At 38.0% G+C, this 288,358-nt stretch overlaps 11 protein-coding genes across 25 annotated transcripts; 3 read left to right on the top strand and 8 right to left on the bottom strand.

Annotated features, from left to right (window-relative positions):
* Positions 1-345: 345 nt before the first annotated feature.
* timm50 (translocase of inner mitochondrial membrane 50 homolog) lies at positions 346-34,103 on the bottom strand. Its single transcript, XM_084418083.1, has 11 exons — positions 33,835-34,103; positions 32,275-32,434; positions 31,177-31,208; positions 19,206-19,227; positions 11,687-11,745; positions 11,479-11,598; positions 8,820-8,924; positions 8,169-8,267; positions 1,316-1,472; positions 1,117-1,223; positions 346-1,031 (listed from the first exon to the last, which is right to left on the bottom strand). The coding sequence occupies exons 1-11, from the start codon at positions 34,033-34,035 to the stop codon at positions 933-935; spliced, it is 1,161 nt and encodes a 386-aa protein (XP_084274209.1). The 5' UTR covers positions 34,036-34,103; the 3' UTR covers positions 346-932.
* Positions 34,104-34,759: 656 nt separating this feature from the next.
* tnfaip1 (tumor necrosis factor, alpha-induced protein 1 (endothelial)) lies at positions 34,760-38,976 on the top strand. 2 transcript variants are annotated; one of them, XM_084418986.1, is made up of 7 exons: positions 34,760-34,997; positions 36,231-36,584; positions 36,686-36,855; positions 37,366-37,449; positions 37,543-37,595; positions 37,713-37,908; positions 37,995-38,976. In XM_084418986.1, exons 2-7 carry the CDS (start codon positions 36,344-36,346, stop codon positions 38,211-38,213), a joined length of 963 nt encoding a protein of 320 aa, XP_084275112.1. In that variant the 5' UTR covers positions 34,760-34,997; positions 36,231-36,343; the 3' UTR covers positions 38,214-38,976. The 2 variants fall into 2 exon arrangements, with proteins under 2 accessions (XP_084275112.1, XP_084275113.1); XM_084418987.1 differs by having other exon boundaries at positions 34,865-34,993.
* Positions 38,977-39,380: 404 nt separating this feature from the next.
* sgsm2 (small G protein signaling modulator 2) lies at positions 39,381-94,436 on the top strand. 3 transcript variants are annotated; one of them, XM_084418964.1, is made up of 24 exons: positions 39,381-39,653; positions 44,915-44,990; positions 67,522-67,690; positions 75,346-75,510; positions 76,241-76,308; positions 76,522-76,670; positions 76,757-76,891; positions 77,648-77,772; positions 78,198-78,265; positions 78,398-78,561; positions 78,761-78,893; positions 79,955-80,092; positions 83,469-83,628; positions 84,939-85,003; positions 85,110-85,255; positions 85,370-85,498; positions 86,841-87,023; positions 88,427-88,792; positions 88,887-89,011; positions 89,200-89,282; positions 89,455-89,564; positions 89,680-89,776; positions 89,883-90,050; positions 93,983-94,436. In XM_084418964.1, exons 1-24 carry the CDS (start codon positions 39,594-39,596, stop codon positions 94,069-94,071), a joined length of 3,171 nt encoding a protein of 1,056 aa, XP_084275090.1. In that variant the 5' UTR covers positions 39,381-39,593; the 3' UTR covers positions 94,072-94,436. The 3 variants fall into 3 exon arrangements, with proteins under 3 accessions (XP_084275090.1, XP_084275091.1, XP_084275092.1); XM_084418965.1 differs by having other exon boundaries at positions 79,958-80,092; XM_084418966.1 differs by lacking the exon at positions 79,955-80,092.
* Positions 94,437-99,831: 5,395 nt separating this feature from the next.
* Positions 99,832-145,448, bottom strand: tpst1 (tyrosylprotein sulfotransferase 1). 3 transcript variants are annotated; one of them, XM_084418983.1, is made up of 6 exons: positions 145,041-145,448; positions 130,713-131,739; positions 117,958-118,156; positions 105,132-105,182; positions 102,480-102,545; positions 99,833-100,816 (listed from the first exon to the last, which is right to left on the bottom strand). In XM_084418983.1, the coding sequence occupies exons 2-5, from the start codon at positions 131,543-131,545 to the stop codon at positions 102,510-102,512; spliced, it is 1,119 nt and encodes a 372-aa protein (XP_084275109.1). In that variant the 5' UTR covers positions 131,546-131,739; positions 145,041-145,448; the 3' UTR covers positions 99,833-100,816; positions 102,480-102,509. The 3 variants fall into 3 exon arrangements, with proteins under 3 accessions (XP_084275110.1, XP_084275109.1, XP_084275111.1); XM_084418984.1 differs by lacking the exon at positions 105,132-105,182 and having other exon boundaries at positions 99,832-100,816; positions 145,041-145,446; XM_084418985.1 differs by lacking the exon at positions 105,132-105,182 and having other exon boundaries at positions 99,839-100,816; positions 145,199-145,448.
* Positions 145,449-170,808: 25,360 nt separating this feature from the next.
* aldh3a1 (aldehyde dehydrogenase 3 family, member A1) lies at positions 170,809-181,964 on the bottom strand. Of its 2 annotated transcripts, XM_084418979.1 has the most exons (12): positions 181,786-181,847; positions 178,360-178,433; positions 175,940-176,121; positions 175,610-175,841; positions 174,886-174,971; positions 174,590-174,798; positions 174,154-174,271; positions 173,932-174,073; positions 173,672-173,838; positions 173,470-173,569; positions 172,789-173,048; positions 170,809-171,582 (listed from the first exon to the last, which is right to left on the bottom strand). In XM_084418979.1, the coding sequence occupies exons 3-11, from the start codon at positions 176,093-176,095 to the stop codon at positions 172,789-172,791; spliced, it is 1,470 nt and encodes a 489-aa protein (XP_084275105.1). In that variant the 5' UTR covers positions 176,096-176,121; positions 178,360-178,433; positions 181,786-181,847; the 3' UTR covers positions 170,809-171,582. The 2 variants fall into 2 exon arrangements, with proteins under 2 accessions (XP_084275105.1, XP_084275104.1); XM_084418978.1 differs by lacking the exon at positions 178,360-178,433 and having other exon boundaries at positions 181,786-181,964.
* Positions 181,965-182,118: 154 nt separating this feature from the next.
* Positions 182,119-190,660, bottom strand: aldh3a2a (aldehyde dehydrogenase 3 family, member A2a). 2 transcript variants are annotated; one of them, XM_084418980.1, is made up of 13 exons: positions 190,580-190,660; positions 190,137-190,475; positions 190,006-190,070; positions 188,750-188,938; positions 188,445-188,676; positions 188,100-188,182; positions 187,803-188,011; positions 186,292-186,409; positions 185,449-185,590; positions 185,202-185,368; positions 185,033-185,132; positions 184,708-184,946; positions 182,119-182,422 (listed from the first exon to the last, which is right to left on the bottom strand). In XM_084418980.1, exons 4-13 carry the CDS (start codon positions 188,909-188,911, stop codon positions 182,408-182,410), a joined length of 1,467 nt encoding a protein of 488 aa, XP_084275106.1. In that variant the 5' UTR covers positions 188,912-188,938; positions 190,006-190,070; positions 190,137-190,475; positions 190,580-190,660; the 3' UTR covers positions 182,119-182,407. The 2 variants fall into 2 exon arrangements, with proteins under 2 accessions (XP_084275106.1, XP_084275107.1); XM_084418981.1 differs by lacking the exons at positions 190,137-190,475; positions 190,580-190,660 and having other exon boundaries at positions 188,750-188,912; positions 190,006-190,059.
* A 2,172-nt stretch (positions 190,661-192,832) lies between these two features.
* ulk2 (unc-51 like autophagy activating kinase 2) lies at positions 192,833-230,634 on the top strand. 3 transcript variants are annotated; one of them, XM_084418967.1, is made up of 27 exons: positions 192,833-193,875; positions 198,433-198,525; positions 199,172-199,213; positions 208,874-208,906; positions 209,758-209,794; positions 211,569-211,742; positions 212,076-212,149; positions 212,269-212,370; positions 212,504-212,562; positions 213,730-213,812; positions 213,902-213,952; positions 214,031-214,119; positions 214,276-214,447; positions 215,290-215,350; positions 217,930-218,079; positions 219,603-219,748; positions 219,871-219,954; positions 221,018-221,289; positions 221,376-221,572; positions 222,226-222,335; positions 222,533-222,667; positions 222,835-223,046; positions 224,565-224,743; positions 224,834-224,952; positions 226,236-226,393; positions 226,491-226,626; positions 228,790-230,634. In XM_084418967.1, exons 1-27 carry the CDS (start codon positions 193,786-193,788, stop codon positions 228,852-228,854), a joined length of 3,123 nt encoding a protein of 1,040 aa, XP_084275093.1. In that variant the 5' UTR covers positions 192,833-193,785; the 3' UTR covers positions 228,855-230,634. The 3 variants fall into 3 exon arrangements, with proteins under 3 accessions (XP_084275093.1, XP_084275094.1, XP_084275095.1); XM_084418968.1 differs by having other exon boundaries at positions 192,870-193,875; positions 222,838-223,046; XM_084418969.1 differs by lacking the exon at positions 222,533-222,667 and having other exon boundaries at positions 192,870-193,875.
* A 3,341-nt stretch (positions 230,635-233,975) lies between these two features.
* On the bottom strand, positions 233,976-235,520 carry LOC311296421 (GTPase IMAP family member 4-like). Its single transcript, XM_084418160.1, has 2 exons — positions 235,397-235,520; positions 233,976-235,188 (listed from the first exon to the last, which is right to left on the bottom strand). The coding sequence occupies exons 1-2, from the start codon at positions 235,422-235,424 to the stop codon at positions 234,617-234,619; spliced, it is 600 nt and encodes a 199-aa protein (XP_084274286.1). The 5' UTR covers positions 235,425-235,520; the 3' UTR covers positions 233,976-234,616.
* A 1,158-nt stretch (positions 235,521-236,678) lies between these two features.
* usp2a (ubiquitin specific peptidase 2a) lies at positions 236,679-257,976 on the bottom strand. 6 transcript variants are annotated; one of them, XM_084418972.1, is made up of 14 exons: positions 257,746-257,976; positions 255,641-255,720; positions 251,253-251,940; positions 243,616-243,666; positions 242,589-242,712; positions 242,365-242,476; positions 241,878-241,988; positions 241,722-241,786; positions 241,431-241,534; positions 241,252-241,329; positions 241,086-241,164; positions 240,778-240,885; positions 238,917-239,037; positions 236,679-237,859 (listed from the first exon to the last, which is right to left on the bottom strand). In XM_084418972.1, exons 3-14 carry the CDS (start codon positions 251,892-251,894, stop codon positions 237,784-237,786), a joined length of 1,671 nt encoding a protein of 556 aa, XP_084275098.1. In that variant the 5' UTR covers positions 251,895-251,940; positions 255,641-255,720; positions 257,746-257,976; the 3' UTR covers positions 236,679-237,783. The 6 variants fall into 6 exon arrangements, with proteins under 6 accessions (XP_084275098.1, XP_084275099.1, XP_084275101.1 ...); XM_084418973.1 differs by lacking the exon at positions 257,746-257,976 and adding an exon at positions 256,117-256,266; XM_084418970.1 differs by having other exon boundaries at positions 237,479-237,859; positions 241,252-241,332; positions 257,746-257,965.
* A 3,163-nt stretch (positions 257,977-261,139) lies between these two features.
* Positions 261,140-271,813, bottom strand: tbcela (tubulin folding cofactor E-like a). Its single transcript, XM_084418982.1, has 9 exons — positions 271,634-271,813; positions 270,176-270,359; positions 268,694-268,866; positions 268,427-268,566; positions 267,176-267,357; positions 265,005-265,261; positions 264,689-264,815; positions 264,199-264,315; positions 261,140-262,989 (listed from the first exon to the last, which is right to left on the bottom strand). Exons 3-9 carry the CDS (start codon positions 268,833-268,835, stop codon positions 262,671-262,673), a joined length of 1,284 nt encoding a protein of 427 aa, XP_084275108.1. The 5' UTR covers positions 268,836-268,866; positions 270,176-270,359; positions 271,634-271,813; the 3' UTR covers positions 261,140-262,670.
* A 691-nt stretch (positions 271,814-272,504) lies between these two features.
* a2m2b (alpha-2-macroglobulin 2, member b) lies at positions 272,505-284,046 on the bottom strand. Its single transcript, XM_084418957.1, has 35 exons — positions 283,887-284,046; positions 283,554-283,734; positions 283,166-283,316; positions 283,030-283,082; positions 282,784-282,804; positions 282,516-282,684; positions 282,048-282,132; positions 281,839-281,962; positions 281,646-281,760; positions 281,421-281,530; positions 280,948-281,106; positions 280,517-280,738; positions 280,216-280,428; positions 279,477-279,626; positions 279,220-279,396; positions 278,991-279,084; positions 278,743-278,889; positions 277,885-278,005; positions 277,555-277,780; positions 277,358-277,484; positions 277,159-277,280; positions 276,969-277,020; positions 276,717-276,800; positions 276,471-276,647; positions 276,236-276,311; positions 275,911-276,067; positions 274,792-274,866; positions 274,548-274,710; positions 274,258-274,451; positions 273,962-274,174; positions 273,733-273,854; positions 273,541-273,631; positions 273,386-273,445; positions 273,097-273,202; positions 272,505-273,014 (listed from the first exon to the last, which is right to left on the bottom strand). Exons 1-35 carry the CDS (start codon positions 284,000-284,002, stop codon positions 272,929-272,931), a joined length of 4,539 nt encoding a protein of 1,512 aa, XP_084275083.1. The 5' UTR covers positions 284,003-284,046; the 3' UTR covers positions 272,505-272,928.
* Between the last annotated feature and the right edge of the window lie 4,312 nt (positions 284,047-288,358).

Genomic DNA, 288,358 nt, shown 5'->3' on the forward strand with positions numbered 1-288,358 from the left:
AAAAAGGCAGTGTGTTTATTTTTGTTTACATTACATTGTTTACTTCAGGACCACATTTAACTACCTGCCATAAATATATATAACAAATAATGATTTATGATAAACTACAGTACAAGTTTGTCATTTAAAGCAACACAATTAAAGGTGATGAAAGCAGATTTGCTCTGGATAAGACCTTTCAGCATTGAAAATAAAATACCATGACATCACACATCACACACATTATATTATGGTTTGTTTATTGGAGATATTCTGGGTGTTTCACAACATAAGCAATACAAAGCACATCCTTAGACATGATGGGCCATTTCTGAAATAGCACCAGATTGAGCTCGCTTTATTTGAGAGGTTCTCCTCAACACACTGCAACAGAATCACCATGACAAAGACAGTCTTGCTGGCAGCATGAACACAAATCCAAGGTTTTGCTTCATGTGCCGTGTCATGATCAGAACTTATGGGAGTCTAATATCAGGCTATTGCCTACAGCATCAGTTATGGGTTTGAAATGGGGCCTACATGATGGAAACAAGATCAGTTCTTCAGTTCACGTGGTGCTATGCAGTTCTTTGCTCTTGCAGAGATAAGGGAGCCATAGAAGTGGACAAGAACAAGTCCAACAACCCTGAATCAATTTCTAATCAGTGAGATCATAAGTGAGGGCACCGTATCTGTGTCTGCTGTCCAGGAAGTGCTATCTTCCACAGGAATGAAACGTCTTTTGGAGTCGCTCGCTCCTATCCCAACCCCTGTAACAAGGTAGCATCCCTCCAGTGTAGCCGATTGGATGTTCTTTCCACACATGCCCTTCTGGTCCCATTCTCCCCTCCCGCCCACATACACCGTCCACCTGTTTGACTATGACCTTCATCTCAATGGCTGGTCACAGTCGAGGTGGGACCGTTTTAGGTGGGTGTGAGCAGGACGAGTCCTCACTGCTGCTTCCGAGACCAGAAACGACCTGCGATGGTACCTAATGAAATTCCCTGTTTCTTCTGTTGCGCAAGCTCCGAAAGTCTCTGTTCTTCTTCCTGTGTGTGCAAAAATATTCATGCAATATTAGCAAACACCACGAAATGTGACACCTGACAGGGAAAAAGAAAATGTGATGAGTACCTGTGCAAGCTGCGCTTGCCTTCTTTTGAAAGCTTCAATGGGGTCTTCCTCGTGGGCGTAGTTCTCTAATACTGAACGCACATCCTCCACTCCGCTGATGGCAATAGCTACGCACCATATGCAAGGTCAATTGAGTTGTACAAATGAACAATACAATACAATCTGACAACATCTATTTGCCCCACACATGCATACTCACTTTTAAGGAAGGCAGCCAAGTCATAGAGCGTGCGATCCTCTGAGTTGCCGTCCCACTTGCAGAGCGCCAAACCGTTGAAAGGCTGTAGACCGAAGGCCTCTCGCTTACAGTCCACCACAATGACTTTGGAGGTATCTCTGTTCAAACAAGACACATCCTGCAAGACAAACAGTGAATATCATTTTTTAAATAATTGTTCAGACTTTAATTTCTTTGAAAGTCTTTGGGATGTGCTAGAGTAGACCTTACAGAGTGCTTGACTCCTGCATTGTCTTGACCAAAAACTGATGCACTTCTTGATGGAAATAACATTTAAGTCAGGCCCGGGGTGGGTAATCGGGAGAATTCCCGTTGGGCCGCTTCACTTTTGGGCCGGTCGAGGATTTTTTTTCCCCCCACATTTGTCACGTTAGTTACATTAGGCTACACACGTTCCGCATTCTGACACCGCAGCGCTCAGCCTCTGCATGGGTTGTACCATGTGAGGGAGTTCTCCCCTCCCCTCCTATATAATTGGTTGGGTCCATAGCCAGTCTTTTCCAAAACGTTTTCTCAGGTAGGCTACCGCGGCACCGCTGGCGCCTACCGATAGCTGGGTCGGCCCTACCTTAACGCGTCAGGGAGGATGGATGGGAGGAAGAGGCCAGGAGGTATGGAAGCTTGTTTCCGCCACAGAATAAAACATTTTAAAAGATAATTGCGACTTTTTATCTCACAATTGCGAGTTTACATATAAAGTCAGAATTGCGAGATATAAAGTCAGAATTGCGTGAAATAAAGTCGCAATTGCGTGTTATAAAGTCAGAATTGCGTGAAATAAAGTCGCAATTGCGTGTTATTAAGTCAGAATTGCAAGATATAAAGTCAGAATTGTGTGAAATAAAGTTGCAATTGCTTCTTATAAAGTCTAAGTGAATTATTATTTAACCTTTACATTATTTGTTGAACCATGGTATTAATACAAACTACACAATAGTAAGAGCTGAACTGTTGCTTCATTTATCCAATTTGGAAAAAATATTTTGGAATTCCACCATGGAAAAAGTGGGCCGGTCTTGGGCCTGAAACTCCCGGGCTGAAAAGTGACCCCACTCCAGCCCTGATTTAAGTAGCCTGGCTCCGCCCTCCTGCGTACTTCCGCTCAATTTTATTTCCCTTCAGCACTACGTCTGGGATTGTGGTGTATTCTTTGGATTTCTCCGAACATTTTTTCAGAGGGAGTGGCTGAGAACGATGACGTTGAGGTTTGAGTTGTAGGGTTACGTCACGACCAAAAGTTAGCGATTGGTTATGGCAGATCCAGAGTGACTCTGGGCAGATCCAATAGTTTTAAACTTCAACAGAATACCCGCCTACAAGGAAGTTAACGCTTGTCAATGGAGAGAGGCCAGACTCTCTGTACAAATGAAACGTACGAGAGTCTGGTAGAACCAGGCTAGAATTTAAGACTCATAGGTGCCAATTCATGTGTGAAAATGATTCTTCATGCTCCCTCCCAACCATTCTTTCACTATTTGATATGTTTTTGGTATGTTATTTAACTATATGATGTGTCTTCCTATGTAGTTGTTTAAGAAATAAAAAAACTACACACTCCATCAATCAAGGCCTTTTCACACCGAGCGTGACTCGATAAAGCTAAGCGAATCGCCAACGAACGGAGCTTTCACACTGAACGCGATGGATGACGCGGACCGAGAATACATTTTTCCTCATGTATGCATCTCGTAGGTTTCCCATTTGGCATTAACCTCATCCGCTGCACAACATACAACAGTAAATTTAAAATTTATTTAAAAATTAAATAAATAATTGACACTGGTCGAGAAAAAAAAAACAATCTCACTTTGTCGCGTTGCGACTGATCGCCCCAGTGTGAACAGCTCCATTGGGATCTATTGTTTTCGCCATTTAATCGCTCTCAGTGTGAAAAGGTGCTTTAGGGTTAGAAGAACTGTTGCCAAACATATAACATGCTTGAAACATAATCACTGCAATAATGACCCAATCACTGACTCTTAAGCATTTGCCTATTTAAATCCAAACAGTGACTTTTCTTTGGCTGGGCATTCACACAAATTTGTACAATTTTATATTCTTTATATTTTATTTTATATTTTTTATCTATCTGTATATATGCTGAACATTGCATATTATATATTGCTGTTAACGTTAAAAAAACAAACACTTGAGGCTGTGTGGTACTGTAACTTAAATTCCAAAAACACCCCTAACTCTTGACCTCTTGCTGCTTATTGCTTCAAATGGCCTGACATCTAGCAAAATAGGTCCAGTCTGAGTCTACTTATCACAGCTATACATACAAATTGAGGTTAAATGTGACCTCTCACACCCCCAAACGTTTGTGTGACACTGATGTGAACCATATTTACACCTATGCATTTGTGGAGGGGTGAAGAGACTTAACACCAGCCCATTGCCCCCAGTTTTCGCTCTCGCACGCACACACACTCTATCCGGGGCCAGCTGTCTCAGTGGTGGTCCTACAGAGCAGATGGACAGGGACGCTGCACACTCTCTATCACTGAGGTCATCAGCATCCCCCAGAGAGACTGAAAAAGTTGCGTGTGCGAGAGAGATGGAGGGGCCCCGAAAGGAAAGCCCTCTTGACGGCGGCACACTCCGTAGCATTTACAATAAATTACCCGCATCTGCTTTCCCTATGAGACACGCCCAAACCCCACCGGGAGTGCGAGTGTGTGTTTCAGTGTATTTGTTATTGAGTGTATGAGCGTGCATGTATAAATAATGAGATTTTTATGGATTATAGCAACAGGCGAGCTTAATGGCGCCCAAATCGCATTTAAAATGTGAAACTGAATGATAATTAGTACGTTTTACGTAGCTAGTGTGTATTTGATCTTCAGTGTGGGTGTGTGAGCAGAGCTGTGTAACGCAGCTGGGCATAAGAGTGTCATGTTGCCGAGTCAAACAGCCTCTTCAATTCCCCAGGTAAAACATTGGAGCACGAGCCGGAGGAAGCGTGCCGCTGACTATACGCACGTGCCACGCTATGCACCTGCCAATCAAAGCCCAGCTCGCCCCCCTATCTGTGCTGAGGACCTCGGCTGGGGGTGGGGAGAAGCATCTACTGGTGTCATATCTGTATGAAACAGTTCACAGAAAGGTAGGGCCCAATCAAATCAGTTATATTTTTTCACAAATTCAGTTTCTTCCATTTTCAAGAATATTTGAATAAATTTAAATAACGAGTCAATACATCACCAATCCTTCCAAAATGTGTTTTTGTCTGACCCTGATTCTGTAAGTCTATTAACTTTATATTTTTGACTGGGCGGGATGGTTTTTGGGGGAAATTGCATACATGCGCTCCGGTTACTTTGATGCGTGTATGGTGTAAGAGTGCCATAGGTTAGTTGTTACAACGAGCGAGAAAGGTTGACATGGAGAATGCTAAATCTCGAACCTCCGGGAAATCACCCGTTTAAAAAAAAAAGTGCAGAATAGAGTTTGCTGGTAAATGAGAAAGCAAGTCACAGAGCTCGTAATAAATCGAGAATCAACACCGGCTTTTCAGAGATAGTGAGAACTGAGGGTATTGCTACAGTAACGTCTTCAGCGAGTCAGCTTGAGATTCTTTCCATCTAAACTGGTTATATCTTTTAAGTCTAGCAGTGCATGTTTTATGAGCAGTAGGATAACCATATTCATCCGCACAGTCACAGAGCTGAAGCACAACCAAAACAATGTTCTTCCGCAAAATGCATGCAGTTTGTTTTTTAAACACTAGAGGGCCAAAAGTTACATAGTTTACCTTTAAATTGTATTAATCAAAACGCATGTCCAATTAACTAAATTCATAAAACACAAAATTGCGTTGTAAAAAAGAACAGATAAGTCGCATTTTATTACATTCAGAAATAATGTAAAATAGTAGTGCATAACCTAACTTAGGTCCTGTTGACACGAGAACGCTCGCGGGTGAAAACGTAAAAATATTTGATCAGATGTGCCTTTTGTTTAGACGGCGACGGCGTTTTTGGGGCTTAAAAACGCAAAAAAGTGAAACCACCCTCCAGAGTGGAAATCTTAAAAACGCTCCACCGTCGAGTTCCCGTCTAAAGGGTAAAAAACGCAAAAGTCTGATTTCGCGCTACTAGAGAGAGAAGTAGAAGGAAGGTTGTACGCAGGCACGCGGACTTGGTGTCGTTGTGTGGCAGTGCTTCACATTGCCACCTAGCCGCCTGGAGTGCATACTACATCGAATTTCACACACTTTTGCGTCACCATATGCACGCAGATTTCCTCCACATAACGCTCGTCTAAACGCAGAATAAAAAGTGATAACGCAACGCCACTTTTGCGTTTTCTCTTCAGATCGTTTCCGTGTAAACATAGCCTTAGTGGTGTTTATATATAAAAATTTGTATTATAAATGCCAAGCCTAAGCGAATTTACGAAACATAACTGTACAGTAACACACTCAACCGCAGGAGAAAGCTGTTCTGCAAGCTTTCTCCTCTAGCTCAGGGCAACGAGCTTGTTCAGTCTTCATTTCATTTAAAGGTCAAGTACGTAGTTTCGGCCACACTAGTGGCACCTATGCTAGAACTGAATTGTTTTTCACGTGTATTTGTGTTTATGTATGCATACTCTATTTTGTGTGCTTATAGTCCGAAAAATACGGTACATGTTGTTGATGAAACTGCGCCACTCATTCACACAGCATGCAGATTTCATAATTAAATGGCAGTCTTAAGACACACACTAGTCCATATCGCAGTTTGTTTACATTTACAGCCCTACTTTTGATTTATTCATCCATAATTTGCCAAATTCCATGATATTGCGCAATTCAGTCTGCATTGCAGTAATCATAGGGCCCAACAGAAAGGCCATCCTGGGAAACTGAACGCATTCGTGAGATTCTTATAAATACCAGGGAACTCTTCCTTCATGCATCACTCAAAACGATCAAGTTCAAGCTGGCCCAAAATGCATCATGGCACTGTAGAATTTGCTTTCAGTGTCAATATTGTCATGTCACCAGTTTCACTCTTATTTCATGGTTTTGTAACTAACTGTTTTAGTCATTCATTCTTGTTCATCTGCAGCTTTTTAAAGTTTTTCCTTCTTAATTCTTAGAAGGAAAACTCATTTGACTGCATTTGTTTTCTACTTCCCCCTCCCGCTTCTGAGGGCCAGATGGGAGGTGAGGGAGGGGAGCGAGAGGAGAGGAGAGGAGGGTGAAGCAGAGTGAAATAAACGTGTGTTGGCAGAAGGTGGATGGAGAGAGAGTGCTGATGGGGATCTGGTGGACAAGGCCAGACAGGCAGTGGTGAAATGTGACCGGAGTGAAGAACTATTGCACAAATACGCATGCATACACTGTTACTTCTGCACGAGCACTAAGCAGTTACCAAGTAGCGTGACTGTAAGAATAGAAAATTGTTTCAATTCTGCACATTAACAATAAAGGCTGGATACCTTTGCTGTAATGTAATGTTCACTTAAAAAACACTGTTGAATGCAATCTTTAGCAAATCTCAAAATGATCATCAATTTTTCATGACTGCACATTATTATATTGAGATGCTTAAATGCACTTTGGTGAATTATCTACTTATTTTATTTAGACAAAAGAGTATAGAATTTTAATAATATTGGATATATCAGTTATGTGGAAACATTTTAGTAAATGAAAATTAGAAAAGACTTTTGCTCTAATTTGATTCAATCCAAACATGTTCTACAAGTTTAAATGTAAAATCTTGATATTAATCAAGTATAGTATTTTAACAATATGCAATTAAGGACACAGAGTTAAATGAATACATTTAGAATGTTTTATACACCACCATCTAAAAGTTCGTTTTAAAAGTTATTTTGTAACATTATAAATGTCTTTACTGTAACTTTCGAACAATTTAAAGCATCATCGCTAAATAAAAGTATTAAAATCTTTTTTTAAAAAGACCTGAAACTTTTGTGTATAAAGAATAAAATAATTCTATAATACCCTCCAGCATCATGTGACACTGTAATATAACCATGGATGCTAAAAACTGATTTAATTTGTACACTAATGCAATTGTAAATTTGATCTTAAGCGTTAGATGTGCACCATTCATAAGCCTAATGAGGAGAGAGTTTAGGTAACGGCGGACGGCCTAACGAAGGAAAAAGGAGGGGGCAGAAGGTTAATGAGGCCTGAGAAGAGAGAAGGGAGGAGGAGGAGAGAAGGAGGGGAAGAAACTGCTATTGTCTTGGGCTGTTGAGAAAAAAAAAAAAAAAAGAATAAGGACATAGCAGTGGGGAAATCAATGGGCGAACAGAAGGACGGCATGCAGCAGAGACACGGGGGGCATCGCGCCATAATGTTGCCCGGGTCACTCAGGAGAGGGGGCCCATGGGGCGGGGATCTTGAGCAATAAGATCAGACCATACTGTATTACATTCACATGGAGGAGCTTTACTCAGAGCGATTTATAATAAATGAGGAAATTAGCACATGTATGTAACTAAATCTGTATTGCAGCATGAAAGCAAACATTTTGAAACTATAAATGGATTTCCCCAAGACGTGTTGTCTTTGTTGAGATAAACCATTAACATCTGTACAAGAAAACACAACATCTGGTCAAAAAAAACAGCTTCTAGGTTTGCAACATATTGCTTATCTCTGATGATTTTGATGTGACTCAAACAACTTGTTGGGGTGAAATACCAGACAGCTGGATTTTACGGTAAGTGGCAGACACTGTTTACAAGAACAGAGAAGTGTCCTAAATACTGAGAGTGAGTCTGCGAACGTCACCAACAAAGCATGATACTGAGAAGCAGACCAATAGGCAAGCAGAATGAAGTTTACCTTAACATGGTGGCCCTCCATGTAGCGTGTGGCATCCCGAAAGAGCCGGTACATCACGAATCCTTGAGGATCTATGCTGTCAATCAAGGGGTACGCCGTCTGCCCACACACAAACACACATTGCATTGCAGCATTCAGGAATCATTTTTATGTTTTCCAATGAGAGATTGTCTTTAAGTGAAGTTAAATATCGTGCAGGGGAAATCTAAAATCTAAACATCATATTTACCCATAAAAAGCACAAGCTGAATTGACTTTCGCATGCATTAGAATAAAACAAAACACCAGCAGCAAAAGGCTGTTCAAACAAAACAAGGCTCATTTGCATGACTTTACAAGTGTGCCACACCAACAAAACACCAACAGACACACACAAACACTTGCAGACTGAAGCTTAGCATTAAGGTCCCACTAATGGCATCATTTGGGAAACGTTATATTTGAGCACAAGACGACGTGTTTGTAGAATCAACAAAAGCGTAGGTGTGCCACTGTATCCAAAATAGCATCTATTATAAGTGGGTTCAATGCCAAGCATGGTTCAAGAAACTTTTCCTTTTAACTGCAATTGAAACAGTGTATGCAAAAACAAATAAGCCAATCGTAATGGTATTATTGTGGTAAACAGTCCTCACCACCACTGAGACTCACCATGCCTGTTTCTGATGTGAAGATGACTATCTCGTAGAGCGGGGCCAGTTGCTGGAACAGATAGTCTATGCCAGGCCTCTTCTTAAAACGCCAGCCTGTGGCCAACTAGAGGCGGCAGAGGAGATCCATAAAACATTAAAACTCAAAAAAAAAGAGATCCAATGTTTTTACATATTTATTAGGCCTAACAATAGGGTTTAGAATAATTGAACATAACAGAATGACATTTTTAAAAAGTTAATTACAATTATTTTTAACTAGACTAGACTAACTGAAACAAAAGAATACTTTTATCCAGCAAGGTTACATTAAACTGACCAAAACTGATAATGTTACAAAAAGACTTCCGTTTCAAAAAAAAAAAAAAAATGTATCACAGTTTCCAAAAAATATTAAGCAGCACAACTGTTCAGCATTGATAATACTAAGCAAATCAGTATATCAGAATGATTTCTGAAGGATCATGACTGGAGTAATGATGCTGAACATTCAGATTTGCGTCACAGGAATAAATGACATTTTATAGAATATTAAAATAGAAAACACATTTTAATTTGTAATAATATTTCACAATATTACGGTTTTATTGTATTTTTGATCAAATAAATGCAGCCTTGAATAGCCTCTTTGAATTTTTTTTTCTTTAAACGACCCCAACCTTTTGAAAGATAATTTCCTTTCAAAATATAGTGCATTTATTTTAATGCAGTCAGTTCCTTGTTAAAGTGAGGAACAAATTAAAAAGGAAATGCGCAACATATTTTTGCCTCTGGTCTGCTAAAGCAGCCAACAGCTGGCCGTCTTATGCCATTTACGACATGTTTTGCTTATACACGCTATTTGAACTCAAACACCTTTAGATGGCCCATCTGGAATACATCTATGAATGAACATGAAGTTAGAAAGTCTCTCTCAATAATTTACTGGAAGACTGACTATTCCGATCATTAGTCAGTAGAAAGAAGGAATAGCAGGAAGCAGCATTTTACATCAATTGACTGCGTTAAATATATGCCTTTAGTCACTGAAGTTGCATTTTACCATCAAACTCAACTAATTCTTCTTTACTTAGATAGGATTCTTACTTTTGTATCGTTTAGAGTAACAGATACTTTAATTGTGCTTTTATCTGGCACCGAACACCTATATCGGAGTATACATGTCAAACAAAGCCAAAAACAAGAGTACAGTCACAGACAAAGCTTCACTTGAGGTTCAACAAAAATCACTGTGCCGTGCGCCACGGTAACAGTCTGCTGAGGTGTGTCAGATTACAGGTAGGCTATGCTCCACCTGTCACCTGTGTGTGGCCCTTCCCTCACAGCTGGCCAGGTAGAGAGAACAGAGGGAAGGAGGGAGCAGGTAAGGGAGGCGACAGGTGGTTCGCCCCAAAACAGCATTCCAGATGGCCTCATGCGATTAACAGGAATTGATAAGGAAAGTTTGTAATAAACAGATAAGTGACAAAGGGTCGTTTAATAGTAAATCAAATAGAGACACTTTATTGCAGATGGGATCTGAGTGCACAAATATACACACTATACAGCACAGCACGTAGAGAGTATGTACAAAACATACCAGAGTGGTTGCAGCTGTGTTTAAATTGGAACAGCAATAGGCCTGCAATTAGGAGCAAACTTTTTGGGTGGATTTTACCAGAGATTTAGAGTCTAATGATATGAACTTGCATCAAGCAGACTGAAACAATCTAGATTTAAGAGTCATTTCATGTTAAAGGTTGTATCAGTGATTTCAGGCCCAAAAACAGGGGGTGGGTGTTGTGAGTTTTTGCGCTCGTGTTCTCAGACATTGCGTCAGCCGTGCACGAGCGCAAAACCTCACAACACCCACCCCCTGTCGGTGATTGGTTGGAACACTATTTATTTTGGTTTTGAGTGGTTGGTGAAACCAATTGTTTTTGTGTGCAGATCTCAGAGCCTATAGGATGCCTATAGAGATGCGTTTTTTTTTGACGGCCTGCTTATGGGACGGGGCAGCTAGCGGATCGTTAGGAAAGATTAGATGAATGTGATAATTTATGTTTGGGCCTGAAATCGCTGATACAACCTTTAAATAGAGTTCTGAGAATGCAAAGTCTTTGTCCAACAGCTCAAAGTGGCTCAGTTAGAATGGCAGTAGACATTCAACCTAAAACTATTTTAAGCAGCATTTCGATTATTTTATAATTATTATACATGCAGTATGGAAGCCGCTTTCTAAAACAGAGAACAAAATAAAGGTATTTATGGGATTAAGTGTGAAAAAAGGTTAGATTTTCTCAAATTAATCGAAAAATACTTGATAGATTAATCGATTGGAAAACAAATAGTCAGTTCCAGCGATATTTTCTATTTTAATATATTCTGAAGTGAAGCTTTTTCAGCATCATGACTCCAGCCTTCGGTGTCACATGATCCGATTCCATTCAGAAATCATTCTAATATTATCTAATATAATATATCTTTTTTTTTAAATAAATGCTGAAAACAGTTGTGCTGCTTAATATTTTTGTGGAAACCATGATATATTTTAGTTCATTCTTTGAAAAGTAGAAAGTTTGGAGCTCAGGATCAAAAGTGACAGTAGTGTACATTGGTCCTTACTTGATCCTCAAATGCAGATGTTCTCTAGGTTACATTAATTGAGCTGTGACACCTACCGACCACTCTGGATGGAGGAGGACATCGGTGAGCTCCAGCACTAGAGTGTATGGAGGCTGGTAATAGGGTTCTCGCAGTGGGTCTGGGAGAAGCTTTGGGCTTGTGGGCTCGATGATCATCTACAGAGAAGCAGAAAGAGAACAATTGGTACCTCAGATTTCTTTCTTATGAGGATATAAATGGGGTTTATTTTCTGTATCCTCTAACCTGTCTGTAATCTTTGAAATATTTGAAGGTTCTTCTGAGCTGCTGGATGACGGGAACATCTAGAGGACGAAAAATAAATAAATTATAAACTGGTGTAGCCAGATCGATAAAATATTATTTCTTTAAGCTCTTTGTACGTCTTCAACTTACTGTATAAAATGCAAATATTAAATGTTAAGTAATTTTAAATGGTTTAGGGCTTACTGATAACAACTACGTCAGCACATCAAATACTAATGGTCACCTCAAGACACTATACAACATCCCCACATCATTCAAACTAAAGTGATTAGCCCCATTTTCATGGCTTTAGCTCCCTCCAATCGCCACATGCCATATGCCACTTCAAGCGGCAGAATGGACAGATAAATGGCGGCACACAGGTTCCATGCGCCTCCTGCCTGGCTCGCTGTGCGTCTGTTAAGGCAGCCAGCCCGCCAAGGGGCCCATCAACAACATCAGGGCACGAGGAAGGAGGTTGATTGGGGGAGGGACGACACAAACTGCCTAAACACCCTCTCCTCCAGCCCTATCCCTCCTTTTCTCCTGTTGAATTAGCTTGGAGGGGGAGTGTTTGCGCTCTTTGAGGGAGCATGTGCCTGTTGGCAGCCTCCAATGGAATAAGCTTTCCCTTGAGGCTAATGAGCGAGACGAGATGGACGTCTCCTTATCATACTTATGTTGAAGAGAGACAGTGGTGGTGTGAGTAGGTTCCATTTACATGATATCAGAATCACAGCTGTGTTTCTGAAAAGTAATGGATCAATGAAGAAATGTAGCTGTGTTAGACAAAACACCTGTTGAACAAGGAATAGTAGCTCCGTAAAAGTGGTCCATGCACTATACCTCAAGTCTTCTGAAGCCATACAATAGATTGGTTTAATGGAAACACCACAAGCACATCATTATGCAGATCTCAAATGAAACATGGCACCTGAGGTGGATGAATCACTTTATTTGAGAGTGAATAATGACTTCAATTTCGTTGCGCTTAACCGTATATCTATTAGAGACATTACATATAAATATATTATTTATAGGGCTGCTTTTATGGTGCTTTTCTAACTTTGTGGCACATTGTAAATGTGAACAGAAAAGTAGAATAACATGACGGCGAGTTAATAATGACAGAAGGTGCTGAATTAAAGAACAAATTTCTTTCCCTCTCCCAAAAAAAACTAAAATTCTGACCCCAAACCTTTGAATGGGGTTGTCAGTATTCCTTGTAGTGTTTTCTAAAGAGATTTGTTTAGAGAAAGTTTATCCTCTTCACATCGACCCCAGTCGTCTGTTTAACTCCATCCAAACTGGCACACATCTGTCCCGGCATAAGTCCTTCCTTCTCCACAAGTCCAAGATCAATAACAAAGGGTGAACAGTTGCAAGAACCGTTACCAAGACTGATCCAAGACGACACCGGAGAAGCGGGGAACAACTGGGTGCGCTTTGAAGAGTCTCTTGTGCTAACCTTGTTTGTCAGTGTAAATGGCGAGGAGTCCCATTGTTGCTTCACAGAGGGCCTGTGTCTCTCTGGAGGGATGTCCACTGAGTCTCAGGCGAGGAGGGAGGGAGAGGAAGATCGATGGCTAGGCCTCTGGACACAACAAAGGCCTCCTTTAATCCTGCACTGGGTTAGCATATGCTTCGCTAGTTTGCCAAAGGCCATTACTCAATTGCCTTTCTTCCATCCCTTTCTTTGGGAGCCTCTTGTTTTTTTTCTTCCCTGTCAATCGCTCCTTTCTGCAGCTGTGAAAAGTGGTCTTTAGGTGCAGCCCTTCTCTCATTGCTGTCATATGGGAACCTAACCGATCTGTGGATAGAGTACCAGGCCTGTGCTAAATTTTCCTGGATGATCTACAGCTCGCTGTTTGTTTGCTTTGAGAACTGGAGGTTCTCTAAACACAATGTTAATGTAATGCAAACAAGAAAAACCACAAAAAATGAAAAACACATCTAATATTTTGCTCTACAATATTACTGGAGATTTTTGAATCATTCTTGATGCCAAACTGAAATAATCACAATTAATAGTTGACCAATATATCGTCAAAGCCTTCCTTAAATATTAAAACAGCTAAATATGTTCATATATTGTAAAGACCCATATCCAACTGTTCACTGTGTAGACTATCAGAGGGATGTTAAATATTTACTTCAAACAATTTTGTAAAGTGCTTTTCACAATAAATATTGTTTCAAAGCAGCTTTAATTAGAAAAAAATAGCTTTAAGCACATTTGTTTGGAGTCAGTAAGATGAAGAAATATACAGTGGGTACGGAAAGTATTCAGACCCCCTTAAATTTTTCACTCTTTGTTATATTGCAGCCATTTGCTAAAATCATTTAAGTTCTTTTTTTCCCCTCATTATTGTACACACAGCACCCCATATTGACAGAAAAACACAGAATTGTTGACATTTTTGCACATTTATTAAAAATCCTAAGTATTCAGACCCTTTGCTCAGTATTTAGTAGAAGCACCCTTTTGATCTAATACAGCCATGAGTCTTTTTGGGAAAGATGCAACAAGTTTTTCACACCTGGATTTGGGTATCCTCTGCCATTCCTCCTTGCAGATCCTCTCCAGTTCTGTCAGGTTGGATGGTAAACGTTGGTGGACAGCCATTTTCAGGTCTCTCCAGAGATGCTCAATTGGGTTTAAGTCAGGGCTCTGGCTGGGCCATTCAAGAACAGTCACGGAGTTGTTGTGAAGCCACTCCTTCGTTATTTTAGCTGTGTGCTTAGGGTCATTGTCTTGTTGGAAGGTGAACCTTCGGCCCAGTCTGAGGTCCAGAGCACTCTGGAGAAGGTTTTCGTCCAGGATATCCCTGTACTTGGCCGCATTCATCTTTCCCTCGATTGCAACCAGTCGTCCTGTCCCTGCAGCTGAAAAACACCCCCACAGCATGATGCTGCCACCACCATGCTTCACTGTTGAGACTGTATTGGACAGGTGATGAGCAGTGCCTGGTTTTCTCCACACATACTGCTTAGAATTAAGGCCAAAAAGTTCTATCTTGGTCTCATCAGACCAGAGAATCTTATTTATCACCATCTTGGAGTCCTTCAGGTGTGCTTTCATGAGTCTTGCACTGAGGAGAGGCTTCCGTCAGGCCACTCTGCCATAAAGCCCAGACTGGTGGATGGCTGCAGTGATGGTTGACTTTCTACAACTTTCTCCCATCTCCCGACTGCATCTCTGGAGCTCAGCCACAGTGATCTTTGGGTTCTTCTTTACCTCTCTCACCAAGGCTCTTCTCCCCCGATAGCTCAGTTTGGCCGGACGGCCAGCTCTAGGAAGGGTTCTGGTCGTCCCAAACGTCTTCCATTTAAGGATTATGGAGGCCACTGTGCTCTTAGGAACCTTAAGTGCAGCAGAAATTTTTTTGTAACCTTGGCCAGATCTGTGCCTTGCCACAATTCTGTCTCTGAGCTCTTCAGGCAGTTCCTTTGACCTCATGATTCTCATTTGCTCTGACATGCACTGTGAGCTGTAAGGTCTTATATAGACAGGTGTGTGGCTTTCCTAATCAAGTCCAATCAGTATAATCAAACACAGCTGGACTCAAATGAAGGTGTAGAACCATCTCAAGGATGATCAGAAGAAATGGACAGCACCTGAGTTAAATATATGAGTGTCACAGCAAAGGGTCTGAATACTTAGGACCATGTGATATTTCAGTTTTTCTTTTTTAATAAATGTGCAAAAATGTCAACAATTCTGTGTTTTTCTTTCAATGTGGGGTGCTGTGTGTACAATAATAATAATAAAAAAAAAAGAACTTAAATGATTTTAGCAAATGGCTGCAATATAACAAAGAGTGAAAAATGAAAGGGGGTCTGAATACTTTCCGTACCCACTGTATACTTTTCTTAAAGCAAGGATGCATTAAATTGATCAAAAGCGACAGTAAGTAATATCTGCTATATATAATGCTTTGTCTGACACATGTACTTCCTCTTTAGAAAGTTTGGGAAAAGAATTTAGGTCATGGAATTGATAATGCAGATTGGTCTGCTGTATGTAACAATTGGTATTTTAAGTGTACTTCATTGGGGGTTCACAAACTTTAAAATCTCTCACGCACCATTACGGCTGAAGAACATTTACAGAAACTCTTCTGGTCTGTTTTAATTGTAAATTCACTGCTTTTGGTACTGTGATAAAATCATCCATTTCTGGTCCAAAATACATAACTTCCTACAAGAGCTCCTAAAGTTGTAATTTTGTTTCTCTTTGGAATTGCATCTGTTATCTATCAGAGCGGAGATGACGTTTGACTCTCATGCTAAACATGTTTTTAATTTTGGTTTATCTGGCAAAGAAATATATATAGTTGCTGTGGTCATTCCCTCACTTCTTTCAAAAGTAGTAGCATTACTACCACTCGAGAATCTCACTTATGATACACTTCAAAAATGTAATGACTTTTGGCAGATATGGACACCTCTTTGGCACCATGTTAATAACCTCACCTTATTCCCTACTCTACTGTGTATATTTACCATTCTGCCTGAAGTGATTTTATTTTTTTATGGATTTCTTTTTCTCCCTTTTGTCCCTCATTGTATGTTTGAGGCTGTATTTGAATGCTTCTGGACATTGGATTTGGATTTGGAAATTAAAATTAAAACATTTATAGTGTTACAAATGATTTTAACTTCAACTAAATGCTGTTCTTTTGAACTATGTCCATCAAAAAGTCCTGTATACAAATATGACTGTATTCAACAATAATAAGAAATGTTTCTTGAGCAGAAAATCAGCATATTAGAATTATTTCTGAAGGAAACAGAACATTATCATCTATTGGTGTGGACGTTATATAGTTACCATTAGTTACAGACTTCTTAAAAAGTTTTTCTTTAAGTTAAAGTTTCTGAGATGCAGACTAAAAAAGGGAGAACAGAATAAACCAGTGCAATGCCTTAAGCGAAAATTGAGCTTTCACACCTCTGCATGTTACACAAACCATCCTTTTTTATTTCCAGTTTATTGTTGTTGCGATTGGTTGGAGATTAAATCTTTGTATGTATAAGCTCAAGCAAAACAACACCTCCTCCTGACACATTTGAATTCACACTGTACCATCTCAAACAAGACTACACTTGTCATTTCAGATATCAGACCCAAGTGATGGGTGAATCTGTCGTTAAATTCCACTCAAAAAATACCAGTAACACAAGTATAAAACCAAAAGGTTTCCAAGGTTTTAAACAAACAGAGAAGACAACTTATTTTTAGTCTCGATGATCTCATTACAAAAATAATTCATGTGACTCCATTAATTATGGCACTGGCCAGTTGCCATCCTGTACAAATTGAGTGATGCAGCTTTGTATGAGGCGGAGGGCTGGCACAAGATGTGCATGTATGCGTCTTCCATTGAATGCCTTCACTTGGCACGGCAGTAAAGGTTTTTTTTTTTGCAGTCGCGCCTCTTTGCCTTGTCCCTTCTCCCTGAGGATGCCGCCTATCAAGGGTCCACTCTTCGTCCCCACGCTGGCCTTCTGCTATTTTAGGCAGGGTGATCATGGGCCCAGGAGGCAGAAAACCTGCTTCTCCACTCCCATGAGGGAGTAGGCGTTTCACCTCGGTCCCTAAAGTAATCATGGCCCTTCGTTATGGCATTAAAAGCTATAAGAGCATTAGTGTTGGACAGCAGCGCTCCGGGCTCGGAGGTAATAAATCGAGGTGGGGGGAGAAAAGGACACTTCAGGGAACGTGTGGAATTAATTATGTAATTATTATGAGACCGACCGATTGCATAGAGCAAGCGAAAGCAGCCTGTTATCTCAATTGGCATCAGAGGTGAATGAAAAACGCAGGTGGTTTGCTTTTATCTGATGCGTGGCGTCTCTACCTTTACTCTATTAATGATAATGCCTGCTCCGAAGACAGCATATCTGCTGTTGATGGTGTTATAAAGACGTCAGTCAAATCACCATAAAAACCAAGCCATTTCGCTGACAGGAAGCCAAACTTAAAGAAACAATATACCTTAAAAAAATTTAATTGTGTCATCATTTACTCACCCTCATTTAGTTATTTTTTGGAAGACAAATGATGAAAAACTATCAAGCATGTACACTACCGTTCAATGGTTTGGGTCAGTAAGATACATTTTTTTTTATAATAATAATAAATATATATATATAATTTTTTTTTTTTTTTTTTTTTTTTTATTAAGCAGCAACATATTACATTTATTAACATTAAGGACATATGTAATGTTATGAAAGATATGTATAAATACTGTTCTTTTGAACTTTCTATTCATCAAAGAATCTTGGAAAAAAACGTGTCATGTTTTCACAAAAAGCAGTACAACTATTTTTAGTGTTGTTAGAAAGGTTTCTTGAGGACAAAATCAGCAAATTATGAATGTTACACTGAAGACTGGAGTAATGGCTGCTTTGAAAATCAGCTTTTTTAAATTACATTTTAAAATATAAATTAAACGGAATAGTTTTTAAATTGCAATTATATTTCCCAATTTTACAGTTTTTACTGTATTCTTGATCAAACAAATACAGCCTTGATAAGCATAAGAGACTTATCTTAAAAACCCAAACTTTTGAACAGTGGTGTATTTTCCATATAAAATTAAGTGAAAGAGGACACAGGGTTTCAGGCTCCAAAATAATGATGTCAAATGTTCATTTTATGTGTAAAAAAAACAAAAACCAAAAAAAACAATGCGTGTTTCATGGATGAAAGAAAGTCATACAGGTTTGTAACGACAAAAAGGTTACAAATTGGTGACTGATATTCTATTTTTCTGTAAACCAACCCTTTAAAACGGACAAAAAAGAGTCACAAGCCTCATAATTCAACAACCCGCAATTAAGAGTCAATGCAGCATGAATGAAAGCAATGAAACAATAGCCAATGTGAATGGCACATGTGCCACAGGCCACTGGTTAAGGGCCAATCAGGGTATGTGAGAGATTGATGCTTGCAGGGGTCATGTGCAGAGGTTTGGTCCCATGAAACATTTGGCTGTGAAGTGGGTTGAAACCCGCTGGCACTGGGTAAAGAGTGCTGCATGGCACCAGAAATCCATCATGAGCCTGGCTAACCTGACAGGTGAACAAACACACAACAAGCAGGCCAGAAGGGTCCTCATCTGCTAAAAAGGACCGCACAAGGGAACGAACAACAATACTCTGCATTCAAAAGGACGGGGAATAACAGCATTTCACGCTTGTAGACCAAAGGTCTACAAATAATGGAGTTCTCAACTTTCTGTCATGTTAACTTCCTCCTGAGCTTTGAGCTATGCCTTTCACCGCCTTTAAACAAAGTGAAACTAAATTCTCAGTCTTATCAGTTCAGTGAACATCTGTAAGACATAAGATTAATGCATGTAGGAATAAAATGCCCACTACAATAGGCCCACGCTTAGGCTAATACACAGATCATTTACGGTTATTTAAAAAAGCATAGTTGGAACGTGTCCAAATCGTTTAAGAAAACAAAGTGCCTTACATGTGTTTAGATAAGGGGAGGACTTACCGTTATCAAACTCATCTGGAATCTGGAAAAAGAAAAAAGAAAAGAGAGAGTTAAGGTACAAGACGACATGTTCTTCATGCACACTGGTATATCAAGTTATGTTTGTACCACATGTGGGTATGATGAGAGTTCAACCAAGTGTCTTTATACAAACTAGACACCCACACCAAATTAACAGTAAAAGTAAAAAAAAAAAAAAAAAAGAAGGCTTATATATATATATTTTAGACGGACAGGGTTTAATGGATGTAAGCCTTCAGACACCATGTAAAAATTGTGTAATTCTTTGCTGTTTCCTGAATTCCAAAGAAGGAAATGTTTTTCACACACACACACCATAAAAACATTGACAGCCAATCAGAATCCATCCTGCTTTAAAGAGCTCGAGCATTTAAAGTGGCAGACGACAAACCTGCAGTGCGTGCTTAGAATAAATACCTTTTTTGGCACAGTACTGTTAGCCATTATTGTAAAAAATAAATAAATGATATATTGGTCTTTTAATAACAATACACCAGTTCACCAATAAGCACCAGACCAATGAATATTCAGCTGCGTCTGTCAGCGTGTTCTGGCCCACTTGGGATCCAAGATCACCACATGCTGCATGTTGGGACCCCTTCACAGCACAACAGGGGGCAGAGGGCCTGTTTAAAACCACTGCCATTCTCCTACTACTGCAATCATTCATTGTACTGGAACCGCTTTGGCGCCCTCCACTGGACAAAGGGCTAAGTGGTATTTTTTGGGCTGAAGGGGAAAATTGAATCCGCAAGCTCCAACTTTCTGGTTTATCACAGACAAAAGTCACTCAGTTATAATGGTTAAGTGAAAACAGGCAGTATAAATAAATAGAGTTAAGAAAAGCATCAACACCTTGTTGAGAATGAAGAATATACTCTGCCTCCTGCTGGCGAACTATATTTTTGCACTTTGTCAGATTTGAAGAAAACAAGGAAACACCGCTTGATTTAGCCAATTTGTTAAAAGGGACACTTCACCCAAAAATGAGAATTCTGTCATCATTTGCTCACCATGTCATTTCAAATATGTATGACTTCTTACTGTAAAACAAAAAAATATTTTGAGAAACGTCTCTGTATTGTTTTGTCCATAAAATTGAACCAAAACTATTGGTTCTCAACAGGCTTCAAAATATCCTATTTTATGTTCCACAAAAAAAAAAAAAAAAACTAAAACGTTTGGCTAAATTATAACAAGATAAAGAAGCCCGATAATACAATGAGAGAGATTGCCGTTTATAGTATTATTATAGCCATATGGATAATTATATCCATATAAAGTTATGGAACTAACACACAGGACTCTGGGCAGCATATGCAAGTGCCAACTTGTCAATGCCAAGTGAGCATGCAAGCAAAATCAGACCAGATCTGTTTTTGTATTTATTTGCTATGAGTGAGCTATGAATTTTTATCATAAAAAACCCACAACCACTGAAGACGAAAGCCGTGTAACTACACTGTACTCTTATCTACCCACAAACACACTGCTGTTCAACATAAATTAGAATTCCAGGTGAATACACTACCATTCAAAAGATTTTTTTTTTAAAGAAATAAACATTTTATTCAGCAAGGACACAGAAACAAACTTCAACAGCCACTGTAGCATTACATGAACCAATAAAGATTCGATTCTGTTCTATGAGAAGAGGATTCAGCCTTTGGTCTCACGCTGTCACTTCCTTTAAGTGCCCTTCAATTAAGACCTTGGGTTGTGAAAAATGGCACCCAAAAGCCTGGCACACTCCACACATATCTCCAAAAAGGCCTCAACTACATGTGAAGTGTGCCGTGTTAGGAGACAACCAGTCCAAAAGGGTCAATATACCGAAGAAGTGTCGGCAACAAACATTACCACATCGTGCTAAGTCTGTCCTTCGAGTCACTTGTTTCTGGACATCACTCAAAGGTTTAATTCGCGGGACAAATGCTGTATAAACAGTCTGTTTGAAGGCCATGCTTTGGTGAAGGTTCCTCCTTTCAAAATAGTCCTTGAGCTAAACTGTCACGTAAAAATTTGTTCCTGCTTGCAGGAAATGATAACAGCCAAGCACTTTTTTTGTAAACACATAAATCAAGTGAAATGTGTGCGATTGTCAAATGTGAAACAGTGGGTGATGACAAAATGCACGTACAGCGTGCTTTCCCAAACACTTTCCTGTTACAGGTTAAACTGGTTGAATGTTCTTGAGACCTTTCGACAACTAAATGACTGAGGCGCGAAAACACTCTGGCAGCGTGACAAGACCTTCTGTCGAGAAGGCTAATGAGCGCAGTCTCGCTCGGTGTCTCGTGCATGAGACGCGTGACTCATCTTTGAAAGGCCAGGCACACGCCATTCACAAGTCTCATTACATCTCAACTGACTGCGAAGTGTGCCCATTCAAAGTGATTCACAGCCTACAGGAACACAAGCTTTGAGGTAGCAATCTTCCCGAGGAAACACCTCAAGCCTTTTTACTAGGGATACACTGATACCACTTCTTCTGTAATATCACAACAGCTGTGCTGTTTTTACGTACATATACAATTTAGTTTTAATCCAACTGACGCTTACGTGCCGAGAAGTGCTTTCTCTCTCTCCCGACCTTCAAGTAACATTAGTAATGGGTGCACAGCTTTCTTTGCTTTGCTATTGACGCATCCAAATCTAAATGACTTAACTAACTTTTCAGCGATGTCTGTGAGAAAGGGATGAGAAACATTAGAAATATATTTTATAGTCGATTTTATTCCAAAATTCAAACAATAGGTTAAATGTTGTTTTGGCACACTTTAATATTTTGTACAAATGTTTGTACAACTCAGTTTTAGCTATTTGAGGCCTGGTTTCACAAACAGGACTTAGACTGAGCCAGGATTAAGCGATAGCTCAATTAGTAAATTTAATTAGCTTTTAGAAAAAAAACTAAGCAATGGCACTGGCATAATGTAAGATGTGTCGGTCCAAGTTACTTTCAATTAAAACAGCTCAAACATGCATTTTAGTCTGGGACTAATTTAAGATTTGCATTGCTTGATGATTATTTAAAAAGTTTGATTAATTGATTGATTATGAATTTTTTTAACTGATTATCTATTTTCGTGCATCCTGAATTTTCGGTTTCAGACCAGAATTTTCATTTCGGTGCATCTCTGATTAGATATATTTACTTCATAGACATCTTTAATCTCTGATGTCTCCATATCTCTGTTGGTTCTGTTGTCGTGTTTCTTTGTCTGGATTCTCCGATTCTGAGCTGGTCCATTTTGTTTCCAGCGGCAAAGGCAATAACGTCAGCTGCGCGTTCTCACTCTCTTCTCTCCGACAGCGAAGTGACACACACCAGAGCCCGTCTACGGAGAGCCTTGGCACTTCCTATTAGCCCCATTGTATCGATCTTGGTTGCAGTTCCATTAGAATTCCACTGGAGGTGATCGCGGGCGAGTGCAGACTGAATGGGAGTCTATGGGGCTAGACGGCTAAATGTGTCTCTTTCACCCGATTGCCGTTGAGAAATCTCAGATTTTATTGTAGGTTTTGCAAGTTCAACATGGGTTATAGGTCGAAAGTTGAATGAACGAGTACTTATTTCTTTTCGATTTCTTACAGGTTGAGTTGTTGTTGCCCATAACACGCTAGCATTCTGCTAATGACGTCAGCATTCTGACGTCATTGACATTTTAAAAGACTTTTTAAACCAAATAAGTGACTCTAAAAAATCTAACACCAGGCAATGTGTAATTTCTTTGCATCTCCTTTCGAATACAACATTCAAATTACTAGACAAAAAATTATATCCTGAGAAAAGTGGATTTTGAGGGTTTTTCGCCATAGACCTCCATTCATTCTGCGCTCGCCTGCGAGCGCCCCCGCATGGACATAGACGTGTTACTGCAACCAGTCCAGAAACCGGAAGTAAGCAGAGAGTGCCAATTCTCTTCCTATTAGACATTCTCTGCACACACCCACCTCTCACTCACTCGTCTCATTCGCTCCGGATAAATAGTGCTTGTATTGTGCATAATTGTACTAATTCCCGCAGGTTTCGCGCGCACACCACTGATCTACATAAGGAGCGCGAACAAGCCGCCTCTCAGTCTCAAAGCAGTACCAAAATGAGTGGCTTACTGCGCTTAAACGGTCAAATACACACAAAATTATGTCAAAATGCCCGTCTTGGGCCAGTATTCAGTTACACAGTCAGTTTTGGAACCTAATTAGTTGAAAAAGATAATGCTTGTTGTGTAACAGTATATTGGATCCCATAAACTCTTAAAGTGACAGCGGTCTAATATTGCTGTTGCTGTCTGTCATGTTAAAGCAGAACTCGGCAACTCTAGTCACTTCTTCGCTGATTTTCCCTTTTGTTGTCGCATGTTTTCCCCACGAGCTCCCCCTACAGCTGTGGGAGGGCGTATATTTCACAACACGGTCATAAAAAACTCACTTGCGGCGGCCTCCTCCCCCTCTCTACCGCTGCTCATGTGCGTTTGTTATGATCGGAGAAAGCCAACTGTATCGTGTGGAGCTATGTCTACCGAGGTGGGTAATCTGGTAATACATCATATATGCGTGTGTTTATGTCGAATTGCCGTAAAGCAATTCGTGTTTCGCGCTCGTTCTCGTTCTCGCTTCTCACGAGACTTCCAATTTCTATCTTGCCGGGACGGTAGTCCCCAAGTTGCAAGGTAGGTTTTCCGCCTGGGAACGCTGGGGGGAGCGGGGAAAGTCACCAATATCACCAGAACAGGTTGTTTAACCATCCAAATTATTTCTAGACAGTTTTATTAAGTTAAAAAAGTTACCAAGTTCTGCTTTAATAAAAATACAAAAGACAAAGAAAAATCACTCTCTGCTCTTGACTGAATAACTTCTGTAACTAATTGTAAGCATTAATCTGTATTTGATTTTTACAATGAAGACTATCCAGTGTTATTTTACATTTGATTACTTTAATTTCTGTAGTATTTCTGAATATACACCTGAAAAACTTAAAGCCGTGTTTATTTCATATCTCTCTTTATTCAATTGCATCTATTTGAGCTGTTGTCTGAAAATTGTTTATTTGTTATTTTATTTGTATATTTTTACTTGTTTTTTTATGAAAAATTAATTTTGTATTGAAGAAAATTGACACTTGCATTTTTCTTGGCCGATTCCGATTTCCAATTTGTTTGCAATCGCTGCATCTCTAACCAGGACCGGTGGAATTTCAAACAACAAATTTTGGTCAAAATGGACTTAGACCAAAACAGTGACATTTATTTAGCGTTGCTCCGATGACACATTTTGACTGTGTCAGTGTCTATTTTGCGTAAATTTTGGATAAGCTTGATAACATGACAGCTGTGTGGACGCTGAGGCTGAGTTGACAATATCTATTTCTCATTTTTAATTAATACTGAGATGGATTCTAAAAAAATAAAATAAATCAAGATTAATATTTTAGTCTAAGTTGTTTTCTGTCAATAAAACACATTGCTTGTAAAAACTTTTGGGTGAGCCTAAGGCACAGTAGACAAAAAAGATATTTAAAAACCAATTCAAAGCAATTTGAAAATAAAATGGCACCAAAAATAATTTTCTGTCCTAAATTTAAAGGTAAATGGTTCTAAAATGTCCACCTGGCAAAAAAAAAAAAAAAAAAAAAAAAAAAAACCTGTCCATGGGAAGAGAGCGAGGTTCCCAGTCCCACACTGTCACACAATTGACATCCAATTGGAGTGGACAGAGGTGACAATTTTTACAAGCAAAGATCTGGCACACTTCACATTTGTCTCCTATGTGGTTGCAAACATATGTTAAAGTGTGCCCTTTGAAAAAGGTGAAGGAAGCAGACCAGGAGAGGTGGCACCAGCGAACAAGATTTTCCCATGCACACACCTTAGCCCAGCACATGCCACAGTTTAAAGAGAACTTGAAAAGTGTGTGGTTTATAGAGCAAGCAGCAATGAGGTGACACCCATGATCTCACCCCGAGTGCTGTGAGAAGTGTGTCTGTGCAGCGGACCCTAAACCATAGAGGCCTGATAATGAACACCTAAACATGTGGTGTCTAAATCCCACAGTTGGGAGAGCTGGCAATCCTTCTGAAATCAACATTTTCCAAGATCAAGACCAATAAGGTGTCTACAAATGTAGTTTTAATAATTTAAGTAATTACCTTTAATACCATTTGACCCTTCAGCCAATCTACTTTGCAGTAACCAAACTAGCTATGAAAACATACTACCATGACTCCAGCTATAACTAGATTAATGCTGTAATGAAAAAAACAACAACTATTGCTCATTATTAGTTCATGATCCAATGTTAAAGACCCCCTGTGGTAAAAATCTAGTTTTTAATATTGTTTATATGCCTATGTGGTGTTTTTAATATGCTTTAAGACAAACCATGTGCAAATTCAATACCATTGTGCAGCGTTCACTACAGTAAGTTGACCGAGTGCATCTCTGAGCTGAGTGGAGGCGGGGCTAATTTGCATATTTATAGAACCACGTATACTAAATGAAGCAAGGGTTTGGAGTAACATTCAAGCTATTTTATTTTTCACAGGATTTTTTTTTTAAATATGTAATTTTGGTGATCAAAGATGAGTTTTAAGGGATAAAAGGATTGACTACTACAGGGGGATTTTAACAAATTCTTATTTAAAGTTTTATAAAATATCTTAAAGTTTTACTAACTAATATCAACACTAAATTTAGATTACTGTAATGCTGCTCATAATTCATCTATGCAAAATAATGATCAAACTAAAGGCATATAATTATATATAAAGCACAGATTTTTTTATTATTATTAATAATTGTATTAAACCAAGATGTTAAAGATATTAAATATATTAAAGATGTTAAAGTGACAGTAAAGACTTATAATATTACAAATTAATATTTTTTTTAAATAAATGCCGTTCTTTTGAACTTTCAATTCAAAGAATCCTGTATCATGGGTTGCAGCACAACCGTTTTCAACATTAATAATAAGAAATATTTATTGAGCTTTTTTTTAGGGCTGGGTGGTATGATGATGTATATCATCATGATGATGTAAAGTGTCTTATCGCTAGATAGATTGCGGTTTGTAAATATATCCACATTGCACAGCACTACTTAAAGTTCTTGACACTTTAGACTGATAAAGAAACCTGAATGAATGAGGACATGCATAAGAGTTAAGCGTAATAAGCCGTGAAAAACTAACACTGACTGACGCATCCAAAGCAAGCGCTCTCCAGACACCATGCGATCATGGTGTCTGGTAAAATCATGTGGAGTATTTATCTACTTAAACACAGTCGGTTATGACTGGAGAGAAAGTCAACAATGCAATGTTATTTTTACATTTAGTCAATTACAGGCCGATCTCGAATTTACCTTTTCTGTCAAAATTAATAGAAAAGGCAGTATCTTCACAACTATGTTCCTTTTTAGAAAGAAACGGTATCTGCAAGGATTTCCAGTCAGGATTTAGACCATATCATAGTACTGAGACAGCTCTCATTAGAGTCGCAAATGATTTGCTCTTATCAAAACGCACCAATTCACAAAATTAACGGAATGCATAGCTGATATAAAAATTTGGATGACTAGTAATTTCCTACTACTTAATTCTGAAAAAACAGAGTTTCTAATTATTGGGCAAAAAACCTATGCACGTTTTAAAGGGTTAGTTCACCCAAAAATGAAAATTCTGTCAGTAATTACTCACCCTCATGTTGTTCCAACCCCGTAAGACCTTCGTTCATCTTCGGAACACAAATTAAGATATTTTTGATAAAATCTGAGTGCTGGATCACTCCTCCATAGGCTTCTAAGACACTATAACTTGCTGGCCCAGAAAATGTATTAAGACATCGTTAATATACTCCAAGTGACTCCAGTGGCTCAATCTTAAGTTTATAAAGCGATGAGAATACTTTTTGTGCGCAAAAACAAACAAAAATAACGACTTTATTCCACTTTTCATTTCCTTCTCTCTGGGCCTCGAGTCTTTTCATGTAGTGTTTAAGCGTAGCGCGTCTGTGTTGCACGTCATCACGTATCACACACATGACCAGCGTCGCCCAATAGTGAGCCTACGTGGTGATGTGCAACACAGACGCGCTGCGCTAAAACACTACGTGAAAAGACTCGAGGCCCAGAGAGAAGGAAATGAAAAGTGGAATAAAGTCGTTATTTTTTTTGTTTGTGCGCACAAAAAGTATTCTCGTCGCTTTATAAACTTAAGATTGAGCCACTGGAGTCACTTAGAGTATATTAACGATGTCTTTAATACATTTTCTGGGCCAGCAAGTTATAGTGTCTTAGAAGCCTATGGAGGAGTGATCCAGCACTCAGATTTAATCAAAAATATCTTAATTTGTGTTCCGAAGATGAACGAAAGTCTTACGGGGTTGGAACAACATGAGGGTGAGTAATTACTGACAGAATTTTCATTTTTGGGTGAACTAACCCTTTAACCCAGAATATAGTCTAACAAATTGATGGCTGCTCTGTCAAGTCTTCGTCGTCGGTTAGGAACCTGGGTGTGCTCTTCGATACCAATCTTTCATTTGAAAGCCACGTTTCTAGCATCTGTAAAACCGCATTCTTCCATCTTAAAAATATATCTAAATTACGACATATGCTCTCATTGACAAATGCGGAACAGTTCGTTCATGCGTTCATGACCTCAAGGCTAGATTATTGTAATGCTCTACTGGGTGGTTGCCCAGCAGGCTTAATAAACAAAGTCCAGTTGGTCCAAAACGCAGCAGCTAGAATTCTTACTAGAACCAGGAAGTATGACCATTATCAGCCCGGTTCTGTCAACACTGCATTGGCTCCCTATTAAACATCGTATACATTTTAAAATATTGCTGATTACTTACAAAGCACTAAATGGTTTATCTCCCCAGTACCTGAGCGAGCTCTTAACTCATTATAGTCCATCACGTCTTCTGCGATCTCAAAATTCCGGCCAGTTGATAATACCTAGAATATCAAAATCGACTGCTGGCGGTAGATCCTTTTCCTATTTAGCAACTTTACTTTGGAACAGTCTTCCTAACATTGTCCGGGAAGCAGACACACTCTGTCAGAAACGCATCTATTTTACCTGGCATTCACATAGAACATTACATTTCTATTATTCAAATCAGTTAATTGATTATTAGGCTGCATAGATTAGGTCAGCCGGAACTGGGAACACTTCCTATAACACCTGATGTACTCGTTACATCATAAGAAGAATGGCATCTACGCTAATGTAAGTCTTTCTGTTTATTCCGAGGTTTACTGAAGTCAGCCGGATCCGGGCCGTATCCAGATCAGATGGTGGACCTGCGCCTGGACCCATCCACAACCCATCCCTGAGGTGCCAGCCTCATCAGCCCTGTGAAGGCCTCATTGACACGACAGCCATCGGCACTGATCCTCAACAAACTCGTCTCCATACCGGCGTGATGACTCCGACTCCTAACCAGATGAAACTGGATAGTATTCTGAATGTTCTGATCCAATCTGACTTCTGACCTGTAATGCTGCCTGAATCATAATCATACACTGTTCGCTCGTTGGCCAGAGGAGAACTGGCCCTCGACTGAGCCTGGGTTCTCCCAAGTTTTTTTTTTTCTCCATTCTGTCACCTGATGGAGTTTTGGTTCCTTGCCACTGTTGCCTTGGCTTTTGGCTTGCTTAGTTGGAGACACTTAACATTCAACAATATTATTGATCTGCCCTACGGTGGACGATGACGCAATTTTCTTCAAGAAACAAACTTTGTTGTATTATTTTCATGTTATCACTGTGAAGCTGCTTTGATACAATCTGTACTGTAAAAAGCGCTATATAAATAAAGGTGACTTGACATTTGATTATTCAGTTTCTGTAGTATTTCTTACAACATGTTAAATATAACTACTGTACCTAATGACAATAATATTTATAAAAATAAAACAAACTTTAAATTAATTTAACTTCAATTTAATTTCTTTGTTCTACTGTATTTGTCCTATGGTTTGTAGTCTTGTCTTATTTTAGTCATAAAAATGTAATTAAATAAAAATAACTATATTGTGACATATATCGTTATTGTGAAAAAAGTTTCATATAGTGAAATAAGATTTTGGTCACGTTGCCCACCCCATAGTATTTTTGATCAAATAAATGCAGCCTTGGTGAGCACATGAGACTTACCGACCCCAAAATGTTAAACTGTGGTGTATATAAATGTACAATTGTTTCTGCTATAAAAGTTTCTTAATATTGTTCTTTTTCTGATTTACAATTAGGGCAAGAAGACAGAAGCGTGGGAGACCGATCATAAAGCCAGTCCCTGAGACGAAAAAAAAAAAAATTACAGTACGGGAACAGGACGAAGGTCTCGTGCTCACAATAAGATCACAAGAGCTGAGAACAGTAAAACCCCTCCAATCTAACGAATGAGGTGTGTGATAAGGCACCAATGGCCCTCTGAACTCATGTGAGGTCACACTGACCTGTGAAGTGTGCCCTTACAAGTGGGCTCTAATTAAGCAGGTAACAAAACAGGATGTCTAACAACGGTGGAGGTGTGCTCTTTAAAGTGACCACCTTCCTTAATCCACACCTCATACCTCTGGCACATGCCTCCAGGCTAGGTGCATTTGGCATCTACTTGTGAAGTGTGCCCCTTTGGAGGTGGGAAACAGTGGGTGGCTTCCAGACTCATTAAAGTAACCGTGCTAATTTGATCTTCAAGAAGCCAAACAGGCATTAATGCTCATTTATGAGCTCTAAGGCCTTTAACACCTTAAAAAGATAGTTCACCCAAAATCTCTATTTGTGTTCCACAGATGAAATAAAACCATACAAGTTTGAATCAACATGACGGTAAGTAAATGATGACAGAATTTTCATTTTTGTGTGAACAATCCCTTTAAGACATTGCGATCACTCAGTCATATAATGATAGTTCACTATGACATTGGAAATATGGCACTGAATTTATAGAAAGAATCTCTTCTGAGCATTACAAACTATATGCAAAAATACAAAATACTGGTGCTTGTCACAACATCAAAGTAAAGCTCCAATTACAGTAGCACAGGTCTTCCACACAGGGGAGAGAGAGGTACAAAACGCAACGCCAACAAGCAAAACACATTTCATAGAGTCTTCTGAGAGACTGGCTTTGTAAAGCGAGTTGTTTGAAGTGGGCCACCTCGAAAGGTGCTAGAAGTCTGCTCCCTGAATAAAGGAAATTCACAGCACTATGAGAAGTGTGCCCTACAGAGCGAAAATCTTCACACCGACACCTGACTGAAGTGCCTGTAAGCCAGAAGCCATTGTAGTTTCAATAGAAAGAGACTGGTGGGGGAGTGCAGGTGAGAAAGTGTGCCACGGGAAATAGCACAGCATTAGAGCTTGTTAAAATTACCATATTCTACAAAAATTGAGGGAAACGATGGGACACCATTAAGACTGCTAACTTAATATATTCAACAAATCTGATATTAACTTTTTTCTTTCTTTGAAAGGTGGTGAAATTCATAACTCATTAGAACGTGTAGCCTATAGAAAATGTATGGGTGATGTCAAAAATGTTGAAACACTGCTCAGTGATTCCTTGTCAAACTCTTTAAAGGAATTTATTTTTAAAAATTGCACACAGAAAGTATTCTCGTCGCTTCATAGCTTTAAGGTTGAACCACTGTAGTCACATGGCCTATTTCAACGATGTCTTTACTACCTTTTTGGAACTCGAAAGTGGTAAAAACATCGCTTGCTCTATGTGGGGTCAAAAAGCTCTCGGGATTTCATCAAAATATCTTCATTTGTGTTCAGAAGACCAACGAAGGTCTTACAGGTTTGGAACGACATGAGGGGGAGTAATCAATGACAGAAATTTCATTTTTGGGTGAACTAACCCTTTAATACTAACAAAGGATAAAAAATTAAAAACTATAAAACCTGGTTGTGTGATAGTTAATGCTTACCTTATTTCCTTGTTCATCCACGGAATTGCTACCTAGAGACCAGACACACACAAAAAAAATTTAATCACATGATTTCAAACCTTTGAGAGTTTATGCAAGCAACAAAACATTAAAACAAAATTAAATGAGATAATAAATATTTAATATCTAATAGATATTAGACATTTATTTTAGCTTTTTATGATACACGGAAGTCTTTTCTTTTACATTTACATAATAAAATGTCTAATATTTTACACACACGTTTATTCACTTATCAATTCATTCTTTTATCTAAACAAAGACAATACATTATTATTGAACTTGCATGCAAAACAAACATGTTAAAAGGTAATACGCAGTGTTGGATACGTTACTCTAAAAAAAATAGGCTAATTAAGCTACTAATTACATTACTGTACCAATTACTCTCTCTAAAAAGTATTGCATTGGTTATTATTAATTACTTTCTAAATACCGTATCAACCTAGACCAGTTGAACAATACAAGGACAGATATAAAACTGCTCTTAATTCTTTCAAGTAAAGTATATATAAAATCGCATACATTATTCTTGAAATAACCAAAGCATTTAAAGGGAGAAGGTTTAATTAAAAACATAGATTTTAACATTAGACACTAAACTTTGATGCTTTATATAGAATTGTTCTATAGTCTATACAGTATTTAAGAGTAAGAGTAATCATATTTTACTTTTTATGGGAACGCATTTAAATTACAGTAATGAATTACTTCGTAATGAGTTACTCCCAACACTGGTAATAAGTATAAAAATGCAAGTTAAATACATGTTTGCCATTACCACAACTTAATCTTCCAATACAAAAAGTATTAAAAAAAATAATCACCATAGTAGCCCATATATGTTGATCACATATGTGATGATTCATACAAATTACAGGAACAATTCCATCCCAATGTCTTCATGATGATCCAGAATAATCCAAACAATAATCCAATAATATAAAAAATAATCCAAAACATGCCAGTCACAAAAGTTTCGAATAATCCAACGATGCTGAAAGAAAATCTTCAAGCTTATAAATTCCAATCCTCTAGTGCCCAACCTTAGCATAAGAAAGCAACAGGCAAACTCACCGAATATGTATACGATTCCGACTGTGCCTCCAAGTCCCATAATTCCCGCTAACCGAAGGACCATCTTCTTAGCGTATGCCGTGTTCTCTTTCTGTTTCTTGTCCTCACCCTGTTCATCTTTCTTGTGAGCGGAGTCATCACCCTCTGGAGGAGGCTGGTCCTGTAAACAATGTGTCAAAAGCATCCCACTTTATAACTGCCTAGTGCCTACATTACAAACCATGGGATTTAAGTCAATTTCTCAACAAGACTGCCAACTCTTCAACCTGGAACGTTACACAGCAGCCAGTTTTAATCATTTAATCATTAAGTAATATGCACAAATTACACTTTTCTGAACAGCTGTCACTGTCACTCAGTGAAACTCACGGTCCTTTGACAGACATTCAGCCCTTATCTGTATTCAACAGTCAAAAGAGGATTCCTGACCTTGCATGATACAGCTCCAATGTGAAAGTCATTCAAATGTCATTTTAAACCACACTCAATTGTAATTTAAGGATATAACAAAATCAAACTTTTTTTTAAAAGTAAAGTTTAACCCTATAAAGTCTACTGTATCATATTTGGTACATGATTTTCTATGGCCTCTAAATTATCAACATGGTCAAAAAACGTCTTCAGACACGTGGCCTTTTTACTGTGAAATCTTTAGTGCTTTTTCTAAAGTAAACGTAATAATAACGTTTACATGTTATTTTACATGTTGTTGCCATTTCAAGACGAACATTTACTTCATAAAAATCATGTTAAAATGCAAATATGAAATATAATACACCGGGATTTTGAGGAATGTTTATTATGTTTTGCCCCCCATAACAAAAACTACAGAGCTTTGATCATAAAACTAAGAATTTTAATATTTTACTGAGACATATAATTGGCAGATACAACTGATATGTGCGTACATTTTATGCAAGTAGTCTGCTGCTGTACTGTTGCAAATCTCATTGATTTACATTACAAGCAAAATTGAGGTATTTTCCTCCTCGAGTTTTGGCTCCATATTTCATACAACATGAGCCACAAATTTTGATGTAAGTATGATACAAATCATAAAACAAACATGGCAACATTTTTAAGATGTTATTTTCTAACAGGTCCATTTAAATAAATCAGATTTTTTTTCTTACTATTTTTTTTATTATTATTATTTTATATGTCAGGCTTTACAGAAACTCGGTATCTTCATACAATTAGTAGGCTATATGTAATCTAGCTCTTTGTACAGTTCTTTACAGCCATTCATAATGCTACATATTTAAGACTAAAGGTTATAACCTGCATTGATTTCAACTGATGATGTGAACATGTAACCAATGTCCTTGGTCTATCACACATAACATTGTCTGCTGTGTCTGAATTCATTCAAACCACCACCTGTCGACCTCTACTAATCAGACCAAAGTATTTGACAAAGTGTGGTCGTTTGTGCTGCATCGACATACTCAACACCTCAGTATTAACATGTAAGAATGTAAATATTTTTCCAAAAGGCAATAATTGGCTGTCTAATACCCTGTCATGTAGGAATGTCAGGCGGTCATAGGCAGCGCTCACCTGGCTTTTCTGCTGCTGAAGCCGGTCTTGCAGTATTGCTTGGGCCAGTCCACCTGTGGCACTACTGCTAGATGTGTCAGCGGAGAGTGACCGGACAACATCCAGCACCGCAGGGGTTATGGATCCGTTGGCCCCCTGCCTCAGTCGGAGGAGGCCCCGGCTCGCCCGGACACACATGGGATACATAGACACCGCAGACATCTTGAATATGATGCAGCTAGTACCCGGAGCGCGAGTGGAAAGGACAAACGACTTTGATTGGTTACGTCTGTCGTGATTGGCAGGCAGAGAGAGCCAATCGAACATATGAACTGCGGCGCGAAGGCGGTTCTTAGAATGTCGTCACCGTCACCCTCAAAAGCGGCTAAAAGTTCCCACAAACTACAAATAGCATAATGAAATGCAATGCCTACTTTATTAATAAAAATAGATATTGTATAATGGCTAACATGTAGAAGTCTTAGAATAATGGAGATTTACATTCTATATTTCCAGAAATCTAGAACATTCACTTGTGAAATGGGTACATTTCAAAATAAAAGTACTTCATCACTTGTGAAATTAAATACCCAACTTGTGAATATAGGAATAAAATACGATATTAAAGATATATTAACTAATCAAAACGAAGATATGTCATTTTTTTAAATGTGAAACAAAAACAGGAAAAAAATTAAGTAACACAATGTTAGTTAATGTTTTGAATTAAAGTTATTAAAGTGGTTTGGCTGAGAGACTAGTTTTGTAACGGTTAAAATTATACCATATATAGATACCATATATAGTTAAACATGATTTTAGGTCATGGAAATGGATATAAAGGTGGGCTAGTTGACTGAAAAACTCGGTTTTACATCATATTGTAAATGTTATTTATTATGAAAGATAAGATTGTACAAGTAGGTTGACACTCGCTGCACTAGCCACTGGGTGGCAGTATATCCTTATCACGGTTTAACCTGTTGCTATTGTTCTTTCAAAGAAGAAGAAAAACACACCTTTGTATTACTACTGAAGTTTGAAGTAAAAAAGTGTTTTCCCTTTCTAAATCTTCAGATAGACCTGTTGACTTTTTTCTTATAAAATATGCTCGAAGTAAAACTGTCGAACTAATCAAGTCTACGGGTTCAGTTCAACGCCCAAGAGTTACCGCAGCAGAGTGGGTGAGTTTTCTCGATTATGAACAGTTTCGTGATGGCAAACTTGCCATTTCAGTGTTTTGAATTAAACCAACTTGACTACTTTTAGCTTAGCATTAAACTTAACTAAAGTCTAGAAAAGGTGTGGGTCGTTAGATTAAGCGGACCAGACAAGTTTTGTAAGGAATTGCCAGTTTATAAACACAAGTATTTGAGGCTTTGCTAGTGTATGTATTATTATATAATGTTATTATTATAGGGTTAGGGTTAGGGTACATAAAAAAAGTGTATATATATATATTTATTAAAAAAAAATATATATATATATATATATATATATATATATATATATATATATATATATATATAAATATATATATAATATATTATATATATAATTTTTTTAAATTTTTTTAATTAAAATATATATATGTAATATGAGAGAGAGAGAGCGTGTTAGTCAGTTACGTCAAAAGTGTGTATATATTACTGTTTTTCATGTTTTGTGCTCTTATGCTCATCAAGCCTGCATTTATTTGATAAAAAAATGCAGAAAAAAAAAACAGTAATATTGGGAAATATTACAATTCAAAATAACGGTTTTCTATTTTAAAATATAATTCATTTATATGATGCAAAGCTTAATTTTCAGTATCATTCCTCCAGTCTTCAGTGCCATGTGATCCTTCAGAAATCATTATAATATGCTGATTTATTATCAGTGTTGAAAACAGTTGTGCTGCTTAATATTTTTTTTGGAACCTTTGATACTTTCTTTTTCAGGATACACTGATAACTAAAAAAGTTAAAAAGAGCAGCATTGATTTAAAATGTAAATCTTTTCTAACAATATAAATCTTTACTATAACTTTTTATCAATTTAACACATCCTTGTTGAATAAAAGTATTAATTTCTTTCAAAAACTAAAACTAAATATACAGACCCCAAACTTTTGAACAGTATTGTATTGATGAGCATAAGAGACTTCTTTCAAAAACATAAAACAGTCATGTTTCCAAACTTTTGACCGGTACTGTGTATATAAAGCAAATATTAGGCTAGAACACACACAAATATGTATATCTCTTTCTATTTTTTATTTATAGTTCAAGTTCTTAGTAGCTGTCGTTATGCCTTAAATATACTACTTGTAAATAAATATCAGAGCTAACTTAGACATTTGACCGTAATATCAAATTTAAATAAATCATAGCAGAGTCTTGTATTATATGTAAGTTGTACACATGTTGTTCTAGGTGATGTGTAGCATGTAGGTTTGGCATCACAAGCAGCCTGCCCAGCAACATTCACCACGGCGGGGGAAATCAGACCCATCGTGTGCAGGGTGGTTATCTACCTACAGCGGGACATGTCAGGAGAGAGCTGCCTGCACCAGCTTCAACCGCAAACTGGGCCCATTGTGTCAGTCTCTTCAGTGGCCTGCCCCAAGACTAACGCTTGCACCTACCGCGGTGTCACCGGCAACAAGTATGTACAGCTCAATGTTGGCGGAAATCTTTACTATTCCACACTGCAAGTGCTCACCCGACAGGACACCCTGCTGAGGTCCATGTTTAGCGGCAAAAAGGAAGTGCTCACCGATAAGGAAGGTAAAGTTATTTAGACATCGCAGAGATAAGACCTCTTTAACCTTGACTCGGTGCTGATGTTGTTAAAGTGAATTCTCTGTTGTTATTTTTTTTTTCTTTAGGTTGGATCCTAATAGATCGCTGTGGGAAACACTTCGGTTTGATTCTCAGCTATCTCCGAGATGGATTTGTGACTCTGCCCAAGAGCAGACAGGGTATCATGGAGCTCCTAGCAGAAGCCAAGTATTACCTGATCCAGGGCTTGATAGATTTGTGCCAGGAGGCCCTGCAGGTTGGTTTAGAATAATGAAAGGATGTTGTGCACTCGCTTGATCATGTGTTATTCTCATGAAACCTGTCAAGGTTTTCAAAAAAATAAATTGGGACAAATGGTAGTCAAGCACATTTCCACCACATTTTTATTGTTATTCATTAGAATTGAATTTCATTCATAGTGAGAATTGGGGCAAATTCCCATAATGTTGCTTGTTAAAAATATAATATATGTTAAAAAAAGTAGTATGTATTAAGAAAAAAGTAGTTGAAATGAGACCCAGATATTTTGGCCAGTCTTTTTGAGATATTTGTTTGTTTGTTGATCAGTTTAATTGATATTTGGGGATATTTAATTTGATTTTATCAATCAATAAATTCCACTAGAAACAAACCTTGTTGTATTATTTTAATTTAATACAGTGAAGCTGCTTTGATACAATCTGTATTGTGAAAAGCGCTATACAAATATACTTGACTTGACTATTCATATATTCTTATGTATTTGCTTGCTTGTTTTGTTGTGTAGGATAATGAAGAAAAGGCTCTGTGTGTTATCCCATTCATAACATCTCCTAAAGAGGAGGAGAGACTGATACAAGGCTGCGTAAGGGTGAGTCTATCCTGCGATGCAAATATTGTTCACATAAAACCAAGATCATCTACAATCCTAAGTCTCCTGGCATTATCATTTTCTCACTTACAGCCTGTTGTGAAACTACTTTACAACCGAGGTAACAACAAATATTCCTATACAAGGTAAATACAAGTGTTTTATCCTCCTTTAACATTCAAGGTGATTTAACTTTTTGAGAGATTCGCATAGCTTCTCCTGTCAATACTTGTCTTCTTGATTGGTTTTATCTTCCTCAAAAGCAACTCGGATGACAACCTACTCAAGAATATCGAGTTGTTTGAGAAGCTGTCCCTGAGCTACAGCGGTCGTGTACTCTTCATTAAAGATGTGATTGGAGACGAGATCTGCTGCTGGTCCTTTTACGGACAGAAGCGTAAACTAGCGGAAGTCTGCTGCACATCCATTGTTTATGCTACTGAGAAGAAGCAGATAAAGGTAACTCCCGTTTGAATAGGTATTTGCAGAGACACTTTCATAGCCTGTTCAAATGTATCAAAGAAGGACTCTTGTAATGCTCTCAGGTTGAGTTTCCAGAAGCACGGATCTACGAGGAGACACTAAATGCCCTGCTTTATGAGACTCTCCCAGTCCCAGATAACTCCCTGTTGGAGGCCACCCGCAGACGGAACAATTGTTGCTCACACGGTGAAGAGGAGGAGGCCGTGGAGCTGAGGGAGCGCGTGCGTCGCATCCACATTAAAAGATACAGCACTTATGATGACAGACCGCTTGGACATTAGCCTAACTGTGAATTGAGGCTTCCAAGACACTAAATATCCTTCCAACTAGTGCCTCAGTTTTCACATCGTCTGTGGAGAACACTAAACTACCAGCACCCTTTAACCACTTTGTAATTTGCTGCCGGTACAGATTGCTGCTTTCTTTTTGTTTTGTAGGGGGCTTGACAATCAGTGTTTTGAATGAAATCTGTCTTAAACATTAATGTGAACCGAACACAAAAAGGTTGATCTTGAATTAGCATCAATTCCTATATTTTAATTTATTGTTATTTTATGAGGAAAACGCTATGTTTTTAAATAGTAATGACTAATCTAATCATAGAATGTTTTTATAACATCTTGCCTAGATAAATCTGCCAAATACAGTACATCACTCTGTTTCTGCTAACCATACAGGATCATAATTCTGTTACGATCTTGCCTTATGCCTACGTTAATCATCCATACTGTGATTTAAGATGATTAATATAGGAAATAGATTTGAAAACAAATTGGGGTGATGCATTTGGGAAAATTAGGTTGTAGTGTGATAAGAAATGTGCTTTTAATGCCTAAAGAATGAATGAATGTGCCCTAGAAGTTTCCTGCTCATGGAAAATTTCTATATTAACTTAAAGTGATAGTGCATCCAAAAATGAGAGCACAAGAGAAGATATTTTGAAGAATGTTTTTTTGCCCATACAGTGAAAGTCAATGGGGTCCAAAACAACACTGGTCCTCTTTGACAATGAATTGACAAAAAAAATAAACGGACACATTTTTCAAAATAGCTTATGTATGTTTCGTTTTTGTTACAGGTTTGGTATGTAAATTGTACCTTAAACAGCTTCTAAATATTCTGTATCAACTCAATAGTTTCACTATTTTGGTTTCATTTGGATGCACCTGTGCCATTTATAGGTAATAGCTAGCTGTGCCTTCCATAATAGGATGTGAGACTATAACCATCACGCATCACGTATCTTTTCATCCAGTAGGTTTTATGAGCATCATGTCTTGATGAACGCTTAATGACAATGCCTGATTGGTTGAACCACCGCAAGCGCCTCCATCTGAGCTGTCAAATGTGGAGGGGAGCTAAAAATAAATCGCCGTCACTGCCTTGAACAGCGTACGGCGCGTGAAGAGATTTATCCCATTGATCAACAATGACGAGGGGGCGGGGTCAGCGGCGATTGCGTCATAAAGGAACCGAAGATGGCTTCACGATGCGCTTCGGCAATGCTTAGATGCGTCAACGCTCAGCTGTCAGTACACACGTTTATATGAAAGGGGAGGAAGGATTCAAAAAAAACATTGGGGGAAAAGGCAGGCGAGCCGTTCAGATTTATGTCTCCAGACAATTTATGCTGCACTTGGGTTGTTTAACAGTCAGGGACAATGGGTTCGACTACAGATGAAGAATTTAAAGAGAAATTACTATGGAACGTCAAAAGAGAAGTAAGTATAATTCACTCTTAGTTTTGATTGCATGCTGAAAACACGTTTGCATTATTATCTTGCAAAGATAATATTAAGTGCATGCATATGGAAGTTTCAGATGTGCTGATGGTTACAGTGAATCAATTTAGCTTACTATTACAAGTCACAGTTTGAGTCTCCAGGTAGGCTGTAATATCTCCTTTAGATTCACATTCAAGCCCTTTTACCTGTAGAGCGGAAGGGGTCGGATATTCCCTTCCTCATCCGCGTACAACTTAATATGGCTATGGGAGACAATTTAATCAATGGTGTCTGCGGCGATCAGATTATTCCCTCTGCAAATGGCTAAATACATCCTAAACCGCATGGACGAATACGTTTTTAGTGTCGAGTATGCTCCTAGTCGTTTGCAATGTAAACAAATACGAGCCGACACCGAATTTCCATTGACAGATACTTGAGGGGCTGAGCGCTCAGAGCACGCGAGGTTTATTTATAACGCGACTGCAAGAGAAAGAGCGCTACTTTATTATTTGACTGATTAGAAGAAATCGGTTGCGTTATGTGCTTGAATTGTATGTTTGCTGTGGGCTTATTTTCTTTTTATCGCATGTAGAGACTAGTTAAAAAAAAAAAAAAAACTTTCTCGTGTGGAAATGCAGCAATAACCAAATTTTTCAATGATCTGATTTTTTATTTATGTGAGGGGAATAGTAAAATTAATATCTGCATAATATAGGTCCATTATGGCCGTTGTTGGTTTACGCTACAGGTTGAACTGGCCAAGGCATAGCCTATACTTTTGTATTGTAAATTCAAACTCATTATTAAAAACCATTTAATTCGACCACTAGATTAAATTAAGTAAGATATAATGTATGTAAAGTGTATAATGTCATAAATCACGGGTTTATTTTTGCTATAATTGCCGGCGTATTGATAAAACATTTATTTGAAATCATAGTGTTAATTGACCTCTATGCTAGCATACATCTACTAATAAAAGTTGACCAATAGTCCATTACAGTACAGAAAACAATATAGGCCTACGAACATCTCAGTGGTGAAATAGTTTAGTGATCATTATGCAAAATATTATATGATTGACCAATCAGAACCAAGTATGTAATAGCCTTGTAATAGTATTGGAAAACAGATTCATCCAAGTATAATCTTAACCTAAAAAATATATATAAACAATATGTGCTAACCATACCACTTAAAAAATAAGAACACTGAGATAACATGAATGCACTCTTGAGCATATTTTTCATTAATTATTTGATAAGACTTAACATTTGCATTGAGTTTCGAATGTTTTCACTCCAGGAACTGTTTAGTGGAAGAAGCTGTTACATTCTTTTATATCAGTATAATTAATTCTTATCTTTTCCCTTACAGTGCAGGGAACGCTAGTTTTAAACCCAGCCCTCATGAATAATAGAAATCTTGAATGAATTGCTGCAAAGAATAGATCTCCTAAATTGGTACCAGGATGTCTCATGTGTCAGAACAGACTATGTCCAAAGCTGATTCAGCCTCTTCAACTTAATGCCCAATCCTGGCAGACATAATTTCTCATGATAGTTAAGGGCATGTCTAAAAAAAGGCAAATAATCATGCATGTGAAGAGCAGCAGTAATTCTTAAGGTGTCTGGCCTCATGTGGCCCGGTGGCCTGGGTTAATAAGGAAAGCAATTTTTAACGGTCATCAAGTTTTAAAGAACTTTTGTGCGTCATATTCAATTAAATCTCCTATTTTTGCATCTAAAATTAGTTACTTCCTCTACAGAGATGTCCTGGACTCTTTTCATCAAAAAAACAACAACAACAACAATTTCCACTGATTTAACACAGTGTTTCTCCTTCAGTTACTTCCACAATTACCTTTACTTCTTCATTTGGGGCATAGAAGTACATGCTATTTAAAATGAAACATATCACTTCAAAAGACATTAGTTGGGTTAAAACGTTTTTTTATTTTTTTATTATTAGTTTCCAGCTGTTTAAACAATATATATATATATATATATATATATATATATATATATACAGTGAGGAAAATAAGTATTTGAACACCCTGCTATTTTGCAAGTTCTCCCACTTAGAAATCATGGAGGGGTCTGAAATTGTCATCGTAGGTGCATGTCCACTGTGAGAGACATAATCTAAAAAAAAAAATCCAGAAATCACAATGTATGATTTTTTAACTATTTATTTGTATGATACAGCTGCAAATAAGTATTTGAACACCTGAGAAAATCAATGTTAATATTTGGTACAGTAGCCTTTGTTTGCAATTACAGAGGTCAAACGTTTCCTGTAGTTTTTCACCAGGTTTGCACACACTGCAGGAGGGATTTTGGCCCACTCCTCCACACAGATCTTCTCTAGATCAGTCAGGTTTCTGGGCTGTCGCTGAGAAACACGGAGTTTGAGCTGCCTCCAAAGATTCTCTATTGGGTTTAGGTCTGGAGACTGGCTAGGCCACGCCAGAACCTTGATATGCTTCTTACAGAGCCGCTCCTTGGTTATCCTGGCTGTGTGCTTCGGGTCATTGTCATGTTGGAAGACCCAGCCTCGACCCATCTTCAATGCTTTAACTGAGGGAAGGAGGTTGTTCCCCAAAATCTCGCAATACATGGCCCCGGTCATCCTCTCCTTAATACAGTGCAGTCGCCCTGTCCCATGTGCAGAAAAACACCCCCAAAGCATGATGCTACCACCCCCATGCTTCACAGTAGGGATAGTGTTCTTGGGCTGGTACTCATCATTCTTCTTCTTCCAAACACGTTTAGTGGAATTATGACCAAAAAGTTCTATTTTGGTCTCATCTGACCACATGACTTTCTCCCATGACTCCTCTGGATCATCCAAATGGTCATTGGCAAACTTAAGACGGGCCTTGACATGTGCTGGTTTAAGCAGGGGAACCTTCCGTGCCATGCATGATTTCAAACCATGACGTCTTAGTGTATTACCAACAGTAACCTTGGAAACGGTGGTCCCAGCTCTTTTCAGGTCATTGACCAGCTCCTCCCGTGTAGTTCTGGGCTGATTTCTCACCTTTCTTAGGATCATTGAGACCCCACGAGGTGAGATCTTGCATGGAGCCCCAGTCCGAGGGAGATTGACAGTCATGTTTAGCTTCTTCCATTTTCTAATGATTGCTCCAACAGTGGACCTTTTTTCACCAAGCTGCTTGGCAATTTCCCCGTAGCCCTTTCCAGCCTTGTGGAGGTGTACAAATTTGTCTCTAGTGTCTTTGGACAGCTCTTTGGTCTTGGCCATGTTAGTAGTTGGATTCTTACTGATTGTATGGGGTGGACAGGTGTCTTTATGCAGCTAACGACCTCAAACAGGTGCATCTAATTTAGGATAATAAATGGAGTGGAGGTGGACATTTTAAAGGCAGACTAACAGGTCTTTGAGGGTCAGAATTCTAGCTGATAGACAGGTGTTCAAATACTTATTTGCAGCTGTATCATACAAATAAATAGTTAAAAAATCATATATTGTGATTTCTGGATTTTTTCTTTTAGATTATGTCTCTCACAGTGGACATGCACCTACGATGACAATTTCAGACCCCTCCATGATTTCCAAGTGGGAGAACTTGCAAAATAGCAGGGTGTTCAAATACTTATTTTCCTCACTGTATATATATATATATATATATAGTAAGAAAATAAATGTGACGTTTTACAGGAAATAACAGTCCCGCTGCAATACACACAGAATTCGATTTTTCTTTCCTCCATTGACTTTCTTTGTGTAACATCCCATGTCTCTGTCGCTTTAAGCTGCAGTCAGCCGTCTTCTGGTTGCCTAGGAACTGAAAGCATCAGCAGCTACCTAAGAAGTTAAATTGCATCAGTGGACGATTAATACAGCTGCATGAAGCAGGGATCCTCACAAATGGCTCCCACAAGAGCAAAACAACTTAGTTTTGTTTTCCTGTTCTCTGCTTTTCCCCCCATCAATATTTATTGGTTGCACCATGTTGCAATTATCTAGGTACTGAACATTTTTGCATTTGCAGAAATACATCCCCAATTTTATTATTGAGGTTTGTCTGATTTTCTGTCAAGAAGCTTCAGTAGCACTTTATTTTACAGTCCTGTTTCGCATTACATTCTATGTACTTGGTAATAACTGGGTAATAATTAGGTATCAACCCTAAACCTAACCTTGACCCATGTTGTTACCTTACATTACTCATTTTTTTCATGGGTAAGATTACTGTAAGTACATTGAAAGTGCACATACTGTAAAATAAAGTGCAACTGACTTTTCATTTTATAGCTGTGTGTGTGATTGACTGCAACCCTTCATAGGTGTTCACTATATCCTCCTAAAGGGATAGTTCACCCAAAAATGAAAATTTTGTCATTATTTACTCACCCTCAAGTTGTAACAAATCTGTACGTTTCTTTATTCTGATTTAGATGTTCTGAAGAATGTTGTTAATCACATAGTTGACGGTAGCCATTGACTTCCATAGTAGAAAAAACAAAAAAAAAATACTATGGAAGTCAATGGGGTCCATCAACTGTCTGGTTACCAACATTCTTCAAAATATCTTCTTTTGTGTTCAGCAGAAGAAAGAAACTCATACAGGTTTGGAACGACATGAGGGTGTATAACTGATGACAACATTTTCATTTTGTGGATTGTGGAGCATGGGTTACAATAAACATTTACAATTTTGTGTGTGCTGTTCGAGCGTCCAACCGTTCTTGAGTCTTTCGAGGGGTGTTATGTAATGCATCAGGCTACTGTAGTTAACTGGCTCCACAAGTAAATTTTTTTTTCTTTTTAATCCCAAGGACAACTGGCCAAATTGATATCAGCCTTTAAATCATCCTCCTTTTGCTGTCTGTTGGCCTTGTGGCAAATCTCATACCATAGGGTGCGCACAAATCATGGCCGTAATCAGAAGATGCCCATAATTTGCGCCTTCCTGTTGCTACAATTACCCTTCTACTGTTCTTCAAATTACACACAGTATAAAGCCGCCTGCAAGGATTGTGATTAATTAGTCTGGGATTTGCTGTATACTGACAGTTGGAGGAGAAAAATGTGACAAAGCCTCATTCTACACAGTTCCTTGCACTCTCAGGGAAACTTATCAATTGAATGATGCTAATTAAAGCATTTGTGGTTCCGCTGTCATGATTAATTAGTTGCTTTTGTGCACCCGATTCCAACGTGCAGAAAGAAGTCTGACTTGCCATTATTTTTCGCCGGCTCCTAATTGCATGTCTTTCCATGTCTAGGTGAAGCAGATTATGGAGGAGGCGGTGACCAAGAAGTTTGTACATGAAGACAGCAGCCACATTATTGCACTTTGCAGTGAGTACAAATCAAGAGGTGTTTTTTTATCTGATTCTGATAGGCTGATTCAATCCAGTTCACATTTATTTGTATAGTGCTTTTCACAATGCACGTTGTTTCGAAGCTGCTTTACAGAATTTAGAGTCATCTTTTAGCAGAGGTACGGAAATAATGTCCATATGTTAGAAATGTACAGTTCTAAGATAATACAAATCATGCAGATAGTTAACAGCATGTATTCATGTAGGCAGAAACAATGAGCTCATTAAAGCAGTTATTACAGGGTGTGATCATAATGAGGCTGATGTGACGTACGGAATGTTGATTGCGCTGATTTGAATGTCAGCATGTTATTTGGCTGGTTAACGTAGATAAGGTTTGAAATTGTGAGAACTTTCAAGGATCTTTTGGAATTGGTTGAAAATAATCGACAGTTGGTTGAAAATCATCATAGTTAAAGTGGGTTTATGAATTTATCATAGTCAAAATGTCATGAATTAAACTACAGCTGCAGAATTTCCTAACTTGTAAGCATTATGAATTAATTCATTAATAATTAATATGCATTCAGTATAACTTTTTTTGTAAAGAAAGCCTAATAATTACTCAGAAATGTACTCTAAATATAGATAAAAATAAAAAGATTTTTAATAAAAAATTAGCTGCTCAATTTCCCATTGTGAATGAAATGATTAATTAACTAATAATTATTATACATAAAAATAACTTTTTGTAAAGAAAACCTAATAATTACTGAGAAATATACATATATATATATATATATATATATATATATATATATATGTATGTATATATATATATATATATATATATATATATATATATATATATATGTATATATATATATATATATGTATACATACTATAAGTATAAATAAAATAACAACTCTCTCACACATAAACATAGCTGCACAATTTCCCAGCTGTTGTTGCAAATTAAATTATTAACTAATAGTTATTATGCATTGATATGTAAAGAAAACTCAATAATTACTGTGAAATATATTATATAAAAATATAAAGATATAAATAGAAATATAAAAATATATTTCTTTCTGACCCATAAAAATAGACACGGTTTCCTAGCTGTAATTGCAAATTCATATTGCAGAATAAATGATTAATTAACTAATAATTAATATATATATATTGTAAAATACAACTTGGTATTTAATGAAAAATATCTTTCAGACATATAAAATGATGTTTGCTAAAAATATAAAATAATAATAAACATTTTTGCAATGTGGCCAGTGAAAATACTGGCATGGCAGGCACTAAACTGAACCAGGACCAGCAGAAAAAGAAAATAATAATTGTTGAGCAGGAACATCTCCAGAGGCAATGGCTGGGGCTCCATGGAATGATAGTTCCGGAGTTTTGGATCGCTGCCTACAATAAGGTTAATTTGTCCAGTGCGGATTACTGGGAATGTGTGTGTGTGTGTGTGACTCACACTCTTTACTCCAGTGACACAGAGACAGGCCTGAACATTAACCCAGCCTCATTACGTCAGTGAAACACCAGTGCTGCGTGGCACCACAGATATTGCTTAGTCAAGTTTCATCAGTGCAGAAGTATAAATGCTGTTAGTATATGAATGGAAATACAGATACAGGGAAAGGAATAGTACAGTAATGTACTACTGTATTTCACAGCTTTGTTACCATTTACATGCTCCTTTTGCCTTTGTGTTACAGTAAACAGTGCATTTACCACCAGAAAGCACTTGATCTGTGTGTTTATGCAAATATGAATTCAGTTTATAATGTGTGGTCAATCTGTATTTCACACATAGCAGATATTCTTGCACTGCCGCTGCATGAGCTTGTTGGCATTACAGTTTGTGTCTCTTTTCATCCGATATGGCGTGCCAGCTTTTGCTATGAGGCTCAGTTGTTGTGTTGTGTGAATTTCAAAACCACAGAAGAGCAGGAAGATCTAAACACAGTGTACAAGACATCAGGACATGTCACTGCAAATCAAAATATACAAAATGCTAAATTTATCCAAACTCATGTTATTTTCCATGACTGCTCTCATTTAAAAGACTAAAATGGAACGGCTTCTCTGTCTCGAGGTTAAAGGTCACACGATAACAAGCAGTGATGTCAGCCCTCGGCTACGCTGTGACTCATCTCTGTCCTTCCGTTTGCCGGTTAGCGCTTTTTAATTGTGGAACATCTGCTGATAAATTTGAATTATTACTTCTGGTACTCAGGCACTTTTTTTTGGATGCCGTAATGAGTACATCTTCATTCGGCGCTCCTTTTCATTAGCTCTAAATTGCAAGTTGGAATATGAGATTTGCTGTGTAAATGCTATAGCAATACCTGTTTAACTCCATGACTACAGCAGATCTAGCCTTCTTAATGCTTAATGTTAGTCCTTTGAGATAATGTGTTTGCACTCAGTTTATGTGAAACCCTGTGGTTCATGGGAACCTTTCAAGATGTAAATCAGGTGAACAGTGGCACAAATAATACAGTGCAAAAACTACACAATTTGGATACCAATCAGGGACATGCCAATATCAATATTTATTAAAACATTAATATATATAAAACATTAATGTATACCCATATATATATATAAATGTATACCCCTATATATATATATATATATATATACACTGTATTCATGCATATGTAATTTTAATTATATATAAATATCTATTTGGATTTATTGAGAAGTGTAGGACTGATGCATTCACATTCGTGTGTAGTTTGTAGTTCTTCTCATTTCTTTTATTTAGAGTGGCAAAGAAAGAGGCTGATTTTTGTGTGCTTTCTTCGAAGACTTTCCTCCTCTCACTCTGGTTTTCACACTCTCACTGCAGGCGTTTTACATGATGATTTGGAGTGTTTTTGGGTGTCTGAGGATAAGAGCATCTGAGTCGTGACTCGTGACCGTGAGCGGGGTGATGAGGTTTCAGTATAAATGCTGGTGTGTGTGGGGAGTGGTGGCCTGGGAGCGCTGCCAGTCTGTCATCACTACCAAAAAGCAAGAGCACATCCCCTGTTTTCCAGGCAGTCGACGGGCACGGATTCCCCACGCAGCCGGCCACCCCCTCACTTTCATCCTGGAGCACGCACTCACCCACGTCACACCAGCTTGTGACAATGCACTTCCCAGCTAAATTATGTTTCAGGGGAATAAATCAAAAGGAATTGTGCCTGTGCAACGTAGGCTGGTTGAACGGTGTGCGTGTTATGGAGGCGGCATGTTGCATTTGAGCACTAACATAAGGCTTTGTTCTGATCTAGAAGGAGAAAGCTGTCCGTTAGCATTTCTGTTCATCTCAGTTGCAGTTGCCTGGCTGGACTGTGCCATGATGCCAACCAACCAAACCTTGACCGCTCTCTTCAGACAGTCAAATTGTTTTTTGGCATATTTGATTCGTATCCATGAAGTAGTTTTGTAGTCTGCAGCAAAAAATTAAATCATGTGGAATTTGTTTGAAATTTACAAACGAAAGGATCGATTTGGGACCCATTTTTTAAATGAAAGATAAGCTGATTTGCTGCTCAAGAAACATTACTTATTATTATTAATGTTGAAAACACTGCTTAAATGTGCAGTATGTATACACATATTGGTTGAAATGGGTACTGCAGTCTAAGTTCAAAATATTGGAGAGAGTTGTTTCTCTTCAGACTTTGCCAGGTTGCCAGATTGAGGACACGCAACAGTAGCACGCGCAATTGACATTGGGAAGCAACAATCCTTACACTAAATTGATCAGCTAATGTATATGTTTGCAATTATTATTTTTTATTGCCGAGGCTTTTCAGGTTGGGTACAATCTGCGATTTTTGACCTAGTTCGTTTGCTGGCTTCAGTGGCCGCAATGCACTGTTTTCTCCAACAACTGGCAACCCGGGTTTTTTTTTTTTTTTTTTTTTTCAGGATTCTTTGATGAATATAGAAAGAATAATTTGTTCTTGCTGAAGAAAAGTATTTCTTTAAATAAAAACGTACTGATCCCAAAATATAGCAACATGCAGTGTCTGAAAAAAATGGATCTGGCTGTATTAGGCCCTGGTCATTTCTAGGCTTGACTACTGCAATGCTCTTCTGGCCGGACTTCCAGCATGTGCAACCAAACCTCTACAGATGATCCAGAATGCTGCAGCTCGTCTTGTCTTCAACGAGCCCAAGAGGGCCCACGTCACTCCTCTGTTCATCTCACTGCACTGGCTACCTCTCGCCGCTCGCATCAAGTTCAAGGCATTGACGCTTGCTTACAGATCTATCACAGGCTCAGCTCCCTCCTATTTTCACTCACTCCTACGAGCCTACATCCCTACCAGACGCCTACGATCGATCAACGAGCGACGTCTCGTGGTTCCATCACAGAAAGCCACAAAATCACTTTCCAGAACATTCTCATTCACAGTTCCATGCTGGTGGAACACTCTCCCCACCCTCATCCGGAATGCAGAATCCCTGACAACATTAAAAAAAACAGCTGAAAACCCATCTCTTCCGTGAGCACTTAACTTCATAAAAAAAAAAAAAAAAAAAAAAACCTTCCCTTTAAAACCTCACTTATCGGGCTTATGCTACTCTGAATAATGCCTGAACTTCGTATTTTGAGCACTTCTTGCGTTGTTGTTGTTTTTGCCTCTTCATGATGACTCGCTTAATTTAGTCCTAATTTGTAAGTCGCTTTGGATAAAAGCGTCTGCTAAATGACTAAATGTAAATGTAAATGTATTATTTTCAGAATAACTGATATAGTCAGTCATAACATTGAAAAACCTCAAACATGTTTATGTGCAAAGTCACAAAGAACTCAATCTGGCAAGAACATTTATTTCCTAAATTGGTCACTTTTTTGGCTTCTCTTCAGAAATGAGATGAGTCAAAAGCCTAAAACTGGGTTTCCCAGAAAGCATCTGTCAGATGCTTTGATCCCAGTGACGTCTTTTTCAGTGTGTTTGATATTGGTGTTGCTGTCTGATCATGTGCCTGTACCCTGCTGCCTCCCCATAATGCAGAGCACACACTGTACGGACATGCCAAGCCATTAGCCACAGCAGAGCTGCATAATAACCTCTTTCCTGATGCTGCCACTGCTAATGCCTGTTTGAGAATTACATGGGTGTGTGCACTCACAGATCTCTCTGTGTATTTGGTGTCAAAAATAAAATCACACTTAATCATGATAAAATCATACAGTCGTAATCATCTTTCAAATCATATAGGCTTTTATCGTAGCTTACAATAAAGTTTTCTGTTAACATTTTTGAACACATTTCGTATCTTGAACCTGTTCATAGGGTTAATATTAATATTTACATGTACACTACCATTTTAAAGTTTTTGATGAGTAGAAAGTTCAAGAGAACAGCATTTATTTGAAATAGAAATCTTTTGTCACATTATAAATGTCTTTATTGTAGTGTGTAAACTTTGAAAAAACGTTAATTTTTATGTATTATGAACAAACATGAATTGGCGCTAATAGAAGAATTCAAATTTAGCATTAATGTAGATTAATAAAAGCTGTTAAAATGTTATTCATAATTAATTATCTATGATAAATCTTTATGTTAACTAATGTTTACAAATTAGACCATATTGTAAAGTGTTACCAGAATTACCATAGTAAATGTTTGCCATACAATTTGTTACAGTCAAACATAGTTAATAAAGTGATTGAAATGATAAATAATGTATTTATGGTTTGACGAAATTGGATAAGTGCTACTTTCTCAGATGAATACAATTTCTGTTTGTGATACAAGTCACAGGTGAGTCCTGGCTAACTTGTGATATAAGATTACTGAAACTGAGTTCAGGACATACCTTAGTTTTTGGAATCAGGGCATATTTAGGCGAGTTATAGCTGCTTTTTTAATCTATGCAACGTAAAACATAAAAATACTATAATCTTAGTTATCAACAGTATCAACATTTTCTACATGATTCATTAATTTACTCACTTCCAGTTCCAGCATGAAAGGAATGTCCTACTAGTTTCCCATGGGTAGTTTCGACATTGTGCTGGTGTTCATCTTGCAAATAACCATTTTGACTTAAAGACAGCATATATGTACAGTATGTCCATCACTGTGCTGATTTTGCCTCAGAAGAGTTTGGCTAGCATGTTCTAAAAGTTTTTGTCCTCTGCATGTTAACAAGCAGTGGGTTGTGTCGAGGGTCAGCTGGCTCCAGGCTGTGTAGCCCACTGGCTGATCAATGCAAAGAAAACAGGCTGTGTTTCAAACCAGAGCTGAGTGTGGGTGCGGGGTCAGGGGTCAGAGGGTGAGAGCCCAAATTGCTATTTACGAATTTAATATGATTTAAAAAGTTTTAGAATTGTTTGGACAACATTGTATTATTCATTAATGGCACCAAATTACAGAATAGAAGCAGAGATAATTAGTCAAATCCTCTAAAATGCTGATTTTTTGCTGTTAAGCATTCGTAAAACTGCATCAGTTAGTTAAAATCAATGCAACCCCCAAGTTGTTGTCATATTAAAAGTTTACACATTAAATTGACATCCCTAAAAGCGACTTTAATTTGAGCGATTGATTCAAATCTGATTATTTTCTGTCACAGTCTACCCTATAATGAAAATCCATGCCGTTCCAAATCTGTGACTTTACACAAAAGTACATAAAATATTTATTTATGGTTTATACAGGTTTAGAATGACATGAGGGTGACTAATTATGTCTGAGTTCGAAATCGCATACTGTCTTGAGTAGGTACTTATTGATTTGAATAAGTAATTACTTAACGACTGCTAATAAGGTACGTTCTAGTATGAATGTAATCTGGACGTGCTATATTCACCATGTTGTCATTATCATGTGACCACCAGCATCAGTTACATGGCTTCACTGCCATTCATAAATCCTTTCCCGTGGCCTCATGGGATAGTAAAGTGTCTAGCGCATGCACACTTCAGAATCTCACCGGAAGAAGAAGGTCATCCGGGGACTTTTTACCTACTCTTTTATGAGTACTGTGAATTCATACTTCTTTTGTCACATACTGTTTTTCACCTACTATATATTAGGGAAGTATGCGATTTTGGATGCAGCCTAACACAGAATGATCATTTCTGGATGAACTGTCCCTTTAAATATGCAGTTTGTAATATGGACAGCTAGTGGTTGAAATTGGTACTGCAGTCCAAATTCAAAATATTAGAGAGAGTTGTTTCTCCTCAGACTTGGCATTCATGCTGGTTGTCAGATTAAGGACACACAACAGGAACACGCTCAATTGACAATGGAAAGCGATGAGCCTTACACTGTAAGCTGCTCAGCTAATGTATTATATGTTTGCAACATTTTTATTGCCAAGGCTTTTTAGCTCAGGTAGAATCTGCGATTTCTGGCCCAGTTCATTTGTTCGCTTCCATGGCTGTGATACACTGTGTTTTCCAACAATTGGCATCCAGGGTGTCAATATACTATTGGATAAATTTGCAGTGGGTTGGATCACACAGACCAAAACAAAAACAGACATTGACAAGGAATGCACATTTCAAGGTAGAAAAAACACCAAGTTCTGTCATGAAACTCTAGATGGCGCAGGCTGATGGTTCCTTAATGCTACCTGATGACATTTACATCGTTTACTATGGCACAAGCTGATTGGTTCCTGTCGCATCTGCAGCCAATGAGTTTGCTGCTCAACATTGAAATAGCTGATTAGAGTTTCCTATAGACCAAATACATTAACATTGTCATATCCATTACCATGCTAAAAATCTTTAACAGAATTGGTTGTAGCATTGTTTTTTACGGAGAAACAAGTATTTAGCAACTTAGCATGTTTCCTAAATGCAAATATTATGGTATTCTTATGCTTACAGTACCTTTAAGTCAGAGACTTGAGAGGAATGACTGGTTACATAAGGTCACATCATGTGATATCCGATACTTCCTGATTCATGGAATGCTAACAATACCAGAAGGCTCAAGGAAGTAAATCACTGTGTTGTTGTTTCCTATTTTGTTGTGGAAAAATACCAATCTTTTCACTTCACCCTGTCTAACTTCCTCTGTGCTGCATTTTTAAGTCCCTCAACGTCATGAGGAGCTGAAACAGAACTTTGCAGATTTTCTCTCAAACACCTGCTCTACTGTGTTTAATTTTAATGAGTGAGTGAATAGAGTTGTGAGTCATGTCTGTTTACCCAGCTAGGATGATGCTCGCAATGAAGCATCTTGTGAATGAGTCTTACTTGAGACCCAGATTTAAATTAGACTGCGAGCAGACTTTATTTGTGAAGCGCACAGCTGTTCGCTCGGATATGGCCAAGTCGAATGTAGAACAGGTAGTGAATTTTCCAGATCGGATGCTCCTTTTACCCATTGACTCAAAATTGCGGGAGAGATTTTTTTTTGTCGCTGCAACTGCAGGTTTTTAATTTAAGAAGGAAGCAGACAGAGCAGGGTTATTTTCTGAATGGGCGTGAGTTGAGATTGTAGGACACACATGCTTAAGAGACTAATAACATCTGTACGTGAGACAGCTTTTCTGTCTTTGTTTGAATCACTAGAACAGGCTACATGTGGGTAGATTAAACTGGTAATTTACTGATCAAACGATATGTTTTTAGTGTCGAATTTACATGCCACGTCCACTTTAGAAAGTGGGAAATGGGAGTTAATCAAATTTAAAAGCATGTGTCAGACCATTTCAGACCATGTTTATGACTGAGTGGTGCATTTTAAGTGTGGCCTATAAAAACATGTCTATGGCATCATACTGTATTTATGTATTTACATTAGGGATGCACAATATATTGGTACCATATATACAGTAGTTGATATTTATTTTAGTTTTTAGTGTTTTATTTTAATAAATTTTGACAAAATAGTATAGAATTGTAAAATCAGTCATTGAACAGTTATTGACATAACATCAAAATAATTATAATAATTTTAATGTTGGTTTTGGAATTTTTATATCAGTGCAGCTCTAATTGACATTTCACTACATTTTTACCAAAAAAATTCAAAGGCTCACAAAAGGAGGTATTTAAATAAATATTAATTTAGTGTCTCCTAAATGAATAAATGTAAATTTTACAATTTAAAATATCTGGTTTCCATTTAAAAATGTTTATCACTTTTGAAAACTGTCATGGTTGGTTGCAGCAATGAGAGTTGTGAGGCTGGGTCTAATCGCAGAAGTCACTTTATTTAACAATATAATAAACAGGAGAACAGGATAAACGCAGAAGTAACACAACCAACTTAACATAAATAAGAACAAACCAAGAACAACTCCAACGAAGGGCTAGCTAAACTGTATACACACACACAGAGAGAGAGAGAGAGAGAGAGTAACTAAATATCTAAACAAGGAGCTGGTGGAACAAATCAATCAAACAATAAGTTGCCATGACAACAAATGGGAATGGACAAGGAAATGCAGGAAACAAAGATCTATAGACTGACGCTGCGTCCAAAATCAAATACTTCCCTACTATATAGCGACAAACAGTAGGCGAAAAGTCTCCAGATGACCTACTTCTTCCGGTGAGATTCTGAAGTGTGCATTTGATGGACACATCACAGGATATATGAATGGCATTGAAGCGACGCAATTGATGCTGGTAGCTCACATTATAATGACAACATGGCGGATTTAGTATGTCCGGATTACATTCATACTACGCACATTCATACTATATAGAACATACCTTTTTAACTGTTGCGAAGTAAGTTCAAATTCAAATGTAGTACCTACTCAGACAGTACGCGATTTCGGACGCACTGTAAAAGTCCAAACGAAACTTGAACTTTACAGAAAACAGTTGTTCTGTTAAAAAAATTTTTTTTCAAGGTTATGATGAATAGAAACAAAATGCAATTTGACATAATTGGCAAACCTCCAGTAATACTGCAGTGGACTTTCTGTTTTTAAAATGTTTATTGTGCTTCGAAAAATATATACAGTTTTCCGTGTAAAATGGTGACTGATTATTAAAATACGATGTGAAAAAGGTTAAAATACCTGACATTTCTGTAATGTTTTGTTTTAAGGTTTCATACATTAACTCATTTGAGTGTATCCATGGAAACTAGGAATTCAAAAATGATGTCATACTCATGAAGAGAGGCTGATCAGATTTATTATAATCCACTCTACATTTTAATATTTCTTCTTATGCCCCTAGATGCTGATACTGTCAAAATGGTTAAACATCGGCTGACACATCATTAGTCTAGCTTTCCCTTTTGGCAGTCAGTCCTGTATCTCCACATATGTGATTGTGCATCATTTAGGGAGACCACAGATGCTGCAGAAGACTCTAGTATTTCACTAATTATGGTCTATCTCCATGACAACACAGTTTCTATACAGGGATTTGGCCATGTCAGAGGCTATTACGCACACATTTGCTGAAACAAACACATCGGTTATGTAACCCCCTCGGTCGGTGGTCTTCTTTAGGGTTATTTCTGAAGACAGTGTGCTGTGCCCTGAAGTGACCGTGAGGGTGGCCACAGCTGGCAACTCGGACACTGATCGCCCTCCAGATTTGTAGTAAAAGTGCACCATGCCTGCTTCCTCACAGTATGATACAGGTGCTAGGCTGATAAATAACATCGGCTGTGCCCACGATTGATAAGATTATCCCTGGCACGGTACTGAGGAGCTCACAAGCCCCCTGCACGCTATCGCTCTGATGCTGTCTGCAGGGGACTGCGCTTTGGGGACCAGGTGGCCTTCACAGCTTGAACTCCACCAAGGTTGTACAGTTCGCTCTGCTCATGAGGACAGGGCCGGTGTCATATTCCCGTCGATTTCATCAGCCACGAGAGTGCACCGAGAGACGCTTTATGTTGAATGACATGGACTTTCACTGAGCTGTCCACTGGGGTTGATGGGAAGACCTGTTTCAGGTGTCTCTGACGGAGGTGTTTTTGTTGTTGATGATTGGCAGTCTAGATGGGATGTTATTTATGTGTTGCCATTTGGGGTTTGTGGCTGATTTTCACCAGTTGTTCAGTCGTGATCAGCTCACCTGTTGGAATGATGTGTGTGTGTGTGTGCTGGTGTGTGACTGGATGACTGTAGGGAGCGCTGCTTAGATTGATGGGGGTCTCTGATGGCTCGTTGTTATCTCTTCACTGATTGGACAATGAGACTGTTAGACCTGCAGAAAATCTGTCTATCTATCTGTCTGTCTGTCTATCTGTCTGTCTTTGTCAAGCCACTGTTTAGAATTTGTCTTAATAAAAAAAGTAATAACACATTAGGTGAATTTCTTTATAATTGTCTATTTACTTTACTTATGCTTTTTTATATATTCAAATTTGTATTGCAATCCTATTTCCTGTTTGCTACCTCAATTCAAATTCATAAAATTGATTTTAAAAGGCATTCTAAATTCAATTCTGACGAAGCATTGGAAATGTCGTTCTACATACATTCTCTGACACTTGTCACATATATTTCTGAATATAATTTCTAATAATAATTGTTTTAAAATTATTATCTTTTTACTGAGATAATGAACAAAATGATATAAAATAAGATTACTGTAAGTACAGTTATTATTTTTTTCTTGTACCACAGTCTTACTTTCTTTGCTTCAAGTCAAAGTTTATATTGTGTGGATTCTTCTTTGATTTGGTTGGTTAAGTTTATGACTTAGAAACAAACAGAGACACATTTCAATCCTCATTACATATAATAATTTCTCAAATAATCTGGCTTAATCCCATCTGTACCAACATTGTGTTAGCCTAAATGATGTCCCACTGACTTCTCTAAACCCTCCTCAAATCCCACAATCCACAGCTGCCAGACGGACACGACTCCTGATGCTCCTCAGCATTCCTTAAGACATTAACCTATGGCAGTATCAACTGTTGTTCCTGTTCTCTCAGTGTCTCCATGCCGGGGCCGGACTAGTTGATGTTGTTTCCCTTCATTAGAACCGAGAGAGCTAGTGCGTAGGAGTGGCTCCCCAGTGGGAGACATGCTTATTTGGGATTGAGAAGCTTTAGCGCATGTCCATTTCCTGTGGAGCATGGAAACTGAAGTGCACAAAATTCTCCTTGTCTTGTGATCAAGAATATAAAGGATAGAAATGAAGAGAGAAAGGGTGTTGTAAAATAATCAGACTTGTTAAGGACTAATTAATTAACCCTGTTAATTCTGTCCACATTCCATCATTATATTTGATATGGTTGCACGTGAATCACATTATGAAATGGGCCTAAAAGTTTTTCTAAAAAACTCGTTGGCCACAATTATTGGCACCCGTAAATTATTCGGAGTAAAATATCTCTGCATATATTTACATTTATATTTAAAAAAAATTTAGCACACCAGGGTGATTAGGAACATGAAATTGTCTAGCTGTGACTTCTTATTTCACAGGAGTATAAATATGAGGAAACACAAAGGCCAAATTCCCTTAATCATCCATCACAATGAGTAAAACCAAAGAATATAGTTCTATTGTGCAGCAAAAGATTGTTGAGCTTCACAAAATAGAAAGTGACTGTTAGAAAATAGCAATTATTAAGATGTTCCAATCAACTAAAGATGTTACGAATCTGCCTGGAAGAGGACGTGCGTCTATATTGTCTTAATGCACGGTGACGGCGAGGAGGATAGTTTGAGTGGCCAAAGACTCTCCAAGGATCACAGATGGAGAATTGCTGAGATTAGTTGAGTCTTGGGGTCAGAAACCTTTTCAAGAAAAATCCTCCTCGCTCATCCAAGAACAAACTCCAGCATATTCAGCTATCAGACATGACTGGAACTTCAAAAGGAACCTGGATCTGTGGTCAGATGAAACCAAAAAGAGAGCTTTTTGGCATTAAACCCCACCAGAAGGGTTTGGTGCAAGCAGGGATAAAATGTACCCCATGCCCAAGGTTAAATATACCGCTGGATCTTTAATGTTGTGGGCCTTTTTTTTTTTTGAGGTTCTGGACATCTTGTTCAGATACATGGTATCATGGATTCTAGCAAATACCAACAGATAAAAAAATCAAACCTGACGCCCTCTGCTAGAAATCTTATAATGGGCCGTGGTTGGATCTTTCATCGGGATGACGATCCAAAACAAACATCAAAATCAACACAAAAATGTGTCCCTGGCCTGAGCACAAAATGGCCGTCCCAGTTCCATGACCTGAACTCTATAGAAAATGAGTGGGTTGAACCAAAGAGGAGAAGCATCTGGGAATCTGAAGGATCTGGAGAGATTCAGTATTGAGGAATGGTCTCTGATCTCTTGTCAGATGTTCCTCAAATTCATCAGGCATTAAATGAGAAAACTCAGAGCTGTTATATCTTGGGAAAATGAGGCAGCAAAAGTATTTAATAAAAGGTTGCCAATAATTATGGCCAATGTGTTTTGGTGAAAACACAAAAGTGTACTTGCATTTGTTTTTTAATAATAGTCCCTAAAAACACAGTGCTGTCTCTGACAGCGCTATCAGGGAATGTTCTCAGTGGGTGTTTCTGTCAAGTGAATGCAGCGTTGTCATGTTTTCCTGTCTCTGGAACAGGTGTTTGGTCACCGCTCTACTCTTCCCCATAGTGTCAGCAGCTGTGGCTGAGCGCTGCGCATCCCTCAGCTGATCAAAGCATCTCTATGTTTCGTAGGTGCTTAGACAAATAGAGTGTTGATGAAGTAAACACTCTCTTTCACACGGTGGATGGAGGGTGGTGCAAGCAGATAGATATCTATTCAACCTGCACATCTTTGTCCAGAGAGATCAGATAAAACCCAAGCTTGCGATCACCGCTGTAATTCTCAGAGACGAGATTGCTGGTCTGATGGACCGTTGGAGTGAATCAATATTTAATCACACTGGTATGAGAGGATGACCTGCTAGGCCATGGGAAATGGAGGCACATTTGAACAGTATCTGTGTCAGATTTAAGGTCTTAGCATGTTAATTTATGCATCTAGAATTTATTTTTCATCAATAAAAGTTTAATTTATGGGAAAATGCAAGCAAAAGTATTATCAGCATACATTTTTTTTGTTAAAAGCTCTATAAAAAAAGACTTGAGCTTGTCATGACTGAAGCAACCACAGCAATGTCACTGAATAATGTAGTGAAAGGAAGTGTGCTTATAATCGAGAGATTCCACTTAGGAGTTCACTGTTGGTCATATTATGATGCTTGTACTCGTTCAGTTCATTTGAACAGTGTCTGTGTCAGATTTAAAGTCTTGGCATGTTCACCCACATTGAACGTTAGTTCACTGGATGTTACCGGAAGCTAGTGATTACGGTTTATACATTTATAATTGTAGATATTTTTTTATTACAAAACGCTTCGCTTCAGAAGGCCTTTATTAACCCCCTGGATCCGTATGGATTACTTTCATGATGGATGGATGCACTTTTTTGGGCTTCAAAAAACAAGGTACCATTCACTCCAATTATAAAGCTTGGAAGAGACAGGATATTTTTATATAACTTTGATTGTGTTTGGCTGAAAGAAGACAGTCATATACACCTAGGATGGCTTATGGGTGAGTAAATTGTGGGATAATTTTAATTTTGGGGTGAACTAACCCTTTCATTTAAACATCTAGAATTATTTTTTATCAATAAAAAAAATAATATATGGAAAAAATGCATGCAAAAGTCTGTGGCCACTAGTGATTTTTATTTTATTTTGCATTTAAAAAAATATAGGCTATTATCAACATGAAGATTTGAGTTAAAAGTTAAAAAAGAGAGACTTTTTCAATATGAGTGCATTTGATTCATCCATCTTTTTTGTTGTTGATCAAAGTATTCAAGCTGCATGAAGTTCATGCAGAAGTTCAGTCTCCAGCATTGATTTAAGATCCAAAGAGCATCTTGAGCTTCACTGGAAACAAAGGCATCTGTATGAACAAAATCAGATGATCAGTGTCACACATACTGTATATTCAAGGACCAAGAAACAATTACATTTTTTTTCCAAATATTTATTTAAAATTTTATGTAATACAATTTATTTTATTTTATTATTACCAGTAATAAAAAAAAAAAAAATATATATATATTTTTTTTTTTTTTTAATTTTAGATTTTTAGTGTGGCCTTAGACTTTTGGATTCCACTTTGTCAATCTATCCTGTTTTCATACAAAGACTGAGATAAATCCAGCCATGTGAGGTTTGTTTGACTGAGAGTCACTGGTTTGGAAGGAGACACATAGCAGTTATTAGGATCATGAAAGCAGGAGTCTCAGGTGTCTTGAGAGCAGGAATGGGGTGAATACATCATAAACTGTGTGTGTGTGTGAGAGAGAGAAATGTTTTCTGCCATTTTGCAAGGCTTCCTGGTAACAGGAATGGGTTGTGTTAACACTTTACTCCTTCCTTTCACAAAAAACTACGGATGCCTGTATTAATAGAGGTGTCTAACTGTTTAAACTCGGCTCATTCTCACCTCATAGAAATAGCATAGAAAAAAAAAAACCATTGTTTCTTTTGAGAACAACATCTGTAGAGCACAATAGTTGTCATCACGTTGAAGACTCTGCATACCTTCTGCGTGTTACTACCTCCCAAGGTTTCTTCCTTATCCTATTGACCATCTTATGAAGCTTTTCCTTGCAGTCTCAGAACAGTCCAACCACCCTAATTATGAAAGCTTAAAGGTATACTCACCTTCATGTCGTTCCAAACCTGTATGACCTTTTCTTCTGTGGAGAACATAAAAGAAGATATTTTGAGGCAATGTCTTTTTATATTTCGTAGTGCGTAAAACCAAACGTGTTTGAATACCACCATTCTTAAAAATATCTTCTTTTTTGTTCTCTTTTTTCATACAGGTTTGGTACAACATAAGGGTGAGTAAAAGGACCAAACAGCATCAAACATCATCAGAGCCATACTTGAGCTTTGAATGAGAAACAGACTGAAATTTACATTGTTGACAGATAATCTTTCCCTTTGGAGAAAATCCAGGTCATTCAGATGAATGTGTGACTTGTCATGGCAGTTTCAAAGTCAGAAGTGATGTGCTTTCAAGGGGATAGACAACTAGTAGAGGGGTGATTGGGAGATACCGACCTCTGCATAATGGTCAACTTGAATCATGTCATTGATTTTCGCACAACTCTTGACAGAAATTCAATCACTGTTTGTGGATAAATATATAGATATACATAGAAATTAATGAGAAGTGTCATAAACTGAATCAAAATGGTTTCAATCCAAAACTAATGTTTAATGACAAACATGTTGGATATTGGCCGACAGGCTGTCGATTCTTTGAATGATAAGCTGTTTTATCACAAAAGCAGTTTATTCAGCATAGTGAAGCCTCTCCCCCATTGATATCAATTTGTTACACTTCTTTTTTTTTTTTTTGCCAACCTTGGAGGCTTGCCTTAAAGTGGATTTGGTTTAGTTTAAGTTTTAGTAATTTTATGTGCCTTTGTCATCTTTATAAGTTCTGTTTTTTTATTTTTCTATTTAGCTAAATTATTATTTTATTTCAGTTTTAGTTAACAGTAACGACGCTGGTAGTGTCTTTGGGTGAAAGTTTTTATATTTTCAGCTTGTGCAATTGAATTGATTCAGAATTGAATAAAAAATGTATTGAACTGAATCGAACATTGAAGCGAATACCCACATTTTCTTAACCAGCACTTCCCTGTGGGAATGATCAGTTCCACATAGCACTGTCCAGTGGAAATTCTCATCTTAACTGGTCGTCATTAGTATTCAGATGAACAATCTGAACATGCTCTTTTCCATAAGGCCAGCGCTTGAAGTCCAGACTGAGCCTGAGTCCAGACCGAGGGAAAAAGATCAGGCTGATTAAGTACAGCAATGCCAGAGAGCAGTGAGTCACTGAGCCTCTTCCATTTTCTTTCTTCCCCTTTCTTCTACTTTATTAATCTCCTCTTTTGGGTCTGTAGTTTCTCTCACGCTCTCGCCTCTCTCATTTTCTCAGTCTTCATCACTTTAACTCTGGCTTTCTTCTGGCCTGCCTTTCTCTGCCCCTCATTTTCAGTCCTTGTCTATGCTGCCCTACAAAGGCAAAAGACCTTAAAGCATTAGTTCACCCAAAAAAATCTGTCAGTAATTACTCACCCTCATGTTGTTCAACCCCGTAAGGCTTTCGTTCATCTTCTGCACACAAATTAAGATATTTTTGATGAAATCTGAGAGCTGGCTCACTCCTTCCTAGGCTGCTAGGTAATCGATATCTGCCAGCCCAGAAAAGTTAGTAAACAGTTAGTAAAAAAGTGACTACAGTGGCTCAACCTTAAGTTTATCAAGCGACGAGAATACTTTTTGTGTGCAAAAAACAAACAAAAATAACGACTTCTTTATTCTACTATTCATTTTCTTCTGTGTGGGCTTCTGAGTGAGTTCATGTAGCGTAACAGCGCAGCGCTTCTGGGTTGTACGTCAGAACGTAGGCTCACTATTGGCCGACGCTGGTCATGAGTGATGCATGTGATGCTGGCCAATAGTGAGCCTACGTCGCTTGATAAACTTAAGGTTGAGCCACGGACTATTTTAACGATGTCTTGACTAACTTTTCTGATAGCCCTCATCACAGGCGCCTCCTGAGATTCATGTGCGGATTTATTCCGGACGCTGTGATTGTAGATATAACCTGCTTGTAACAGCTGGTCTGATGTTGTATGCACTTGTTGCTTCATTATGTTGTATGCACCAATCTACCCGGGCCGTGTTGCTTCATTATTAACACTCCATGTGATATATTATTCCTGTGTCGGCTCGACCGTGTTTAGGGCAGTGCCCAAGGTGAGTTTTGGCACTCTGCCAGCTAGATGAATGAGTGTTTCAATCAGGTCCGGTACCTGAACTGGGTGAGGCGGGGCTTTAGTTCTTTGCTGTATTCATCTGCTACGGCATGTGTAACGTTTTTCTGTCAACTCTGCATATATCCTTCGCGATCGATATCGCACGTTTGTCGATGGAGCCGCGGTTCAGACCATACTAAATGTTCTGACCGCGTTTGTGCAGGACAAAGCTCTGAGGACATCAGAAGTTACAGGGACTGATGGAAGCTGTACTTAAGTACACAGGCTACACCGTAATTTCAATTTTAATGGACAGTAAAACAAAGGCAGAACACTGTACAATCTGATAGGTATCATTATTTGATAGAACACCGGCACAGTAACTTCATATTGACGCGCGGCTAAACAAAGGCAGAGTACCGTAACTCAATTTGAGCGTTCCAAAACAAAGCCAAAGAGCGGTAACTGGTGTTATGGTTATCTGCCTTGGTTTCTCATGGGCTTTTGGAAGTTACTGTTAAGACAACCCATTATTTTCTCGAAAAAACAACGAAATTGACTCAAGATACTTGATAAAGGAGGTCTTGAATGTGCCAAAAATATCAATAACTAATTTTCGACCAAAAACGAAGTTACGGTCTTTTGCCTTTGCACGGCAGTATGGTCCTCCCTCGCCTCCTACGCTCTGTGCAGCTGCCGAGTACCTCTGTAATGCAGTTCATACTGTCTATTACTGTGACTCACAGCTTGACTGCACAGTCACAGGTGTGTTCCCCTACGGACGGCAGCGATCGCCACCATCCAGACCCCCCCGCTCTCAGATAGTAGCTCTGATTACAGCCATCGATCAATGTGTATAGTTGGTTGTGAGTGCGTTCACGTGTGTTATGTCATAGCGCCTCAAAAGCTGATCTCAATATAGTGATGTGCAACAATATATGGCTAAAACATGGTCTACTGTTTTCTGTCAGTCTGAGCTTGATAAAAATTATGGTTAATTGTGCCTCTTAGCCTCAGATAGGGCAAGACACCATGAATAAGGTAAAATTGTTAACTGAGAGACATCACCATACTTCCCCAGTTGATTAATCACAGTACGTTAAGTCAATTATTTTTGTATTAGCCTACAGGTTTTCTGCACTGTTATGTTTGAATGTTGATGTTGCTTGTTTTGTTTTTTTGCATTGTAAAGGTTTTTCCAGAGAGGATTTTTGGATATCTCTTTTTACCTTTCGTCATTTATTTATTTATATAGCTTATTTATATACAGGCTACACAGTAGTTCCAAAGTGCTGTACATTACAATAGAAAGCAAAAGAACAACAGGCCAAAGAGTACAAATAAGATTTTAAATTATCCTTAAAAACATTTAGAGTTAAAGGGTTAGTCAAAAAAACACAGAAATAACGACTTTATTCCACTATTCATTTCCTTCTCTCTGGGCCTCGAGTTAGTTCATGTAGTGTTTTAGCTCAGCGCTTCTGTGTTGTACGTCACACGCATCACACACATGACCAGCGTCGGCCAATAGTGAGCCTACGTGGTGACGTGCAACACAGACGCGTTGCGCTAAAACACTACATGAACTAACCCTTTAAGGAAGATCTAACATCCAATGGCAGATTATTCCACAGTCTTGGACCAGCGACAGAGAAAGCATGATCCTCTTCAATTTGAGACGCGCACGGGGAATAGTTAGAAGAAACTTGTTTGATGATCTTAGTATTATGCCTGGACTGTAGGGCTTAATAAGCTCAGCTAATTATTCTGGCGCCATTCCATGAAGTGCTTTAAAAATATCAGAATCTTATACTGTATCCTAAATTGTACTGGTAGCCATCCTAAAAAGGAAAACGGAAGTATCATGATCCATTTTCCCAGCATTCATTAACCTTGCAGCAGCATTTTGTACTAGCGGCAAGCGAACAACGTATGTTTGGCAGGTCCCAACATAAAGAGAACTACAATAATCTAGACGGGAAAAAATATAAGCATGGAGAAATTTATTTAGGTTTCAATTTGGCTATATACCTTAAATAGAAGAAGCAATTACAAACCACCGTCTTCATCTATCGATCAAATATGATGGATATTCAAAAATAACTCCCAAGTTATTTACTTGATCCTGCAGGTACCCCTTCCATGGACCTAAGTTATCGTTTCTGTGCGACCAAAAACAACAATTTCTGTTTTGTTTTCATTCAATTTAACGAGGTTTTCAGCCATCCACAGTTTTACTTCCTCCAGACACTTAAGAGGTATGGCATTGGAATCCTTACTACTGGGTCTCAACAGCAAGTAGACTTGAGTGTCATCTGCATAAAGATGGTAAGAAATACCATACATCTTAAAAATCCTTCCCAAAGGGAGCATGTACAATGAAAACAGGACTGGACCCGAAATGGACCCTTGTGGGACCCCACAGGTAATAGGTGCTGGAGCAGAGAAATAGTTACCAATCTTCACTGAAAATGATCTACATTCCAATAAGAGGCAAACCATTTTAAGACCGTCCCCTGAATACCAACAAACTGCTTTAAACGAGTCAGAAGGATCAATGGTGTCAAAAGCTGCTGACAAATCCTATAAAATGACTGCTGCATGATTACCTGCATCCGTAATTAAAAGAAGATCATTAACAACCCTTAAAAGGGCTGATTCTGTTCCCACCCCAGACTGAAATTTATCTGTTTTGGATATTTTCATTGCAGTCTGAAAGGAAGCATGTTCTGGAGGCTAAATAGACCAAGGTCTTGATATTGACCAGTGCATGAAAAAAAAAAAAAAAACTTTTGCCTGTAGTCTTTTGCCATAAGCAGAGAAATGTTTAGATAGCGCCACAAAGACAAATCAAAATTTGTCACATAGGAAAGGAATCTATGGATGGCGTACATATAGTTGTATAAACTTGGATAGAGGTATTTAAAAATTACATAGCTTCCATGATTGAAAGAACAATGGAGTCTTTCAGTCATTAATGCCCCATTAAGAATAGCAACTCCAGCAAATGATTTATAGAGGTAATATGTCTAATCTGTTGTTCATTAAATCCCCATGTGGTCTGTCAGATGCTCTTCTAATGCATTTCACCCTTGAACCAGATGGACCATTTTAATGTCTCTGTGATGGGATACTGATATCCCATGTGCATTGTTTCAAAGCTTTCTTAAGTTAAATGCACAAAGCATCTTACCCATATGAGATACGAGTTAAATGTATATTGTCATTTCCACAATGAACAATTGAATACAAGATGAATAGACAAAATGAATAAACTAGTGAGAGTGTGAAAAGTGTGTTTATTTGTAGGCATTATTTTTTCCTAAAATGGTTGTGTGCATTCAAACGTGTGCTTCGAGCATGAGACCAGAGTAGCTTGTGGGTGTATGGATGCACACAGAAAGTAGTACAAACCAGCAGGCACAGAGAGATTATGTAAATACATCTTCATGAGCGTTCAGCTTTTTTCTCAAATGCACAGCGCTTTGTCTGCACATTTGTCGCTCACTGAATGATGGATCCGAGAAACACGAGAAGTGCCGTTTCTTATAGTGCCTCTCAGGGCATCACTGTTCAGATCAGAGCTGCTTTTGGGAGAGGACGGTTATCGTTCTGGGTTCTCAAGGGGAAGTACTTAACAGCCACTTAGATGATTCATCTCATTGTATGCTTAGACGTGTAGATTAGAAACATATTTGCAACTTGTTGTTAAAGTCTCTTTCTGCATGTCTGCACACTGCAAATATCTTATTAAAAGCTATTGCCATAGTAGTTGACTCAAACTGTATGCGGTGATAGGCCCTGCTGTTCAGCTTCTTTTGTGAGGCCCCTGGAAATAGTCCTATGCAATCCCTGTCTGCATGCATTTTCCCTTCATGAATGTGCATTTTAGCTGTCTAAATGTATCATAAAGGCTGTTAACGGGAAAAACTTGAAGCTGGGAATGCTTAAGCCAGTGCCCCCGGTGGCACAAGCCGAGCAATAAAAGTGCTATTACTGCCATAAACATCTGATTGCTTCCGCAAATGCAGTCGATTATGTAGCAGCGAAAGGACCTCGATACCGCTGAGATATTGATAGCATCAATCACACAGCGAGTCGATAGGTTGACTTTACTCAGCTGTCACGGCAGATGCAAATCTCATAACTGGCCTTTCATTGCGATCATGTAAAAAAAGTATTTTAGTTTCTTTGCTGGGCAACTCTCCTCATGTATCTTGATTTATGTTGCACAAGCACTTGGCTACTTGTCAAGAAAGATGGACGAACGCATTAGTCATGCTTTTGCGCCAATATGAACATCCTCTCCATCCTTCATCGGTGAGATTAGGGGGCTGGGGAACTGTTGCCGTTGTTTATTTGTTTTTGAAGTGAGCCCAGAGCGCTTGAGGCGGTTAAATCCCAGGCGCGGTAACAGGTAGTTCGCCATGACTCTGCCTTACTGAAATATTTAGCTGTGCTCCAGGAACCAGCGGTAAATCTCGTTCCCAGTTGCAATTGTTTTCCCGTCATGGCTGTTTACCTCACAAAAGGAGAATGAGTATGAGGCAGAACACAATTACTTCTGCAATAAGATTTTCCCTTGCATCATGCGAGTTCATAGATAGCGAAGCCCATTGGGAAAGAAATGGAATTAAAAACTTGACTTGTGAGAACAAATGGCTGTTATTAAAGGAATTCATGAAGCAGTTGGAAATAATAAGATGCTAATTGCTTAAGTTTATTCAGTGTTCTGTTTGATCTTTGCCTGCATACCTCTTATCAACTCCTCCCTCTATGTTCCTGCAGGCTCCATTGAGGCTTGCTTAAGTCACCTGCTGAAGCGAAGAGCGGCCGGATTCCTCCGCAGCGATAAGATCGCCGCCCTCTTCACCAAGATCGGCAAGGTGAACACCACGGCGAGTGAGATCTGTCGCAAGGTTCAAGAACAGCTACAGCAGCAGGCCGAAATAACCAGGTCTGACTTCTTATTGTGCGCAAAACTATCAGAATCAGAATCAGAATCAGAAAGAGCTTTATTGCCAAGTGTGCTTGCACCCACAAGGAATTTTTCTTGGTACTGAAGCTTCCAGTGCACATATACAAATACAAATACAACAAGAACATAGTAATACAAATTCTAAGAATGAAAATATATAAAAAATAAATAAAAATAGTATAAAAGTAAAAAAGTAGGGTCACAGTTGGGTTTAGTCTGAATAAACATTTACAGATTATGAACATATTTACAGTATTTTGAGTAGTATGAATAATATAAATACCACCTGAATTAGAGAATATTACACTAGACAGTGGGAGTCTAGCGCATGTTACAGATTATAAACATATTTACAGTATTTTGAGTAGTATGAATAATATAGATATAAATATCACCTGAGTTTATTGCACTAGACAGTGGGAGTATTGCACTTACAGGCATATGCTTTGGGGGGCATGTTAAGTGTTCAGAAGGGAAATGGCCTGTGGAAAGAAACTGTTCCTGTGCCTGGAAGTTCTTGTGGCCAGTGATCTGTGTCGCCGTCCTGACGGTAACAGTTCAAACAGGGGGTGTCCAGGGTGAGTGGAGTCTGTGATGATTTTACCTGCTCTCTTCCTCACTCTGGAAGAGTACAGGTCCTGGAGGGTTGGCAGGGGGGCACCAATAATCCTCTCTGCAGTCCGGACTGTCCGTTGTAGTCTCCTGATGTCCGATTTGGTAGCTGAACCAAACCAGACAGTGATGGAAGTGCTTAAAACAGACTCAATGACGGCTGAGTAGAACTGGATAGAACTGGATCAGCAGCTCCTGTGGCAGATTGAACTTCTGATTATGATTATGCCCAATCTAATTGAAATGATTATTATTTTATGCATCTTTTCATTTAATTAAACAATTTTCTTTTCAGCTGATATCATGTTGGCCATGTGGGCTATTGGTTAATCATAGTGTACACTATCCCTCAAAGTGTTAGTTCACCCTGTAGCCCAAGACTGGCTGCCCACTGAAGCTAAGCAGGGTTGAGCCTGGTCAGTACCTGGATGGAAGCCATCCTGGGAAAACCAGGTTTCTGCTGGAAGGGGTGTTAGTGAGGCCAGCAGGGGATGCTCACCCTGTGGTCTGTGTGGGTCCTAACACCCCAGTATAGTAATGAGGACACTATACTGTCAAAAAACACCGTCCTTCAGATGGGACGTTAAACCGAGGTCCTGGATCTCTGTGGTCATTAAAAATCCCAGGATGTCCTTCGAAAAAAATTAGGGGTTTAACCCTGGCAAATTTGCCTATTGGCCTCTGTCCATTATCCCCATACATACTTATTGGCTTCATCACTCATCACATGTCTCCTCTCCACCAATAAGCTGGTGTGTGGTGGGTGTTCTGGTGCACTGTGGCTGCCGTCACATCTTTCAGGTGGATGCTGCACATTAGTGGTGGTTGAGGAGATTCCCCCCTTTCCATGTAAATATTAATGTAACAAATTATTATTATTACCTTTCTGCGCCTTCAAAGTGGTGATTACGTTGCAGTCTATGTGGGGTCAGAAAGCGTGGGCTCGGATTTAATCAACAGTATCTTAATTTGTGTTCCGAAGTCTTGCGGGTTTGGAACGGGTTAGTAATTAATGAAAGAATTCAAATTTTTGGGTGAACTGTCCTGTCCAAAGTATACTTCGTTCTTTTCGCGTACGCTAGCATGTGCACATAGTCGAACACGTAACTTTTTAAAAGTATACTCCATTTGATAGAGTGCACGAAACCAGGGGTCGACATGTGTTCTAGAAAGTTTCATCTTTGTCCAGTGTCTGCGCTATTTTTCTCCGGAAGTTATGACCGATATACAAATGTCTTTGTATCATTTTAAGCTAAAATTGCGGCTATCTCATTACCCTTTTTAGTCTTTTTAGTTTCATTTTCACTGTAAAACAAAGGCCTAGGTCACTGTTGCCACTTCGTGGGACAACTGATTAGTGCAAAACCAATTTAATGCGCAGTTACAAAAATCGGGTGGCGCGCATAGTGTACTTTTCTGGTGACAAAATTTGTCTGCGGACCCTCACATACGCGCAAAAACCCGAAGTATACTTTGGGCTTTAGCCTTGTCGCGTCCCCCTTTTTATAACTTCGGGGTCCCCCCTAGGGGTTGTGCCTCCCAGTTTGGGAACCACTATCATAGCCAATAGCCACATAGCTTTTGCTTTTGACTAAGTTCTCCAGCCTTTCTAAAATCTGGTTACCAATGAATAATGTAACAAAGTTTACGGAAATAATGTCAAGTCACCTTTATTTATATAGCGCCTTATACACTACAGATTGTTTCAATGCAGCTTTACAGTGATAAATAGGAAAATAATAATTAATGATGCAAACAGAATTCAATTCTGCTGTAAATCAGCTCTAAAAAAGACAATTGTGTCATTATTCATCTGAAGTCAGTCAGTGTTGATTCGGTTAGGTTCAAAAGCAGTGTAGATGGTGCAAAATTCGCCAATTATGAATCAGTATATTAGGCTGCCCCAACATACAGCAATGATATACTTTACTTTTAACAGTCTCTTATTCTGCTTATTATTATGAACTGTAAGTAGAGTAAGTAATATGCTAAAAGTCAAAGAAGCCATAAACTGGAACTGATCATATTAGTGATATAAGCAATGCTTTATGACTGATAAGCTGTTGAGACAATGATGAAAGCAGGAAGCAGATCACATCTGGTGTGTGGAGAGGGATGATTTGCTGCGTTGACTGGCTCTGCAGCACTCTAAATGAGGGATGGTTTGGGCGGATGCTCCAGGGCTTCGGCCAGCTTCTTATTTTCCAATTAACTCTCCATTAGCGGAGCCACATGGCCAATGTGTCACTCAAGAGTGGACCTCTCTGGTCTAATAGCCACAATCTCCAGGTGATGTGGTCAGAGATTAGTTGAAGCCACTTTGGTGTGTCAGTACAGTAGCTCACACACACACACACACACACACACACACACACACACACACACACACACACATTTAAAGCATTATTGTGGAGTGCTGCTAGTCACATGATCTGCGGTGTTCCCTGCCTGTCCATTTTAACCACCCATCCCCCACCGCACACACTCGGTTACTGACGTTGCCACAGCAACACCATGGTGTCACCATTTCTAGAGCAACAAGATGCTCACTGGTTATTGAATACCTCTACCGCAGCGATTCAGGGCTCAATCTCAGATCTAATAAAGCAACTGCATGTCATTAATTTCTTATATTGCACTCTAAACACATTTGTACTTCAGTGGGGGGTAGACCCCTGGGGGAGGGGGTGCCAGAGTTATAAAAAGGGAGGCATGGCAAGGCTAAGGGATAGTGTACAGTCAGCAGATTGTTATATAAAAGAAACCTCCTCAGGGTGATACAAGACGCCACTGCGAAATGATCCCGCTTATTATGTGGCTAATTCGAATAATTGAACACAAAATATTAATTTGACATATTTTATTACCTCAATAATGGCTTACAATACCAGCTTGAGTGGTCTGTTCAGTTGTAGCGGTTGCTATCATGGAATAACACGCTGCTACATGTGAAGAATCAGGATTGATTATTGCAAGATAAAAATATAAAAGAATGATGCATGGTTCTGCATGGACAAGTTTGTGAAAGGACTGCCAGTACCAGGTAACGTAAAGCAGGCGATGAATTTCCTTATAACGTCACAACTAACAATGTGTCTAGATGTAACACGAAGGTCGTGACGCGACAAAAACAAAAAGAACCCATAATAATCAATGATGCTGTCTACACTGGATGTGGCGCGACAACACATTCCCGACAGTTTACTGTTATATTTCATTATATTCCCATTATATTTCTGACGTACTCCAAATGTTTGCACATCTTCTGACATAAAGGACAAATAGATTTGCTGCACAACGGTGATAAGGGTATAGCTGCAGCCTGGAGATCTCCAAATTGGAAATAAAAAAGCTTACATTATAGAATCATATGTTTATTCTATGTATAAAATACTAGTTGATTTGTTGCTCATCCCTATTAAATACATGGTTATTATATGTCAATTAGCTTAAAGCTAATCGGCCAAGCCACAAGACAAACACTGCAACAATATTACAGTTTGCAATTTAAGTTAAGTGCAAGTTTTCTTTTTCTTTAGCTAACATATCTGTGTGTCTCTTACAAGTTTGTTGTTTTTCTGAACTATGTGTTTGTTTTCTTGCTTTATAAATGGAGACTTCTGAGCTTGTAGTCATCTATCAGAAAGTTGCAAGAGTGATATGAAATACATGTTGACATGAACAATGGTTAAATATACAGTTTAGCTGACGTTATACAAAAATACGTGCAATTTGTGGATTCGATATGGATTCACTTTATTAATAGCCTCTGAAGCTGCTCTAGATGCTCAGCATGATTGCTTTTGTTGGATCAGAAACGCACAGTTTCATCTCCAGAGCATCTGCATAGCTCATCTCAGGTGCATGGATTTATTTGCTTGTTTATACCGAATGTCCACCGCTGTGGCCAACACTCACACATACAGTGTAAGTGGCAGGCCATTATGGGATCAATGCTTATGTAAATCAGAGAAGATGAGGGCGCTGTTGCATAGACACCACACTCATCCATCTCTGGTGTGCCTGCAGCTGTGGTGTAGTGTGATGTCCGGGCTGGAGGGAGATTGATGGCTGCGGGGTGTTATTGGCTTACACCCCGTGATGGACTCCCTCAACATTACAGCAGTCTTCCCAGCTCTCCACAGAATAGCTGGCTTAGTCGCAGAAACTGTCTTAAAGGAATATTCCTGGTTATTTAGTGAGAGTTTAAGTGATGAAGTGATAGTTCACCCTAAAATGATTCTTTTACTCACCGTCATGTTGATACAAAACTTGTATGATTTTCTGCCTTTCGTTAAACATAAAACAATAATTGAAGAGCTGCTTTTCTCTATACAATGGAAGTCAATGGGGTCCAAAACCAGCAATAAAAAAATATTTTCTTTTGTGTTCCAAAATAGTTCAGAAATATTTTTTTTAACTCTTCCTCAAACATGCTGATCTCCACTAGGGGTTTTCCTCATTTTTCTCTCTTATTTTTTATAAGTTTTACTATTTTACTATTCAATCGTAGCTTTCTGCTCTAACTAGACAGTGCCCTAAAGCAAGATGTTTTTGTTTTTGTTTTATCTTCTGTGATTTCTTTATTTTCTCCAGGTGCAGCAACGACTCTCTGTCACCCTAGAGCCGGTGTTTGGTTCTTAGTGAAAACTAACAGTGCTTACTGAATACTGTGATGTAATCTCAGCCAAAACATACAGTAGCGTTCAAAAGTTTGGAGTTGGTAAGATTTATTTCATTTTATCAGTGAGACTTCTTATACTCACCAAAGCTGATTTTATTTGTTCAGCAATACAGTAAACAAAGAAATATTGTGAAATATGATTACAATTTAAAATAACTCTTTTCTATTTGAATATATTTTAAAATATAATTTATTCCCGTGATGCAAAGCTGAATTTCAGCATCATTACTCCAGTCTTCAGTGTCACATGATCCTTCAGAATTCATTCTAATATGCTGATTTGCTGCTCAAGAAACATTTCTAATTATCAATGTTATTATTTTTATGAATAAAAGTTCAAAAGAAGAGCATTTTATTTGAAATCAAAATCTTTTGTAACATTATAAATACAAAGTTCTGTCATAAAACTCGAAATGTCACCAGCTGATAGGTCCTTGACTCTATCTGTTTGCAATCCCATCATTGTCTATGGGGAACAACCGATTGGTTCTCACGGTATCAGCAGCCAATGAGCTTGTTGCTCAACATTCAAATACTTGCCTATCGTTTGCTTGGCATTTTGCAGTGTGCTCTCAGAAACCCTCTACAATTTCCCCAGCTTTCATGTATGCTTGTACAGCAGCAGCATACAGTGCTATGCATAAGTTTAGACACCCATGCTAAAGTTGACTAAAAAGAGGAATAAAAAAATCATCTTTTGGAAATTGAACTTAATGCCTTAATTAAAAAAATCAGGAAAAATTGTTAAATGCTCTATGTTAAATTCCCATAGAGGCAGGCAGATTTTTATTTTTAAAGGCCAGTTACTTCATGGATCCAGGATACTATGTATCCTGATAAAGTTCCCTTGGCCTTTGGAATTAAAATAGCCCCACATCATCACATAGCCTTCACCATACCTAGAGATTGGCATGGTTTTATTTCAATTAGCCTAATAGCTGGTTTGATTTGCACTGAGAGATGATCTTATGGAAAGTACTCCATGCCAATCTCTAGGTATGGTGAAGGCTATGTGATGATGTGGGGCTATTTTAATTCCAAAGGCCATGGGAACTTTATCAGGATGCATAGTATCCTGGATCCATGAAGTAAATGGCCTTGAAAAATAAAAATCTGCCTGCCTCTATGGGAATTTAACATAGGGGTGTCCAGGGTGTGCACCCTGTATTTTAAGGAAGAACATTTATTTATTTATGATACATTATTCATTCACAAAGAAAATTGGTGTCCTTAAAGGTTGGATTTTTCCAAAAAATTTTAATTAAGGCATTAAGTTCAGTTTCCAAAAGATGATTTTTTTATTCCTCTTTTTAGTCAACTTTAGCATGGGTGTCTAAACTTATGCATAGCACTGTATCTTACTTGCTGACAATAGTGAGTCATGTCTGTATTGGCAGTGGCAAGTCCTGTACTTGCTCTGCATGCAACAGCTGTAATCAACAGCAGCAACAATAACAAGAGCAGTAGCGACCAAACACATTAACATTGTCATATTCATAACCATACCAAACTCTCAGAGAGTTGTCATGACAGAAATGCATTTACTGTCACTTTAGGTCAATTCAATACGTCCTTGCTGAATAAAAGTATACATTTCTTTTGAAAAAAAGAAAATCTTACTGACCCCAATTTTTTGAATAGTAGTTATTATTCAGGAATAAGAGGAAATACTGTTTTTGATAGGTTGAGTGGTCTGCATGACAGATGATGCAATAACTCTAATCTTAGATGTTCCGGCTCTCGTGTTACTCAGTCTTTTATCTGTGAGATTGATCTTTTTTTAATACGCTGAGGGTGAGTCTTTTGGGATGACACATGCTCTGCTCCTGTCATTGTGTACATGTGTGCGTGTCGTCTTCATTGGCTGAATGGCCTGGCGGGTTCGAGTGGGCTTTGTGACTGCCGCTGGCCTCCTGCTCTGTTGTAGATGAGCAGCCAGGTCATCCTGTTGAGATGCTGTATGGAGAAGTATATAGACGCACAAACACTTAGAAACACCTACTGACAGGCACAGTCATGATCCCTTATGTGTCTCTTGCTTCTTTCTTAAGACCAGACAATGTAAGGGATTGTTAGAAGGTTATATGAGGATAAACAGAAGCACAAAATGAGTGAAGGTCTAGTCACGACAAGTCTTTGTAACTTTTTTCGAGACTTTTGCATTAAATTTTGCATATAATGTTTTGGGAGAATGTCCAAGAAAACTTGCAAATTGGTGTGCAAAAATGTGTGCAAATCAATGCTATTGTTTCATTTGGTCACATCAGACTTGACTTTTGTCATATTCACGTTTGATCTTGTGTGTGAACGTGTTTGTCATTGCTCGTCTCGTTCACAGGAGGACTCAGAGCACAGGACAGGAGGCTCTCAGGAGGCAGGGCTCCTCTGCCGGACGAGCACCTCAGCCACTCTCCGCACAGGCCATCAAGCACATATGGGTCCGCACGGCCCTCTTCGAGAAAGTCCTGGACAAAGTGGTGCAGTATATTGTGGATAACGCAAGGTAATAATTAGCATCAGTACTCCCTGTATTTAAAATTCAGCTTATTATGCTTTATTTTGTAGGATTCAAATTGAATATCTATTTTTTTTGTACTGTATATTATAATATTGTGATCTGGGGCGTTTATCTTTTAATCAGTCCTGGGGCACAGGCCCTCCATCAAAAAAAGTGTGCCTATATTTTGATACTCTTTTATACTGTTTTGGATCTAAATCGTCTTTACAGAGTCGCATAACAGCTGCTTCGTCATTTACGAAATATTGAAGACATCGTTTAATAAGACTTATTTTTCGATGTAAGAACATAGTACTTAAAGCCACTTAATATAAAGTGGGACCTAATCATTTGTTCCCTTGTTTTAGTAAAATCAAAACAAGAGAACGAATAAAGACAACGTGGCCAATTATTAAGTCAAAATTCTTAATTCGTGGTTACGATTTAACTAAAATGAGAGAACGAATTAGTAAATCGTGCCCGCGGTTATTGACCATAACATGAATATAATTATCAGCTTATTGATATCAGCCATAACATGCATTGCTCATATTTTTTATTCATATTATTCTTTGTTAAGATTAAGGCTAGGCATTCCTTTTTTGTCCATTGTGATCGTTTGGACTGTCATTTGGAGCTCTTGAAATAATAATGGGTTATTTGTTCAGCTTTTAAAAGAGGTCACTGGTTATTGACATACACATTGTGTGTGTTTGCTGTTGGTGTGTGTTTGTAGTAAATATTATGAAAGGGAGGCCCTCATACACGACTCTGTATTCGGCCCTATACTGGCGGCACTGCTGGGTGAGTCCATCTGATGCATAAAACACACTCTCTATCTTCTCATAATGCAGCTAAAAGAGATTGACAGGCCATTGTTCATTGAACTTCTTAATTGAAAAGATATTAAAGCATTCAAATGTTGTTAGCATCTCATTATTTTTTTATGATTCACTGGTGTATCACATTAGAATTTGTTTTGTGTGAAATCACTATTTTTTTTTTTTTCATCTATAGTTGGGCCTTGCGCTCTAGAGTACAGTAAGCTTAAGACGTCAGATCATTTCTGGACGGACCCGTCGGCCAATGAGCTGGTCCAGAGGCATCGCATTCACAGGGCCCACAGGGGCCAGGAGGTGTCGCCGGGACGCAGGCCTGCACTTGGGGTGAGAATATCATACATATGGGGTGATTGTTCAGTATGTTCAATATAAACTGCATAAATATGTCATATTCATGGTACTTTCCTCAGATCCGAAAGCGTCAGTCCTCGGGAAGCATGTCTGAGGATAAGTTTGCAGCCTCGGCGAGAGAGTATGTCGAATCCCTGCACCAAAACTCACGCGTTCACTTGCTCTATGGAAAGAACAATGTACTCGTTCAACCGGTAAGACGGAACACGCACACAAATGCACTTACAAGAAAACTAGTTACATTTGCATCTACATTTCTTTTGATGGTTGTAACAAAACGGATTGATTGTAGATCAGTGTATCTCGTCTAATCAATAGAGTGGAGCTAAAAGACGGCTGGTTATAGGAAGTGAGCCACAGCGGTGGACTGTAGTTAGAAAAGATCATTGATCTACTGGTCAAAATCTGTTGAATGGTCAGATGGATCCGGCTCCCTTTATCCCTGGCGTTTTTAGCTCTGCGGACTTCCTGGCTGATAGTTGTGAACTGGAAAAGGCAGACTGGATTAGCCATTACACCACATTAGATTTGTCATCAGATGAGTCAGGCACGGACTGGATGTGTGCATGAGAGTGTCTGTGAGATTTGCAACAGTGACTGATGTAACTGGGCACAGAGAGTGCTGGGTCTGGCGAGGACTTGTAGAAATCAATAGTGTAAACGTCCCTTGCCAAAAGGATTGCAGTGATTCAGGTCTAATCGGATTTCTGTGTGAAACCTGATGCGTTTCGCAGTTCTCATCATCACAGTAAATCGTCAGAGACATTTTATTTATGTCACTCTGTTGCTTATTTCACTCTCTTTTCTTTCATTCTGTGATCTCGCACCTTTTTTCTCATTTTCTTGTTAACTTGTAAACAAGTGCTGATTTTACGAGTTATTGTTAGACTTCCTGTAAGAGGAATCGGGGAAGCCGCTGTGTTTTATTGAATAGACTTTGTTCTTTGCAGAAGAAGGACATGGAGGTGCTGCGTGGTTACCTGTCCCTTCATCAGACGGCAGAAACACTGACGCTGAAGTGGACGCCCAATCATCTGATCAATGGCACTCTGGGAGACTGTGACCTGGAGAAGAGGTCAAATATACTGTATACACACACACACACACACATGGGGAAATCAGGGAAATTAGGTCAAAATGGGCCACAAGAGCTTGAAATGATTTGAGATTGCCAATCCCTGCAAATAATTTTGCCCATATTTGGTAGAAACTGATTTGATTGGTCTGAGATTGTTTGGTCAGACAGAGCAATTACTTTTACGGAGGATTTACAGGAAAAGCTTAAGATGATTGTCCTGATTTGCTGATTGCTGGTGCATGTTTGTGAAGAAGAAATAGACATCTGAATGTGTGGTATCAGGAATGAGATTAGCAAAGCAGCCTGGTTGATTTTATGAAAACGTTTATTTCGATTCTGATCTATTTTAATAGAACAGGGGAGAATTTTCTCTCTCTTTCTTATTTTTCTAATTTTTTTAATCAACCTCTATCCCACTTTAGTATTTATTGGGACTACGCTTTGACTGTGCCTTTAAGACAGATCGTCTGCATTCATTGCCACCAGCGCCGTGAGTCCCCTTCCTACACCTTTGATTATATTATAATGTTATACAGTTTTTCAAATCGCTTGTGCCATATAGGGTTGCTGGTGTATTATATTATATTATTTAAAAAAATGTATTCATGTGAATTTGTCTTAGCGGACTGTGGCGGTACTCTGGTGTTAGTAAGTCAGGATGGGATCCAGCGGCCTCCTCTGCACTTCCCTCCTGGGGGCCACCTGCTGTCGTTCCTGTCCTGTTTGGAGACGGGTCTACTGCCCCGGGGTCAGCTGGAGCCCCCCCTCTGGTCCCAGAGGGGTAAGGTGAGCGTTTTACTTAAAAACATCATGTGGCAGAATGTTTAGATGTGTCAGCAGCACTTGAACCTTCCACACTCATTCATTCTCATTGCCAGCGATCTATTCTAGCTTTTTGCTTGTTGAAGCATTGCAAATTAATTCCAAGATCTTTATTTGGAACCTGAGTTTAGTTTGAATACGGCTGTGTGTGTTTGCTTAACAGGGCAAAGTCTTCCCTAAGCTTCGTAAGAAGAACAGCACGGCCCGTTTAGTAGATCAAGACGTGGATGGAGAGGAACAAATCGCTGCAGACTATGTGTTTCGCATCGTTTATCCAGGGCATCGTCACGACTCAAGTGAGTTTCAGCCAAAATGTGCCTGACCTGTTCACATCTGTATGTACATCCAACTACAGTGACCCCAAAAGCATTAAACACTTAAAATCCATGCATAAAAATGCATGAATCTTTTTGCATTATAATTAAACTTATACGTTTTAAGTACTCACGCATCCTGTTCAGCCAGACCTGATTTCCTGGATGTGTGAACACTGAAGAGGGCTGTATCAGACACCATCCCCGCATATCATTGTTGTCTGTGTGTTTTGTTCTCACTTTTTCCTGGAACATAACAGCCGTTGTGGAGGCTGCTGGGAGGGACGTGGGTATTCAACGCAGAATTTAGATTTTCAACTGTTCTTGGGATGAAACTGCTCCTTTATATATCTGTGTATGTTTGCACTGCAAAAAAAAATATTTTTCATGTCAGTGTTTTTGTCTTGTTTTCCAGTTAAAATATCGACGCATCAAGATCCATTTACTCGAGAAGCAAAAAGTTATTAAGATTTGTTTGCAGAGAACATCAACATATATTCCATCAAATAAATCAATGATTTTTTTTTTTAATAACAAGAAACGTGAAAAAATGTAGAGTGGGACTTGAGTTTGTCTATTGGGAATAAATTGGATGGTTGTGGTTTGCTAGTGGTTGATCTCATGTGAGTGACTGGTTGCCATTAAACACATTATCAGAGAAGAGAAGAGATGTTGCTTCAAGAGGGAGGGGGAAGTTATTTTGATGAAAGATTTTGAGTCACATGTATAAAAAAAATTACGTGCATGAATAAATCATTTATAATAAATACTGAAACATTCCATATTTTAATTTAAAAGCTTAAAATCAGGCTTAAACCAAGGCAAAAAACCCTATAAAAATACATTTCAATTCAAGATGTGTTCTCTGACAACCAGTTTTAAAGTCTTATCTTATGCGATTTCACTTGTTTTAAGGATGTTTCGATATTTGACTTCAAAATAAGACAAAAGTCCCGATTGAAAGATGTTTTTGCAGTGTGTGTGAGCGGAATGTGACTTTGCTTCAGAGGCGGGTGCTAAACTGTGTTCTTTTATTGCCCAAGCAGTCACTATAAACTACCACCACACCACGGGCAGTCGTGCGCCCTCTCTGGACGACGATGAGGAGGAGGAAGATAGACTTCACGCTATGATCTCTATGATCTGCTCACGGAACCTCACAGATCCTAATGTCATGAAAGGTTTTTATCACCAGTGGCCCACTTCATTCTCCCTTCCTCCTTTCATACATCCTCTCCTCCCACTTTTCTTTCCATCCCAACTGTTACCTGGTCCCCACAAGGAGCAACCCAGCAGTGCGACCGGTTGTCGGTCAGTGAGGGCAGATTGAGACACAGTAGGCGTCTCATGGTTTCCTTGTCACTCTTTAAGTTGCTGGCCTGGTCTGTGTGCTTGTAACCATGGTGATATTTGCGGCTAGGACAAAAGCTAGGTCAAGTCGCACAAGACCCTGAGTGTGTGTAGCACACATGCATTCCATTGATATAAAATATGCCAAAAATCTACATGTAGTACGTTAAATAGATGTTAGCTAAATGAAAAGTAGATAAACACCACAAGATCATACTGTGCTAGTGATGGGAAAGTGTGTAGTAAGATAGTATGGCAGTGTTGGGTGAGACTAATACATCATGATTTGCTCTTAAATGCCATGACCTCCTATGTTGCATATTATACGCTTTTAAACATTTAACTGCTCACCTCCAAGCCTATTTTATTTCATTGTATATATATATATATTTTTTTTTTAAATGTCTATAGTTCTAACCTAAAATTACAAATAATTCTAATTATTGATTTTGATTTAATTTACATAATATGAATGTATAAGTACAATCTATTCATCACAAATCTATTTAACTAAAATGTATGTTGTTCTAACCTGAAATAATTATAAGTAGACAAAGTTTAAACATATATTTAATTCAAAAAATTTGAATGAATTCATAGAATTATATTATATTATATTATATTATATTATATTATATTATATTATATTATATTATATTATATTATATTATATTATATTATATTATATTATATTATATTATATTATATTATATCAATGTAGCACATATGTTTTCAGAATGAATTAGGGCCCAAGCACCGATGGTGTGAGGGCCCTATTGGAATCGCTCCATTTATTATGGATTGAATTTTCATTATATCACTGATTATATTATATGATATTATTATATATATAGAATTTATTATATCTGTTTTTCAAAATGTAGGGTTGTGGTTGTATTATATTACATATTATATTATTATTATTATTATTATATAAGAGGAATATACCTTATTTTTACATTTGGGTTTGCAAGCGAAGTTTACACGTATGTGTGTGAGGTCAGTACAGTGCACATCTCTCCCCTCGACTCACTCTCCTCCACTCTTTTCCCTCCACGCCTCCGTTGCCGTGGGTTACCTACTCTAACCCTTTTCACGCTCAGGAGAGCTTCCACTGCTCTGCCACGTTGTCACACTACTACTCTGTCCTTGTCCTTTTTCCTTCTCACACACACCCAGACACAACCTGACCGGCCTAGGAGGTATATTTTTGGCGGTCGTGGAGTACAGACTCCACACCTGAGCGCTCTCCTCCTCTCTGCACTGTTGGGCCTGACTGTGGTGGCCAGGCAGCAATGCTTCCAATGATTTGCTCTATTTTTCCTTTTGCACTCTTTGGTTGACATGAGTAAGTTCTTATGAGAAGTCTTGGTTATTTTTGGGTTCTGTATCTTTATTTGGTTTCACTGCCAAACGCTCAAGGGCTTTGCATGTCGAATTTGCACACGTTGTGTCTTGTATTTTCTTTTTTCTTTTTTTTATCTTCGCAGCGAATGTGCTCCACTGCTTACTTGTCAGAACTGTGTCTCCTTCCCTTTATTAATTCTCTCTTTTCCTCTTTGGTTTGAGTTGTCGTTGTCGTCGTCGTTGTTGTTGTTTTGATGTTCCTCCTGTGTTGAGCCGGTTTTCTGCAATGCTGTTCACTGTAATTCTTCACTAACTGCAGTCACCTTTCATTATATCAGTTAGGTCCTGTGGGGTTCTGGTGTAGTAGACACACGAATCGTTCTGTGAACGCGTCGCCCATTCGATCATAGCCTTATCAAAGTCCTATAGCTCACGTGAGACTTCTAGGGACACATATTGAATACGTGCTCTCCGTCCACTTTTGTTATTTTGGTTACAACCAGGGAAGTTACTGTGTATAGCAGGTCACCAGCTCCAACCTGAAGAATTAAGGTGAAGAGCATTTACGTTTACTATCGACTCTTTTGGTTCAGTTGGTTCACTATCACATTTTATACAACTACGCACAGTATACATTTCTCTTCTTTATTTGTCTTTTATTTTGTCATGGTTTAATCTGATGCATCCAGCATGGTAGGAATGGTTACTGTCTGTCCTTCTATATTCCTCTCCAAGCTCTACCAGTGCCTGGCTTGATTTGTGACACTGTGATTGATTGATCGATTGATTGGCAGGTCTCCTGGCATGGCATCCCCGCATCGTTTTACACCTTTTCCTTCTGTTCATTCATAGATGCATGTTTTTTTGATATCCTTATACTTCAGGTTTGCTTTGATTTCATTATCTGTGTTTAAGGACATCTGGTTAATGCCATTTCTGACAGGAAGCAATATCTGTAAAGAAAAGTACATCTAAATTGGGGCTGTCAATTAAACATGTTAAATATTTCAAATATGTCTATAAAGGGAATAAAGGGATATCATTATCGAGACAGAGATGCTGTCTTAAAAAACGTAGTGCTCATGGCGTGAGATGCTGAAAAAAATGTTTGTACATATGCCGAAGTTTAAAAAACCCACGCAGGCAGACGTAATGTAAGAACAAGTCTTGTGTAAACAGCCCCAACATATAATCAGAAAGACTTATGCCCAATGATATGAAAATACACATTATATCGACACTTTTTATAATGTTTCTTAAAAACCTATTTACTCATCTGCCACAATAATTTAATATCTTTTAATGAATTATTTTGAATTAGGGGAAGTGAATATGTGAATAATTGCATTTATTTTGGTTTCATTAATCAATATATCATTAAATGAATTCATGTAATGAATATTTGATTGACAGCCCTAATCTAAATACCATCCAAAATTAAAAAAAAATTGATAAATATATAAAACATTCAAATCAGATATATTTAAATGCAGTTTAGGATGCATTTAACTCTTCCTTAATTATCTCATGGTTGAGCTGAGGCCTGTAATTCAGTGAATCTGAGGCTTTTGAGCTGAATATGGTGTTTTATGGCCATTCTATTCCAGCTGTAAGAGCTTAATTTCTGAGATGTGATTTGAAGTGTATTCCCGTATGGCATCTTTCCACCGTACAACAGCTTCAAATTGTAGAGTAGCTCTGAGAGGAAAGAGAATCTATTTTAATATAGATTTATCTAATATATCTTCAAATGCAGGTTACTAGAGCAGGTTTCACGGTTGCTTATTCATCTCTTATTTCCTGTCTCTCTTTCTCTTGCTCTGCCTCTTTTCTGTGTGTTCCGCTCCCACGCCCTTGTAGACCACGGGGACATGATGGAGATGCAGGGTTTTGGCGGCAGCCCGTTGTCATGGCAGCAGGGCGAGTACCCCAGTCATATGTCATCTTGTCTGTCCTGCTCCACTGGGGGCAGCAACGCTTCCGTCGAGCTTCCAGCGAGCTGCACCTGCATGCATGACCGGTGAGTGAGAGACCTTTTACACTTCTGGCCCTGGGGAGCATTTATTACTGTGATGTCAAAGCTGAATTTTCAGCATCATTACTTCAGTCTTCATAGTCACATGATCCTTCAGAAATCATTCTAATATGCTGATTTGGTGGTCAAAACACATTTTAAGGTGTCATTGTTACAGTGTAATTATATATTTAAGTACTGAGTAATATTATGCAACTACATGTACTTACTATAGGGTTAGGGTAGGATTTGGTTGAGGGTTAGTTGCATGTAATTATGCATAATTTACTGTTATTACTATGGTAAGTACATGTAACATATGTAACAAGGACACTGTAAAATAAAGTGTTACCAACATTTCTTAGTATTATCAGTGTTGAAAACGGTTTCCACCATAAATATTAAGCTGCACAACTGTGAAACATTTTTGGAATAAAATGGCAGACAACTTTGTCTTGTTTAGCATTTTATGCATGCAATTAATACATTTTTTCACACTTTATTTAATATTGCAATTTTGACTGGAAATGACACAATAAATTGACATTTTTCTTGGTTTTTCTTTATTTCTTCACACGTCACATGTCTCATTTTTCATCTTAAGATTTTTACTGATTTTTTTTAAACTATATTAGCGGTAATATTGTTGATTGTAATGAGAATGACAGACAGTTTGTGTAAAGATTGATATAAAGTTTGTATATTTCACTCTGTTATGGTTGTCAATAGATTTTCATATTTTAAGATAATATAAAATGAATACATAAACATCATTTGAAAAGTAGCAAAAACAAATGATGAAGGCATAATAAAAAAATCTATTTTTCAGAGTGCATAATATATACAAAGTTCTGTCATGAAACGCTAGATGGCGCAGGCTAATATGTCCATCACTCAATCTGCTTGCAATTACATTGTTATCTATAGGGTACAGCTGATTGGTTCCTGCCATTTCAGTAGTCAATGAGCTTGAATACTTTGTTAGCATTTGCCTTAGCATTGCAGCGCACTTACCCTACACCTTCCCCAGCTCCACCTGTATAGATCTGCTACAGGTAATTCATGTATATTGTACAGCAGCGTGTCGTGTATGTATTGGCAGCTGCAAGTCCTGTACTTGCTCTGCAGCAGCAGCATGTCTATTCCGCCAAGACCAAACATATCAACATTAACATTTCCATTACCATGCCAAACACTCAGAGGGTTGTCAAGACAGAAATGCAGATTGTATTTTGGCTTGCATATATTTTTGCAAAAGTATCTGACTAGTCTTCCTGTATTGAAAGATGTAATGGATATTTTCCTTCTGTGTCTAGTATTCCACTGAAGATGCTGTGCCAAAATATGAAGAGACAGATTGTGTCTCGAGCGTTCTATGGCTGTAAGTCCAAAAGAATCTGTGGTATAATTCATATGAATTAGTATAATAAACCCTCAGCTGTGCGTAAAGTGCTTTAATGCTCGTTTTGCCACTTTCCCGTTTGTAGGGCTGGCCTACTGTCGGCACCTGTCCACTGTGAGGACGCACCTTTCAGCACTGGTCAACCACAACATTGTCCCTCCAGACAAGCCCTGTGAAGCCTCTGGAGGGCTCAGCAAAGATGTGTGGAGTAAATATCAGAAAGATTGTAAGGTTAGCCTAGTACTCTTCAGCTCCAGTCACTAGAGGGTACTAGCGGTCAGTGTCACGTACCGTAGGTTGCCGTAGTCCCACTGTCTCCATCTGTCCCGTATTCTCTCTTGCCAGAATTATAAGGAGCTGGAGCTGCTGAGGTTGGTTTACTATGGAGGGGTGGAGCATGAGATCAGAAAGGAGGTGTGGCCGTTTCTGCTGGGACACTACAAGTTCGGGATGGACAAGAAAGACATGGCTCAGGTAAAGAAGTTCCTAACACTTTGTGGCGTGTACATGGCTTTTGACCACCCTTGTGAAAAAGAAGCACACTTTGGCATGCCTTCAAAAAGAGTCAGGTACAAAAGAATAAACATTCAGTGTGAGCTGGATGTCATGTTTGCAGTCACTTAATTGCATTATTTTTTAATAATAATTGTTAATTGCAATTTAATGTAAATGTATTATAGTCTTAGCCTGGCTAACGTCAGACCTCATCTCATTGAGACGTGGTCTGGGAACCACATGTTCATTTTCTTGTATTTGAGGCGTGATTTACGAATGCCCAGAGCCGTTTATTGGGCGCTACGAATGTCTATCAAATGCGCCTGTACGTAGCTCATAGCCAATCGTTTCAATTATACCAGATGACGTATGTAGAGCGACAGAAATTCGAAGAGGAAGAAGACGATTGGTCAGAGATTTATGTGTACACGATAGCGTTCAGCGACTATTGCCGTTTGTGCAAGACAAACATGAGGGTAGAGGGCGTCTGCTGCCATGTTGGATCCATAGATATAAACAAACTGCTTCGGTGTGTCGCATAGATGTCGTCATCGTCTTGCTGCTCCCTCCCCGTTCTGTGATTGGTTCCCTAGCTGAGGCGAAAATCTGGTCCATGGAATCCAGGCTGCCTAGCAGCGTGAATAAAATCGCGCAAGGCAGCATTGGAGAACCCAGGCTATTATAGTTTACATTCAGTTAGTTGATTTTTAGAGTGCTTTTTCTGGCTCACTTAAGTATGACTTAAGTACATCTTTATAATCAATTTCATAATTACTTTATTGTATATGAAGTATGGTAAAGTGTACTGCTGAGTGTACTGACCAGCATTTATTTTAAACTAAAATATAATTTCATGTAATTTCTATTGAACCTTGTATGTCATTGCACATTTGTAATCATTAAGTTGAAGTTTAGTACATTTAACTTCAAATGTAATATCGAAAAACAAACTACAGTTAAAAGAATAAGCAAGTACTTTACATGTACTTCAGTATGCTACTAATTGTACTTTAGTCAACACGTCAAAATAAGTGTATTTCAAAGCATGACAAAAGATTATTAAAACAATCATTAATTTATTTTAAAGTAAAGCTTTTAAATTTGCCAGTATTGCAAAGTGCACTTAAATGTACTTAAGTGAGTTAAGACACATAGACTTTAAGTCCTTTTATTTTTTATTATATTATCTGAAAATACAGTTGTATACTTTTAAGATCTGAAGTACACTACAAGTGGACATTCAAAACAATTCTTTTTCACAAGGGTAAATTGTACTGGTGTGATAAACGTCTTGTCTGATGTGCCCTTGTGTGTTTTGTAGATTGATGAGAAGATCACTGCAAGGTATCAGCAGGTGATGCGGGAGTGGAAGGCATGTGAGGTCATTGTGAAGCAGCGGGAGAAAGAGATGCAGACGGCCATCTTTGCTAAGTTGTCATCAGGGAGCAGTATAGACAGCCACGTCCTCAGACTCATCCATAGGGACTCCACCATTAGCAACGAGGTCAGTCACAGGCTCTGTTTGAGCAAGAGAAGGCTAATAACTTATAAACTCTAGGTGCGTTCCAGTTGACAGGGTCCCTACACAGCTCCCTATTCCCTGAGCATGGGATATCCTTTGAAATGGACTTCGCTGACAATAATCACTCATTTGGAACTCCCTACACCTTCATCAAAGAAAAACAACAACGGGGTCGTGCAGTATATGAAATAACAAAAATATTGTAATTTACTTTACTTTCAAATTTAAAATCATATAATAGCCCTATACATATAAAAAACACACATTATGTATCTAATAAATATAATTAAAACATGTTTATTACACAGACTGCTTGTATTTAATTGACTATTACGGCTATTAAAATTGACTCAACAGATTTGAAGCTGTACTGTAACTGTCATTTAATATGAAAATAAATTTTGATTTGGTTAACTGTATAAATGTGTTCTTAATCAATGGTCTTATTAATTGTAACCGTATCATCTTGTGCGCTGCATAGTAAACATTCCTGAGGTAAATAATGTAAAAATTAAATATGACCACGCCTCAGCTGCTTCTCAACACTTTTAGATTAGAATAGAATATGCAAATGTAACATTCATCGCCATAACTATTCATAAATATTCTAGTTGGTATAATAACAACAAAATATTTATGAATACTCAAAAGCACACGTAAACTCCTCCATCGCAGAGCCGTTTAAAAATTCTGCTTTTCAACAGCTCTGCTGGTGATGCGATGCACAATGACAGTTCACTTCCTGTGAAGTGTTGTAACGATGCTCCCTTATTCCCTATGCCGTTCTCAGTGCTCCCTTCGGATTAGAATCTCACTTAAGATGGCGGAATACCCTGTGAAGTCCACTTCACAGTCCACAGTCCACAGTCCATGGTCGAATGGAACACACTTTCTGTTTCAAAACCGCTGCCTACATAGGCAGCATCCTAATGCTCATATAACTTCATAATTGAATAGTTTGGGACAGTATTACTATGCAGCACTTGTATACAGTAAATAAAATGGCGTTCCACCTCAACTTGCAATTGATTTCAATCTAGTTTGCCATTAGCATGTTGGTAAGCTAAGTGTTCAGTAAGCATAAACGTGTGGCACACACAAATATGAGGTAAAATAGTTTGTTTTTGATTACACATTTTGATACTTTTGAATATTGAATGAAATTTATATACATCATGTAGTTTTAGCATGTTGCTAATCTAACGGTTCAGTACTTTAATAAGCATAAACAAATGTGGCACACACAAATATTGGGTAAAATTGTGTTTTTGTTTCAATATGTTTGAGTATTGAATGAAATGTATGTTTATTTATCATCTAGGATTCTAAGAAGCATTATGTTGCGTCGTCATATCCCATGCATCCCATCTCTACTCTCTCTTTAGGTATTCATGTCTGTGGATGAGCCTGATGCAGGCGGTCACGACACCTCATGTGAGGGAGGAAGTACTCCCACCTTAACCACTGTGGTCACCCCGGCCATGTTAGCCCCAGATGAGAGGCCTCTGGTGGAGTTTGACTCTCCAGACTCAGGCCTGCCCTCCTCCAGAAACTACTCCGTAGCCTCTGGACATTCCCAAATCATGTCCAGCATCGAAGACGGACAGAGCATGGAGGAGGACACTACACCCACTGGGGTATTGGAGGAGCAGGGTGGACGGGACTCTTTGAGTGAGGACAAACTCTGCAGTCAGCTGGACAAGCTCGCAACCACCACTGAGGGCTCTACACCATCTTTCTCCTCCTATACGGTACATGTCATGCAGATAATACGTTATAGATATTTCATAAATCTTGTCAATTGGTCAGATCTAGTTTTGAATCCAATGCTGTGCTTGTGAGCAGATTGAGCTGTTGGACACGGTGGCGCTGAACTTGCACAGAATAGACAAAGATGTCCAGCGCTGCGATCGCAACTACTATTACTTCACTACCAGCAACCTGGAGAAACTGCGCAACATCATGTGCAGGTCAGGAAAGGACAGTGTTGATCTCTGTGATCTGCTTTGTGTCTCTCTCAGAATAGCTCATTGAATTTCAAATCAGTCAGTCTGTTAGATTAATTGAAACATAAATCATAGACTGTAACTAATTTTCTAAATCGGCTGAACTCAGTCTACCTCGGCCTCTCATGTCTTTGTCCCTGTTTTATGATCAGTTACGTGTGGGAACATTTGGAGATTGGCTATGTGCAAGGCATGTGTGACCTTCTAGCCCCTCTGATGGTCATTCTGGATGATGGTGAGTGATGTCGATGACGTAAAACATAAATATTTATTTATACTATTTTATAATAATTTTTTAAGATTTTAAGTTCAAATTATATTTTTTTCAGCAAAATTTTAGGTTCAAATTATATATAAAATATAACATTGTTATAACCATATTCTCTTCTTTTTAACCCCCTCTAAAGAGTACTTGGCCTACAGCTGTTTCACTCAGCTGATGAAAAGGATGAGTCAGAATTTCCCTACCGGAGGAGCCATGGACACTCATTTCGCCAATATGAGGTCACTGATTCAGGTAACATGACACATGACCTTTCTGCCTCTTCCTGCCTGAGTCACGCTGTGATTTGTCTGTTCCTCTGATGCAATCTGTGACATTATGAGCTCTTAACTTGATGATTTTTCTTCAGATCCTTGACTCAGAGTTGTTTGAGCTCATGCATCAGAATGGAGATTACACCCATTTCTACTTCTGCTACCGCTGGTTCCTCCTGGACTTTAAAAGAGGTAGCGGCACACAGACACTCAAAAGGAGCCTGTATGTTATCAAACTCTGTGAAGACATTGTACCCTCATTGTTTAACTTGCTGTTTATTTTGTGTGTCTGTGTCAGAGCTTCTCTATGAGGATGTGTTTGCAGTATGGGAGGTTATCTGGGTCGCCCCTCGCATCTCCTCAAAGCACTTTGTCCTGTTCATTGCATTGGCCTTGGTGGAGGTGTACAGAGACATTATCCTAGACAACAACATGGACTTCACTGATATCATCAAGTTCTTTAATGGTGAGTGAACTGAACAGAGGACAGCTTTAAAGCTGAAGCGTGTCATTTGTGCGCCACTGGCATTGCTAAATGAAATTGGAAAAATTCAAATAGGTTTTCCAAACACTTCCCCGTCTTTCATTGATTAACTAAAATAGATAGCATCACCGCAAACTAACACAATTGGTGGAGCCAACTACATTCTGTGGAATCTTTCTCCATTGACGGCTAATCAAAATTAGTAGTTTGTTCTGACGAAATAAATGGTTTTGTTAACAACATACACTACCGTTTCAAAAGTCTCTTATGCTCACCAAGACTGCATTTGATCCAAAATACAGTAAAAACAACAATATTGTGAAATATTACTACAATTTAAAATGACTGTTTTCTATCTGAAAATATTTTCAAATGTAATTTATGGCCAAGCCGAATTTTCAGCATCATTACTCATTACATTACATTAGCCGCTTTCCGACCAAGTAGTTACAGGAACTTAGTTCTAGGAACTGTCCACTTCTAAACAGTTCTAAGAACTACTCTCCCCCAAACTCAGTTTTGCTGTTTGCGTTCGCACTGGCCAAGCGGCCATAGGAACTGGTAGGAGGGGTAAGGGAGTGACGCAAGCACGGTGACTTTTATTTTGACGGCGCGACAGACCTTTATTTTGGCGGCGCTGAGAATGCCAGAGCAAACAATGCTCGCATTCTCTGTGTTTATTAGTTAGCGATCTGTCTAACAGTACTGTTTAATATGTTATTAGATACAACTGTTATAGAAAGTAGACAGTATATGAAAAAAAGGTTATTAGCCTATGCCGTGTGGTTGATGTCCAGTGTTGCTAGCTGGGCAGATAAACATAATCATGTTTTACTTGGTCCCCTCAAAGTTGCGTTGGATTTTCTCTTCAGCATAAAGGTTTAGAGACCCATCTTTCACTGTTTTCCATGTTTGTATAGTTAGTTTATGGAGTAAATATATAGGCTATAATCTGTGTGTTTACATTCTTGCTGTTTTAAAAATGGCGGGTGCTGGTGCTCCGCGTGCGTTCGGTCAATCAGCGTACACTAACGTCACGGGTAGTTCCTATAGTGCTGGTTTAGACCCTACTCTGAAGTAGGACCTAAATTAGTTCCTCCAAATGGAGTTCCTAGAACTAAAATCGTTCCTAGTTCCTGCGGTGCGAACACGCCGACATCCGGGTACTTTAGCCAATAGTTCTAGGAACTGTGAAAAGGTTCCTCTGGTCGGAAAGCGGCTATTGTCTTCAGCTCACATGATCTTTCAGAAATCATTCTAATATGCTGATTTGATGCTCAAGAAACATTTCTTAGTTATTATTATCAATGTTTAAAGGGGTGGTATAAATGCCCCTTTTTATAATATGTAAAATAAGTCTCTGTTGTCCCCAGAGTGTGTATGTGGAGTTTTAGCTCAAAATACCCCCCAAATTTTTTTTACAGCATGTTAAAATTATCCCTTTTTGAGGGTCAGTAAAAATGCGCCGTTTCGTGTGTGTCCCTTTAAATGCAAATGAGCTGCTGCTCCCGGCACAGAGGGCGGAGCTTCAAGAGCTCGTGTGTGTTAGCAGCTCCGATTACCTCACGCAGACAAGCACTAAAATGCCAGAAACTCTTATATTTAAACTGGAGTCGGACAATGATGGACTCAAGAAGAAGTGACAACATGTAGAATGCAACAGGATGTTTCTGAATGGTTAGTTGATGAATTTATGTTGCTGATGTGGAGTTAACTATCTTTAATTAGCATATTCTGTCATGATAATCTATAAAATCGCTCGTGTGGGAACTGTTGTAAGATGCCTATAGAGTGCTATTGCATTTGTGTTACGTACTGTAGGGGAGAGCGGGGTAAGTTGTCACACGGGTAAGTTGTCACACTGTCCATAACTCCAACACTAGAGGCTCTATCTCAAAAATCTAATAGCCACTTTATGTGACTTCTTCTTCTATAGTCAACTTTCTGTTCACATGTGGTCAAGATCACTGTAATCTGAGGTTAGCACAATTTTCTTATTTTTCTGCTTAAAAAGTAAAAAAATCTCACTTTACATTTTATGCAATACAACTTTGTTAGGTATGAATGTTTAAAATTATTATTTTGCACAAAATAGAGGAGACAGTAACGTGTCTTTTGGTACTTTAGCTAAAGTGATATGTTGAGTTAAACTTGAGATTTAGCCAACATTAGCTCACATGTCAATATGGGGCAAGTTGTCTCAATGACTTTGGGGCAAGTCATCACATGTGCCCCAGCACCAACCCTGTCCTGCCTAGCACGCCCAGTTATGCTTCTGCTATCACCAGCTCACCCTTACCCAGCAATGCTATTGCTGACAGTGGGCTACCAACTCCAGTGGACATCAGGCCATATCCAAAAGATGGCCCCCGAAAACCAGCCAGCAAAGGAAGAAAACGACGCAAATCAGCAATACTTACTGACACGCCAGTGAAGCAGCAACTAGAAATAGAAAATAATAAGTCTCAATCTAGCAAAAAGCGGTTTCAAAAGAAAGGGAAGCAGAAATCTGGACCTATGAAAAACAAGGCAGCTACATTTACATTTAGTCATTTAGCAGACGCTTTTGTCCAAAGCGACTTACAAATTAGGACTAAATTAAGTGAGTCATTGTGAAGAGGCAAAAAAAAACAACACAAGAAGTGCTCAAAATACGAAGTTCAGGCATTGTTCAGAGTAGCATATGCGTAAAATGTGTAAAATGCAACAATTGGGCCCATGATGCTTGCACCTCAGGCCAGGCAATTTATGTGTGTCAGAATTGTGACTCTGGAGATGAGTCCGATTAGTCAGATACAGGGCATCTGTTTTGTTCAGAGGTTAAGTTAAGCAGGTTATCTGCAGCATTCCATTCAGTTATCAGGATCTATGTGCAAGCCATAGAACGTTTGAGTTTAAAGTTCAAAGTAAAGTGGTTTTGCCACTTAATTGAAATGTGCATTATTTGGATTGAAATAATTGTTTTTCCAGATTCTCCAGGCACGGATGTTTATATTTCCAGTTCTGTTTTGAGTTTAAAAAACAAAATCAATATTCACAATTAAGTAGTTGTGTTCTTATTTTTAGATAATCTAGTGTGACAACTTACCCGCCCTAGTGTGACAACTTACCCGCCGATGGGGCAAATTGTCACAAGTGCACACTCGCTATTCAACAGTCTACAACTCCGTAATGAGATAAGATATGAAGATGTTATGAATACAACATATGTGCCCAAGACTTCCTTCTTTCATTTGGTATGAGATTTATACCATTTTGATGTATGGTGCTCAGTAAATGTTAGACAGTGTGAAAAGTGTGACAACATACCCCGCTCTCCCCTATTGCATGTGAAAAGACGGATGCGACAGCTTGAGCAGACTCACAAATGTGTGCTCTACTACAACAACTCTTCCTCTTCTCAACATGGACGGGGGCGGGGTTTATGTAAATTTTAGGGTTAGTGATGTCACTAACCCGGAAGGAATGTCGTGTGGTTCCTACCCAGCCGTATGTTGTAGTCCTAAAAAACTATTTCTTTAAAAGCAAATAATCTTCCTTTGCTTTGAACTTTGAGCGTCGTAACTTTGCAGACGTGTTTATGCTCAAACAGCAACATTACACACTAACTAAAGTTAGAAAGGTGAAATCATAATCAACCACCCCTTTAAAACAGTTATGCTGCTTAATATTTTTTTGTGGAACCATGATACTTTTATCAGGATTCATGATGAATAGAAATATTGTACATTTAACATAAAAACATCAAAAACATATAACATCAAAAAAGTTTTAAACCTTTAAACATTTTAAACAAGTCAGCTTTAAAATATGATGGCACAACAGAGTGAAATGTGAAATGTGCGATGTGATATAAGCAATGTGAAAATGTCACTCTTCTGAATCACTGTATTCTTTGTGTTCCTCTCTAACAGAGATGGCCGAGCGCCACGACGTGCAGCACATCCTCCGAATAGCGCGGGAGCTGGTACACAAGGTTCAGACCCTTATCGAGAACAAGTGAGAACAAGAGTAGGCTGCTGCCCACCTCGCCGAATCTCCTTCTCTCCTTCCCAACAGCCCAAGGCTTGAGACTGCCCGGGATCTGCCTCGACGTCTTGACTCTTTATATCGTTTGCCTGCCACAGAATGCCGTTGTGTCAGACCCTGGCGTTGTCTGCATGCTCGTGGTGTTTGAGCACACTGTGACTGAGGTTTTTTCTTTTCCATTTCTTGCTCCAGCACACGCCGAACCAATCAGGTCCTTTTAGATCTGCTTTTGTAAGACATGAGAAGCCTCGCACAGGGGTCACAACCGTTTCCCTTCCCTAACGGCCGACAAATGTTATTATTCCACTCTTAATGGAGACAACGATATTGTCTGCCTCGTGCCGTTGGACAGTTTAGCTGAGCACAGTTTTTAATCCTCAAACAAGGCTGCGTTAGCTCCCTTAATAACTAAGCCACGAAAAAGTTGTCCAAACAGTGTGTGACCAAAAGGACTGTGCCAATAACCTTGTACTAGTATTCATTGTTTAGCGTCTTTATTGCCCCTTTTCTTCTGTACGATTCGTTGATGGTGATGACGACAATGATCTCGGAATAAAAGTAGTTGGCATTGCCTTTGTAACACGTTTCACGACCTGTGTCCATACTTTTGCACTTTGAATCTGTCGCTCTGTGACACCTGTGATGCTCCTCTATGACAGGAAGTGAAGGGGCTGAGGTGCTCACCACACTTCCCTCAGTGTCCTAAAGTCTGGAAAGGGTCCAGACTCTTCCACGGGTCAGCAAACTGCTTCCGCATGATGGAAAGAGTGTGACGAGACTAATAAGTCTTTAAGCGTGTCCCATTTTAGATGCTGGTTGTCTTTATCTACTACCTACATGCTTTGTTCACATACTGTACACTACTGTTTAAAAGTTTGGGGTCAGTAAGATTTTTTTTTAAAGAAGTTAGTACTTTTATTCAGCAAGGTTCAGTAATTATATAAAGTACTTAGTAATATTAAGCAACTACATGTACTTACTATAGGGTTAGGGTAGGATTAGGATTTGGTTGAGAGCTAGTTGCATGTAATTATGCATAATTTACTGTTATTACTACGGTAAGTACATGTAACATATGTAACAAGGACACTGTAAAATAAAGTGTTACCAAAATTTCAAATAAGTGCTGTTCTATTCATCAGAAGCACAACTTTTTTTAACACTGATGATAATAACAAGAAGATAGAGATATGCGAATGTCCTCAATCGCGGCACCAGTGGTACCAGTTTTCAAGTCAATTGGACTGACTGTTGTGTAGCTATAGCTGTTTTCATGTTTTTGTCATTTTATAGCACCACCAAGTGGCCAGTCGCCGCGTCTTTTTTCACGTGACCACAGACCAAGCTCATACATAGGTGTACCGAGTTTGGTGAAATGATCTCATTCCGTTCAAGAGGGATAGCTGCTTTAGTAAAAGTGGCCACGCCCACTTCGACCATTTTGGTGTCCCGTCATGGACGTAAATAACATTTTTTTACTTTTTTTGTTGTTTTTGTAACTATTGACAATCAGACTCTTTCTGGGAGAGAATCTTTCTGCACTGGTTTGGTTCCGATTGGGCGAAAAACTAAGGTCTAGTTCGCAAAAGTAGTTTTTTTCGAAAAATCCAAAATGTCCGAAAATTTTGCCATGACCGGTGACTCCGAATCTGATTCCAAGCCAAGGATTCCACTGATATAAAACACTTGAGCCTGCGATGAATGGTTTAGAAGTTATGAGCCATTACATATTTTTTATCACTGTAGCGCCACCATCAGGCCGATTGGGGCGTTATATGGGGAGGTTATTATCATCCCTCAAATTTTCAGATCTCTATGACTTACAGTTTGATCTGCCTGATCACTTTTAAGGGAGAATGCTGATCCTTGGAAATTCTAACAATTACAAATACAAAGATCTTACCAACCCCAAACTATTAAACAGAAGTTAACATAAACCATGTCCCTATTTTCACATCCAATCTTTACGACTGATTATCATGTCACAAATCATGAAAAACAACTACTTGAATAAATCTGATCTGACTGTTCAGAAATGTTTCTTTTAAATGACAAATGCCACTAAATTTGACCTGCTTTCAGCATGTTATGGCTGTATTTCATCAAATGTGTCTCACTGCTCTTGTTAGACACATTGCATACCGGCTGCACATTTTTAAGTATAATTCACGTCCATTCTGTCTTCCCCATTTTCCAACTATTTGATGCCTAAGGCTGTTCAGAATGGATTACTAGCTGACTGAACACTTCATACAGTAATACTGCCTACTATTTGTTCATGAATAGTATATAGTGCAGTGTATTCTGGAAATAGTTTTTTATAGTTAAACATTTCCACTTTTAGCATGCTGATCAAATGAATCAATTATATCATCTTGGAAATGGATGGTTAAATATACTGCACATTTGGTCATCAGGGTATTTCATGCACATGGACAATTCACACATTGTGCATAGTATGCATACTTTAAAAATGCTATTCTGAACAGCCTAAATCAGTCCCAGTGCAAAGCAACAGCTGACAGATTATGGGAGAAGAGTTCTTATGATGTGACTATCGCTGCCTCACATCTTGCCAATTCCTTTATTTTGGTTCCGGTTGAATGCGCGGGATGTTTCAGCCCTTGTGAAAGGTTTACTTCTGACAGGATCTCATGTACCAAAGTCTCTAAAACATCATCATCCTTTGTCATACACACGTGCAATGTTAAACCATAACTCAAAGACTGTTGATAGGTGCATAAAAGGCAAATCGTTTCTTTTTATTTCTACTGTGAAACATTTATTATCCTCCTTTCCATGTGTATTATTGCACTGTAAATAAAGAAAAAGCCCTGGATTTCTATGAGGACACTACTGTCAGCTGTATTTTTTACTTCGGTTTAGAGACTGTGCTAACCTGGAGAGCTGTACAATTTGAATGTGGGAAACCTTTGTTACTTGTTGACTGTTATGTCCCTTATCAACATCGTGCACTGGTTTCTAATCGTTTAAAATATATATATATATGTACATTTTTGTTTGGATGCCAACATCAGAATGAAGTATGTATTGTAACAGATGTATCATTAATCTTGAATGTACATGTATTATGACAAAAAGTTGTTCCTTCCAATTAAAACATTTTCATATGCAGAAAAACTGTCGCTTTTAAATTCTGAATTGCTTGCATTGGAAGTTCAAACAGTAACTGATAACATAATCTGGATGACGTAATCAGATTCCTTATTATATTACATACTCGTAATCAGACTATGATTACGTGTTGTTCTCATTCTCATTCATTATTTGATTTATCACTGTTATTTTCATTGTATATGCTTCCCTTGAGCTTTATCTGTCAGAAGTACAGCATATCTTATCTCCGTTACGCCGATGATTCCCAATTTTATTTCCCAGCGAGTATAGACAAAAATTGCTCATATGAGAATGCCTTAAATTGTTTTAAAGATATCAAACATGGGCTGGCTAATAATTTTTTACAATTAAATGAGAGCAAAACTGAAGTCTTGATCTTAGGTTCCTCCTTGTCCCGTTTACCTGGCCTAGCTGTCCAGTTGGGCCCGTTATCGCTGTGTGAGGAACCTTGGAGTGATTATTGACTCATCTCTACTTTGCAATAAGCAGATCAGTGCTGTTGTAAAGAGTAGGTTTTACCATCTGAGATCAATTGCTAAAATAAAAACTTTCCTTTCCCATTCTGACTTGGAAATTGTGATCCACTCATTTAATTCATCTATAGGTTATTGCAACCCATTGTATAGTGGTCTGCCCCGAACTGCATTATCTCATCTACAACTCATCCAGAATGCTTCTGCCAGGCTGTTAACAGGATTAAGAAAAAGGGATCATATTTCCACAGTTTTGGGGAAATCTCTACACTGGCTCCCGGTGAAATTCAGGGTGCATTTAAACAAATTTGACTTTTGTTTACAAGGCACTGTTTGGTCTCGCACCCAAATATATTAGTGACCTTTTAAACCCTTACTCCCCAACTAGAGCACTCAGGTCTTCCGACCAATTGCTATTGACGGTTCCTCGTTGCCGTTCTAAATCTAAGGGTGGCCGTGCCTTTTCGGTGAAGGGTCCGAAATTATGGAATAGTCTTCCTTTCCATGTGAGGTCATCTTCATCGCTAGCCATTTTTAAGTCTTCTTTAAAAACATATCTGTTTTCTTTAGCTTTTGAATGGATCATGAAATGGGTTTTTGAAGCTGATAGAATGTATGATGTTGTATTTAAATGTGTTTATTTATTCTTGCTTGATCTGTAAAGCACTTTGGGTCAACTTCTGTTGTTTTTAAATGTGCTGTAAAAATAAAGGTTGACTTGACTTGACATTTAACCATTAGGTCTTTGTCTTTCAAACACATTAAAATGCACAAATTCACTAGGGATTCCCCAACTTTTTTTGTCAGCTGAACCTTTTTGACCAAATACCTGATTTTCTTGATGTAAACCCTTGGATTTTAAGTTAATAAGTTAGGTCAATAACAACAACAAAAAAATGTTGTAGAAAACAAAGAATGGAATATATTTTCTCTTTGTATTTTTGTCAATATGGTACAAGATGATCCTATTCAAATCAATGTGATAAACGGGATTAAAATCAGATTATATTAGGCTACCTTAAATGTGTAATGTAATGGATTACATTACTAACTACAATTTTTGTCATGTAATTTGGATTCAGTAACTGAATCATTAATATATATATATTACATAGGCCTACCGTTGAAAAGCTTGGGGTCAGTAATAAAAAAAAAAGTAATTTAGTTTCAATTCAATTTATGCATTAAATTGATCAGAAGTTACAAAGTTTCTCATGAAGTTATGTCGAACTTTCTATTTTTCAAAGAATCCTGAAAAAAAAAAAAAATGGTGTGATAAGAAATGTTTCTTGAGCAGCAAATCAGTATTAGAATGATCTCCGAAGGATCATGTGACACTGAAGACTGGAGTAATGATGTTTAGCTAAACTCAGCTTTGCATCACAGGAATAAATTACATTTTAAAATATATTAAAATAGAAAGCAGTCATTTTAAATTAGTGATGGGGAAACAAGGCTTTCTGAAGCGTTTGAGGCTTTCATCAAATTGTGCCGACAAATGGTTTATGACTCGAAGCTTTTAACACAATTCGCATTAGCGACATCTGGTGGTCGGACTTGTTTTCGCCACCATAAATCACGGCAGAGCAGAAACAGCACGTGGACTTCGGAAGTCCGTGACATACAAGAGTGGAATCAATCTGGGGTCAGATATCAGTTCTATCTAATCTTATCTAAATTATGTCAATGAGACCACAACTCGTGTAATGTGCAGCCTGGTCAACGGATTCACATATTGATCAATAATATAAAATATACAAACATGTGATCATAATTAGTAATGAAAAAAAAATATCATATATATATTATTTTTTTTACACAATTTATGTTATAGGGAAGTATTGTGTTAAATCATTTAAATAAATAAAGCCTCCTCGATAATCATTTCCATTTTTATGCATCAGATGAGGTCGGAAATCGCCATTTTTTTTTCAAACCAGCTTTTCCGACCTTGCTGCATGACGTTCGAAGCTCCAAACGTCAGCAATCACGTGGTATTGTCATTTCGATACGGTACGATACGGTTCACACGGTAGTGTGTGATACAATAGTGCTTAGAAAACTGAGTCAGAGCATCGGAGCCCCTGTATTAACCGTCCCATGACTATAAACTGTAGGCTAATCATATTTCACAATATCACTGTATTTTTGATCAAATAAATGCAGTCTGGTTGAGCATTAGAGACTTCACAAACATTTTAAACAGTATTGCACAGTACAGTATTGTGTAAATGAAAGAAGGGAAGAGCATGTGTGCAGTGTATCAAAGTAACCATTAGAGGGAGCCATACATATGACTTCTACCACATTATACTTCCACAGAGACTGTAAGTGAAAACCTTGTTTCCTGCTGCTAATACAAGAATCTGACTATTGTCAGCAAATTGGCTGCCAACAGCGCTTAGGGATTTATTTCATTGAAAGAAATAAAAGAGTACATAATTATGATTTACACAAGTACAAAAATAACAATCGTAAAAACAACATCACCGATGTGCGTTTCTCTGCCAATGGAGAAAATGTCAATGAGCCTTCTTCCGTTCAACACTGGCAGCTCATTTATTACAGCTCTCCTCAAAGTACATAAGGTCACTCCAACGCAAATGCAGAGAACAAAATGCATGTCTATCTCTACACAAGATTGAATTCTTGCACATCATTCAGTACCCAAGGAATTGCACATTACGAAGGCATGAAAATAAAAACCAACATTAAAATTGCGTCTTCTAAAGCCAAAGCTCCTCCATAAATATTTCCTTGCTGCTAATTAAATCCACTGTATTTTCTTATAACAGAATCACAGGTTTATGAAGCCAGGAAAATGAACGGAAATTAAAAGAGTAGTGTGGAAAAACAGAAAAGAAGAAAACACAAAATTCAGAACAGCAATGACATTCTTAGGCCACAATTGTTACAGTACAACATCAAAGGCCAAAACTGTCCTACAAAGAGTTTTCTGAGTCCAGAGGCCTGTGTGTGTGTGTGTGTATATATGTGTGTTTGGTGTGTGTGTGTGTGTGTGTGTGTGTTTCCATGCATGGAGGTCCCAGCATAGCGGGGGTTGACGCAAGTCCATCATGGTCCCACGGCATCTGCTTCTACTCAGCCCTGAAACACAGCAAGAGCCCGTCAGCGGAGTAAAAGGCCAACTGTGTTTAGTGCGCTACGTCACTACGTCAGCGTCATCACCAGTCACTGCTGACATCAGAGGCCTGAGCCGCCATGATTTACTACACAACTGATCAAATTAACAGAATACTGTCACATTATTCTTTTATTCCACAAATCAATTACCACAAGCCAAATAAATCTTTGGCTTTTGTTAATCAGAATATTTACATGTCTATTCATTACCATAAAACTTTAATGGTAATGAGTATTTAAAGCAAATTTTTTTTGTTAATTAAAACATGAAATGTCTGATTTTCTGTCTTCTGCTCAACATAATTAGGCTGTGAAATTATTTGATATTTCTGGCATATTTAAAGGAGAGACTTTCATTCTACGGGGAAATAAATCAGTGATACTTTTTTTTACAGAAAAAAATATTGTGCTTGGCACAAAGCACAAGAATACTGATAGTAAATAATGTCACGTTGTAAAATAATAACAATATTATTTATTGTTGTTTTGTATCTAATTGTTTATAAAACAATTAAATACATAATAATAATAATAAAAACTGTTATTAAAAACAAATTCTTATTAAAAATAATTAAATAGATAAAATATATTATTATTAAAACAAATAAATGGATAATTTATTACGTTATTTATTTGTTTTCAATAATTATAATAAACTATCTATTTTTTTATAATAATAATAATAATAATAATAACAACAAATTGTTATATTTAAAAGTATAATATTAATATAATAATAATAGTAATAACAATAATGCAAAAATAATTGTTTTGTATCGAATTATTTATAAAAAAATTAAATAATAATAATAATAAATTATGTTATATTTAAAAGTATAATATTAATATAATAATAATAATAATAATAGTAGTAATAACAATAATGCAAAAATAATTGTTGTTTTGTATCGAATTATTTATAAAAAAAATTTATAATAATAATAATAATAATAATAAATTATGTTATATTTAAAAGTATAATATTAATATAATAATAATAGTAGTAATAACAATAATGCAAAAATAATTGTTGTTTTGTATCGAATTATTTATAAAAAAATTAAATAATAATAATAATAATTTTCAATAACAACAACCTATCTATTAAATTGTTTATAATAATAATAATAATAAACTATTTATTCAATTGTTTATAATAATAATAATAATAATAATAATAATAATACATTTTGTTATATATTTAATAGTGTATAATAATATATTAATATAATAATAATTAAACAATAATTATTGTTTTGCATCTATTTATGAAAAATTAAATGCATAATAATAATAATAATAATTATTATTAATAATACATTTATTATTATAAATAAATAATAATATTATAAATAATTAAATGGATTATAATAATACAAATAATAGCAATAAATTATCCATTTATTTGCTTGAATAATAAAAAGAATACATTATTATATTTATTTAATAGTATATAATATATTTATATAATAATAGTAACAGCAACAAAGCAAAACATTTATTCATTCTTCTAGCAGAAATGGCAGTTTTAACACACACACAGTAAATCTCAAAAGGCATGTTAATAATGCAAAACACTTTCTGATCCAAAGAGGAATAAAAGTTTTCAGAGTAGAAAATAACTCACTTCTATTGAAAAAGCTCTTGTCTTCTCCTCCTAACTTGGGTTTGGCTTTTCTGGAGACTTCTGAAGCTGTTATAAGACAAACATCTGTTACACATGTGTGGACACAACGCTGTACAGTATAATGTGTGAATGAACCGTTTCAGTGTATTGTACGGTTCTGAGCAATAATGTTAGTGCACTTCACAATATAGCAGATCTGATGAGAGTGTATGTGATATGATATTCATTTGTGAATATGATTCATATTCATTAACCAAAGATGTTTGAATTACAGCGACCTCCGTCCCTCTTGACCTTCTCAACACCATCTAATCCAGGGGTTTTCTTTTCTTTTTTTCTTCTTTTTTTGATGCCAAGGACCCCAAAATATGATGATCTTCTTGCAAGGGAGCCCAAACTATAAAGGCAGCTAAATATTAACTATAAATATTAAGGATACATAATACATAGAGAAAGCATTTTGTTTGCTAAATAAAATCATTGGTTTTTATATTATCACTAAACCAAATCCAAAATAAAAAAATTCATATTGAAGGCACAGTATGTAAGTTTCGCCGCCAAAGGTCACTTTTTTAGAACAAAGGTGTCGCTTGATGACACTGTAAATGAGCGTGGAATCATGAGAGTTGCCGTCTTCATCTCCAAAGTAAAGTCAAAACAATCTAAATATATTTGAGTGTGTTGAAAGTTGTTATTGCTATGTGCGTTCGCTCTGTGGAGACAATTGTTGCTATTGATATTAGAATATCATATTAATAAAAGCTGGATGACTTGTGTTGCTAAATGGCATGCAGTTCATTTTAAAATATATTGTATGGTGGAGAAAATTCTGTATTACTGTTACTACAAATAAAGCTCTTTCTGGTTATGCTATGTTAGCTACTTGACAAAATAGTGTTGTCTCCGAGGCACGGCACAAACATGGTACTCGCGGTAAATCAAGAAAACAAGAGATTCAAACAATAAGACTAACCGCGTTGAGCTTTATAACAATGATTAGTTTTCTGTCGATAAAGGTCGAAAACAGTTGCTCACCAGTCTAATAAAACGCATAATATATTAAAGTGTCTTTGGTGTTTCCATGGTAGGCGACGCAATGGCATGGGCCGTTAAAATGGCTGATTTCTCTGGATTTAAACATTGTCAAACTTTTGGGATAATGCAAGTACACAAGGCAACAAAATAAACAACATTGTTTTAGTGTTTTTTGGATATTTAAAAAAAAAGTACATATTGTGCCTTTAACTGAAAAAAAAAGTATATATATATATATATATATATATATATATATAGTACCAGTCAAAAGTTTGGAAACACTACTATTTTTAATGCTTTTGAAAGAAGTCTCTTATGCTCATCAAGCCTGCAGTTAAAAAAAAAAAAAAAACAGTAATATTATGAAATATTATTACAATTTAAAATAATGGTTCTCTTTTTTAATATACTTTAAAATGTAATTTATTTTTGTGATGCAAAGCTGAATTTTCATCAGCAAGTACTCCAGTCTTTGGTGTCTTATGATCCTTCAGAAATCATTCTAATATGCTGATTTATGATCAATGTTGGAAACAGTTGTGCTGCTTAATATTTTTTTATAACCTGAGATACTTTTTTCAGGATTATTTGATGAATAAAAAGTTAAAAAGAACTATTTATTTAGAATAGAAATCTTTTGTAACAATATACACTACCGTTCAAAAGTTTGGGAACAATAACTATTTTTTTTTTAAAGAAATTAGTACTTTAATTCAACAAGAATGCGTTAAATTGATAAAAGGTGATGGTAACGATTTATATTGTTAGAAATGTTTTTATTTTGAATAAATGCCGTTTTTATGAATAAATGCTGTTAACGTTTTACTCATCAATGAATCCTGAAAAAAGTATTCCAAAAAAATATATTAAACAGCACAACTGTTTCCATCATTGATAATAACTGAGTATCAAATCATCATATTAGAATGATTTATGAAGGATCATAAGACACCAAAGACTGGAGTACTTGCTGATGAAAATTCAGCTTTGCATCACAAAAATAAATTAAATTTTAAAGTATATTAAAAAAGAGAACCATTATTTTAAATTGTAACAATATTTCATAATATTACTGTTTTTTTTGTGTGTTTTTAAAAAAAATAGTATTCCCACCAACTTTTTGAAAACCTCCGAGTACTACCTTAATGGCACTGCAAATCTAACAGGATTTGTTTGTTTTTCTATAAAATTTTTGCTTATATTTTGAGCTAAAAAATATTGCTAAATGCAAAATCGTTCCCATCATCTGTCCAAGAGGGGGCGGTATAAGCCTTCTATCTAGAAAGCAGAACTATGCACACAAAATGAGGCCACACACATTTCTAGCAGCTAATGTGATCAGATCAAAAAAAAAAATGAAACCATGAGATCAGAGGAGCGCAGGCTGGAGGAGATCAAGACACCTTATTAACCACCATTATGATCAGAAATTACGTGAAGAGAAAAGAATCAGAGTGAGTGGAAGCAGATGGGAAGTGAAGATCTCTAAATGCCCACCATTTTATTTACTAGTGGTGGGCATACTGTAACAAACAAAAAAAGGAAGAAGAAAATCAATCAATAAAAAAAAGAAGCCATTTGTGAAGAGCTTAAGGACAGGCCGAATATCTACCATACCTGTGTCTGTTCTTTAAGAAAATCAGGTAGCTGAAATTCACCCTTAAAGACCTGGAAAAACAGAGAGCTGATTTTAGAGGCTGTCACACTGTGCAAACACAGGATCTACAGTCTTTCCACAAAGAGAACTGCTCATTCATTACACAGTTCAAACTTATTTCTCTACCTGAAGTTATTTTAATCTCTAAAAACATCCTTCTGAACAGCGTCAATACAAACGGTTTTATATGCCTCCAGAAAGCAGTAATGGCCAAATGAAAAGTCTGGCGCTGAACGGATAACAGAGTCCTCTTATGTGAAACGCTCTCTCGCGCCGCTAGGAGGATATTGTGTGTCAATTCCCAGGGTGTCTAACTTCACAAAATTCACAAGCTCTGTCCAGGGATGAAAGAAAGAGTGAAAGACTGTGAGAGAGTGAAAGAGAGCCAGACTGAATGCTGGTGTGAGAAGCAGCCAGTGTGTCTGCTCCAGAGAGGACGACAATCTCCAATTAAGACACGTCCAGCTGATCTCATTTCCTGGCTTTAGTTTCCGAGCTGAGGAAATTGGGAATGAGGAGCACAGAGAATCGTGCAAGTGTTTGGGGTGCCACAGGAAAGAAGCGCTGACCTGACAGGAAGCTAGACAACTTGGCGATCAGAAAACACTTTCCGCTGCGGGTCAGTTATTGCAGCTCTGTGAAGGGGTTTTTCTTATAAACAACCCATTTCATTTCTGCAGGAGACAAAAGCTGTATGCATGAGAGGCAAAGATCCTAAAAAGTGATCAAGTCCTGTCTTGCTTTTCCTCATACATAAAAAGATAGAACGATAGAATGATAGAACGACAGATAGAGATAGAACAAAAGATAGATAGAACAATAGAATGACAGATAGAACGATACATAGATAGAATGGTACATAAAACAATAGATTGAAGAACGATAGTTAGAAGGATGGAAGACAGAAACATAGGACCAAACGATAGACCGAAAGATAGACAGAAGGACCGAATGATAGATAGAACGATAGACAGAAGGACCGAAGGATAGAATGAAAGATAGACAGAAGGACCGAACGATAGAACGAAAGTTACATAGAAGGAACGAACAAACGAATATTATATTATATTATATATATATATATATATATATATATATATATATATATATATATATATATATATATATATATATAGAGAGAGAGAGAGAGAGAGAGAGAGAGAGAGAGAGAGAGAGAGAGAGAGAGAGAGAGAGAGAGAGAGAGAGAGAGAGAGAGAGAGAGAGAGAGAGAGAGAGAGAGAGAGAGAGAGAGAGAGAGATTTTTTTTTACAAAGTGCACGCCAAATAAAGTTATCGTCTCATAAAAGAAGGCATTGATTATGAACTATTGAAACAAGTCACGTAACATACCTAAGTAACAATGTAACAAATTTGCATAAAGGCAGTATATAGTCTTCAATGGCCGCCAGCAAACATCTACTTGACCCGCGCTCAAACACTGTAGTTTTAGCGGAGGCCTAAAGAGTTTAGTTTGTGTTGTCGACATGTTCAGAAGATGCTGTTTTCAGCGTTATGAATCCACTTTGCATGCACTTAAAAAGGATGAGGACTCACGCTGGAATTGATCCAGAAAAACCAATGCCAAAAGCAGCAGACCAATAGACTGGGCCGTCTGACCAATCAGAGCAGAGTATGCTTGCAGAAAGGAGGGGTTTAGAGAGACTAAATATTTGCCCATCCCTTTTTCTGAGAGTGTTTGGGTTTTTGGTAGAGGAGAACTGAGTGAATTTTTACAGTCAGCTGAACTGTGGGATATGGCGGTTACGCAAGACTTCAGACCCAATTACAGAGAGGAGTTTCCGGGCTGCTGGTTAAAGAGAGCTGGAATCACTGGTGGGTCAAGAGGCGGGGGTTAGCCGGTGGGTGTAGAAGTAAGCGAGTTCGGTTGGGGTTCGTTTGAGTCAAGTTGTCTAGCCAAACTTGCGGTTTAGAGCTCGAGTGGAATTCATTTGCAATGAGAAAGGCATGCATGTTTCCCAACTCCCTGGGTTACATTTTGTAATGACCCATTGCTCATCCAAGACTGTTACCCGCACTAAATCCTGTTAATGTTGCGTTAGAGGTGGCGATTCGTCAGACATATCCCCACGGCTGGAGGACAATCGATGGTTAAAAAGAAAGTCCTGCTCACATGTCTTGGCTGTGACTGGTTCTGATTCATTCATTTTGTTAGTGTGGATAACAAATGAACGAGTAGGATTTGTAGAAGTCCCTAAAAGTCAATATGATCTTCTCCAATCCCCAAACACTCCTTCACATCTCCACAACAACAAGCGTCTGATAAGAAGCGTCTGTGTTGGCTGCAATGACGTATCTGGTTCTCTATGTTGGATATAACAGAAGTAACACGCAAAAATGAGACAACCAGGACCCTCGTATGACATTTGTTTGGTTCGCTACCACGGTAAAGTCAATTTTTTTCGGCGCTGATGTAACAGGACACACTTATTCTTCAAGCAAAAGCTGTTAGTACAGAGAATAATTTGACGAAACCCGTGAGTAACTGAGGGCGCGTGCGATTGAGACGGGCAAATTCTTCAGATCCTCAACGTTTCTGAGCTCCAGGGAGGCGGCGGTGGAAAAACTGACTGTGCGGCCCAGCAGGGGAATATTCTCTACTGGAATGTTTACATTCAGCCCTCCTGTAGCTTTCAGCATGGACCGCTTACTGAACAGTAGGTTTAACTTCTATAAATACATGGAGCAAGAAAATTAATCATTGGAATTATGTCATATTTGGCCAATACAAATAACGATGTAGAAGTAAAAAAAAATACCATATGCTGTTTCAAGACCCATATGCCTTTCTGTAAAACAAAAAAGCCATAAAAGCAGTCCAATTGATTTGTTCACTATATTACAACCCAGCTGAAGCCTTTTGATAGCTTTATGTTAGGAACAGACCGCATAACAGGACGCATTATGCCTAACATCTTTTCTTTTAACAACATTTTGCATTCCACAGAAATCGATCAAGTCCAGTGTACACTACCGTTTAAAAGTTAGGGTTCAGAACGATTTTGTTTTGTAGAAATCAATGCTTTTATTACCTATAAAGCCAGAGCAGAACTCTCCGAGAAACACACAGCGGCGTTTCAATCGGGCGAACCAATGATTCAATGGTCCATTCATATAGAGAGTCATTTATTTAATTCCTGAATAAATCAGCTGTTTGAATGAATCGAATGACTCAATGACTTACTCATTTGCTGCCACCTACTGGCAGTTTTGGTCTCTTATTTAGCACATCACTTCCATAAAACAAATTCACATTTTGGGGATAGTTTGCCCCAAATTTTTTTATTTTGTTTATTTACAATTACTCGCCCTCATGTCATTTCTTTCTTTTGTGGAACATAAAAGAAAATATTTTGAAGAATGCTGGCAACCAAACTGTTTTGGCATCTAAATACCAATGCAAATGCAGCTTCTGAAGAAAAAACATCATGGCCGTTGTAGCCTAAAAGTTTGAATCAAATAAAATATTTATTTCTAAAGCTATTTTTTTGTTATGTCTATTTGATGCTTTTCTCATTTAAAACAATAATTATTTTTAAGTAAATTTTTTCAGCCAAATTTGATGTGTGATTAATTAGCAATTAATTAGATTAACTAATTGGTACATGTAATTATTTAAAAAAAATGTTTTTTAAATATCGCTTGACAGCCCTAATATCCATTTCAAATAAATGCTGTTCTTTTAAACTTTCGATTCATCAAATAATTCAGAAAAAATAGATCAGTTTCCACAAAAATATGCAGCGAAACCGGTTTTCAACATTGATAATAATAAATGTTTCACTTGATTTCATTTGTAGCATTTAAAATTATCAATTTTAGTTTCGAGTGATTTTGAAAGATATTTAGACAAAATAGCACAGAATTTTATTATTATTATCGTCTGAACTTGAAAATAATTATCGGCTTGATATCGCTGTATCCTTAAAAAACAGCCCTGAAGTAAACAAACACCAAATTACTTTAAACTAGATCTTAACTTGAAGATTTGCATCAAAAGAGGATCTGATCTTATAGTGTAATGGCTTAGACACATTAGGGTGGTCTGGTTAATCCCTAATGGGCTTCAAATGCGAGGTGGCGAGCAGACAAAGATGTTGACAGATGTGTGCAGCTGACTGTGTCTCAGCCTCGGGTAGAGGAACCGTCGGCCCTCATCTCCCAGAATCACCTGCTGTAGCCTCTGACGACAGACGCAGTGGAGCGTAGCAGAAAGCTGGTGCTCACTGTTCCATATCACAGAAATATGGCAAAAGCAATTCATCAAAAATGAATTAAACTGTGGTAGGACAGTCATACACCAACAGCTCCTCTAATGCAAGACGACACTGCTGACTCAATGAGTTAACACACAGCAGACGCAGAGGGTTTTACCCCGGTGCCATGACTTCTTACCTTGGGCAGGACTAGACCCGCAGGAAAGAGACATTTAACATTATTACACACTGTATCAACTATGTGTAAAAAGTTATAGCTTAAGTATTAAGATTCAGCGTGTAACTCACTAACCATAATCCACACTGGTTATCGTTAGCTAAAACTAAAACTATTCATTTAAAATTTTTGATTAAATGGACATGAGTTTTTTTTTGTTTTTCCAGAAAATCTAGTTCTTGTTATACAAGTTATATAAAGTATTACACAAAACTGAATCGAACTTCTAATCCACATGACCTCCTTTTCTGGTCAACAAACTGCCATATTTGGCATGTTGGTGCCAAGCCTCCAGTACAGCTAAACACTACCATTTCCACATGATGCCACTAGCAGCGCAGTTGAGACCGACTTATTGACCATAATATCAATTTCCCAACACGAATCATGACGAAGCTGCAAAGTCATTTAATAGGTATCAATTGTGGCTTTGGACAGGATTCAAAATGTACTAATTCACAGGAGACCGATGACACACAATTAAAGGGTGGAGAAGCAAATGACTGTCACTTATTCTCTGCATTCTGCATTATATAGAAGCCTTTGTGAAGTGCAACAATATGGACCAGGAAGAGTCAATCTGTTGTAAAAAAAAAAAAAACACACAAAAAACACATGTCTTGATAAGATAATGTCACTGAAACCTGGGCAACTATATACATCCGTCCTCATGTTACCGGTGTCCTACATAGTTTGGGTGGATCGTGTTGAATCTGCATAAACAAACCAGATGAAAGTAAGATAAGCAAAATACATCAGCTAAGCATGATACATGAGACAGCTATAGAAGCAGTTGACAGGGATCCCATGAAAATAGGTTTTTATAGCATTTAGTCCATGTCTATTACCATTAAGTGTATGTATACACTACTGTTTTTCCTCATTTCTTGCTTACTCATGGCATGACTGCACAGGTCGAGATTGCTGTGGCCCGGTAAAAATGTCAACAGGACCTAAATTCACAACTTCAGTAGACACAGTTTGACCATTTGAACACTCAAAAGCGTTCCTTTTACCTTGCAAGCATTGAATTACGCTAATCTGCTTATTTTTCACTAAATGGTAAGCAACTGGACATGTGATAGTGCTACCTTCATTATGCCCATTTAGTCCGGAGTGCTCAGATCAATATTACCAACTAAAGCCACAATACTTAATTGCAGAAATGGTGCATTACTGCCACAAGCAATTAGGTCCAAGTTTAATTACCACAGGACACAAGCATTGTAAAAGTGCAATGATATTCAGAATGGATGTCAATAGCTTTCGGGCTGTAAAAACGCTGTAGTTTCAACAACCTGTTACTGATGTTTTTTAGAAGAAAAAGGGTTCTTAAAGGGATAGTTCACACAAAATGTATTTTGTATTTTCCTTATGTACAAAAAATATACTCACCCTCATGTTGTAAGATATTTATTTTGCAGAATGAATCGCAAAGAAGATATTTTGAAGATTGATTTTTTTGGTCTATATACTGTAGACAACGGAAAACAATGTGGTGCGGTGTCATTTTGGACCCAATCTACTTTCATTGTATAGACAGAAAGAGAAACATTATTCAAAATGTCTTTATGTTCCACAAAAGAAGTAGTAGTCATACACCCCAAGAAAAATAAAAGTTCACTGGGGTTCAATGTAGAACTGTAGGGTTCTTGATTCAGTTTTAAAGAACCCTTCATGATAGTTCATCCTAAAATTAAAATTCATAATTTTTTAATTAATTTTGAGCAGAAATGTCTTAAATTATTAATTCTTTCATGCTTAATGGGTTATTACATTTTTTGTACTGATAATGTATGTTTATTAGCTGTTTAATTAATAAAATGTAAAGCCTCATTAAAGCCTCTGTCACTTCACAAATTGGAAGTTTGGAGTTTTCTTAAATATTACATAATAAATGTTCATTTTCTTTGTGGATACACTAGCATTTAGATGCCCTCAAAGCTAACAGACATGGACTAACTAAAAGCCACAAAACTCTCAATTTGATTTCATCAGGTCTTAACTTCATGAAAACAATTAAGTGTTAGTGAAACTGCAAAGAAAGGAATTTGATAATGTAATTGATGCAACACTAAGAAATGCAACACAAATAGCTGGTTTGCCCCGAATCCGCCTCAAAAACAAGGCAGACAAAACCATGACATGTTAAGGAAGTGCAGCTGCAAAAGCCATCAGCTCTCACCAGACCTCAGCTGTGGCCGAGGTCTCTTCCACAGACCAGCACCATGACTGTGCAACATTGCAGCTTTTTTTCCTCTGATGAGCTGGAGTCTTGCAGTTCGCCCCTGTTACCAAGGAAACCTCGTTATTTAGAGGCTTGCGACTTCAAAGCCATATCTACAGCTATCCAGATACTGTACAGAAATGGCAAAAAGACTTGCATTCAGAGCTTACAGCAAAGACGTCATGTGAAGGAGACGGCCGAATCAATCAAAAACACAGACGGTCGCTGACAAAACCAAGCATTCAAGTAATGTACATACAAGCCTCTTACACTGAAGGTTTTCATTTTGAAACATTCCAGGCAATTGTTTTATATGCAAATGTTTGCAAAAGGACACACATTTTGAGTGATTTCATAGTCGAGTGCTCTGACGCTTAAGAATGAGCAATTTATTGGAAATTAAAACTTACATGTATCTAACGTCTTATACATTTAAAGACATCACGTTTTTAGCATTTCACATGCTTATTCAGAAAAAGAGGTGATCAGGGTTCCAGACTGCGACCATTTTTTGAGAATGTGCGAGTTAAAATTGTATGTGGTGACATTGTGGTCGCATTTGTGCGAGTGCATGGTCATGTACTACTTAGTTAAATTCACTCATGAATTTTCCTGCATTGAACTTGTTTTAGCGCCCGCCAAAGTGAATGTTTGTCCTGCCAAAGTCTTATTTGATCGGTGAGTAATGTAGATGAACTGCTGGGCTTGTGACAGGGTGCATGTTTAACTGAAAGAGCGAGCAGAGAGAGAGAGACGCGCAAAAAAGAACTATCCAGTGATGAAATGTTGTCTGTGTTGACACAAATCTTGGATGTCCATGTCCTAACTAATCACACAACGCGCATGACACGTCCAATTCGCGAACTAATGACTCCTTTGAACCGATTCATTTTAATGAATGGTTAAAACAACTGATCTTTCCAACAGTGAACTCAGGAGACGTCTGAATCGGTGTATAACTAATCAGTAACACTTTACAATAAGGTTCTATTTATTACATAAATGACATAAAAAGTACAGTTTGCCTACTCAAGCTTAAGCTTTAAAATAAATAAAACCACTTGTTTTTTTGAAAAGCATATGGCTACATTTTTCCACACAGTGTTATCAAGAATCGATAAGAGAATCGTTAAATAATCGGATCGATAATCAAAATCGTCAGTGGCATTACTATTGATAAAATCTTATCAATTCCCATCCCTATGTGAAGACAGTAAAATTATAATCAAACATTAAAGAACATACATGTTTTATTAATAGTTTTTTTGAGAGTTAAAAGATTAAAACATTTTGCTAACAAAACTTGCAATGCAACTTTACAATATTTGTTTTGACACTGTCAGTCTTTTTACATCAGTGCAAAACTAGGGTATGCAGATTAAGACCACTATTCATCAGCATGCATTGATTAATCCTATGGCATGTAGCAAAAAAAAAAAAAAGGTGCGACCAAATCATATGCTGATGTGACCAACTGAGAAAGTTGGTAGCACCCGTGCGACCAGTGGAAAAGTTAGTCTGGAGCCCTGGGTGATCCATGGTGAAAGTCAGAGCCTTTTGCGTATGATTGCTTATACCGGTCTGACAAGCGACAGTTTCTCGTGCACTTCTCAATTTCTTCGACAATATAAGCAGATCCTCATCCGGTGGGACTCTAACGAGAACTAAATATACCAATACGAATCAAAATACTGTCACACTTGGATGCTCGTGGGTACAAACCATCACCTGTCATCACTTCAATACTGTATCCACAATGTCACCAACTGCATTCTGCTGTACTCATGAGAATGAGTGAGAAATTCAATGTGAAAGTACATTTCATTGTTGCCTATTACGGCAGTAAAAAAGTCAATTTGCAAGGAATTCAAGTGGAGTTTTGACAGTCAACTAGCAATGATACGACGCTCATGTTTTGTCTGGATCTATTCATTTATTCAAATATCAAATTTCATTTATTTTATGACAAGGTGTAGGTTTGGTATAAAATGTCATGTGGTGTGACTCCCCAAAATCTTAATATGTATGAATTATTTTATGACATATGCAAAACTTTTTACCTTGTAATATACACTAATGTTCAAAAGTTTGGGGTCAGTATGATTTTTAAAATGTAACACTTTTATTCCATAAGGACGTGTTAAATTGATCAAAAGTGACTGTAAAGACATTTATAATGTCACAAAAGATTTATATTCCAAATAAATGCTGCTCTTTTGAACTTTACTATTGATCAAAGAATCTTGGAATCATAGTTTACACAATAATTAAGCAGCACAACTTGTTTCAACAATGCTTCATGGGCAGCAAATTAGCATATTAGAATGATTTCGGAAGCATCATGTGACTCTGAAGAGTGTTGTAATGATGCCTGGAAAATCAGCTTTGCCATCACAGGAATGAAATTATATTTTAAAGTATATTAAAATAGAAAACAAGTATTTTAAATTGTAATACTATTTCATTTATATTTTAGATCAAATCCATTAAACCTTGGTGAGAATGAGAGACTTATTTTAAAAACATTAAAATATCTGACCAACTCCAAACTTTTGAATGGTATATATTTAAAATATTTTTTTAATAATGGATTACAATGAAAATTTAATCATATAACAAATATGTTATTACTTTTAGTTGATGTTACACTACATGACATTTTTAGTCATTAAATTAAAAATGTTCTTGAAAATGGTAAAAACGTTTTTCCAAATCGTATTAAACCAACATGTATGTACACAAAGAGTACATTTCAAGGCACAAGGCACATATTGGTCACTGACCTACATGCTTAGTTTGCATTGATTTCAGCACACCAAGGCCTGAGAATATAGTACGAGCAAATGAGAGGCCTACTGACCTATACTGAAAGCACTGCAATACAAGCACAGAGAAACTCTGAATTTAATGGATGTTAAAACAAGTCGAAATAAAACGGCTCATATTCTTTGCCCTCTGAAGCTCAGCTTGCTTCTTAGACTTCAAAAATAGTCGCACCACAGTTCACACAAATTTTACTGCACTCGCTCTGTGTTACGGTCTGTCTGCATTGCACACCTCGTGAGCAGATCTTAGATCTTCGCTGTTGTGTGTGTGTCGTACTCCATGTCGGAGGAGGGAAGGGGGAGGCTTAACGACTGATCCATGCAGCTGTGTTTGATCCAGGGGAAATACACATTAATGCGGTGCAGATGTGCTTCTCCCAATGTCTCTCTCTCACTCACATACACACACAGCCTTGAGTCAGAAAGATGGATCTGGCTGGTTGAAGGAGAGGGACTACAACAATAGCTTTTCAAAAGAATGCTGAATGAAATCTGGACTGCTTTGTGGGGCACAAGCATGCACAAAACCAGCCAATCCGTGCGTAAAAAAAAACGCAAACAAACAAATAAAAGATGAAATACAAAATTACAAACAAACAGCACACTCCTGTGCCCAGTTTCAACCCCCACCCCTCAATTTCCGAGCGAAACAATAAACATTCACGATTTTGCCCATGTGCGTAGAAAACTTTAATAGCTTTACAGAATTTGTTAGTCGAATAATCCTCCTTTTCAAAGAAAACAGGGCTTTGAAGATCACAGTGTTTCGGTGAGAAGAACATAATGAGTTTTACTCAACACAAGAAACATATGGAACTGACAGAGATTGGCGCCAATTGAATCGCTGAGAATGAGATGTCCAAAAAAGAAAAGAAAAAGAAAAAAGCAATTGCTCAACTAAAAGGAATCTTCTCTGTGTGGGAAAAAGGGAACAACTGTCATGACAAAGCAGAGCGCAACTGCAGAATATAGTTCAAGGTCGCAGAGATGGAGTATTAAAGGGACAGTTCACCAAAAACTCATCCTCAAGTTGTTCCAAACCTGGATGACTTACTTTCTTCTGTGGGACACAAAAGAAGATATTTTGAAGAATGTTTTTTGCCAATATAATTAGCCTAAATTCAATGGGGTCCAATGTTATATAATTGTATTGACAATAACACAGAGGCATTTTTCTACATGACATGAAGCTGAGTAAATAGTTTTCATTTTTGGGTGAGCTATCCCTTTAAAAACATTCACATTGGATTTCGAGACGGTCCGATCACAATCACGTTCCTACAGCAAAGAAAAGGGGCAACCGGGATGAAGATGTGGCCAGAAAACATTGCCCAGCCAATTTAAATGCCACTGATAATTTCCCAAGGATAGGAATCTGACACAGCTTTCCCATCAAACCCTCCGACACACTGATAGAGCTCAACAGGGGCCTCTTCCAGACCTTGAAGGGGACAAAAAAAAAACAACGCACTCTTCACCGTGACTGTGGTTCACTGCTCAAGTAGCATAAAAATGCTTTCCACCACAGTCAGCACTCCATCAAGTCGTGCAATTTTCCTAAGTTTTGTGTTGATTCAACATGGAAAAAGACTAATAGAGTAAAGATTTATCTTGGCCCAGTCATAGTGAATGACAAGACCACCTAGCCCACCTTGAGTGGCATGGTAGCCATTATTTAGCATGGCACGTGGACAGTGCAACAAGCAGGCACAACTGTAAATCACAGCACCTCAAAACCTTGAAGGCTCTTACGGAGTATTAAACACATTTTATATTCTTTTTTTCATAGTATATTCTTTTTTTCTTTCTTTTTTTCATAGTTTAGCATTTGATTTCATCATTAACCGCTGCAAATGGATAGCAGCTGTGAGGGAGTGTGGTGTAATTCTGCTGATGTAAGAACTGAGCCCAAGTTCTCTTTACAGAAACGAGACTTCCAGTCAGAGCGAGAAGAAAAGGACACTCCGGGGGTAATATTTCCGTCGTGTGTATGATGATTCTGAGCTATTTATGATAAAGTAATTCTAGCAGCTACAACTATTCTTGAACTGTCATAGACTAAATTAGCCTCCAAATTGGTCTAATCTTTAGCGCTGTAAAGAAGATTGAGACGGCAGAGATAGTTTTGCAACATATCCATATTCTGTAAGCTTCACATTGGAAAGAAATGACACATAATGAAGTGAAATTAATAGAAAATAATGCTAATGACGGAATGTCAATCGACAAGCTCGGCTCGTAATAGAATGTACATTTATTAAGGTTTAATAAATAGCAGGCAGTAAGCTGGGTCTACATCCACCAGTGAACCATGAATCATTAGCAATCAGAGAAATGATGACGACTTCGGATTCAATAGTGTCAATCAATGTTTGGTTCTTTATAAAGAACACCCACACCACTCTCAAACACAACTCTATCAACATAAAACAAAATGGCCAATGTTTAACCGTATTTATCCTTAATTTAAAGGGATAGTTCACCCAAAAATGAAAATTCTGTCATCATTTACTCACCCTCAAGTTGTTCCAAACCTGTATGAGTTTCTTTGTTCTGCTGAACACAAAAGAAGATATTTGGAAGAATGTTTGTTATCAACAGATCTCGGTCCCCATTGACTTCCATAGTAGGAAAGAAATATACTATGGTAGTCAATGGGGACCGAGATCTGTTTGGTTACAAACATTCTTCCAAATATCTTCCTTTGTGTTCAGCAGAACAAAGAAACTCATACAGGTTTGGAACAACTTGAGGGTGAGTAAACAATGATAGAATTTTCATTTTTGGGTGAACTATCCCTTTAAGATTTGTCTTTTTTGAGATAGGTGATTGCTAGCCTCTAGCTTACTAGGCAATATAGCAAAAAAATATATATTTTACACACACACACACACACACACACATCCGATCTGCATAACCGGTCTGCGTTAATCCCAGACGTGCAACTCACACCTAAGTACCCGTTTCACACATGGAGATGTTCGCGCCTGCAGGATGTGTGGAATATAAATGGCTTTTAATACTTGGATTAGAAAGTAAAAAACAAACACTGAGCACAAAAGCTAAGCGATACAAAATCCTCTGATCCCAGTCTCATAACATATAGCCCAGCTTGAGGAACACTTTTAACCCGCATACTTGGCAATGTGTCAAAAACGTACATGTCTGATCTAATAATAGCAGCGAGATGATTTAGTAGCGGATGGAGGAAAATGAGGTCGAGGTGCTTTAAGGCACAATTGAAAAAAGTCACCAAAGAAGATAGAATGTAGCGATGCTCACCCTTCTAGTGTTGTCCAGGACAAGGGGGTCGGGCCGGCCGTAGTTGGGAGGGTTGGCGTGGGGATCATAGCCGAGCCTGGCCAGCATTGGGGCGATGACAGGCATGTCCCGCAGCACATCAGGGGGGATCTTACCCACCCACTTGGATAAGGCCTCCACGTTGACAGGCTTGATCACCTGGTCTGTAGATCTCTCTACCCTGTACAAGAAAAGGAGTGTGTCATTGGAGCAGGAACACTATACAGTAAGACTGTAAAGCACCTGTGTATGTCTTACTTAAACAAGTATTCATTACTTCAATGAGCTCATTGTTTCTGCATTAAATTATTTCATTGTTTATATTAATACATTTTTAGCCAACTGTGATTTTGTACATGTACATTTATAACTTAGACAGTTACCTCTGTTAACAGATCACTCTAAATTGTAAAATGGACTCATGCACTTTCTGCTTTGAAATGATGTGTATTGTGAAACGCGCTATACAAATAAATGTGAATTGAATCTTCCCACAGTAATGGGTCTGATTAGATCAAGCAATACAATTAAAGAAAGCACTAGGCTGTGTGTAATGCTTCAAATGAATGGCCTTTCATTCTCCAAGACCATCTCCCAAATGTATCAATTCATATTCCACACTATCCTTGTATTTGATAAGGTACAATGACTTTGATGAATGTTTCTTGATTTGCTAGTCTAGATGTGTAAGTTTCAGCACAACCTGGCAGTGTTTCAATGGTTTTATGCTGAAGTAAAATAGCTTACCGGTTTTATTGAACCCTAATAAATAATTATAGTCTAGTTTCTGCTGCTTACTGTAGTAGAGCATATCCTACTTTCTAACAGCAGAACCTGCTAAATAAGCCGCTTCCATCACCGTACCATAAAACATGTGGATTCAAATTTGCAGAGATATTAAAAATGAATCAGGCATTCATGTCACACCCTGGGTAAATTATTCATATGTCTGAAATTAAATATTTACAAACCCATGGATAAACCAGAAGATGTCAGCTTTTTGTTTAGAGAGAACTAGGAGTGGTTTACTCATTAGTATAACATTTTTTAGGTGTGCCGAAAGAACACCATAGACCCAGAACAATCAACATGGGAAAACCTCACAGTAAAACAAGCAGCTGTGCAAAATATGATACACCGGCGTTTTGCCAGAAGAGAAGTTTATCTATGTATAATCTTTTTACTCTTAATTCTTTTTATAACTGCATCCACTGTGCGTCCGATTGATTGCACTGTATTTTATTTCTGCGTCCTCCTTTTGATTCTAAACTGAACTCAAGTGGCACTGAGAATTGGATAAGAGACAAACATAAATTACTTAATTGGGGAACTTGAGAGATGAAACCATGCTGATGACCTGGGTCTGTGGTGGAGTAGTGAGTTTTGACGTGTAATTAAACTCGGGATTCTGTGGGGTGTGGACTGGATCGATTCCGTTCCTAAAGCTTCTGAACAAATATTTGGGGTGCGGACTGGTGGGGTTACCCCGTGAATCAGTCCAAGAGCTCCTCCTGTCCACTTTTAGGGAAAAATCGGGTCTATTGGAGACGTCCAATAGATTTCTTAGGCGCGCCGAAAGAACACCACAGACACCGTGTAATCACCATGGGAAAATCTCAGAGTAAAACTGGGAGCTGTGAAAAATATGATACACCGGTGTTTTGCCAGATGAGAAGTTTATCTATGAATAATCTTTTTACTCTTAATTCCTTTTATAACTATCATCTTTATATCTCTTTTAATTCATTTTATAACTGTTTTAATTTTCCTTGCTTTTATTTTGTGATTATTTTAATTCCTTTCTGTGTAAAGCACTTTGAATTACTATAGTATGAAATGTGCTATATAAATAAACTTGCCTTGCCTTGCCTAGGGGGATATAGGTAGATATCACTAATATTTGCACAGACAAAGATTAAATAAACATTTTTTTCCAAGAAAACTGGACCAAACTGCTGAACACCCATCTCGTATGACAGCAGATGGGAACAGCAAATATTGGGTCAATCTCAATCTGTTTGGGTCATATTACCCTTGAAAATAAAATTATAATAATCTTTTCTTGACAATTAAGAACATTATTCCCTCCATCTCATTATTATAATATATAAAAATACATAACTTTACATAATCTGTATGCTATTTTTTATTTGCTAATTTTTATTTTAAAAGTAAAGTGTATTAGCCTAGAAATCTAGACGCACCCTAGCGGCAGCAAAATTATTTTGCAGCCAGGGTGGGTCTAGCAACTCTCAACAGACCTTTTTGCTGCAAAAACCTAAATTGGGTCAGGCCAATCACGTCGTGTATAGAGTAGGCGGGGGCGGGCTTAACATATGACGACAGAGTTGCGACGGCTCCCTGCCACTTGAAAACAAAGAATGGCTGCTGCGGATGGAGAACAACGGTCTTTCGAATCGGCTTTGGCCGCAACTCTGGAGGAGTTGGAGTTAAGTTTTTCTTTGAGAAAAGAACAAAGAACGGCACTTAAGTCATTCTTAAAAAAAGGAAGATGTGTTCGTAGTTTTGTCGGCCAGATTTAAAAATTGAATCTATAAACTAAGCTCCGCTGTTGGGAAAACGCTCTGGTTGGTTGAAGCGCTGTCCTATTGTGTGCAGAGGGAATTTGAAAGACAGCTGTTTATCCCGCCCATCAGATTGACCGTGTCTATGGTGAGTTGCCAGACTAAACATCTTGATGTACGTCTGGCTTGCCAGGCTAAAAGTGTATTACAATAATGATACTTTTTTACATTACAATAATCAGGCTTTTTGGTGGAAGAAGTTAAGTTAAGTGAAGTGAAGTGAATTGAAGTGAAATTTGTGTTAATTGAATTGAAGTGAAGTAGAATAATAAATAAAATTATTTACACAAAATACATATAAAATCATATTTTGTAAAAAAAAAAAGATATTCAAATTAAACACAGTATATGAAAGTGAAAGATGACCTGGATATGACTCACAAAATGCTCACTCTCTCTCTGTTTTCCCAACTTTCAATGCTGCCTCTTTTTTGGGCTGAGATGACTGCAGTTGGAGTCGGATAGAGTCATTGAGGCCATATTCCCCGTTTTATTATTTCTTCCCTCATAGAAAACACTGGCTCCAGATGGGAAACAGATTATTATACTCAATCCCCATCTGCAGCCAAGACAAGGGGGATCGTCAGCTCCACATTAGAGTGCTGTGTGGATCCAGTGCAAAACAGCCCGTGAACACCCTGAGCCTATAATCCCTCAATACAGCAAACAATGACACAAAACCAGCAGCAAGACTCATGCTGGCATGCTTTGTGTGTGCATGTGTGCAACCAAGCAAATGACCCAGAAGTCACAGTGACAACCTGCCTCGTCATGCCTCCTCAAACATCACTCACAGGGCCGTGACTGGAGACAGTCATGAGCTGCCATACTTTCCAGAAATACAATCGTAATGTCCAGTATTCTGAGGCGTGTATATGGCAATCTAAAAATTGTAAAGAGAAAAAGAAAAATCTAGTCCTCGTCTCCTCTTATTCCTGGAATGCAAGAACACAGCGGTCTGTGAGTTATTGAATTCACCTTCCCATCACACCCTCCCCGACCTCAGCCTCAGCGTTAGAGACCTGCCTCTCTCCCCAGGCACCACAAAGTCCATTTATACTGGCAAGCCGCTCCGCTGTACATTTCATTGTTCAAGTCCCTGGCCGACGCAGTCCTTCACTTCTCTAATCCATTTACATTGGAATTGCATTTCGGCTGTAACATGATTAATAGATTTATTCTTTCCCAGGACAGAAAGGACTGTTTTCTTTCTTTGCTGCAGTTAATTTCCTCAGTGGAAAACTTTAAATCATTCATTAAAAACAGAAAAAGCAAGCAAGAGTAAGCGTGGACAGGAGGAAAAGCCATTTCTGACAGCCTGGCAGTGGATGTGTCATGCTATTCTCTAGAAAATAACATCCTCTGTTCCGCAGTTGCTATGGCCAACAAATGCCAAACACGCAGTCAGCCTGCACTGACGTTCATTGGTATGAATCTCTTTATGATACAGAGCTGACATCCTCTGAGTTGAGATTTGCATCTGCAAGCTTTGTAAAAGCACAAATATAAGATGATTGACATGATCATTTTCATGGCCATTATGAACTAGGGGTGGGACAAAATATCGATATATTGTTGTACTTCTCTGTGCGATACGAGAATCGACATGCTGGCGCCAAATATCAATATTTTAATTAATAAAATAAGGCGCTCTAAATAGATTTCCCTGCTCCCAGCGTCACTACTTCATGGCTCCTCGAGGTGGCGCTCAACACATAAATGAGGGAAACGAGAACGTAAGTTAACTAACCAAACATGTTTATTTAATAATTGAATAAATAAATAAATAAATAGTATAATGTCACTCTGACGTGGCATTTAATTTACACAATGTTTGATACGAAATCATGAGAATGAACGATTAAATATCCAATATCAACCAATACAACACATTTAAAATTGTATTATAATTTTTTATATTAGCTTTGACATACAGGTCATGGGACTGGATTTAAATACAGTGATTCAACACTTTCAAAAAAAATAGTTAAAAAGTTCAATTGACAGCCCTATTAAAGGGTTACTTCAGGATTTAGCATTAAGCTTTGTATTAGTAGAAAACCTGTAGTATTTTCGAATTACCATGCTTTCCACCCTCATATCCCCCTGAGAGGAGAGATTTATGTATTTTTTGTCTGGAAAAAATCCTCCGATGACGCAAAAATCGTCATTTTGCGTCATCGGAGGATTTTCTGGCCAGAGGCTAAAGACTACAGCCAGTAGATGGCGTTGTTCCGCATGTTTTTAGCCCGCCCATACAGGGTGGGATCTCACTCAGTCAGAATGTACACAGTGTCAGCCGTCTTTCTTTGGAAGCTAAGCTAGCAGACTCTTGTTCTGTGGAGAAAGCTGAATAGTAGGAGAAAGCTGAGTAAGTAACCATCCTCCTTTTCCCGGACTTGTCCGGCGGGCGAGATCGTTCAAGATGTAACGTTACGGGATTCAGCTTTTGCTTTCTGCGGTCGCTATTCCTTGTTTACATGCACACCTTTTGTTTCAATCTAACTGAATTCATTCCGATTGGTGAATCTGAATGTAGTGTTTACATGAACGCTAAACAAGTGATCGGTTGATGTGCGTTTTACCATTGCTAAGAAAAATTCCCGCTCCTCCGTGAGAGATGGGAGACCCGGCGCGTCTCAGTAATGACGCCACCGGCCTCGCGCCGTTCTCCCGCGGCCGTCAGCCTCGTCCTGCTCGCCACAGTAAACATGATGAATGGCGACTGTAGAACGCAAAAGCAGAATCCCGGACATTTTGGACGATCTCTAAATCCCTCGCAAACTCATCACGTAGGCTAGCTTTGTTGTTCTCATCTGCGCACTCTTACCGGTAGGCGTGGCCTCCTAAGGCAGCGAAGCAAGTGCATTCTGGGAGTTGTTGTCTTTCATCCACATAAGCCAAAAATACATTTTCTGGCTTTTCTCAGTCTAGAAAGCTCCAAATTCAAAAATTTCTTCACATTTCTACTACTTAAATGACCTATTTTAAATACACATTCATCTTCCCAGAGGTGAAGTATCCCTTTAAAAACATTGAATTTATTTGATTTTCTTGTCTTTATTTTTGGCCACTCCATTTAACAGAGAAAGTGTAAAAAGGAGAATAGATGATGGAAAGAGAAAAGGAACAGGATGGAAGTCAGATCCAAACTCGTGTCACCCACGTGTAGGAGCACAAGTGCCAGCCGCTAGACCACGTTCCCCTTCAACGACACATTTAGCCATGAAAAATGTTCTTATATTCCCATATTTCCCATAAAAGGTGAGCATCTTCAGTGCGTGTTCACCACCCACAGCGCATATGTACAGTACAGCAACTGCTCCAATAGCAACACAAATCACTATGCTGTCTATAAGCGCCTGAGTTAGAGAGATGAAAGAGATCATTTAACTTCGCTACTGCTACATCCATTACTCCTCAGCAGGAGCTATATGACAGCAGACGCTGAATATGATACTTGATTTTTGCAGCTCTCAAACAAATACGCTGCCCTTTTCTCGCCTTATTGCGAGTACACAAACACACGCATACGCGTTTGTAAGGTCACGCGGAGCTACCTTCTGGAAGAGTGGCTTAATGGTCTCTGGCTGTTTGTCAATTATTCATGGAGGGCGCTAGAGCTTTTTGCATGGCGGTGTAGCACTAAATCCAAATAACAGAGCCCTGAGCTACATGTGCCACTCGTGCTAATGGCCAGGTCTCTGCTACCAGTCATTTAAATCATGCACTCAGAATTGATGTCTGGTGGCCCATACGTTAGTCAGAGACAGAGTCAGAAGTGGTGAGCCACTGATCAATAGCAAAAAAACAAACAGATAGAGACCCGCCTCTAACAAACCTAAGTGCAGAGAGCCGCTCCCCTGGCAGGTGTTGTGGGCCAAATTTAATGGACTTGTATTTGTACGTCCCCTCTGGGATGAAGGGTGAGGTTCAGTGTTTTATCGCCAACCATTAGATCCCTAAAGGCTCCCCTCTGCCTAAAATCATATCAGTGCCTTCTCCGAAATGAGCTATGGTGGTTTCGTTCCCCTCAAGGACTGCAGAACCATGAAGGCTTGAGCTGGCATGCTTTTTTCTGATGCCTCCAAGGAGAACAGAGATGCCTCTTTATAGGAGAGCTCCTCTGATGGGCTGCAACATCATGTTTGAGAGGTGTTCTGACTGATGAAATATTCATGAATGTGTGCACAATGCTAATTTATCAGAGACCTTTAGATCAAATGTTACACAACAGACATGAAACCCCTGACATGAAATCGTTATACCTACTTGCTGTATTGGTGGTTTTGCATATTTTAAAGTGCCCATATTATGCTAAAGTTTATTATTTTATTTTTAGGGTCTGCTATAATACATTTACATAATTTAAAGTTGAAAAAAAATTATCATATTGTACATTGCTGCAGCACCTCTTTTTAACCCTCTGCCTGAAACGCTCTGTTTAAATTCCTGTCTCTTTAAAGCCCCCCTTCCAAATCTCAGTCTGTTGTGATTGGTCAAATGCAATAGAGTGTGTGTGTTGGAAATGTAATGCCTCTTATTATAATTGGGGTCCAGCTCCCAAGGCTTTATCTGCAGCTGTAAACATTATTATATCTATAACTATGGTGTCGGCGTTTGAAGTTCACACCATGTTTTTTGGCCTCGCAACTATTCTTTGAGGATGGCTAAAATCAGGTTGATCCAGTTCAACTCACTGGCTGAAAAGTATCTTGGACAAAATATGTCCATAATGCATCTGCAAACAAGCTACATATAAATGTCCCCCTTTTAAATGTAGACGGTGTTCTGAAGAATGCATGTGCTATTATTTGGACATAAGAAATCGAGATCCACCCATCCTTTCTCCATCTCTCTCCTGAGGGATAGGTTAGGACCCTAGTCTCTCAAGCCTACTGTCACTGAGACGTGACAAACAGCAGTACCGCTCACTTAGCATTCATTAAGGATTTTTATGGATATCCAAAGCAGCCAGACAACCCTTCAAAGAGCCCACGAAAGTACAGGAATAGGGATTTTGTCAGTAGAAGGACTCTAGTTAATTTAACAAAGGCCGGGTTGGGCTCACTGAAGCAGATACCAAGAGCACTCAAGTCTTGCCTCAGGACACATACGGGTGCAGAATAACAACAACAGTAAAATACCTGTTGAAGTCACCACAGATCCTCCTTTGAGATTCTTCCTACAGCACCACATAAATCTCCAGAAATCCCCATTAAGCCTGGAAAGCCTGATCAAGCAACAGTAAGATGAATTATGAGTTTTGCAGTGGTATTGGTATAAAAACTGCCAGAAAGGAGAGCTGGGAAGCTGCAACAATGTGCAAAGAAAATAATATGATTATATACTCTATTTTCTGAAAAAAAGAAAACAAATGGGTGGTGCTTGCCCGGGCAAACCTCGACATCATGATGCTAGTGTTTTCGACCATTTATGACACAAGTTTCCTTCAGTGTAAGCCTATGGAGATTTTTTTCTTGTTTTATAGTCCAAATCGTCGTCCTCATTTCCCTAATATGCCAACTATCCTACATAATGGGTGAAAAACAGCACAAAAAAAATGACTAGCATTTCTGAATTCATACTAATAACAAATATGCCGAAAGTACCAAGATGACCTATTACTTTCACCAAGATTCTGAAGTGCACATCCAAAGGACACTTTACCATCCCAGGTGTGGTACGATTGTATTCATACTAAATACCGTACATTCATGCTATTCACAACATACTTTTTTAAACGTTAACACTCCTTGTTAAAAAGTTCGTTCCTCATTAAACGTAGCACCTATATGGTTTCAGATACGCCTAGTCATTTAGAAATGTAATAGCACACCTAACCTTAACAAACCACATCATTTAGTTTACGCTTAAGTACAATAACTTAGGTGTGGGATTTGGAAAATGTCCCAAAAAAAAAAAAGTTCCACAATGGTGTAAAAAAAAAAACTGCGGTAGTTTTTTTTTTGGTGATAATGACCTTAAATATCAGAAGCTTTTCTAGGAAACTGGGCAGTCAAATTAAATCACTTTTGAAAAATTTGACAAATTGAACAAATTTGAACACCGAAAGAAAATGAATCACTTATTCAACAAAGGTTGAATCCATCACTTATTCAACAAAGGTTGAATCCATCAGTGTCATGGCACAAAAATCCACTTGTCCATTCAATGGCTAATGACACTGTGTTGTCACTGATCCCTTCATTACGTGGATTTGGAAGAATAACAGAGTGTTCAGCAGCTGAGGTGTTCTCAACTCATCCCTTTCCATTCTACAACAGACCATAAGAAGCACTGCTTTTACTGACCGCACTCCATTCTACAAACACTGTCTTTTAACTGTGTGCCCTTCAGCTTCCCTCCAAATGTTCAGAGGAGTGGACACACAAGTGTAAAAACAGCAGCCACCAATAACACGCTGAATACTCAAATCTCAATCCCAGTTTAATACACAGAGATTCTGACCTCATATAGCTTTAGATTTAGTCTGCTTTTTGTAAGACTTCAGTATTATTATTATAAAATATTAATTAAACTTCAGTGTTATTTTGTTGGCAATGTAAAATTAATCTTGAGACGCAATTTAACACGTTTTCATGTTGCCATTAAGTTTTCTAAAACCCTGCCAGTAAGCAAGTTTCACACCCCCTCCGTGTGTCATGACTCCTGAGGATTAACGTCTCTAATATAAATTTTAGAAAAATCTGTGCATTGATTCACACAATTTAACAAAATGTTAACAAAAATGACCATCACTCAATTTCACAGAGGTTTCGATTTATTTGCTTTAAAAATAGTGAAAATATATGTGAGGTAGGGCTGTAGTCAAGACCACCTTTGTCGAGTCCAAGACCAGGACTAGTCGAGTCCAGGACAGGAAAAAAAAAAAAGTTTTATGCATGACATTATCAAGACAATAATTTTGGGTTATTATTTGTTGATCTAAAAGCACAGTGTCACAACACCCAGGATTTTTAAGTATAGACATTCCCCTTGATATCATATAATCTTCAAATCTAAAGAAAACAGAATGATGACATATGGTGATACCTCATAATAATAGCAGTGTTAGAAATGATATACAAACACCATCCCACTACTATTACCACTGCTAGGTAGCCTACTAGTACTGAGCATTTGAGCAACTAAACGACAATATAGCTTCAATCCAGATGTACAGTAGTGTAGAAAAGAAGTGAACAGCATTACAGAGTGTACCCCTATGGTTGGTTTATGCCTTCCCTGAAAAAAATATTGTATTGTATTATGAACTAATGAATGATTTTTTTTTTTTTTTTTATTACTAATTCAAAGAACAAAAAAAACAAAACAAAATTAAACAGACCTGGCGCACAAACATTCGTTTCGACTGTCTGATCAGCCTCACATTCTGTTCCTGTCAATCATACACGCGATGTCAACCAATTAAACTACATGAGGGATGGGCGAGCCAACTCTCAAACTCACACACACACACACACACACTAGAGATGCGGATAAACCGCGGATCGGGCGGGTGGCGGTTGAACCAATCAAATGAAAAAAGTTTGCCATAAGCAAACCTGCAAGCTATGAGCCCAGCTGTCAGTATTATTGGAGGAGGCCTAAACGTCTCTTAGATAAGACTGTCTGCCCTGGGCTATTTTGTTTAGATATTAGCTATATTTTAAAACAGCCAGTCGTAGCCTACCACTCGTGGAATAGGCATTTAAAAGAGAGGCAGATTATGGAGTGATATGACTCAGAAATTACATCGGGCAATGTTCAGATGTCATTCAGCGAGATGTTCAGAAGAGCGCAAGAACTTCTACAAGCTCAATAACATCTAATAAAAAAAAAAAGAAGAAGGTAAGAGAAAAAGTCGGAAAACTTTGCCCATTAATTAGATGTGCAAGGCAAGCAGGCAAGTTTTCGGGTTATTATGGACAATTAAAAATGTGAAAATTCACGTTGCACTAGCGGTGGACTTTCAGCGAGTTAAAACGTTTATTTTTTAAAGAGCCGTTTGTGAGTCAAAAGAGCCGGCTCTTTTCAGTGAGCTGAGTCAAACAAGCCGGCTCACGAAAAAGAGCCGAAATGCCCATAGTTATTAGGTGGCCAGTGTTTCACTTTCCCTCCAATATTATTATGTTCCCAGTAAGCACACATGCGTTGCGGAGACGTATGTGTGCTTACTGGGAACATAATAAAGACACCTGGACTCGGTCGAGACCAAAAGCCATATTTGGCAAGACCAGTGGCCGAGACCGAGACCATAGAAAAACGGTCTCGAGTCCAAGACCGAACTCGAGTAGGCTACTACAGCCCTAATGTGAGGTAACCATCACTGTATATCTTTTTACCTGTATATCTGGTTTATCTCTGTATACGAAGCATATAGTCCTATATACAAATGTTTATATATCTACTTTTAAGTTCATTGCATTATTTTCGTATCTAATTTGTAAACATTTGCATCTAAACATTTTAGTAAATACATTTGCAGGTAATTATGACTGTTTATTTTAATTGCATGAAAAATCTAATTTTGAAATCATCCTTTTAAAATATATAAGAGTACTGTACATAAACATTCTATGTGAAATAGTGCAAAAAAACAAGTTGTGTTGTTGTTGTTGTCATAATATTGCCTAGCTCTAATCTAAAGGAAGTGAAAAGAACTAAGGAGGAGAGAGGATAGAACAAGGTCAGAACAAGTTTGCGGTTCATTCAGCTGAACATGAAAGACAGACCTGAGATGCTTTGAGAACAAAGACGGGAAAGAAGAGATATGCTACAGCATCCAAATTCCAAATAAAAAAGAAAAAGAATGTGTGGGCCCTCTCTGACCATAAGCTTTTCATTTCTAAAAATAGACACTAGACAGAAGCCAAATTTCTTCATGGGACATAAAAGGGCTCAGTTGATTCATGAATCAATGGCGGTGACCCTTTGTGCTTTGGAGATTTCGATAACTTCTGCAGGCCATGTGTATATCTAATATGCCTTAAACCACAGCCACACCATGTGACTAGCACTTTGTAGTTGGGATTTTTCTTCTCAGAGTGATTAATGAAAATGCGACTAACCTTGTTCTGTTCTTGAACATGTAGCTCCCTAAAGTGCAGAAATAAATTACATCTGAAAAGCATTTGACAAAACAAGGTTGCATTTACAAAAAAAAAAAAAACCTATGACATCAGATGGTAGTCCTTACATTATACATCAATTTTTCCTATTGAAAAACATTTTTGGGACTCATGTTACAACATGCAACTACGTGTTTTATTGCAGCAGGAATGTTGCCGGTGAACTTCATCCATTCGTTTGGTCTATTCAGGGCATGAACTGTGCAGAGAACTCAGCAGATTCATGAACATACCCTAAAAGCTGCAACACAACATATTGTGGTCAAACTGATCCTGTACACAATTGCACCCTAGGGATTATCAAGTTGTTATCTGAGAATAACGCATCCCTAGTCAGTGAGAAATTCAACACATGTACAGTTATAGTCTGAGTCTGACAGAGAGAAAAACACCCACACGCATCTGCAAATAAATGATCACGGTTACCGCGTACACAAAGTGTTGTTTATGTTTGGAATAGCACACTACCATACTAGTCTGACTATTTCTGGAGCATATAGTATGCATACTATGCACAGTATATGAACTTTCTGTATGCATGGAATACCCAGGTGATCTAATGCCTTGCACTTGACTTTACCATCCATTTCCATGGTGGCAAATAAACAGAAGTAATTACCAATCACGATATTTTATAGCTTTTTCTTGACTAATCACTTGTTTTTGTGATTAGTCAAGAAAGTGTCAAATTGTCTTTGTTACTTAAAAAGCTGAAATAAAATAAAAATTTTATGAAAAACTTAAAAATAAAAACAAACAAACATAAGAAATGTTTCCTTGGCAACTAATTGCAATAAATTAAATATAAATCTTAAATATAAAAATAAAAGATATTTCTAAATATTAATAAATACTATAAATAATGGTAAAATAACAATACTATGACTTGCAGAACAATGCAATGTTACAGAAATGTTCATCACACACTGTTCCACAGTTTCTGTATTAATGAAACAAGGAAGTCATGTAAAAGCAATGTAGTGTATTACTGTTTGAAACGTCATAAGACAGCACTTACTTGGAGAGCGAAACACCTCCTACTTTTCCAATGAGATCCTCGTGGTGCAGAACTGCATCATTCCAAGGAATGTTCAGGAATTTCAGAAGTGTCCTCATCCACTTTTCTGGGTGCAGAACGAGCTGTTCGTAGTGCATAGGAAGGCACTTGTCCGCTGCCTCCAGGCACTGTGTGTACATTGTCTCAATGGCCCGGTTCCACTTTGTTAGGCAGTCCCGGTAGCTGCTCAAGTCAAAGCCAGCAATGGTGACCTTACGGGAGATCATAGAGTGGACGGAGGCCCTGCCGTCGCGGACCATGAGGATGAACTTAGCATGAGGGAAGATCTTAGCCAGATAAGTGAGTGATTTAAGAGCAAAGGGATCTTTATTACATAGGAAGTTGGCAGGTTCTCCGTGTTTTACGATAATCTCCAGTAGGAAAGCTTGCATGGCTGAGTCCAAGACCTCATCCGTCACTCCAGCTTCATCTAGACGCATTTTCTCCCGCCCAGAGCGGCTCCACATCTGCTTCATGGCCAGGATGCGTGGGATAACGCGCGTCTCTTCCCCACAGCGTACATCGGGGTGAGCGTCCAACATGGCCCTCATAAGAGTGGTGCCGCTGCGAGGGACGCCGCCGATAAATATAAGAGGCATGTCTTTATTGTAGATGAAGGGGTTGCTGAGGTTCTGGCCCGTACGCAGAGTGGTACGCAGGCTGCTCACCAGTGGCTGGCTGCGCTCCTCTATCCGGTGGTGGCACTCCATGGCATGCCTACCCAAGTAGAAGACTGTGATGGAGCTGATGACCAGGCAGGCCACTAGTAAGTTCTGCTTCAGCTTGCCGATCATCTCGGGGGCGAGTGGGAGGGCCGGAAGAGGATCCAGTGGAGGAGTGGGATGGGGAAGAAGCAGATAAAGGAATGGTGAGGTCGGGCAAAGTGTGTTGATGTGAACGCCCGATACTCAGGACTGGCCGTGACGGAGCAAGTGGAGGCTGGGATCTGCTGTACGCAGCTCTCGTTGAGTACCTGAATCCATCAGGCCTGAAACACACAATAGAACATATTAACCTCCTCATATAAGAGCAGCATTTGTTTGTCAATGACTATTATGCATGACCATGGTAAAGGTAACAGTCTAAGGAAACTCTAGTTTTAACATGTGCCATGTAGGGATGTCATGGTAAGAAAAAATTTCCACCACTTAATAAACTTAAGCTGCCTTTTCTCATTCGAATTTGCAATCTTGATCAGGGGGCGGCAGTGGTGCTGGAAGTTGTTGCCCTACGCAGACTGCCTACTCTGTGTATAGGGAGTGGCGGTACTGACTGCATATTTTACAAGAAAAGATATTTGTCAATGACGTTCAGGATCCGTTGAGCTTAAAGGTTGTATCAGTGATTTCAGGCCCCCCCCCAAAAAATGATCACATTCATCTAATCTTTCCTAACGATCCACTAGCTGCCCGCCCCATAAGCATGCCGTCAAAAAAAAAGAGACGCGTTTTTTTGACGGCATGCTTATGGGGCGGATCGTTAGGAAAGATTAGATGAATGTGATCTCTTTTTTGGGGGGCCTGAAATCACTGATACAACCTTTAATTTTTCTTTCCGTTTTGCTACCAAATCCTCTACTATCGTCTTGTCAGTCATCTCTCCTTACTCTTGTCATGTAATAAGTAAAATCTGACTCCTGCTGCACTGTGCTGCAACTTTCAGTTTATATTGTAGCGTCTGTTGTCCAACTGAACTAAACGGTTTTTATTTCTATAAAAAGGCAAAACGACATTGGGGCTGTGCCGCGGTGGGCAAGTAATGTAATTGGTCATGTAACAGTGTAACACCGGTAACAAACTACCGCAGCAAGCCTAGTGTCAAGTTCTTAGAAGTGTACACTTTGGGCCTGTCCAAACACCCACACTTGCGATCTTGCACCTGACCACTTGTCTACTTACATTACGCATTTCCTGTATTTGGCCCAAGTGTTTAAGTGGGCGTAAAGACCGCAAGTGTGAATAGAACTTTTGGTTCTAAAGTTCATGACTCTAAAAATGTCATGTGGTGTAACCATAAAGTAAAAAGTAATCTGATATATATCAAAAGTACACGCATATATTCATAAATATATTTCTGTCATGACAACTCTCGGATTGATCGGCATGGTAGTGGGTATGACAATGTTGTATGTTTGGTCTTGGTGGAATAGATCTGCTACACTGCTTCTGCTTTTATTGCTGCTGCCTCCTGTGGGTTATTGCTGCTGCTGCGGCAGAGCAAGTACGGGACTTGATACTGCCAATACATACAAGACAAGCTGCTGTGAGCAAGTATGACATGCTGCTGCTGTACAATATAGCATACATGAATTACCCGTAGCAGATCTATACAGGTGGAGCTGGGGAAGTTGGAGGGTTTCTGAAAGTGCGCTGCACTGTTAAGGCAAATGCTACCCAAGTATTTGAAGGTTGAGCAGCGAGCTCATTGGCTACTGATACGGCAGGAACCAATCGGTTGCGCCCTATAGATAAACATGCGATTATGAACAGGTGAGTAAAAGGACCTATTAGCCTGCACCATCTAGAGTTTCATGCCAGAACTTTGTATTTCTGTAATGACAACTCTCTGAGTGATTGGCATGGTAATGGGTATGACAATGTTATGTGTCTGGTCTTGGCGGAATAGATCTGCTACGCTGCTGCTTCTGCTTTTATTGCTGCTGCTGTAGGTTATTGCTGCTGCTTAGACAGAGCAAGTACAGGACTTGCTACAGCTGAGCCAATACATACACAACATGCGGCTGTGAGCAAGTAAGACATGCTGCTGCTGTACAATATAGCATAAATGAATTACCCCCCAACAGAGTACGTGACATGATATTTGACAATACAATACAAACCGAGTGTACTGTTCGTCAGAAAAATTCCCCCACCCCCAGCAGATCTACCGCAAAAACATATGCTGCTGCTCCGAAGAGCCATAGTAACGTGCGTATGCTATCTATGTGTGCCTGGGTCTTTAGGTTTGAGTATGAGAAATGGGGCATATGCTTGGTCTTGGCGGACTAGATCTGACACAGTATTCCCCAAAGCAGATCAAGCCGTTAGACAAGTGGGCTGCCATGAGGTGCATATAAAGCGTGTGAAGCATCTTGCAGTGTAGCCCTATGTGTACTAGTGTACCCCTTTTTTTCCAAGGGGTGTCCCTAGTGACTTACCAGTGTGGTGTTCTACATATGTGCCTACATACCAGTGTATGCGTGCCACTAGACTAAGTAGTTTTGGCCATAAGGCTTGGCTCTAGTGACCTATTAGACCATGTGTGCCTGGGCCTGCTTTGCCGAATGGCTTAACTCTACTGGTTGTGACTATGTGCGCCTGGGCTACCACGCCGAATGGCTTAACGCTAGTGGCCTATGACTATGAGTGCCTGAGCCAAAAGCTCAAACAATTAGTGGTGGCTTTAACAAATGGTAACACGTTGCAGGCTAATAGAGATGAGAAAAGAAACTCACCACAACCACGTGAGCAAATAGTATGATGATTTAACATCGTTTGATAATTGTCAATGTCAAACCCTCTTTACTCCTATTTGTAAATGTGGAGTCATTTGAACAACGGATGAATAATGGAGTAGGACTAACATGTATTCAGCTGACCGAGCCCGAAGACGCACAAGTAAATGAAAAATCAGCTTTGAAAAGTGTTGTTGGAAGTTGGTAAATAAAGTAATAAGCCCTATTAAAGGCTATACGTTTTCTCATGAACATTTTCTCATGTCTACTATGCTTAGCCGCAGTAACCTTATGTAAAAGGCTTGCTGCTGCTGTCTCTTAATACGCATCTCTGCTGCTGTATGCTAGTATTTTACTCCTGCATCAAATGCAAGATTGTAAAACTGTAACACCTTTCTTAAACAAATAAGGCATTGTTCGATGTTTTGTAGATTAAGCAAAAGGTAAATATTTAAACGTGAATGCCCATCCCGGTTCTGGAACCCAGAGTTCCCAAAATTTTGTGATGTACCGTGAACATTATATTTACGATATTTGGAAAAGAACTCAAATATTTGAGCTCATTTATATTCTATTTATCTATTATCGGAGTTACACTGCTAATGCATTACTAGGAAATTCATATCTGTCCCATGCAATGGTTATGTCAACAACACAATTTGAGAGTGAATCCCACGTGACTCCTGAACTTCGCAGCCTGGAACCGACTGTCTGTCCTCACCATGGCATAAACACTTATTTAATGAATGACATATAGTCACTTGAGTGTGCAAAACTGCTCACTCATCTCAGCCCGTGCAATCTCTATAAAGTGCCGCTACATCAATGAGCTGTGCAAACTGCAATGAGTCTCCTATTTATACTCCTGTTGTTAAGCAAATGCTTCTGCGGTCTAAGCAGTGAGTGATCCTGACTGATAATAAACACCTGTGATGCCACCACTCATGATCAATGACATGTCCGTGATCGAAACGCCCACCACTGCAAAATGCGCCGCAAACAGAAATGACTGACGTTCTCCAGCGCGCACACATACCCGGTGGAGCGTTTGCCAAAATGATACAGCACTGCTGTGGTGCTCTTGCTTTTCGTTTGAGAAATACATGGAAACTGCCTTGCACGCTCTATAAGTTGAAATGACAATTATCATTCTACATGTGAGCAGTGAATCTAATACGGAAGTTATCCGATATAAGCATACATCGCTGTTCATCCTGTAGTTATGAAATAGTAGCCCAAATATAAATCTACCGAAAATGCAGCTGCTCGCGCACTTCGTATGTAAATAAGATGATTAAATGTTTTGCATTTTAAAAATGGTAATGTTTACATTTCATGATCGACTCATTAGCCAACACATAGACTTCAAATTAGCAAACACGTACAGTGTCTACTTAACCGCAACGTCTGCTAGTGTTCTACTGCTGTTGATATTCGCCAACATTGCAATCTGATTGTTATACATGTTGCTGCTGTAAAAATACTAGGACTTGTTGTAGCTCTGTTGTGAATATATGTGACTACAAATAAAAGCCTTTCACTTTAAAGAGTTCAGAAAAGCTTTTCTCTGTATCCTTACATTGCCTGCTTGCTGCTGCATACATGTAAAATGCATATTCTCTAGCTGCTAATGCTAGTAATGTGCTCTAAGCATTAAATCAGGACTGTTGACATGACACATGATTTAAACTAGGGCTGTGAAACGATTAATCGCGATTAATCGCATCCAAAATAAAAGTTTGTGTTCACATAATATATGTGTGTGTACTGTGAAAAATTATTTTGTATATATATATATATATATATGTATATGTATGTATGTATGTATGTATATATATATATATATATATATATATATACAAAATAATTTTATGATAATTCATAATGTGTATGTATGTATGTATGTATGTATGTATGTATGTATATATATATATATATATATATACACACACACACAATACAGTATATTTAAGCATGTGCATATATATATATATATACATATATATATAAATCATTTGTATTATATATAAATATAAATATTTTATATATAAATAACAATTTTTTCTTAAATATATACATGCATGTGTGTGTATTTATATATACAAAATAATTTTGCACAGTACACACACATATATTATGTGAACACAAACTTTTATTTTGGATGCGATTAATCGTTTCACAGCCCTAATTTAAACCTCATGAAACGGTTAGTTCATAAGGAATTGATTAAGCAAAACACAGATATAGAGTAAAAACCCATGGACTTATCTTAGATGTTGAATTTTAGCGTGCTGCACTGCTAAGGCAAATGCTACCCAAGTATTTGAAGGTTGAGCAGCAAGCTCATTGGCTACTGGTACGGCAGGAACCAATCAGCTGTGCCCTATAGATAACGATGTGATTATGAACAGGTGAGTAAAAGGACCTATTAATTATGGATCAAAGACAAATACTGCATTTGTAATCATACTTGAAAAAAAAACTAAATGAATACCACTAGTTGCCCTGTTCAACCAAAAAATGGCCTCAAAATAAACTGAAAAGAAAGAAGCTTTAACAAAGCAAATGGACTCAACAAAAAATGCTAGCGAGTACAAAAATATATCAGACTTCAAAGTATTGGACGATAAGCACAATTGGATTTTGGAAAGCGACACTAGCAAGATATAGTGGTCTGAAATAAGAGACAGATCTGGTCGGATATCTTAAGATTGACTCATGTTTCCACCCACTCTCCAACACATCTCCACCAGCAACAAGATGTATGACCTTGCAGTCTTTAATTTGCACAGTGCGCTACACAACCTTAAGGAGTGGGTGTTCAACTCAGCACAACAAACAGTGCACATAAAACTTGACCACACTGTTCTGGCTCAGGCACGTTGGGTTTGTTGCAAGGTTTTGCTATTCTCTGACCAAAGTGTAGCACAAGTTGGCCCGTGTCAGCACTGCACTGCATAAACATGCTGGCGAAGGGTTAATGGCAAGGGAGAATGATAGGGATACATGATAATTGATTAATCAATTTATTGGTTATCGGCGCATCCCGACTCTTGATACCTTAGCTGCTACACTAACCTGAAATGTTCGCAGTATATTGTCGTTTAATCGGCAATCATGTTATTTGTCAAAATAATCATACTGTGATTTTAATTGGCCAAGATTATGCAGGCCTTAACAAGCTCCAATAATGTCTTGGCACTGTTTTGATAACTTCCAAGTGCAAGTAGAACATTGGCCTTGGCCTATTTTAAAACAAAATAAATTGTTTTTAGTTTATGCTACCTCTTTTACTGCAAACCTAAATACTATTATGACTGTCAAACACAGTACAAAAATGTGCTCCAGTAGGCTAATTTCCTAGCCTGACAAGCCAGACCCACATCACGATGTTGGGTCTGGGAACACACCATTGGCAGGGCTCCATCCGAGGGGTGGGATAAACGGTTGTCTTTCAAATTCCCTCTGCACGCAATAGGTTAGTGCTACAAACAACCAGAGCGTTTTCCCACCAGCGGAGCTAGTTGATAGATATCCGTATCCGGTCGGAAAAACTCCAAACACATCTTTTTTAAGAATGACTTCAGTGCCATTCTTTGTTCTTTTCTCTTAACTCCAAGTCTTCCAGAGTCGCGGCCAAAGCCGATTCGAAAGACCTCTCTTAGCCAGCAGCAGAAGCCATCTTCTTTGTTTTCAAGTAGTAGGGAATTCACGCGGAACCGTCGCAACTCCGTCATTATGTTAAGCCCGCCCACCGACTCTATACACAATGTGATTGGCCTGACTAGAGTTTGGCTTTTCCAGCTCGCAAGCCAACGGAGATTTGCTAGACGACACTGGCTGCAAAATAAAATTTGCTGCGTCTAGATTTCTAGGCTACTAATTTCCATATTTCAAAGACAACCATTTGAAACGAGATCAGTCGTAATGTTCATTACATTACTTACAGGTCTCATCAAGGGAACAAAAGGTGTGTGAAGGCATTAAGCCACTTCGCTCAAAGCAGTCCTGTGAGACCCTCTCAAGACATCCGAAGGAGGTTACCCACAATGACCCACCCGGGAACCCAGCCAATTGAGTTTAGTGAGACACCTGAGCCTGGAACCGCTGGGAATCTATTCCAGGATGCTAGTGATGGTAAAGTGACCCTTAATTGACACAGCTCTTCATCTCTGTCCACACAAAGGAGATTATCTGTGATCACCATTATTCATTATATAGCCAAGAAATTCTTAAATAACCAATATTGCATTATCTTACATCATATGATGAGAATCCCCTATATCCCCACACAGGTACTTGTGCACACAGACAGATTCAGATGCCATTAGGGAATCTATTGAAGCTGCAGGGAACAAATATTGATCACCAAGGCTGCGGTTTCCTTTATAAAACGGATAGTTCCGATCCTGGATGCTGATTGGACAATTCAGTCTACTGTGCTTAAACTATACAGTAAGATCAATTATGTCAGGAAATGATGGCATGTTAATTGGGTGGCAATAAAATTGGTTTTATAATATATTGGTTTAATATAATAAATTGGCTTAACATTTTAATGATTGTTCTTGTGGTTCTACAATAAAAAAGGAGGGACAGAGAGAAATAGAGAGTGAGTGATTATTGTTCACTGGCAGTTGACAGCTGGGAGGAGTTCATACCAACTCAAGGACGATGCAGCATAAGCAAGATGAATTTAGAAAATAAACGTTCACGATTGAATTTGTTCACTAAGAGGCCATTCACACAAAACACGTTTTTGGGCTTAAAAATCTGAGACGCAGGGCAGTGGAATGAAAAACAAAATTGTGCAAAAGAGTGCAACGGTCCAGGAACATCTGTCTAGATTGTTTACATACAAAAACTATGTAGAAGCAGTGCAGCAGCCTGAAAAAACAACAACTTGGCAGTTCATGAAAATACAACGGAAAAGCAGTGCATTGGAATGAAAAAATGTGTTCTGTGTGAATGGCACCTAACAATGTTCAACGGCGTACACGCATAATGTAATTTTAACTGAAAGTAACTCAACAACATTCCCACAACAGTATCATTTGCACCGCCTCACAAATAACGCATTATGTTTAACAGCGAGGTGGAAATGACAATGAGGTAAATTACATTTTAATTACATTAGGCTAGCATTTTATGTGTTCTAAATATACCTGTATGAAACAACGCACAATAACATACTGCTCATGGTAAGATATTTACCTTGATTTCCACATTTCCACATACCATGTCTCATGTTTGACCTCAATCTCTTCACTAATATTATGTTTCTCTTTGGTAGTCATCAAACATACTAAATGAACCGTTATTTCATACATTTCAAATTCTGATCCTAATTCGTCATCTATATACGGTTAGTCACTTTCTTTCTGTATTCCTGACAGAAATAAAACTGCTCTGAAAGACAAACACTGAATTCCATGTCGATGTTGTTCTTGACGTCTATCTCACGCCGTTAATCATACGATTAGATAAACGTCAGAACCGCGACATCTTATGAACACCAGCCGCCTCTGATAAGTGCTAGGAACTTAAAGCTCTCTTTCAAGGTCTGTGCAGATTTACTTTGATGGAGAGGGCCTTGCTCGTGATGGATTTCTTGGCCACAGGCTGTTAGTGCTGACAGATGGTAAACAGGAATTCCACACCCAGAATCCTCAGTGTAATGGATGAGACTCTCCACAGGAAGAGGCGATGTTGTTCAGGAACATCTTCCCTGAAATGTGTCACAGGATGAGTCACGGTTTCATCCTCTTCCCTGTTTGTTTTAGGTTCAAGCTCACTTATAAAATGTTCATATGTTAGAAACCCACTCAAGTTCATTCCACAGAGAAGAAACGGATCTCAAATTTTGGCTAAGACACAAGCTGACTGGGATGTGGGATGTTGGAAAGACTGATACATTACTGATCATAAAGAAATCATTGAACAAATGAAAGGCAGGGATGCTTAGTCATTTACAGACATTTTAAAGGCAGCATCATATGGATGTAAATCACTCCACACCACCAAGGAGCAACCTCTTAGCTGATTTACTATTGTGGTGAAGCAATGTTTGGTCTCGAGTTTCACATTTGTGAAAAAGAAATCAAGAAGGTGTTGGTATTAAATTAATAGAGCTTCCACACTTCTGTTATGGATATCCTCCACTGGATTTGACATTGATCTGTTTGGGAATCCTCCACAGGCCTGTGCTGAAACCAGACCACAGCACCACTTAATAAGACAAAGAGTCTGAGAAACATTTCTTTAACAAGACATCAGGGCTGGACTGGTAATCTGGCATACCGGGCAAATGCCCGGTGGGCCGACGTGCTTTTTGGGCCGATACATCTCAAATGTTTTTTTGTTTTTTTTTACGGCCCATAAAACTCGTACATCGGCGGCCCATTCGTTTTGTTTTGTTAGTGCCGGTGTAATGCATTGGTCAAAAAAACTGACAGACCGGCCCATGAAATGCGTAGATCAGAGGCCCATTGGTTGTTTTCTTGATTGACACTGGGCTGGCCCAATCACATCTTTAAACACCTCCCCCTTTGGGCTTCGAGTGAGCGTGCAGTGTCAAGTGTGTATCTGTCAAAATAGTCTGAGAGATGGAGAAGAAACGCAAGGAATGTGCAGAGAAATAGCGTGAAAAATAGATACAGGCCCTTCAAGCAGACGCTGTAAAATGTGTCAAAATATTTATGTTTTCTGCAGCAGCAGGACCTTCATCAGCTCCAGTGGCTGATGAGGAGGATAGTGAGGAGGAAGAGGAGAAAGTGTAGAGTCTGCGGTAAGCAGAACAACTTTCAAAACACTTTGGCTATGACTCGAGTGTAGGAACCCATTACCCAGTTACATATTATTTCCACATCTGCACTGTTGACGATTACAGCAATTTACTACAAGTTTAATGAGACGCGGTTTTATCCATGTTTTCCGCCAAAATAAAAGCTTGATGCAGTTTCCGTCAAAATAAAAGATCATGTGCTTATTTCTTTCAAGTTTAGAAATTAGTACAAAACTAATTATGAAAGTTTTCTTTATTTTTGTAAGTTGTAAATATAGATATCTTTCTGTCAAAAACACATCGCTTCACTTCAGAAGGCCTTTATTAACCCCCTGGAGCCATATGGATTACTTTTATGATGGACGGATGCACTTTTTTGGGCTTCAAAATCTAAAGGTACCATTCACTCCCATTTTAAAGCTTGGAAGAGCCAGGGTATTTTTAAATAACTCTGAATGTGTTTGGTTGAAAAAAGAAAGTAATACTGGCTTGAGGGTGAGTAAATTATGGGTGATAAATTATTACATTTTTGGGTGAACTATCCCTTTAATACTTTTATTTAGCAAGGACGCATTAAATAGGTCAAAAATGACTGTAAAGACACCTATAATGTTACAAAAGGTATCTATTTCAAATAAATGCTCTACTTTCTAATACATTTTCTACTCATAAAAAGAATGCTGAAAAATATATTGCTGTTTCCACAAAATAATATGTGGTAGAACAACTGTTTTCAACATTGATAATGGTTAGAGTTTTATGTTTCTTGAGCAGCAAATCAGCATATGAGAATGATTTCTGAAGGATCATGTGACACTGAAGACTGAAGAAATGATGCTAAAAATTCAGCTTTGCCATCAATTGCACCCTTTTTTTTTTAAAGGGACAATGCACATTAATCAACATGAGTACAAAGTCCAACATGTAAATGTGCCAGAATAAATTACATTTAAAAAAATGTATCAACATAGTTTTTTTTATATTACACTTAATAATATTTTATATATTTTTTTTTTTTCTCAAATAAGTGGCACCTTATTGAGTATGAGACTTTCTATAAAATAAAAAATAAAAATCTTACCAACCCCAAACAGTAAATGTATCAGCCATCAACCATATTAGAGATTAACTTAAAAGCAATTGTTATTATTTTTATTCTTATTCTTATTAATTATAAATACGGTTCTATATATTCTAAATATAAATAATGTTTATTGCTTATCGGCCATAATATGAAAATAATTATTTATTGGCTTATAGGTTTCACTCACAAATATCGGTGGCGGTGCATCCCTACGTTTTTTCTTTTAAAAACCAAGATTGGATGTTTAGAAAGTCTGAGAAAAGGGGTTTCTTAGACTAAAGAAAGTCTAACAATTCAGACATGAGAAAAGATCAAACTCAGTAATCTTCCCTTTCATACAACACTGATCCTTCCTAAGGAGGTTCAGTCTGGACCACTTGAACAAAACCCTTCAGAAAAGAAACCTCTGGAAATGAAATTCAGCACCAGTGAATGAGCAACAGACAAAGTGAGCAGGATACTTTTCATTTTAGATATGAAGGCTTTCTGTTCAAAGAGCAAGGAGAGAATGGGAACATTGATGAAAAAAGTGCTGCATGAGCAGAACCCCGCTATCATTCTCGAATTTGACAGCCGTGTGTTGATGGCATTTCTGAGCGATTACAAAAGACACAAAAGGAGTGCTCCGGTCACGTGTCAACCATTCCTTAACAATCAAGCACATGCAACCACTTTCTACCTACTGTCTCACCTATTCAATGCAAATATGCAACCATTTCAGTTTCCACAAAAAGCTCTTAGAAATTACAGTTTTAGGTATAGTAGAAATGCACAATTTATCTGTACCATCTCGATAACCAGTTAATATTCGTTTTTTTATATCAGTTGGTATTGGTATTATTATTTTTGTTCTTCATTTAACCCTCACTTAAAGCTAATCTTTAAAAACACTAATCATTATTTTTGTATACACAAAATAGTACAGAATTGTAATAACAGCCGTAGCATCCAATTATCCACTTAGAATTGTAATATCTGTACATCCCTAAAATATAGGAAATCCAAAGATGTTTCACTGAAACATGTTGGCCATTGGTTAAACCTGATTCTTCAGTCAAGGATGGGACACAGAGTGGCATTATGCCACTCGCTAATCTCTGATGGTCTTATTTCTTACGACCTCCGACCCCAAGGCATTCAGTAGAAAGCCTTTTAAGATCACATTACTTCATCCACATGTTGACAGCAATATTCTACATTTCGAGAGAAGCTTTTAGGTTCTTAAATGAGCTTGAATAAATCGTGCGATACCGAACACAATTTGTAGAACATTTAAAATGATCTATGACAATGTCGACTTGAGAACCAAGGGGCCTAATCTAATATTCAGATGTACCAACTAGAGTGCCCAAAGTGTGGTGTTGCAGTGCTAAAACTGATCTGAAGTGGCAATTCAATCAACTCACAAGCACAAAACCTCCGGAGTAATTTCTCCGTAGTTCAGAATTGGCTGACAATCTCGGAGTAAAAACCTCTCAATCCCCACTGCCTTCTAGTGGCTGGGTCAGAACTACAAAAGAAACACGAAATTAATCAGGATTAAAAATATGAGCCGTCAATGTGGTCGTGAATGTAGGTTTTAGGACACAACACCACAGGAGACACCTTTCTGCTTCCATGCATGTTGAAAGTCCATATTTCAGGTCTCTGTACATAATCATGATTGCGCAAAATGCAAGGACAGATCAATACACAAGTGTTGCGCTTGTTAGAGGAAACCACAAGAGAAGTTAGTGTTACAGCAGAAGTGTTATCAGAAATAGACTGTCCATCAAACAGATATCAGTTGTTTAAGCAGACAGGGAACACTAGTACAATCCTAATCTAATGCTGAATTCTTAATAAGCAAAAAAAAAAAAAAAAGTACTTAAAATGGTATGCTTTTTCAGCCTATACAACTGAAATAAATATATTAAACAAACAAAAATACATTTAAAAAACTTTTCAAAAGTCTATGAGACTAGTCAACTTAAGGGATCTCACCGATATATGTTTACAGCAGTGATATGACTAAAACTCAGTCGAGAACCCAGTGAAAAGTCAATAAACAGAGAAATATACATAAATATATATATAGCCTATAAATACATACATACATAGACACACACACACACATATATATATATATATATATATATATATATATATATATATATATATATACATACACACACACACACACACATATATATATATACATATATGAGAGAGAGAGAGAGAGAGAGAGAGAGAGAGAGTACATCACATCTAACAGTCAGTACATCAGGTTCTCTTCTCAAGTCTGACAAGAAATCACTCAGTCAGTGGTCATTGATTGCACAACCTCATTTCAATGAAAGGTATTTCTATTGTCCAAAATAATCTTTTGAATCTGAAGGGGGCTGTCTGGCCATAAATTATGAATTTGGCTGAAGTGACTGCCAGGCCATGAGACTACAGACAGCTCTATTCAATAAAACCTCAAGAGAACATACTGCCAATAAACAAATAAATGTCTGCAAGGAATTATTTAATTTTGTCACACTTAATAACATGTTCTTACTGTTCAAGACAAAAATCAGTGAAATAAGCTTATATAAAACAAACCACTATAAATCTCGTGTCTAACTATAGGCGCATGATATATATTCTGTTTTTATTTCCGTTGACATGCACATCATCATCATCATCATCAGGGTTTGATACAGACTAAGCAGATGAATGACAGCTCGCCTGTCGTCCTATACAGTTCAATTCATACGCTGGCACGTGCCAAGTCCGCATCATTTTCCCCCACTTCAAAACATACGAGAGACAAGACCAGTTTTTTAAAGTCTTAAAACTTAAGGCGGTCTACAATTAGGAAAAGAGGTGTTTTTGTTCTCGCCGAAGGAAAGTAACGTTAGATTGATATGCGGTTAGTACTGGTGTTGTTGTAAATACATTGTAACGCTGCAACACTTTGGGGTTATATTTAAAGAGGCGTACCTGGTTTGGTAGATCCGTCGCAAAGAGACGATTAATGGGTTACACAATAACTCTTTGTAGTCGGGGACCAACACACAGACGAGCCATTCGCTTAAGCTGTTCCATTCACCGCTTTAAAATGCGACACTCTGGACGTCTCGTCTCGACGCTGCACTCACCACAACTGTATCACATCGAGAGCTCGTCACCTTCACTGGGTTGCCAGATGTCCAGTTTATCGCTTTAACTTCACACAGACGTATTTATTAGTTCACCATGTCAAATACGCACGACCTGAAAAATTATACGATTATTTGGAATGTATTATTTTATTTATAAATTACTGAGAGTAAATCTCCTCTCCGCATATCACTGTCCTTCGTGAGGAGCTTTTATCTCACAGGCAACACGATTACTGGTTCGCTGTATGAAGAAAAAAAATAATAATAGCAACACTCTGATTGGCCCAGAGTCGAGTTGACGTGAGTGTTTCGACGTCTGCTATAGGTTAATGCTCTCAGTTTGCTTTAACCCCGCCCTCTTTGGTTGTGTTTTGCAAGGGAGCACCGTTGGGTGCTACGGGGTTCTTAAAGGGAAAGCGCATATGAAAAGGGATCTTGTGCTGATGAACTAAAGACTGCGGCTTAACCTACTTCATTCCCCCCGGAAAGTCGGTATTCCAGTAAATATCGCTGACATTAACAGAGTAAAATATTTTTAACACTTTAAATAATTTATAGTTATAGAAAAAAAAAAAAAACATGCATCTCTTTTATTTTAGAATTAGCCTATATTCATGACGCTTTTTTTTCCGAATAGACTCATTTCAAACTGAAATAAAAGTTTAAAAGTTTTCTGAGCCCTTTTCCGAGTGACATTTTATTCAGCTGTTCCTTGTAGAAATTTGGAAACTCGACTTCAAGAGTTGAAACCTGGTTGAAACGCATGCAGCATTACTGGAAAAATAAGCTTCATGCAGAATAAGTTGAATTTGACAGCCATTACTGCACTAATAGACCATAACATGAAAACAGAGCACTCAGCTTCTCCAGAGCCAAGATATTTTGAGCCCATAAAAGCTCCCATCAACATAGTTTCTCAGCCCATGTTTCATGTTTCTTACTAATGCGGTGGTCAAATGCACTAGATATGAAGCTGACATTCTTCAAAAGAGGGACATTTTGGTTTTTAACATATTCAGCACAGCCATTTGTGCCACTAGTCTTGTATACAGAAAAATACATAGGATATGTTTATGCTACAACAGACAACTCTTTAATTTGAAATATTATATTATATTATATTATTATGGACAGTACTTCAAGATGGATTTTTTCCTCTTGTCTCTTTAAAATCGATACATCATGGTCAGATCTCTTTGAACAGAGGCTCTTCAAAGGGAGATGTGTAGCCTACCTGTGAGCGTAAATTATATCTTGTATTGGTTTTAAACTATAGACCCAGTCAGATCTTGGTCACTTCAAAGGACTCGTAAACCGGTATCCAAAAAGCACAGATGATCATTAGATCCCACAACTTGCAATTTACAAGCTTAATTATGATTTTTCCTTATGTTCACTTCAGTAGGAAGCTCTCAACAGTTCGGGGTTTTGTGAAAAATCATTCTCACCATCCTTTTCAGTGAGATGACAATCAAACAAAAGTCACATTCCCTCTGGGGGCCGTTTTTCCTGGTCTGTAGCTCCGGCTATTCAAATATCATCTGTGAAAGATGACAAAAATATGGCCGCTATATAATGACTAACAAGCAGGTGGGTCAGAAATGGCATCTTTAACAATATGTCCCCGGAGAGTGGAATGGATGGTGCTGAGAAAGCACACCAAAGTGTGGGAACAGATGGGTCCTGAGAGAATGGCAGGAAATCACAGCCTGTGTGGTGCAACATAGTGTGTCGCCGTATGGGCCTGTTCAAATCTGTAGTGGGACAGGCTCCGGGGCAGAAAAAAAAGGGCCACCCCCGAGTGTGAACTCATCTGTGCATTTTGCTTCATGTGGTTGCTTGCATAAACACTCGCTGCATTCTAAACACATACAGCTTCGGTGGAATGAATCTTTACACTAGAGAAAGACACTGAACCCCTGGATGTGATGTACTCTGTAATTTACACATAAACTGAAAACTGAAAGCTGCCTTGAATTTAAAAGCATTTGCTAAATAAACCCACCCTGGGGAAAAAAAAACATTAGGAGGATTGAATAAATAAAAAATAAATATATGGCTTGCTGTCATTTACCACAGAAACTAATTGACTAATTTAAATTGAGGGATACGTTTTAATTAATTAAGTTAATTGTATGTACATTTTAAACTACTTTTTGTGGTTATTGACATCATGCAACCAATGTGGCCAGTACAGTTTAAAGCAGTGGTTCTCATTTGTGGTAACATAGTTTCAATTCCATTATATTTTTCGACCATACAATGAAAATCAATGGCAAAAAACAACAACAAAAAAAACACTGTTAAGTTACATTCTTCAAAATATCTTTTTTTGTGTTCTACAGAAGAAAGATGGTCAAACAGGTTTGGAACGGAATGAGGGTGAGTAATTGATGACCGAATTTTTATTTTTGGGGTGTACTATCCCTTTAAAAATAATTTATTCATGTAAAAACCTTTAAATCATCTTGTGGCCCCCCTGGTTGAGAACCACTGGTTTAAAGTTCACTTAAAAAGGAAAATTCTGTCATCGCCCTCATGTCGTTTCAAACCTGCATGACTTTCTTTCTTTGGTGAAACCAAAATAATTTTATTTTTCCATAAAATGAAAGTCAATGTGGACGATGTCATTTTGGGCCCCATTGACTACCATTGTATGGGTAAAACAGTTGAAACCTTCTATTCTACAATATATCTTCTTTTATGTTCCACAGAAAAACTAAAGTCATGCAGGCTTGGAACAACATAAAGATCAATAAATGATGACAGAATTTTTATTTTTATGTGAACTATCCCTTTAATTTCCAGAACCTCAAAATAATCCTTATTTAATAATAAGTTTTTGAGCTCTATTTAAAGTTTCTGACTTCACCATAAAATCAAAATTACTGTGCTAGCTGTTGTCAGAGAAACAAAAACACTGACTGAGGCTTAAGAAGATAAATCACATCGCCGCACAGCTTTTCTGTCAGGTCTGATCTTAGCAACAGTGGTTGGAATCCACAGTCCCATTCAGATCCACAGTCATACCAGTGAACAAGTTTAAAAGCACAAGCACACAACCTCATTCTTAATTAAAACCATTACGTTACCCATTGAGGTCTCCAAAAGAGGTTTGATGCAATAACAAAACTGGTAGGCTCTCGTTTACCAAGACGCATTGAAAGAAAAGGACCGTGTGTCTGCAGACAGTTAGCTTCAGGTTCGTGGCAATACTTTATTGGAAACACATGGTTACAAGAAACCACAGATTTTGACGTATTTGGAAGTACATTGTGTAAAAATTTGTGATTATTTGTGATGTGCCCTGTAATTTCTGAAACAAAAGATTGGATGTGGATGAATGTGCATGCGTGAGCTTTCTGTCCTTGTCCTCCTCTCCTGCAATCAAATTCTTAATCAGTCACACAGTGTCTGGCTTGATTAGGTGAAAGCCTTCAAGCTCTGCCAAAAACAGAAGATTGGGGGACAAAGGGGAGGGTGATGAAGTGCTTGGCCCAGATAATGCGCCTGTTCATACTCAAGGGTACCCACAAGAATAAAAAAAAAAACAGTTCTCTGTTTTACACCAATTATTTGATTAAACTGTCTCAGTTTGTGAGAGAGCACCGCTAACAGCCGTAGAAGTTTGTATAAATACATGGCCAAATGTACGCCAATTTGTCTTTGAACATTTATTTGCAAAATCCGTGAGCATTAATAGTTGCTGCAACTATAACTGCTTTTGTGAAGGCGTTCCAGTAGACACTGGAACAAGGATGCTGGGATTTGCTCCCATTCAGACACAAAAATATCAGTGAGGTCAAGCTCTGATGTTGAGCGACGGGGTCTGGCTCGCAGTCTGCATTTCAATTCATCCCAGAAGTGCCTAATAGGGTTCAGGTTGGCGTTTTGGGAAGGCTGTCAAGTTTTTCCTCCAGATTCTGCACTTTTTTTTTTTTTTTGATCTCGCATGTTTGTTTGAATCTATTCATTTCAACCAAAGATAACGTTAAGCGTTAAACCTAATGTTTCATTATCCCTCCCACAATAAAATGACTGCAAATGTAAAATGTAATGTATATAACAATATACATCAATATTGATTGTTTTAAGCACAGTAAGCATAAATAAATAAAAACACTACTGTTCAAAAGTTTGGGGTCGGTAAGGTTTTTTAATGTTTTTGAAAGAAGTCTGTAATACTGTAATTATTACAATTTAAAAGAAGTGGTTTCTATTTTCTATTTTAATTTATTTCCGGTAAAACTGAAGTTTCAGCATCCTTACTCCAGTCTTCAGTGTCACATGATCCCTCAGAAATCATTCTAATATGCTGATTTGCTGCTCAAGAAATATTTCTTATTATTATCAATGTTTAATATTTTTGTGGAAACTATGATCAATTTTTCAGGATTTCTTTCTTTGACGAGTAGAAAGTTCAAAAGAACAGCATTTATTAGACATATAAATATAAATATAACAAATATATTCATTTCTTTCTTCTTTTTTTTTTTTACAGTATTGTAAAGATACTAAACATGTGATTATAGACCAGGCTTAATTTGCAACACTCATACAGCATGTAACTGAAAGGGCTGTCCACACTCTTTTGGTAATATAGTGTAGAAGCCAAAGAAATAATAATGTGCTGCCTTGCTAGATATGGTTCCATAACTGTTTTTAAAGTACTTATACCGTTGTTTATTAAAAAACGTCTGCATCTAGTGCTCTAACACAATTTAGCAGTGGTGTCCAGCTGGCCTGACTCTAAGTCTTTAGTTTGTGTATAGCTCAGTTGTGAATGTTATATGCGCTGAATTAGCAGACTTGTCCCCGCAGTTTAATTGAGGTGAATCGGTCTTGGCAGGGAGCCATGGTCTGATTTTTAACTAAGCTGATTTTCATTGGCCACTGTTTAGGGTTATGATCCTGAGGCAGATGGTACTGTACATCTAGTGGGATTTAGAGGTAAAGCGACATTGCCATAGACAGTTACAACGAGAACAAACAGGCCTATGTTGCATACTGTATGCCCTGAGTGAGAGCTGTTAGCAGGAGCGGTGTTTCTTAAGTAAAAGATACCGCTTACATGGATGTTGTGTCATCAGGGCTTACTTACATGCTTTCACAGCTGGAATGATTTAGTAAGGGTCAATAGGTGGGATAGCACTGATAAAAGTTCATTAAAGAAACAAGGCAACTTGACATTTTTGCATTCCTGTAGCTCAAAAAGTAGAGCATGGTGCAAGGCTAGCAACACCAAGGTCATAGGTTCAATTCCCAGGTAATGGAGGAAGAATTTATTCGTTTTATGCAGCAATGATGCATTAAATTGTTCAAAAGTGACAGTAAAGACATTAATAATGTTACAAAAGACTATTTCAAACAGATGCACTTCTTTTGAACTTTACCTTATTGAACCTTATTCATCAAATAATTCTGAAAAAAATACAGTGCTGGTTAGAATTATTTGCCCCCTTGGTAAATATATAATATATAATAAAAATAAATCTGCATTGTTAATCCTTTTGATATTTTATTTAAACAAATTAGAAAAAATCTAACCTTTTATTAAAGTATAAGAATTGAAAGTGGGGAGAAAATCACATTATGAAATAAACGTGATTTTCATAATGTGATTTTCTCCCCACTTTCAATTCTAATACTTCAATAAAAGATTAGATATTTGCATTTTTTTAAATAAAATATCAAAAGGATAAACAATGCGGATTTATTTTTTACAGCCATCTTTGATCATATTTACCAAATAATTCTGACCAGCACTGTATATCATGGTTTATATCACAACTCTTTTCAACAAATGCTTCTTGAGCATATCAGCATATCAGAATGATTTCTGAAGGATCATGCATGTGACACTGAAGACTGGAGTGAAAATTCAGCTTTGCCATCTCAGGAATAAATTACATTTGAAAATATATTCAAAGAGAAAATAGTTATTTTAAATTGCAATTATATTTCCCAATATATCTGTTTTACTGTATTAATGCAACATAAAATGCAGTCTTGGTGAGCATAAAGACTTTAAAAATCTTACCAAACACAAACCTTTGAACAGTAGTGTTAGCAGACAGACGTTAGTTAGAGAGTTGATGTTTAGATGTCTGTGCTTGTGGTGCCAAAATACAGTTTACATTGTGTGAGACGATCCTCAACAGACTGGACTCTCATTATTGACTTGTCCCACTGACGACCACTGTACAATTCACAAGCAACCGCAAAGCAAAGATATTAGCAATAGTTCACCACAGACACGAATGAAGCTTAACCACAAACGCCTATTACGTTGATAAGTATAAACACACTGAGCAAAAAGATGAGCTCTTAACATCACTACACAACAAATAAATAATGTGACTGGCGACAAAAACAGCAACATCAATAACAGCATAAATCATCAAAATACAAAAGCCTATATCCTATAGTCTATGTTCTGCAATGCATGCTGTAGCTCACAAATCTGACAAAAAAAGTTGTTAATTCAGATAACTGTTAAGCTAGTTGGAACAACATTCAGGGAAATATTGTTAGTCTAACATGTCTTTAATGTAGATTCAAAGTAATAAAGAATATAATAATGATAAAATGTAATTGCTTTTTTTAGTGTGTAAAAAAGATTGTCCTTCCTAATTTATCGCTCTAAAGCATTTAGTTTTCTGATGCCTTTAAGGGATTTAGCCTTTACTGGGAGCAGCAGCAGAGACTGGGCTCTCTAAGTGGGGGGTTAGTGGGAGAGCGCATGCCGGACACGGCTGCAGGAAATGGCTGTATCCGGCCCATACAGCCAACTATGTGCGCGAAGGAGAAGAAAATTGGTCTTTCATTTGTTTAACATTCAGTCAGGCAGAAAAGTGAACAAATAGCCCAGCCGAGGTCACTGCCACTAAGCACACACTGTACGGCGTCTGCTGATATGTTAATGTTTAGCAGGAGTTAATTGGGCTGAAATAAGTTGTCTGACGAAATTATGACCATGAAAAATGACATTTTAGGTGGTAACTACATTGTTCCTTTTCACATTGAGTCTTCAGCAACACAGATAATGAGATCACAGCATGCAGGATCGGAAGACGTCGAAGAATGTTGCATTATTCAGCTTGTGTGGTAACACTACCTCACTGCATGACCATATATCTTAACCAGTGGGCGGTGGAACATAACTGAGGGTCAGGAGACCCGTGGCCTTACTACTGCATTGTGCATTCCACTGGGTCCTTCTGAAACTGAGAGGGCTTCCTTTCAAGAGACATCCAGATACGGGACCTCCTCCAGGGTTAGGAGCAGAGAGCACTTTAAAGGCAATAGACCAAAGATTTAAGAGGAAGGTTTCATGTTTCCAAAAAAGGAGGAACATCTGCATCATACCACAACTTTCTGACAGTTCTCTGAAACCCTTCTCTGCTAAACTCTGTTTCTGAGTCACAGGCTAATTGTTTTCAGTTATAAGGTATACAGTGAGTGTATGTTCATTAGTTGCTATTACCCAGCAAACAGACATTCCCTTGATATTACTACTTGGTTCCTCTTTGTTTTTGTGTTCTATCTTCATGTCATCATACCTCATTTGCTAAACAGCAACTCTTCATGTCATTTATTTGAAATGGACAGTAGTACCACACAACTTTTTGAGCCAATTATCTTAGCGCTAACGCTAACATATCTGGGGCAAGATGCACTAGTTACCTGAGCACCCCTGCGCCATATAAAAACGCACAATCCCCAAAACAGCTAACCTGAATTTTGGCATGAAAGGCTGCAGATTGGGAGAGAAAAAAAATACAGTCTGTTTCACGCTTTTAAGAGCTTCTGAAAAGAAATCTGACACTGGTACAACATCTATAATATAATAAAAATAATATATATTCAAGCAATATCACACGAGCAAAAGTGCTGTTGCTGCTGCACAATTGTTTTTTTTTTTTCAACAGTTAACGTATATTATAGGATATTGTGTTATTTTGTTTATTTTTAACAGAATAACTTCCAAGCGATTGAATGAATCCGTGGTTTTGAACAAATTGTTGGATGGAATGATTCAATGACTCACTCAAGTCAAAGGCTGCATCCGAAATCGCATACTCTGTCGAGTAGGTACTTACTTGGAATAAATCAGTACTTCACAACCTACCAGCGTCAGTTGTGTCGCTTAACTGCCTTTCACAAATCTTCAGAATTCGGCCAATCAAAATTTGAGGACTGTGCTCCTGTTGTATAGTTTAATGTTGCTACCAAATAATTGTATTTAAACAGAAGATTTTCAATAGCCATCAATGGAGAAAGATGATTGTTGCAGCCAAATGGTTTAGTTATGACATCTACCAAAAAGGCAATGTTAACCAGCCAAATCCTAACCCCTTGGTTTGAACATCAAAAATGGTTTGATTTTATTTTCTTGAAAACACAATAGTCGGCACATTTAATTAAACTATACATTATTTCCATTCAAAAAAGCAGCTCAAGCCTGTGAAGGATGCCAGTGTAGAAATAGTAAAGCAGTGAGGCTGACAGAGAAACCAACAACGGATATTCTCTGCGGCTCACAGTTCATAAAAAGATTTGGTGACCTTAGGTCTGGCAGAATAGACTCTCTGCATAGTCAAATAAAGCCTTACTTGTTATAGAGCAAATAAACGCCAAGTCTGATTCATTAAAGTGAGCAGAGCTACAGTAATTCAAAGCTAATACCGCAGCTGGCAAGAGAGCGGCTGTCAGAGCCTCAGAGATATTCTTCATCTCCTTTCTTCTAGCTGTGCAACACACAAACAATGCATCTCAAACAGCAACCTCGTCATCCACCCACCATCCAGCATTTGTTTAAACATCCCTTGTAAATTGCTGCAATGATGAAATACTGTATGGTGGTGCGTTATTTGACCCTGTTTTATTGTCCAAAAACTATTGTTAAAAAAAAAAAAAAACTAATCTCATAAGCAACCTACTTGTGAATTTGTTTATATCCTTCCTTTACCAGTTGGGTCATAGTCAGGACAAAGCCCGCTAATCTGACATTTTAAGAGGTCTGGGTTCAGTACAAGCTAAGCTCAATCGACAACAAAAAATGCTCTGATGCAGTGAGGAAATGGTTGTAGTTAAGACCAAATGGAAGTAAATAGGACCAATCCGTGAAGCGTGTTTTAATAGTAAGCTACAGACAAGACCTAAACAATGTTATCATGTCTGAAAAATTTGCTTTCCAACCTTTTTTTGTGTAAAGTTCTTAAATAAAAATATAATAAAATAAGATAATTTGAACAGCTTTACAGCTCAAATAACGTTTTAACGGAAGACATGCTTTTTCTCAAAATCGGCCCTATTCACTTTTATTATTATATCCTGACTGTAACCTAAATTGCGCCACAAATTCTGTCAAATGAGCTTAACTGGAATTATTGAAGCTGGAAAATTCCTTTAAAAATCCCACGCAAACATCCTCACATCACACGCAGCTTGAATTAAACAGTCATTGCTTTTGTAGAATCAAACAAAAGCCAAACGCTTTTTACAAGCCTTGTGCAACTACGTTATGGCTCAAAGACTGTTATCACATATGGTTATGGTGTCTATTATCCGGACAGAGGAGTGCAAAGTAGCAAACAGCACATACACACTCAAGATTTGTACTCCCACAACTCTTTGCCCAAGCAAATAAAATGGAGTGCAAATGGGAATTTATCTGAAATCACATGCTGCAAACACACTCTGCATTTGCTTAATGAAAAGCAACAGATCTGTTCTTTAATAAGATCTGACACTTAATTGTCTTTCTTCCTCAATTTATGAACGACCGAAGGATTCATTGCTTCGGCCGATGCCTGTGTGGCGAAATATGAGACCAATCAAGGGCCGAGATGGTTCTGGAGACTTCGTAAATGTGCAAGGTCAGGCATTCTTCTGGTCAGTATCGAGGACAATAGCACTCTCTCGTCTGGTATGTGCTATAGTATCTGCAGTCTCAGTGTCTGCCGTATCCACAATCCCCTGCTGTGCGGGGTGCTGCAGTCCCAGGCTCTGCCACCCAGGGAAAGGGGATTTGTCACTTAGTACAAAAGCCCATCATTGCTCTTCTCCAGTGGGCTCTGGTTACACTGTCTCAACACCATCTGCACAAAGCCAGTGGGGTCGTCCGGCTGCTGAGATGGCACAAGTATGAATGAGTTAACATTAGTTTGGTTAATGCATTAGGTAATGAACTAACAATGAACAACAATATAGAGCATTTAATCAAGGTTAATGGAAATTTCCATATATACTAACACATTTTAACCTTGATACATAATTTATGCAAAGTTGCATAAATTAACGTTAAGGTCCCCCTGTGGTGAAAAATTACAGTTTTAATATTGTTAATATGTTTATGTGGTGTTTTTAATATACTTCAAGACAAGTAAATTCATAAGGCAACACCATTGCTGAGTATTAACTGCAGTGAACCAAAGAACGAGTCTCAAAAACTAGGTTGGAAATCGCTGGTGTTTCTGACATAACAACCTACCTTGTAACCGATCACATCGTGGGGGCGGGGCTAATTTGCATATTCATGAAAACACGTATACTAAATGAGGCAAGGGTGTAAAGTTACATCCAAGCTATTTTAAGATATGAAATCTTAAATAATGCTTAAATAATGTAATTTTGGTGATCAAAGATGAGTTTTAAGGGATAAAATGATCGACTACTACAGGGGGACGTTAAGTTAATATATAATGAACGAAACATGAATTCACACCCCACTGTTTAACTACTGAACTAGTCAACTGTAATTTGGAATCTACAAGTTTGTTCGAGTTTAGTTTCGAGTTCAAATTCAGCACAACCTCTTTTGTTCATTAATTGAAAATTCTCAATACAAATCAAGGGCCTAGTTTCTTCAGTCCATTAGTTTAAAATGGAACTGGCCCAAAAACCTTTATCCACAGGGGATCTACAGGACCATCCACAAGATTCTCAAGAGGAAATAACTGCAGGCCTGGAATCTGACCTCAGGGAAATATATTTTCTCCTTTCTGCTTCATGCTGCCTAAGGGCTCTTTGATGAAAGTTGGCATGGTTTTAATGAGGATGACTGCAACCCACACCGCTTCTGTCCATACACGCCTCAGTAATGCATGAACACTCATCTGTGTCTGCCTGAGTCTGCATTTTTGAACACCAACTCAAGGAGGACATAAAATCAATGCCAGCACATGGATGTTTTCCCGTATTTTTAACAGAGCCTGAGCGTTAATGTACAACTTACTAAATCTGGAACTGCCATGTGTCATGCTCTGGTTTGGATGCAATGACCAAACTGAAGAAAAACTCAAACAGGTAGCACAATGCATAAACAGGTAAGTGTCGATACTGGAGATAGTTAGCAGATGAAATAGACTTCGAATGGTACAGTAGTCTTTGGCTTAGAGAACTGTTGGAGCGCACAAACACACACATACACAAGGGATGACTGGAAGATGACTTGGATGATGTAACAGCAGTGGTTAGCAAGGAACTCAGGAAAATTAAGCAGGAAAGTAACAAGGAAAGTAGTCTGTAGAATAAGATGAAGTCAGACAAAATTGCATACTCTCTTGAGTAGGTACTTATTTTGAATAAGTAATTAATTCACGATTGCTAAAAAGTATATGAATGTAGGATGAATGTAATCCGAACATACTGCATTCGCAATGCTGTCATTATCGCGTGATCAGCGTCAGTTACGTCGCTTCACTGCCAATCATAAATCCTCTCCCATGGCCTCATGGGTTGTAAAGTGTCCATCGTATGCAAAATCTCGCTGGAAGTAGTAGTTCATCCAGGTACTTTTTGCCTACTCTGAGTACTGTGAATTCAGACATACTACTTTTTTGACACACACTGTTTTTCGCCTACAATATAGCAGGGAAGTATGCGATTTCAGATGCAGCCAATGACTGAGGGAGTGTATGTGCTCTATAATTATATAAAGTGCTGGTGATGAGGGCTAGATGAGTTCCAGGTGTGCTTGGTTAGGCAGGGAAGATTATGGGAAATGTAGTCTATATGACACCATGCTACTCTAGTCTTGACCATATAGCATCAGCTCTTGAAAAATACACCCACCCAGCTATGATTTGTGTTATGATTCTTCATAGATGTTTACATTATATGCACTTGCATGCCGATTGCCAACAAAACATACATTTGATGTAGTTTTACTTATCGTCGTGGTTCCGACTCATGACAGGGATCTTTTAACGCTGGGACCGCTCCATCTTTCAGTTTCAAACGATCTGCAAATCCAGCGTCGAACTGGGCCTTGGTTATAAAACATTCATCACAGAAATTCCGGTAACAAACAAACACACTTCCACAACTCGGTTGCTGCCCGGGAATAACAAACTGCATCCACTGTTCCCTTAACGCTGGGTTCTTTGGAAAGCTAAACAAGGTTATCTTTCCCTCACGACCAATAAAATTGTGTATCTGACACAGAAATACTCCTTCATACTGTACGTCCAACTCTGGGCTTTTTTAACTTTGGGAAAAATTCACAGGAATTTTTTTTTTTTTTGAAAGATTAATTATAAGGGATAAAATTATTTACTACAGGGGGATTTTAAGGGCCAAACAGACATACAGAGATAAAAAAGAGACACAAAGAAGGATGTCTGAGGATTCAGAGACTTACAGCAGTCATTTATGATGACAGGTTGACCTCACAAGGTTGACAATAAAGGATAAATGCACCACATTATTTTTACGGGACTCAAAGGTTGAAAGATGCTTAAATATACAGGCGTCTCCACAGTACTACTGCTCTTTGAATGTGCCCCTTTATTATTTTTGGTCTTTGACAGACAGTACTACTAAAAAACTATGAAAGAACATAGTTTTCATATTGTAATATCAGTGAAACCACTATGTATTTAAACAGCTGCTCTGTTTAAATGCTTTTATTTCATTCTGAGAATCTCACAGTTTACCCATTGATATCATCCCTCAAGGCTCATTTCTGTTTAAACAAGGGTTGAAAGTAGTTAAACGTAATGGAAACAGCATTGTTTACAGCCTATAGGAAAGGTAATTAAGCACTTAGATAAACAGAAAGCACAAATGGCACCTTCACACGTTGATAATATTACGTAAATGGACACCCCCAGTTGGAAACTAGATCAATACTGCCTGGAAATATCAACATGTGAGTTTGGGCATAATTGCTGTGGTGAAAGGTGCTTACTTATCTGAAATCCATATTTCCATCTTAACATTGACATTAAACCTGAGATGGCACCAGAGAAAGGAAATGCTCAATGAAAACAAATGACAACAGAAACCAAAGTGGAAAGTGGGGCTGCAGCAATATATCTAAATATTTGAACTTCTTTGCCAGATCAAACTGAAGCCAGATGTCGGCTGGAAATGACCAAATGTTCGTGGTTATTCCCTGAGGTCATATCTGCTTCTAATTTAGCACAGCCATTTTGGGATTTCTCAAGAATTTATTCATTGCGTTCAAGCAAGGTTGACGCAAGGTTGACCTTAAAAATACAATATTTCTATTTTAGTCTTCATCTATCAGAATCAGGTTTATGTTTCCTGCAAGAATATCCAGCTAAAGATGCTCTGGTTAGACCTGCTTAGATCAGAAACCAGCTACCATGTTCCAAAACAAAGCTACCAGTTTTAAAGGCCATTTACTAGCCAATTTTCAGTCATAAGCCTCATTTAGTTGCTGGAGGCAACTATAGAATGTAACACTTATCTCATTAAATCTTCGCATTGACCTCTGTATCCCGATCTAAATCATGATGTCTAGTGAAAGCTGGATTTTTCAGGGTGGTTAAAGGGAAATTTCACCCAAAATTTTTAATTCCATTACACACCCTCATGTCTTTCTAAACCAGTATGACGTCTCATCTGCAGAAAAGAAAAGATATTTTAAAGAATGATGATAACCAAACCATTTTGGTGACCATAGCCTCCATTGTTTCACGAGGTCACACTTACATATAATCAGATATAGTATAATATGCTAGTTGGCATGCTGTTCGAGGGGAGGGCCCCGAGCTCTGAATTTGACCCAAACCCAGAGTACAGTACTGTAATTTTACAGTATTCATACTGTGAAAAAAAAAAAAATATATATATATATATATATATATTTTTTTTTTTTTTACTGTATACATGAAATGTAGTATAATTCTGTATTTTTCCAAATTTACAGTAAAATACTGGCAGCAGAGTCTTCAGTAATCTACTGTAATTCTACAATATTCAAACTGTGAATTATTTAACAGCTTTTTTCTGTAAAAAATTAAATGCAGTAGCCTACATTTCTTATTTCAATTTACAACATCATTATGGTTACTTTAAATTCACTCTTTTTGTATAAAGGCATAAAATAATGGGTTGAAATAATTAGATTGAAGATTCTTTATTTGATTTATTTTAAATATTTTTTTAGATTATTTCATAAAAAAAAAAAAAAAAAAAAAAAAAAGGTAAATGAAATAAGTAATGAATCTTTAATCCAATTAACAGAAGAACATTATTGTTCTGTGGGCTACACACATCGACTTAAAATACATTATATTGAATGATATAAAACAAGCAAACACTTTAGAAAATATATAAATCAAAACAAAGTTTAATTTAAAAGAGCAGCTAACATTCAACAAGGATTCTAAACCAAAAATAGATGACCCAGGTAAAAAAAAAGATTTTGGCTAAAAAAAATATATATATATATATACCCCCACAACATGACAACCTGAGACCAAACACATTCAATGTTTAAAAAAATAAATTGCACTACTAAGAATATGTTGTCACATTCACCGTCTGTCATCGTCCTGTCTGCACTACACTTCCCAGAGTCCTCAGTCATCATCACCTGCACCTGGTCCTCATCACCATCATCATCATCATCACTGTCACCTGTTGTTTCTGTCATTTCCCTGTGTATTTAAGTTCCTCTGTTTCAGTCTTCAGTGTCGGTCAGTGTTAGCACTCTTTTGTCTGTGCACACACTGTTTCGTATATTCTTCAGTTTAAATAAATTGAGTATTTTGGATCTTTTGCTTGGAACTTCATCTTCTTCAACCTTGAGACGTTACATATGTAACATTTCAGTGAAACAAAAAAATATTATTTTTTCCCACTTTTAAAAAAAAAATGTCTAGTGAGAAGGCATGTGTGCCTTCTAAGAGAGTCCTAGGTGAATGAAAACCAATGATGAACATCACCTGGCTGCATTGTCTCCGGATGTATTTCAGGGTACCACTGTAAAACAGCAGCAAACTAAATATTTTAACAAAATAACTCTAGAAATGTAAATGTATAGTACAACCCAGATAACAAGATTAATAATTGTGTTGACTAACAAAACACTTCCTGCATGTCAAGTCAACTTATTTTTCCATAACACTAGCAAAGTTTTTTTTTACAGGTTTCTAGCCTACTGTTCAGATTCACTGCAGAATTTTTACATTGCAGCTCAACATTATTCCTAAGATGTTACCTTTTGTATAGATGGTAATAAAACAGAATAACTAACTAACACTTATAGATATTCAGCTACAATGTGAATAAACTGTGGTAGGTCTTATTGGTTTAATTTAAGTTTTTAGATTTTCATTCTTTCATTCTTTTAGAATTTTAGATTTTTTTTAAGTTGTATTGCTTTCATTCTTTTTAGCACACTTTTACTTTTTTTTTTTTAAATAACTTTTTATCAGTGTGCAATGTTTTCTACATTACTCTTTTAATGGAAAACAGTGTTTTACTGTCAGATTTTGGCCGTTTTTTAATAGTAGATTATCTAGTGCTTTTATTAGTGCTCATACCCAACTTTGTTAATAAAAAGAGAATTCTGAGACATTTCTCAAAATGTCTTTTATGTTTGACAGAAAAAATAAAGTCACAGAGTTTGAATGACGTCATGAGTAAATAATGACAGAATTTACATTTTTGGGTGAATGATCCCTTTTAAGGTTTAAGTAGTGATGGAGACACTACTATAGACACCACCAGGACCCGTTGAACTCATAAACAAGCGAATAAATATGTACATCTGACCCTGCATGTGTCTATGAGCATCTGTGTTCAGTTTTGACTCAGCAAAATATGCAAAGAAGAATTGTTTCAATATGAGTGTTGAAACTGGTAACTGTTTATTCTCTGGTGGCCCCTGAGCAGTTTCTGGTCATTCTGTATGAGGTCAAGAGTGTTTTGAGAAGCAGAGCACAGCAGTGAGACTATACAACATCACTGTAACAGTGGCAGAACACTGCTGCTAACTGACAGCTACAGAATAGGGAGCACAACATACCCAGTGGGAAGAGGAAGATAGCATGCACACACACTGGCTTTAACAACCTTTTTAAAGACACAGCTGAGCCCCATAGCACTGCGATTTAATTGAAAGCTTAAGTAAAAGTCATTTTAATCAAAAATGTATATATATTTTAGCAACAGCATGAGAGTTATCAAAGATTTACTCTAGCGTTTATAATATAACGTTCTATTGAGTGTGTTTAGGTTGAAATAATAGTAACTGACCCTTGGCTAATGGTGTGTTCAAGTCCTCCTGGGAAGTTGGATAGACGTAATCACAACTGGTCTGGTGCGTTAAAGTCAATTTGGTCGGAGCAAGATGACATTGCAAGATTTACAGCATGATTTTTCAATACTACTTCTACAAAAAGATGAATGAAGAATGAACTGAGGGTCTATTATCAACTTCAAATGCTGCATCCATTGTATCCGCAATGTTTTCTCATGGACATGCCCCCAACTCGGAAACTAAGGGCTTGAGGAAAATCAATGACTTTGTGATGCCTTTCATGCACATTTAACTTGTAAATGCGCAATAGCCAACTCTCGTAAATAGCCAATTTGCGTAGTATACACCCTAAATATTATTTGAGTAATAACTTGAATAATATTTTGGGTGCAATGTGGATAGGGACGCGGTGTTATGTTATAGAAACATTATAAGAATAGTTATTTGAGTTTTTGCCTGATTTTGATTCACAATATCTCTAGTTTTTAATCATGTTAACGTGTAATTCAATGATTTCTTTAAAGAAAAGTAGCAGATAAAAATGCTTTGCAATATCACAGTTCATTTATGAGTGCATTATACTGAAAACCTTACTGTTAATGGAAATGTCCTGTTCATTCCTCAAGAAATTCTAGAAAGCTTTTTTGAATTGGCAACAGTAACAATGGAGATTAGCAAAGGGTATTTAGTTAGGTCTAAAAATCTCCAAAACTGTTAAGATGAAACTCATTTACATTTAAATTTGAATAGATATTTGCTAAGAGGCGAGACTTCCGTTTTAAATAGTTGCAATTTTGAGACTTGCAGTTTCACAATCATTTGTAGATTAGTGATCTTTCTCATCCTGTACTAATTCTGAGTAACGTTCTTTTAAATAAATATCTGAAGAATAACATTTCTTCTTGAGTCTCAATAGATAAAGCTTGATGTATCACAATGGCGACTATCTAAATTCTGCCACTTCTTTTTCTCCCTAATCAGTGAGCAAATCACTGTACTAAACCCTTATTCTCCGTCTGACATCTTACATTAAAGCACTGTTCATTGTCTAAAGCCTCAGTATCAAAAGCTATCTGAGGAGCGAACTGCACATGACTTGGCCTGGTAGAGGCCTCCTACTGAGCATCCACACAGCAACTTATTTTCAGCCAGACAAAAAAAAAATCCCTCTCCCGCTGAAAACCTGCTCAGCACTGGTTAGATCTACCCCCCCCCCCCCCCCCCCCCCCCTTGTCGCAAAAAAACTGCTGCGGCTACATCCGTCAAAACAAAGCCCTCCCTCAACAATGATTTGAAGGCTTGAGAGGCAGCAAATTTGTGCAGAAATCCTTATAATTCATGCAAAGGACAAGGGGCGCTCTTATGCCTCGCTAACCTTTGTCAGCAGCCCTGAGAGCTCTTGCCATAGATACTTCAATCGCTACATCATGAAGCTAAAGCTCTGTTGTAGAGCGAGGGGTGAAATGCAGACAAGCATGAGAGAGGTTTTCTTATAAGAAGTATACTTATAAGAAGTATACTAAAAAGTATACTTTTTGAAATTCTTGAGTTGGAAAAATTATTTGAGGGAAAAGTTAACAGTTCATGTCAAGTTTAGGCTTACAACCAGGGTTAGGTGCTTCTATATCAGTGTTATTCACCTATCACTTTCCTCTGATTTTTATAGGGATAACTTATGGGTAAGGTTTAGGGGTAGGGATATGGTTATGATTAAATTTTCGGACAGTAATGTTGTTCCAGGATCAACAAAATATGTTGATCCAGACGTGCGACAGCGTACATGGTGAGAAGGGTTAGGGTTAGGGTTAGGGTTAGTGAACTACATGGCTTTCTGGAGTACTTTACTGTTTTACTACTCAATTTTACTGTTGTTCGGCATTCTGGTGTTACTCATTCCCTTTCTTTCCATGTGCAAAACTAACTATTTTACATTTACATTTATCTGACGCTTTTATCCAAAGCGACTTACAATTGCTATATATGCACGCCTCTGGAGCAACTAGGGGTTAAGTGTCTTGCTCAGAGACACATTGGTGTCTCACAGTGGATTCGAACCCGGGTCTCTCACACCAAAGGCATGTGTCTTATCCATTGCGCCACCACCACCACAATTAACCTAACTATCCAAACCTAAAGGCATGGGGATACGTTCACAACCTGATTGGTCAGCTTTTAATCTTTTATTCTGATGCCTGTACCAAACTGTAATGGGCAACATCGCGACTTTGATAAGAAAAACCAGGTATGCTTGAGCATTCTGTCCTTTTTAGGGTCGCACCATGTGACATCATCTCCTGTTTTTGGTTAGTTTACATGTCTTTGGTCTGTGCTGCGTTCATATTTCAATCGAACCACAATATAGTTCGTTTGGAAGTGGACGGAGACCCGTTCAAGACCCGTCCGCTTGTTTGGTGCGCACCAGATGGTAGCGTTCACACCTATTCAAATGAACCGCACTTTTTTTGCACCAGGGTTCGATTTAATCGAACCAAACCTGCCAAGTGTGAACAATCAAAGTTTGTAGTGTTGTGATTGACCTCATTGCTGGTTGGCTTGGTTCATGGCTTTTAACTCTTTAATGAAGACTTTTTTTTAAAATCTCTATGGGAAAAACGCATGGAAAAAATAGTTCCTGAACCAGTGCCGCTGATAAAGACACTGTTGCACTCTATTGCTGTGATCTCATGTGAGTGATAGGTTGTCCTGTAACACCAATAAGCACATCAATTGAGAAGAGATGTCGCTGCAAGAGGGTGGGGAGTTATTTTAATTAAAGATTATGAGGGCACATGAATAAAAATAATAATAATGATGTGCACTTATAAATCATTTATAATATAAGCAATTAATATTCAATGTAAAAAAAATCACATGGTGATTTTAAGTCAGGCATTATGGCAAAACAAACCCTGAAAGGGTCATCAGGACCCCGACATGGAGCATCTATCCCTTGCGTAAAGCCTCCACAGAGAAGTGGAAGGTTAGTCAGAAGAACAAGATAGAGAACAGATTGAGAGACTGTAGGTTAGAGAAATACACTGGATTTTTCACTAATTCCTCATGAAAGTGATTTTAAGTGGGCTAGGGAGGGAATGCCTTTGGACACAACTCCTCAAATACATTAAATTCCTGCTTGTTTACAGGGAAACTCAATCCTTAATTCTTTTAAATAAAGCTCTGCTTACATATTACAACACAGGACTGCATGAGAAAGCAGCTTGCAGCAGGAAGAGGACATGAGGCGGAAGTAACCTGAACCAGCTGGGCCTTCACAGCCATCTAAGCAGCATGTGATTCCTCACAATAATAAAGTAAGATGAAATTCTTCAGTCTGTCAGCTAAGGTGTTTTAATTGGGGGAAACAGTATTGGTACATACACAAGAGAGCAGGTCTGTCCTGAAGACCACAGTTGGGAAAATGTTAATGCATAGTTAGGAGGATAGCATTTTTTAATGCCTTAATTCTAATTGTGTTTCTCTTTTGCATGTTTGGATTATGTTAGCTGTATACTGTATGTCGAATGTAAAATCTGAATACCTGAAGAGCGACCTGTTGAGCAGCAACGGCATTGGAATATCTGGGATGCTAAAGGTCAGCTGAACTTGTGTGATGAAAACATCACATAGCCTACAAGATTTTACATTTAGGGTCAGTCGATTAGTCATTTGGCTCCCAGCAATCTGTTGGCGGAGACGAGAAAGCAAACACAGAGGGTAAAAGTGCGTTTGAACGAAGTTCGTGAATGGAAAAAAGCGGGCATGGCGTGGGAGGAACAGTCACTTAGCGTTCACATTCATAGCCACCTAACATGCCAAGGTTAGGGGTTAATGTGTTACCATGGAAACTGAAACACTGGAGCCGTGAGACTGAGGAGAGATTTGCCTTCGATTTCTTTCTTTCTTTTTTTCAGACGAGATGAGAGGACAGATGACAGAAAGTGATACAGATCCAGAAGAGGAGACATGATTGCTAAAACATAGCAACCTAGATGAGGATTTTAGCTTATGATGTATAGGATTCTTTCCCTATTCAAGTAGATTCACTACTATTTGGGTTATTAAGATTTTTTATTTTTTTTAAAAGAAGTCTCTTTTGCTCACCAAGGCTGTATTTATTTGATCAAAAAATACAGTAAAAATAAAGAGTAACACTTTTCATTTGTTCTACAAAACTGGTTCAGAATTTTTTGTTATTAGTCAATGGTAATTTAAATGTACACTATGTTACTTTCGATCCTCTAGTGGTTAAAAAACAAACCTGCATGCATTTTTCAGAAATAATGTTATTTTGGTTGTGCTTCGGCTCTGTGTGACTGTGCGGATGAATATGACCCTTCACAATAGATAATGCTTTACAAAGAACTGTTGGAGTAAAGCTACATATGGCATTTTATCTGGTAAATAAAAGCCTATAATAAAATCTCGATCTCCACATCGCTTTTACAATTTCAAATCCCTCAGTTTGCTTTGCATTGATTCTCGTTTTGTTGCAAGCTGTCACATTCTCTTTTTGCCAGCAGACTCTCCTCTGTTCTGTGTTTTTTTTTAACGGGTAATTCCCCAGAGGTTCAAGATGTGCTCCATGTCAACATTGTGACAGCTATGCACACGGTCTAAAATATAAACACTTACAATAGGCTGAAAAAATCATTAGTGTACCTTTAAACATTTACTTATACCTTTTTAAAATCCAAATTCATTGTATTTGTTAACATTTTTGTAACATTTTTACAAACATTAAAGGCAGTTTCGGACAGGCTAGCAATAGCAAACTAGCTTTAAAAGCATAAGATCCCACCCTCCCTTCAGAGCGCTCTTTTAAACCTTTCCCCGCCAAACACTGAATTTTCCGTTATTTGTAAGAAAAAGCTTCCTCACCAAACACAGAATTTTCTGTGTTTCCACTACCTTGGCCAATTCACACCACACCAACATGTTTGTGTGTGTTCGGTGTCTGCTGGCATTAGTCTGGGTTGGTTTCCACCCGACTGAACATGTTCAATTAGCGTCTGTCTGTGTCTGTTGGGGCAGTGTGAACGTGACAGTTTTTTTTTCCATAAAATTCTAAAATCCAACAACCAACTTGTTTGCTGGCGTTCGTCTGTGTGGTGTGAACTTTATACGCTAGGAGGCGCTATGACAAATCTTCTGAAGAGTACTGATACTCATCAAAGCAAATGCGAAGAAGATGCAGAAACAAACGATCTCATTTAATCATATGCATATGTGAAATAACGCTATCATCAACATAAACAGCATATAAATCAAAACTGCCTAATGTTACTGAATGAAATGTCTACCCAGGATGAGCTACAGGACTGAGCAATTTACTCAATAGGACTCGATTTAATCCATATATTTTGATCATCTTTCTGAACCTGATATGGGTGTAGCCTTTGACAGAAACGTGATTTTCTCAGCTTTTTGCTCAAAATGTTGCTTTTTTATTAAACTTACCCACATTCAAGTGTTGAAAAAAAAAAAAAAAAAGAATGCATGAAGGTAGAATAAAGCAGGGTTTTGTTTTTGTTTTGTTTTTTGTAAGGAGAGGGTCTGTTCTTTATTTTGATATACTGCATGTTCAGATATTCATACAACAAAATATTCTGGGGGCCATGTAATTTTTGTGAAAATTATCAAAAACGCTAGCCTGACGTCGTCATACTCAGATTCCAGTCAGAATGTGAGTCTGATACTGCTCCATTGAGCTTTGATTATGGGGCGTGTTTCAACCGAATCAGGAAGGAAAATGCCTCTGCACTCAATTGGATAGACCTACAACCAATCAGAGCAACGGAGTAAGTTTTCATTCATGTTTCCGATCGACAAATGCCTGGCTTGATCGCGGTTCTCTGTTCCTCTTTTAAAATGAATGCGCTGTCGATATCTTCTATAACAGATGCGATGGCGGAATCTACACATGATGTTTCATAAACAAAGTTCGGCAGGAGCACGTTCACATAATCAATCCAATCAACTTGTCATCAAATACCATGTCTACCCTATCAGCATGAGAGGAAACATATATTCACTCTGTCAACTCACCTAACATTCCTTGACAGTTTTCAGCATCCCTCCACTCACTCTTGGCCTGTTCTTCCACAGCCAGGAATACGGTGGGAGTACTTTGGGTTCGGGCCGAATACCGAGCCCGGAGCCTCTCCTCGGACAGCACGTCAAATATGCATTTATTCTATCTGACTTATTTGTAAGTGTGAACTCGTGAAATCTCAATTCTCAAGCGGCTGTCGTCTTTGTTGTTAACGAATTCAACCCAAGCGCTCGTTGGTGACATAGATGATTACGTTGCTCATCTGTCCATCATCGTATAAAGCCCGCCCTGACAATTTGATTGGTCCGAACAATTTTTGTTCGGGAATAATAGCTCCTCAACGGAGCGAGTCCAGACCGAACTTCCCGAACAAAAAAAATTGTGGGCGGGGCTAAGTTCGGCTGGCATCCAGGCTACAAAAATGCTTCAGTGGCTGAAAAAAACAAAAAAAAAAAAAAACCGCTGGCAGGAAAGAGTTAAGCCACGCCTCCTTAAAAACACGTTTGACACACACAGCAGCGTCAACAAAGCGTCACGAGACGATATGGTTTTCATTACCTCATGTCTCGAAGCACATATATTACAATAATAATGAATGCAAACAACTTACAGAGCTTGTTGATACTGTTGCTAGAGAAGCACATAAATCTGAGTCAGTTGACATAAACAGTTCCAGGTAGAATGTCACAGGTTACCATCACGTAATTACGGTTATGACATGGCGTGAACGCAGACTCGTTGTTTTGGTTCAGGACAGGAGGAACTGTAAAAGGCGGCTGCTGTGTTGTGTGGCGCTCGGTGACTGTCTGTCTACAACTTTACAGAATGTGCTGATGATGTGTGATATCTGCGCGAGCAGGGTGCGCGGAGGAATGCAAATGCATAGGTTGACAGGCAGGTAGGACATGGTATTGGACGAACGACTTCCAAAGAATATAATGTGCATGTTTTAATATTTTGGCCACTTCTATTATTGATTTATATCAGAACGTGAAAAAAGTTTATACCAGTAGCCTATAACAAAATGTGCTTATAAAGCAAATTGCATACCCTACCTGTAAAGATTTATAAAGGCTTTAAAAACATATTGCTAATTTTTATTTTATGTTAGCCAATGCATTAATTAATGTTAACAAATGAGACCTTATTGCACTGTGTTAACAAAAACAGTAACATTGTTAAAAATTATAAATATTTAAAATAAATGTTTTCTATTTTAATATATTTCATTATTCCTGCATGTTGAATTTTCAAGTCATTACTCCAGAAATCGTTCTAATATGCTGATTTGGTGATCAAGATCCATTTATTATTATTATCAGTATTGAAAACTGTTTAATAACAAAAATCACTGCTGCTTAATATTTTTGTGGAAACTGTTTAAAAAAATGATTTGATGAATAGAATGTTCAAACAAAACAAGGCCTTCATACTACTTCTAAAGGGAATGCACACAGCTCACTGTTGGATTGCAGTCATGTAGGAATGCATACTATACAGTACAGTGGGTTGATGACCTCCAACATTTAAATCGCTGTCATTGTGAACGCCCCATCAGGCAGTAATGCTTGGAATTTGTCATAAAACCTGGTTAACCCTGCTAAACAGGGTTACAGTAAATCCTACTGTCACGCTATTATCAATTATGTGGGATTTTGTTCATCTTAACATTCGTTCAAATGCTATAGTTTTATTTACTGAGAAATTCTGCCAATTCTAAGAAGTCATCCATCATCCAGCTTGACAAACTATAGCAGATGTGCATTTTCTGTCAGTTACAGTATGTGAATGAAATATGTTTTAGCTTTAAGTCAGATAGATTGTGTAACGGCAAATGTAAAGCTAAAAAAATGGACAAATGGAGGAATGCTGGCTTGACTCCTCAGGAAGAATGTCACACCAAACCTAATGGAATACAGACTTGGGGTTGCATTATTATGTTTAAATTAAATAAAATTAGTAATTGGCTTTTTCATTTAAAGAAGGGGGGAAAAGCCTTAATTTCACAGAAAGTGTAATCCACTTTATCAGTTGTGGAGTGTTTGACACTTACATGTTCATGACTGCAAGGAAGAAGCATGTGGTGCAGCAGAAGGGCTAATAATAACCAGACTGATGAAAATGGCTTTGAATTGTTGATTTAATTAACCCAATATATTTCTGGTGTAAAAATACAGTCATCCTCTTGTTTTACAACCGATGTTAAACTGTAAGAGAGCGCCATCTGCTGAATATTGAAGGCAATCGTATGGAAATCGAGTTGAATAAATAGGCCAAATGTATCAGGCTGAATGAATGTTACTTATAAAATTAAATCAACCTCAGATACATAAGTAAATAATAATAAATCCACAAGATATAATAACTTTATATGCTCTAATATATTTTAAATAATTGGACATTCTCTATTTCACATTAACCAGAGATCATATTACCAACTATAATGGTAGATTTTTGAATAGAGAAGTATTATAACAAAAAAATCTGAGGAATTCCCTTATATTCTAAATATACACTGCTTAACAAATGTATTAGACCACCTGTCATGATAAAGAGAAAACACAAATATTTTAGGAATTTGTCAAAAACTTGTTTAATACTAAAAAAGTTATTGTCATTTATTAGTCAAATAACAAACTGAAACAACTAAATAGTCTTTATTCACACATACCTACCAAAAAAACCTTTTATATTAATGAACATCTTGGATGACGGGAGTGAGTAAATAATCAGGAAATTTCAATTCTGTAGTGAATTAATCCTTTAAGGACACCTGTTTAATGAGACAACAGGTATGTTTTGGTAGTGGGAAGCACACAGTTGATCGTGCAAGAACGTACAGGATACACTTACTGTGCTTATTGATTATATATGATGTGTTGGACTAAGCTTAATGGTGCTTTAACCATGCTTCACTGGTAAAGAGTAACGTTCAAGGAACAACATGGGCTATGGACAATGTGTGTGCTATATCTGCAAGGTTGAACTTCATGTGTTGCTGTAAACTTGAAAGAATGAGACGACACAGGAAGATAATTGGAAGCAATGTTTATTCATTTGGAGCGCAAAAAAGAAAGACACTGTTTGTATCTTCCATCTGCGTTCATGGAGTTTGTAAGGGTCAAATACTTCAATACTACTAACTCCTATTACCAATACTTGTGGCTTAGTGGAAAGCAGTAGCATTAGTAATAATCATTCATTGGCATTTTGCTATGAATTTTATGAAAGCCTGTGTTACATTTGTTCCAAAACTACAATAAAGCATTAAGAAAACAACTTTGCAACATCACTGAATCACATACAATCAACATTTTTGTTAATTAACAATCTTTTTGTTGACATCATTATGAGTAAAAGCTTGTTGAAATAAAAAAAAACATGGAAGCTCATGTGCTAAAGCTCTCCATAACATCCACTGCATAAAGAAGATAAGCTGGAGAACAACGAGAACAATGCAAGCATTGTAGTGCTGCATGACAGAAATAATGCTAACTTGCCCATTTAGAATATCCAACTGTGCAGATTCTGTACAATTCAGCAGTTCAACAGCACAAACTCTCAACAGAAGTAGGAAAAGCCATAGACAAATCTCATTACTTGTATTTAGAAGATTAAAATGTAGTTTGTGTTTTTAGAGTATTTAAAAATGTTTGTTTAAATCAATCAGAAAGTAAATGTACATGTTAAACACTTTTGTATGAGAATGATACAAATATTCAATATTTGTACAAATGATAAAAACGCTAAAAGTGTTTCAGAACAGCAGTGTATGCAGAGGGATCCGTTGCTTCAAACTGGAGTCTTCTGTGAAAGTAGAAAGGAACATTGATTATAAACAATGACGCATTGTTAGAGCAATGGAATAATAATCAGTAATTAAGCAAAGCGTGATCCAAACGGCGGGCTGTTGGAAAATAGGCTACTCATTAACCGAATAGACAAACCGTGACAGGAAGTTCAATCGCGTACCATTTCTGAACAAACTGTACAAAACCACAAAAATGCATGAATATGGAATAAATGACAATGGAACATTACATATAGGCCTAATTGAATGGAGACCCAAAATGGTGATGCAAAAAAATGTAACCGGATGTCTATTAAATTTTCAATAATAAAGGTACATTTAGGCCTAGCCTACACGACAACGATGAACTAAAAATTAAGGTTTCACTTTATTTTGATGGTCCCTTTAACACGTTCTGTTGACTATAAGTAACGCTGCACCTACATGTCTACTAACTCTCATTAGAGTGTTAGTTAAGTATTAATTGACTGGTAGGGTTAGGGTTAGATTAAGTTGACATGTAGTTGCAAAATTACTTATAGTCAGTAGAGTGTCTGTTGGAGGACCATCACAATAAAGTGTTTGCAGATATTAAGCAGACAGTCTACTTATACTCCAATGAAAGTTAGTTGACATATAGTTGCAAAGTTACTTTTAGTCAACAGCACGTTCAAAAGGGACCATCAAAATAAAGTGTTACCAAAATTAAAAACTTTTACTTTGACTTTTTCGCGTACAGAGTGACGACAACGTTGTCAAAACGATCCAGCGTTCACACGGATCCGCGAAAATGACTTAAAACGCAGTATTATGCTGCCAGGCCAGTAGTTGGCGATGTCAATTTGTAAAGAAAAACAACGCACTAATAGACTGAACGCGTACTGTAATACGCATGCGCACAAATTCATGTTTTTTGTAGTTTACACAGAGACGAGAATGGTATCATTGACAAAAACTTGCACTTTTGAATCCCATTTTCAAAAGTTTGCGTTTTTAGGCCCCCAAAATAGGAACGTGTTTATCTTAATAATATTTTTAAGGTTTTCTTCCCTAAAATGCTCTTTGGTGTAATAACCTCCCCTGAATAAATATGTAATTGCTTAGAAATGCTTGTAATATAATGTAGGTGTAATTCAAATAGTAATGAACACCCGTGAAAGTGTGTTAACATATAAGAATCAAGAATTCAACAATGCCATGGTATAAGCAGTAAAACCTTTTACCTAAATCAGCACAACTATTAAGCCAACAAGCAGACCAATTGCCAATATGGTGGCGATGACAGCCCACACACACACGCCACTACAACTGCACAAGTGATGCTGCATGAAAAACTTGGCCTTGCTCAGTCGGGCTGCTGTTAGTGGAGGGTAACGTGCGTCATTCAAACTCTCCATAGCAAAAGACTTGATGAGACAGGAACGATGGTGACTCAGCTGGTCAAACGTGTGTCTCCCATGATATCTGCCCATTCCACTGTTTCCTTGCAGAGAAAGAGTGAGAAAAATGGAGAGGTTGAGACAAACAGGTCGATATATCATTAGAAAGAAATTAAACTTTATATATATATATATATATATATATATATATAATTGCTTTAATTAATTCAATAGTTGTATATTAACATTGATATTTATCCAAAATTGAGTGATATAAGTGATTTCTAATATATTCTTATATCTAAGTGATTTCTTATACATACAGATATAATCACTTAATTAAAACATTAAGATATTTGTTATAAGAAAAGAAAAATGTATTACTATATCACTTAATTATATAGGCTATAAAATATATAATTTAAATGACGGTTTCTATATCAAAAGTTGTATATTCAAAATGAATCCTTACCATTATTTTACCATTATTACTTTTCTTGGGTGATTTGTAATTGGTTTGCTTACCCACACCTCCAAAAGGCAAGGAATTGACAGTATAATGCATCAAGACATCATTAACAGTAACTCCTCCACTGGTGGTTTCTGTTAACATTCGTTTGATCACCTAAATGGAACAAAGATTAACTTTGTAGATTAAATTAATATTGAAATTGACTTGAAATTTGAATGTCTGCCTTCCAAAAAACATTGGTAATCAAAATAATACCGTTTTATCAGAGGAAAACACATAGAGCGCTAAAGGCTTTTCCCTTGTGTTGATAAAATTGATGGCCTCACTCAAGCCATTAACAGTGACAATGGGCAGCAGCGGTCCAAAGATTTCTTCTTGCATGATTTTGAAATGGGGCGAAACATCCTTTAGAACTGTAGGAGCTGGTGGGGAAGAAAAAATAAAAATGTGCTTGATCAAAGTCAACTTATAAGTAATCTCACTCTTTTATTATTGGCAATAATAGTTGCCCTTACCTATGTAACGCTGTGAGCGATCACTCTCTCCTCCAAGAACAATTGTACATTCGTTCATCAGAGCTAATACTCTGTCGAAGTGACGTGTGTTAATGATTCTGCAATAATCTGGAGAGCTTTTAGGGTCCTCTTGGTAGAACTCCTGAAATGAGTTAAGATTCTAGATCATGTCGTGGGAATGTAACACAATTTAATACAAAAGAAAGAAAGAAAAGTACACACCTGCAGTGTTTTTTGAATCTCTTTAACTATCCTATCCTGGATGCTTGGCTCACACAGAATGTAGTCAGGTGCAATGCATGTCTGACCACAATTTGCAAACTTCCCCCAGGTTATTCGTCTGATATAAAGGTGGACATTTGGAAAGCTGTTATTTTAACTGATTATCTGTTTCCCAAAAGCTTTAAATGACTTAGAATTTAAAGAGTTAGTAAAAATGAAAATTCTGTCATCATTTACTCACCCTCATGAAGAATTCAAATGAAGGTCAATAGGGTCCAAAACAAAACCGGACCCCATTGACATTGACAACAAAATATTTTGTATTGCACGGAATAGAAACAAAAATTCAAACAGGTTTAGAATGACATGAAGGTGACTAAATGACAGAATTTCTATTTTTGCTTAACTATCCCTTTAACATAAAACTGTATAATACCGGCATGCCACGGCAATGTCACAGTTCTTGTCAATATAACAAGGGCTTTTCCCACCCAGTTCTAGAGTCACTGGTGTGAGATGACGAGCTGCCGCTTCCATAACCAGTTTCCCCACAGTGCTGTTCCCAGTGTAGAAGATGTGGTCGAAACGCTGCTTCAGCAGCTCCTGGGTCTCTGGAACCCCTCCTGTCACCACTTTATACATCTCCTAAAATTATTCAAAAGTTTATCATGCTGTTCTCAAAGAACTTACAACAAACATGAGACTGAATTATAAAAACATGAGTTTATGAACCTTATCTAGATAAAGAGGAAGCAGTTCATTCATAAGTCTAGCAGAGTGCTCACTCAGCTCTGATGGCTTCACCACAGCTGCATTACCTAAATAAAAAGAAGTGGAAAACTGTGTAAGGGGTGAAATCTCATTCTTCTCCAATGAGCTAAAAGAGATTAAAAGTCAACATGAAATAAAAACGGACACCATTTACTTTCTAAATGCACATGCATAGTCTTGAATCTTCCTTCAGAATGTATTAACTTGCTCCAGTCTCTCTTTCCTAACAATGCAACCTTTTTAATTTCCGTCACGACCTCGTCCAGCTCAGTATTGTGGCCATAAGAATTTTCTTTAGCCCTCCTCCTCCCCAGAACCACCTGTCTAGATCTGTAACGGGGGGTTCTCCCTACTTTACCTTGCTGCAGCAAAAGGATGTATACTAATACTAAGTTTTTAAGCAGTAAACTTAGCTCATGCCAGTAGCAACATAGCAGATCTAATCCTCCTAGATCATTCCTACCTCCATTCTTATCAATAAAAGTTGTCATGACTGAACTCTCTATCAGCTATAATCACCTCCTACTACATTTATTAACCTTTTATATTCCATTCAATTCTCAATAGACAAAATCAAGTCTCGCCCAACATTTTCTTCTGTTTTTTGTAAGTGGTTTACATTGTGGAAGTAGCACGGCTGAACACAAAGTTTCATGTTGGCTGTAATAAGAATAGATCCTAGTACCAGCTGCAATGGCTCCGACGAGGGGCTGCAGGACCGTGGCCCAAGGGTAGTTCCAGGGTCCAAGTATCAGCACAACGCCCAAAGGTTCAGGCTTTATGTAAACATCATCAGCTGCACTGTTGAGATTCTTCTTCACATGCCGAGGAGCTGCCCAGTCTGCCAAGTCACTCTCTGCCAACTTGATGTCACTCTCAATGCCGATCAGCTCAAAGAGTGAAGTGTTATACGTATTCTGTTTGAGGACAGTGACAATAAGGATTAAAAGTGTTCCTAAAAGGGATGAATTTTATAGTTTAAGGAAACATTGATCATTCAGGATGGCTGCCGTACCCTGTTGAGGTCTTGCTTTAGAGATTGTTCAATGTCTGCTTGGTGTTCAGTGATGAGCCTGTGCAGGGCTCTGAGCTGCTGTTTCCTGTACTGCAGGGGTCTGGATCTGCCCGACTGGAAGACCTCCCTCAACCCATCCACAACTCGCTTCTCCATTTCTACAGGCCTGAATTATACTTTTCCTATAGGTTTGAGCAGAATAAAACGTTTTTTAGTTTTTATTTAAGTCAACTAAATTGCAATGGGAAAAGAGAATATGATTTGCATTATAGAGGATAGCCAATTCTGATAATCTATATAAAGCAGGAGTCTTCCAAAGCTGATAAGTGTCGACATTAAAATTATTTCAGTTTTTTTTTTTTTTTTTGTGGCCATTTCAGTTCAGAAATAAAGGTATTTTACTCCTCAGATAGACACACTGGAAAAATAATCACCATTGGCTAGTATCTCCTACAGGGGCTGTGTGGAAGGCTGCAAAAGATAAGCGTCTGTGGTTTCAAAAGGACTTTGAGAAGTGATTGTAAAGTAAGAAAAAACCTATCCCAGAGGTTAAAAAGGGTAGCACAGAAGGATAGATGACACTTTGTGTAAAACAGAGGGCCTTAGATAATACCTCAGAGAAGGCATTAGGCTCCTCAGAGGAGTGCACAAAGTGTACTTCAGAAGCTCACTTCATTAGCCAGCTGTACAAACCACTGTGGAACATCAGATGTTTTAATATGAAGAGCCGTATATATATATGTATATATACTTCACACTGATGCAAAAGACACTGTAAAATAGGGTTTTATATTTCAAAAGTTCACACTTACATACAATTTGAGGGGGTAAAGTTTAATGCGTATTGGGCGTGCTGTCCGGGGGGAGGTCTCCGAGCTCGGAGTTCGGCCCGAACCCAGAGCACTCCCCCCCATGTAAGTGTTTAGGACTAGAAGTGTGGAGAAGGGTGGTGGGGGTATGCTGCAAAACTGTCAATGGATTGAGGTGAGACTGCTGAATGTATATATACCTCTTACCATTGGTTGCTGAGTGCTCTCCACTTGTGTTAATTATCTGAATGTGCTCCTCCCGAACTTGGTTAATAAAACATCATATGTTGCTTTAATGATAAACCAGGTGACGGCTCACCACTATTAAGAATGGAGCCAAGAACAAAGATGATTGATTGGGTAGGATGTGTGAACAGTTGGGTACATAATTGGGTCAATACCGGTCTACCGATAAGCTTCTGAACAAATGATACTGTTATCGATACTTGCGTGGTTTTATCTCTGTATACTTTCCTGTTAATAGCAAATTAGAAGCGGCTGCTTGTCATTTTCCATCCCTGAATAATGTCATCACATGGCTATCGTTTGCTCGACATACGTGTGATATCCATGCGCTGCACACACTTGTTATAAAATTTTATTTTCGATTCCTCTTATTGATTCCTTTGTGTGCATTTCAGTATGAATTTAAACCATTCAAGCACGAGGCGAATCGTACGCTGTTTTCTGTTCTTCATGCTTGCAGATCTGTGCAGCTCTTAAAGTGACAGCACTAATAATCCTGCTTTTGTTTCTATAACAACACTAATCAAACAAAAGACAAAGAGAAAATTCACTCGTTCTTGACGGAGTAACTTCTGTAACTATATTTGTAATGTATATTTAAGTGCAGTGTTATTTTAAATTTGATTATAGTTTCTTAAAGGCACACTATGTAATTTTTTGCCGCTAGAGGTCGCTAATTCAAAACAAAGGCGTAGCCTGATGATGCTTCAATTTCACAGAATCATGGGAGTTGTTGTCTTCACCTCTACAGCCGGTGGAGAATACGATGGGACTCGGGCAGAAATCATATTCATGGATGACCGGTAATGTATTAAAGATTTATTAACGTTACGAAAACGTTACGAGAGGAACGAGGCCGCTGGAGCGATTGCTAATGAGAGACAAAGCGCAACACACGCCTCGAGAGCAGTGGAGCTTTTATTATGCCGCAGACGCCACTTCTGCTTCTTCATGGGGTAACACAGCGCTGTTTAATCATATACATTTGAGTGTGTTGAAAGTTGTTATAATGCTACTCTGTGCATTCGCTCGGCGGCTACTATATGAGAATGGTAAAAATGGTATTTGCGGTAAATCAAGAAAACGAGATTTAAACAAAAAGACTAACTGTGTTGAGCTATACATGTCACGTGTCAGTGTATGTTTGAAATTTCAGTTTGTGTTTTGATTGGTTCCTGTTTTCCTTTGTTCTTTCCCACCACTCCTTCGTTTCCATGGTTACTGTCATTATCAGTTCAGTTGTATCACCTGTTTAGTCTATCATCGTCATCTGTATCACCTGTGTTATGTTAATCAGTGTGATCTGTGTTTGTATAAGTTCTGTCAGTCTTCAGCCGATCTCAGTTATATTTAGTGTGTTGCTACCTGTTCTGCCGTCCTGTGTTTTATCACCAATAAACCTTCGTTTTGGAATTATATCCTCGTCTCCGTCTGCCTTCCTGCAACCACCCGTGACAATATAACAATGATTAGTTTTCTGTCGATGAATGTATCCAAACAGTTGCTCACCTGCCTAATAAAACACATAATATATTAAAGCGTCTTTGGTGTTTCCATAGGTTCAACAAAATAAAAAAAATGGAAATCAAGCGGAATGCATGGTCCGTTTCCTGGTTAAAACGGCTTATTTCTCTGGATTTAAACATTCTTAGAAAGTACACAAATCAACAAAATATATAACGTTGTTATAGTGGTTTTTGGATATTTTAATCCAAAAATCTTACATAGTGTGCCTTTAACCTGAATACCTGAAAATCATAAAACATTATTTATTTCAATCATATCTGTTGTTCAGTTGTATTTATTTGTTTGCCGATTGCAATTTTTTATTTTAATTTTTTTTGTCCTTTTTTAATTACTGGGTGTTTTACTAGTCTTTAATAATGCTTAAAATTTACATTAGCTAGACTAGTTGTTTTTGCTATGGTATTTTTAAACCATAGGCAGAGTTCCTTGTTTAAGTGTTCTTTAGCCTGTTGATTTTTGTTAATGATTTTCAGCTACAAAGAAATGTTTTGCAATAAGACTTAAAATAACTATTGAATGATATGTTTTTTTTCTTTTACCTTATTGGAATCAAAATTAGGAATCGATAAGAATCGGAATTGATAAGCAGAATCGGATCTGGCTCTACCCCTCTAACCAAAAGAAAATCGAGACAATCGAGGTAGGGCCCTTCACGTGAAGGTGCAAAACAGAGGGGAAGGGGAAAGTGATTGGCTTCATCGCTCTGTCTCCTCTCCACCAGTAAGCTGGTGTGTGGTGGGCGTTCTGGCGCAATATGGCTGCCGTCGCATCATCCAAGTGGGTGCTGCACATTGGTGGTGGTTGAGGAGATTCCCCCCTTCTATGTAAAGCGCTTTGAGGTCTCAGAAAAAGCGCTATATAAATGTAACGAATTATTATTATTATTTATTATTAAGGGGTAAGGGGTAGAATTGGGATTGGGCCTTAGTCTTTGCCCATTTAGTGTTTTAAATATCTTGTGCATAGCGCTTCATCTTTTGTATCATGGGATTTTGATCATATTATTTCAACAAGAAAACGGAGTGGCCATATTAAGCCCATATTTATATCCTGTATGTTAATGAAAACGTAATGCGATGCACGTACTGCATGCGGCTGTTCCAGTGACAGACAAATTACATCTGTCTTTCGGTTTTCGCCCGACAGCGGAATCCGACGATATGTATCATTTCCACGACGATATGTAAATTTGTCGTTTTATCATCACCAACAACATCATACTTATTGTGTTCCTACCTGACATAAGCTTTCACATTAAATATGAGTACTACTTTTAAAACTACTTAAATGTAATTTGAAGCAATGCATGTTTGTGCAATTTTGTTATATTTTTATATAGTGGTGAAGCCGTCACTTCACCTCAGGTAATCCCGCCTCTTTGCCCATTTTCGGTTATCTGGGAGTGACGTGCAGTGACGCGCTGACAAGATGGCGACTGACGGCTCTGCCCACTTTGGGCTTCAAAAATGCTCTTCAGAAACCTACGGGTGACGTCACGGACACTACGTCAAATTTTTTTTTACAGCCTATGGTCTTAACTGAGGTTGTTAGATGTTCTGCAGGCATCTTGGCTTTATTGTCTCCATCAATAAACTCTTAAGTTCTTTGCATCTGGAACTCCGTGATTTGAGTGACTTTTTCCACGACATAAAGCTCCAAAAAGTTTTCGTGCACTATATTCCAAGACGTCTGAAGCCATTCAGCTTAATGTGAAGTACAAATGAATATTTAAATCATTAAATTAAAGTTAATGGAAACTTATCTCTCCTCACTCATTCTCCATTCAGCATCCAAACAACATTCGGTTATGACAGTAACACGACGAAACTCATTTCAAGATCAATGTTCCCATTATTATCAAATCAAATCAAATCAAAGTGTATTTATAAAGCACTTTAAAAAACACAGAGTGTACCAAAGTGCTGTACAATTTCAAACGAATTAGGTAAAACACAGTAAAATACAAGGAAAGAAATAATACAATATCAAATCAAAGCCTAACGGTCCTTACAAAGTAGCAAAGGCCTCATCAAACAAATAGCCAATATCTTAAGACGAGTTTAAAAAATGTTTACAGAGGTAGAGGATCTGCTAAACATTGGTAACCCATTCCACAACTTAGTAGCAGCGACTGAGAAGAAAGCACCTTGTGTTTTATTTTAAAATGAACTGGTAGTCAGAGTAATGAGGCCAGAATAGGGGATATATGATCCCTCTTTTTTGTGCTTGTCAGCAACCTTGCTGCCGCGCAGTATACTTTATTTGTAGATAAATATCTATGCATAAAAGGACTTTATCTTGCTGGAGTTTCTTGCACATTTTTTAGCCAAAAGATTTTCTAATGATATATATTATGTTTCATTTCCTGCAACTTATCCTTAAAATCACGTGTTTTATTTTTATATATGCTATGCAGTTTTTGATAACATGTTCCACTTTTTCTGGTTCATTACACTTATTGCACTTCCCTGTTGGATGTTTATTGATTTGATCTAAGTTGGTATTTAATCATGTGTGTCCTATGCAAAGTCTAAAAATTAATGATTATTATTTCCTTCTTAATATTGAAACCCAGTCTCCTTTTCCCAATTTTTGTCGGCTAACAATGCCCTTCAGCCGTGACTAATGACGATACAGCACAGCCTCTCTTACACAGCACAGCAATAAGGTATTGCTTACTTATTCACTCAAGTTTACCCAGGGTTATAAAAAATGTGAGAACTTTGCCTTCTCATTTTAAAACACCACCGCACACCACTGATATATCTATATATAATATATATGTATGTGTGTGTGTAGCAACAATGATGGTTCACAAGCGTACGACAAGCGTATAACTTATTTTCTTCTGTATTTGTGATCCTGATTGATAATACACAGTTATTCTCAATAAATGAGCCTTTAAGTATGATGTGGACGAACGTTTGAAGTATGACATGCTTTATGGAGCTTTTACAACTCGTTGGCAAACAGCTCTGGTCATGTTAGGGTTAACACCTCTTTTAAAACTCCTCAAACTCAAAAGTAAAGTTAGTCACAAATGTTACCGGTGGAATGAAAAGGGTTTAAAGTTCGCTGCTTGTTTACGGAGATAAGTTACATAAACTCGATCATGCCACGAGACTAAAGCATATATTTTTTTTCATATTTATACAGTCGATCGCGTGCAAACAGTAAATGTATAAAACATTAGGGAATCTGTTTGTAAAGGTCATGCAACCATTCGGGAAAGATAAACCAACTTCATATCGGTCTAATACTTACATAAAATCGTTCGTGCCGGTGCTGAATCTGTAACGGCTCCGGTGCAGTGACGTCGAGGGAGACTAGTAGATTTCACAAAACAACCGCATTTATCAATGTTTATCACATCATAGGGCGGCGCATCGGTACGGCTAAACCCACGCGACACACGTCCACTACGAGGGAAAAATCACCACCTCTTTTAAACAATGGCTACAAAAGTGGTTGTAACGCATTCAATTGTGTTTATTAAATATGATGCACAAAATTATACTATTAATAGGAGAACGTGGGGAAATATATTGCAACTTTAATTATTAAAAATGTCAATAATTCAGATGGTTACACATGGCATAGAACTCAGATTTATGCTTTTTCCTTTATTACATAATGCTACTCACCAATTAATCAAAGCTAGTATAAAACACTGACAAGAGTATTTTACACCATTATGATTGCTTACTTGTTAACAGAACTCCAAGTAAAAATGAATCATCTGAAAGGGTGTATATTCAAGATCATAATATGCTCTTCTGTCTAAATTGTGAGTGATGGATATATTAACATCTTTATTATGCATGGAAAAATGTATTCATCAACAGCCCTGGGTCAAAAAGACAATCTTTAGGTTGTCCTTCGTTCATCATCTCAAGAACCTCTGCAAAGCACAAAACAAATGAAATAATTTCACATTTTACAATAAGAAGACCATTCAAGGCACGACATTCATGACTAAAGAGCAAATGTCTCTATTTTACAATCTGCTTAAGAACAATAAAACAGATATTTCAAGGCATATTAACTAATAACATAATTTCATATTCTGAGTCTACTAGCTATTAGGGAGGTAGGGCTATTAAAAAGTAACTCTTATGCTGCAATTTGCTTTTTTAACTTCAATTCTTAAAACCATTATTTTAAATTGTAAAAAATATTTTACAATATTACATTATAATATATATATATATATATATATATATATATATATATATATATATAAATGGATCAAAACATTTCATCAAAGTTATACATGAATTATGAACAACACCCGTTCTCAACTTTAATTAACTTTTTTGATCCACTTCAAATGTTGACTACTGTTATTTATTTATATATATACACATATACATACATATATATATACATACACATATATATATATATATATATATATATATATATATATATATATATGTATATATATATATATATATATATATATATATATACATACAGTGCCCTCCACAATTAATGGCACCCCTGGTAAATATGATCAAAACTGGCTGTAAAAAATAAATCTGCATCGTTTATCCTTTTGATCTTTCATTCAAAAAATTTGCAAAATTCTAACCTTTCGTTTAAGTAAAAGAATTGAATGTGGGAAAAAATAAATAAAAATCACATTATGAAATAAATGTTTTTCTCCAAAACACGCTGGCCACAATTATTGGCACCCTTTTATTAAATACTTTTTGCAATCTCCTTTTGACAAGATACCAGCTCTGAGTCTTCTCCTATAATGCCTGATGAGTTTGGAGAACACCTGACAAGAGATCAGAGACCATTCCTCCATACAGAATCTCTCCAGATCCTTCAGATTCCCAGATCCATGTTTGTGCTTCTTCTCTTCAGTTCAGCCCACTCATCAGGTCAGGGGACTGGGACGGTCATGGCAGAAGCTTCATTTTGTGCTCCTCAACAAATTTTTGTGCTGATTTTGATGTTTGTTTTGGATCGTTGTCCTGATGGAAGATCCAACCACGGCCCATTATAAGATTTCTAGCAGAAGGTGTCAGGTTTTGATTTTTTATCTGTTGATATTTGATAGAATCCACGATGCCAAGTATCTGAACAAGAAGTCCAGGACCTCCAGCAGAAAAATATGCCCACAACATTAAAGATCCAATGGTATATTAAATTGTACACATGGGGTACTTTTTATCCTTGTGTTCACCAAACCCATCTAGTGTGTTTGCTGCCAAAAAGCTATTTTTTAGTCTCATCTGACCACAGAAGACAGAACCCTGTGCCGTTTGAAGTTCCAGTCATGTCTGACAATTACATTTGCTGGAGTTTGTTTCTGGAGGAGCGAGGAGGATTTTTCTTGAAACCCTCCCAAACAACATGTGGGGATGTAGGTTTTTTTTTTTTTTTTGGCTTTCTGACCCCAAGACTCAACTAATCTCTGCAATTCTCCATCTGTGATCCTTGAAGAGTCTTTGGCCACTCAAACTTTCATACTCGCCGTGCATTAAGACAGTATAGACACACGTCCTCTTCCTGGCAGATTTGTAACATCTTTAGTTGATTGGAACTTCTTAATTATTGCCCTGATGGTCAAAATGGGGATTTTCAATTCTTTAGCTATTGTCTTACAGCCACTTTCTATTTTGTGAAGTTCAACAATCTTTTGCTGCACATCAGAACTATATTCTGTGGTTTTACTCATTGTGATGGATGAGCAAGGGAATTTGGCCTTTGTGTTTCCTCATATTTAAACTCCTGTGAAACACAAAGTCATAGCTGGACAGTTTCATGTTCCTAGTCACCCTGGTGTGCTAAAAAAGTTAAATATTAATGGGAATATACTTCAGAGATATTTTTCTCATAAAAAATTCTAGGGGTGCCAATAATTGTGGCCAACGTGTTTTGGAGAAAAACATTTATTTCATAATGTGATTTCCCCTCACTTTCAATTATTTTACTTCAATGAAAGGTTAGAATTTTGCACATTTTTTGAATGAAAGATCAAAAGGATAAACGATGCAGATTTATTTTTTACAGCCAGTTTTGATCATATTTACCAGGGGTGCCATTAATTGTGGAGGGCACTGTATATATATATAAAAAAAATATATATATATATATAAAATGCACGTATATATATATATATATAGAGAGAGAGAGAGAGAGAGAGAGAGAGAGAGAGAGAGAGAATCTCACCTTCACCACAAAGGCCGCCAGCGCAACAAGCATAGCAACCTGCGCCATCTGACGCCACCGGGCCAGATTTACTTGCTTTAAGAGAAAAACACGGGCCCAGCGTAACTTCTCCGTTGTATGAGGTGGGTAGCGCATCTGATTCACTCCCTCCATGTTCAGCTTCTTAATAAGACAGCTGCGAAGGTGACTCAGCTGATCAAATCCATATTTGCCATGGTAACGACCAGTTCCACTATTCCCTGTTACAATTACACAATAAACCCATTGCCTGTGTACATTTTTACAGCTGACTTAGAAAACCATGAAAATGAATAAAGAGACTCACCAACCCCACCAAAAGGCAAATCACTTATGGTAAAATGCACCAGACAGTCATTGGCTAAGAGCGCTCCACTAGACGTCTCTGATATCATCTGTTTAATGACCTGTGAGAAAATAGAAATTGTTTGTTTGCCGTTTTACAGGAGGTGGAAATAATGCATCACTCTACCTACCTTACTACTGGAAGAGAAAACGTAGAGTGCTAGTGGCTTTTCTCGTTCGTTGATGAACTGAATGGCTTCATTTAAGCCATTGACAGTGATGATGGGCAGAATTGGCCCAAAGATCTCTTCCTGCATCACTTTGGATCCTGATGCCACATCCCTCAAAACAGTAGGAGCTGAAGCACACAGGAAAAATAAACGCATTGGTCATGACAGCATAACATATTTCCATTACTTCTGCTACATGGGTACATACCGATATAACATTCCGATTCATCACTGTCTCCTCCAATTGCCACTGTGCTACCCTCAAGAAGTGCCATTATCCTCTTAAAATGCCGTTGATTAATAATCCGTCCGTAGTCTGCAAAGCTCTTGGGGTCTTTCGTATAAAACTCCTGTAAGTGAATAAATGAGACAGTAGTTACGTTTACATGCAGCCAAATGATCCGTTAGTATAGTTACCATTTTCTCAATCAGATTCAACTGTGCAGTGATGCGTATGTTTACATACGTTTTTACATCTTATGAACGTGCAAATGTTTACTTCCTCCTTTGTTTTATGAATTGGTCAGTGGAGATTGAAGACTGAATTTACAAAAAAAAATTGCTAAAAAAGCTTTTCAAATGTCATCAATGCAAAAATGGCAATTATGCTCACGGTAGCTCCGGTGACATCATCGCGACGGCTTTTTCCAGTTCTGAACGCTATGAATGGCACTGCGCATGCAAGGAAGTTTTGTTTGAAATACATCATGTAATGCACATGTAAACGAATATGAGTTTATCAAAATTTAGGGCTCATATAAACAACTGAGAATCTGATATCAGATTGGATTCCTTCGGACTGACAAAATGTGCATTTAAACATACATGTGCATGTAAATATACATAAATAAAGAAGTGTGAAGTCCGCACACTGAAAATTACTGCTCCAAAAGAATTTATTCAAGCAATGTTTAGACCCTCAGGTCTTCATCAGGTACAATGTCAATGTAAAGTGAAGTCAACTTTAAATAGACACAGGTGATCACCTTAATTAGGCATCATGTAAATATACATAACATTGTCAAGAGAGCAATAGCATCTAAATACATACCTGAATGCATTTTTGGACCTCATTAATCACTTTGTCTTGGATACTGGATTCACAGAGGATGTAATCCGGTGCAATGCAGGTCTGACCACAGTTCATATACTTTCCCCAAGTAATGCGACTAATGGTGTAAGAAAAACATTGTTGAATCAATTTGTTGATTATTATATCTTAATTAGTTATCACATACACCAAGTAGGGATCAAACTTGATTATTCTCGAGCTCACCTGGGCTTTTTGTAAACTACTATATAATTACTTAGCTTTAGGTTTTGTGGTAGATTTTTCTCCTACGCACCTGACCTAAGTCTACCTGGGTCTCGTCTACAATCGACGTTAGTTTCCTATAATATTTATATTCTAGTGCGTCTACACATCGACGTCGGCCGAGTCTAACCCTATACCCTAGCGCGTCTACACATCGACTGAGTGGTCTAAACCTATACCCTAGCATGTTTACACATCGACGACGGCTGAGTGGTCTATACCCTAGCATGTTTACACATCGACGACGGCTGAGTGGTCTATACCCTAGTATGTTTACATATCGACGTCGGCTGAGTGGTCTATACCCTAGCGCGTCTACACATCAACGTCGGCTGAGTGGTCTAACCCTATACCCTAGCACGTTTACACATCGACGACAGCTGAGTGGTCTATACCCTAGCATGTTTACACATCGACGACGGCTGAGTGGTCTATACCCTAGCATGTTTACATATCGACGACGGCTGAGTGGTCTATACCCTAGCATGTTTACATATCGACGTCGGCTGAGTGGTCTATACCCTAGCGCATCTACACATCGACGACGGCTGAGTGGTCTAATCCTATACTCTAACTTGTTCCCCTAACTAACTTGCTGCACAGCAAAACCAGACAGACTTCAGCAAATGTCCTTTAAATGCTTTAATCACGGCCGGGAGAGCACTCAAGCAATTCTCAGAGAATCTCCCCCAAGAAAAAGCACGGCAGGAGGATCTCAGACAAATTTCAGAGAGAATCCCACCAGCAAACAAGAATACAACAGGTTTTATAGGATAGCAATGCAATTGAAATTTCAGGGGCAATTCTAAAATATATAATAAAATATAACTGTTTGTTTGTGCAGAATTTTGCTCGAGAATTTTGCCCTGTGCTCGAAGGGGGTCATGCCCAGGGTGTAATTCAATGTAGAATCGCCACTGAGCAAGTTTCCCTTCCCTTTTTCGCCTCTCTCACTGACACAAGAAAAAACACAAGTAAAGGGTTAAGAGCTCAGTTGATTACTCAATGTGTCATGAGAAAATGCAAATATGTGTTAGATTTTGTCATCGTCAGCACTTCAGAATTTGCCATAACACAATAGGCAAAGAACAGAGCGTTTTAGTACATTTGGTTCAAAGTGTTAGAATGTTAGACCTAAAAGGGGAAGTAAGGTTTAGATGTTAGAATTATGAATAGTTTGATATACAGTTTACTATTTTATTCATTAAAAAATCCATCATAGTTTATTTAACTCAAGGCAAACTCACCGGCAGGCAATTCTGATGTCACAGTTCTTGTCAATATAACAAGGGCTTTTCCCACCCAGTTCTAGAGTCACTGGTGTGAGATGACGAGCTGCCGCTTCCATAACCAGTTTCCCCACAGTGCTATTCCCAGTGTAGAAGATGTGGTCGAAACGCTGCTTCAGCAGCTCCTGGGTCTCTGGAACCCCTCCTGTAACCACTTTATACATCTCCTGAACACATTAATAGAGATAATAAATAAAGGAAGTAAAATAAAAAAATAAAAATCATATTTTAAGGAGTCACTGAATGAAGCATTACAGGGTCCAGGTAGAGAGGCAGGAGCTCCATAACTGTGGCTGTGTGAGAGCTCACTTCTGATGGTTTCACCACTGCAGCATTACCTACAGAATCAATCATTTCAGAGGCAGTTTCCAGATCAGTTTCCAGATAAAGAGAATATTAGTGAATGGTTGGGTCTGATCTCCACACAGCATATGATAAGCTAATGACAATAAAAGAAAAACCTTATTCCCCATTCAATATGACTACACACAATATTAATAATAGAATCTATAGAGCTTTATTTTGGTGGAAAACTACAGGGAAACCAATAATCACATGACACTGAAGATGATGTCAACAAAAGGTGGATTTATGCTTTACCTGCAGCGATGGCACCCACAAGAGGTTGCAGGGTAACTGCTATTGGATAGTTCCATGCCCCAATGATGAGCACGACACCAAGAGGTTCTGGCTGTATGTACACATCATCTGAGATGGTGAGAAGGGTTTTATTCACAGGACGAGCAGCTGCCCACTCAGCCAGATTGCTGATAGCCAGATTGATTTCTCCCTCCAAGCCAAGGATCTCAAACATCTGTGTTGCATTTTCACTCTATAAAGACACAGCCATTACATTAAATACATTCATCCAAATAAAACAAGCAGAGATAGCAATTTTGATTCACCTTATAGAGGTCTTTTCTCAGGGCATTAGTAATGTCTGGTGCTCTTTCTGTAATGAATCGATGTAGGTTTTTAAGTTGTTTAATTCTGTATTCCAGGGGTTTAGATCCTCCAGTCAAGAAAGCCTTCCTGGCCTGCTGAACGGCCAGCTGTTCTCGAGACATTCTAGAAAGTCACTCTAGACTGTGAGTCTATGAGCAGAAATAATTCACAAAACAAAGTTGAACAGGCCTTCTTAAAAGAATTGGGGACGGAATAGTGAAAAAAAAAAATAGAGAAAAAAAACTTTAAAACCCTTTTAAAATGTTTGCACATTTGACTTTGTTTACATTAGGTATTCCTATGAAATTTACCTGAAAGATTTCAATGTCACGCCTGTTACTTTTGATGGCTGATGCCCAGGGTTGTATAGAATCATAGCTACGTTTGGGAAAGTTTTACTTTAGTTGAGTACTATACTATAGTTCACTTTGTAGGTTATCATTATTTATAAAATACTTAACAACTTAAACATGCATAGCACATTGGTCTGACTCTGAGGAAATTACCAGAGAACAGAATTCAGCCTTTGTCCGCCAAATGCATTTAGGGTAATACACTGACAACAGAAGCCACAGGCAAGAAAGCCGGAAGGTTTATAAGGAGAAATGCGTACATTGTACTTTTGATGAAGCACTTACATGAATTTTTCAGTTTATTTCAATTGTAATGTTGTTGCTAAATCGTCTTTTCTTGTTGGATTTTCTAGGAGGAGGATCTCTTACATAATTCCTGCATGTGGTTAATTAGCAGTGCTAGTTATGATTTTTTTAATCAGTTTTACCTCGGTTTTGTCAACTGATGGGCATGACTTCAATTCCATCAATAGAATAAACATGACAACAAATAGCCTGAATAATTAGTTCAGTTAACATCTGATGTACAGCTTTACATAACCAGCACATTAAGAAAATTATGATTAAACATGTTAACTTGCTGCTTTACGAAGTTATGTGCATCAGAGAGAAAATTCTAAATCTTTTTTAAAGCTAGGAAACACTTGAGTTCAAAAGCAATTCAATTTGATACGTTTTTTACTCGTCTAAAAGTTGGAAAATACGTTTATTCTTCTGTGAAGTTTTGACACAGTAACCACTTAAAGTGCAATTTCTCTTTGCATTTTACATTCGTAATCTCAGCAAGATTGTGCGATGCCAAACTTCCAGTAATTCTATTCTAATCTCTGAAACATAGACAGCAAAAGAAACAGACAGATTACCTGAACGCGAGACGTCAACATAAAATGACATCATCATTTTGCGTCGGGGTCGTTGGGAGGTGCACCTATGGGAGTCACATGTAAATACCTGGTAAATATAAACTATCAACAAACATACTTCTCAACGTTACCTGCAGAGGCGAATGAAAGCTCAGAGAGCCCAATGCTCCATTGAGTCACATTCTTATCTCATCGTGTTTTGTGTCTGGCCCCAGATATAGATATTCTAAAGAGTATAATCGTTTAATTACACGAATTCCAAGGAACTGTGCACGAGATGCTATTGGACATCGGCCCGACGATCTCTATAAAACAATTACAATGATTTCTTTATATCTACTAATACTAATTACAAACGTTTTTGATTGGTCCATCTACTTCGCCTGTCATTCAGCGCTGATAAAAGTACCAGGTACCACGTGACCACTTGTACGATCTGGCTCAGATGCGGCGTGGAAAATAATTTACACCTGGAAATGACATTGAGAAACGGACTTTGAATTAAAATATATATATTGCGAAGAGTAAAATGAGAGAGGGAGAGAAAACGTAAATTTAGACGTAGCCTACCTGCCCGCCCACTTTTATATATCATGTCATGCTCATCATAGACATGTCATAGCGGATCATATGGCGTTCCCGTTCCATTCCCGTTTGGAATTTGCCCCCTGATTGCCGTTTCAGACACTGCACGCATAATGTTGGGAAAAAAGAAAAAAACAGTATGACATGTTTGGATTATTATTATAATTTTTTTTAAATAGTTAAGGTCTGCTGTTTGTTGTTGTGGCCTAATAATTTAGGAATATAATAATAATAATAATAATAAAACTATTACATTAATTAGACTTGCCCTTATAAGGAGACATGTTTTATCGCCAACTATGTTGGTGGATGTATAATTGTCTGAGTAGATCTGTATTGTAGACATTGTGCAAGGGTAATATCATGTTTATTGTTTATTATTGTTTATTATATGTTATTTATTTATTATTGTTTTATAGGCCTATTTGATATATTGATATATTAATATATGGTAATAATTTAGTCTCACAAAGTACCATGCATTTTCCTCTATGGTATCAGTGTAGTGTTTGTTGTGAGGGCTAATCATTTCTCATAGCAATACCTTTCTGCTTTCAAATTCAATTATACTAAAAACTAAAAACTACTTGATCTAACATATGATGCAAATATCAGCTGTTGTGATATTCAGCCTCTGCTATAGTTCAAGTTTCATCCCTATGGTGTGTAAACTCTAGAGAATGATATATAGGCTACATAAAAACAATAGCGGAAAATGCAGCAGAGTTGGATTAATGAAAGTATAGCCAAAGCAAGCTGGTAATGATGGACATCATGTCTGTGGATTATTGCATATAAGTGAATAAATGGTGCTTGAACCTTATTACTGTAGAGGTAGGCCAGCATTCCCATTAATCATCTCACGACAACTTCTGGAAACTGACAACCACAATCATGCTGTTCTCCAACGCTAAAGTGACCATAGAGTGACACTGGAGAAGGGCTCATCCATGCCTGTTACAGCCTCAGCCCTTTTAGTTTGATGCCTCACATGTGAAAGGCATGTTGAGACATGTTCACTGTTGAAATTAATGTTATTTGTTAAAATTTATATCATATATCTTGCACTAAAAAATTCTGGAGATGCTGCAATGCAAAAATGAATTTGTCTATATATAAATATATTGCAAATAATAATAATAATAATTTATTTATTTTACAAAAAAGCTTTTAAATATGCGTTATCTGTTTGTGAGTGTATCAACTTTAAAACTTTGGACCCTGCATTACCTAACATTTCTTATGAAACTTTTCTTTATGAAAATTTAAACATAACATGACAAAAATTGTACAATATTTTTGTACAACATTTTTTGTACAAAATAATTTATTTATTTATTTTAGTTTTCAGCTCATTGTTCTTTTCTCATTTGTATTCTGATGACATTGAACATATTGTTAATGCATTTTGTATATTGTATACAAAGTTGTTTGTCATAAACATGTCATCTCTGTATGTTTTGCACAAAAACAAAAAGGGGGTTCGTCACTTATTGGGGTCCCCTGGAAACATTTCCGTTGTGGTCTGCAGAGCGTTTATATTCGGTTGTGTTGTGAACTTTTGCAGCGCGTTTCTGTATTTGGTTATGTTGTGAACTTTTTTTTGTGAAACTTATTTGGTTGTGTTGTGATTAGGCTATTGGGAGCACACGTGTGTTGTGAAACTGATGAAGATCAGTCATCAGTTGTCGGTGAGCTCTCTCGGCCACTGTAAAAAAGACTTACCTTATAAATATTTGAAAATAGAAAACAAGACAAAAATATTTTTGGAGAGTTTTACCGCCAGAGGATGCCAGTGAGTTCTTTATTGTCCAAAGTAAATATCTTTAGGTTTATATTGTTCATACAGGTCGCCGCCGCCAGGGGGAGCACCAAGCGCTGTCATATTTGTTTTGTACAATTAAAGATAAATTAGAACTAGAGCCTAGCAACAAACTTTGTAAGTATCAGTCTTATTCAACAAACATTTCAAGTGCGTATTCTTCTTGGTCATATGAGTTCTTTCTTTCTTTCTTTCTTTCTTTCTTTCTTTCTTTCTTTCTTTCTTTCTTTCTTTCTTTCTTTCTTTCTTTCTTTCTTTCTTTCTTTCTTATTCTGGTGGAAAAAACACTGTTCCGTTTTTTTCTTTTTACAGCGTCCTTAAAATATTCTTCTCATTTGCATGCTCTGATTTCTTACAGAGCTCTGGCTTTGTTTTCGTTAGCTAACGGGACTATCCTTCGGGGCGGAGGACGACGCACTCGCTTGCGCGGAGGAACACAATGTGACAGCCTCCTCATGTAAGAGCTCTGTGTCATTGTAATGCAGCAAAGCAAGCTGTGATCACGGTCAACTTCTCCGAACGAACAGAAGATAAAGCTTAAACTCCCCTCACCTAACGGATCTTGCTTTTAACGTCTTGTCCTGCGTTTCATAAAAGTGAAGCGCTGATGTTTTCCTCCATTGTCCCGCGAAATCGAAAGCAGGACAGAGGGGTGAACTGAAGAAATGGTGTACACAGCTATCATATGGATCTGAAGAAGAGCACAATATCGTTGAAGAAGAACGGCATTAAACGGAACAGTTATTTTGTGAACTGACTGACCTAGCTGCTATTTTCAGGCGACACTGCTAGTCTAAAATGTAACATCGATGTCGTAACACATCTAGATATTATTTATTGCGATTTTCCTGCTAAATTGTAACGTTAATTGTAAAAATCTGCTACATTGTAAATGCAAATCTCTGGCTGTCATTTTAGCCAGCTCGCGATGGGCAACTCAATGACCCACCGCGCCGTTATTGAGCTAACGAGGCACTATAAAAGGGAGAGGGGGTTTGCAACCCCTTTCTTTGCTTTTAAACTGAACTGACATCATGTAGCTCGAGAGGTTTGAGTTTAATAGCCATTTCATCAAGCTATTTTGCGAAATGGCTTGTTAACTGGGTCAGAGAGTGACAGCGAAACATCCTGCGCATAGGCTATATATGACACTTCACATTTAACGTTAGCTATTCCTTTGTTTTGATTCTTACTTAAGCCAGACAGTTGTTAGTCAACTCTCAAATGTACTAAGTCGTCCTTCGCATTGACAATTTGGGGATGACAGGATTCTTGAACAGACTGTCGTCTGGATTAACGAGAGTTTGAAGAACTTGACAACCTCTCCATCACAAGCTGTAGTCTATCACAGCAGCAGGACACTTGCCAAAAAAATGGAGACGGTGGGAGACTTTGAATACAGCCGAAAAGATCTCGTCGGACACGGAGCCTTTGCGGTCGTCTTCAAGGGAAGACATAAAAAGGTAAATAAACGCCAAGCATCATTGTTCACCCGGACTGCATCTGGGCCATGCTTGTTATGCATCCCATTTAAAGTGAGGTAGCCTATTTAAGTGTCAAATTTGCATAGAATAAGTGTTTTCTAATATAAATGCATTGTGCTTTCCACGTCTTGTGCGAGTCATAGCAATCCTTAATTAGAAACCGTGGGTTGTTTTATGTAAGGTGTGCTAGAATAGGTCACATACTGCTGGAGTCATTCATTCATAAAACAGCCTCCGCGAATAAGCCGTCTCTGACGTCAATACGATTGACCGGTCTACTTTGGGCGGAAAGACAGTTATGATTTCTGCTTTATTTTGCTTTCTTTACATTGCCTAAATACAAATAATGCACTGACTGGTGTTAGGAGAAAATGGCTAGCCGTTTTAACATTATTGCCTAAACCTAACTAGCCTATCTATTTTTTATGTAGTGTTTTTTTTTTTAAATGACTACGTACTCCAGTATCAACTAGCATCATTTTCATTTTAGTAGCTAGTCATTAGATTCGGTAACACTTTACAGTGTCCTTGTTACATTACATGCAACTAACCCTACCCCTATTAAGTAGCCTGCTGTTAATAGTACTTAGTACTTAAATATATAATTACTCTGTAACAATGACACACCTTAAAAATCTGAAATAAATTTTAATAGAAACAATTGGGATAGATACTAGTGTTTTATAAATAGTTACTTGTAGATAAGATGGAATGAATACTACTGTTGGGTTTTTGATTGGAATCTTTGATTTGAGGTTTGAGATTTGAGACTAAGATTTCTTCTGAATCTCTAGCGAAGACAATTGTGAGATTACCGGGCTGTTTTCTCAGGTGAAACATCTGAGAAAGCAGGCAACATCTCCAGTTTCTCTCCATGTAATCTCATTGGCGTCTTTAGGAGAAACAATTAAGATATATCCGGTTATTAGGGCTGGGCCGATATGGCCTAACCCCCCGATTCACGATTTAAATCGATATTTTTTTTTCCCCCTTCTTAAAATCAATCTGCAGATGACACAGAAATTGTTCAAAACAAGTTTTAACTTTATTTTGTTTTGATATTCCCTTCTGGGATTTGATCTGGATTTCCCCCTTGGGGTTAAAGTGCAATCAGAAAAAACAAGCCAAAAAGACAAGATGGCAGGCCCTGCCTTTGTAAACAGTGAAAATGTAACATAACATACATGGGTGGATTGGGATTGGGGGATGTAAAAAAAAAAAAAAAATGACATGGGTGTATTGTGATTGTCAAAACATTTGGTAACTAAACTGAATTTTATTAAATATAGTGACAACACAATGTTTACATGGTACACTGACTAGGCTAGTATGCTACTGTTTTTATTATTGCTTGACACAAATTTCACAATTTCAATTCAATTCTTGTGATTTGATTCTGATCTTGATTCAATATCGATTCCTTTGGATAAATATTAGGTACAGTAGATGTGTTGTGTTAATTGTTCTCCAAAAAAAAAAAAAAAAAAAACTCACCTAATGCTGTAAACATACAGAGCCCTGTCAGCTAATATTATTATTAAAAGGTTAAAACTAACATCTCAAATTAAATATAATGCTTTTTTATAAAATAAGGTTATAATATTTTAACGATATAGGTAAAAATATAATAAATATGTAATATAGCTTTCTTATTTAGCAAAATACTCCTCTCTATAGCAATTTTTTTAAGTCCAACTAACGTGCTATGGTAATTAATGGCTTTCCTGGGGTAAATGTAACGTTACGTGACGTATTGTTCTCCAGCTGTTTTATGGACCTCTTTCTGCGGTTGAAAAACACTGATCAGTCGATTTTATTACATTTCGGTAAGTTGAACTGTATCTTTCAAATGATCTATTGATCATTCGTGTTTATTTACCATTAACTAGTGGTAAAGGTTAACAGATGATCGGTTCACGTGCCGCTTGAACTGAGTGAGATCTGTCTGCGATCTGTCACGTCACATTTACAAGGGCCAAAACGGTGTTTATTGTTTGAATTTCGTAATTAAATTGACAAAATCTGAGAGCTAAGAATTGATTTCATATCAATAGTAACCTTCTCTGTCTTGTCTGTCGGTGTTAGTGTCCTCTTTGCTTCGCGATTTTTCTCTGCGTGAGAAAATGGATGTGTGGCCTGCCTGACTGAGAGTGTATAAAAAGTGACAATTGCGTGAGTCTCACGGTGAATTCGTGAGAGTTGGCAGCCCTGCAGATTCAGTTTGTAAATGTTTTTGGCGGGTGTGCTTGTGCTGCCGCGGTCTTGTTAATTTGCCATGTTGTTTGTGTATCTCTATGGCAAACGCTGATCCTGTTCGGAACTATGGGAGCCCAGAGGGGAGCGTCGGTGGATGTAAAAGAGAAAACCGATTTGTATTCAAACAAATCGACGTAAACTACATATTCGAGTTAATCGATAAAATCGATTTATCGCCCAGCCCTACCAGATATAAGGGAATATCTGTATATAAATGTTTTTAGCTGAGCTGATCATTATTTTTATGTCATTATGATCAATAAGCGATATGATGATGGCAGTTGGCACCTATACTTTTCCATTTTTTTGTTGCGACGTAACAGAAGTACCGACAGATATTTTCGATGTATTGTGATGTACATCCGAGTAGGGCTGGGCGATTTAAATCGTGAGATTATGCGCATCTCGTCAGTAAAGCCGGTTCCTTGATTAGTAGTAAATCGCCATCACCTGCTTTCAGATGGAGCGGCATTTACTACAAAGAGCCGTAGTTAACTGACAAGCTGAGCCATATCGCATTAAAATCGCGGACGTATCGCCAGCGATTATTAATGCGATATGGCTCAGCTTGTCGGTTAACTACGGCTCTTTGTAGTAAATGCCGCTCCATCTGAAAGCAGGTGATGGCGATTTACTACTAATCAAGGAACCGGCTTTACTGACGAGATGCGCATATCAATCTCACGATTTAAATCGCCCAGCCCTACATCCGAGTGCAACGGATTATTGAAAAAGAAAATATGTAGAGTGGGGACTTGGTTCAATCCACCGGTTGTTGATTGGATGAAAGGCAAATCTGAATGCAAGCTTGCTATTGATTGTAAGAAAAGAGCGGGTTTAAGGGGACTAAATGATTGGACAAGTCTGGCATACATCACCAGAGAGAAGTCAGTTGTTTCACTAGAAGATCTAGTTATGACATTTTGATTAAATAATTTATTTATTTATTTTAACTGTAACATTATGCACGGATGAATTCACAATCAATACACTGTTAAAAATTTCTAACCCTCCCAAATCAAAAATTTCAAGTGACCGATAACATCTAAATTTTTCAATTGGCCCAAGTGAAATTCTGTAAATTTAATTTTATAATTTACAGAATTTCACTTGGGCCAATTGAAAAATGTAGATGTTATCGGTCACTTGAAATTTTTGATTTGGGAGGGTTAGACATTTTTTACAGTGTAGCGTGCATTTAGAAAATAGATGAATTTCCATTTCCTGCCACTTTAAAAGCGTTTCAATCTCTCTAGAATGTAGAATGAAAACCAGGAATCAAAACCTTAAATGTACAGTTGAAAAAATGGTTAGGCTAACTGTTCAGTTTTGTTGAACCCTGGTCTTATCAGATCAAATGCTGATACTGATTTATTGTGCATCATTATAAGAGCTTTCTCTGCATATTGTGTGTGTGGAAATGCTCAGTGTATGCACAGCATTTAGTACTACATCAGCTATATATAGCAGGAGTAATTCAATACATATTTATGATCACCTGCCTCATCCAAAGCAGCTGACTCGATTCAACCAGCGAACCAGTTTTATTTTCATCCTACAAACATATTAAGGTGTTCATCATCACACATGCTTATGATCACTGATTGATGCTGTCTAGCTTGAAGATGATGTCAAACATGCAGACTGACGTAGACATAAAATAGCTGTATATATAGGACATTTCTGTTGTTTTTTCAGTAAAGCTTGAGCATTGAAGTCTCTTCATTCCTTTTGAATGCTCATCTAGTAAATGGGGTCAATATAAAAGCCAACAGGGTTTTCTCGGGGATGCCTTTACCACGCTTGGCTGAGTCGGTTTTCAGTGAGGCCGGATGAACGCAACCACTCTTGCGTGCTGCCAGCACTTTGCTATGGCACAGTGTGCCACAGGAACATCTCTTATTAACCTACATTTACATGAAAAGCATCGTTCTATTCATGGATTTCCACTCTGCGTTGGGACACAGTTTCTTTAAGCTGGTGTGCGGCCCTATGGAGTCCCAACTTGCACAAGTGCCTCTCCCGAAGGCTAAAATCCCAATCATACTATCAGCTTTATGTGGTTGAGAAATAGATGCAGCATGCTGAAAAGAATGGCCTTTTGAAGCATATGTTTGTGTCATCAACAAAAGACTCCCACTTACAGGAATAAACAGTTAAACATTCAGAACTCTAACACTCAAAAATGAAAAAGTAAATGTTTTGTAAGATTCATATAAATGGCACATGTAACCACTCTCCGCCATCCCACACTTTGCTCTCTCTGTGTAATATTTGCAGAAGACTGATTGGGAGGTCGCAATCAAGAGTATTAACAAAAAGAATCTCTCCAAATCCCAGATTCTGCTTGGAAAAGAAATTAAAATTTTAAAGGTGAGTTGTTGTGTTTTGTGTGTGTGTGTGTGTGTGTGTGTGTGTTTTGAAAGAAATTAATACTTCAATTCAGCAAGGACACATTAAATTGATCAAAAGTGACAGTAAAGACATTTAGAATGTTACAAAAGATTTATGTTTCTAATAAATCCTGTTCTTTTGAACTTTCTATTCTTCACGAATCCTGAAAAAAATGTATCACGGTTTACTTAAAATGTTATGCAGCACATGCAACTGTTTTTAACATTGATATTAGAATGATTTCTAAAGGATTGTGTGACACTGAAGACTGAAGTAATGATGCTGAAAATTCAGCTTTGACATCACAGAATAAATTACAATTTAAAATATATTAAAAGTAAAAAAATAAATAAAAACATTTTAATTGGAAACTGTATTTTTTGTGTTTACTGTATTTTTAAGCACATAAATGCAGCCTTGGTGAGCATAAGAGACCTATTTCAAAAACATTTTAAAAATCTTACCAAACTCAAAATTTGAATGCCAGTGTATATTATTTTGTGCAATTATTATGTTTTTGTATTATTTTAAATAATATCAAATGTATTTGTCTTATATTATTATATTTCTTTATGTTTATTATTATACTCTGTTAATTATAGACTGTTTATTTTTTTGTTTATAGGAACTCCAGCATGAGAACATTGTGGCACTCTATGATGTCCAGGTAATGGCTTTTTACTCATTTATTACTATAATCTCTGAATGCTCCGTCCTCACTAATTCTGAGCAGATTTGCCTAGAGCTGTCGGTGCTCTACTATCCACTAAGAGCTGTGAGGGCCTACGGGACTGGCCCAGTTCTTATATAACACCACCCTTCACATGACAAGTCACATGACCTACCCTAGACTAAGCCTCACTGTACATTGCATGAGACCTCTTTGAAAATATCACACACATTATTCTCCAATGCCATAAAGTCATTAAAGAGGACGTTAATTGTAATTCTATACAGTCCCTCCAGAAAAACGCGATTATGCGATCGCATGATTCAATGCATAATCAGCCAAAGTCCGCATATTTATGCGGGGGCCGCATTTTTTCAAATACGCCGCACTTTCGCCGCATAAATTGCAGATTTCCACGTGCAAAATATGCGGGCTTGCATGATTTCATTATCCCCGCATTTTCGTTGCAAAAAGTCACATATATCTTAGCAGAAAGTTGAAAATTGTTGCGTTTACTTCACACAAGCACAGCCATTTCCCATGTTGCCATGGGAACGTTATGAAGTGACGTAATTACGCGACATCATTGAAAAGCTGCAAACCCCGTGATGCCGATGAAACCATGATGAAGCCCACAAATCATTCTCATTTTCCAACAAACATAAGCGCAAAAGACAGCGCAAAGCAGTTTCCCAATGCGTTACATGACAGTGGGGGCAAATTATTTTAACAGAAGATGTGTTTTGTATAGCTACCTCTGTAAAACAGGAAGCACACTTTTTTTTTATATATATATTATTTTATTTATTCATTTTTACAGAATTTGTAGCATATTCATTTTGTAAAGCTACAGAACTTGTTCGACTCATCAATGTTTTGTAAGTTTGAGCCATGTGTTTATTAAGGTCTGAAATAAAACAAGATGAGAACTTAAATATTCCCAGCACTTTATGTGATGTAGTATGCTTGCTTATCATTGGAAGTAATAAGAAATGACTCTTTACATTAAAGTACATTTTTTTACATTTTTCTCTTTTTCATCAAACCGCAATTTTTGCAAGTTCCCGCAATTTCATCGCATAAAATTGCATAAATATCCCGCATATTCCATCGCATTTTTTAAGAAAACGCGCCGCATAATCAAGGATTTTTGCCCGCAACAATCACAAAAAAAATTTCTGGAGGGACTGTCTATAGCTATTGGTGCAAAAAATACATTGTGTGCGCTGTGCAGCCCTTTATAAGGCCCCGTTTACACGATGGGAAAACGCAGATATTTCCCTGCGTTTTGGCCTGTCATTTACACGAAAACGCCGTTTTTATCCCAGAAAACGATTATTTCTAAAAACTCCGGCCAAAGTGGAGATTTCTGAAAACGCCGGTTATGTGTTGCCGTGTCAACTGGGAGAAACGGGGTTTTAGGTTCTCAAACGTCACATTATGCGCCAGAAAACGCTTACGTCATGTGAGCGCCCTATGTTTAGAGTTTGTTTGGCTACTGTTTGATCATGGATGTTGTTAAGGTGATACTCATTTTTACTTTTGTGCAAACGCTTTTGGCCTGTTTGCATTTGCTTCGCTATCTGTCCACACAAACGAACCTCGCTCTGTTGTTTTGAAAGACGCTCGTGCTATTCGTTGTTGTCAATTTGGAGGATTCTGATTGGCTTGCGTGGCTTTATCCTTCTCCCTACACTGCCGCCCATAGGTTTGGCATAGTTATGATGTTGCTCGACGGCGTATTTATGCGGGATGATGTAAACGACAACTTTTTTGAAAACTATGTTGTGTGCACAATGTTATTTTTGAAAACGGAGGGGGGGAAATATTAGTTTCTCTAAATATCCGGCTATGTGTAAATGTGGCCTAAGTGTCTTATAGGGTACATTAGAGAATAATCAGGAAGAATCAGGAGGAAATAAGATTATTTCTCAGCTTCCTAGGGGCTGAATTCTGCATACTATGGTGAAAATGTCAGCCAGTTCTGTTAGCCAGCTAATTCATCCATCAATACCCTGCCTTCCTCCTTTCTGCATCCCACCAGCGGTATCATATAGGGGGAGGGTTTGCCTTCTCTGGAATGGTGTGGGCTGTTTAAACACCATTTCATTGGTCCAAACCCTCGGCTGACAGAGCAGGCACTGTTCTGAAAGGATCAAACTGGGAAAAGCTGTAGGTTTAATTAGGCTGTTCTGACTCAGTCACCTACACACCTTTGACATGTAATGCTTCCCAGTATAGTGAGGTGAGTCGTTTAAGATCCTGCACTTCCAACGCAGCATGCGTCTTCCTGTGCTTATATAACACTCCCACCCAACACACACCTGCAGTGCTGATGGGGGCCCTTAGACCCCATATCCTTCAGTTAAGCATGCTTTTCTGAATCAGTTTTTGTGCTGAACGGTGCAACATTTTTGGTCTTCTCCAGGAAGACACTTGAGAAGAAGACTTGATTTTTTTTGTGTAATCTATCTTTGCTCCAAGGGCAGAAGGTCTGAGGACACTACAAGCTGTTTACATTCATCTCACTGATCTCTCTAAGGCAGATCGTTCTTGAGGATACACTGTTTATCTCCATCAAAGAACTTTTTTTTTTTTAGTTGGTGTGAGAAATTATAGCATTTTGTCTCGGCTGTGACAGTTAGCACCAAAATCTGTCCCGCTTGGCCCGAGGTGTGTTTTTCCTTTCTGCGCTGAAATGGAGAAGTGGGTGTCAGTTGTGACGTACTGTTGCTGTTCATCAGCTGTTTCTGGAGACTTGCATGCTGCGTCGCTCATTCAGTCAGACGACCATAAATACATCTGTGCAATGCTGAGATCTGCTCCCTGCTAACTCTTGTTTTCTCAATCACGAGGTCAGTCTGACGGAGGTAGAAGCTGATCTTATTTTGTCCTGGAAGATTCAAGTCATCCCCCCTTCTCCCCCGCTATAGTTAAGCCGGGTTTTTTTCTGCCAGGAAAAGACCCAGATATCTGAATTTTATTGAATACTCACATGGGCTTTTGCAGGTAGGACATTTGAATAGTAATTAGATTATAAATGATATGCGTCCTAAACACTAATAGTATTGAATAGGTCTCTAGCCTAAGGCTTAAGTCTGGCACCTTTTTAGTCAGTGAATAAGAAAAAATAATAATTTTTCAGTTTATACCTTATGTTATCATAACTTTGTTGTATAATAGCTGCAATTATACTTTTCTAATTATACAAAAGTACTTCGTTCCCCAGTGGCAGTCACACTTTTCTTTGTGATGGTCTTCTTGAGTGCTTGCAAAATGAGTTTGGAAGCCTGAAGGTAATACATTGCTTCTTCTCGATTTCATGAACTCACTATCACTCTGCAGATCTGTCACTTTCACTAACTTATTGCACTGTAAACACAAAGCAAGTGGATACATGCTTGATTGCTACTCAAATGAAATAAATGGCCGTTTACCTCAGCAGGCACCGTGAGCCGCACACTACAGAAGAACGTGACCTTTATCCACCACACTTCTCTTGATGGCAGCACAGAGCCCTGGGGAATACTAATGGCATTCCCTCCCAAGCCCAATTACGCTACCTTGGACTGTTTACAATCCACTGTCATTAAAGATGTTAGGAGGATTTACTTTTTTGTACCCAGCCAGAGGTGTCTAGTTAAAGCATAGCAACAGGGAGCCTTTGCCCTTTCACATTTCAGCTGTGCTGTGAGAGGTGGCCCTCAGATCCCACTACGCCACACGGAGCATATGCAGCGCGGTAGCACTCCGGCCCAAACCTGCAGCTCTGATAATGATCTCATCCCACATGATGAAGAAGTGTGAATGAAGGCTGCTTGTGATTAATGCCAACGTCAGTGCCAGTTCACACGTGCTTGCTTGCTTAGAACACAATACACATAGAGATGTTAGAGCGTTTTTTAGCTTTTTCTCAATGGGGATCTATACAGATGGAGCTGAAGATATCACCATAGCTGTTTAATTACAGGCTTGCAGTGAGAGCTGAGCAGCTCCAGTCAAATGCTATTCAGTGGTGTTCCTGCTCTGGCAGAGGGAGGCTGGAGACCTGCTGTAATAACAGGGTGGCGATTCTTTCTTCTGCCTGAATGAGTGTACTTGTGCTTTTCCTTTAAAGGGATAGAGCACCCAAAAACACACCCTCGTGTAGAGCCGCACAATTAATCAAAACAAAAGCAAAACAGCAAAATGGCTTGGTGCGATTATCAAAGTAAAATATGCATTGAATTTTGCAGAGTAAAAAATACCACAGTGTTCCTTTACACATGAAGAGCTGATGATCCAGTGTTTTCAGTGTCTCAGAGTGGCTCGGTTCACAGTAAATGGTGCTCCATAGTCCAGACAAAATCATCTCTGCACACGCTATAAGTTTACCTCGCTTATAATTTTATAGGTATTTTTGGGAATGCAACATCCGCCAAATCATCTTCCCAAACTTGTAATTAAAAGTGCGTATAAACAGGCATCAAAGAAGCTTTTAAGGGCTCCTTGTGGATTTTTGGAAAAATAAAAGCTTTATGGTTTAATGTTAAAAAAGTATTTAAAACAGCCATAAATATTAGTATTGTAATTTTACAGTTGTACTTTAAAATAAAATTATTATACATTTTTTATGAAATATCACAATAATATTTGCTTGATTGTAGGGCTGCACAATTTGTTTTGATTCTATGTCAATATGACTGTATAATAATAATGATAATAACATTATTAATTAATTAATTCATATTATTTTATAGTCATAAAATATGAATTCTGACCAAATTGTGCAGCCCTACAAACAAGCACAGGAAACCTGGAGTCCTACCCTCATGAGGTTCCACACCTGTATGCCTTTATTATTTTCTTTATATATATTTTTTAATAGGGCTGTTTTGGACACCACTCACTTTTTTTGCATGGACAACATTTTTGAATCATTCTTCAAACAATCCCTTGAATAAACAGAGAAGTGTTGTTCAAATGTGCAACAAGCATACAGTCATTTTAAGGAAAGGGAAATATAAGGGCTGGAAGGATTCTAACTTGGAATCACGAAGTTGGAGGGAGGAGTGGGTAGGGTTTTGAGTCGGGGTGGGAGGAGCCAGGTTTGTATGCATGAGACAAGCTATAACTACATGTATCAAAACAGAACTTGAACTTCCTGTTAGAGAACAGCGTGTCCCAGTGGAGGGCGGATTGACTTGTTGTCTTCAGTTTTCTGAGAAGGAGGGGAGGAATGAATTCAAATGAAGACTATCAGCAATGAGTGGTGGGTGCTGGAAAAGAAAGACAGCATGGGAACATATGGAAACTGTTAACGTTTTCCTCGAAAGCTGCCTGCAGGAACTAATAAGTGTTCAGCTAATAAATTGTGTTCACTATGGTGGATGATACCTCTTTGCCATTAAGCACTAAATCTATTCATTCACATTACAGTGTAGTAGTGTTCTCTAAATGTCCACCTTTAAGGTTTGTTACCACCAACCCACCAACATGTCACCAAGTGTCGGCTGTCTGTTTATTTACCAGCCCTTCGTGGGCTGTAGACACAAGAAAGCATGTTTATTTTTGTCTTAATCTCTTTCTCTATCTTACAACTGTGAAGGTTCATGGCCTTGCCTCAGGCAAAATGATGTGCTGTTGTTCTTCAATACCTGTTCTTGCTGATAACGATACTCAAGTGTGTCAATCAGAGCTCCAGCAACATTGCTTTAGAAACAATCTCATCTGAAAGGACAGTCTGTGTCTTTAGATTCACGACACCTTGAGTATACCTTACATCCCTAGAATGTTGTGTTCCCTTATCATGTAGATAGCTAGAAACCGGTTGAGTTTCTAAGAAGAACACATCAATCTCTCGCAATTGGTTGCACATGTGGTGTTTCTGAAATATTCCTAGAATTTAAAGCGCTGCTTTGGCTGGAATCAGAATGATGTAATCCAACACTTCTAGTTATGATACAGTACTCTCTCTGCCTGGCGGGAGCATGCTGCCTTTTGACTTCATGGCATGCCTGTATTTTCTGATGTTTTGAAGCTCATGTGATCAGAATGCAGCCTAGCTCTAGCTTTGTTTTTTGTCAATGGTGCTTTGTTGTAGGGTTGACCCGATACCAAACTTTTATACAGTCAAAATTTGCCAACTCTTGATGTCTGCTGTTGCACCGAAATTAATTTTGTACTGAAACACAGAAATTCTCATTTTATTTTAAAGGTGCTGTATGTAACTTTTTTTATAAAATGAATCCTTTTTTTATTGCCCGTCTGTGAAGGGGTTGTAATCACACATTACAATGATCCACTTTTCGCGTTTTGCTATTACCTCTGAAGGCCAGTATTCCTATTTTTATGTGAAGTCTCCGGGTCGGATTTTGTGCGAAATCCACCGGATGTGACGTGCATGCGCGCTCCCGAGCCTCTCCGTTTTATATATACAGTCTATTGCGACGGCACTGCAGCTAACGACATGGAGTCTGATAACACCAAAAAACGACCTGCCTCCAGCACAACACAGACTCCAACACAAACTCCAAAAAAAAAAAAAAAAAAAAAACATTTTTTATCTGCTGAAGCTCGTCAGGCCAAACGTCAATCGGATCGACTCAGGACGAAAACACGGATCAACATTGGCAGAGCGTTTGAATTATGGAGAGACCTCCGCTTTGTTTTAGGTATAAAAACAGACCCTGAGTTGGCTTTCATCCTTTTGGACAGGTAAGCTAACAATACTTAAAAGCATGTAAAATATATTGTGATTTTGTGCTTTAGTTGGCTCAAGTTAGACATCATTAGTTCGCCAGCTAACGCCGACCATTTGCTAACGTTATCTGATGTGAAAGACTACAGTTGTAACTTTATTGCTTTTCACGAGCACGAGCGCTGTTGTTGCAATCTGAAACATCACCGCTAGAGGCCGCTGGATCCTACATACAGCACCTTTAAGTGAAAACTTCATTTTGGTAATTAAATTGGTTAGTTGAACTTTTTATGCTGTCGTGTTCTCAAGTGATTAAACATAGTAAAGTTCTTAGGCACTGAAATTGCGACTCTTGCTTCCTTTTAGGTCAGAGTCAAGTTCGTGCATGACATCTGTTGTAGCTCATTCATGTTGTGTGCACGAATATTTTAGCCGAATATTCCAGTTGCCAAAATTCCAATGCATTTCTAGTTTGCTGTTATCTCTAGTTTTTTTTTTTTTTTTTAATCATTGATATTGGCTGACTACCAATATGGTGCTGATATATCACATTATTCTCCATTTCCATTTATAACCAGGCATGCTGCCAGCTGCCAAATATGCTAACTTGCTCTAAACATGCAGTAACTAATGTTACTTTCCCACTGAATTTTGCTAAGTAGCAGCACATTGTTCTGAGGTACTGACAGTTTCAAAATGATGGCAGTTCAGGTATTCTAGCCGTTTATCCAGAGTCCAGTCTTTGGTAACTGACCTATTTTTATCCTTGTTCACATAACAAATATAAATGATATAACAACTGTGCTTAAATCATGATGCATATTGTTAGGCAAGATTCCAAGTGGAATCTCATCTCTTGCCAAGAAGTAAGGAAAAAATTGGCAGAAGAAGATCAGGGCGGGACATTTGTGTTTGGACATGCAGTTCTTGATCCAAAGCTGTTTGTTTTTCTTTTCCTGCCCGCAATTGGTCAGCGGTTCCTCTTGTGCCTCTCATCAAATGGCCTGTGTGTTTGTTTGTGTTTGTGTATCATGCTCAGAGCCAGTTGGCTTCAGATGAACTCACAGATGGTCAAGTTCAAGAAATTACTGAAATGTGATGGTTAATGACGTCCTTGAGTTGATCGACCCCTCCACCCAGCCGGAGCTGTTCCATTTCCTTTCTCCTTCCTATCCCCCACCACAGCCAGCTCAAATCAGCCCTATATGCAATCAGACTGACAACCAGAGGTTGTGCCCCTTGTAGCCCCTAGGCTGCATTGATCCCAGATCCCATAAGCAGATCTACAGCAGAATTGTGGAGGTGGGCTTGTCTGGGATCAGATTACATCTTGCTTGCAGAATGCAAATCTTGTCAAGTCATGAGGCCATGAGCTGCTGATAAATTTTTATCAAGATTATGAAGACAAACACTTTTTTTCTTCAGCATAACATGGACTAGGGATATAATGCTAAATAAAAATTCGACACTATTTTGGCCAACTAAATTAAAAATGAAACACTAAAAACTAAAATCAATCAATTTAAATGCTACAAGTGAATTCAGACATCAAAACATTATAATGTACAGTATGAAAATGGATTTTCATTTTGAGATTTACATTAATTACATTTAGCAGTATTATGATCATGCCCTGTTTAGTTTTATTTTCTGTCACTGTTTTGTCTGAGTTTTAGTTCATTGTTTGTTACCATAGTTTCTAATTAGTATTGCACCTGTTCCTTATTCTGTTGATTTGTATTATCTGTGTACTTAAGCCCTGTGTACTCATCATCATTGTGTAATGTGTTGTTGCTTTGTTAATTCTTTGTGTTTATTGAAGTGACATTTAAATTATTAGTGTTATTTTTAATGGATTTTTTTTTTTACCAAATCACTGAAACCAAAAATAAAGTTTTCATTTAACTGAAAATCGGAACAAAAACCAAAAATACAGTTTCAGTAATTAAATTTGGATAACTGAACTAATTATGCAATTCAGGGTGTTGAGTTTTCAGGAGATGAATTAAACCAGTTCTAGTAAAATGAGGCATCTCTCAATACTTCAGTCAAACACATTTTTTATAAATTGCTACTCTTCATTTTTGATCATTGATGGAGCTTATCCATGTTGTGTGCATAAAATAGACATTGATGAAGTCAAAACACACAATTGAACAAGCACTGATTAAAAGTCACTATTTTGGTTAATGATTTCAGTCCTTTAAAACTATTCTGGCCTGAAAAAAAACTAAAGTTCTTTCGGTTTCTGAAATTTTGGTGCATCACTAGGTATTAAGGATTAACTTTAAGTGTGTGTTACGTGATGGGAAGGGTAATCTTAATGTAAAAATAAGGGAAATTAGCATACAGAGATTTTGAATATATAGTCGTCTGGAATAGGTGAGGTAATGAGATATAGTGAGGAGGAACAAGAGGTGGTGTGGGCAGATGGGAGTGTTGACCGCTATTACAAACTCTTCCCACACACACTCTCCACAGGCAACCACTTATGAGCAGCACATAAAATGGCCGCACTTTCCTTGTTAATGGACCAGTCCATCACAACTGCATTAATGGGCTGCCAACATCAATTCACTGAAAAATACCAGGAATCATAAAACTTTCAGATCAGATTGTGGAGGAAGTTCTATAGATTGGTGGCTTGTCTTGATTACTGTAACAACCCACTTTCTTGGAAAAAACCAAAGGGTCTTGTGCTTTTTATTTGGCCAGCATTCCGCATCTAATTCCTTCAGTATTGACACAGTAGCCCTAATAGCTGTTATGAGGCTAGTGTGTCTAATGGTTTCAGCACCAGGATGTTTGCATGCCAGGATTTGAAACGTGAGTCGTCTTCACTTACGCACGTGCCTGTATTTCCACAACCACGTGGTTGCTGGAGGACATGGACCTGTGTGCAAACAAATCAGTGTCGGTGATGGATGTTTGCTGTTATGGGCTGTTTCTGAGTAAAATCTTGTTTTTCTTTCTTTCAGGAAACGCCAAGTTCTGTATTCTTGGTTATGGAGGTGAGTTTAAAGCATGTATTCTCCCCTCTGTCTCTCCCTCTCTCTTGTTGTTTCTGTCTTTCACATGCTCTTGTTTTAGTCATGAGGCCACAGTGTGCCTCTGCCTAATGTTTCATGGCTATTCTTTCTAGTATTGCCCAACACTGCAGTCTCTGTAGGAGAAACAAACACATCAAGAGGCCAAACTAAAAATATCTGTTCAGGGAAAGCTGCTCTCAAAAACAATTTCAAGAGCTTTAATATTAACTATCTTTAGCATGTAATATCAGTCCAACCCTTCTCATGTATGTAGCTTCTGATAATGCAATTCTGAGTATAATTTATCGGGACCTTTCTGTGTGACCTGAGAGGGGGTTTGCAGCTAGAATTTGTCTCAAACTAGAGGTCTTCACAGGTATCTTCGATTAACCAAAAGTAAAAGCATAAAAAAATTGCTCCTTTTGATTAATTCTGTAGAATATAAAACTTTCTTGCAAGCCAGAAGTAATTATTATTATTATTATTATTATTATTATATTTTTTAAATCCTTCAGTAAAGGTCCTATTGTTCAGTCAGAGTTTTATAGATGTTATGTCATGTTAACTGTAGTGTATTATCTCTGTACTGTATGCTCAGGGCTATTTCTCTCCTGCCATCAATGATGTGGAAATTTACTGGCCACCAATACATGCTGACCATCCCATAATTCTGCATCACTTCATCAGATTCATTGATGTGTGTGTCACTAAACCAGCCTTCCTCCTCCTGTAGCCCATGAAATATCCAGTCCTCGAGCCTCGACATAGTTTTTTATTGTTCAGTATTGGTTTCAAAGTTGAGTTTTATTATCTCTTTTTGTTTCCTCTTCAAGTACTGCAATGGAGGAGACCTGGCAGACTATTTGCAAGGTAAGCAGCTTGTGAGGTAAACGCATCATTTGGTCCGGCTGCTCAAATAAAAAGAGCATAGTTTTTAAAGCACATTTTAGGGAAGTCCACCTATAAATGGGTTTCTAAAGTTTCTTTGCACATTAAACAAGGATGTATTTCTCTGCGAGCTAGAGTTGAAGTGTCTGTCTCCAGGGCTCAATCTCAAAGCACACTTACCATCAACACTCTCAGAGAGTCACTGCTGCCTCCATTATCATATAAATTTACAGCTCATAGAGGTTTGTCCACATATCCCACATACCCATTGTGAATAAACTGAAGTCTGTGTACTTCAGTTTGATGTTTACGAGCAATCTTTGTTCCGTCAGAGGAATCTGATTGGTCTATAAACCAAGTTTTTACCGAGTGTGTGACGCAGAGGGCATAATAGAGATTACTCTGGTGCCATTTACTTTGTGTGAGTGATGTTGGCTGGACTGTTACCTCTTGTTATGTTCAGACAGATTGTTATCTTTGTGTAACCATGCTCTTGTCCTCTTACCCTTCTCCCTTGTTTAATTATGTAACCGTTTCTTAGTTATACAACCTCACAGCTATGCCAAATACTGTTTTGGGATCAGTACGAGGTTCATTGTGATCATAATTGCTTTGTTTACAGAGCAGATTGAGTGAAGGGAATCCTCTTAACAGCTCAGTGGATTACACCAGTTTTGTTCTAACAGGGGACCTGGAGCTCCATGTAAAATCCCTGAGCAGCTTCTGATTTTAACAGTCTCACCAATCAGGGGCCTAGAGAACATGACTCTGATGGTCTTGGATTAGCTCAGTGCAGTGTACATCCTTATTTAAAGGGATAGTTCATCCTAAATGAATTCTCACTTCCTCACTCACCAAAGTGCTCAACAACAATTAGGGTGGCCTGTTGGCCTGGGCCAAAAATCATGGAAATGAATAAAACCTTAAAAGGTCATGGACGTTTCAATCGTAAATCTACACTTTTCTAGTTATGCTCAGTTCTACAGTATTTCTTGTGATATAAATTACTCACAATATTTTGTCTGTTTTATCGCTTAAAACATGCATAATGGTCACATTAGCAAAATGTTGTTGAAATTTAGTGGCCAAAAAAACTTCCAGGCCCGGTTTCACAGACAGGGCTTAGATTAAGCCAGGATTAGGCTTTAGTTCAATTAGGGCATTTAAGTAGCTTTTATAAATGTACCTTAGAAAAAAAGATGTTATTTGTTGAGACCAAACAATGGCACTGACATATTTTAAGATATGTTAGTGCAAGTTAATTTCAGTTAAAACAGCTCAAACATGCATTTTAGTCTGGGACTAAGCTTAAGCCTTGTCTTTCAACCGGGGGTCATTGTCTATAGTCATTAGTCTAGCGATTTATGAAGCAAAGCTCACATTGAAGTCACTTTCAAACCAAGCAGCTTTCTTTTGGTCAACACAGTGAAGTTGCGACCCACTTTAACTTGATGCAAAATCTGCATCAGGAATTTCACAATCTTGTGGACTCCTATTGAAATTACTTCCTTTTTTTTTTTTTTCTCATAATTTGCCGAACAATGGTGAACGTGACCACACCTTAAAGATTTTGCCCTTCAAAACTAGTAAATCTGAGGTTTCTTGACACATAAAGCCAATTTACAATTTCAGCAAATGAAACATTGTATGATGTGTTTAAGCGGTTATATCAGCTGCAAGGCTGAGGTTTTTATTGAATGTCTTAATGGATTTTATAGCCATGTTTCTCAGCGGTACAATGTCTTTGCTCTTCCAGCCAAGGGCACTCTGCGAGAGGACACACTGAGGGTCTTTCTACAGCAGATTGCGGCAGCTATGCGCATCCTCAACAGCAAGGGGATCATTCACAGAGACCTCAAACCTCAGAACATCCTGCTGTCCTACACGGGACGCAAGAAGTCCAGCATCAGCGGCATACGCATCAAGATTGGTAACACTCTACATAACGATTTGTTGCTAATATTACTACTGTATATATACCTTATTATATCTACTGTATAATTCAAATGTCTGAGACCACATTACAAATCTGATATCCAAAATTAAACTTAAACCTGGAAATAAATATCTCAAAACGTTTGTAGTCCACTGTGTATGTACCCAACAGTCTGTATAATAGCATCATACTCTTTCTGCCCTCTGATCTCTCACACAGCCTGTTCTTTTGTTTCCATTGTCTCAGTCTGTGCAGAAGTTATAAGTCGTGACTCTCAGACAGCAGTATGTTGCTATTAATAACACCGGTGCTCTCTTTGTTTAACAGCTGACTTTGGTTTTGCAAGATATCTCCAGAGCAACATGATGGCGGCCACATTATGTGGATCCCCGATGTACATGGTCAGTAGCCACATACTGAATTCTGTCTCACTGTCTCAGATTTGTGAAATACATCAGCGGTGTGAGACTTTGGCAGAATCATGTTCTCATCATTTGTAATCCATCACCTCTCTTCGCAGGCCCCAGAGGTGATCATGTCCCAGAACTATGATGCCAAAGCTGACCTGTGGAGCATTGGGACTGTCATTTACCAGTGCCTCGTGGGAAAGCCACCTTTCCAGGTGACGTTCATGACAATGAAGCCAAACTGAGATCATATAGGAGCTAATTATCTGATTTGAAGACTTTGCTGTTTTTTTGTTGTTGTGATGATGTTTTAATGGTGTTTTATGTGTGTATATACTGAATGACCAGGCTAACAGTCCCCAGGACTTGAGGATGTTCTATGAGAAGAACAAGACTTTGGTGCCAAAGTAAGAGCACTGACTATTTTTGTTTTTTCTTTTGTTGTGTTTCATATGTGTCATAATGCTCAAAATTGTTGTTTTCCCCAAAAATATTAAGCAGCACAACTGTTTAAAAAATGTATAATTATGAGAAATGTTTCTTGAGCACCAAATCACACAGTTCACACTGCCAGCGACACGCAGCGACAAAGCGACATGATTTCAATGACATGAGCGAATGTAGAATGTAGGTTTGTCTAGCAGTACGACAAAGTTGAGATACTGTTAGGTCCAAATATATATGGACCTAACTGTATGTTGAACTGTATGCAAATGAAGAGCAACAACCAGAAGGAGTGAAGTCAGGTGTGATTGAGGAAAAGAGCCGTCACTAGATCACTAGTTGTGATGGAGGAAAAGTTATTTTAGTGGTCAGCAACTTTCCTATAATTTATTGTATATCTCTGTGCTGACTCCCACGTAAACCCAGGTAGACCGGCGCTTGCACTTTCGTTGCAGATAAATAGCCGAAATGGCAAAGAGCACTTCCTGTTTCTTGTTCGTCTTTAGTATTAAGCAGTTTATGTACTGATACCATTTATATTTAGTCTTTTCCCTCCAAGAAAACGAATTCAGTGTCTACAGCATGGAATAACATCCGTGAATGCCATTCATAAACGTTACTAGGCAATCGGTTGTGGGAACGGCCACTAGTGACCCCACCTCCAGCCACTGGCGACATGCAGCGACAAAGTCACTGGCAGTGTGAACACAGCTTTAGAATGATTTCTGAAGGATCATGTGACACTGAATACTCAAATAATGGCTGCTGAAAATTCAGCTTTGCATCACAGGAATAAATGACAAAACATTTATTTTAAATTATAATAATATTTCACAATATTACTGTTTTTACTGGGTTTTTTTTTTTTATCAAATAAATGCAGCCTGGGTGAGAACAACAGACTTTTTTCAAAAACATAAAACAATCTTACCAACCCTAAACTTGTGAACAGTAGTGTATGTACACAAAGTTGCTGAAATGACAAAACTCTTCATTAACATATTCTTTACTCAAAATTTACTGAAAAATTAAAACAGATTTTTAATTATATTGTATTATTCAGCCAATAATCTCGATATAGCCAATCATTAGGTCCTATTTACTGAATAACTAAAGCTTTCTGTTCACAGCATCCCGAGAGAGACGTCTCCTCCACTGGAAGATCTGCTGCTGGGGCTGCTCCAGAGGAACCAGAAGGATCGTATGGATTTTGGTCAGTGTATTTCTGTTGTTTCAGTGCATTGTTGGAGGATTTCCACCTTGTTTTTCCCTTTCCTCATTCTCATATTTGTCTGTCTGCAGACACTTTCTTCAGTCATACTTTCTTAGAACCGACATCAACTATTAAAAAATGTAAGTAAGAACATTTGATGAGCAAATTTAATGAATAAGGTGTGGCTGGACACTAAACCAGTTTTTTCTTTTACCCAGCATCACCTGTGCCAGTGCCAACGTGCTCTGGCTTGGTCTCAGACAGCACGTGTGGCAGCTCTCCTTCCTGTCGTTACGTGTCTCCTCCGGTAAGCACCTTACATTGTCAGTGCTGAATGCGCTGTCACAGACATGAGCAGTTCCTAAACTAGGGTGTTGCATGAGATGATTGCGGCATTGAGAAGTTTAATAGCACTGACTCAGCTCAAGGTAATCCAGCGTTTACCTCCACCTTTGTTTTGCAGTCCCTGCCAGACATGCAGACTCTCCCCGAGGACGTGCTTTCCTCTCCACCTCTCGGCCCTCCCAACTACCTGCAGCTGTCCAAAGAGTCGGGCGGCAGCACCAGCAGCAAGAACTCCTCCTGTGACACGGACGACTTTGTGCTGGTGCCACATCTCTCCGGAGAGCAGTCCTGTGAGTCACATTACTTCACCGAACACGTCACACGCTTGCACTGCAAAAATCATTTAATAATCAGTACATTTGTCTCATTTTTTTCTGTAAAAAAAAACAAGATCAATTTATTTGAGAGGCAAAAAGGTTTTTATCAAAAAAATTCAACTGGTCCATTAATGGGAGATAATATAATTAAAGATTTATTATTCCTCTATAAGCAAAAAAGTATACTTTAAAACTGTTGTAAATGTAATTTGAATCGTAAATCTAGCTAAATTTGAGGTTAAAGGTGAAAACAAGAAAAACACTTAAATTTTCTGAAAACAAGTATTAATATCTTAAAACAGTTTAGTAAAATATTAATATTTTAATATTAAGTACAATATTTTAAGAATGTTTAAATTTTTTTAACTGGAAAACTTTTCAGATAAATAATCTTGAAATAAGCCTTTTTTTTTATTATAAATCTTACAAAATATAAAATTATTGAAGAAATATTTGATATAAAAAATATCAGACCTTTTTTTTTTATTTTCAAAAAACATAATTTAGTGTGATTTGTAAGCTGTTTTCCTCATGGGGATCAAAAAATGTCTCCACAAGGACAAGGATTTTGGAAATTGCCAGCTTTGCGGGGGCATCTTGTCCCCATATTATGTTATACCTGAACCACACACACACTAGATTTGAGCAGCTGCTGGAGCTGATTGCGTGTGTTTTAGAGTATAGAGAGACGTCTGCTGAGTCAGCGCTGTGAAAGCCTTCCAGCGCTGATTGCGCTCTCACAAGCTGTGATTTGCTGGTGTTTGTGAGACTGTGTGTATTTGTAGTTCTCATGACTTTCTTTCTCTTCTCCTTAGATGACCTTCCAATGGGGGCAGTGGGCCGCAGGCCGTCCAGTGAATTCCTTCTGTGTGGAGGGTGAGTGTGACATCACTGATATGGTTCACTCACAATGCGTTACAATGCTTTCACACATGCATGTTTACTTGCGTCAAATGTTAAACAAGGTTTATAGGCCAAACATACACAGTTCACTGTCAAGTCCGACATCCGGACAGGAATATTAACAATGGTTAAATCATCTTAATCCTTTTTGGCTGTTTCCACCATGGAAATATGGAGTTATGGATTAGCAAACTGATCTGTTTGTTTCGTTGATGTCATTGGAGATATTTTTGGTGCCTTCTACTCCCAAACTATTTAATCATGGAGGTGAAAGCCAGGGCGAGTTCACGGTTGTGTGACTCTGGGTGGTGTGTCTGTTGTTATTGCAGGAGGAAGCTGAGAGGTGAATCACATGGCTGGTGAATGAGTCCTGTGGGAGCGAATGTGCGTGTGTGTGTTTGTGCTCCTGCCCTAAGAATAGACACCCTGCTGTCATTTCTTACCATCTGCATGTGATCTAAAACGGTTTCCACACCGTTGTGAACCGACCTCTATTTTTGTCCATAGGTGCAGAAATAAACATCCATCGCATCGGCTGTTTTGTGACTAGACCCTTGTTATTGTGCAGTTATGCAGTGGATCTGACATTGACAGTTAAAACATTCATATGCTTCTCATTTTTTGTCAGTTTGCTGTTGTGAGAGTCGGTGCATCTCCAGTGCTCTCCGAGTCACTTCCTTCTGCTCTGTGGCTTTTCTGTTTCCCTCTCTTGTAGAAGCGAGGCATACTCCACCTTCGCTGTCTCCTCTCTGTCTACTTATTCTTTTTCACACTTATACACTAACTGCCAAAAGTTTGGACACACTTGATTGAATTTGATTTCACTTTTTTTTTTTACATTTTTAAATATTAGAGATGCACCCAAATAAAAACTGATAACCAATAAATGGCAAATATAAAAATTCATACTATTTTGTTTAAATAAATTAAAAATAAAACACTAAAAACTTAAATGCTGCAACTGAATTTGATCACAACACCATTATAATGCAGTGTGTAAAATTTTCATTTTGAGATTTGCTAAAGATAAAAAGGTAAAACTTTACAATAAGGTCTCATTAGTTAACATTAGTTAATGTATTTACATGTACAGTAACAAATATATTGTTCATTGTTAATCTTTATTAATGTTAGTTAAAAAAATATACAGTCGTTCATTGTTCGTTCATGTTACTTCACAGTGCATATACTAATCAGTTTCAGTTCAGTTTGTTTATTTATAGAGCACATTTACACACGGCCACTGGCCGACCAAAGTGCTGTACATACAGTAAATAACATTAATAAAAATTGGTAAAAAAAATAATACTACACAGTTTAGAATGGATCAATCACTGTAAGCTAAAAGCAGCACTAATGTTAACAAATACAACTTTTGATTTGAATAATGTTAGTAAGTGTTGAAATTAACATTTAATAAAATTTACAAATACTATATAAGTATACAGTTCATTCTTAGTTCATGTTAAATAAAGTAGTTAACTAATGTTAACTAATGAAACCTTATTGTAAAGTGTTAGCGAAAAAATTATTTGTGCTTTAAAAGAGTTACAATTTAAAATAACTGTTTTAATATATTTCAAATTTTTATGTATTCCTGTGATAGCAAAGCTGAATTTTCAGCATCAATAGTCCAGTCTTCAGTGTCACACGATCCTTCAGAAATCATTGTAATATGCTGATTTACTATTATCAATGTTCAAAACAGTTGTGCTGCAATTAGTTGATGAATAGAAAATTCAAAAGAACAGCTTTTTTTTTTTTACATAGACATTTTTGTAACATTATAAATATCTTTACTGTCACTTTTAATCAATTTAAAAAGTATATATTTTTTCTGTATTCAATTTCTTACGGACCCCAAACATTTGAACAGTAGTGTCATATATAATACATATAGATATATTATCGTATATAGCCTCATCATTTATGTCCTGTTTGTTGTGCCATGCTGAACTGACTCTGGGTCAAACAAAGAAACTCTCTTTGTGTGCAGTTGTTGTGCAGCCTGGTTAACCGCTCACGTGTAGCCCACACTCCTCCCTCACTCATTACATAATCCAGGAGACTGGAGCTCAAACACTAATGTGCAGCTTCCTTTCTCCCTTTTAGCTCCCCTTCCTTCTTATCAGACCTTTGCACGGTGCGTGCACTTGACCCAGTCATGACATCTGTGAAAAAACATTGTGTTCCTGATAAAATAAGAACGAGCTGTTTTGTTTTCTTTGTCTGTGACTGGTGAGGGTAGGTGGACCAAGCACGTGTCACTGCCTAAAAAGCTCCGCCCACGACTCCTCCCTCCTCCTTACTGATTGGTCAGGGCTTTGTGTTTACACTGTAGCTCCGCCCCGTGTGGTTCGGCCATGCCCTCTGAGCAGAAACGGCTTTTGCTGAACTCGTTTGACAAAGTTGGAAACGTCTCGCACTTCACATTTAGCGATCGCATTTTGAATGAGACTTTGATCTTGAGGATTTTGTCGAGGTTTTATGGCCTAAATGGGTTTGGAAAAGCATTCTGACTGGATTGAAACCTTGTTTTCTGGGTTTCTCAGGCCACCGCAGCCATCCACCGGACAGACTCCAATGGTGTCGCCACGAAGCGAGACCACGCCAATACCTGTGCCCACACAGGTACGAAACTACCAGCGGATCAAACAGAACCTCTCCAGCAGCCCAACCACAACACTCTATGGCTCTCCCAGGTAAGACATCCAACAACAGGAATGTTTAACTTTGCTACTTACTGTATGTGGCATATTCATGTCTTTATGATGCTAGGTAAAGATTTTTTGTCACTCTCGAATTTGCATCCGTTTCCTAAACTTGCTCACTTGTATAGTGGTCTTTGAGAACAGATGGGTTTAGGGTCTTCAGGCAGGTGTTTAGTAGAGTCTGGAGATTTTGACTGTTGCTTGTCCACTATTAGTCACGCCAGACCTCAGCAGCCGCTTAGACTACTTCACTCTGACCTGCCCTGCGTCTCAAAAAGTGATTAATCTCACCACAGCAGCCTTGCTGTCCTTGTGCCCAGGGCCAGGCTGGTTCACATTATACTACCCTGTGAGTCAGCTCGGGCACGGTGATGGTGAAGTGGCCCCGGGCACCAATTCAGACCTGATCTTTGAGTCATAACTGTCTTCCAGGTGCCAGTGCACTGAACTGTTTAACATTTCTGAGCTTACCAAGTTTTGACATGAGTGATTTTTTGTGTCACTAAGCTCATTTATGAATTGTTTAGGAAGGGAGGAATATTGAGTATCTCATTTTAAAGTTAAAGAAAATGCGAGGAACTCCCACCCTAACAACGCTGATGACAGAGGACGTCCTGCAAATTGTGTTTCATATACAAGGGCCTAAAAAGGGGGCTTACCATTCAAATGTTTGGGGTTGGTAAAAGAAGTATATTGCGCTCAACAAAACTGTATTTATTAATAAAAAAAAATACAGTAAAAACAGTAATATTGTGAAATGTAATGTAATTTATTCCTGTGATGGCAAAGCTGATTTTTTTTAAGCATCATTACTCCAGTCTTCAGTGTCACATGATCCTTAAGAAAACATTCTAATATGCTGATTTGCTGCTCAAGAAACAGTTCTTAGTATCAACAATATTGTGGAACTTAATATTTTTGTGGAAACCACGATTTTTTTCAGGATCCTTTGATGAATTTAAAGTTCAAAGAACAGCATGTATTTGAAATAGAAATCTTCTGTCTCTACTGTCACTTTTGATCAATTTAATTCATATTTAATGTGATAAACTATTAATGTGATCTTGAGGAGAACTAACATCATATATCCAATAAAATCACATCGAGACCCGTTGGTTTAACATAATTGCATAATTGTTGGTTATGAAAAGTGTTATTTGTGCTAAGAAAAGGTTTCAGTGAAATACAATTGTACGGTTGACAAATACCACACTTTAGGCCACACTTTAGATTAGGATCCAATTCTCACTATTAACAAACTATTAACTACGACTTTTGCCTTAATAAACTCCTAATTACTGCTTATTAATAGTTAATCAGGTAGTTGTAAAGTTTAGGTATTGGGAAGGATTAAAGGATGTAGAATATGGTCAAGCAAAATAAGGCATAAATATGTGCTTTCTAAGTACTAAAAAACAGCCAATGTCCTAGTAATATGTATGATGATAAGCAACTAGTTAAAAGTGAGAATTGGACCCTAAATTGCTACCATGTTTTTTATTTTATTTCTTCAGGTCAGGCACAGTGCGGCGCTCCAACACAAGCCCCATGGGCTTCCCTAAAATGGTGTCTGGGTCACCAAGCCCTGCAGATACGGTCCAAACTGTTGGGCGACGTCTCTCTACGGGCAGTTCCAGGCCCTACTCTCCCTCTCCACTGGGTAAGAGTTGCCACTGTCATTCCTGTTTTATGTTTACTGGGAAACTGTATTTTTAAAGTCCGACATGTCCTGACGTGCCCATTTGATGTGCGTCTGTCTGTTTCTGTGTAATTGTTCCCCAGTGGGCACTATTCCTGAGCAGCTTGGCCACTGCTGCTGCGGACACCCCCAGAGCCACGAGGCCCGCAGTCGCAGCTCCTCAGGCGGTGAGTTTATATGTCAAAGATGGACACCAAAGAACTCACAGCACTGCTGTTTCCTCTTCAAAGTGGCACCATTAACAGTCCCACAAGCACTAGCCACAGTGGCTTTCTCCCGGTGGGTCACAGCATGTCTGCGTTTTTCTAATCTCCATGGAGACAGCTGCTCCTTATGACTGAGAACTCAACAAGCAATCAGGAACAATGCATGTTGTAGTAACAAACTGTGCGACACGTGAGCTTTTGTGTGAAACCTCTTCAAACCTATAGACCTTCAAAACTGTGAACTCAATGATCATGTCTAAACAGCAGACAAACTCACTGACCTTCTTTCAGTTCACTGAAGTCTTATGGTGCACATCTTAAATATATAAACTGCAGTGGCACCTAGTGGTTGAATCATGTAGCATCTGATGAGCTATAGCAGCAAAATGTTAAAATGAAAATTCACCCTATCTATCTCAGAAATGAATGTTATAGATCTCATTGTAAGCTAAATTCATCCATGCGTATTTATCATTTTTAAAAATGGTTAACGTTTTACAGTGTCCTTGTTACACGTTGCATGTAGTTACTATAATAATAACAGTAAATAATGCATAATCACATGCAACTAACCTAAATCAAACCCTAACCTTAAGTACATGTTGTTAATTAATTTTATTCAGGACATAAATGTGCAATTACAAATACCTTATACCTTCCTTATACCTGGTCTTCTCCAATCATTTAGTCTGCTTAAACCCCGCCCCTTTCTCTAAAACTGTTTTAATTATTCTTATTTATTTTTATTTATTCTATGTAAAGCACTTTGAATTGCCATTGTGTATGAAATGTGCTATATAAATAAACTTGCCTTGCCTTGCCTTGCCTAAAGGTTCATCTGCCTTCAATTTTGAGTGCAATGCCCACATCTCAAAATCCAGTCAATAGCTGATGGAAATAACCCCGCCCTACATTTATTTCTTTTTCGATGGTCCGTGGAAGAAAAGATCTGTTGTTAATTTCATTCATTGCAACTTTAAATGTTTTTTTTTTTTTTTAAACAAGGACACTTTTTATGTTTTAGGTTCCCCTGTGCCATCCTCCCAGTTACTGGGCACTCGTCTTCAGAGTGCGCCCACGCTGACTGACATCTACCAGAACAAGCAGAAGCTACACAAGCAGATGTCTGACCCAGTGCACCCCTCCTCATCCGCCTACCCCACCAGCCACTCCCCTCAGCTCGGGCGTCCCGGCAACCTAGGCACCTCCCCAACCAAGCTCCTTGGCTCCTCCCCTCGCACCTCTGACTGGCTAACAAAGTCGCCGCTGCCCACCATCATCGGCTCGCCCACTAAGGTAAGCTGCAGGAGTTGTCGGGTAAACGTCTTTCTGGCCTAGATCAAGAGCTTTTGACATTACTAATCTCATTTCTTCTCATTTAGGTGAACGCTCCATTCAAAATCCCTAAAACTCAAGCCTCGTGCAACCTCCTGGCCCTGGCCTCGCAGCAGGGTATAGCTGACAGCCCCACCCCAATCAGGATGCTGATGGATGGACGTGACCTCTGTGCACATCACTGCTCGGCGTATCCCAGCAGCCAACAGCCTGCTCCAGAGGCCAGCAAGACTTCCTTTGGCAGGTCTGCAAAAGTTCTGACAACATTTGATGGATAATGCATAATAATATGCATAATAATATACACTACTGTTCAAAAGTTTGGGGTCAGTTAAATTATTTTTATTTTTATAGAGATTAATACTCTTATTCAGCAAACATATTTTCAACTTTCTAATTATCGAACAATTCTGGGGATTTTTTAGCCATTTCCACAAAATTATTAAGCAGCACAACTGTTTTCAACATTGATAATGGAAAGTTTCTTGAGCTGCAAATCAGTGTATTATAATGATTTCTGAAGGATCATGTGACACTGAAGACTGGAGTAACGATGCTGAAATGATTTGCCATCACAGAAATAAAATAAAATGTTAAATATATTGAAACAGAAAACAGTAATTTTAAATTCTAACATTTCACAATATTACAGTTTTTACTGTAGTTACTGTTTTACTGTTTGGCACTGACATTTATGATTTTATGCCCCACACAAATATCATAAAACAAAAATAAATAAACAATCAAAGAAGGATTTTATTGATGTCATCGTTTGCATTTTTTATGTATTTGAATAAATGAATAGATTTGGACAAGAAATAAGTGTCATGTCATTGACTCCTGTATTATAAATTCCATATGCATATAAAATCAAGCTGAACTTGTTTGTTTCCTCAGGTCTGTAAGTGCTGGCAGACTTTCTGAGCAGCCGGTACGGATCACTTTAGGAGGACAGCCGTACAAGGGCAGCACAGACAGCCTGAACACAGAGAGGCCCATGGACACAGGTGGCCCCCTTTTCTCATTTTGTTATAGTTTTTTATAAGTCCAGTTTTTCATGCCAATATTATTTCTGCTAAATGCAACCCCATTGACATCATTTGAGCTTCTCCTGAAAGCTGGCTTGCATGAAGTGCTGTGATTGGCTGCCAGTGTTTGTATGTGTTAGTCTGTGAGTGACCCCTGTGTGTGCATCCCTTCCCAGCCCCGGCAGGGATTTGCGGTTTGGCAGCGGGCGGGGCGAGTCCCCGCAACGTTGTGTTCACGGTGGGCTCGCCCCCGAACAGCAGCACCCCTCCCACCTGCAGCCATCTCGCCTCCCGCCCGCGCACCACCTCAGGTGAGGGGCTTCGCCTCGTAAACCCGCCCCATACACCACTGCTTCAGCTGCCACACCACATGTTTAATGCCGTGACAATGCCACTGTTTTCACAGATTAACCTAAAGCTAATAGATTCCTACCTCAAGTAATCGCTATGGCTGATTTCTGTGTCTATGTGTCCGCAGTAGGTTCCAACAGCTCTGCCGGCTCTCTGTGCTCCACCAGCGGTAAGGTGTACATGGGTTCTCCCCCAGGCATGACCATCGGAAGCTCGTCGCCAGGAGTGGACGCGGCTCCCAGCAGCCTGCGCTACGTTCCTTACGGCACCTCCCCGCCCAGCTTGGATGGATTCATCACCTTTGAAGCGCCAGAACTGCCGGAGGAGACGCTGATGGAGGTGAGAGAGCTAACATGTAGAATACAGCTTGCACCACTGATTTTACTTGTCAAATTTTTAGTCTAATTTAGTCTGTGTTCATATTAAGACATTGACTCACAATATGCCGTATAATATCAGCAGTCTCAGATGCACAGATATTAAATACAGATAATCCAATAATTGTTTTCATGTAATGAACAATAACTGACGTATTAAATGTATGTTCTGGGCTTTTTTGCCTTTATTTTGAGAGAACATTAGTGATGGGGCAGAGAGAGGGGAGTGGGACTGGGAATGGACCAAGACCAAATATTATAATTCCACATTATTTTGTCTAAATAGATTAAAAATAAAATGCTAAAAACTCAAATTGGTCTTTTTAAAAGCTACAATTGAATTTAGGCATCACAACATTGTAATGCGGATTATGAAAAATAATTTTGAGATTAGCTAAATATTACATTTAAAGGGATAGTTCCCCCAAAAATGACAATTCTCATGAGTTACTCACCCTCATGTCGTTCCAAACCCACGTTCAGCACGTTTAAGCTTCTGCAAGAACCAATGAGGTTTGTTCTCACACATCAAGCAAATATGGATGAGCTTCTGTTTATGTTCAATGATGAACGTTTATATGTGAATAAAAGACTCATCATATAAGTGATCGTGTCTCATCAGAAAATTTGGACTAAACCACTCAATTCATATGGATTCTTTTTACGATCTCTTTATGAACTTTTTGAAGCGTCAAAGTTGTAGTTGCGTAGCTGTCAATGGAGGGACAGAAAGCTCTCAGATTTCATTCAAAAGATGTTCATTTGTGTTTTGGAGATGAACAAAAGTCGGGTGAGTAATTGTTCATGTTTTTTGGGTTAACTAATCCTGAACAGTGTTAACTAAATAATTAACTTTAAATGAGTGTTAGATGTGTAAGGGTAATCAAAATATTAAAATAAGGGAAATGAGAATGAACAATTATGTATTCACTATTTGGCCAATACCAATACATAAATAAATAAATAAATAGAAAACTCTAATATTGGCCAACTAAAGTCCTGTGACTAGGTTACTCAGAACAGTCACGTCACCAAGCAGTGTATTTATTGTTAACTAAAACTATTGAAACAAAGCTGAAATAAAATAAAATATGAATATATGATGGAAAACAAGTTTGCAATAAAATATGGTGTAAGTTCAAGCGCTGAAATCATTAAACTAAAACTGAAGTAAAAAATAAAATCTAAATAGAAATAAGTTTTTTTTTTAAAGGCACAGCAAAATTACTAAAACTTAAACTAAAATTAAAATAAAAACTGAAAATATAAAAATAATAGCTATATAAAAGCTAATATAATAGTATATTAATAATACTAAAATAACACTGGTGATCTAGTTGCTCAATCCTTTTATACTGGTCATATAGCTCAGGATTTCAGTTAAAGCACATCAATTCATCCTGTTACACACAGAGAACAGTCTGTACTGGATAAAGCTTTTCTTGGGAAACACTAACAGGTTTATGTGTGTGTTTGGCAGCGTGAGCACACAGACACCCTGATGCACCTGCGGATGATGCTGTCCTTTACGGATTGTGTGCTGGAGATCGCTTCTCTACGGGCCGGAGGACCTGATCTGGGTGCGTCCGCCGCCTCTCTCTATCCTCCTCAGGACAGCGTGGTGGTGGACCAGATCAGTCAGCTCAGTAAGGAGTGGGGGTAAGAACAGTGCGCTCGAACACACGGGACCTTTAACAGTGAGACCTCATAACGTGCAGTATATAATGTTTTGATCATCATCTCACACAGGCAGGTGGAGCAGCTGGTGTTGTATATGAAAGCCGCACAGCTGCTGGCCTCCTCGCTGCATCTGGCCAAAGCTCAGATCAAGTCTGCCAAGCTCAATCCTTCCTCGGCCGTCAAACAAGGTGAGCTGAGACATTTCATGACTCGGATGACAATAAGTGCATGTATACGTGAGGTTGAATTGTTACAGAGTCAACCGCTTCCCCAGAGCCCTAAAATGATTATTAGGACTTAGGTGTGCAGGGCTCTCATTATCAAGAAAAATGGAAATATGGGCCTGGTGGACTAATGGATTTTAAAACAATAGTAAATATGAAAATAGTAAAAACTATGTAGTAAAATGTATGATATTTAGTTAAAATGATTTTAATAAATGATTTAAAATAAGACAAAACTAAAATAAATATAAGCTAAAAACAATACCATCATTATTTAAAGGGATACTCCACTTTTTTGGGAAATAGGCTCATTTTACAACTCCCCCAGAGTTAAACAGTTGAGTTTTACCGTTTTCGAATCCATTCAGCCGAACTCCGGGTCTGGCGGTACCACTTTTAGCATAGCTTAGCATAGATCATTGAATCGGACAAGACCATTAGCATCTCTCTCAAAAAAATGACCAAAGAGTTTCGATATTTTTCATATTTAAAACTTGACTCTTCTGTAGTTACATCGTGTACTAAGACCGACGGAAAATGAAAAGTTGCGATTTTCTAGGCTGATATGGCTAGGAACTGTACTCTCATTCCTGCGTAATAATCAAGAAACTTTGCTGCCGTACCATGAGTCCAGCAGGCGTAATGATATGACGCAGCGCCTGAAAATAGTCCCCAGCTCAGTAACTTCCAACGTGACCGGGACTAAGTTTGTCTAACCTATTAGACCTATTTTCAGGCGCTGCGTCATATCACTACGCCTGCTGGACTCATGGTACGGCAGCAAAGTTTCTTGATTATTACGAAAACGGTAAAACTCAACTGTTTAACTCTGGGGGAGTTGTAAAATGAGCCTATTTCCCAAAAAAGTGGAGTATCCCTTTAACATCATATTTTTATGATGTTAATAAAACAGCAACTAAGTCATGGGCATTTTTAAAATTGCTGTAAAATGTTCTAGTTATACCAAGCTCTAGAATATTTTATTGGGTAAAAATTGCTATTTGTAAAATGACGTGTAAATGAATTGGTGTACAAGTGTAAACCCTAAAGACCATTGCTATTGACACTTCTGGAGTTAGGAAATGTAATTGTGACTGCTAGTTTCTGTAAATAAAGTTTGAAAATGAGCAGATTTGTTATTACAGCAGAAGCACCAGAAATATCTTGGGGGACCTTCAAATGTTGGGAGTCAAAAAGGTTGAGAATCACTGATGTAGCGAATAACGTACTTTCTCTCTGAACTTCAGTGGTCAAGAGTCTGAACGAGCGCTACAAGAGCTGCATTTCCCTGTGCCGCCGCCTCACGGACAAACTCAACCACTTCTTCTCTGACAAGCAGCGATTTGTGGACGAGATCAACAGCGTTACAGCTGAGAAGCTCATTTATAACCATGCTGTAGAGTTGGTGAGTGAGGACGGTCATGGCAGCCTAACTTGGAGCTTTGTTGCGTGATTTTACGAGTGGCTAACATTGGCGTCATGTTTGTGTATGTGTGTTACAGGTGCAGTCGGCCGCACTAGACGAGATGTTTCAGCAGACAGAGGACATCGCATATCGCTACAACAAGGCATCCATGCTGCTGGAAGGCCTGTCCAAGATCCTCCAGGACCCAGCTGATGTAGAGAACGTCATCAAATGTGAGTGAATTTAAAAATCAGTTTTAATCCTCTGGTGCTGCTCATGTTTTATTTCAATGAAATGATTGTACTATATTTTTAGTTCAATAATGTTTTTTTATTGAATACTTTGTATTTTTAGGGGATTTCATGGTACTAAATAATATTTATGGAATAGTTATGATCCATTTATCACCTGTTAACCACATTTTGAGCATAGACCTGAAAATGAAACTGACCTAATTCCTGAAAGCTTTGGAGCACAGACTTAAGTTTGGTCTCTTTTTAAAGCTACACTGTGTGATATTTTCCCCCATCTAGCAGTGAAATTGTATATGACTACCCAGTGAATATTAGTTTCTGTTCCTTTCAAATTCGAGGGCGTTTTAACTCCTACGGTGGCCGTATTATTCCAAGATTAACATGGCTTCCAGTTCGACTTCGTCCAATTGCGCCTTTAAAACTATCACCTGTGATCCGTCGCAGCACAGATTTATGTTACAAGGTAAACAATACTTTTTCACCATTGACGTGAGGAAAAGTAACGCAAGTTATACTAGAGGTCGTTCTGGCGTTATGCACAACCATGCTATGGTTAGACAAGCAACTATAAAACTTCGAATTTACACAAATAGGCTGAATTACCTGTCGAGAAGAAAGAAGGCAACTTCGGCGTCCATTTTAAAATCTTTGCTCCTCATGAGCTCTTTCCATCTGGAAAAAGTTACTCCAGTATTGACTTTGGTCTTGCTGATTTGCCTGTCGCGTTGACGTTTTAATTCTCTCTTTCGCTTCCTTGGCGACTCTGCTACATGTCCTCGAAAATAGGCGTGATCCTCCATCAGCAATCTTTCAAATCTGCCAGCAGTCGCGAGTAATCTCCCCCTCGCATTCGTCTCTGAGTCACTGAGTGTAAAGCGCGAAAGGCGAAGCTTGAATTTACAGGTATGTCCCTCTTTGGCTAATGTAGTTTCAAGATGGAGGGGCAACATGGCGACCGGCATTCGAACCCCTCACCCGTATGTACTTTCAATGGTAGATTATAAACTTACGAGAATACTTTATTACTTGAAAGAAGTAAATATACATTAATGAGCACATATATTTTTGAAAGAACTAAGTGTTTTTTGCTAAGAATCAACAAAAAAAAATTACACAGTGTAGCTTTAAAGAAGACACTTGGCAAAAAAAAAATTTTTTAAGTGAAACTAAAATGAAGGTATAGAAGTATAAGTTTATTATTATGAATTTTTTTAATATGAAATATATATTTTACAAAACATGTTTTAGTCTGAGAAAATCAAAGCCATACATCTAAACAAGTTGTGCTCCATATTTGAGCTTGATATCTCAAAAAATTAGCTTTCTTTTAGACTTTGTTTGTGTGCAGTACCAAATGTTTCCACTAGATGAAATTCGTCTCCTATTCATTTCCATTTTTTTGTTCACATAGCAAGTGCCAAAACCTTTACCAAGTTTCGTACCATTCCAATGAAGTAAAAAAATGTTTTAAAATACGTAAAGATTTTCAGTTAAAATGAACAAACTGCACCAGAGGGTTAAAAAAAAAAATATTCAAATGATTTTGATGATGGTTTTTTTGCTGATGTGACCAATATAGTCTGGTTCTCTTATGATTCTAGTTCAATAAATTGGTCAAAAAGACTCGAAATTAACTGTCGGAATTGAACAGCAAAGTGTGACTTCTGACTGGTTGTTCAAATGACATTGAATACTAAAAGATACACTTTAAGAACATTGTTACACTATTTTTGTTTAGCATACAGTTTGGATCAAATATAGGCTGGTGGTTTGTCAAAAGTTCTGAAAGAATCGTTAATAGAATTGATAAGGAACAGTAACCCATTGTTGTTAACTCAATATTAGATGAAAAATGAAACAAAATGTTACCTTGGCAGCTACTTAAACTAAGTAGAAGTTAAAGCTAAATAGATATAGTCAACAAAAACGAATAAAACGACAAAAGCAAATAACAAAAGATCTCAAATTTACACTAAAATTCAAATGCAAACTGATATTATAAAAAAATATATTAAACGCACACCGAGTCGTAATAGTATAAAATAATACTAAAACAACACTGCTGGAATCATTTCGATCCAGGATTGTTAAAACATCTCGTTCATGTGTCTTTGTTAACTGCTTTGTGTTTCCTTTGCACAGACAAGGCAAGTGTGGACCGGAGGATCTCAGCTTTGTGTTACTGCACCGTTACCCTGTACGAATAAAGACTTTCACTCCAGGGACCATCATCCTCTCAAACTACGAAGAAGACTAAACAAATCCCTTGTTTTTGTTTTGTAGCAGTCAAAGCACTTTCAGTTCCTTTTGATTCTTTTCAATCACAAGCAACAGACCAAGTATTACAGTTTTTTTTTTTTTGCAGATGACATTTTGAGAAGGATGTGCACAAGTTCACTACCAAAGATGAAAATTAAACAGAGACTTCATAGTACGAAAAAAGCCTCTGGAACTGCATTTAGATTCATCTTCTGTTTTTACGACATCATTTCTCTTTTTTACATAAACTGAAAGGATTTTGGACTGGGAATCTTCAAAGGCCCAACAATGACCGTCAATGCAAATCAGTTCATCTTATTGTTTTATACTGCACTCTATTGCTCTGATTATTTATTGGTTTTAGTGTCGTTGATGATAGTGTTGAAAGACGACATGGGGCGGATGTGCAGCCCAATGTTGGACTGTAATTACTGGTACCACACATACACAGTCACGTGGTCGAACTTAAGAGGAATCTGTAGTATTTACAAAATCAGTTTTGAAGCAAATGCACTTTATTGAGGCAGATGTGGAAGACGCTTGTCCTGGGACATCTGGGAGAAGGTGGAGATGATGATCCAAGATCAGCGTGTGGCTCCAGGTGCTTCTCATTTCCATATCTATAATCCTCTGAAAATGAGTGTCTGGAAGGCCCGTGAGCATCAGGTCGGACATCGGCGTCTCGTAACAGCCTCATGGTGAATCAGACATAATGGTCAAAATACTTGAGTCGTTACTTACCTTTTGATTCAGCCGTACTGAAACGTTTTTATGTTCATATTAATACTGTAGCTTTTTTTAACTGACGTGCGTGAGCTGTAAATACTTGTACATTCTACATGTGTGTTTTTATTTTGGAGTGAATGCGAGCGAGCACAGCTTGATTGAAGAAGGTAGATGCTGCCGCCGCCATCCCTGCCTCTCGAACGAAGAGCACAAGATTTCCTTGTTTTTAGGTTTTTTATTTTGTTGTAGAGGTAATAGGACAACTTCCACAGGTTCTTCGAGACCTCACTTTGCATGGCAGCTCTTGACTAACGCCCATGAATATCTTGTGTACGACAATACTTTGACTGTGCGGGACGTGGGTGTTGCAGGTAAATGGGAGAGAGTGCGGCCCACTGCCAGGCTCTGCTTTTCCCCGTTCGTCCACTGTGCTCAGGACAGTGTTTGTGTAACTGCTCTTCCCAGATGCAGTGGCCAGTTTCAGGATACTGAAGAACTGAAAGCATGACTTCGGGTAGTCTACTTTCCCTTGTATGTGTTTTGAACACCTCGCTCCCTCTCTCCTGCACTCTGCCTGTGTTTTTATTTTTAATAACGGCCCCTCCCGTGAGCCTACAAAGCCTTTTACTGTACAGAAAGAGAAGGCTGATGTCCTTTCTGCCACTTTGTTATACAAAATCCATGCATATCTGTAGTTGTCGGACTTCCTTATCCAGGTGTGAGCAGAATTGTGTACAGATGATCCATTAGAGAAGACTAGTACAGAGCACATGTACCTGTGGAACATTAGAATGTACTTGCCCTTCCATTTGCAACTTTCCCTTTCCGAATAAACCAGCCTATCACAGCCCAACACCACATGATCACGGTCGATGCAGCCTGAGGGTTCATGATCCCTTGACTTTCAGTGACAAAATGTTTTAATCAATGTGTGTTTTACCAAGGGCATCTATGTTGTCTGAAACTGTAGAAATACAGCTTTTATTAAACAGATCAATTGTATCCTGTTATCTGAGTCTCCGATTATGTGCTTTGCAGAGGTATGCTGCTGTATTTGCTACAAAGGAAATAATGAAAGTGCAGCACAGGTGACAGCAGTAGCAGAACACAGATATGATTTTACAAGAGTGATGATTTATTTACTACCTAAAGGCACGGTCACAGCAAGGATGATAACTAAACATATAACGATAATGATATAGTTCTAAAAATCGTTCTCAATATTAACCCTCAGAGAGTCTTAGCAGTCACACTCAGTGCCTTCCCGGTCAGAAGTGACCGGACACCTAAAAATGAAACTTCCTCCATCCCAGTAAAAACCAATGCAATTTATTTTTGTTCTATAATATTTATTCTTTTTAATTTAGTATTTTGAGACAATTTGATTGAACTTATTAATATTTATGCAATATTTATAGTCCATTTTTTGCCATTGAAAATAATGTTTTTTTTTAATTATTATTATTTTTTATTTTATTTTTCTATGCGGTATTTTCGGTTAAAATAGAGACTAGGCTTTCAGAAAAAAAAATTTAAAAAAAAAAAAAAATCAATTTATTAAACATAAAATTAAATAAATCATGTTATTGCATGGGTTTACCACTAGATGCCTGTAATAGCTCTAAATGGAGATGCTTGTGAATTCTAGTTGTTTTTGGACCAAATTACTTACTTTTAAGATGTGGATTGATTGTATTTTTTTAGAAATTGTCAAATAATACTTTTTGCCAAGGTTTATAACATTTTATTAATTATTATTTTAATAATTATTATATTAATTATATATATATATATATATATATATATTAATTATAATTATTAATTATGTTATGTTTTTCACTCTTGATGTTTTAGAGTTTCACCCCTTCATTGCTGAGCACTTTTTTTCTGCATCGTGGCCGATTTGTAGCGAATTTGTGTGTTTTTGTCAATTTCCCATTCATTTCCTATGGGGGTCATTTTTGACCGAAGACCATGAGTGTGACTATTTTTTTTTACGACCACTTAGCATTCTCGGATCATGACCTCAATTTTTTTCTGTGTTCACATACCTAATGCCAGAAAGTCACCAAGTTTCGTAACATTCCAATGAAGCTGTGATTTTTAAAAATTCAAAACAGATTTTTTGTAATCTGAATTTATTGGTGTGTATGTGTATAAAAGTGTGTTTCTATGTGTGTGTGTGTGGGTGGGTGTGAATTTTTTGCACTCTTGATGTTGTAGAGTGTCACCCCTTTACTGCGGTGTACTTTTTTTTAGAATCGTGGCCGATTTGTAGATTGTACATTTCATATTTCAACATGTGTTTTTGTAAATTTCCCATTCATTTCCTATGGGTCGGTCATTTTTGACCGAAGGCACTGAGTGACTATTTTTTTTACGACCACTTAGCATGCTCGGATCATGACCTCAATTTTTTTTTGCATACACATACCTAATGCCATAAAAGTCACCAAGTAGGCTATCATAACCTTCCGATGAAGCTGTGATTTTTTAAAATTCAAAACAGAAATTTTTTCGGTCAGAAGTGACCGAAGACTCTCTGAGGGTTAAAGAATAGCAGCTTTCACAAAGACATAACAATAACGGCACAGAGAAACGATATTGTTGGAATCACTTTCAGAACGATTTTATGAAAACATAAACAAAAACATAGTAGGCCTATATGATATTAGACTGCATAGCCTCTAATAAAAGATAGTGAATTTCAAACCTGAACCAAACATATTTTTATTCAAAGATCAACAGTCTGTCATTAGTCTTTAGTCTGCCACAAAAAAACAACATTAAAGTCATGAACTCAAATGTCATTGTGAAAAAAAAAAAAAAAAAAAAACCAATGACTGTTGTAACAGTGCGTAAATCAGACCTTTCAGGCTATAGCCTAACGCTAAGCCTTATGCCAAAATTATTATTACAACTAAATTGTCGGTCATTAAATAAGAAAACTAAATAATTGTGTAGATGATTTGCTTTGTGTAACCCGACAAAAAAGGGTTTTTTTTTTGCAATCAATCGATCCTTTACGACTGGCTGCCTGCACATTCACTGTCCTCGCGGCTGCAAGCAGGACGACTCAACATCCACGGACAGTTTTTAATGTTTTATCAGACAATAACTACTCAAGATTTTGCTTTAGCATAATTTTCGGGACAAGGATTCGGGACTCGGGACAGCAGCTTAGATTTCGGGACGTCTGGTCACCTCAGAAATATTATTGATGGTAAGGTGAAACTTTAATGCTTGGCTAAATTTGCTTTGGCCTACACATTGAGGTATCTTCGTTCACACAATTTACAGTTATAAATCCTGTTTGGAGTGCTGCTTTTTTTTTGTGCCAAATTCTGACCCCTTTCAGATTATTACCTCCCTAATTCCCCACCCTTACAAAAATAACTAGGCTACGGTACACTTTAAGTTACATTTATTCAGTGGGCTATACACTTCAGTCAAGTATACTGTATGTAGTAGCCTAAGTATTCTAATATCCTTGTGCTAGTAGTAGTAGTATACTTGTAATTGTAGCCTACTTTTTCAATACTGTGGGAGTCAGTGGGACTAAATTTGCTCACTTTTTGATGTATAAAAGTATACTTTTAAGTATACTTTAAGTGTAACAGTAGTAAACTGACTGAGTAGGTATACACATAGACATAATAAATACATGTATTTATTATGTCTATGGGTATACACCTAGTTTACACTACGTTTTTCATTTGCACTGCAACTATACAAGTGAACTTATAGGTATATTGATAGTTTACTAGTCAAATACTTGTAGCACATTTTTTTTTAGTTTATGTAAGTAAACTCAGTAAACTACTGGTTTAGAAGTATATTTTGTTTTAAGTCTTTAAATGAACTTAACACAGCCTATAGATTACTATTTATATATAATTTTTTCACTTTAAGTATACTACTATGTTCCTATTTAGGTATTCATTTTTATACTTGAAATATAAGCTACATTTATCTGTATTTTAAGTAGAGGTGAAGTAAATAATGGACACTACCAGTGGACTAGCCTACACAAAAAATACAGATACTCAGAATTAGGAACATATCTGCTTTCTTTATGAATCAATATTTTCAAACGATGTAAGTTTATAAGACATTATGTAAAACTATGTGTTAAAAAAGTATTTAATAGGCTCCTCAATCAAAAGAGTTAAGCCAAGTATACTTAGAATACGTGACACACCGACACACCTTAGAATTGACCGACACATAAACAAACTTATGATTACATTTATCTACACTCATATGAGATGAAGATTTGACATGGAGTCGCCACATGAGGTACATGCTGATGTATTTTCTCTGTTGTTGGACATTTTTTTTTTGGAATGAATTAATCATAAGTTAAATTAGTACTGACCGCACAAGATACAAAAGTGCACTATTTAACAAAATGTTACATTACACCAGGTGTTAACATCTTTTTAGCTGCCAGTTTGTATCATATTGTAACGGTCACCAGCTGGAGTGCCCTTGAGAGCCATCAGAGGGCACTCCACATCAGACTATTGTCATTCCCTAACAAACTACATTTCCCATAACTCACTGCCCGGACTCTTCATCCCTGATTGCATCCACCTGTGTCTCATTACCTTGTCAGTCTCAGCCTATTTAAACCACGTACACTCATTAATTCCCTGCGAAGTCTTGTATGTTGTTACTGCATCTCTGAGCATTTCTCTGGTTCCGTGTATTTCGGTTTTTGGACTCTCTGCCTGCCTTTGGATTACCCGTTACACCTTGTGTGTTTTGTTTGTTTGGACTGTCTACCTGTGTTTTGACCTGTTGCCTGTACATTGGATTGCGTGTCTGGATTGCCCCATTATAAAAAGCTGCATTTTTGATCTCAACCTTCTTGTCTCAGAGCAGTTTGTAACAGATATAGGGCTAGGGTACAGTAAAGGACAGATTAAATAATGAATTACAATGAGATTACATTTCATAAATATAAGTTGATTCTCTGTGTTCAACCAGTGCTGGCACTCATTCGCTTTAAAATGTTAAGCAGCTCAGTGACCTGAGTATAGTCTTCTGGACATTTATTGTTCACAACATGGTACCTGTGGCCACACTTCCTCAAGATCTTCTGCAAAGGTTCACCCTTCTTTTCAATGTGCTTTTCAATATTCTTTCCTCTTAACTCGTCTCCCCACGTAAAGAGCACCAGAGCGTGTGACCACGCCGCGTCACCGAGGACACCCAGATATTTCTCTATCGCACGTCCGTCTCTCTTGCTGAAAGAGTCCACAGGGATAACGAGGAGAAATAACTGACATCCAGAAGGGGCCAACATCACACTGCGCAGGATCTCCTGTTTCACCTGTTGGGCGTTAGACAAACCGAAGAGACTCCAGCCTGGAGTGTCCACCACGGCCAGCCTCACGCCGTCCACCCAGCCGTATCTCCTCACACACCGAGTCGTCGTCTTCCCGTGCTCAAACTCACTGCGTCCGAGGATGAGGTCTCCCACCGAGCTCTTACCAGCATGCCTTCGACCCAGCAGCACGAGTCCCATCACAGAACCACACTCCGGACCGACTAACCGAGACATAGGGAAGTCAAATCAAAGGTTCCCGATAAGCAGAACTGGTTAATGTTGTTGAAAGTTGAAAAAATCAATCACCTTTTCCTGAACCTTTACTATTGCGTTTCTGTCATAAGGCTATACATTTTAACCACATACCTTGCCAAAAGTCATGATACACTGATTGAGTACATATCACATGTGAAGTGTCCACTAACTTACCATATGCTGTCACAGAGCTCACTGCCATTCTTCATTCCTCCACCCAATTGATCCGATCTTTATGTTGCATAGCCTACAGTATATCCGCTTAACCGTTTGCTTGAATAACTAGTCCATTTAACACACAATGAACTGTTTACAAAGTTTCAAAGTTCACTTCTCAGTTCTGTGGAAGTCATTTAGCGTGTGACGCACATGTTTAAACATGGGAGGGACAGTCAGGTCAGTTTAGTTAATAAAACGATTAGAAAGGCTATGTGGACGTTTCCAAAGATAGTGTATGTTGGTGTCCTATCACTTTTCTAAAGCAATAAATTAACAAATCCAAGGTTCATTAGAGGGATAGTTATTAGATAAGTTATATAAGCTTTTATTTCAAATAAAATTAACTTTTCTATAATTAACTAGCTAATTTTTCCATTCTGAAAATAGTAATTTTGGTTTGCACCACCTTACTCTATTTAACAATTACAACAGTGTCATAATTCTGACTTAATCTGTTCAAAATATTAAAATAAATTCCATTACTAAAAACTATAATTAGCTGCCTGTGTCCCATATTTTGTGTACAACTGTTACCGCATGATTTATTCACTTAAAAGTGGAACATTTCATAAAATTGACAATTTGAAAGTGAAGTTACTTGGATTTTATAGCATGGAGGGAAGACAATCATTCCATTTTTACCAGTGGTGTTATAGTTAACCTAAACTAAAATATGTTTGTTAATTTAAATAAAGCTAAAATAAACTATAAATATTAGATGGGAAAAAAAAATACAAACAAATTATATAAAATAAAACTAAGAAATATAAAAATGACTAAAGCACAAAAATGACTAAAAGCTATTTCAAAATGTTAATAAATACTATCCAACTATAAATATTATTAAAACAGTGGTTTTCATATATATATATATATATATAGAAATGTTGACTATTTTTTGCATCCTTTCAAACAAATTATTGCAAGAAAATTATGTTTAACAGTAAAATCAACATTTGCTTTCAAACTAGTTAACCCCTACTGAGAAACAGCATAATTTAGGATAAATTTGCAACATTTTTATGTAAAATTTGGATGAAATATTGTCAGTAGTTTATAGAATAAAACAAAAATGTTAATTAACACATACATATAAATTGTAAATCTAATTTTCCAGACAGTCTCTTCTTTCTTTTTTCCAGAGCTGTAGCCTACTGTATACATATATAATGCAAGGTGTTAAACTTTATGTCCCAAATCTTGGTGTCAGGGTTATAAAATGGCAAATAAAACAGTTCACATAATAATATTTAATAGAAAATAAACCCTTTTCATTCATAAGACAGCTTCTTGTCAAATGAACCGAAAGGCAAAGACAAAACACAAACTCATGAGAGGATTGTAACAGTTCATTCTTCTAAAATTTATTCATACATATATATATGTATATTTAAACTTTGACTGCCACAGTGTGACTCGTATCACATTATTTCCTGACCTGTAAGCATAAATAGATGCTGTTCTCTTACCTCTGTTAAATTAACTGACAACAGTAATGGGTCATTTTCAGCACCACTGTAGTACATTCTCTATATTGCATCATTTATAAAAATATACCGATTTTCTTTTGCAAAACATTCTTTCCATGTTGTTCAAATGGCATGAGATCAAGGATCCATATGCTGTCAGCATCATTTCTCCTCCCGTCCTCATTTCCATTCACAGCATTTCAAAGATCAGTAGCAGCCACACTGAATAAAAGTCACGGCACACGCCGTTCTCTCACCACCACCACCACAGACTTTCGCAACAAACTCCCGTGACTCCTTCAGGAAGTTGAGAAGAAAGAGAGAGTGGAGGAGAGAACAAAGCATACACGGAAAAGATGATGGGTGGCGGTGAACGGAAGAGGTGATGGAAAGAACAATCTGTACTGTGACAGGCCTGAACAGTGCACTTCTGTAACTCCTCGGCAGCCCACTAGGGGGCGCCTCAATCCGGTTTATCTCCCAGGTTTACAGGGTGGACAAATACTTAAAAAAGCATGAAGAAAATGTCAAAACAAATATCAAGTGAAACAAAGTTTTTTTTTTTTTTGTATTGAGGCGTTCTTAATCAAGAGGAAGGCGCGTCGGGATGAGAGTTTGGTTGCAGTGCATAGAGAGACGTCTGAGTCGGAGCCACTTGGGTTATTGCCTGATGACGAGCCGCCCGGACACTCGCACACAAACACACAGAGGCGTGAGGACCTCTTTAACACAGTGGTGGAGTGCGAGAGGGCATTGTGTGCGCTTCTCCCGATGGCCAGCAGAAAGCGATGTTCATTCTGCATTATGGGCCAGAGGAAGCAGCATTTGCGTAGTGTCTTCAGCCCAAGGGGCTTCTCTGTCCACAGTCCGTCCTCAGAGTCCAGCTCGCTCGTAGAACAACACATAGGCGTCGCTACTGCGAACTTGGCTGGTTGACATTGGCGTGACTCTGGAAGAAGAAATTGACACTCTTATTTAGTTGACAATCAATGTTTTATTGAAGATCTGAGATTCAAAATCAAATTTGTAACCATATAAAACGTACTGTACTTGCTATTTGAAATGCACATTTCTAAGGCCTCTAAACTATCACATAATCAAAACTTCTCTGAAAAACCTGTTGTATGCAATCCACTAGTGTAAAGTATAAATCTAAACATGTCCACCTTCAGGTTGTTAAACGTGTCCTTTTTGCTGTGAAATCTTCACTGATTTTTATATTAGTAATATTTCAACACTTGCTGGACTGAAGCGACTTAGGTTTACTGGATTATCCAAACATCTTCTTTTTTTTATATCATGTTAAAATGTGAGTATCAAATATGATATCTTAGGCTTTTGAGGAGTGTTTATTTGTACATCTTGAAATCCTCATTCACAATAAAAACTAGAGCTTTGATTATAAAGCTAAGCATTTAAATATGATTTTACTAAGACATATTATTGGCAGATATAGAGTGACAACTGTATTTATATGCATTTTATGCAAGTAGTCTGTTGTACTGTTATAAAGACTTATTGATTTACATTACAAGCCATCAGAATATGTCAGCAACTGCACCAAAATGCTTATTTTTGCATATGTTGGTCTTTTTTTTCCCCTCTTTGAGTATGATGTCCTATATTAGATTTAGATTATAATAATTGTTTATTATATAGGTTTTAGTAAATTATAAATGATTATAAATAAGATTTTTTCTTAAAAAGAAGGCTATTTTTCAGCCTAGCCAATATAACAGAAAGAAGACGTGCGTGTGAGATTCGTCACTTTTTAAGGAAGAGTGTGTGGGAGGGAGGTGAAGGAGCAGGAGTGAGGGAGGAGGATGGGATGCAGGAAAATAATGGAAGCTAGAAGGTGGAATGGAGCTCTGCTGACATGCTATAACCATGAGGATCATTTCTCTGAAAGCTAACGCGTGTTATATACCTTTGGGAAATCTACCTGGTCCTCTACACAGTTATGCAACAGGATAAGAAAGAGCAGGAGGTGAAGGTGAAGAAAGTACCTGGAGTCGTTATATGTGTACCATTCCCCGTTTTCAGGATTGCAACAGTACGCTGTGTAGTGGCCTCCCATAGTCGTGCCTGAGTGATTGGACACTGCATACAAGTTATACACTGCACTACCTGGAACAGGAAGATGTATAGACCGTCAGGGTGGAATTAAATGCCAGATACAGTTTATTGTGAACCAAAATATCAATAATATCTAGAGAAATATATAAATACACCGGGACCATAGATATATATATAAACACTAGATACCTCGTACGCGCTGTTGGCCAATGGAGGTCGACGTCCGCACGTGGCGGCCATCTTGCTACAGTGTACTCGCTCACTACTTCAATGGTGCATGTACTTTTAATTAACCATAACTTGCTCATTTTTCTACCGATTTTCAAACGGTTTGGTTTGTTATAAACGTCAGAGATGTAGTTATGACACTGCATACATACACTGCATACATATGAAAAATTATAACATACATGTTCAAGCATTCGGAATTATAGCCACGTTAATAACGTTTGTAAGAAACCAAACCGTTTGTAAATCCGTCAAGATTTCAGCGAGATAAGAGGATTTGTGTGCGTGCTGATCATTCACCTTAATGCACAGAGCACTGTCACAAGATGGCCGAACGATGATGCCGGAAGTGACTGCGCCATAACACATCTAGTGTTTATATATATATCTATGCACCGGGACTATGTCTATGCTTTACTACTTCCACCTGCTCATTCAAAAAGATGAGGGCCATAAAATATGCATTTTACAACCATATGCAACATATTACAATGTAAATACCATAAGATAAACATTGTCAAAATGAATCAACAGTAGATCAAATGAAATCGCTTGGCATAAATGTGCAATATTCATCGACTGCGAACTGCTCTGAAACCACGAGCCTGTAGAACATACAACAACCTCACATTTTGAACCGACTCTTTTGAAGTATTCGAGAATTTAAGACCTCCTAAAATTATATTTAAGAAATCTGATATACCATTTAAAATATTTAAGACTTTTAATGACCTTAAATTTCACCAAACTGAATTTGAGACATTTTAAGACTATTTAAAGACCCGTGGGAACCCTGTGTATGCCAATAATGGATCTAAGTTACATATTGACACAATATATATTTAAATATTTTGAATTTTATTACTATTCATACTGTGTAATTCATTATTTATTTAAAAGATAAGTTCTAAAATTTTACTACTGCAATGGATATATCACATTGTGGACTGTGAAGTAATTTTCCATGCTTAAAGTTGCTATGAAACTGAAGAGGCAACAGATTTATAGATCTTTTCTTTTGTATTGTGACACACATTCACGTAAAATGGATTATCAGAAAAGATTGTTGATTGTATGGAGGTGGATCTGAATGTAGAAAAGGGCTGGGTTTAAGCGAACTTAGGGTACGTTTACACAACAGCGGTGTATTCTGCATGCCAGGCCCGTAGTTGGCAATGTCACTTTTTAAAGAAAAACGACGTGCCTATAAACTGAACACGTAATACACTTGACGTCACTGTTTTCACAAATTCACGTTTTCAAAAGTTAGCATTTCCAGGCCCCCAAAACGCTGTTGTCATGTATATGAACGGCCAAAACGCATAAAAAGTGTCTTAAATGACCCCTAAACGATTGTAGATTTCCAGCATACGTCATCAGAGAGTCAGTCGCTTCACTGGAAGATCCAGTTATGGTATTTTTTAATGAAACATATCTATAGATGAATTGTTCACAATAAGATCTATAACATGCATTTAGAAAACAGATAGTGTGAATTTTCATTTCATGCCAAGTGTTTCATGCCATGCACATTCGCTCTAGGATTAAAGTGTCTTCACTCACTGCTTCTGTCAGAGGCGAACTCCCTGAGGTCCAGGTCTTTCATGGGGAAGTTGACAAAAGTCGACAGTTTGCTGGTTCTGATGCGGGCTTCTGAGAAGCGCTTCAGATCTGAACAAGTGAAGCGGTTAAGGAGAAGAGACTCGCCACACTGCTGATCTCAGAGAGACCTTTCACAGAACGCTTCAATCAGCACATTCCCTGAACAGACACACGGCGTCCCGATCTTATCTGTGCTTACTGTCAACAAAACACACCGATGACATCCCAGTGACACCACATTAAGATCAGATTGCATTAGAAAAGGATACGAAGAACTAATATTTTAGGAAACTTCTGAACTGTAAATTTCTTTGTGCATCGTCTCCTGGCTTTGCACCTGTAACATGTCTGGATGAAAAGATAGAGCAATTAGATGCTTCGTTATATATCTATTTCCACATTATTAAAATGATAGGAATGAACGAAATAAATTACCGGCTTCTCGTCCCCGTCCAGCACATCTTCTTTAGTAAAGAGCCTCATGCAGTCCATTAGGCTCACCTCTCCATAGCCCTTCTAGGCAGAAGAACTCCATTAACACCCACTCATTTCTCCAAGTTTTCAAAGTGTGCATTATAAAGCCTGAATGTGCATGTACACTTCAATGAACTGACCTTGGAGATGGGTAAGGAAAGATCCCAGAAGGGATCGAACACAGTGGAACAATAGCCACATTCACTGCAGGTCAAAGAGCTCTTCAGCTGGCCTACGAACAAATCTGAGGACACACAGAGACACGGCAGAATTGTGCTTAGTAATGGAGCACAATGATAACCCAAAACTCTTTGATCTGTGCGTAGTGCAGTGTTGTTTTTGTTAACTAAAACTATATATATATATATGTATATATACACACTATTATTTATATACTATTACAGTACATAATTAATACAGTGTACACTTACCTACAATTTTGCTGTCTTCTCTCTCTAAGTACTTAGCCCACATCTTTTTCCCTTTTTCCTCATCACTAAAGAAAAATAACAAGACATAAATTACAAAATTGTGATCACAACAAGTCATTCAAGAAGTACCCACACTCATACAGAGAGTACACTTACGACAAGTGATCAAAGTCTTCTATGTGTCCCCGCGGCCGGACCGTGACTCTGTTCACTTCATTGTGCAGGCCGTCTAGCAGGAAACGTAGAAACTCCTGAGCATCCTGTTGACTGGAAAGATTACATAAACATCTCAATACTTTACAAAACCACAGCCAGCTACTGATAAACATAAATAACCTGAACTACATTATTACTGATAATCAGGCAAATATATTCATGTTATGGCCAAAAACCTGAAAAATATTCAATATTAAAATTCTATGCTATTTTGTTTGTAAAAAAAAAAAAGTGAATGTAGGCACCACCAAATCACAATGTACAATATGAAAAGCGATACAGATCAATTAAATCGGCAGATAACTAATATAGTATTAAGCGAAGTATTTTACAGTTTCTGAATAAAATGTGAGTGGTGCTTGTCTGTGTAAAACCACCCTGTGCTTCCACTTTGAGCAGAAAAAGACGCATGTAAGATAAGACTTACTTGTAGCCTACAAATCTGGGGGCGAATCTCTGAATCTGTGTTTTGAATTCAGAGGGGCTGACGGCTTCACTGCTTGAAGAAGTCCACATTGTCTGGATCAGCTTGGCAAACTCTGTAGTCATGACAAAGAGAGGCTTTCAGTAAGGTTTGCGGTTTACAGGAAAAAAAAAAGCATTGGCCGCTGTAAGACCGGCAGGAATCGCGTTGTGCCGATGCGCACTCACCTTCCATGAGAGCAGTGTTTGTGCGGCTGTTGTTGTTGAGGTCTCGACGGTGGGAGTTGTGAAGACAATAGTCTCGCAGGCTTTGTGTGTTGCTAAGACACTGGAGGATGGAGTTCATAAAACACTAGCGAGGGAAAGAAAGAGACAAAGGAGGAAAAAGATATTTATATTAGGCTGATAATTGATTTAATGAATTACATGACATGCTGATTATTTAATCAAATATAAATCTTTATTTAAAAACAACAACCTCAAATTAAGCACTAAGCATGGTAAAACTTTTTTCTTTTCTTTTTTAAGTTAGTTTTTTGCCAATGGACAATTCATTATATATCTAAATGCATAAAAATATTTACAAAAATCTACAAAAAAGACACTGTGTACATGTTCACGAAGCAGAAAATAGCTACAAAACAAGTGACATAAGTCTAGAGTTTCATAGAAGCAGCAGACTTGACTGCAATGTGTAAGGGTTTATTTTTGGACTGTACACATACTGTTGCTTGGCAAAAGCAAGTTTAGTGAGTGCAAGAGCGAAGAGACATCATGAAAAATAATCTCGCCAAATGGAAATAGACAGAGGAATGTGAAAGCGATATGAAAACATTTCTGCTCCTTGCCACTTAGTTGTGTCAACCAGATTTCACAGTTTTTATCTATTTCTAGCATGTTTGATGTGTTGTATGCGGCCTATATGTACTATATGACAAAAGCATAAGTCTAAATGAGGACATGGGAAAACACTGAAGACCTTATACTCTTTAATGGAGATTTTTGGAATGAATTCGAATTGATTTGCTGGTGTGTGTGAACATGGGAATCACAGTTATCACATTCTAAAGGTTAAGCGTGCCATTTGTGCATCACAAGGAGCTTCCAACACGTCTCCCACTGCTGGACAAACAGGTAGTCCGGCTCAAACGTCACGCCAGTGGTTGAGCCAAAAGTTGACAAAAAAGTCCCAGAGAATCCAATTACACACTTTACCTTTAAGAACAGCCAATACAACCCATTAAAAAACACTTACCGTATTTCCCAGATTACGAAGCCCCACCAGACCCTGGGCACTCTTTGAGTTCTGAAAAACAGAGAGAGAGAGGGAACATTAGCACAGGTTAAAGGCTAGATGTCAGCAGTTACACATCATTTCAAGTAAGCTGTAAAATGCACTGAAACATTATTCTCTCTTAGGTGCATTCAAATGAGTCAAAATTTTGCAAGAAGTCTATTGTCTTTTGTCACTAGTGAAATGATGCACTAAGCACCGCACAGAAGTCACTTTCAAAAAACATTTTTGGTCAACGTTGCGAATTCGCCTGACCAACTTAAATATGAGTGAAATCTGCGTGGAGAAATTTTTCGCCCTAATCACGTCGATTCCTATTAAAATTACTGGATTTCGAGATTCTGCCAAGCAACGTTGAATATGTCTGCACCTTAAGTCAAGTTTCTCATTTGTTCCAGGAAATGGAGATCCATGTGTTTCCATATAATCTATGTTTTGGTAGAGGTGCTAGAGTGCTGAAGCCGACTGACAAGTAATTTGACACTATGTTGTTTTCTGTCGTGCCAACGCACGGGAGCGGACACATGATCCGCCCTGTGCTGGAACTGTGACGAACTTACTCGGTGCTGGCCAGGATGTTCACACTGACCACATTTGTCCTGGCACTGCAGTCAATATTTGGGGAACTAACAGTTAAATATCACACCAGTAATGTTTAACAAACTCATTAACTGGGTGTTATCTTAATCCACGCTTCCATGGAAAATTCTTGTTGAACACATATTTCACAGAAATGGGCTCACCAGCCCAGTTTATCCTACTCTGCTGAGTAATATCTGCACTGCCAAAAATAGCATCCTTTCACATGGGTTGTCCGCTCATTGGCTGACTTGTCATCGTCACGGCAACACTCATCCCGGCAGCCATCTCTGATAGCCACATCTTCTCACAGGAGTTTTACATGCACTAAACCACATGTCCACATGAAAAAATGGCCATCCAAATATCAACATTCAACTTATACTATAATAAAATTGAGACGTCAAAACGAACGTCAAATGGGGAATATATGTCTTATGGCTTGTCCAGAGAATATTTGTACAAAGTAGGTCTATTTTAGGCAGTTGTGATTCACTGTGAAGCAGACATCTTTTGCGATGCTGCTGTTGTAGCCAAAGAGCTTGTGGTTGTTTCTCAATATAGTCGTACAGCTAATGTGAAAAGTGCCTTAAAAAGCCCTGGAGGAACCTGTTAAAAGAACACCAGCCCAAATGATATGCTCCAGCAAGGCAAAGCTGTAAACTTTGGGTGAGGAAATTCAATGCATTAGTTTTAATTAGTTTAATAGTTTTAACACCGTTTTATTATTTCCACGTCTAATGAAGCATTAGAACATAATATAATTACTTGATATTGGGTTCTGCCTTCTATGTTGTTGATACAGAGTGATTTTAGATGTCAAATCCTGCTCTATAACACTTTTTTTCCTCTATTTCTCTGGTGGCCGGAGACTGTGGAAGTGGGTCACGGTGTTCTGTTCACCGTACTCCCCATTAAAGAGGTGAGGGAAGACTAATCCTGCTTTTATAACAGCTCACTGTGAAAGGAAAATGTGGAGCAAAAGCCCAGATAAAACGTCCAGGCTGACGGCCTTCAGTCATCAGCATAAATTGACCCACATCAATTTTAGTTGAAGTGTTCTGGTAGCCGGTTTAAAGATGAACCCGCCAGGTACTGTTTAGAGTTTACACCGTCTCTGTTTTATGTCAACTTTGTCTCCTGTCCTACACTCCCAGCCTAGGAATTCCACATATCTCACAGCTGTGTGTTGGCTGAGGTTTTCCTTGAAACACTTTTTTCTATTAACTCCGACAAATGTTCAAAGACCTGAGTTCACCACAGTAGAGGACAGATTCTGCATGACTTTAACAAGTGTGTGTAATATGAATGGGAGCACTGGGTTCTGTCCCATGTCCTGAGGCTGTGTCTTGGTGTTATACTGGTACAAAACACTCCATCTAGACAATCCTGTTATAAATAAGATAAAGGCACTGCTGGTAGTCCATGTCCTTCACAATCACATAATGCATGTCACACTGCCAGGTCAAAAAGGGGTGACCAGGGAAAGTGACTCACAAAAGGTGCATGGAGAGAATCATGTGTACAATCATGTTTCTCATATCATGATCATACAGAATCATGTTTGTTTTATTGTGCCTGTTTAATAAGGCTTTACAAATAGTCAGTCCAATCATTGCAGGTGTATGAGAAAGGAAAAAAAAAACATTCATTTAAAAGACGCTCTATTATTACGTAACATTTAGGCACTAAATATATGGGTCCTTTAATGTATAAGTGTCCTGATGAAAATTAAAGTGCATTCCATGAGGCTGAAACTAATCGCATGGCAGATAATGGAGGCTCAGCGGCAAAGCCGGTACGGCAGGCCGGTACTGACCTCAGTGGCATGGGGTGGAACTGAGAGCGCTGCTGGATGCAGGAGTGAGCTCTAATGGGATTTCTGCTCCTTACGTAACAATGAACGGCCATTCTGAACTGCCTCATGCGTCATACTGTACATCAGATGCATGCAGCCTGCCGCTGATTTGCATTGTGCTGCTTTGCTTCACTTCAAAGAAATAATGGTGTGCACTTTGTTACACTCGGTAAGGCAAGCTAATTGAAACTTTAAATAAAAAATTATAGGATCAATAAGACTGATTTATCAATTTTCCAAGAAATCCAAGTTTAATTTACCATTATATAAGCAGTGACCTGTCACAATACTGATCCCTTAGAATGACTTAGAGCTTACTGATGGTGGTAAGTGCAATATCACATCACACCATGAACTACTTTTTAAGGCTTATTCAATGGGCCTCAATAAGCCCCATTCATGCTTTAACATTTATCCCTTGAAATTAACTAGCATCTATTTTTATGTAACTAATGCATACGTTTATTGCTAGCAATCTGATGAGTACTACTTTTTCACTAGTTAGACACTAGTACTTCTTCCAGTAATGACTATATCTTTCAATTAGTCACTAGAATTTGTTCACTATATACACCTACTACCTGTGGTTCAGATATCAAATGGTCTATTTCCGTTTTACAAATACCAATTAAGTGGACTAGTATGTTTGCTACCTGTAACTAAGCACTGGTACCTAATGAATAGATACTAGTCAATATGGAATAGGTAACGTTACCACTGTACCAGCAACAACTAAGTTACAATACACGCTAGTAAGAAAGTTAGAAAGTATTCAATGACAAAAATATGCTATTAGTTACCGGTAACAACAGAATTGTTACTGGTATGTTATGAACAAGTAGTAGTGAAAATAATAAATGGGCCTAAAAATAAATGCTAGTAGCACAAAAATAGATACTAGTGAGTTTAAAGGAATAAATGTTAAAACGGCTTGCCGTAATACGCCTAAGAAGCGTGTATTCATACCTTGGCATGATTAATCAGAAGCCCAACGAATGTAGAGACCAGCATGGAGCCGGACATAGTAGAGTTTTTCCTCCGCATGTCCTGTTTTAGAAGTGGGAACGCAGTCGCGGGAGGCTCCTCTGGTACTGTAACTGTATACGAATGTCGCATCCTGGACATAATCAATAAAATCCTTCTGTGGTGTATGAACACCGATTTAAAAAAATCGCCACTATAGACTTTCTAGCTTCAAATATTCCAGTGTCCTTTTCCAATAAAGACCGGTCCGTCAGGTAAGAAACTTGATCAGGAAACGACCTCTACAGCGGCGCGAGGCAGCAATGGGGACGAATAAAACGCATCGCGCTTTTCACAATATAAAAAAAGAAAGAAAGTTGTTCCCAAACGCAAAGAACAATTCCTGCATGTGTCAAAGTAGACGAGTTCGAGTTAAAGTTGTCAGATTGCAGGCTGGAGCCAGCGCGCGGGTCCATCTCTTTTCACTAGCGCCAGTCCCGCCCACACGAGCTCAGGGCACGAGCTTGATGCGCGAATCCGACGTCACCGAGGGCAGCGGGTTAAACACGCCACACTTGACAGAGATTTACAATAATCATGTGTGGCCGTCAAAGACGCATTACTCATTTTAAAAGGACCACTTTCAAACAACCTTTCACAGCTCTAAAACCGGAACACTAAATCAGTTTCAACATTCCTGTATCGCACCTCAAGACAGAGTGCGCAGTTTAGTGGCGGGGCTCTGAATTACCCCCTTTAAATGAAGCTAAAAGGACTTCAAAAATGTATATTCGTAATACATATAAACATTCGTTTCATCAAGGTTTTCACATTGTTTTTGTAACAAACATTAAAGTTAGTTACATTAAAGAATAGGGGGATGGGGGAAAAGACTGGTTTATTTGCTACATTCTCAATCTGAGGACACATAATCAGATTTAAAACAGAACTACCAACAATGGCGAGAGCAACAAAAAGTGGGACAATATGTCTAATCTTTTGGGCTTGGCTCCATGCTGAAATCAGCTCAGCGGTCGCCCTCACTAAAGTATTAAAGAGAAGCATTAAACTTTGCTTGTAGAAGTGGCAGAGAAATTGGAACAGGGTATGAAACACACTAAACCCCAAAAGAGAACACCAGACTGAGGCCATTATGCTCTTAAGAGATGGTCGGTCAAATGTCATCAGCTGCAGCCCAGTTCTGGATACGGCAAAAACACTTTAACTGCACGTAATGTAGCATGAAAGTTACCTAAATGAGAACAAGGTCACCTTTGAAGGCCATACTACATGCATCTCATAGTCCTTTTGGACAAACTCATCATTTTTTAGTAAGATATTGCAGTTGCATGTCACAAAGACACATAAAATCTTACTTCGCATTTAGTTTAGTGCTATGTCGTTCAGTGAATCCATTTTTTATGACGCAAAAATTTATCTTTATCTATTCTGTCTTAATCATGCCATATTTCACCGAAGCGGATTTAATAGTAAAGAAACCCACAGAATGCTGAGCGTGTTAATCTGTTTATATAGAAACAGGAAGTTTGGTGATTTGCTACTGAAGTGCCATTTCAGAGAGGGAGAAGGATCACTCTGTCCCTTCCAGTCTTATGACTGGTGTATGTACACAAAAAACAGTGAAGACAACATTTCCTCGACACGCTACAGAACACCATAAGGGTGAAAAGGTAAAGGCAACCGGATGGATTAATGCATTTCTTGAAATGTGTAATTGGACACTTTGAATGAGTGCCAGAGTTACATCTTGGCTTTCAGCCCAAATACTTGATGTGCATCAGGGCACCACTAAAGTTTCATTTAATACAAACTGCTGAAATGTGTGAAGAAGACCCTTAAAAATAGCAGGTGACCCGTTATAAAACAGCAGCACAAATTTCGGATTCTCATGATAAAAGAGGACATGTGGTGATTAAAATTGAGTGAGTGAAATTCAACTCTGCAGTGAGTAAACCTCAAACCAGATGTGAAAAGTTTTCAGGACACAATATAAGCTTAAAAAATAGGTTACTTAATGTTGTGGATCAGCCTACATACTAACAAACCTGTTATATAAAACATCTTGGCACAATGAATAAGTAGTAGAAAACGTGACAGGAATTGTTTACTCCTGAGTTTAAGAAGTAAAAAGTGTCTCTGTTTGTGAACGACTGGCATCATTAATAAAAACGCTGAATGTAAAGGAGTCAGATTGTGGTGGGGAAAACTGTGTTAATGCTGGCCCAGCCATGCAAAGATTCTCAGTAACAAGCAAGATGTGCGTTTGTAAATCCGGGGACGCGTGCACTGATTTTTATTTATATAGTGTTTTCTGTCAGTGTCTGGCAAAGATGAAGTTGACGATCGCCATATTCGTAGTAAACGCGCCTATAGAGAGAAATAACATTATTATTAAGTCTTTTTGAATATTTGATTGAATGCTGAATTTTGCGCTGTTCAATTTAATAAAATTAAAACTTTAATTGTGATCATTAAAATAATTGAATATTAAATATTTTGTGGCCAAGTTTTGCTCATTTATTAATAATATATATATATATATATATATATATATATATATATATATATATATATATATATATATATATATATATATATATATATAAATATATATATATATACACACACATATGTGTGTGTGTGCCCTCAGAAACTACAGCGTTGGCTGTTGTCTACTGGCTATTTAAATCTAGCGGGTTTGTCTCGTGCATGGTCTCGTGTCGCAAATACAATGACACTGGTAGTGACGATTCTGTCTGACCAATCAGTGATCTTCAGTGTTTCACGTCACATTTTAGTATCGGTACGGTACGCTTGGAACCTCAACAGAGGTGGTACCATTTAAAGCGAGCCGAAGCGAGCCGTACCGTACCGTACCATGCAGTGGAAATGCGCCATAAGTGAGCCGTACCGAACCGAGCCGTACCGTACCATGCAGTGGAAAAGCGCCATAACTTACACTAATGCTCCTTATAGCACCTCTTGTGGCAATACTGAGAAAGCACCACTTAAATCTAAATCCTTTTCATCCTATATCCTACCATTCAAAAAATAGCACAAACCAAATATTTTCCTCCTTTACAACAGTAATAATTAATGGTCTGCTTGGTGATAGTCTGGCTGTCTTGAACGCTTTAGGGAAGCACTGAAAGTATCAGAGCATATCCTCCAATTCTTGCATTAGTCCACAATAGCCTGGAGTAATAAGGCATAAATGGCCAGGATATCCGAAGCATTAGTGCGCTAATTAAATCGAGTTGACAAAAGCGTTCAGACTTGCACTTGTTGAGCTGATTCGTTTCTGAAACTCTCATGTGTAAACTAATGTAGTCTAGACTAATAATTCCAGTCAGAATAGACATTACTGCTCAGCACTCCTCATTTAGCCTGGACTCCCTTGTTGAGAAGTTGCTAAATGAATGACATAAACAGCAATTCATTTAAAAGAATAGCCACACCACAGACAGTATTCCAAAGCGCCTTATTTAGCATGGCATAATGTAAGCAGACAATTCAGTTCATCTTTAGAAGCTCTATTAATCCAGCAGGGTTGTATAAATTCAGCAGCATAGGTTATGTTCAGAATAACATGCCCTGTAATGTGTTGTGGCCCAATGGGTTAGAGAGTCAGACTGGTAACCCGAAGGTTGCGGGTTCGAGTCTTAATACCAGCAGGAAATGCCTCGGGTGTGTGCGAGTCCATGCTTTGCAGTGTGTGTGTTCACTACTCGCCACTCCTAATGTGTGTGCACTAACTTGGATAGGTTAAATGCAGAGGACAAATTCCAAGTATGGGACACCATACTTGGCCTTCGTATTCCCTTTCACTTTAACAATTTGGGCCAAATCACAGTAAACACACTAAATACTGGACACTTTGAGACTTTAAGTGTTTTACGGCAGTATGCTATTCCAAATATGTGTGACCACATCAATCATTTTATCTGCAGCTTGCTAAGATGTTTTCACTTAGGCTATATCACAAGAGACACTTGAAACACAGCTGAATGCTACACATTCCTTAGTTTTGAAGCCTTTCAGCACAAACTCTCTGAGAGAAAGGGCTCTTGTGTAACACTAGACTTGAAAAACGCAAGCTTAACATAAGCATGTTATGGAAATATAACCCCCCCCCCAAAAAAACAGTTTTACCAAGAATTTGGTAGCATGCTCTTACCTCTCTGACTGGTGACGTGGAGCGATAGCTGCGATAGCTGCTGCTCTTCAGGCCGCTGCTGCCAAGAGCGTCCTGCGTGGAGCTCCGCGAGAGGCCGTAGCTGGAGCGTGCGCTGCTGTAGGAGTCAGATGCGTCAGAGCCTCGGCTCCGGTAGGACTGCTTCAGGCCACTGCTGCTGGAGGTCTCGCTGAGGCCCAGAGCTGACAGATCGTGCGTCAAATCGCTCTGACTCACCGACTTCCTGCGACTGAGAGAGATGCTGGAGGACACGGGTGAGGTGGAGAGGTAGCTGGTGGAGGCCGGAGAGTAGCTGTAGCTGCTGTATCCCGAGCCCCCATTGAGGCCTGAGCCATAGCCCTTTGCCGGCGTGCGGCTCAGGCTCTCACTGCGCCGGCCGGCCAGCAAATCTGTGCGAGGGATAGGCCGACCCCGGTCCAGCTCGGACGATGAGCTGTAGTTGCGGGAGCGGCTGGCGCTTGAGCTCAGGTAGCTGGAGGAGTAGCCCGAGGAGGAACTCTTGTAGGGCAGCTTATCCCTCTCGTAGGAGCCCAGAGACGGGGTCAAGGAGGAGCCATATGAGCTGTAGTGATTGGTATAAGAAGAGCCGCCATAGCGCTTCGCCGTAGAGGAGACACGAGACATGCTGGGAGCTCAGCCGGAGGTGAAGCGATTTCAGGCCGCATGGAATCTGTGAACAAAAAGAGAAGTGGAATAAGAAAATGTGTGGCTTTTTCAGCAAAACTCTGGCCAATACAGATAAACCCATCATTATTTTCATGTTAAATTCGGCTTGAATTAAAAAAGTTCACCCTACTTATCTTCTAAATACATGTTATCTTATTGTGAACGATTCATCCATGCATACGTTTCTTCTTTTTGTTTTACCTTTTCATTTTTAATCAAAATGTTATAACTCGATCTTGTGGTGAAATGACAGACTTCTCTCTGACTTATGCTGGACTTCTCCAATCATTAAGTTTGCTTAAACACTTCCCCTTTCTTAAATCGACTGCAAGCTCACATTCAGATCTGTCTTCATCTAATAAACACGTAAATACACTAAAAGCTAAAATCAATTGGACATCACAACATTATAATATAGACCTTATGCGAAGAGAAACGAGGGCGCCGCCATCTTTAGAATATTGTCTTTGAACTTCCGTTTTTGTGGTCGCTCTGTATATTTCTATGGCATTGCTGTCCAGGAGTAATTAGCTTTTGAAGTGGATTTACTTAATGTAAAGTTAACGAAAGTTATCATGAGGATTGTAATGTTTAAAGCAGATGTCTTAACAAATGTCAGTAGACCGGGAAGATTTTAAAACGAGCCGTTCATTCATAAATATGCAAGATCGCTGTGAAAATACAGACCAGAAGTCAAAAGACAACTAGCACAGCGCTAAAAAGGGGCGGGGCTACATAAGGTCTATACTGTATGAGCATTAGATTAGACAGCAAAGATAATCTTAATGTAAAAATAGGGGAAATTATTAGCATGCACAATTTAATATCCAATACAAGCCGATATGATCAATAAAAAAAGAACTCTATAATCGACCCAAAATGGCACAAATATATTGTGCATTCATATCTGCTATGTATAAATATAGTTATTTTTATGTGTATTCTATGTGAAAGTAAAAGAAGTTCAAACACTTGTCGAAGTGGCACATCTACTTTGACTGACGAGACATTAATCATTTTAGCGTATACAACAAGTTTTAAAATTCTTCGAAATCCCTTTGAGCTCACTTTCAGTGGCAGTTTCATTACGTGTGTACTTCAGCCTTAGGAGAAGAGCGTCTCTCTTCAGTTGGGCAATTTTAGTCAAAAATGGTAGGATATAAACACGACCTGTTATGAATTTTGAATGACTTTGTGTCATGCCCTGAGGTCTCTTGTGTTCTGTGCGCTTGATCCTGAAAACGTATTCGATGAATAGCAGCATGTGACTCTTGTCTAAACACAGCACACACTGCGAGGGGTACGTATTACACAACCTACGGGGCTTCGCTGCTAGCACAGGACCCTGAATGAAGCTGCGGAACAAAATGAGTGCCATTGTTTTCATAGAGCCCTGGCTACAGCCCGAGTGGAGCACTGAAGACCCCGCTGTTTGAATGAAACGAGAGCTCCCAGAGCCAGGCCTTGGTGTTAAAGGGCTAGTTCACCCAAAAAATGAAAATTCTGTCATAATTTACTCACCCAAATTGTTTCAAACCTGTATGAATTTATTTCTTCTGAAGGGTAGAAAGTACAGTTAATGGGCTCCATTGACTACTAAAGTACTATGGAAGTTACAGACATTCTTCAAAATATCTTCTTTTGTGTTCAGCTGAAGAAAGAAATTCATACAGGCTTGGAACAACAATAGGGTGAGTAAATGATGACAGAGTTTTCGTTCTTGGGTGAAATATCCCTTTAAGGTGGCACAGTTTGTTCTTGTGGAGAGACGGGCTCTTGTTCACAAGGCAGTGCAGCGTCTGAATAAATAAAAGTATCTGGTGTTGTTGATCCGTGTTGGGTTCAGTGAGATGGCTCTTATTTCTTTAATCTGTCTCTCTGAGCACTCTCTCTCTCTCTCTCTCTCTCTGAGTACAGCGTTCACAGATGCATCAATAATTCAACACGTAGATCTGGGGTAGGCAGCACACTGGAAGCAGTCCAAAGCACATGGCATACCGACGCTAACATGCTTTTACCAGACGGGAACTTAAGACAGTTTTCCGCTGCTTTCACATTGTGTTCCCTTTCTTTGCCTACAATAACAATAGCCACAAGAACCCTACAAAATGATATTGAGGAACCTCCTTTATATTCAAACTGCTGTAATACCACACAAATTAGTCTAAAAAGAGACAGTAGAAGATCTTTAGTTTGTGTGTTCATTACAAAACAACAGAAAAAAGTTGAATCCATAGGCATCTTCTTCACAGGTTTCACGAAATAGAAAGTTCAAAATAACAGCATTTATTTGAAATAAATTAATTTCTTCCTGAATATAAGTCTTTACTGCCACTTTTGACCAGTTTAATGCATCACTGCTGAATAAAAGTATTAATTTCTTGGAAAGAATCTTACTGACCACAAAACTTTTCAACAATATTGTGTCACTCAATAAATATAAATACGCTTCAGCTACTGTATTTAGCTAATTCACAGAAGCAGGCTCTGTTGCCTGTCATCATCTTCTGTGAGAAATATTTGCATTGAAAAATGAATACATTTTCATAATAAAGAAACATTCTAAAAAGAATTAAACAATCTTTTTAGTAGAATATGTTTTTTTTTTTGGTAGTATTACAATACTAACATTTCCCACAGACCACTGGTTCAGCATGAAGGAAGTCAAGTCCACTGTGAAATGGGGGTTTAGTCAGTGGTCAGTGTCTAAGCTGTGGGAGTGTCTCTGACTGGGAACATGTGACAGGTGGGGAATTTTCAGCCTGTGATGCCTGACAGACATCCACACTTGCATCCACGCTGATAGATGTGCTGTCATTACATGCACAACACCACTGCTCCTTAACATTCACATTAAACACGTCAGATTACCTACTTTTAGCTCTTCCACAATTGGAAAAAGCAATGAAAGCCCGTTTCTTCCTCAGAGTAAAAAAATAAAAAGGTAATTGTGACTTTATTTCTATTAATTGTGACATAATATCATTCATACTTCAGTCATTTAGAAACTCGTGCAGGTGTTTTTGTTAGCAACATAAACAATATGATAAAGACTTGAGGCAAAGTCTAGGGTACAGCTATATTTACCCTGAAATGTGAGCAGATAAGACCAAACTGACGCCTCAGCCCTCATCGCCCCAACCCACCCCCACCACTTGACCAAACGCAATCTGGCAAGACTCGCCTCTCAACAATACTCAGTCTGCCAAACCAAACTCAAAATCTACCTTTTATATCTGCAGCTATCCAGTCATAAAACAGGACCTTTACGCAAATCAAATGTGTACAGGACCAGCATGGGCTTTTAAAGCTTATTCATTCTGGAAAGATTAGACTGCAAATTTAAACAAATCATTTTAGGTTTTTAAATCATTTACAGTAAGCGTAGACAACCTGAATTAAGAATGTGGAACACCGAGTTTGGGAACAGACTGACATTAGGGCCACTGTCAATGAAAAGGGGATTAACGTGTACAACTAAAACTGCGAATCAAGTTTGCAGACATACAAAACAGCTTTGGTGTTTTGCAATTTCAAAGGATGAACCCAATAACTTGGATTGGATTAAAACATCCTAAAAATCCCCAGAGACAAACTGCAACCCTGAATGTTGTTGTTTTTTTAAGTGCCACGGCTCTCTTTTGGTATCATGTGTGCAGAGTGCGCTCCACTAGCAGGTGGGTGTTAGGTTCAGGGGTACCTACTGTAAGCAGAGCCGTTCTCAGTTCTAGCGGACGGAAAAACAGAGGTGGCTGTTCATTATTCCATTATTCACTGCTCAAACCTAAAGAGACAAAAAAAATATATTATAATACAGAGAAGAGTTTAGAAATATTTGGCCTAGACAACATATTAATTAAACATATTATGAAATAGCACTAGACAAATATGAATGAAATAGGCCTATATAAAGCCTATGGGACACAAGAAATATAAAAGCTTTCCTAGGTAAATAAACCACTTATGAGAGCATCTTTTAAAACTAAGTAACTAAGTATCAGTTTAAAATGCCAGATTTCCATTACAATTCAGATTCTGGTTACGGCTAACAATAGAGAACATAATAAATGACGACTTGAGAATGTCATGAGCTCTCCCCCGCAGACCTCACAGCATTGGATACCAGTCAAAACAGCTTAAAGTTAAAGAAAAGAGCGAGTATAGTGGAGAAGAGGCTCACCGGTAGCATTTTCCATTGACAGTGTGTTGCTTTAAAGGCTGTAGCCCCAGAGTGAGAGGACCAGGGACGGATTGCATGAGCATAGTGATCCAGAATGCTAGAGATCATATTACTGAGCTGGTAAATATAGCGATTGCCTATGACCTCCGTGGGTCATTCAACACTCCTGCATTCCAATTTGTACTCAGAGGAATCGCATTAAGACTTTTCATGGGCAAGACTGGTTTTACCATATTATTATAACAATTACATATAGTTAAAATTCATTTCTATAAACATAATAAATAATTGTAAATAATTTTGTTAATAGTTCATTTTTTGTACGTTTATAATAAGTATATAATTAAATGTTGATATCTATATAAAAATAATTAACCAACATTTTATATAAAAAAGTGAAATCATTTAGTTTATTCATATATGTATTTTATTTTTATATTGTAGGCTATTTATATAGTTATTACATTTTAAATGCCACATCTTAAATTATCTTGATAATTAAATTTGGTACAGCACTGAGAAACCGGTAGGCTAAAATGACATCTTGAGTTTTTGATGTCTATGGCTTGTTTAACAGGGCTTAATACCTCAAAAATAGAGTAACACAAGTACTAAAAGGAGTATACCTGCATTACAAAGGTCAAGAAATTTCAGTCAGGATAAATATGGGAGCGTAAGAGTTAGGCTAAGTAATGATGGAAGAGTTTAATAGTTCAGTAATTATAGGAGATTGTAACCACCTACACCCATGACTTACTGTAACACTATTGAAACAAACATAGGTTTGAACACCATCAGTTTAACCTCCGTATTTATCTGGGTGAAAAATATTAAGGATTTATAATCTCATAATTGTGGCAAATGTCAGCATATTTACTATCCCTTTTATATTTAATCTTTGTTCAGTCCCACATTTACAAAAAAAAAAAAAAAAAAAAAGCAAGATTTTTAAGAAGTAAAATAAATTCACAGAAAAATATTAAAACGTTTTTTTTATATATATACTACTCCTGGTTGTGTGGTAGGTAAGTTGTAACTAATGATGACACTAATTTACACAGTTTATTAATAAGTTTTAGATTTATAAACAAATTCAACTAGAAGCAGACAAATAAAGGAAAATCAAGGTTTGAGGAAACACCGAGTTACTGCCCAGTCTCCTCGTACTAGAGCAGCGTGTCACGTGATTGAGTGCGCGCTGATGGCTGCAGTGTGCCGCGTTACATCACGAAACTTCGCCAAGTACTCGATAAAGAAGCACTTGGAATAAATGTCAAGTGTATATTTAAATTTGCTTAAAAAGAAGAGAGAGAATGCACCCGACTGACATACAATTGCACATTACTTAACGTTTATCACATTTACAAGACAAAAATATATATACTTTGCATTCATATGAATACATTAAAGAATACATTAAATCTGCGGGACTGGGTCTGGACAAATAAAGACCTAACTCGCGATTTACCACTGCAGAACAGTGTCATTTCATTCATTTCTACACAGCACAACTCGCCGGCCGATGTTATGTAATTAGTGAGTCTGGAAGCTTCCAAATCGTGAGAGTAAATTAGTGGGAACGGTCGGCAAAGCAAGAATGTGCAGTGCGAGCATTCATGCATTACTCACCGGAGTGAGCGAGACCATTCTCCTCTCCCCTACCCGCTCCATCAAGGGAAAGCCCACCGTAAGTGAGCCCTCCACGCAAGCCACTTTGAACTCTTCCAACCGATACACGATAGTTCACCGATGCTCTTCAAGTCAGTACAAACAATAACTGAGACATATTAGTTGTTTCTGTCCTTGTAATATTACAAGCTCTTGACTTCTAGTCAAAAAACGGTCTCTCACTTTAACGATGACGTCGGCGAGCTTTTCTTTCAGCTGATTGGTGGGCCCTGCTCTCGAACGTCAACTCAGTGCCGCCGCCCACACGGTCACCATGGCGAAGGGAATAAACACTTTGAGATTAGTAGTGGTGGTAGTAGTCAATGGTAGTAGTGCTTGGTCCAATTTAAAGCTAACGTTAGTTCAAACAAAAGCAAAAATGTCATTATTTACTCACCCTCATGTTGTTCTAAACCTGTATGACTTTCTCTCTCCCGTGGAACACAAAAGATGTTAAGAATGATCTATACACAGCTTATATAGACTATTAAAGTCCCCATGAAACCAAAATGTAAGTTTTTTTGGCCTTTAGTATAAATATGTTAGCCTTACTGTTATCTATAAGCTAGTGTGCTCCAAACCAATGACAAACTTCGCATTTAGAAGATATAAGCATTAAAAACTTACAGTCTCTCACTTCCACCAATATGGATCAATCTGCACTTCAGCTTCTCAGATTTTGTTCAATTAAATGCTCTCTAGAATCTGAAGCATCCAGCCCCCTACATTATAAATAGATGCTGAAGCTGCAGCTGAAATCGGTCATTTGTTCACGCGATCATTTACAATTTTCTACATGGTGAATGACACATAATCCACTTTATAGGGGACAGGAAACAATTCAGACAGTGTGAATATGCTTTCCATTGGAGCGAATAAAGTCTGGTTTCATGCTAGCGTCACACGAAACGCCGCAGCACGCATAATAATGCCTTATTCTGCATGGCTATATTCTAAACCCCCAAATACCAAATAAATTATTTATATTTTATCATATTTAATACCACTAATATAAATTAGAAAAGCCTATTGCAAAATTACTAAAATGACAACTGAAAATATACAATAAAACTGATTCAAAGTATTAAGAAATATTATATTACACAAAATAACACTGTAATGACCGCCAGTAAAAGTTTATTTTCCCTAATCCTTTAAGCCATTCAACTCACAAACATACAGTAGATACATTAGTGTGCACATATGTTGGTAAATCAATGGAATAAAACACTCAAATCTGATTCAGAATAATAATGCATTAATGGTGTGACTGTGTGCAACTCAACTCGAAGTATGTAAGTCTTCATTACAATAACAGGCTTAATGCATCCATTAGATAAATGGCTCGCTGGAATTCACATCCCTTTGACACTTAACAGCCTTTTACGCACCCCTAACAAATGAACTTAAACTGAAGATTAAGAACTGCTAATGTACAACATTTAATGTAAATTGAGAGAGACACAATTTTTAAACTACACTCAGCACATAACATCCGAACAAAGAGAGGAAAATAAATGTAAAAATTACAAATAGTGTACTGTCAAACTGATTGGAGTAAATTTCACTTGGTAAACATTGTCTTCAGTGGTAAATTTAAGATTTTTCATCTTCACACTTCTTACCTGTCAGTCACAGTTCAAGTGGCATTACCTTAATGGTAGTAAAACTGGAATATTAATAATGCATACATATATATATATATATATAAAAAAAAAACACTAATATCAATAGCATGTCCTGTGTGGGCACAGAACATCAAATATTGATACTGTAAAGGGGAATTCTCTGGAGAAAAACAGTGCTTCATTCTGCTTTAATGTTTGATTATGGGGTCACAGGTAAAGGCATTAAGAGTGTTAAAGGCATGGTACAACCTTCATATATATAAACTTCATCTTTCTTCGATCAAACAACAACCTTTAAATTACTTCTACAACCATTAGGGATCTGATTATTACATTATACGTTCCACTTCAGTATAAGTTATACACATATAAGTCTATATTAAATCTCTGACTATCTGACTGACTCTTTTTGATTATAAAATGATAAAGATCCTGTTTTATTGATGAGTATATGTAATATGTACAGTGCTGGTCAGAATTATTTGCCCCCTTGGTAAATATGATCAAAGATGCCTGTAAAAAATAAATCTGCATTGTTAATCCTTTTGATATTTTATTTGAAAAAAAATCTAAGCTTTTATTGAAGTAAAAGAATTTAAAGTGGGGGGGGGGGGAGGGGGGAGGGGGGGGGGGGGGAGATCACATTATGAAAGAAATGTTTTTCACACGTTGGGAACAATTATTTGCCCCCTTTTATTAAATACTTTTTGCAGCCTCCTTTTTCCAAGATAACAGCTCTGAGTCTTCTCCTATAATGCCTGATGAGTTTGGAGAACACCTGACAAGAGATCAGAGACCATTCCTCCATTCAGAATCTCTCCAGATCCTTCAGATTCCCAGATCCATGTTGGTGGCTCTTCAGTTCAGCCCACTCATCTTCTATAGGGTTCAGGTCAGGGACTGGGATGGCCATGGCAAATGCTTGGTTTTGTGGATCTCACTGTCCTGTTGGAAGATCCAAACATGGTTCTAAGATTTCTAGAACAGGCTGTCAGGTTTTGATTCTTTATCTTGTTTGGTATTCAATCGAATCCATGATGCCATGTCTCTGAACAAGATGTCCAGGACCTCTGGCAGAAAACAACAAAAATGGGTCACTGAGCATCAAACCAAGCATCTGCCATGGCCATCCCAGTCCCTGACCTGAACCCTATGGAAAATGAGTGGAAAGAGAAGCACCAACATGGATCTGGGAATCTGAAGGATCTGGAGAGATTCTGTATGGAGGAATGGTCTCTGATCTCTTGTCAGGTGTTCTCCAAACTCGTCAGGCATTATAGGAGAAGACTCAGAGCTGGTATCTTGGAAAAAGGAGGTTGCAAAAAGTATTTAATAAAAGGGGGCAAATAATTGTTCCCAACGTGTTTTGGAGAAAAACATTTATTTCATAATGTGATTTTCCCCCCACTTTCAATTCTTTTACTTCAATGAAAGGTTAGATTTTTGATTAACATAGATAGATTAACAATGCAGATTTATTTTTTACAGCCATCTATGATAATATTTACCAAGGGGGCAAATAATTCTGACCAGCACTGTATGTCTGAAACCTGAAATGTTTAATGAGAAAAAGCCTTCGACATTCTCTCACATCTTTTTATACACTTTTATATTATCAGTACATAATAGAAAATGTAATCTACTAACCTAAGAATTGGCAATACGTGTCAGTGTAAAAGCACACTGACAGTTACGCCGAAATGATCTCAGTGCTTTTCCATTCAGTCCATCCTTCGAGTCATGCTATCATGTGAAATAAAATTGCAACAAACTAAGTTTTTGCTAGTTTTAGTTGCTAAACATGGGGGATTTTGTTGAATTAAGTTTGACTAGAAAAAATTGGTTTATGCACCGATTTGATCAAAGTACCAGGTATAAATAAATAATTTGCTGGTTTCATATACTGTCTCTCACAATAAAACGTACCACTTTCGGCATCGGAAACAGTCTTGCAGTGCACATTTCAACGCACATTTTAGTCAAGCTGCAGTATAATTAAAGGAATAGATCACAAAGAAATTAAAATTCTGTCATGATTAACACTCCCTCATGTCGTTCCAAACCTGTATGACTTTCTTTCTTGTGCAGGAACACAAAAGGAGATATTTTGAAGAATGTTGGTAACCAAAACAGTTTTGATTTACCATTGACTTCTCAAAATAACTTATTTTATGTTCCACAGAAGAGAGAAAGTCATACAGGTTTGAAACGTCATTAGTAAATGATTAAAGAATTTTCATTTTTGGGGGAATTATGCCTTTAATTTAACACAGTAGCCCAAATTCCTGGTTATATTATACTGGCCGTATACAGTCTTACGCCATGATTGGTTCGCTACTGATTTCTTTTGTTTTGTCTTTAATAAATAACACCAATCAGTGAAATCATAATAAATACTGTACTTAATAATAATCTTAACAATCTTTGGTGGACTTTTTGTCACTTTACAGATCTAATTATTCTGAAAATAAAAAGTCAAAATCAATGCACTCCATAATATGGACATTAGTGAAATAAAAATAAGCTCTTTTCCCAGCGTATGCTTTGTCTTGGAGGTACAAATTTGAGCGCCCACTTCCAAAACAACAGAGAAAGTACTAACAGAGATTAGACATATAAGGAACAAAATAAATACCACAATTAAATTGTACAGGCATGCGGCTTCGCAATTCTCCTCTGGAATCAATCAGATTGTAAAAAGGCTCAAATGAACTGGATATTTAAACCATTTGTGAATAAGATGTTTCGCAAATATTTCCTCATGTGAATCTAGCACTCCCCATACAGCATATAAGGCCTGAGAGTCTTTAGCGTGTAATTAATGGATGACACAGCAAACGACACACATCAGCACGCGATGATTATCCATGACCATCAGTGCAGTGCAACGTTTTCTTTCAGCTATGCGTGATTGTCTTAAGATCTGTAAAAAGCACATCCTGCCAGAGCCCTTCACTGTGCTCTATTTAAAAATAAACGGGCCTTTGAAAATACAGGGGTGCTCGTGAAGTCTAAAGACAAAAATGAAACCTTAATAACAGCAACAAAACCAGAGGTGCACACGAGTCAGGGTGTTTCTTATGACCGCGTAGTGACATGACACATGAAGTGCCGCTTGAGTACAACTGAAGCCCCAGCCAGTCCTAGGAGTTTTCCCCTAAAAGACAGTCTCAATCACTCTGTGGAGCTTAGATAGCGCTAGTTCAAAGCAGATTTGGTTATTTAAATATAGCATTCCGTGATCCTGGTGAAAGACATTTATTTCTTTTTGGGAACTACCAGGATCTCATCCCCGTCTTGAATGCTGTAGGAGTGCAAGGCCAGTGCGCTGTACTTCAACTCATCGGGGCCGAAGGCAGTGCCCTTGTCGATGTAGTAAAGGCGCATTTTGCTGGTGGGCAGCTGCACCACAGTCTTCAGCTGCTTCTTCAGCTCCGCGACAGTCTGGTCCAAACGGATGTTCACCTGCTCCACTTTGTCTTCATAGCGCACCTCCACCTTGGCGTGGCAACGCGGTCGCAGGTCTATCTCAGCCAGGGGAGCCAGTTTCCCATATTTGGTCACCAAACAGTGATATCTTCAAAACAAAATGCAAATACATAATCTGTATTCAGCTTTCCACTATATGGTCAAGCCAAAATAATACCCATTTCAGTTTTTTATTTGAGTGTAATTACATCTGAAAATAAAGAGTAGTCGAATAAAATACCTCTATTGTTAATTTTAACCTCAAATATTAAAGTAATGTACCAAATGAGAGGGTACCCTGTATAGTTTGTATAGTTGCATGTAGTATAGCATTATTTGGGAGAGCATTCTTTTTTTCCTTAAGAAAATCAAACTAACGGTATAGGCAGATATCATTCTGAATAATCGGCTATCGGTATCGGCTGACAGATTTAGTATTGGTGCATATTCTTTACTAAAACCTTAAACCTTGCACCAACCATAGTACCCTAACACAATCAAAATGTACTGTAGAGTTTCAGAATAAAAAATACTTTAAAAACTGAGGAAAAACAAACTGCTGATCAATGTAGTACGATCTGTATGCCTTATCTCTAGGTGGCAATAGTGAAGCTTAAAAAAAGCAAGGAAAGTGAAGTAGAAGATTGATCGGTACTGACATCAGCGATTCGAGAGGGATGTGCTATTGCCGATTTTTATTGTAGGGGTGTAACTTGTTATAGAGGGCGTAATTTGTTAGTCTGCAGTACTGGGTGAAGTCGGACAGACTTGCAATGGTTTGTTTTGCCATTTTTGACTGAGCTGTGATATTAGACACAATGACACTGAGACACACCAAAGCCTCGTGACCAGCACAGTGAATTAATCACTCCCGGACCCTCCCCTCTCACACACAGGCCTACACTGGTGGACTCACTCCCTACTCGGTTTTCAACATAAATTAAAAAACATCTAAATTTGCAGGTCGCAATGAAAAAAATGCTTGCACCCTATTAGCAAAATGAGACCATCTGGTCGCAGTCTGGAGCCCTGATATTAGAATGATGGATGATACTGAAAGATCATGTGACGCTGAAGTCTGGAGTAATGGCTGCTGAAAATTCAGCTTTGCCATCACAAATGCATTTTTAATCAAATAAACGCAGCCTTGGTGAACATAGACTTTTTTTCAAAAACATGAAACAAATCATAACCTTAAACCTTTGATCAAAAAAGTACATAAAGATACTTTTAAAAATGAGGTTAGGTTAGTAGGTGACTAGTCAGCCATCCTGACCCATCCATACTATACACTACAGCATTCATGTCTGAAATTTACCTATGAGGCAGCTCCTCCTCTGAATAATCCAAGTGATAACGGATGAAGAATCTCTCAGCGTCCTCTCTCTCGCCATCCGTCACAACACTCCCGTTTAGGTTGGTCACTGACGGCAGCCTGCGGACGAGTGCAATGAGATCATCTCATCAACATTTCTAGAGCATAACTATCAGTTTCTAATGTAATGAAGCTAAAGAGATCATTCACCCAAAAATGGTAATTCTGTCATTATTTACTCTATCATCATGACATTCAGACTGTTTTGAAGTTCTTTCTTCTGTGGAACATAAGATACAATATTTTGGGTAATATCTCTGTTTTCATTTCTTTTTTTTTCGTCAATACAATGGAAGTCAATTGTCATTGAACTGTTTGGTTACTAACATTCTTCAAAATATATTTTATTTTGTGTTCCACAGAAGAAACAAAGTCATACAGGTTTGGAATGACATTTTGGGTGAACTAACCCTGTTATACACACTGGACTTACTGGGCTATCATTAGACTGCGACGCTCCATGCTCGTGTAAGGCTGCAGTAGAGGAATGCCTTGCAACCTCACCTCCTCCAGTTTGGGCAGAAAGTTTAGCTTCTCAATGTCCTCCCATTGCTTAAGTCCTGACTCACACAAAGTTATAAGAAAAAAGTTTATGTTATAAGAAAAAAGTTTTCATGGAGTTTATGTAATTACACTGTAATAAAATAGTAATAATGCTAAATTAAGCAATTAATCACATGGTATGATCATTTAGACCCTTCCAGCATACGTTAAGACATTTTTCAACACTGTCACAAACAAAATGATACCAGAGTTGTGCAGATTGATGCTTCGTAGGTTAGGGAAGAGCCGCTGAAGGATTTCTCCCGAGTCATGAATGGAGCTCAGGTTGTTGTTGGCCATGACCAAAGTGTCCAGTGCAGGGAACATGGAGCCAAATTTTCTTACTTCGTTCCACTCATGGAGGTTGTTGTCTGTGATGTGGAGCAGACGCAGTGTGGGGCAGGGCATGGCAGCCGGTGTCACAGTGGTGTACTCATTAAGGCACAGGAACAGCTCCTCAAGCCTGGACAAAACCAATCGATATTGATGGAGAGCTCTCATACCAGAGATACCTTCGTTAAATATCATGGATCAGATGATATTTGGGATAAGCAATCTTGTTTTTTCCCTAAATGTTAAATGACATTTCATTAGGTCAGGTGTGAAACATATGAAGCAAATATCTGTTTGTGCATGTATATGATCTGAAAAGTTACAAAGCTCATAGTCTTCCACAAAGTGATTTATTCTAACAGAGAACGCTGAACCAGACCTGCCTAAAATACAACGATCCAGATATAACTTCTTGAAACGTCCACATCACAAAGTAAAATATTAGCATAATACCAGCCAAAGGCATAAGCAAAGAAAGAATGCGAGGTTTCAATGAAGTGTTGTTGGCATGTCGCGGAAACACTGTGTGTTTGGATGCGAAAGCAATACCGCTTTTGCTTTCAGAGGTTAATCTTATTTGTTCCTCAGCATTACAACCCAAATGCCAGCAATTGCCAGCAGCCATATCACCCTGTAGCCCAAGACTGGTTGCCCACTGAAGCTAAGCAGGGGTGAGCCTGGTCAGTACCTGGATGGGAGACCTCCTGAGAAAAATCCAGGTTGCTGCTGGAAGAGGTGTTAGTGATGCCAGCAGGGGGTGCTCACCCTGTGGTCTGTGTGGGTCCTAACGCCCCAGTGTAGTGACGGGGACACTATACTGTCAAAGAGCACCGTCCTTCGGATGAGACGTAAAACCGAGGTTCTGACTCTCTGTGGTCATTAAAAAATCCCATGGCATTTCTGGTAAAGAGTAGGGGTGTAACCCCGGTGTCCTGGCCACATTCCACCCACTGGCCCTTACCAATCATGGCCTCCTAATAATCCCCTTATACATTTGAACTGACTCTATCACTCTCTCTCCTCTCCACCTATAGCTGGTGTGTGGTGAGCGCACTGGCGCCATTGTACTGTGGCTGCCGTCGCATCATCCAAGTGGATGCTGCACACTGTTGGTGGTTGAGGAGAGATCCCCTGATATAATTGTAAAGCGCTTACATATGAAAGCGCTATATAAATGCCTCATTCATTCATTCAAATGTTTGCTTGTGCATTTTACAGAGGAAAGCTTCCTGAACCTATGAAAGTACAACGCAGGCTATAAACAAAGACAGACTTACCACTGAGAACCTGCTCAAGTCGTGCTTGCAAAGTTGGTTCCGATCGACCAACTTGATCATCTGTATTTTTTCAGAATCTGACTCGGGCTCGAACTTATATGGTAACGACGACATTATTATTAACAGTGTTTACTGTTTACAAATGCTTTAGAAGTCTTGGAATCTGAAGCTTGCAATTATGGTAAGGGGTGTTACATTTCCACACGCTTGAGGTGTGTGGCCAATCACAATGCACTGGGTCAGCAAGTACTCTGAGCTTTGCGTCAGGAGGTGCTTTGTAGAAATCAGGATGTTTGAGTCAGACTGGGAATAGAAGAGCTGCAATAATGTACAGTATGGGAAATATATATATATTTTAAAGCATATTAACCTATTCTATTATACCCAATAATCAAAATATGCAAGTTTTGTTCACAGGATTGCATGTATACAGCCATTAAAATACTCTTTATGTAAAAAAGATATAAAATCAATACCATAATGTCTCAAAAATCTCAAACTAGCATACACCAGGGTTCCTCAAATCCGGTCCGATCGGCAGAGCTTGGTTCCAACCCTAATCAAACACATCTTCAGTGTTACTAGAAAATTGCAGATAGGTGAGTTTGATCAGAGTATGACATAAACTCTGCAGGACAGTGGCCCTCCAGGGCTGGATTTGAGGAACCCTGCTATACACCACATACACCTTCACTATCTGTTATACAGGATGCCAGTCTATTTTCTTTTCAATTATGCAGAAACATTACGAGTTCAAAGTGACTCACTCAGGCATTTCTTGTGTGAAAGTGTGCACCGTGTCCCAGGACACTTGGGTATTGTTAAGAACGAAGCGACGGATGCCAGAAAAGGCCTTAGCGCAGCCTGGATCTAAGACTGCGTCATTCAGCTTATTAGAGCTGAGGTTCAAGAACGCCAGGTTTGGGATGTTAGAAACAATCTTGCGGATCTGGAACAGATTAAAAGGTTAAAACAAGTGTAAAAATCATTTAACCATTCTCATGTCATTTTTAAACCTGTTATGCTATGTTTTTTTTTAGTGGACACAACAGTTAAAATATCTAAAGAATCGTTATATATAAAAAACATATACACGACACTTCAAGTTCAAGATTTTTTTTTTTTTAAAGAAAGCTAGGATGCCTTAAATTGATCAAAAGTGACAGTAAAGACATTTATAATGTTACAAAAATGTATAATGATACAAAAATTCACAATATTACTTTTAAACTTTAACTGTAATTTTGATCAAATAAATTCATTAAAGAATCCTGATTTTTTTTTTTATCACTATTTCCACAAAGATATTATGCAGCAAAAATGAAGAGCATTCAAATCATTTAATACACAGCTATCAGTGGATTATCCTACTTATACCATGGTCATTTGCCAGCATCGACAACTTAAAGCTGTTATTGATGTTTGCAGTGCAATATTTGACCGGAAGGCTAAAAATAATGGTTATTTTCACCAGCTATGACTCATTAGATCTAGCATTCTGCACGCTTTGAATTAGACACAGACATAAAGTAGTGCATAAGATTACATTTATTTCAATTAATGAAGTATAGCATTTATTTGAATTCATTATTCATTATAGAGAGAGATGCCTGTGTGAATTACCTGTGTCTGTTCAGCGTCTCTCTCTTTAAACAACGAATCTGTTAGTTTCATTACTTCAAAAGCAGTGATGTTATGTTATGTGCAGCACGCTCTACAAGTGACGCATGCGTGTGTGTGCTTCAATGAAAACAGCGCAGTTAATATAGAACGGTGATTAAATGGACTTGGAACTACCTGTGCATTAATAGTTTTACTGCACACCTTCCAGCCAAACAGAATCGAGTATTCAGACAGACCATGGTATAAAGAACAATGTTAATGATGAATGTTTATTGTTGGGTGAACTATCCCTTTAAATCTTTTAAAACAAAATTGGCCATTTGAATCTGTATTATTATACAGTACAATGAGGAAACAAATCAGAAACAATGAGCTCCCCAGATGAACTGACTTACCTCATCCCAGTCTTGGAGCTTGTTGTGGGACAGATCAAGTTCAACAACATGAGCACAGAAGGCAGCGATCTCTCCCTCCTCTCCTGCATGACTGATTCCACTGCCATTCAAAACCAGAACACTGGGCAGGTTCAGACGGTCTGAAGGCAGATTGACCACACAATTAATGAACTATGAAACACAGCAACAGCAACAGCAGCCAAAGTAAACACTAAAAATCACCTAGGAAGGAACCTTACATAACTTTTTAATTAACCCAAGCCTCACCTTTCATAGGTGATCCCTGTGGTCCAGATGGCACAACCACGACTCCCATGCCTGGACCCCGACGGCAAGGAAAGTTCTCCGGGCTGTACTTCTCACTGATCGCCTGCATAAAGGTGCGGCCTTCCATCTCAGAAGCTTCCATTGCACTGTCCCTCGCCACGCACCTTATGCAGCTGTGGATACACAATTATCAAAATGTGTGTATTGTTTTCCCAATTCGAAATAGTTCCTAGTTCAATGTGCAGAGATAGGCAATCCATTTGTAGGTTAATTTCATAAAACGGTGGTTTCAAAATGGTGATTGAGGAGTCCTTACATGTCAACTTCTATCTCAACCAATGGCGTGAGTTTTAAGTGGGACTACCCGTTTGTTTAAATGACCCTGAACTAGCCTTGCGTTGCAATGAAATGTTCAAATTATCGGATATTTGAAGAGACTAATAGACCTTGCCATATAGACATGAGAATCTCTACAAGGGCAATATGTCATTATTTCCTGACTGTTTTGATTTTTGTTATTGCATGTTTGTTGAACCACATGACTTCCATTTGGCAGATAAATTTTTTTTAAATATTAAAGGGATAGTTTACCTAACAATAAATCCTGTCATCAATTAGGCTACTCACCCTCAAGTTGTTCCAAACCTGTATGAATTAAAGCAGTTTTGTCAATATATAACATATAGCAGCAATATAAATCTGCCAACTCAAATAGTGCAACAAAAATATATTAACAACACTGATATAGCTTTTTTTATTTTAGTTATGTGCTGTTGGCATTTTTATTGGTTTAATTTTCATTTATTTATATATTTTATATAGCTTTAATTATTTTTTATTTCAGTTTTAGTCATTTTAGAGCTTATTTATTTCAGTTAGTTGCAACATTTCTCATTTTTAAGTTTAAGTAAAATATTAATCTAATATTTTTATTTCAGCTTTATTTCAATTATCTTTTTTTAAAACAATTTTAGTTTCAGATAAAAATAACAACACTGTGCCAAACTACTAAAGGTTTTCTTTTCATCCTCCTGACATTTATGCCCACAACATCCCCACCCCCATACAAATATACAAAAATAAAAAAACACATTCATCGCAGAAGCTCATCACACTGCATGTGTGAATTGCATTTATTGTCCTATTTATGAAAAATTCATAAATAGGACAATAATGGGTGTTATGCCTTGACCCATGTGTCAGACAACCTCAAGCGGTTCAGTTAAACATATAGTCAGAAACTGCAGTCCTCTGGGTTAGAAATTCCATTTTTAACCAGAGCTGGCCTAGATTTAACCATCTGCTGGCTAAATAAATCATGTTCTTTGCTGACATGAAACCAGCAGCTTTACTGAGCACGGCAATACTTGCTTATAACACAAAATATGTTAATCCACTGATGACTAAACATGTCTGGTGAATATGTTTTTCCTAAATTAACCAGTACAAATATGAGAAGCCTGAGTTTTTAAGAGGTCTCACCTGCTATGCGATTTATCCTCACAGGTCCACAGTCCACAGTTACAGCAGCGCCATAAAATAATGTTTACTTTTACTACAAAAAGTTATTCATCCATTGAGTGTCAAGGTTCAGTGGATAAACGTGGATGCACACCAGCAGAGAGACTGCTCAGCGTCCTCCACAATTTTCAGGGATAACAGCACTCTGTAGAAAGAAGACACCAGGTCAGCAAGAAGGACAGACAACCGATTCACCTTCAGTTGTAACTACACTAATCTGACTCAGCCAGAGTTTCGGTTTAAGTCAACACACTCAATACGCATCTGAAAAACCTCACGATAGTTACAACTCACTTACTAGTTTACAGACTTCTTAAGGAAAATAAATGACAAAGAGACCAAAACCATGTAAGCATTCTTTAGACAGATGTGCATATAATGATGCTAAAAGAACAATAGCTGACTTGTGAAACAAAAAAGTTGCCAAGACAATACAGTGCCAGAAGCAGTTTCCTTAAAGTCTAGCGTCTGAGTGTCAAATTACAAGAACAAGAGCTGTTTAAAAATAAATAAAAAATGGGCCTAACTCCTATTTTACAGCATGTTGCACATTTAAAACAGATGAAAAAACAAACTATAATGTCCAAATGATATCAAGTATGGAGCGTAGTTATAGAGCAGAAGTTCTAAACATATGGCTGAAATTAAAGAATAAAATCGTTGATAAAATGAGTTATGAGTTACATAATTAGATAGGCTATGTATTAAATTATGTAAGCATCTGCAATCAATTTGTAACGTACAGAATGACTCTACCTTAATTTTAATATAACTGTGCAATGCAGTTCTTGCCTTACAAAATTAACATCTTATATCCATAAAAACAAAACATTCTAGTTTACTAGTTCACTTTACTAGTTTCTGTTTTCTTTTTGCATAAATGCACAAATTGGTCACGCAATTTCTATCAAAACATGCAGTAAGAATTCTGGAAGGCTCTTTGTGTTATTGACACGTAGTATTATCTATCTACACACAGACAGACAGACACACAGACAGACAGACAGACACACACACACACACACACACACACCACCAAACAACTACTAATATTTCACTTCAATCTACCCAACACTGTCCAAAACCACATTCATTTTGCATTCTATCCTGCATTCCTACATTTTCAAACCATCACATGACAATAACGCAATGGCAAAGTTATAAAGGTGGGTCACCTTCATCTGTGATTTAATAAGAGCACAGGTTATTTATAATTGATAATTATCAAAGATGAATCTAACTTGAGCTTCTGCATGACAATACATATATCAAATCTGATAGCACCACTCCCCAAACCAGACCACTAAAATGTTAAATGACTCGAAAAGAGAATGTCAACCCCAGTGACTGACCATACTTCTGCTAATATGTAGCTAGCTTGAACCGAAAACATCCCTCCATCATTACAAAGTGTCTTACATTGAATGAGCAGCTCCTCGAAGAGATTTGGGAAAAGGCGCTGTAATTCCCACCGACTCCTAACGGTCAGTTCATCCACGTCATTTCACTTGAAATCCCGCACTTTGAACGCCAGGCTGTTACAAGTCGCTCTTGTTATTGTTGATAAATCTGTCACGCTGACCCTATTGTCACGGAAGTGACGTCAGTCCAGCTGGGCGCTCGTGACTGCACCGTTCAGTTGTGTACTAATACTTCAGCGCCCTCTCTCGCGGAGCGGAGAACAGCGGACAATATTTACCGCAATTTACTACATTCAGTTTGTAAATGTATAGGCTGAGTAGTGTTCATGTGTTATTTTACAATATGTAGAAAAGGGTAAATTAATTATGCAAATAAGATGTTCAGAAAAGGTGACTCGGCCATGAATCATGGGTTGTTTGAGGGTCTGCTTTACCATCACGTATCATGGCATGACACCAACAGAAGCTTCTTTGAGAACAGAAGTGGTGATTCAGGGACTGATCAATGCGTCCACCTAGCGGTTGGAAAACTTCTTACAGGTGCTGGTTTGCATTGCATAGCAACTAAAACGGTTGCATTATTGTTAACTAAAACTTCTACAAATAGCTTTCAGTAATTGAAATAAAGCTGAAATAAATTTAAATATAAAAATCTGATAAATAAAAAAAACTTAAACGAAAACTAGAAATGTTGTCTTGGCAATTACCTGAAATAACTTTATGCACTAAAATTATAACTTAAAACTAATTTGAGATAAATACATTACATAAAAAATAATAAAATGAAATAATGAATCCTTTAAAATAACTCAAACCAAAACAAAAAATATTACTGATATTGATTTCTCTCAAAAAAAAGTTTACTTCACTCCAGCATGACTTATTTTATTAGCATATATGAGGTCATGCACATGAATATATTAAATAATACAAGGATGTTAATTGTATTACAAAAGACATCTGATGGGCAAATGCCACTTTTACTGGACTTCGCATAATGATCATCTTATTTGCTCTTTTCATAAAGTAATAGAGAATAGATATACAGTAATCAAAGCATTTATATTAACTATAAAGATAGTGTTATTGCATGTTAACAACAAGAATAATATTTCTCTAAAATGATAAAGCCTATACGAACAAAAGCTAAGCCTATGCCTACATCTCATATGTCTTATTAATGTGCCTTTTAATGATAAAACAAAAATGATAAGACCTAAACGTGTATAAAATAAATGGGAACCTATAAGCCAATAAGAAAATTAAAGCAAATTATATATATACAGTTATATATTAAATTTGTGTGATGACATCTGTTGCTTCTTCTGCATTAGTCCTCAAGGCACAGTGATTTAAGTACTCTGCTTCAGCCCGTTCGCCTGGAAACAAGATTTAAATATACTGCAAAGGTGTGAAGACGTAAGTGTATAAATAAATAAGCACTGAGTAATTTAGTCTTACTGGTCTGGTAGTAGTCATAGACTTTTATAACTGCTGGCTTGAGGTTTTTGACTGAGAAGGTCTGTTTAATACGTAGTGTTAGGCTGAAGCCAATGTTCTTTTGAACCTGTAAAAAAATATAAAACACATTAATCAGTCATTAATTAAATTAGATTTATCAATGCTATGATATGGCACAATTTATTTATTTTGTGAGAATAATTATTTATCTGTAATATAGTAGGATTTAAAATGGATTTAACAGTTAATTGTCATTTACATCATAATGGTTGTCATTACATATTCCCACCTCTTGTAGATATACGATGACATGATCGTCTTTGGATTCAACACGATGTTCTGTCTTTAACTGTGGAAAACATTATTTTTTTTTTAGCACAGACTAAAATATTCAGTAAAAATTTGGGGACTCACTCTCATAGACGCTGGCTTAAAGTGCCTTACCTCGTCCAGGGAAGAGGGTTCTACTTGAAAACCTGACAAGAGTTTCATATCTACAATGACCATGTTTGAACTCTCTTCCGTCCCATTATATCTAATAAGAAAAAGAAAAAAAAAGGTATAATATAGTAATGCAATAACGAAGTAAAGAATTAAACCGTAACACTGAATGTGTGAATCACAATCTGTCCTTACACAACTCTTATTTCGACATCCAAAATTTGTCCTGTCGTTTTGTTACATTCTCCCATTGTCTCAGCAAAGACGAGTAATGCATTATATTCCTTGGGAGTGGGAATATTGTAGAAAAGAGACATCTACAAGAAAGTCACATAACGTTAGAACATCTCTTTAAGCCATAATCTGTTTATAAAGTGTCTTTAATCTGTTTTCACATTGGTTTGGTTTTCTGTCCTTCCCTAACCTGCACAGACACACAGGTTGAGCCCTTCACTTCAATGCTGTATTTGGCTGGAACGGTCTGCAGCTGCTTCTCCTGGTACAGTAACTTGTTGTCCTGATTGACATCGAAGAGGTGAGTGTCTCCTGCTGACTGTACAGTCACTGTGCTGGAGCCGTCAGAGCTGAACACTTTGGTGGCGTACAAAGACAGAGCCTGAAGAGCCACCACTGTGTCCTGGGAAATAAATGTGTTCAGTAATGTCACTTTTACTCATTCACACCGCTAATAATGTGTTTGATTGGAGTAGTTTGAGTAACCTGTGTGGAGGAGAATCCTCCATAGGCATTCTGCTGCTTCACAAGCCAGCTGACAATCCTGTTAGCATAGCCCAGATCAGCTGTAGTGACTGAATCTGCAGAGAGAACAGCTAGCAGCACATATGAGCTGATCTCCACTGCCAGAGAATCAGAGTCATCAGCAGATGCAGACTGAGACCAGTGGAGATGAGACCCTTGAGGACAAAAGACACACATGTAACTCAATGAGCATGAAAAATAGTAATCGTAAAAATAGTAGTCATAAAAGACAACAGAAACAAACCTCTTACCGTCTGAAATAGCAACATCCTCCAGTTTCTTGAAAAGCTGCTGTCGAGTGTCCGTGTCATTAGCCAGACTGAAAGTGTAGGTGAGCAGAGCAGTGGTGTAAATGTTTTTGACATCCTCAATGACGGACCTCAAGCATGACAAACCTTTACTGACGACAGGATCCTGTGACAAAAACAGAGAAACAGACACTGTGAGTGTCATTTTTCTACGAGTTTATACTGTGTTTCCTGAAGATGAACTTACTGTGATTGGAGTTTCCAGTTCAAGCAATGATGCAGTAATGTAGGCAGTCATGGTCACATAATCATTCACTCCACCCTGGAATATATGAGAAATGAAGGATAAATAAAGCAACACACTCAAACTAGGCTCCTAAAGGAAAGTTTATCTAGACAAACTTTGATGTTGGCTTGAGAAAGTCTAATGGCCGGTTTCACAGACAAGCTTTAAGCTAGTCCCAGACTAAAATGCAAGGTTGAGCTGTCTTCACTGAAAAAAAAACTTGCGTTGACAATGACATATCTTAAAGTCCCCCTGTGCTGAAAAACAAGCTTTTAACGTTGTTTATATGTCTGTGTGGGTTTTTTAAATGCTTTAAGACAGACCATGTGCAAATGCATAAGTCAACACCAATGCTGAGTATTTTCTACTTAAAACTGCAGTGAACCAGACAGTCTCAAAAACAAGGTTTGAAATCGTTGGTGTAATTTGCATATTCATAGAACTAAATGAGGCAAGGGTATAGTTACATTCAAGCTATTTTAAGGCATGACAAATGTCATTTTGGTGATCAAGGGTGAGTTTTAAGAGATAAAATGTTGACTACAGGGGGACTTTAAAATATTACACTCCATTGTTTTGTCTCAAGATGCACACCAGTAATGTTTTTTAAGGCACGTTTAAAAAAGGTACTTAATTACCCTAATTTAACTAAGGCCTAATCCTGGCTTAATCTAAAACTGTCTGTGAAACCAGGCATAAATGTGGTTTTTTTTTTTAAAGCTTAAACATTTACAGGTCTAAGATTCCAGGTTTTCTAGATAGTAACTAGACCATTTCTAGGTGGCTCCCAGCTAACAATTTTTGGTTCCCATAACGTTAGTTTTTGGTACCCAGAACATTCTCAGAATGTTAGTTTATGGTTCCCAGAACGTTATTTTTTATGGTAACCACCCAGCAACGTTCTGGGAACGTTATTTTATTGTTACATAAAAATAAAACCAAAAAAGAACGTTCCCCTAACGTAAGTATTTGGTTCCCCAAAAAATAACATTAGGGGAACGTTCTGTGTTAACTGGGCTGCTATGGTGTTCTAGATAGAAAGAGAGATAGAGAGTTATAGATAGACAGAAGTTGACAGACCTTCATTCTATTGTTGAACAAGCTTCCCTGTTGCATAAAACAGCCGTCTGAATCCCGTCTGCTTATTAACCAATTCTTTGCACCCTGAATAATTACTGGATCAATAAATATGTATTTCTGTGCTCTGCCAAAAGACCTCAGCACAAAAGCAGTCAACCTGGTGGTGTGGAAGATATAATAATAATAAAAAAATGTCATCAGGTGTTTCATCCATCATAAATTTCAAAACAAATTATTTGAACCGAGAGACACATTTTTAAATGGGTTTATTGTAGATTACCTTGATATTTCTGTTTAACAAAAGTGATATTGAAAATATATTTACCATGTATTTCCATCACCATAACCAAATGTGGTGTATGATCCATCAAAATGCTTGTAGTTCATTTGTCTCTGGTATCCTGTTTAGTGTGATAATGGTTAACACTTCAACAGTTTGTTTGGGTTGATTCAATGTGTCTGATTACTCAATTTTACTGAATGCCATTCAGGTGTGTTGAAAAATGTATAATTTGGCAGTATTTTCTCAGTATTTTCTTGACATGATTTATGTCTCTCACCGCTCTTCAGGAAGCCTGTGGCTCTCTCTCGGATGGCTGAGGTGAGCTGCTCTGTGTTCTCCAGATACTGCAGAATGTAAATATTGGGAGAAAGAACGGCCATGTTTTGCTCTCCACAGCCGTACGGCATCCGTAATAATCCATCAAGGTTCTTCAGAGCACGACCCAATATGTCTCCTACCAGAGAATGTGATTCAGTGTACAAAACAAAACAGTATTGCAGTGAAGGTATGATTTCAAATTTACCAAGCACTGAAACAGTAGATCTTGCTGATCCCTCTATCATATTTTTGGGAAATGCCAGCTCTACTTCCTTCAAGAGATTTTGCCCTGTAGATTGAGGCACAAAACAAAACAATAAAGCTGGAAATAAATAATCCATTAAATAAAAAATAAAATAATTAAATAAATAATCCATAAAGCTGGAAGCAGATTTAAAGTTAATCTAAATCTTTTTTTAAAAACCATGTGCACGGCATAAATGTGCACAGCCATTACCTTTGGGGCAAAGCAGCCAGCTGTGGCTTTTAGTTATTTCGATTCCTTCAGCCTGGGAGATACAGGTTAATGTTAGCACAATAGCTTTTTATGATGTTTGGCTGTAGTGTAACATGTGAAGGTAGAGTTTTAGATATAATATTGTAACAAGCAATAATGCAACATATTTGCATAATTTGTTTCTACCCACATTTACACGCAAGCTTCGTGTGACCGTGTCAATGCGTCCTCTCTCTGGGACGCTCACAATCTCATTGTCACACACAGTCTGGGACGCCTCTGCCTCTGCACTGACTGTTATATTCAAGACTCCTACAACACAAGACATGTACGTGAAGATACAACAGACACAAACACAGAGAAACAATGACTCAGACTGGAAAACTCACCAAGAACAGAAGGAGTGAGGATCCATTTAAAGGTTTTTCTTCCATTAGCACATAGACAGGATGAATACTGATCATCAGAGGAGGCTTTGAGAGTGTAGTCTGAGGACGGAGCTGGAGTCACTTTAACCTGTCAATCAACCACACATGATTAGAGGCATATTTGATATGATTTGATTAGACTGAGTCTGAAATCTCACCATGATGCACTTGGACAGATAGTTGAAGACAGTGGCCTTCAGCTCAAAGATCTCCCCACGGATGATGGAGTAAGGCAGAGAGAGCTCCAGGAAGAAGGGCTGGAAAACTGTCAGCTGAGCAGGAGGAGCGAGACCCAGACCTTCAGAGGACAGACAGAAGACCTCCGTCTCCCAAGAGGTGATGGTGTCAGGAACCGTGACAGGAACCTGAGCTGATCCAGAGTCCCTGAAGAGAAATCAGCATTTATTGTCACAGAATTTACCTCAAGAGTGCCAATCATATTTGCAAGGGGGCAGGCAGCGCCTATATAGCACTTTTCATTCACTTACCCAACTTCAACAAGTTCCCAAATCCATGTTTCTGGGAAGAATGTGCGAATTGTTTCTACGGACAGGAGAGGCATGTTTTGAGTTCCTGTAAATGAGGATCCTCCAAGTCCAATTTGATTAACTACACACAAACAAAAAGAAGGAAAACCTGAATCACCCCATATTGTACTGTAAAATAACAATTCTAATAATATTAATAACTAATAACTTTTTCAAACTCAAAGCTTCTAATCTGTTGACAACCAATTTATAAACTATTCTCATTACAAATGTGGGAGGATGGTTGGTGCATGTTGACACATTTGCCTTCAAATGCATGTCTTTAGCAGCATAATCTCACAACACTTGCAGAGATAGAGTTTGTGTGGAGCAGCATTCACTGCAAGCCAAGTCACTCTGAGACACTGAAGACACCGGATTATAGGCTGCACGTGTGTAAATGAAAACAGTGCCATGCAGCGAGCCAGACTATATATTTAAGAAATAGATTGGTGCAGGGAATTGATGTTAAAACCTGGAAGATTAATTTCACTAGTGGTTCCCTTGAGATTTTCCTATGGGCTTTTATATGAGATTTTTCTGTGGCAAACATACGTTGGCGATACTTGGATGTTTTGCTCTACAGCGTACACATAACTGTTACACATACTCGCACCCCAAACATTCTTATTTACTTCTCGTTTTCGATATAGGTGTGTGTAATTTACACTGTAGAATAAAACGTCCATTTATAGTCAACTTATGTTTACCACATTTAGGAAATTCTCGAGAGAACCACTGCCAAATTATAATGGCAAGTATTTTGCAATTTCACTAATTGTTTAAGGCAATTTCGAGATTCATGTGGGTCATACTTACATCCCTGACCTCCTACTCCAGCAGCTCCTAATACTCCAGAAGCTCCTTCAGGACCCAGACCTCCAGCTCTAAAAGAACCTCCACCTGCTACTGGAGGATATCCTGGGTCAACACCCATCCCTGGCTGTAAACCAGCGTAACCATAGCCTGGAATTCAGCAGGAGATTTACTATCTCAGTTTATTTTTAGAACAAGTTCATGGTGTATAGGCTACATATATATAGAGAGAAAATAAACAGGCGTCTCACCGCCGCCAGACACTCTCCTATAAAATGCATCTCTGAATTGAATACAAGATGGCATTTTAAGAATCAAATTTGTGGCCACCTTCAATCCCATGTTCTTGTCCAGATGACAATGCAAAAAGGCAAGAAACAAAGTCAGTACCTTAAAAAGTGTTTTGTCCCAAAACATTAATCACAATAAACCTTTCAAATCACACACAAACATAAAACCCAAACACTTATAAATACTTACAGAGAAAGTCTCATAGACAGCATTTGCTGGGTTAGGCACAGGGAAAGAGTAGGGATGTATACTAGGTCCATATTGAGGGAAATCAACCAGTAAACTTCTTATGGATCTGATTTTCAAGCATTCTTCTTGATCTTCAGGCTCAAAGTGAAATAACCTGGGAGGCAACATGCTGGAAACCTGTAGAAGAATGGCATGAATACAGTAATTTTTAAAATTGTCATTGAAGAAGTTGAAGACCGGTCTGAGATGGATATTACTTTGTCAGCGTCCAGGCGTTTATGTTTCTCCAGGATCAGGACGCTCTGATCTACAGCACTGATGCCGCACAGTGAACCAGGTTGAGCTGATAGCTGGAGAGTGTTTTCTTCTCCTGGAACAGCAGTAGTAGGAGAAAACTGCAGGGACACCTGTGAAATGCAGTGCAATCTTTCATTTCAAAACAAAAGTATTTCAACCGAAATTCACTAATTACTATCACTAATTATTACACTTCTGATATGGCATTCAGTGGTGTCATATTTCCTAATATTCGTCATCATCCATGGCAATGCTGTATATAATATTCAAACTAAGTAAACACAAACAACATTCATTTTAAATATGTATATAATTGCTTACTATATAGTGTTTAATAAAACAAATCAGACTCAATGTAATTTCTTTTACTTGATAATAAACAAATAATTGACCATCAGTATTAATATTACTGTAAGATTATTGCAGTGTTTGTCTTGTTGCCATTGTTTCATACACTGTACTAGCAGAAAATAATATGCAGATACAATTACAGAGGTATTTCAACATTTCATGCATATATATATTTCTTTGGTGAGTAGCTGTGCAATAAGTGTGATGATGTACAGGTGACTGTTTATTATAATCAAATAATCCCAGAGAGTGTACATTATCTCTTACACATATGCAATCACCATATTGTTATTATTGTTATTGTAATCACCATATTGTTAGCGAGCTTGTTTGCATATTGTTAGTTACCTTGTTTGCAATACATTTCTCAATTTGAAATGTTCTGGAAACAGCTAGTACAATCTCACTGGGCAGCACACAGTAAGCAAGAAACTCTATATTATGACCCATCTGTTTGCGAACAAAAAGTTTGAACATCACTTCTCCCTTCACCACTCCATCAGAGCCTTTTACTTCCACGTTCTCATACCCATGGTTGATTATCTCTTCTCTGGATAAAACCTGACAAAGAAAGAAAAAAGAACAGTGAATAAAATAACTGCATGGGGAAAAAAATATGTGCAGTGTTTTGCTTCATCTCTGCACCCACCAGGTAGACTATGGTAACATAACCACTTTCAACAGTCTCTCCAGCAATAGTGTACTGGACGGTTACTGGAATCTCCATATCACACTTCAGGGGTTCTTCTAAAGCCTTTATAGCCAGTTTACTAATTTTTTGGGGGCTTTCTTTGGGTTTTAAATGCAGAGTTTTGAGCACAAAGTCAAAACTGAATGGAGGTCCAAACTGATTGGTTGGTAAAGCATGTGCCTGTGATGAGCAGATCAAAGAACACACGGTCAGAGAAACCAGCTGCAACTGGCTAAAACGCAGACATAATCGACTGTGATACCCAATTACCAGTGCAAATCCTTAAACGTAGCATTTATTCTTAAATTCATGTACAGGTGTTTTTGAATGGAAACATCTGCAAAGCGGCACAGAACTAACATACACACGCATAGAAATAAAAAGCTCACCGATATGCTAATAGGTGCTCTTAAATAGGCCTTATCAATGGTGAAATTGGCCAGACCATTGATGTCTGTGATGAGTAATTGAGAATGCTGAAAATAGGTGTAACGAACATAAATCGTTAAGTTAGAAACTGGGGTCCCATGGGAGAACTCAGCTTTAACCTGGAGGAAAAACAGAAATTCATCAAGGACATACAGTACAGTAGTCAAAGCAAACACAGATAAAGATTACTGAATGAAAAACATAAGCAAAGTTAAAATGATGATAGTCAAAATCTTTAGGAACAATAATAACGAATTCCATGGCACCATCACAAATTGATAATGTATATGCTGGGAAACCATTTAAATTGTATAAAATAATATTAATAATAGCATGGTTATGCACGTGCATATTCACCCATAACAACAACCACCCATTTTGTAAAATACAATCAGCATGTTAAATTAGAATTAGATTGAATTGAATAGTGTACCTTTGCCTGTATGACTGAACCGGCCTCAAAGAACTCTGGCAGGTCAATAAATTTTAAGCTACCGAGATTATAGGACAACAACACTCTTTCAGTCCTTTCCATTGAAATTTCTGAGAAACATAAAAAAGGTGAAATCTTTCGCACAACCCATCAAGTAAGCACAATTATATTATGTTTTGTAAGCATATTGGCCAGATTTGTTTTCATGTTTGTTACAGTACTAACCTGTCCCCTCCTCAGTTACTGATCCAGTGAACTCAAGAAACTGTGGCATGAAACTTTCTGAATTTTTGACAAAGACTGCCATGGGGAACTTCTCAGAGACACACCGAGCCTCAAGCTAGAAACAAATAATTATTTTATTCAGAAATAATTAATAGCTTATTTTTTATTAAATAGAACATTTAGTCATACTTACCACTGCTGACCTATAAAGACAGATTGGAGTCCTATAAGGAACTAAATAAAAATTGATTGATTGCATTTGGGAACTGCAGAGTCTCATCTTCACACGACCCACAACAGGCTGTCCATGGGTGTATCTGGTAAGCATACTGAAAGTTAACCAATCTTTCTGCTTAATGTGTTCATGTTTATTGTCCACATAAGGTGTTCAAATGACCTCACCTCCCACATACTCGCAGGTTTACTTCCTCTATATTCGCTTTCACTGTCTTTGGATTTTCTAATATCACTTCGAATTTCGGTAGAACTGAACCACAAAGGAAGATGTGATGTTTTTTGGCAAAGGAAGAACAAAGAAAACAAAAGATAAACAAGAAACATTTCCTTAAAAAATTGAGGTTCTTTATTGGCATCTACATTTTCATGAAGAGCCTTTAACCTATCCATTAAAACTTTCCATTGCACAAAAGGTTCTTTATAGTGGAAAAAGTTTCTTTAGATTATTAAATTGTTCTTCACACTCTCTTTTAACTCTTTCTCCGCCAGTGTTTTTGACCCCCAGAATATTTTGTTGTATGAATATCTGCACATGCAAATGGGAACCCAAAATGCTTATAGCACTGCTGTGAAAAACCTTTCTGGAACCTTTATTTTTAAGGGCACACTTTAAAAAAGGATGGTACTACTCACCGTACTCTTTAACCTGAAAATATTCATTGAATGTTCCTTTGCTAGTCTCAACAGACAGCTCATATGAACCGACAGAAGCCTCTGGATTCAGCACATGGGAAAGTTGGAGAATCTTGCCATGGGTGGATGTGGCATTAATCCATTGATTGATTCTATTCCTTTGATTGTCCTGTTTTTTTATGAGAAAGCATTGGCATAGCAATGACAGTAATATTTATCCACCAAAAAATGTGTTATTGAAAGGGGGAAAACAAGAAATTAAGTTTACCTGCACTGCTATGAGTTTGTACTGTGGATGTAAACAGATAACGCTGGTTAGAAAGAATTGGATTTGAACCTACAGCTGTTTACTCTGAGGTATAAGTCCACATTTCAAATATATTTGTCTAAACATTCATGTGTGTACACATGACCAAAAAAGTCGTCTGAACGCTGAACCAAGGTCGTGCCTTCTTTACTCACGATTACAATTCTGATATAAAATTTTGAATGCAAAAATTTAATTGCAACCTACTGTTTCATCAACTGGTTTTAAGTTTTGGTCCACTGTGAAAATCCTGAGTTGGACTGTAAAATTGAGGAAGACATAAAACATATTAAGATCTTAGAGAGGTTAGCGAACACTGCAGCTGAATATTGAGCGAAAATACCTGTTTGTCCAGGATTGTATATTTGTTTATCTGTCCGAATGATTGTTATTGGATTATAGGATGCAAATCGGACTTTTCTTTTTTCAATCAGATGAGTGTTTTTCCCTTGAACTTCCACTTGGATCACTTGCACTGAATTAGTTTCAGGAGCCTGATGAACACATGCAGTTGCATTACAAATCTTTACTAGAGAGCAATTATTTCGTAGATATTAAACATGGAATTATTCTTTAATTATTATTATTTTTTCATATTCTATATTACAAATGAAAAAAAATATTGTTGACATTCATGGTGTCCTATGGTGCTCAGATTTGTTTTATATTAACAAATACGATTTTTAAATCAAAACCATGGATATGCTGTTTTTAACAACTTAATGACAGGCCTGAAAGTCAATGCAGCGGTGGATTTCCTTCTCAGTACTCTCTTGTAGAAGGGTTCTGTTCTGGTTATTGTCAACCAGAGAAATGGTCATCTGCAGATTTTCTTCTGGTTTTTGAAGGCTCACACATAGTTTAGCCTCCGAGCCTGTACGTATCATGCTTGGAAATGTAACCATGAACAACCTGCAAGAAGAAAAAGTATGTGCTAGATAACCCCCTCTTTTAATGCATCAAGGGGCAAACTAATGATTACATTACTCTGAGATATAAGAGTATACACACACACATGAAAGGACATTCAAATACAGACTACATAAAAAAGGTTAAACACTTACGGCTCAGAAGTTCCTTGACAGAGACAAAGCAATAAAACGCAAGTTATTAATATTCCTCTTTTGAGTGACGCAAGAAAAAAAGCCATCATAAAGGGATGTGTAGACTGTTTAAGCATCAAGCATTGTATATTCTAAACCTTTTCCAAATACAGTTTTTGTTTGACTGGACATGACCTTGGTGATGATTAACTGTTCAGTATGAGGCATGGACTGTTGGATTAATTATTAAACAACAACAACAACTGTTACAATTCAAAATTGTATTTTATAATTTATCATATAGATCATATAGTTCATTTAAATACGTTTGTCTATTTATTTCAATAGCTTTAGCATTGTTTTTTTTCTAAATTATTTTGTTTTGTGATATATTTAATGCCCTATCTCCATTTTAATTATATATTTTATACTACCAATTGATTTATAATATTACCAATCAAGAAGCTTATTAATCTCAAATAATTCACATCATTTATTCGAAGGTTTTGAAACTAATGGCATGCAACCATTCAGTTAGTTATATTAAGAATTTGAGGCACCTGATCTTAGTGGTTCTCAACTGGTTGTTGTTTTTTTTTACCCAGATGGTGTTGTCTTGACACGGAGTCTAATGTACCATATAATAAGGGCTGTGCAGATATCAGCCGCCTGGCTACAGCGATGTGAACCATCAATGCAGGGCTCCAGACTAACTTTTCCACGAGGGAGAGAGCAAGACAGCGCTTAGTTTGGAGACGGTGAAGTCTTGTTTACACGTTCGCCTGGCTCCGAAGAGAGAGGGTGTGCGCGCGCGCGACCGGCTCTCTCTCTATCTGCTCGTTCTTTCAGTTACACATGCACCCAGTTCATCTACATTACTCACCGATCAAATAAGACTTTGGCGGGCGCTAAAACAAGTTCAATGCAGGAGAATTCATGCGTGAATTTAACTGAGTAACGTTAGTGTATGTATGTATTTATCCACTCGCATAAATGCGACCACATAAAATTTTAACTCGCACATTCTAACAAAATAATTGTATGCTTCCAGAGACTTTCTTCTTAATTCGGGGTACGCCGCAGAATTAGCCTACATAACCAGTCCTCTTTCGACATTGTGTAAGGATCCTTTCCATTGATATAACTCAATTTCACATCATATCTTGCCTTGCAAACATCGCCTAATGTGTCCCTGTAAATAACCTTCACCTTGTCGCCAGGTTTGGAGGAATTTGTCATCGTTATCTCAACACAAAAGAGTCAAAAATACTTTATATTAACTGGCTTTCTATTAATGCAGCACAGTGAATGAGCCGTGTCTCCCAGTTGCTTACTGACAGCTTTGACACACAACATGGCGGCGCGCCGCAGAGGATAATGGGTAATTCGAGAAACGGAAAACCATCTATATCCAAATAAGTAATTTTATCTTTCACTGGGATGCCTTCTATGTTTGTTAAACAACAATTTTTGATTGAAAAGAGTTTGTGGATATTTATGTGTAAGCCTGCCCTGGAAAATAAACTAATAATATTAATAGCTAAAGAAACCTGAGCAGAGTTGCGTAAAAACAGTGTAGTATCATCTGCAAGTTGACTTAAGCCCCTTTCACACAGAGATTCCGGAAAATACACGGATAAAGTGACCTGGGATTTGACCCGGGTTCATTTGATTTTGGTTCATTCACACTGCCAGTGATTTTCCAGAATCAGAGAGTGCGTTCACACACAACCCGTGTATGTCCCGGATAGACACGTGACATCGATGTGACTTGTAATGTCTCAGCAGCATCTTAAGTTTGCTTATGAGCTGCGATTTCTCTCTCGAGAAACCACGCTTGTGCATTTATTTCTCTGATTCGATCATAAAATTGCGCATTTCGTACCGTTTCACAGCTGGTGGACGATCCCGGCTTCAGCGTCATCACTACGACACGGCATTATTACGGCTTTTGTTCACACAGCGCGCGTCCCGGGACTGAACACGGCAATGTTACTAGGTCCCCAACCCGGCATCGATCCCGGCATTAAACCCGGGTCGTGTTTGCGTTCACACAGAAGGCGTTCCGGCAATTTGCCGGCAATTTCCCGGGTTCAATGCGCTGTGTGAAAGGGGCTTTAAGTATCATCTCTCTATCTGCGATATTAATGCCCTGTATAGCACTTGCCCTAAGATGAACAGAAAGTAAATGACCAGCTAATAAAAATAAATACGGTGAAATCGTACAGCCTTGTCTTATTCCACGTAGTAAAGTAAATCTGGTAGATGAGCCCGTCTTCAATTTGATAGAACAGTTTGCATTTACATAAAGTGTTTTAAGAGCTGTCATAAAAAACGACCAAAACCAAACTTTTCTAAGGCACAAAAAATAAAATGATGTTCAACGGAATCAAATGTTTTATAAAAGTCTAAAAACAAAATAAAGCTCTCATCTACAATTAAATCAGAGTAATCAATAAGATAACACTAATCTAATATTATTTGAAATATACCTCCCCGATAAGAAACCAGGCTGGGATTCATATAAAAGAGAATCTATTACTGTTTTTAAGACGTTTAGCAAAAATGAAGGCTAGAATTTTGTAACCATTATTAAGAAGACATATTGGGCGCTAATTATCAAGACAAAGAACATCTTTTTGGGGTTTTGGAAGTAATGTAATAAGGCCTTGCGTTAGTGTAGGGGGGATTGTGCCTTTTAAAATATTTTCTCTGAAAACTTGCAATAGAAAAGGAGCTAATTGTTTTGCAAATAATTTGTAGAAATCTGAAGACAATCCACTCCTGGAGAATTGTTAAGTTTGAGACAATTAATGGCTTCAGTGACTTCCTCCTGAAGGGCTGGATTTTGGAATCCACTGCTGCTTCAATGTATATCTAATTACTAATAGAGTGATTATAATCAAGGTATTAATCAATATTTTTCTTTCTAAATATCAAATGAGTTGAATGACTTCTCTAGGCTTGTGAGATTTTACTTTGTTATAGAAGTCACCAGTGTGATTACTGAAATGTTCTTTTCATGTATTCTCTAATGTCTGTATCTGATATGAATGCAGTAACAGTGCTTGCTCATTTAGCCCGGCTTCCAGAAATGAATTATGGACTTCTTTAACGTGTCAATACATCCATCTGCTTTTCTAGGGTACTCTGACAGCTATGGTCAGAGGGGACATTGAAGTCTATAGTTTGAGCGACCATTTTAGCTAAAGTCTTTACTGTGAGATTAAAGTCTCCTCTCCTTGAGAGAAAGTATTATCTTGATGTTTTGAGAATACTCTCCTGTTTATAGTTAAAGCCCGGCCAAATCCAACCTTGAAAAAGCTGTGTGTCGGTGTGTGTGTTAGTATTCAATGGTTACAGGTTAAGGAGCCACTGGCATTATTGGAGATTGACTGAGTTGTTGTTCTGGACATGCTGGCGCCCAGCAAGCCAAATCTGCGATCTGGAAGGTCACGACGCGCCTGACTTCAGGGTCCGAGTGTCAGCAGCATAATCGATGGAGATATGATTCAGTTAATCTGTTTATGTGTGTGGAAAATTACTATGTTTATCTATTTCTTAGCCAATGAGAATGATTCAACCTGAAGCAAGGACGTAGCTTAAACCTTGGTGTATAGGATATAACTGCTGTGATCTTTGTAACTGTAAACAGGCGGCCTACGAACTCTTTGTGAGTCATGAAGCTATCTGAACTATCTTCAGTATAACATTTCTTCATGACGAGCGAACATCCAGGTCATGAGATGAACTGAACCGTCTCTTTTAAAGGACTCTCATGCTAAAGGAGGTCCATCAAAACATTTCTATTGATCATCTGATAAATGATTCAACAATGTAGGCAATGCTTGAAAACTTTTGCTAAATTAGCACTACTAAAGTCTTAAAAATACATATCATCTGAATAAACTACAGGCTCATACACAAAAAACAAACAAACAAAAAAAAACAGGCCACTGACCTGTTTCCTGAACACAATCAATACTGAAATCAAGGGTCAAGAATCACCTACACCCACTCAGTCAGAGTGAGAGAGTTACTGTAAATGTTTGTTTATATTTGTAAATCCCTTGATCCCTTCTAATATTGTGTCTGAAAAGATTTTATCATTAAAATGTCAAGTAAATCTATTAAATGAGCAATTAAATTATACTTTTACTTTAGATTGCACACCATGATTAAGATTTTACCATGTTTGTTTTTCTGCCTGGGATCACTTTTGTAAGAGCTAGGTATGTTTTATTTATTCTGAACACCCTTTTGGTTATTTACGGTAATCAATGCACCTGGTGGTGGCGGAGGAAGTAGAGTTTATCAGCTGTTCACCTGCATGGTTCGGGAGTGGAGAGAGGGGGTGACGGGGGAAGTCATATTTTTGTTGACCGCTATCTAAACGCTGTATATCGAATGTCTGAGAAACAATTATGGAATGTTTCAATACACAACCTTGTTTGCTTCTCATGATAATAAACCGACAAAATGCAGTCCTTGGA

This window comes from Rutilus rutilus (assembly GCF_951802725.1).
Source record: "Rutilus rutilus genome assembly, chromosome: 9".
In the NCBI taxonomy this organism is placed as follows: Eukaryota; Metazoa; Chordata; class Actinopteri; order Cypriniformes; family Leuciscidae; genus Rutilus; species Rutilus rutilus.

Bases quoted from the DNA above. Each gene is read 5' to 3' on its own strand.
- timm50 (XM_084418083.1), bottom strand. From the start codon at position 34,035: ATGTCTGCGGTGTCTATGTATCCCATGTGTGTCCGGGCGAGCCGGGGC. The intron at 11,746-19,205 runs GTAAGTCCTCCC...TTCGTCCTCTAG, and splicing joins TCCAGATGAGTTTGATAACG to ATGTTCCCGTCATCCAGCAG. The intron at 1,473-8,168 runs GTAAACTTCATT...TTTGTCTTGCAG, and splicing joins TGGAGGGCCACCATGTTAAG to GATGTGTCTTGTTTGAACAG.
- tnfaip1 (XM_084418986.1), top strand. From the start codon at position 36,344: ATGTCAGGAGAGAGCTGCCTGCACCAGCTTCAACCGCAAACTGGGCCC. The intron at 36,585-36,685 runs GTAAAGTTATTT...TTTTTTCTTTAG, and splicing joins AGTGCTCACCGATAAGGAAG to GTTGGATCCTAATAGATCGC. The intron at 37,596-37,712 runs GTAAATACAAGT...CTTCCTCAAAAG, and splicing joins AACAAATATTCCTATACAAG to CAACTCGGATGACAACCTAC.
- sgsm2 (XM_084418964.1), top strand. From the start codon at position 39,594: ATGGGTTCGACTACAGATGAAGAATTTAAAGAGAAATTACTATGGAAC. The intron at 78,562-78,760 runs GTGAGCGTTTTA...TTTGCTTAACAG, and splicing joins TCTGGTCCCAGAGGGGTAAG to GGCAAAGTCTTCCCTAAGCT. The intron at 85,499-86,840 runs GTAAAGAAGTTC...TGTGTTTTGTAG, and splicing joins ACAAGAAAGACATGGCTCAG to ATTGATGAGAAGATCACTGC.
- tpst1 (XM_084418983.1), bottom strand. From the start codon at position 131,545: ATGATCGGCAAGCTGAAGCAGAACTTACTAGTGGCCTGCCTGGTCATC. The intron at 118,157-130,712 runs GTAAGTGCTGTC...TTTCTTGTACAG, and splicing joins GGAGGTGTTTCGCTCTCCAA to GGTAGAGAGATCTACAGACC. The intron at 105,183-117,957 runs GTGAGCATCGCT...CTGTTTTTCCAG, and splicing joins TCCTGGACAACACTAGAAGG to GTCTTTAAGGGTGAATTTCA.
- aldh3a1 (XM_084418978.1), bottom strand. From the start codon at position 176,095: ATGGAGAAGCGAGTTGTGGATGGGTTGAGGGAGGTCTTCCAGTCGGGC. The intron at 174,972-175,609 runs GTACTAGGATCT...CTTTTTATTTAG, and splicing joins CGTCGGAGCCATTGCAGCTG to GTAATGCAGCTGTGGTGAAG. The intron at 173,570-173,671 runs GTATTATTTTGA...TGTTCCATTTAG, and splicing joins TGTTTTCCTCTGATAAAACG to GTGATCAAACGAATGTTAAC.
- aldh3a2a (XM_084418980.1), bottom strand. From the start codon at position 188,911: ATGTCTCGAGAACAGCTGGCCGTTCAGCAGGCCAGGAAGGCTTTCTTG. The intron at 188,183-188,444 runs GTAAAGCATAAA...TTGATTCTGTAG, and splicing joins TGTGGGTGCCATCGCTGCAG to GTAATGCTGCAGTGGTGAAA. The intron at 188,012-188,099 runs GTAATGCTTCAT...TAATGTGTTCAG, and splicing joins TGCCTCTCTACCTGGACCCT to GAGATGTATAAAGTGGTTAC.
- ulk2 (XM_084418967.1), top strand. From the start codon at position 193,786: ATGGAGACGGTGGGAGACTTTGAATACAGCCGAAAAGATCTCGTCGGA. The intron at 198,526-199,171 runs GTGAGTTGTTGT...TTTTGTTTATAG, and splicing joins AAGAAATTAAAATTTTAAAG to GAACTCCAGCATGAGAACAT. The intron at 209,795-211,568 runs GTAAGCAGCTTG...TTGCTCTTCCAG, and splicing joins CCTGGCAGACTATTTGCAAG to CCAAGGGCACTCTGCGAGAG.
- LOC311296421 (XM_084418160.1), bottom strand. From the start codon at position 235,424: ATGGCAGTGAGCTCTGTGACAGCATATG. The intron at 235,189-235,396 runs GTAAGTTAGTGG...TGTCTCGGTTAG, and splicing joins GAGCTCTGTGACAGCATATG to TCGGTCCGGAGTGTGGTTCT.
- usp2a (XM_084418970.1), bottom strand. From the start codon at position 251,894: ATGTCTCGTGTCTCCTCTACGGCGAAGCGCTATGGCGGCTCTTCTTAT. The intron at 241,165-241,251 runs GTAATTTATTTC...CTTTTCATCCAG, and splicing joins TGGACGGGGACGAGAAGCCG to ACATGTTACAGGTGCAAAGC. The intron at 237,860-238,916 runs GTACTTTCTTCA...TTCTTCTTCCAG, and splicing joins TACACATATAACGACTCCAG to AGTCACGCCAATGTCAACCA.
- tbcela (XM_084418982.1), bottom strand. From the start codon at position 268,835: ATGGAAGCTTCTGAGATGGAAGGCCGCACCTTTATGCAGGCGATCAGT. The intron at 264,316-264,688 runs GTAAGTCCAGTG...ACTCGTCCGCAG, and splicing joins CGCAGTCTAATGATAGCCCA to GCTGCCGTCAGTGACCAACC. The intron at 262,990-264,198 runs GTAAATTTCAGA...TTTGTTTTGAAG, and splicing joins GAGGAGGAGCTGCCTCATAG to ATATCACTGTTTGGTGACCA.
- a2m2b (XM_084418957.1), bottom strand. From the start codon at position 284,002: ATGCTTAAACAGTCTACACATCCCTTTATGATGGCTTTTTTTCTTGCG. The intron at 279,085-279,219 runs GTAAGTATTTAT...CATCTGGACAAG, and splicing joins CTGTCTATGAGACTTTCTCT to AACATGGGATTGAAGGTGGC. The intron at 274,175-274,257 runs GTTACTCAAACT...TTTATTTCCCAG, and splicing joins GAGGATTCTCCTCCACACAG to GACACAGTGGTGGCTCTTCA.